The sequence below is a fragment of the Monomorium pharaonis genome, chromosome 8 (assembly GCF_013373865.1).
Source record: "Monomorium pharaonis isolate MP-MQ-018 chromosome 8, ASM1337386v2, whole genome shotgun sequence".
NCBI classification, from domain to species: domain Eukaryota; kingdom Metazoa; phylum Arthropoda; class Insecta; order Hymenoptera; family Formicidae; genus Monomorium; species Monomorium pharaonis.
Genome location: NC_050474.1, coordinates 4,928,797 through 5,199,780, shown reverse-complemented (window position 1 = coordinate 5,199,780; position 270,984 = coordinate 4,928,797). Strand labels below are relative to the sequence as shown.

Below are 270,984 nucleotides of genomic sequence, written 5' to 3'. Positions count from 1 at the left end.
AAAAATGCAAATCCGCTGTACTTTTCCGATTCGTCGCCAGTGATGTAGTATAATAAAGGTGTGATTCAGTCATCCTTCCGAATTCCTTACGGCTATTGCGAGATACCCTCACGAACACCACCGGGCCACCAAATCGTTTCCATTCGACGACGAGAGAGGAATCGGCTTACTCCGCGTACAATGGCAGGCGGCGAAACGATTTTCCCCGGAAAATCGTGAAAAGGAGCAAACCTCCATAACGGACTTACTACATCCGAACAATCCGACGCCGGTCTGAAAAGCTTTATATCCTTTTCATCGTCCCGCTGCACCTGATACCCGTGTCGTACCCCTCGAATTTTACACCACGGCGGCCTCGCTCAGCAGCATACGTAATTGCTACGGTCAGTGCGTCGCTTTAAAGCACGCGATAGCTGCATCTCCCTCTAATCCCCTTAACATCGAATAAAAATTTACCGTAACATTCAATTAGTTTTATGTTTCTTTCTATAGTTTTTTTTTTATTCTCTTTAAAATTTCGTCACACACTTTAACCCTGCGTTCCGTTCAAATTTACTGTACGATCGCATTATGAGGATCGATAAAAAGGCTCTGAAAGATTAAAAAAATTTTATTAAGAAAATCCTCGCATTATAGATAAAGTCGTCAGAAAAGTTTTTAAATAAAATATTAATAAAAAAATATAATTTTGGATCAAATAAACCCAAGAGGAGAACAGCAGGTTTAATTAACAAATTTGATCTCTGATAAGTTCACGTCGGATACCAGACTTTCGTTAACAGCGGACACCAGACTTTCGGTCGGCGCTGCAATGTGCACAATTTTTCGATTATTTCACATGATCTGTGCACTTAATGTCAAAAGCGAAATATCAGGAACGTTCGACGAAGCGAAGTCCGATAATGTGCTCGATTTGAATCCAAACTAGCTTTCCACGTGGCTGCAATAATAGCCCCTTGATATGGCCTTTGTGCATATCGGTTATTATAGACCAATTAACATTGTCCGTGTCACATTTGTCACGTTTACCCGGACTAATTTAATAAAGTAGACGGCTGCCGAGAACGAGCGCGATCAAGCTGACAGTATAGAACACGAGTGAGGTATGACTGAAAGCTCTCGGTGCATGTCAAATCTAAACGCGTGAAGAATTGTTTTTCGAAATGTCTGTATTTTCTTCGCACACGTCCAATCGGTTGTAAAAGTGATATACTTCCATTTAAACGGCTCGCTGGTTTTTACGAGCCCGTTGATTACGTTCGCGAAATAGCGATTGCGGGCATTCAAAATTGCAACAATATTCGATATGCTGCCGTTATCATACCCGTGTACGCGATGGCGTTGCGTGGGACGTGCGCAATCAGTAATTACCAACGTAATTAATTACAGGCCTAATTGGCCGAGTATCTCTCCAAGGAGACAGAGGTACAATGGGAGCGGGACATAACAATGGAACGATTATAGAATTACATAGTAGGTGTCTTACGTACGCGACGGTACGTGATACGTACGTCTCATTGTCACCGTTAACAATGTAATTCGCGAATTTCGAGATAGTGAATTTATTGTAAAGGGATATTGAGAGGTGTGACGTGCGTGTGGAGTTTTTCACGAGTCCGGAAATTGACGGGGAAAGGAAAAACACACGGAAGGCACGATTCTCACATACAGAAAAAAGTAACACCGAACAAAACACTCGGAAGCTCTGCAAAACGCGCCCGGACGTGGACCGCGTGAGGATGAGGCCGCGGACGAGGGAGAAAATGAGGAGACTTACGACGAGAAATTTCAAATTCATTTCCGCCCCTTACGATCGCTTCAGGATCGTCCGTGCCCCTTCCATCCGTCGCTAACTCCCCTTTTTTCCTCTTTGCACAATAAACTTTACGGTATCTCACGCCGGAGCTGCCCACTCCGTTTGTCCCCTGCAACATACGTTCACGTGAATATTTTACAAAAAAAAAAAAAAAAAAAAAAAAACCGAGAAGAGTGGCGAGCCAGCTGGACGATATTACGTTTGGCGTTTCGCCGACACGCGACACGCGCAGACCTGTAAAATCCGGCAAAATTGTAAAATCCGCTCGTGAACGCGCGAGAGGGGCTCCGTTACGGAAAATTTACATAAAGAATTGAATCAATTTGACTTCCCTTAATTTTTAACAAGCAATTTTATAATCCCTGACGCACGGGGTAATGACGTACGCCTAATTTTTAAAGCGTTTCATGCAAATGCAATCTAAAGATTTTCACAACGTGTGGGGAAGAAGGTATCTAATAACATAACTATCTCTATATTCATGCGATGTTTGAAACCCGATATTGATCCGCAGTTCTCGCAGAAGGCACATTTGACGGCTCTCGTTTACATAACTGCGTTAAAGGGAGTATATTTTATTCCGGTCGCGGGGAAAAATAATGCGCGCGGATACCCCGGAGGTGCAGTCGGGACCGGGTGGTTCTAATCTAAATAATCAGAAATATTCTAACATTATTAAATTTACCGCCACCGGGGGCCTCCACCGGAGGTAGAGAGAGAGAGAGAGAAAAAGAGCGAGACTCCTCGTCGCGCGCGCGGCAGCACGATAAAAGTAGAACAAACTTAACTTTCACCCCCGCCTGTTTTCGCTACGTGCGCTCGATGCATCACAGCTTGCATGCCTCGCTGATTCTGTTACGGTCCTTTTTTTTTTTGTCCTCCGACTACAAGGGAGAGCACAAACTCTATTTACTCTTCATTACGCCTTAATGAGCGATACATTAACGAATTTCAACATGAGAGCGTAAACGAAGTTGTTTATACTTATGGCCGCAAAATTGGGTAGAGCGACCCGAGCGCGAATACAACGAGCGCAAATACACGATAAATTTTTGCAATTGCCTAAAGTTGTACTCTTTAAATTGGAATTAGTGAAATCTCGTTTGCAGCACTGTACTTGTGTAATTATACCCATCAGTATTCGCTAGTGACATTTCACTGTCCTTAAGAACTGTGTTTAATCTATTAATTTAGAGAGTATGCAAATTTTACTGCTTCGACAATATCGGATATACTTTACCTCGTTAAATTGTCAAAAGCCTCGCTTGCTACAGATAGCCATTGAATGCTTATTCGATACAATGCGTTGTATTTACGCAAAATACCGCAGATTGCGTGGACGTTATTCTTTGTATGTATATCGAGGTGTCATACGCACGTAGCACTAAGCGCTCAGTGAGCCCGAAACAGATAATTCGGAATACCTCCCAAATAATTTCATTAACTATCCGGGAGAGCTGTGTGCTTGGCGGAACGCATCGCAGATAGCGACAGTTTTAATAATCTTCTGTTCATTAACTACGTAATTCAAAGCTTAATAACTCAGCTCAACACGTTTGCACAATTACAAACCGCGTTACAGACAAACGCGTGCCTTAATGAGTCCCTTTAGTTAAAACAAAACAAAAAAAGGATTTTGTTTCATGGACGCGGATAGAATTTCACGCGATGCTGATAAAATTTCAAAATATTTGTAATGGATATAAAGAGGGACGATTTAAATTTTCGACCGCGCATATTTGTGATATTTATATATCCATCACAATTCTGTTAAATGCGGGCGAAACATTTCCCCGCAACGACGACAATGTCAGTTTAAGCGCTCGTACGAAACGGACGATAAATTTCTGCCTGACATCAGGGAGATTAAGTTTCATTTTTATTTTAACATAAGCCGAATGGGATCTTTGACAGGCCCGGTACCGTTCAATTCCGCTCACGTTCGACGGCTGCATAAATTGTTTGATACCCAGACTTGTCACAAAACCGGAACATGTTTACGGCCATCAGTCTGACTAAGGCTTGATGAATGTGCTCAATTTTATCTCCACCACATGACCAATCATATTGATTGTGAGCGCCATTGATTGGCAAGCGAGATTTCAGTTGCGCGCCGTTCCGCTTTCGCTGCTTCTCCAACAAACAATAGCTACAAATATCGCTATTTCTGCTTTTGTGACATATATGTAAGTGTGCATAGCGAACGTTACATCAAGTTACGCCGATTATTACGAAAGGGGGAAATTTTTAATGGGAAATTTTCATTAGAAGATTACATCTCGAAAAATGTGTGGACAAAGTAACGAAAATTAAATCGAACTCTAGTTGAAGAGCACATTGTCGGTATTATTTATATCGGAAAAAACGATATGAAATTATCAATTTTTACAGTGCATTAACACGTACCGAGGAGGCAACTGCACACGCAGGTTACGCGCTCGGTATCCAAACGAGGAAGGCATAAATTACGAATCGAATTCTCGCTCCGCCATTGCGCTTAAGGAAGGTAATGGAAATTTAATGTACTCTCCGTGCCGACAATAATAAATAACACGGTGATAAGGCGCACGATAAAGGCACCAATGAGCAATGCCCTTTAGGTTAAGGGATGAAGAGTCCGGCATGGTGAATCCGGAGTGGTAGCGAACGGTGGAAATCACGGGACGGGAAGTGCGGTTTTTCCTTCCCGGTCGCTCGTTCGTCGATGCATTGGCTTCTCTCCCGAATGACACAGACCAAGATAACTCGAATAAATGTAAAAGCGAGTGCCCGAGTTTTCTCTAAGTGAAAATCGATGGGGTTTTATTGTGTGTTCGCGCAGCGAACGTTCCAGGGCCGCAATTCGCGCGCCCTTCCTTCACCCCTTTCCTCTGCCCCGCGCTCGACAAGTCCTTCTCCGCCTCCTCTCTTCCTGTCTCGTATATACGCCACTTTCTTGTCCGAGAATGCCGCCTTTGTGTCCAGACCCCGTCGTGCTCTAGAACGATCGAAATCCTATGGCGCCTCCCTTCCTCCGGCTAGTTTATTATACGGTCTCCTCTCGAGCCCGTATTTGCGTGATACAAACGAGTAATACCGGGGGTGTTTCGCACAAGGTTTCGCTCCCGAAACTTCGACAACTTCTTCGTCGAATTTTCCCTTCGGCTAATTAAAAAGCAAGATCTCGTCTTGCTTACTTATTCCTTCGGAACTTAATCCTTTGATTTCCGATATTAAATCGCGCGATGGGGAACGGTGATACGAGGTATTTTGTAAGGTTTGCATTAAACTTCAGGGCAACTTCACGATAACTTTGCAGCCAACCTTGACGTTGCGAAAATTTCCACCCGTGATATAATTCCCAAAGTTCTCTTTACCTAAGACGGAAAATTATATGTATTTATATATAATGAGATATTCTCTCCCTGTCAAATTATACATTGTTAAACTTGATAATGTATTCAAATATATAAGATGTTTCGTCACTGTTACGGCAATGGTTTGCACAAGCATTATAAGAGTTTAAAAAATTATATAATAATTACTTTTCATAAAGATATACATATGTTATATTAAATATTATACAACGTATAATTATCTTTAATATAATATTTATAATATCTTAATACAATTTGCTAGAAAAAAACATATTCTTCTTTCAGATATCAGAAACTTCTATACTTTTCTTTCGTACATTTTTCGCGTAGCTAAAGGATATATTGTCGCAACAAACATCGAACGAAATCGAAACTCATTGATGAAGTCTAATAATGCCCGCGCTGTAAAATTACTTATTGAATGAAAAAGACAGGACAATAAAAGGAGTGTAACACCGCGATTGCGGATCTGGCTTCCCGGAATATTGGAACGCCAGGATATTTTTCCGACTAAGGGAGCTCGTGGAGAAAAAAAAAAAAAACGTAAGAAGCGGAACGCCCTTCCAACCCGTAAAAATTTTACGATGGCCGCGTTGTTTCGTGTATTGGTCTTTATTTACCCGTAAAAGTTTCACGGTGTTATCACACTTCGCTGCTCGCCGAAGCGGGACGACCCGTGTGTCATTGGAAAGCGCCGGGCACCGAGCCGCTTTTACGAACCCGAAGCAGTTTTTCCTTCTCCTGAAAAAGATCCTAAAGCTTCGGCCATTCGATGAGAGAAGTTCTCTTATCGCCATTCGACCGCGCGCGAAGCGCATTTGCACTGGCGGATAATTCAAAATTACTTTTAAAGCCGCTCATGGTACGGTCGAGCTAATCGATTTCGTTCGAGGCTAATTTTCTTCCGGTCGGAGTTGCATTGCGGTGCGAATAAGTGACGTTCGTGCGCCATCGAAAGGGACACGTAGGGCGCATTGCGCGGAGTGGCGGTGTGAAATGTGAAATAGAAATTTCTCAAATACCGAGATGTAACTGATACTTTTCGGACAATTGTAGAAATCGGGAATGTATGGCGGCCATTCGTGCAAAATGAAATGTATAGGTATATACTATGTAGATATACACCATTGATAAATTCGAAAACGCCTGCCATTTTCTTGCATTTTTCGTGAAAAATTAAATGTTTTAGTGAAAAAAGATTCATAGAGAAGTTTTAAAAGATGTATTTTAAAGAGAAGAGGCAGACTTATTTTACCATATTTTTTCCATAAATTACAATTAAAAATTGATATTTTTTCAATACTTTTACTTTAAAGTGCTGCAAGATTGATAAAATATTATCGGATAAAGTTAATAAAAAATATTTTAACACGTTCACTATTATACTTAAATAACCTTAGTTGTTTAACTTTTGTTAATTTTTACATATACCACACACATGGACAATTATAGTTGTTCAGTTTTATTATTTTTACTGGACTGGCGATAATGTTTTATTGGCAGCGAATATGTTAAAACGATTTTTCTACCTAAGCTTTAAAATCATTAAAAAAAAATAGTACGATAAAGAATTATTTGCAACGATAAAGAATTTCTTGCGTAAAAACTCATTTCCTATAAAATACTTTCAACTTTTAAATGAAAGACTTTAAGAAAAAAAAAAAGAAAAAAGAAGAGATAAAAACTTTCGTTACAATTTTCTCGATTTGCATAATTTTTTCAAAAATTTTTCCACATTTTTTCGTGAAGATGCGAAAAAATCTCAAGTGTTTTCGAACTTATAAACAATGTGTCTATATAGGCAAAACAAATTTCCAATATTGCAAGCCTGAAAAGCAAATAGCGGCGACAAATCCAGCGCTCTCGTTTATACACGCGTCTCTCCTTGCCGTCCGTTATTACCTGTTATTACCCCTTCGCGGATCGCGCAGCTCGCGGAACTCCGCTTCCGGTTAACGAACAAAAACTCGCACGGATACGTGCTCTCGAGGTTTCTCCGCGCGGCGCGTATATACCTCCCCATGTAGTCCGCGATACTACCGCGTGCGGGGTAGAGCGCCACGCCGCCGTATGAAATACTTCTTCCTTAGTTCATCAATTTCGTATAAAGCGCGAAGGAAGTTTCGGACCGAGGGGGCGGGGTGAGGAGTGAAGGTAACGGTGAACTTCCGCGGAAGCGCGCGGCCGTCAGCGGACCGAGATGAAATATTCCGCGGGAGCATCGGCGCACGACAATACGGGCGAAATTTTTAGGGCGCGCGCAACACGCGAGCGAAAAACGATAAAACGTATTTATATGCCCGTACGCTTTTTCGGCCGCGTGCGCGTCTCTCCTCCGTTCATATGTAAATCACGATTTTCCACAACTGAAGGAAACAACTTTCAGGGAGAGGGGGAGGGGGGGGGGGACGCCAGCTCCTCGTACTTTGTAAGAAAGTCTCTGTCGCTCCTGCAGATGTGCGCCTGTGTGCGCGAGGAAAGCCATTGTGCAATAATCAAATAAAGTCCGCAAGTAGAATCTTGTCATACCGATGCTACGAGGACGGCGAACAGTGTTTCGCTATTACGGTAATGAAGTCTCAATAATGAAGCAAAGACGAAATCACGTCACGTCGAGTGCTAGAGACAGACGTGTTCTTATTGTGCTCGGTACAATACACAGAGCCACCGGCGAAAGGGGCGCGATAAATCGCTCACCCCTCACGTGATCCATTTGCCTTGCCCCGGGGATAATAATTTTATTAATACCGTTAAGACATCGCTTTGTCCCTCTGCGTGCGAGGTGGCGATTCATTCCGTGGCTATTGTACGTTCTCCCCCCCCCCCACCCGCTTGTTTTTATCCTCCGCAGTGGCGGCCGAAAATTTCACTCGGACACGTAGTACTTTCCTTAATAGGGCGCAATTTTTCCCGATGAGGAGAACCGTTTCATAATTGACGAGTATTCGCACTTTAACCCTCGTTACCCTCCGCTCTCTTTTTCTCTTTTTCTTCCTTTTTTCTCTCTACCCTTCTCTCTCTCTCTCTCTCTCTCTCTCTCTCTCTCTCTTGCTTTTCTGCCTCATCACTTAAACTAATACGTACACGCGCTTCGTCCGGCAGTAGTTTGGAAAATCCAAAAAGTCACGTTTCCAGCGTGATAATCAAGCGGCACTTATTATCGTGCGTTTAATGGCGCGACGAAAAAACGTTTGCACCGCACCGCTGTTACTGTCATGTTTTGTAACCGGTAATAATTTACGTTTTTATTGCTTGCCAGAGAGTTTGGATGTATATGTTTGGAAGGTGGCGCCCCGTATTAAATACGCGTCTCCACGTATCGAGAAAAAATATAGAACGTTTCTTTTTTTTCCCCGACGGCGTGTCTACTGTGTCCACAACGATGACTTGATACATTTTTAGTGCGTATTAGTTGTTTTTATTAGATTAGGTCGAGTAGCGCGAAGTCGCGCGAAAACGAGCGAGTCGCTCTTTAAAATTGCAACGAGGCAGACGAGCAAGTATCAGCAAACTCATTCAAATTGGACGATATATGAGCCGCATAATGTGAGCGTTGCTACTCTGCAAAATTCTAAATTTATGCCTGTGGAAAAATTTACTGCGCCGTTTACGCGTCGTAAATGCAGGTGGAAGTGGGACATGGTTACTGCCTTTTAATCAAGCACGATTTTTATAATTTTATATATGGCCGTTTTGTTATAAATAACGCGATACGCAATATCGAATATAAATATAGCCGTTGCGCTTTATAAACTCATTTTTTTAAAAATGTGTGTGTATACTCCAGAACTTAAATATTTTTATAATTTTATATACTTTTATGTGTACTTTCAATTAATTTGCGCAACACACGGTGTGGCTAAAATGAAAATAAAGCGCGACTATTTTTATTTAAAAAAATTATCCGAGATTTTATGCGGCGAGACATCCAATTTAGTTGATCTCTGCTCCATGTATATCAATTTTGCCAGCTACAACACACACACACACACACACACACACACACACACACAGAGAGAGAGAGAGAGAGAGAGAGAGAGAGGCCGAGAAATAGCGAGTAATGTAAGTATCGAAGGGAAAAAGGTCAAAGGTAGCGTGCGACGCAAGATACATGGAATTCTGTCGATGCACGTTCGCGCGCGGCACACATAAAACAATCGTACTCGCATTAAGATCGCTCCTTCCCCCCCTCAGTCCGGGACGGGTATATACCTGTATACATGATTCAACGACGCGCCTTTCATAATTCAGAAAATATCCGTCCGGCGGAACGCGCCGGCCAGCCGCTGGTTTAAAACCGTCGGAAATGTATGCATGTTTTACCAGCAGCGGGGGAGTCGGGCGAACGTCAAAAAGAAAGGACGGCGCCGGTAGCATAGAAGATAGATGCGCGGCGGGGTTTCGGTAAAAGAGTACATAACCCGGAGAGTAAGCACGGGAAAATTGCGGAAAACAGTTGAATGAAAGGTACAATAGATTCCGTAGATTTTTGCCTCACCGAGGCAAGCTCGTCGGGTTTTCCTTCCAGGGGACCGAGAAGCCGTGATAATCGTTCGCTATCGATAGCACTGCTAAAATTTATCCCTTTAGAGGAATGTTATTTCTTTCTTTTTATTGTCTTCCGGCCCGCTCTTTCGTGTCGAATCTCTCGTGTCGTCCATACCGTTTGTATTGCGCTACGAGAAGAAAAGTATGGAGGGGGGAGAAGGGAGGGGAGGGGGAGGGGGTAAAAGAAAGGAAAAACGAGAAACCAGAACGGCGGATATGGAGTATATTGGGAGTGCACGGCTCGCGCAGGAACAAAGCGGAAGACAGCAAATACACCACCTCTCGCCTGGCCTGCGCCCGCTACGATCGGACCTCCGATATTCCAGCCCGGATATACCGTAATAGTACGGAAATTTCTGTTATAGACTGTACACGGGGCCGGCAGCCCCTCTACGCGGAATATAAGAGGGTAGGTATAAAGTATCCGGCGCCACGTTTACGATGTGCTTCCTCCATTTCCACTCGATCTTTTTCGAATGCTCGGCGCATCGTGGTTCCGCTTTCAAGGATCTATTTGTCAAAGTTAGTTTGCGGTTAAAGCACGCAGCTGTCAAAATAGTTAACGGCAAACGCTTAGGCCGCCCTTGGATCGCCCGATTTCGACGCGGCCAATCTCCTCCTTCCTCCAAGTTATACAACGGGCGACGAATTCCTTGTATCATATTATATAATAATATAAATGCATGTTGCGTATGTTTATTCACTAGATTCTTAAGAGACGTTATACATGCGATGGCAATTACACGAGGTATTACAAGATAAGATACCTCAGAGTCGCTCTAAATTTAAAACCAGCTTAATGCAACGCTATTTACATGATGCGCAGTGCGAAATGCATACGTTAAAGTCGCCTTTAAAATGAAAATTAGTGTATAAGTAACGGCCTCTGTCATCGTCGCGATAGAAGCCGGCGCAAATAAGGGCCCGGGAGAGATACGCAAAGTTATTACGAAGAGTTACTTCATGCGCGAAGTTAGTAAATTCGCATTTACATTTCGCTGAATTGAGACTGCGGAATGTGCGGCCACCCCTCTTCCCCCCCCCCCCCCCGACACAAATGCACAGTTATACACACACATATATAAAATAATTATTCAAATGATTGAACTCTCGCGCTGTGCGTTATAATATCTACAAAAGCTTTTTCCCCCCCTCCCTCGGGACCCGGTGCTCGCGTAATTCCGTGAACAGTCAGAGCTATTGGAAGTCCACGAAACTACTTTAAGCATGCATTACTTATGGCATCTCCTAACAAGAATTCCACTTTCTTTTCACGTTGTCGAATAAGCAGATTACTTTCGCGATCGATGGTGCCCAGCAATAAAATTAAACGTTCAAACGCGCGGCAGTAATCCGATAGCCGCTCCAAATTAATCGGAAAAAAAATCTCCATTGTTACATGATTGACGCGACGTATTCCAATATCCCCCGGGCGTTGACTCGTCGAGCGTGCTAATTAATTTACCACACTCGTCCACTCAAAAGAGGCCAATTTCTCATGATCCGCGGTGATTTTGTGGATGACTGTACCGCCAGGGACAACCCGAGAACGAAGAGATGACGAGGCTAGGCGAGATGTTCGTCGGAGAGGAGGTGAGGGAATCGACGACGACGACGACGACGACGACGACCGTCGGTCTCGTCGACGAGAGTATCTCCGGCGCCACGGTTACGACGCGCGGCGTCTTTCTGTCTGCATCCCGCAGTAACTGGCGCCAACCGGACTCCCCCGGCGGGCGACGAGCAGCAGCAGGACCGGGAGGACGGAGGGGGATCTGGTTGGGATCTGGACCCGCGAGTCTCTCCTCCATCCCCTCGGGATTTTCCGCGCCGGGCGACGCCACCATCCGCCACCCTCCCGTCCTCGTTGTATCCCCACGCGAACTCCGCGCGTTCTTCCTCCCCGCGCCCGCCTGGGACCTGACGACGACGACGACGACGACGACGTTGCTCCTTACCCTCTTCTACTCGGTTCGGGTTCTCGGTTCCGCTGTCCAAACACATCCAGCGAGACGGCAGCCACCGTCATCCCTGGCAAAACAAAATCTCGAACTCGCGGGCTATATGATCGATCACGGCGGCTTGAGCTCACTCGACCTTGTTGTAGGAGGAAAGAAGGAAAGATGAAATTTATAGTATTGAAAGTTTCTGAAAGAAGTCACCTGAAAAGAGCGTGAAATATCATACACGATCCATCTTATTCTTATTATTTATCGTCAAAGATTTACTTCATTATTATGTTATCTCGTATGCATATATAATATAATAACGCAATAACGTGGACGGTGATGTGTAAACATTCTCGGTATCATTTAAAATCTTTTCTCCTACCTCCACGACTTGTTAATTAAATTTTTCCTTCCGTATCGCTGCGTTTAATTTATATTATTTCATTTTATTAATATTTCACAGAGTTCCAAATAAGCTAACGCGGTCAGTAAATATTTCCCGCGTTATTCAATAATAAAAGTTTTAAACCGATCATCGGCATTAACGTATCGCCCCGTGTTTATTTTTGTTATTTTCCATTATTTATAATATTAAACCCATTGTTAATGATTTTAAGAAGATATCCGTTTAACGTATTAAAACCTTCGGGCGTGCATACGCAAATATACTAAGCATTATTTATTTCTAGCCGCCTCTGTGTATACACGTATACACGGGAGATAGTCATCTCCGTTCTGCGTCACCTCCCCCCCCCCCCCCGAAAGCCGGGCGACAGTTTTCGGGATCGGGGTCGGAGGGTGCGACCTGCCCCGCGCCTATCGATCCGCGAATTCCGGTCGAAGAATCTGTTTACCCGAATTTCCACGTCGCCGAAAGAAAATATTCCGTGTACGTGACCGCGTTCGCGCTCGATTCTCCGTCGCGCCGTACCGCGTGCGCGACGCCGGATATTTCATCCTCGCTCGCGTGCCGTCGCTTCCGTTCCCGCGGAATCGGCGTGTCGAGGTCAAAAACACAGTTCGCGAGACTCGGACGGCGGACGAGCAAGTTCTATTCCGCGGAAGTTTTGCGCACGGTTCGGAGGAGCCGGCGAGCCGCGAGCGAGTTTACGAGCCGCGGCGCGGGATTTGGCGTCTTCGCCATTACAAAACGCGATATAAACTTCCCAAGTGGATCGACCGCGTGTGCCGTTATTTATACCCGGTCCATTGTTATATACGTCCTAGATCGTCGAAAAAGTGGCGCGGGCCAGCGGCGCGCCCGCGCGAGCGCGCGTTTCGCTCACGGACAAGTTCTCGCCGTTCGCAAACGATATTCCGCGCGGGCCGCTGCGCTAAGCGTGTTTACGTCAAAAGACGCGGGGAGGAGCGTGTTTTCGAGAACGTTTTCCGCAAAGGATCTCGCACACGCTCCGAGTCCTTCCCGGATGCCTGCGCGACGCCCGATTCTTCCGATGAGAGATGGCCAAGTAGAAAAACATGTTTACCGCTTTCCGCAACTTTCACACGCGATATCGGTTATATTCCGCCGATATCGAGACGCAAGAGATGCCGTCGATAACGATGAAATTTATATGCTGTATAAATCGCACAATTGCGATCAGTTACGTCAGTTGCGCTCTCCTCGCGAATCGTCGCGCGTGTCTTTTAACAGGCGGTGTATAAATCGTTCGTTAAGGAGGGCGGAATGGGCGATTCGGGAAAACGCGTATCAGCGATTGAAAGATCAGATACCACGGGATTGGATCTTGCGCTTAATCAGCAAACCCGGGGACCCGGAAACGAGGAGATCGCAAGATCATCGAGTTGAGATCAGCGCGACGAGTTTACGAGCAAAACCAAAGTCGTGGCGCGAAATCACGTATGTACGTACGTACTTACGTGTCCCTGTATCTTGCGCCTCGATGGTATGCATAAGATAGATATGTGTGGGTGAATGTGTGTCTGTGTGTCCTCGGCAGTTACAATGCGGGAATTGCGGTTTACGTAAGAGGACGATAGGGTGAGGGGGGGAGGCCTGCGGAAAGATGGCACGTAGGTACGCGGTAAGATTTAGTATTCGTGGTTCTCATACCTATGGTTTGTACTAATATCTTGTCGGGAGGGATGGTCCTCATACGTTCCTCGAATTAATACAATGAACGCTGACAATGTAAGATGCGAAGGCATTAAAAGGGTCGCGGCGAAGTGAAAGAGGTATGAATTATAATCTCACATTTATGATTTTATGCCAACAGAAGGAGAAGGACTTCTGAAACTATCCTTTTACTTTTCCACTTAAGTCTTAATTATAAATGTGATTCGTTGGAAAAGAGACAACGGTAAGATTCACACAGCTTTCTTTCCGATTTCGTGTAAGTGAAAAGTGTAATGTGGAAACATGATCGTCATCGCGCGATGTATTTTTGCTGAAACGCGTTCGGACACACGGATAGAATGGTTTTGTTGAAGTATCCAAAAAAATTTAACTTGGATACACGTCTGAAAATAAATATTTATTGGGCCGTGAAAATAATTATATTATCTTAATGCGTAAGATGCAATAAGCTGATTGCTAGAATGTCAAAACTTTTGGCAGCTCATCATGCTTGAACGTCGTTTATAATTATTTTGAAGGATTTAACACAATTATTTTCAGATCTGAGTCTGAGTCCAACCAAGTTTTTGAATACTTCAGCAAAATGGTTCTGTCTATATAAAACGCAGATTTGATAGAAAAATCGAATTTAACTTATAATTTTATAGCTCTACTTAAAAGGGCTGCATTCAAAGGGGGTACAATGTGCCCTATGCAAAAATCGATGGCAAATTTTCTCGGCGATAATCTTAGCCCATCCACTTAAGCTGTTCGCGCATTTACCCATACATTGTGCAAGCGGTTGCCAGGTTTCATTCTAGGCGCACTCTCGGCAATTCGTATTCCTTCGATAAATCACAAAGGATTTCTCTATTGCAAGAGCTGTTCGCTATTTGAGAGATTGTACTAGTATCAGTTACCTGCAATCGTGCCATTGTCTGTCTATTTAACTACCAGATCGATATGTAAGTAATGAGATACTACCCGTAATGAAGAGTTACACGGCTAATTAACATTTCGCTTTTCAACGAGCTCGCATATAGAGGATTTAATCGATTCATTTAATGGAGCATGCGGTCTATCTCTGCACAATCTTTTTTCCTCGCAAATGAAACTTATGGCACAGAGATTAATTAAAAAGGTAATAATAATGTAAAACTGTTTAACGTATAAAGATGTTATCGTATGGAAATCTTATAGAACGTCGGGTTTACGTGAGAGCCGTTTAAAACTCGGTGCACGAAAGTCACCGACTCATGCATCAAGTCAACTTCGATACATACAAAATCGGTGAGCGATTAAAATAACGTGTTCCGATAACGGGAACATAAAGTAACAGGAATGATCGTAAGGCAAATAAGAAAAAGCCCCGGCGATGCATGGGCAAGAGAGAAAGAGAGAGAGAGAGAGGAGAGGCGGAGACAGAGGAGACGGACGGAGTGGGGTTAGCTAGTGGTGGCCGCACGCTACGATAATATTCCTTGTGCGAATACCCACGAAATTCGACCCTCTCTTACCTTTTATTCGCCCTTAGTGAGATGTCAGACTTGAAAACAATGCGGCCCACGTACCAAGACCGAGGAATCAAATGGCGCTAGAATACTAAACACGCCGGAATACTTACCTCTTTCATCCCGCGCCTTTCTTACCCCCTTCCCCTCCGACAGGCATGAGGGGATGGTTTTTTAATCGCTTTCTCGTGCACGTACGACCATGTGACTGACTCTCTTTGACCACTGTGATAAACGCAGAAAATGAAGAAAATATTCTAATCCTTTAAGTGCTAATTCAACAATGAAAGCGTGCAGGAAAATGACTACACCAACGTTCCCGAATGACGTTTGACTCTTCGCAGATTTAACCACTGACTTTGTATGAGGCAACGTCCGCTGTGGTATTCGAGATAAACGCGCACTGTCGCAATCCAATATGCAGTTTTATTACATTCTTTCGACATGACGCAGGAGAAATTTTTATTATTTGATGTATTATAGTGTGATACCTGAACGTCAAAGTAATTTTTCCAATTTTTCTGATCACGAATATACCTAATCTAAGAGTTGTATTTTCCTCATTGCTAGGATTCTTTAAATTTATTTCGTTACGCGATGTATTTTTTAAGTTTTGTTTTTAGATTGATCAACAATTTGATTCTAAAATAGTAGAATAAACTTGCTTATCATATTATTTGAAATACGATATGATTTTTATAAAAAAATATTTTATTAAATTAGAATTTATTATTAACTACTACCAAAACAGCTAAAAATTTAACAGAAAACTAAAGATAAAACTGATTTCTTTATTATTTTTCGATTGCTGTATAACTACTATCTTTACTTGCATAATATTTATTGTTTACTGCCGAGGGCGTTGTAAACATTTTTTAATCGAAATTACACGCACAGTAACAATTAGGCACAGGATTTAAGTAAGCTTTTTCTAAATTATTTGTCTTTTCATCGAGTTTATTTATAAATTTTTAGAAATTTGTTTATAATCATTCGTATTCTTGACAGAATTAAGAAGAATATCCGATAATATCTGACGCTGAAAATTTTTCAAGATAACAATAGCGTAGGGTTTAACTTTCGAGATATGAAACGGTCGTGTTTGGATTCTGATTGAAAAATATGCGTTCGCTGTGGACCAATAGATCGTTTTCTCTCGGCGAATGTTGCGCGGCTCGGGGCGGTGTCTCGAATATGATTGTTTCGCTGAATCTCAACGCCGCGCGCGTACGCTACACGAACGCACGGCCAATTTATTCGGCGAGCACGTCAAAAAGAGCTCAATTAACGCAAACGCGGCGAGCGAACGTACGCTATCGGTGTCCAGCATGTGAACAAAAATAACGAGTAAAAATAGCGGGCCCGATCTTTCCTCGCGGAACGTACGGATCGGGTGCGCGGAATACAAAAATGCCAAACAAGCCAACAAAATGCAAAAAAAAAGAGAGACGTGACGAGAGAGAGAGAGAGAGAGCGAGAGAAGAGAAAGACAGAAGTAGCGAAAGTGCGATGGAGGAAACGCGGGAGCGAAAGGACAGGCGAATAATTAGTTGAGAACTTAGTCGTTATTTTTCCGTTATTTCACCATTTTCCGCCACTTCTATAACGGGAAAGTTCGCCTCGTGACATGAACGAGTACATGCGCATTCGCGGTGGGATTTAATGGGGAGTAGCGACGAAATATGACAGTAACCAGCGTCAAACAGTGTAACGTCCGGTCCAATTACCGTCCGCTATGCTATGGTTCGTAAAATGTAGTAACTCAATATAGCGCACATGCGTGCCGCGCGTTTGTCGCGCAGATTTCGACGGACGGTCTTTCGGTCCATCGTATATCGCGAATGTTCTTCGCGATAAAAATCACTCTCCGTGTTATAATCTCCGGGAAACAAATTTTCAACTTAAATCACAGTCGACGAAGTCGCATGTGTAATCTAACGATAATGAAATTAATACGGTTTAACGAATTAAAGACTCACTTTGACGAAATAACACACAGCGTAGAATTCTATACGTAAGGAACATAAACTCATCAGAGTTGAAAACACGCACGTATTTGTAACGAATTTACATCAAGCCGAACTTTTTTAAAGTGCTCAAAAGAGGGGTTTAAAGAAATACGTTAGAGACGACGTGAAAAGAAATCATCTGACAATGAGTAAAAATAGGAGAGAAACGGCGAGCCGAGAGGGCGAGAAATCGGCGAAGGGGTGAGGCGGGTGCGGCGCGTGTACCAACAGCGGAACGGAAGATAGGGGAGAGGCCGGGCTGAGATAACTTGCAAAAATAATAATGGCCGTGAATACCGTATTACTCGTCCGCCGGCGTTTCTTCCCGTTATCGCGTATCGCTTCTGTGTGTTCGTGAGGGGAAGAGAGAAGTAAAGGACGAACGAGAGAGGGAGAGAGAGAAAACGCGAGAGAAAGGCACGAGGATAAAACAGAAGTAGAAGGGACGAGAGAGAGAGAGAGGTCCGAGGAAAGCGAAAGAAAGGGGTGTGAGAGAAGCTGCTCTGCAGGGAGCGTGCAGAGGGTTATATCTATCTTCGCAGCTATCGGCAAAGATATTTGCCGTAGGGTACCGCGCGCGCCATCATTAGAATCTACCCCCAGGTACCCTTGCGGCTCTTTGTGCCCACTTGTGGGCGTAACCCCCGCACCCCCTCAGAACCCGATTCGCCGATAGATCGCCTTTCCAACTTGTCTCTCTCTCTCTCTCTCTCTCTGTCTCTTGCCCACCTCGCCACCCCTTTAAATCTTCTCGCCCGATTCCCGTTAGCAGTGTGAATAGAGTTCTTCTGTATCAATCCTTTGAGATCTTGGTTCCGCCGATGGATATATATGTAAAAGACGAGGGATGATTTCGTGGATAGTGACAACGACCAAGGTGATTGTAAGTGGCATGGCTACGCGGAAAGCGTCTTCGAGGGATGAAATTAGATTTGTTAAGGTTACGGGACGCATGACGTTGTGTGGAGACATTGAATTGAAAGACGCGGAAGCGCCTCTGAGAATACATACATTCTCCCTTCTTCTGTAAATTATTTCCCAAAGTAACAATATCTCGTGGAAAGTAGCACCTAATTTATCCCGTTAACTCTCGTAGAAATTTATTTATTTAGGACAAATCGGAATATCAAACAGAGATAAGTGACACAAAATTAATCTTTAGAAATACATTGAACTTTTAAATTAAAAGAAAAATAACATGTCTAATAGCGCTGCAATCTGTACTTCATTTATGAATCATGAACTAAATCAGTTGAGCGTAAGAATCAATAACTAAAGTAATCATAGTAACATTGTACCTGCGCATATTTTAAATGAGCTTTCTAACGCGAATAAAACATTATCAGATCTCTATAATTAATGACTGCTAGTGCACCTGTCATGTTTGAATAATTGGGAACGTTAAATGCAACATGCAGCCTTGCAAGTCATACGATATTTACGATAACACGTGCCTCCGTTTAATCTTGTTAAGTCTTGCATTTTCGCGATGTTCGCACTCGTGACGTACTTGGTAAAACAATTTTGCTTCTCAGTCCTTTTGGCACGGCTGTTGCCCCTGGTAGCACCAAATGTTCCAGGAGACTATCGAGAGTGAATTTTGCCCAAGGGATCGCAGCCTCATGGCGATGTCGCCCGTCGCAACAATTTCTGATAAATACTACAAGCGTCGCGGCTGACACCTCGAATCGAAGATAGTTCGGTGGAAGGATAAAAATGGGATAGATAAAGGCGGAAGCTTTCACGGCGTAAGTGCAAGCTCTTAGAAAATCGAGTGAGAGAGCTTCTTGTCGGCGATTGTTACACCGCAGTGTAGCGCATGCTGAGATTTATTTAGAACGAGCGTTTAATCGACTCAGTAGTTACTTGAAACATAACACATGTTGAGAGTTTTCAGTTCCATTTGAATTTACACGAGGAAAAAAAAACACATAGTCTTACTTTGAGAATATCTTTATTGTCAAAATGTTAAATATTGAGAAATAAAATCAGCGATATACAGACGTAAATGGCTTATATGAAGAAGTTTTGTATAACTTGAAGAAAAATATATTTTTATTATTTACTAATAATTTTTATAAATTAGAGGAAAAAGTATCGCGAATTGAAAATAACAACTTCAAACTAAGAATTAGAATTTTTGATACTGTTATTATGAAAACAATCTTTTGTGCTCTTGTTAGATGATTATTATAATATTGAAATAAAAATATAATATTTTGCTTAAATGTAAAGTTATTAAATTCTTTACAAAAAGATTAAATTTAATAGAATATGAGTTTTTAATTTGATGCCAATGTATTTTTGTGCTTAACTACGTCTGACAGAGCAAGATCTTGGTGCGTGCCGTGATTTTCGGGGCAATTTGCACAATAATTTACGGATTACGACGTTTCCAATCGGCATGGGTGCACGACATACAATAAATACATAAATATACAAATGACAAATGACGAAAATTCGCGTAGCGGAAAATTTTCAGTGGGCGAAACACGCGCGTGCACTCGCGCACGGAATGAGGGCGTTACTAAAGTGCTAAAGTAATGTTGATTAGTTTAATGGCTTTTGATTTAATGGCCGGTTGCAACCACAGGCGCAGCCGGTCCGCGTATATCGGTTTGGTAATCGGCTGTCGGATTGCATGCGACGTGCAGTACGACGACGTAGCGCCGGCCTCTCGCTAACACATCGGCGTAGCGCGCGACGCTTCGTACGCAATTACAGCAGTACAAATATTTATTAGTTTATTTAAAAAGCGTTGTTGCACCCCGAAACCGAAAGGTGTGTCCCCGCCAATACGGCGGCGTCCGCGTCCCTCGTGGATTCATTGCGAAACGCGCTTTTCGGCGCTTTCGCAAACGGCTCGCGTGCTGTTTACTCGTCATTATTCGATTTGTGTTTTGTTTCAATTTCGTCGGCGTTGTAAACGCGAGTGCTTTCAGGTAACGTAAACTTCAATTAGTCCGCTGTCGATTTCCGTGCGCGACGCCCGCCGCGCGCGCTTCCGTTTTCACCGCGAATGGCAAAGGCTTCCCCGAATCAAAATCATGTAAAGTTGCACGCCTCTCTCTCTCTCTCTCTCGTCGGAATGTATCTCTCTATAAAGATTGGCACGTGCCAGCTGAGATGTTCCCAGTGTCGTCGCTTCAAGAGCGCATCCGCACCTTTTATCCCTCCTCTCTCTTTTTCTCTTTCGCGCGCGTTCTTTTTTTATTTACACTTTATTTGACGCTTGACACGCGACGCGCGTAATAGAATAACGGCCTCTCCGACGACGGAAGTGGCGCGCGACGATCTTCTCTGACGGAAGACAAACTTCAATCAATGCCGCCGGAGACAAAAGACGTTCGAGAGCGGAAAGACGACGACGACGACGGCGACGATGACGACGACGACGACGACGACGACGACGACGACGACGACGACGACGACGACGACGACGAAAATGTTGGCGATGGCAACGGGCTGCTTCACGGATTTATCTCATAAGTGCCGTCGATTTCCCTCCGCTTTCAAACCGTTCCGTGAAATTTCGCCGGAACTCCGTGCCAAGGGAGATTGGCCGGTGACGCGTTTAGCTTACGATATATTTTATGGATATCGAGTGATTTCAACTAGTACTTTCTCCGCACGCACTGATCGCGAACGAGAGCAGTCCCGACGGAAACTTTACAGAGGGAAATTCACTTTTTTTCGCTCACAGATTCACCCCGCGAGTATTCATAAAAATTTTGAGAATCGCTGATAAATTCAACATGTACCTAAATGCAAAACATGGACAGTACGGATTGAATTACGATTTGCCTGAATATTTTACAAACGGTGGCACAAGTCTCTCTTTAAATACATTCTTTCGCAAATATCACACAGATGTCCATTAAAATTTACTTTTCTTTTTTTCCAGTATATTTTCCTCGGAAAGTCTAAAATATGTTGCGTGTATAATGTATTTTTGAACCTTCAAAATTGTGATGTACATTTAATCGAGAAACTTATTTCCTATACGTTCCCGTTGCGAAACGTCTGCAGCACGCTTGCGATGATATTACTCCCTGCAATATTGTATTAAGACAAATTGCCAACACGTGATTTACTCGCTATTGGAGATCACGCTACACGAGATGAGAGAAACTTTTAATCTGATTACTTATTTGCAGCAAGAATATCGAGTATGATTCCTATCGCCTGGAATTTATCTCTAAACTTGCTATCTTGATTTACCACTCGGCTGGCCTGATGGCGTTTGCCGGCAAAAAGCAATTGCTATGCGAAAGGATTCATTTCGAACTTTTGAGCAAATTTCTGTCAGTCACAGGTATATTAATCACTAAAGGCTAGCAAATAATTAGCAAATAATTCCACTGTAGAAATCGCGATGTGTTCTGATGATATGGCCAGCTTAATATACCTGTCAGTCACGATCGCTCGCAACGTTCGACTTCTTTGCGACTTTTTTTGTACTTTATTTAATTTTTATTCTCTCAGAACAGCTTTTCCTTCTAACTCAGTTTCTTCGTATGTAATAAGTTACTCCGCGTACCTTCTAGGCATACTTTTACACATTGAAACAGCATAGGTGGAATTATGTGTATAAGTTTCAAGGAAGCTTTTAATTTAAGACCTGATTCCGGCAATCCTACTACACAGCTGCGCGCCTTTAGAAATACGGGGGCGATAGAGCGTGCACCGGTTTCTTTTCAAACTCTCTTTGCAGCGATAATACGCGTTCGTCCCTTAGGGGGTACAATCTCTTTTGGAACGTGTCCGGCGCATTCCTTTGCATGTCACGCGTTTCTCGACGGCGACGCTCTCGTGGATCGCGCTCGTTGAAATGCGCTTCGATGCGACGCGACGGCATCTCAAACCGTTTTTCATCGGGCTCTTAATTTCACGATAGAATACGAGGGATGAAAAGGCGGTAGCAGTATCAGCGGCGAGCCTGTGAATGAGTCTTTGAATTTATTCCACGCACACGAGCATACCGACGCGGCCCACTTCGCGAATTTGCGACGTCCGCTTTTAGAAATCGTGCTTTCACGTGTCCCACATACGTTTGGCCGTCCTTCTCCTTCCTAATCCTTAGCAATGCTATCGAGATATGAAGGAGTGTGTGTTCTGACGTTTTCTTTAATATTCTTTTTATTCACTCTGAAGTCGACCGACTTCGTCTCTACGGAAATGTAAAAGGCGTAAAACGAAGGAAAAGAAAAAAAAGAGAAGAAACATGTTATTATGTTCTGAATAGGAAACTAACGTAAACAATCGTTATGACTATTTCAAAACTGTTATTACATCATGAAAAATTCAAAATATTTGGAAATAATACAGAAAGTGGAAAAGAAAATGAAAAGTTACGAATAGAAAGACAGAAAATAAAATGGATGAGAAACGGAGCATAAACATTTTTAAGATAGAATAAAATAGATTTTTTATTAATAATTGAAAGATTATAATTGACTGCGATAAATTTACGCACGAAATATATCTAGAGTAATTTTATTCTTGCAGCGATGTAAAATATTTTCGTCGCATGTCGTTTCTCAAGAAGAGCGATCTCTCCTGTCTATCTTAAAACTTAATTAAATATCTGTATTTAGCGATAGTGCACGTTAAATCTCCGGTCTTTATTTCGAAACCGTAATATTTTATCGTAATACTTGACGTTTATGTCGAGCGTGCTGGTTACAGGCAGACAAATAGTTGGTTAAACTGCATGTACGTTTGGCAAATCTGTTTTTTTCCGAGTTATAAAAAGTCACAAAAAATATATATATCGGATAGGCATATAAAACCCGATTCGGTTTGGTTTGCACGAGCAGTGGTGGATGTCGAATAATAAAAATATCGAAACGATAAAGTGAAATTAGACGTAATTTTATTTTATCATCAACGCCAGACACAATTTAAAATGTACACAGTAATGAAGGATTTATTTGTTCCGTTTCGAAATGGAACACAATCTATAACACATATAACTCCCATCAATAAGCCACATTCCGTATTTTATAACCGATCGAATATATTTTATATATCCTTCGTGCAGAAATTAATTACGTTTTTATTAAGATGTCATCGAATGGAAGTGCATCAATCGGTTCTGCGTAAATCTTGTTTTCCTCTATCCGTTTCCCCTATCGCTGCGCCGAAAATCGCTTCGGGGCTTCACTTTGATAGAATTAAACATTCGGCAAGCATAGGGTTTGCGCCGAGGCCCGCTCTGAAAATTGCACAGTGCTTTCTCCCTAGAAATTATTTAATTAATTGATTTTTAAATTAGTCTCGAAAAACGTAATGTATTACGCGATTTTAAGTCCGAATCGAATCTCGATTAAGCGAAATGTAAAGTTTAAGAATTGTTTTACGCGGGTACAACCATCTTTTCATACTTCGGGAGATTCCAATAATATTTTGTTTAACAACTTCAGGGATATACGTCGCGTCGCACGCGCGTTTCCTCTCGATCCTCCAAAAGTGCAAACGCGGCCGGACGGCGCGATACGTTTCCCACGATTTACGCCCGAGGTAACGCGGACAGATCGAGCCATCAAGCGAGGACGACGCATTAAAAACTTTAAAACTTGGCCCCTTATCATCCGAGTGTATTCCGGGCGCATAAACGTGCGGCGCGTCCACGACGTGCACGACTACTCTTTTCCACTGCACGGGGAGATCCCTCACAACTCCCCGCATTTACGAGCGTGTGTTGGTGCATCCGCAGATGCGACGTTATGTATAGTATATGTACATACATATATATATAGATATATATATACGAAAATCTATATATATACGAAAGAATTCGAGCTAGTGCCGCGAGGGAGAAGAGAAGGGAGATGGCAGCGAGATGAGGGAGTGGGTTAGATGGGTATTTTACGTTTGAGGGGTTAGTAAGCCCCTGATGTATTACTGGCTGAGCCTGCGGAGTCAGCGCTGCCGGTCCAACAAACCGGACAATCCGATTTTTTCCTCCTCTTCTCCTCTTTCTTGCTTTCTATCGGTCCCCGTTACCGCGCCGCACGAAAGGGGACTGGACAAAAAGGAACGGATAGACTTCGAACTCGGCTCGCGACGAGGGCGACGTTTCCTTTTCTCTCTTTCCTTCTGTCGTCGCGCACGCGTTTATGCGAGAAAGAGACGGTCGGCTCAACGATTTTTCTGGCAACGATACAAATTGTAATCCTCGCCGGATTGCGTAGGGATACTTGTCTTCATGAAGTGTAATACAGATTTCATTAATTCTCATAATAAAATCCACTGAAATTTTCTCACTACGAGGAGGAACGCCAATTATTTTTTTTTTTTATCGCGCGTTCGGCATTCCATAATAATTTAATTTTACCGATTATTAATCACACGTGAGATTATAATAATTATTGTATGCCGTGTATTTTTATTATATAATATTGATTATCATGAAAATTACGGGGAGATTAATTATGTAACAAACATGGCAATTATAATTTGACTGCAATGATTACCATGCGCTTTTGCATTGTACATAAAACTAACTAGTGTAGATCGTTACATTTCTACCTGAATATATTAACATGTATTAATGAAGAAATATTTTGTATTATTATTGGGCAATTACAATCATTTGTTAGGATGTCCACGCGATTTCGAGGTAGAGTAGACATTCAAATTTCGATCTATATACAGTATCGCGATAATTAATTAATAGCAATTTAATATTTGACGTATATGATCATCTTTGCGGAACAAATCGTTTGTCCGACGAGGGTTATTTTATACGTAACGCGTAACCTAATTATTATTGTAATTAGCCCTTCCCTGAGATCATAAAGGCGATTAAAATTAACTCAGGTTCGCGCATTTTTATAATGCGGTGTTTTTAATTAAAACTCGACGAAAAAATTACAAATAAATAAAAAACACGGCGAAGTAAATGGCAGGTAAAGCGATATTTCTCACACTCCATTAATGAGTAGGAGACTTCATATATGTAGGATAAAATTTTAATTGAGAATTAACTTTCAAATTTCTTTGACGTTCTAACTAGAAAATACGGATATGTATTTTCTGGACTGAGACATTTTAGCTGTAAAGGTACCTTCTAAGATAATTAAAACCCAAATCTCATTTAATGAGAATCCACGCTTCTGCAATGCCACGGCAAGATGGCACTTTAGGGAAAACACACTTGCGGTATAGCAAGCTCTTACTTTTCTTAATTATATTGGTGTTATAACAATACGATGTAACACGAAAAGCATATCATGCGCGATTGTTTTGTATACTTTTAAAAATATTATTATCATATATAGTAAACAATATATTTTTTATCAGAGTTCTTGTTTTTCAATAATGACGGTATCAATTTTTGATTCATTAAGAAGACCCGTATCAACAGTTTTTAATAAGGCAATGTCTTAAAATGCTACAATACAATTCCATTCTTTTTTCCTCGAGACACGCTTCGTCTTTCGCATTCCAAGCACTCAACAGATTTTACGTATTCGAGCGCTACGACCGCGCCTCGCTACTTGAATTAAATACCTTTCCCGAAGACGTAACTTGTAAAGGGCGACGCCACTTCGATACGAATTTGTCGAATCAAGAAGGAGCGCGATGGAAACACAAAGGTTGCCGGAGCAACGAAGTGCAGGAACTCGCGCGGAGGACGTTACGTAGGTGCCATGTAAGTAGAAAGACTCATTATGTAGTCAGGGCGCGCGAGAGATGTCTTCAAAGGCAGAACCCGGTTAGGTACTTCTGTGAATCACGGAAACCGAGGTCAGGCACCGTCTAACTCCGTCGGCAACCAGCGACAACAATAGCAGAGACACCGCCCGGGTTGTGGTTACCTTAGGCTCATTGTCACCCAACGGCCGGCACGACCAGGTAGTCGAACTTCCGTCGCGGAAAAGGAAGTTTGGTTTCGCAGTTCCGTGGCGAACTTTGGATAGAATGCGCAACGGAGGAAGGCGGCGCTCCCTTGTGCCGGCCGGTGAATCTCGACAATCTCGCAAATTGACGCGGAATCAACATCTGTCAGACAGAGAACGGCTGATGCTGTCGGAAATGTTGAATCTAAACGGTCAAAAATAGAGTGACGTGAATAATTCAATTAATTAATTCGAAATTATCAAAGTAATTTGGGATTTAGTTAATTCTAATTGCATTTGAGAAACGCAACTTTTGCATCTTACATGTACGAGCAAGAAATTCCGAACAATTTTTATTTTTCCACCGTAGTGGTTCGAACTAGCTATGGAGGGATAATAACATAGACGTGGCAGAAAATCCGTCCGAGCGAGTGGCAGAAAATCCGCGCCGGCAGGTGAGACTAGCAGGACTGGCCGCCTTGAATTGGATATTGAAAGTCCGCGAAGTATTGCAATCAAGATCCGATTAATTGCGTTCCTTTGATTTATACGCGGCTCCCGGCCGAAGTTATATAAAGTTAATCCGGACGATTTTCGAAGAGAGGAAGGCAAGAGGGAAAGAAGGAGGGAGAAGGAGCCAGCGACAGTGCCGTTCGTAAAGGACGCGCGGTGCTCAGGCTCGAGTGGCGAGGGAGGGCCTTTCAACTTTTTCCAGGAGTCTCAAAGAGAGCGCAGCTTTTCATAAGGATTGGACGCCGATCGCGGGCAGCAGGGAGGCTGCCGGCTCGAGGAGAGAGACAGAGGCGTGTGACTCGACGCGACAGGAAGATAGAGCCTAGATAGAGCAGCTTTCTTAAATTTCAGTGTACAAACGTCTCGCCGGTGGAGACGCGAGACGTCTTTTTTTTTTTCTTTTTTCTTCGCGGCCCCCGGACGACGAGGAAAACGTTTTCATGGAGTACATAGCGAAAGGCGACACGGTAACTGGTAACTGGTTGAGAATTCCACTTGCGCGAAGAGACAAATTTACTTTCAGAGACAATTTATTCCGTAGCGTGGAACGCACAGGCGCGTAAGATCGACTTGAAACTAAGAAGCGTAGCGGATCCGGGACTCGCCTCTTCCGAGTGATCTCTTCTTTCGGAAAGAGACTTTGGATCCATTCGCCCCCCTCTCCTCTTTTTTTTTTTATTTAAAAGATTTATCAAGTTCCACCGTCACGCGCCGAAACTCTTAGACGTCGCTCTTGACGACCCGACGTCGTAGAACAAATTCCAAAACACAAAGGACACTGTGAAACCAGCCGTGTAATTTCTGGCATTTACCACGACGAGCGATGCCGCTCGAGAAATCGCGCCGCGTATACAGAGCAGCAGCAGGAATGTTAAATATTCCGTGGTCTGGCGCTGGACTTATAGAGAGAGCGCGCTTGAAATTCAATATCGCGAAAACACGTCGCCAATATTATGATATTTCTAAATTCATAATACCGAGCGAATAACGTGGCAGAGGTTGACGTGGAACCCCAAGGCCGGATGGCAAGGGACTGCGCAGCTCGGGAGAGAGGTAGACGGAAGGGCGAGAGGCAACCGGGATAGAGGAGGAAACCCCGGAGATCATGGTCGCATATTGAAAGATACCTCTAATACCAAGTCACGGCACTCGAAGGCTTCCCATAGGTGCGGCAAACATCCTGAATATACGTTTAATATCCACGTAGACGTTATTGTAACGGGTGTCTCCGAACTTCCAAGATGAAAGTCCTGTTTAAGTTTCGCATTAGCGCGAGAGAGTGTTGTATTCTACATGCGGGGATGATAATTACACGTCCAAATAGTCAAGAGAGTTTAATTTAAATTCAAATAACGCCGCTGACTCTTTTGACAATTATAAGACGGCAAAAGAAAGATTTTATAATTGCAATCGAAATTAAACTAACTTGTCTACCTTCGAGGGTTTAAAAAAAAAATAGAGCAATATATTTCGTTCTCTTTCGTTTCTTCCCCTTTATGTGGCGGACATCCGGACTGTATAATCAATCAGACACGGAAGACTCGCCGGCAGAGGACCCGATTACATCCGGACAGAGCTCTTTCGTCGGCGAAAGAAGTCTCTCCCTCAAAAGTCGCGACACGTCCTCCTCTCCCTTCGAGCGGTTAAATTCAATTTATCCATCGCAGTACACAGGAGGGGACGAGGCAGGACCTTGGCTATTTCGCCTGACAGATGCCTTTATAGCTGAAACGTGCCGCGATAATGTAACGCGCGGCGGTGGGTAATGGAACTTATGATATATCATGGCGACGAAGAGAAAACCGCGCGCGGCCGCGTTATAGAGCAGATGATCCCATACTCCCCCGTTCTAACATCGTAATATTTTTCTGCGAAGAAGCGCGAGGAGAGCTTTTACTCAGGACTGCGCGCGCCGCGGCGTATATACAATATACATGTACATATATATATATATATATATATATATATATATATATATATATATACACATCAGTTGCACTAAATTAAAATATGTCAGCGATACCGCGACCCTTTCGTAAGTACGTACTTATCGACGTTGCCAAGGGTCGGCAAAGATTATACGCCTCCCCCGCGGGGAAAGAAATTTCTCTCGGCTCTTGACACATCTCTTTTTTTTTATTTTTAAATTAGACCTCTTCGCGTAGACGTATACGACGTAAACTTATTATGAACGTATATAAAACATATTGCTCGTTATAATACAGTACAGTTTTATATCCAGCCTTAAACTTCTATTGTCACTAATGAAAAGTCGGAAAGTCAGACATTAATTGGTTCATTATTCCAAAATTTCGTCGTGATATATCATGCCGGATAATATATTCCGGGAGCTCAATTGTAACTTTAACAAATTGAAATTTTCATTTCAATTAGTCCGCAATTACAGCGTCTCCAATCGGTTCATTTCATCCCTACGTATTTATTACGTATTATCCTCGTACTCGATATGGTAAATTATAAAAAAAATTAATCCCGCGTTAATGCCGCAGCGTTGAATGCGAAATTGACACTTAATTGAGAACTGTAATTTCTTTTAATCGCTTAATGGATTAATACACAGATATATATTCGTAATGGAATCTCTAAAAGCCCTTCGTGATCGTCCGCGACAATACGGCGGCGAAATTGTTAAAAAGTATCCGGTGGACGTCGACGGAGAGAGAGATAATTTCACTGATCGCAGGAAGGATGCCGAGTATCCGGCGAGTTCCGCGGGTTGCGGGCTGGCGAAAAAAAGAAGAAAGGAAGGGCGGTTTCTGAGCGGGGGGAACACATCCACGGAACCGAGCCTAATGGGAAGTGGAGGCTTAATTACAGGTTGAGGCGGATATTAAGGGTATGCACGGCAGCGCGGCATAAACGCCGTGGCAGCTGCCGTGTGTGTGTCTATCGACCGAAATTGACTCGCGCACGACAGACGGAAGGAGATGAGAGGAGACGCGGACAAAGACCAAAAGGGCGGAAAGGGATAGAAAAGGTAGGGGGCAGGGGGGAAGGGCTGCGAAGATGATCGCCAGTGTTGGGCGGCATTAAAACGCCATAATTCACATTCTCCTGGCAGCTCTAAAATAAACCAATTAGGATGTTCCGTAAGCGGATATTAAGATTCTCATTCTAGATATATGTAGCCTCGTGCGGTTAAGGGCGGCGATGCATCGTCTCTCCTTAAAGCGCTCCCGTACACGTCAAAGGAGCCACGCGTGTACACACGCGCCGAATAACGCCGGACCGTTTATCGGGGACCGTATTCTCGCTGCTCTCGTCCCTTCGCTAGGACGACGCTATGCGAGACGCTATCCCGCCACGGGAGCTGCTGAACCGCAATGGATGCGCTCCGCTGGCGAAACTAAGATATTACAGGCATATCTCTGTCGCGTGATCCAAGTAATGAACGCCTCGATGTACCGTACCGTGAAGCGATGAGCTGTCCAACGATTAAGAAAACGATAGAAGTATGAGAGAATGTGTGACTGAAAGCTGACATCGGGAATGAGTTCTCTATCAGCAGGGTGTATTAGCAGAAACTGATCAAGATTTTATTGAGAACGATATATACGATGAAGTTATAAATGATTCACACACTATTAAATATTTAAGGATCAAATTTAGATTTCTTGAATTAAACTTTATTTTTATCTTTCAGTGGTACGTCTCGAATTTTATTACTTGAAAATATGTAATTAAAGAATAATTGCATCTAATCAATTATCTATTTCTGTTGAATTGCTTAGTTTCAAAGTAGCGCAGATATTAACGTTTATGTGCATATAAATAATCAATTAAATTTAAATGGATATCTAAAAAATTTTAGTTAAATTAACAATATATTGAAGAGAGCAGTGGTGGATATATGAATTATTTAATAACGACTTAAACTGGATTTAATTCACAAATTTAACAGCATGTATATATATATAGATAATTTTTTCTTGTTAATTCTTTTAAATATTTATATTTGATATAGGGCAAAGTATTTCACGATATCGGATAATATAATAATTTATAAAGTTAATTTTACTTTAATATCTGAGATTTAGCTAACGAGGAGGAATAGCTTCCTCCCAGACAAGCGGCTATCTACGACGGTTCTCCGGGACCTCTTTAGATTCTACTTTGTGTACTTTGTGGTTCTGTCGGCTGCCTAATCAGGGGCCGGTGTATAAACGATATCGGCAAATCCGATCTGAGATCGTTCGAGTCACGCGACAGGCGGACTTGCGCGGACTTTAGGAGATTCTGGACGCGGTAGTCATTTTATTTTCCATGGAAGAAAATGCAAGCATAATCGCTCAAGCTCGCGATGCGCCGACATGCGATGATACCCCTTCGCGTTCCAACTTAGTTTGAAATTCCGTGCATGCGCTGAGAAGACAATGAATATTCAATGCAGCCAAAGACGGCGGAAAGCGATTCAATTATGCGGCTCGATAACCCGCGCGCTATTAATTATCGAAAACGACGTATCGCTAGGACGTTTCGGCGCCATTAAATATTTTTATTTGTCATGACTTTCGTATCCGCGACGATTTCACAATATTCCGGGATGAATATACGTGAAGTTCTTTGCGTCGATGTGACTCACGAAATTCCCAGTAACCATCGTCAATTTGGCGACAAGCCATCAGGGTCGAGTCCGAGTAGGAAAAGAACGCTGAGTGCGGGACAGAAATTAGAGGAAGTGAAACGCGGAAGGGAGGATCATACCGTCCGCCGTGGCGCTGGCATAAAGAGAGGCCAGAGAAATGGGGTGGCGGTAGGGCGGGGATAAGAACAAGGATAAGGAAGCGGATAAAAATTACAGATCTGGGTCATATATTCGCCGTTGAGATGGTCTGCCAGTGACTTCTCCGCTTCTCGCGAGAGCTTGCCAGCCCCACTGTTCCGCAGGAGTAGTAGCCGCATACGTCAGACGGGCCTACATGTACCGTTGTCCTCGACTACTGCTGCGTGCGAGAACCCGGATTGTCTTACCGTCACAGCCAGCCGTTGTTTGCCAAGTCCGCGCTCCCCACGGTTGAATAAAACACTCGATGCAGATTCTGTACAGCAAATATAAGCGGGATTTAGACAACCGGTTAAGGAATAACGATAATTTTTTAACTCTCCAACCTGCTGGTGGCTCAATCGTGGCAGATTATGGAATGCGGTTTTCTAACTTTTTTATCTTTATTTGCCGCTGAAGATGACTCCAAAGTTTTCAATTATATTTATTTTATTAAAACGTTTTTGATTATATTTATTCATATTAAAATATGCTTTTTGTACACCCGTTTGCATTAATGTAGATTAACTTTCATCTCGATTTAACTTACTTTTTTCTAATTTTTATAACTATAACAAGATAGAAAGTAAGTTAAACCGAGATTAAAGTTAATCTACATTAGTGCAAATGGACCTTGCATTGCAATTTGCTCTCTAATTACCGCGCCGCACTCTCATTAACCCTTGAAATTTGTTTATAATGTCGAGGGTTCATTGGACTCATACTTCACTTCTTATTTTAACCATTTTTTTTTTAATTTTAATAATGTTATTTTCTGCTAAATACATTTCTTCTTTCACACTAAAACTTTTGATTCGAATTAATCTACGGAATATTTTATCGAAATGTTGATGGTTGTAAAATATTCAATAATTTCTATCAACTAGAAATTAACAATATTGCAGAAGGCGATAATATTGTTAATATAAAACAATATCACCTGCTTCGATATTGTTAATATTAAGAAAATTATGACGCGCTGGTTCGTTCGTAACATTTGCTTTTTAATATTTGTGGAAACTTATTCGCGCTCGAGTTAAATCGTAAATTATTAGTTACGCCACATTGCCGCAAAATTTAAATCAGCCGACAAGTTACTGTGGGCAAGAATTAATATCCCGCTTCACAGTGGAATATGAATAAATTTTCCGTTACGGAATTTAACGTGACCTGTATTGTTCTAGTGTGTCTAAGATTAATAAGCCGCATTTGTCATTTGCCCTTCGCTCTGCGCGTAGCTTTTAAATTTCCGCCACTTCGGGGTCTCGCGTATCTTTGTACTCGGATACACCAGTTTGCCGCGCCGTCGCGTCTCGAAATGGAACGGAGATCTGGATATACATACCGCGAGTATATGTTTCGTATGTTTTGGGAACTTGTAAAAATGAACGCGACAGCTTGACGGTAAAATTCTTTGACACGCGTGTGGCAGAGGGAAGTAGATATGATCGCAGCATCGTTGGCCGTAGATACGCCGTGTCTCGCAGGAGGGAGACAGACTTCCGCGGAACGCCTTTATTTCTTGCCAATTTTATTTTCTATTGCCGCGTCGCGTCCGTGTATGCACGTGTCCGTTGGACGCGCATTACGTATCGAATAAATATAAAAAATGTATTTTCATTCGTAGAAACGGTCGGCGCAGTCAACCGCGGTCTTTTTCAAAAACGTCTGTAAAACGTCCCCTTCGATATCGCGCTTGCAACTTCCGGACGGGGCCGGGCGTGCGTTAACTAAAAATCGAATCGGGCCGATAACATAACTTTCTCGGGAAAACACGTAAGACGCGGACGGCGATCGGCGCTCTCCCCCGGTTCCTAATTTCGCCCCGTTAATGGCTTCTTAAATCTATATATCGCGCGAACCCCCGAACTCGCGCGTAGCCACGTACCGGCTGTATCTCGGACACCTTATATATCAAAGTCGAAGTCGTTATACGACGACCAGTGGGACCCTTTGGGACGCCTCTGACTCCTCTCCGATAAGCGTGGCGAGTAATGAGTAATAGGCTGCTTATTTTCAAAGTTCCCTTCGCGAAGGTAAGCGAGGTAGGCGAACGCCGCGGCGGCGCGGGGCGCGAGGGTGGAAAGCGACAGAGCGGGAGTGATTGCGATAGAGAGAGAGCGAGAGAGAGAGAGAGAGAGAAAGAGAGCAGCGGCGGCGACGGGGGTGGTTGGAAGTGCCAGTAGATAATACTATTAATTTACTTCCAAGAATCGTAAAATTACGATGAAACTTTAAATTGGATATTTTATCTGAGAATCTCACGCCCGTGCAGCTCGTACTCTTTTCCTTTTCGCCTCGCCTCCCCCCGCTTTCTCGCACCCGCCCGCCCTGGCTATCTCTCTTTCCGCTCTTTCTCAATTTATCTATCTATCTATCTGTCTGTCGCCGTCTCTCTCCCACCGTCGGGCTTATACTTCATCCCCCTTGTTTTTCCCCTTTCCTTTTTAACTCGGCGCGCACGCCATTCAAGGGAACAACGTTTCCATTGAACGAGCTGACTAACCAATAGCTCTTATCTAGGATATATCGTTCGCGAGCTGTAATGTGTAACGAGTACTTTGCAACCCTTTTCCTTCTCCCCTGTGACGGCGATATGAGGAGTAAGAAAATAATGTAATAATACCACGTGCCCAGAGTGCAACCGCGCGATTGTTGCGTCAGTTAATCCACTTTGCGATTTGTCACGTGCTGTGTATATACTCTCTCGAGTCTCATATTATCCCGAGTGTCACGATTACAGCCACCCTTTTCGCGCTTGATCGCAACCGGAAAGCGTTTCTTACGTACGTGCGCGTACCCTGAAATATCCGAATTCAGGCCATAAAGCACGACACGTCGTTCGGGCCGGGTTAAGAGGCGGGTCGGGTCGACGAGATAATCGGCGAATTAACTATTCAAATCGGCGGAAACGAGCGGGCGTACAAATCGCGCCGCCGCAGAGTTAAGCTCCAATTCATCCATCGTTCGGCGCTTATTCCGCGGGCCTTTCTCCTCCCCCCTCCCCCCCCTGTGCCTCTCATCGACCTGCTCGCTCGCCGTTCGGGAGCTACGTGAGATCCGGCGTCACCGTGGAGCTTAAAGGGCTTTAAGGATTTGGGAGTGCGAAAGGCGTTCTTCTCTTTCTCTCTCTCTTTCTCTCTCTTCATCCTTCTCTCTCTCTCTCTCTCTCTCTCTCTCTCTCTCTCTCTCTCTCTCTCTCTCTCTCTCTCTCTCTCTCTCTCTCTTCCGGCGATCTCTTTTTTATGCCGCCGCAAATTTACCATATTACTCGCGAACCACGGTTCACGTAATAAAATTTGTTGGCCGTAAAACACAATTCCGCCGGCATAATAATGCAACGCGGTTGCACTATACCCTTCGCGTGACGGACCCGGCTCGCGGATCGTACGCGCGTCGCAAAATTATGCAGTACGGTCGTCTTTCCGGGAAAGTTGGCGAACGTGTCGAAGAGATAATTCAATCGATGTAGAATCCATTGTGTACTCTGTATCGCGTAAGTAACAGATGCAAATTAAATTAATCGATCGAATTGAATACGTCAGTACAATCCGCGCTAGAATTTCAGGACTGTAGAGGGCATCTTGCTGTCTTTTTAACATTATTTATCAGAAACTGCCATGAATAACATTAACATACCAAAATTGTGGCAGATAAAAGAATTACAGATTTTTAATGGCAGATTTAAATATACACAGTGCAATGGAAAATATATGTAAAATATATTTTGTGCATAGAAAAATAGAGAATTAATAAACAAATTTAATAAATTAAGAAGTAAAGTATCAGGAGAGATAATAAAATTGTAGTACTTATTGTTAGGATATGTTTATTGAACGTTTGATAAAGCTACTCGCTGTTTGATTTATAAATGGCACGTAACATAATCAACGAAAGTTTGCAAACTGAAGACTTGCGCATTTCGTAGCTATACAGCTTCATTTCGCCCCGTACGGGGAGAATAATCGCTTCGTTTAATAACAATTAGCTTCTTGGATGAAATACCGGATGAAATTATGCACATTTAGTAAATTTACGATATGCAAATTACACACATTATTCGATCAATCCTTTTCCTGTCGGACGCAAGTCTTTCGCCATACCGCTCTCGCATACGTTATTTAACAATAACAATTAAAATTTATTATTACATCGGGAGGATGCCCCGCTGGCCATCCGACAAGATCAATGATTTCATTCTCGTGTCAGTATCGGAATATGTTAACGCGATATTTGTTGTGTCATCGTTCAATGTCGTACGAGATATAAATTATTTAATGGACTAACATTAAGCCGCGGGAGAAGAGCTGTTTTTTCGCGATCGCCTCTACGTCGCTTTTGCGCAAACCAAGCATTCCCTTCACAAATCCGATCTAACGACTGAGAATAAATACAACCAGCGTGACGAAACCACTTCCCCTCCTCGCGCCGCTAGTATTGCTGGGCAGCCGTGGCATCACGGATGTTCAGCGGTCTACTTCCACATCTCCGAAAATGAACCGCAGACAAGTAAGCGACGCGCTCTCAGGCCCTCGCCTCCTCGCGGCACATTAACCTTAACGACCTTTTAGCGAGTTCTTTTTTCAAGCCGTCGGAGGCGGGCGGATTTTTTCCTGCCAGTTCCTGAGATTGCCCTGTCGCCAGCTCAGCGCCTCTTAATGTTGGCTTTTTCCTGTCTCTTTCTCACCCTTTTCCCCTGACCCACGGTCTGCCCGCCTCGTTCTCGACTCGTTTCCCTTCCGCCTCTCCTCACATCTCGTCGAACGACATTTCGGGACACACTCGAATTTTGATGTACTACTTTAGAGCTTTTTACCGGCTTTGTCCCGAGGACACACGGCGATTACGGAGCGTCTTGTTCGCGGACGAAATCGTGTCGTGTACGTGCCATTTGTCTCGGAAGATTTAAAGCGATCGCTCGTAGACGGATTCCCGCCGGGACGAGATATATCGTCTTGTTGGTTCTTCCTGAAAAGCTGTTGATGTGGCCCGTCCACTGCAGGAAGTGTAAATTACAATTTCAAATTATATCAGCCCCGGGCAAATAGTTACGGTTTTGGTTTGCATGGGGAATGAAAGATATATGGGTAGACTATAACTCGCTTACGGGAGGGTCGAAATAATTTCGCCGCGACGTTAAAACATCTATAAATTCTTGATGCTTGATATTCCCCCATACCGTCGGGACATATCTTGGCCTCTGACGAAGCGGGACGGAACACATCCCGGTGGTTACCGAGAAATCCCGCGCGCAACGTGCGGCTATAACATTTTCTAAGACGATTCCGCCGTATAACGTCCCAGGTCTTTACAACCTTTCTCCGCTAGCTGAAATTTTTTCCCACCTCCCGGCTTCTCTCTCTCTCTCTCTCTCTCTCTCTCTCTCTCTCTCTCTCTCTCTCTCTCTCTTTCTCTGGTCGGAATCTCGTTTGCAAGATACGCGCGCGGAATATCGAGGAGCGTTTCGTCGGGACGAGGACGGACTGCTCACGAGGACCCGGACTAGAGTTAACCTCCGGCGCCGTGACTTACGGCGAATTTGGAGCAATCGTGTGCGAATGAACGGGCGAGCGTGCCCTATGCACCGAAAAATTCTCGCGAGTATGCCAATTTGAGACGGTACGCTGGCCGATTCTCAACTATACGCGTGCGAGACGGTGTACGTCCCTTGGAATTGGCGGAGAGCAATGTCGTTAACGGAGATCCAATTTATCGAATCTAGCAGTCTTGACCTCTTCTCGTCGGGTCGATCTCGTCGTGATCGATAAATTTGGTAAATTAAAGAAAAAAACGAAGGAACGGTTTGGCCATCCCGCGGAGGCCATAAGAACGGATAACATGGGATAGAAACAAACCCCGTGGAAATTAAGCGGCGCGATTGCATTCCATTCCGCCACGTACTGCGCGTGACGCGGAATTGTACAGTGAGGGCGGGTTATCGCCGCATCTCCGCGTAAGTCCGCACCGAGGGAGGTTGGCGAGGGAAGTGATATCACGAAATCGTGGTTTCGGCGAGATCGGGCTCGAAACATCCAAGAAACGGCAGTGATAATGACGATAACGACTGGAAACTGCATGGAAATGATAATAGCGTAAAAGTAACGACGAAAGTAAGGGACGATTAAGAAGTCAAGATAGATCGACTTAATTCCGGGTTCGTGGGGGAATTCGCGAAATTGAGGAAAAACTCTGACGCGCAAGCAGGACTGAAAATTGCGTATAGAGGAATTAAGCGCGGTGTAAAAAGCAGGCAGAAGGCGGGCGCAATTAATCTTCACCCCCCATCAGAATCGCCGCGCGATCTGTTCTATCGTAAAAGTTGTTACGAAACTCACGTCCGCGGGAAGAGCGAGCACCCCCCGGGAATCTTTATGAACGCATTCAATGCGCCCGTCTGAAACGAAAGAACAAAAGGTTCCGCGGCAACAATTTTGTTGCGAAAAATTGCCGCGTTTTCTTCTCCGGATCAATGGTTCGATTGATCGATTTTCTAGAGCCCGCGAATATGCGGGATTTAGTCACGGCGATATACGCATCGCTCGCATAACTGTACCGCTATAAAAAAAAAAAAATATATACATACAGCGTGTCAAATTAATCCAGTTGCAATCGGTCGCGTGACATCCGTGTCACGCGTGTATGAGGAACATAACTCAATTTCGATATGCGGCTTAAAAATATATATAATAACGACACGCAACGCGCGTATAGACCGACCGCGTATAGACCGATTTATCGAACCATCGATTTTTTTTTTATAAAACCTTCACGATATATCCGGATTGATCACAGAACAATAACGACGAGATATAAAAAACACGATGTCTAGTGACAACGATGAACGTAGTAATGAAACGCAAAAAATACCGTATACAATTTGTAAATAATGTTACATATTGTTCATATAAATATGAAGAAATTTGATGTTTTTAGATTAGAAAAGATAAATATCTGATTTATTGAAGCAGTAAATCGTGAAATTCAACAAAACAGGATAAGTTAAAAATATGTAGGAAAAAATATACAATCATTTTCTCAAAATAACATTGATTGCTGTGATATATAATGCTACATGTGAAATGAATATTTCTTTGTTATCGAACGTACATATTTTGTAGAATTATAGAGAAAGAGAGGGACAAAAAGAGAGGCTTTTCATTGAGGAAATATGAAATATGAAATACACTCACTTTAATCTCCGGAAGCAATTCAATAAAATCCAAAATCTGGATTAATACATCATACAAATAAATAAGAACCGATTTCAATTATTTGAAATAATTACATTTTTTAAACTCTGCTGTTCAGTTTTATTTGATCCGAAACATTTTATATTTTCTTACAATCTTATTTTACATATCTATATTTATATAATGTGTTATTTAAATGTTTTTTCTCTTTTTATATATTCTGATGATATTTCATCTGTTAATGTAAGATCTACTTTCTATGAAAATTGTTTTACTTTTTTATTTTGAAAGCTTTCTGATCGTATTGGGGTCAAACACGATGTAATAGGAAATTCGAACAGAACAGCAGAATGAAACAAGTATCTCGTTACGAAATTATTATAAAACTTTTTTATTACTCTTGTATGTGCACACTGAAGATGAAAAATAGCTTCGTGAAGTTTTACACTTTTTCACGTGTATCCGCGAAGAGAGAAAGATACGAACGGAATATTAATCAGCTAGACTAATTACGATCCTAATTTAGCTCCATACCGCGAACGGTAACCGGGCGCCCGGATAGCCGAGTATTGACGGTACACAACGGCCTACGCGAATAGTCGCATCCGATGGTCAAATTGTTCCAATACACAGCGGTTTCGATTCCGAAACACGGCTGGCGACAGCAACGGAGCCAAAGAATTACGACACTTTCCACGATGGTAGCGAAGTGTAGCCGGTATAGATAAAGCGGGATACCAAGTTGGTATCCGACTAATGCGCGCGACGCGAGCGAGCGAACTCGCGCAAAAAGAAGTCGAAATTCTGCAAAGTCGGCGTATTCCCCTATCTGCCGGCCTCCATCCTGCCGTCGCGACTCCCGTGTAAATTTTCCATGCGAACGCTGCCCGCCTAAACTCGCGCGCGAATAAATTCATTCGTTATGAGAGAGAGAGAGAGAAATCCACCCCGTGCGGCCGCGCCATTCGGACGTTATCGGACGCAGCGCGTCGGAATTGCTTAACGAAACGGAATCGCCCGCGCGATTCGTCCACTCCATCCGCTTCGTCCACCCTTCCCGTGCGTTCATCCCCCATCAACTTCTCTCTCTCTCTCTCTCTCTCTCTCTCTCTCTCTCTCTCTCTCTCTCTCTCTCTTTCTCTCTCGGCGCCGCGTAGAACGCCGCGTTGTAGAACGCGGCGGACCCGTCCGGTGAGATTGGAACGCGCTACTGCCATTCGACAACAAATTTTAATTATCATACCGCGAGTCCGCCGGGTTAAATTAATCGCGACGCCGGGGTTACCGGAAAACCAACCAGCCTGACAGAAGCGTATATACGCGTATTTCGCCATAGGTGGAACAAGCTTTGTAAGCGCGTCCTTTTCAGCCGCGCCTTTAACAATACATCCTTTTTCTTCTCGCGACCTAATAAAAGAGCGCCTTTCAAAATCCCGCTGCCGTGCTCAGCAATGCAATACGATGCTCTAAAAATGCCGCCGCTCGGAAGGTAGCCCGCATTAGAAACACTCTCCGCCTGAGGAAACGAATTGCCACGATAAATTTTTCATCCCCCGATATTTATTCTTTTTTAGCGCTCGCTCCTCCCGCTCGTTCTCCCTTCGCTACTCGTATTATTGCCACTTTCAATCGCCCGCGGCGCGCTACTGATGGCGCTTACACAATAGCATGGAAATGGAACACGGCAAAGGCGAAAGAAATCTTAGAAATAACTCAATAACCCGGCGCGTTCGCGAAACCGATGCGTATTTATCCGTCGCAGTAGTAGCAGCAGCAGCAGCAGCAGCAGCAGCGCGAATTCCGCGTTTAGAGTTCACAGGCGGCGCGCTTCATTTGACGCAATCAGCCAGGACGGGATTGTGGGATGCGTACACCTCTCCGCCCCCCGCGTCCCCGGTGACGAAGTAAACATTGTTATTCATGGGACCGTGCCGTATTACAACGAACGAGTTCCACCGGCGGCGTGTCCTGTTGCGTCTCGTCGGGCGTTGCGACGGCCACGTACGCCGGATTATTAGATACGGAAATAAGAAGAGCAGTCGCGTGGGTGGCAAAGGGAAGGGTGGTTAGAAGATGTAGCGGGAGTCTGGGAAAGATGACGCTAAATCAAATTATTTACCGTGGCGCAAGAGAGAGAGAGAGAGAGATCGAAGTCGCACCGTGATTTTATACGTGACTCTCAAACGCGAGCTCTCTAATCCCATGCTCTTCTCTCCGTCCGCGCACGTTGGAAAATGAAACTCGAACTTTAGCGCGTGCAAAGTTCACGGAATTTGCGAGCGAGTTATCGATAATTTTTACTTTCTTCTCTAATTTTATCTCGCATCCTCCCTCGAGCTTTTCTCTCTTTCGGGGACAATTTTTTGTCGGTTAAAAGTCTCTAAAAGGGAGATTTCTCGGCGGGACCGCCGAGTTGGTCGATACCTAATGTTTGCCCCGAAATTAATCCGTTTGTACCAAGAATGAAATCAAGGACCGCGGGTCTCGTCTGAAGAGGCCGCGATAGAGCGGTTTGCATAAATTCGCCGTTCGAGTCCCATCCATATTTTATCCGTTCGGTAATACGTTTTACGCTCCGAAAAGCCGAGATCGAGTGGCTCGAGATATAACCTGTATAACGAAGTTTTTCAAAGGATTGCGCAATATTCATGGACACTCGGGCCGCAATCGGGGCACGTGCGAAGCTGCAAAGAGCGGCAAGAAGAGCGCAACGGCGGGAAGAAAGGCGGATACTCGGCCCGGCGCTTTGCCGGTCCCTGTCTGCCCCGCCAAGAAAAGCGAGTATCGGCCTTCCGAGTGCGCCGAGCGGCACTCGGAATAACCAATCGGACCTCGCAATTAGAAACTCTCCACGGCTCGCCCGGTGAGAAGTGGAAGAAATGAAAGGGGGAAGAAAAAAAAAAGGAAGAGGAAACCTAAAGCACAGAGAGAGGATCCTCTCCCGCGCGTTGGCGGTCACCGCCTTAACCAACCCTCTTCTTCCATCGTGAATTTCCAATGCAGATAACTACCAGAGCCATCCGCTTTCGTCCCGCTTGCACCCGCTTTCCCAGAGAATAAGGAATAATCAGAAGAAGCGCGAAAGAGGGTAGAGGTTGAGCAAGAGCGATCGGCAACTCTCTTGAACACACGGGTCGGTCGAGGAAAAAGGATCGACACGCAGAATCGGGAGAAACTTTAATGACATTTCTTATTTCCACTGTCGGACAGACGCTGCACCTCCCCCCCTCGTCCCCCTCTCCCCGTCTGCAGGTCCTTATATCTTCTCGTCATCGGGTAACAGCGAGAGGGGTAGAGGGAGCGAGGGCGAACGAGCTCGTTCCGATCGCTCACCGCGCGCCTCGTTATCGTCCCCGGGTGATCTTTTACACCGTGCACGCGGTTTCTTCACTTGCTCTATTTGCCCTGGAAGTTTACGCGCCTCTTCGTGATTAGCGCAATTTCCCGATACCGCGACCGCAATATCGATGTCTGAGAGTTTGAGTAAATTGCGAGGTGCGAACTACGAACACGTCGCGGCGCGAATTGATCGAAAAACTTTCAAGATGTACACTTTTTTATAGATGTTTTATATGTGTATAAATATAGGTACAATGTATTAATGTTTTCTAAGTATAAATATTCCTTAAAACCGTGGCGATCGTTATTTTACAACAATGGCGTGTATTTGACTGTGGCTTGAGAACAATGTTTCTATGGAAAAAAATGCAAATTAATACGCGGAAGTCGCAGGAGACGTCTTAAACGAGATTACGAAAGGCGAGACTGGGAAAATCCATGAGATTTGGCGAGAACCAAATCACGAAAGTAAAGACGGGATGATTAAGAATCACGAGCGAAGTCTATACATACAAAGTATTCTAGAAATCAGTCGGTTTCTTTAAATTATGAATAGCAAAGTTGTATTTTAAGAGAAAGCGGATGTTACTGGCGACGAAGGTAATATTTTTGGCTACCTGTGTTTCAAAAATGAAAGCAGATAATTACAGCTAAATTTTTCTATCAAGTCTAAACTATATTAATAAAATTTTTAGCCGCGATTTATAGCAACAAGACATTGAAGATAATTAATCGAAAGAAGATAAAAAGAAAAATATTTTATTTGATATTTACGCCAAAAATACTTTGTTTAAATCTCCCGATAAATCTATAAACAGGATATGAGTTCTGGGTCATCGCGTGTATAATTCAATCCACGATTGAAACAGGAAGACACTAACATTGAGAATGAATCGTTAGTTCGATCACGATATTATTATATAAGCAGTAATTGAGAAAATAAAATCTCCATTTGGTTATCAGATGAAGGATGAACGGTCCACGTAGAAAACCTCAGCGCAGTAAAATAAACGAAGGTATAAAACAGTAATAACGCGGTCACAGCTGAATAAATAATGTAGGCGAGTTTGTGAATATAAAGCGTAGGAATTATTGAACGACTCAATCACTCGTGAAACTGGGATACAATTGTAATAGTAGATTCAAAGGAAAATATATGAACCTGCAGGTAACTTCCGTCATTATCGGGCAACAAAAATTCCGAAAAAAGTTCTCTCTCTCTCTCTCTCTTTCTCTCTCTTTCTCTCTTTTATCTCTTTTTCTTCTTTGCGCGATGCAATAAATGCAAAACTGGAGCCGTCACGCATTTTAGCTCACGCTATAAGTATAGCGTGCACAGATTCCTGAGCGACTTTCACGGAAAAGTCAATATTTTCCTTTGCAGTTGCGCCTACCTCGAGGCTCCATGTGGGTAGGATCGTGTTTTATCTAGTCCTCCTTTCAGCGTGTTTGCATGGTGCGACATAGGAAATAACGAGAAGGGAAAAATCACGTGCAGCTATCGGGAGGGGGAAAAAAAAAGAAACGAACGTGAGACATCGTAAATGAAAGCAAACGCATGGCAACGCGCCGACCGTACGATAATTCAACGAAAAAAAAAAAAGAGGAAGAGAAGATTGAGCGGATATTACTGACGGGAAAAATTGCAGAAGGGATATAACACTGTACTACTTTCGGAGCAAAATGGAATGGTACTAAAAAAAAAAATGGAGGAAAAATTAATAGTTACGAGGAGAATTAGAAAACACAATTTATTGCACATGTAATTCGTCGTGGCATGAATAACGTACATTGATACAGAACGTTGGCAGTTAATATGGCGATCTTTATAACATTATACTGAAACATAACGGCAATTGGTGGGAATACGGCGCCAGCTGATACTCGATGGCGAATCGAGTCGGAGAACAGGATTTCGCCGACGCTAAAGTGATATTGAGTCGATCGACACGAGATTTGAGTCCGAGGAAAGTAGAGTACGGGGCAGAGAATGCGAGACAGAATGCGGGTATTAAACAAACATTTGCTTCTTAGAGTAATCCACCATGACTTCCTTCTTCTTTCTAAGAATCTGGAAAGTATATTGAGTGTGCCGTGTTGATTAAACGAATTATACGATCAAATACGTATACCTCGTGGATTCGCGGTGCAAGGAACAGTCGTTCGATAATTCTACGATAAAGCAAATAAACGCTTTGCAGTTACGGGGAATCAACCCAAGGCGCGGCGGCACGGCGGACTGCAGTCTGGCCATAAAAAAAAAAAGGAGCTGATTCAATCGATCGGAGAACCCGCGCGGCGCAGCCCGGTTTTACCGTTAAGATTCCAGAAAACCGCTCAAACTAACGTGAATGAGAAGCGAGTTCACGGCTCGTTCGGCTCCCAATCTCTCTCTTTTCTCGATCCTTGTCATCCTCATCCCTCGGTGCTACGTCCTCGGCTAACCGGGGGATACCTAGGCAGAGCGGCGGGGACTCGACACATAATCGATATTCAATCACGTACGACGACATCTTCGGCGTTGCCCCAGTTCCGAAACAGGCTGCGGATAGGTAGCGAAACGGTGCAGGTAGCTTCCAGCGTAAAAGAGGAAACGAAAAATCCAAGGGGAAAAGAGGAAGGAGAGAGATGATAAGAGAGAGAAAGAGAGAGAGAGGGGGGATATAGGATAGTGAATTCTGAAATTCCAATATGTCTCATAGCTACCCTACGGCGTCTTCTCAATTTCCTCGTCGAGCTACTTGGCGATGAGGCCGAATCGGGAGGCTGGCAGGATCCTTCTAGGCGGTGTGTGGAACCAAAAACGAAATCGAAACGTCTTTTTACCGGAGAAGACGAGAGGCGAGACTACTATAATCCGCAACGAGAGGGAGGCCGGTCACTTCAGCTGCGAAGCTTGAAACCGGAAGAAAAGCGTCAGTTTTCCACAATCTACGTTTATCTCTGCGGGGATAAGACAAACCGGTGGAATTCAACCCTGGAATTAGCGGGCTTTTTTTCCGCGAAGTAATTAACGCGAGGAAAGTTTGTGCCACGAAACGTATTTAGCGAGTACGTTTCTATAGATTGTAACGTGACACGTAAGAAATTGGGAGAACAAAAAAGACAGTCTCTTTAATTCTTTTTTTTTTTAACTGTGTATCGTGAGAATATGCAGAGAAAGAAGAAAGGATTTTGCCGCAATAGCGATGTGAATGTAATTATGTAGAATTATTAAAATAATCATATCGTTTAAGCTACACTGTAAAAAATTTTTGTAAAATTACAATTATAATAGTGAGTAATTTTGAGACCAACTATAATAGTTGTAAGTTTTTATGTGTATGTAATTTTGTATATAAATTTCGCAATAATTTCTCAATTTGTTTTTTACACTTGTGTATACACCGTAAACAAATTTATGACATATTAAATTATTTTTACTTGTATGCTGCAAAATTATAGACACGAGAAAATTTACAACTATTATAGTTGGTCTCAAAATTACACACTATTATAGTTGTGATTTTACAAAAAATTTTTACAGTGTATTTTCTAGAATATCAAAACTTTTTGCAGTAGTATCGTCATTCTTGAATTTGCTGCATAATTATTTTGAGATGACTCAATATAAAGTTATTTTCAAATCTCTGTCCAGCTAAATTTTTAGATAATGCAGTGAAACTTGTTGTTCTTTTCGTGCGACTGCAGACCGGAATACACTGAATCGGATATATTTAACAAAAAGATTGATTTAATTAAAAAAGAAAGAGTGACATCTTCCTTCCTAGAAAGACACGATTAACGATGATTACTGCGGTCGTTATTCATTTTATTAGGTGATTATTAGACGGGCGCAAGTGAAAGGGTCGGAATGGATTTCGCCGAGCGCGTGTATTCTCTATATAGCCGTGGCATAAAATAATTCATATATTACGTACAGCGCGCGAAAGTTATTGTCCGAGCGCGATATAACCAGCGTTAATTCGGATGGCAAAAGTTCTAACACAGTATCGTTATGGTCTTACGCCGTACTCAGTACGTTAAATGGAACTCGGCCCTTTATGCTAACTAAATCTAACGCAACGTACAATTCACCGCCGGCAAACTCGCGCGCCCCTGCGCGCGCTCCATGTGTGCGGGGCACACATCGGTCACGTTCAGTTGAACAACTTTGCAACTGCTGAGTGATTTACTGCTGAGCGCTCTCTCCCGCGGCGCATTTACTATTTCGCAACGTGTGTTCAATAAACGCGCGCTATTTTTTGTTTTTCCGCGCGAGAGGCGGTGTCTTATAGCGCGGAGTGCTCGGCGCTGGGTTGACATTTGGTGTCGCGCCCGCCGGAACGTTTGGAGTTCGGTTTAAACAAAAAATCCCACTGCACCGTGAGAGAAGAAAATTTATTTCATTCTCGATTTTTAAAATCAAAGAAGCGATCTTTAGATTTTTCCTTTAGATTTAGATTTTGTCGATTATTAATAACTTCGGATGGTAATTAGTATGACGAATTATATGAGATCGCCGAGCATTACAAGGTAATAATAATTACAGCAGTTAACCAACGTAACGTCACTCAGTACAAACAATCCGACAAGTAAGCCGTATACCACGTATATATATGCCCGGTACGGCCCCTTAAACTATAGTACTTATAGCGCAACAGCAAGTTACGAACCGCTCGACAACAAACCAGTGGCTAGGTTGCCCCACTCTATTGATAGTTTCGGTTATCCCTAATCTCAACTCCTACAACTTCCCGCTGCCGACTGTCCAAACAGTTAAACAGTCTTGCCCGCTAATCCCGGAGATCGAATCATAGATTTCTTATCTCGCGTGTGCGGCTTTTTGACCGATCGATACCGACATGCCGTGCCTGTAAAACTGTTGCGAACAGCTAGAGGCTGCAAGCAACACTTTGCGAAATACCACCGAAATTTTATATTGAACGAAATCATGAAAAGTCACTTAGGCGTGTCACTTAAAATGGAGAGTCAATTTTGAGACTAATAATTTACTCGACAAAAATTAATGAAATTCAAATTTTGAAAACAATTAAAAAGAAGAGCTGATGAAAGTCAGACGCGGATAGAGTACGCAATATAAATTATTTATTTAAAATTCTGTTCGTCAATCCATACTTCACATTGAGGCCCGTCTTTTTTAACCTCTCTTTCTAATTAATCATTTATTATTCGCGATATTAGCAATATTTCCCCGGATTGTAAACCTTCTCGCAAATTTAGAGCGTTCAGACTACGCGTAAGTAATCCCGCGGAGAGAGATAAGGCAAACCGGAAATGCGTCCATGAGTAATTCGAATATCCTATCGGGCCGTTTTCTCATAACGTGCTCCAACTGGAAACAAGAAATGGTCAGATAAATTTCACGATGTTCCGACAGTTATCCGTAGGATAACGGTGTCCCTTATCGAGGATTTCTAAACGATAGTAATCGACGTTTGCGGAACAGTCTTAATTAATTCCAGGATCGACCTCCACATATATTACATCTACCCGATAGTTATCTACATTCATTCGCAGTGGAAACCGATGAGTAAGTTAGATGAGAATAATCCTATCACGTTTTCGTTCAATGTGAGAAGGTGATCGCAATTAAAAATTATATATATAGTGAGCATTAAATAATTCTACAACATTACTGATTTTCAATCTTAATTAAAAGTTGTTGACGTGATGAATACGAAAATGTCTTTTCCGTAATGTTATTTATTTTTGTCCCAAAAATATGATTAATTTGCGAAAGACTCCAATACTCGAGAAATTAAATAAAGAAATTAAATATTAAAAAATTTAATATTAAAATATTAAATAATAAAATCCCGGAAATTTGGGAGGTCTCAGGTTCGATTCCTGGCTGAGGTGTTATTTTTTTTTGCAGCTGAATTATCTACAATATTTAGAAGGAATAGGGAAATAGGTACTTGTCAGCATCATTATTAAATTGATTATCAATTTCATTTTAATATTATGATATTATTAATCTGTTTATCTTATAACTGTACTTTAAAGACCAAAAGTTCTTCGGCGTGCAGTTCAGTGAACCTTTGAAAGGTATGTACACAAGTAAATATCAGCATGAAAATCCAGCTATGACTGATTAAAGCACATTCTATATGAGTTGTGTTTTCACACGTTCGGTCTATATTCTCTTATTTAATAGATTAAATACGCTAAAACTACAATTGTTATTAATATCATAATCAATTTATTTTTATAAAATTGAAGATTTGAAATAACACACACACACATTTATCTAGTATATTTCTCAATTATGATTAATATACATAATAATTAACTTAATTTTATTTAAGAATCGAAATCTAATACATTTGTAAGTAATAATATTATCAAAGGAGTGAGACTCTAAGGTGCGAAAATATGTCGCAAAACTTTCGCACCGATGCGTACAATTCTCTTAATTGTATATAAACTTCTCGAACATCCACTCATGGACATTTTAGTAGGGCCATTTACAGGTTTCAGTAGAATGTTGCGGTAAGACCAAAGTACTCAAGGGACTTTGCGCATATAATGCACCAGTGAAGTTTACCTATAAACCTTGGATATTTTAACCACATTATTATCGTGGGTGCCGGCTATTCTTGCGTCATATTAATTTCCTATAATATCATCTACGAGATCATGCCAAATACTTACGATACCCATTCTTTCTTCGCTGAATGTCTTCATACGCTCTGAAAGAGAAATGATGTTTCGTCAAGGGATAGGTCTTGAGGGAAGTCTTTCTCGATTGTAAATTCAATTGTAGCCGGTGGAAGTGCGGCTGCCTGAAGAACAGCGAGTTCAATAAATCTGGACCCAATGTCAACTGTAACGGCGACCTGTCCTCGCGACGTCAAGGCGAGCCTTCGCGACTCGGTGCAAGAGTAACGGTCCTCCAACGCCGTTGGAACAAAAAAAAAAGGCAGAGGTGAGGGCAAAGGGGATAAAAGAGCAACGAAAGGCAACAAACACGGCGAAACCGGAACGGCGGAAAGGAGAAGCCGCAATAGCGCCGACAAAGCCGCGGTTTCCAATTTACTGCTTCCACTTTGTATACAGCACGGAAGGCCTGAAAAGAAACAGAAACGATAAAGAGGGTGAATGCTCGCGGAGAGAAAGTGTCGGAGGCAAGGGTAGGAATCGATGGGGAGAGAAGAAGAGAACGGTGGAAGAGGGAAAAAAGGAGTAAAAGAACGAGAGGGAGGGGAGAGAGAGAGAGAGAAAGAGAGAAGAGAAGAAACGAGAGGAAGAGAGCGTGGAAGGAAACAGAAAGAGATTGGAGCTTGCAAGTCGACGGTGAAAGCTCGCAGCTTGAATAGTTTGCGCTTTATCCTGATTGCCGCGCAAAAGTTCCGGTCGCTCTCCCATCGCGTTTTGCACGGGTCATTGCCGCTTCCGTCGCTATTACTGCTCTTGACAATGATGTTGCTCGTTGACTTTTCCATTGACTCGTCAACCAAATCCCGGAATCGCGGCGGAAACCCGTTGTGGCGGTCTCTCGGCTCGAGTCTTGATTTAACGCGGCGGCGAATGTTTATTCTTTATGACAATCCCGTTGCGCAACGCGGAATTTCGATATTCACCAGATGAGTTGTATTTAAACTGCACTCGGCGCGCGACTGCTTTATTTTCGAATCGATGAAATCTCGACAAGTGCTCTCCTCTCCGCCAGCCACTTGGGATAGAAATGTTTCTTCTCCTCGCCAAGAGAAAGAGAGAGTGGGTGCAAAATTCTCTCTAAAGGTGTCTGAAGTTACCCAAAGAAAAGTGTCAGATTGGATGAATAAAGCGCTCGAAATTGTTTACATTAGATCACGGGCGGAAAATTAATTTCTCGCTTGCACAAGCGTTATTCTCATTAATCTTCCGTTATCACTATAGAGACTTGACCGATTTCTGACGGTTTACTAAATTGAGCATGTCTTTATAAAGCGCAATCGAGCCGCGTCTCTCTTTCTCCCCTTTACGGAGTGGCACCTGAGTGCCACGAGACAGCTCGACGAGGACTCGAAGACGAAGATAAGATGAGCAGATGAAAAAGGCGAACGGAAAAGAAAAAGTTTGAGAATACGTCTTCCACGTGGTCTAACTTAATTTGAAGGCACAAAGAAACTTCCTCTACTCGGGAAATAGGTGAGGACGTGTTTTTCCATGAGAAAACCCTCGTCTACCTCCGTCAACGCTTGCTGCTTTCTTCTCACCGAATTCTTTATCCATCCGATACACACACTCCAGGCGCGACTGCATGACTCGCTCTCAACGCTCTATCTGGCTTTTTCGACTTTTCTAGCTACATAAAATCGTTACATGTAACAGAATTCCGCAAATTGTACGCTTTTATGACCGAATTGCCTACTACTCGCTGCTAAGCACAAGACAGCGATGTAACCTTTTTTATTATTCCGTTTTGTTTGCTGCAAGAATGACATAACTCAAAAATTGTCACTTCTAAATGGTTTACAAAAAAAGAGTTTGCTGTATTGAATAAAGGGCTAATTTACTTTTATTCTTCTTAATGAGTAGACCAAAGTTTTACTTAAAAGTGATATTACGAAATTTTACTAATATGAAAATTTAACATTAAAAATAGAATAACTAGGCGATTATTATATACATTGAAACTATATATATATGTATAATTTTTATTCTTTAGATTAATATTATATTTCTTGTATAAAAGATAGGATTCTAAAATTCTTTGACTTATCAATAATTATATCCTTTATATTAATAAATTATTTTTAATCACATTCTTTATCATATAATTTATTTTCTCAGTCTTTTTAATGAGGAAAAAGCATCTTCTAATGTTGAAAATTTTTTTTCAGTTGTGATAAACGAGCGGTATATTTAATAACCGTTATGTCAATGAAGGCTACTTCAGCAGAACGGCGAGACGGCAACGTGAAAAGAAAAATGAAGATCAATTGCAGACTTAAAATCGACGTCAAGGTGGAACGCAGCGCCGTAACGTATGTTTGGTCATGTTTTACAAATGCCGGCGCGATATAATGCGCCTCGCAACACGAACGCAGACGGATACCAACTCTCCCTAACGAAGTCCATGCCAACCTTGCCGCGGTACTAATTAGTGCGCCACGAAAAGGTTAATAGGACCGCGAAATTTTCCCCGGTCGCGCTGCCGAGCACAAACGAATACGACGGGGTCATGATATGCGCGAAAGTGCGTTTTGCGGATGTCATACGACATCGTCCGTTCCTATAGATCTCAATGGTGCTCGTTCTGTATTTGGTGTATACAAGAAATTGACGATTTCTTTTCCCGCGATAATTAACGTAGCTTCAATGACTTCTCGAGACGCGGAGTATCCAATTCATCGCGACAAAGCAAAGGCCGCGAATATACGTTGAGTGCAAGTGCACTCTTTTTTTTAATCTCAGTGCGGTCTAAATGTATAATTCAATTTGAATCTCTCAACTTTTTAGCGATCGCGGAAATCGGGTCCCACTCCGTGGGATCGATGAATAAATTCAGAGTTACATCCGAATCGAATAATAAACTTCGGCTTAGAGAAAGAAACGCTTCGCGTCATTTCGAAAAAAACAATTGCGATGATTTATTTAACATGTGTATTATAAATCTGTTCTTATTTGTTGAAAAGAGAAGGATCTGATCGTATAGCTCCCGCCTTACGTGTACTACGTAAGCTCAAGACAGCTGCAAGTTTGAGTCCGGCGTTGCAGACGTGGATATTCCGTTTGCGACCTGTCTCTCGTCTTCGGAATGATTCCCACGTCCCGACGAATCTCCCGCCCTCTCCCGAAGCCCCGCGTCCCCGCTTCTCACGTCGGAGAGCTTGAAACCAGATAAAGTGCGAAAGAGCTCTCTCGTAACGAACCGTTAAACGGCTTCCCCGACTCGATAAGTCGCCCTCCGAGATGAAGAGAGAAGATCAACCCTCCCGTCCCATCGGCGCTATTATCCCTCGATTTTGCTCGAGACACTTGAGTCAACCCTCGAGCTTTCCGCACATCGCGCTTTGATTATCAAAGGTGTAACACTATGACGGCTAGTTAAGCGATGCCGCGTGAAACTTTGGACTCTACTCTCTCGAGAATAGACGTCGATCAATCAAAAAGATATTCGTTTTCTGAATGGATATATCGGCTCTCTCTCTCTCTCTCTCTTTCTCTCTCTCTATCTGTTTACTGATCACATTTACTGATCGACAGCTCATCGGACAGCCCGAGTGCACACGCGAGCGATCATTTCCGTAATTTATCCATGTTAATACAGGTAACTAATCTGTGTCAACGTTATGCAATAGTTGCCCGACATTGATTTATTTTGCCAGCTTGACTGAAGCGGACTAATCCCACCACTTCCCGCAAACGGATAAATTGTGCGTTCGACAGATTATTTCGTCTAGTTCATTTAACGATTATGCACATCTCGTTCCTCTGCGGGTGCATTTCGTGCGAGGCGGAAATACCGGGCGCATTTATTTGGAATGCGGTGCGCGTTGCGATTTCTCCAGGTGAATCTCAGCCCGAGCAATACAAATGTCTCGAAGGAATCGAGAACGCGTATGTATACAAACGTATTCTAAGCTTGAGAGTCATTCACGTAAAGGATTAATGTAGTTGCTCCGCGGGGACGTCACAGCGCTCTCGTGCTGCATAATGCAACATTCCTATGAAATCTCTCTTTTGAAGCCGGTTTTTAATTCAATCTCCTTTTTTTGACGACGAAAATCTTTTCCAAGTGAACATCATACCTTTCAGAAATTCTAGCAATTGAAAGACACGCTCAATTACAATTTGAAGTATATCCTCGTAATTTTATGTGCACAATCCAAATTAAGTAAAAAAATATCATTTCCTTGCACTGCTTTACCGTAATTAATTTGTTTTCTTAAAATTCTTTGTTAATCGAGAGTTAAATATAAATATATCAAAAGAGTATTGATCTATCTCTTTTTTATTACACTTATGTATTATTTAATTAAACTGCTAAATGATGCGAATTGGTAGAAAATTTCCCGATTTCCCGCAGGAATAATTAAATTCGTATCCTGGCTGGGGTGATATTTTTTATAATAAATTATTTGTATTAGTATCTATTAATTATTAATTTAGTCTGTGATATTATTCAATTTAAGAACTGTGTTCAAGACCGGAAAAATACAATATTTAAAACAGCTTTAAACGCACAAACGGAAAATCTATTGTGAGTCATTAGTGATCTACGTGGAAGGTGTTAATCACATCACACACCAACACAACATGAATTGCCGCGCGTGCACAGCTAAAGCCCCAAAGTCTAAAGGATAACGCGAGACTGTTTCTCCAGTACCGTGGGGCTCTCCTTCGCTTCAGCAGCAACAACAACAGCAACAACAGCGACGAGGAGAATCCCAGATTGCAGATTGCGTTCACGTTCGCAAAGTGCAGGCACCTACCTATCTCACGTGTATTTTGCCGGCGCAATTGCGACCGTCTGAGTGTCCGTCTACCCGTATCACTGTTGTCCTGCAACGTACTCGTCCTGGCATCCGAACTAAGAGGAAGACGATAGAACGGAAGCGCATAGCGCCGCGAGACATAACACAACGAAATCGAATACAACGGAGACGTCGCGCGTTCAAGATGTATCTTTGTGTGTCTGATGACTTGACGGAATCATCCTCTTCCCTCTCGCGCCGTCTTTACCCCGTGCATCAAACGTCATAAATGCGGCTTAACGGTGACTAAATTGGCACTTGTAGTCGCACACTTTGCCCTATCGCTTCGGTTTCTCTCGGATTTTGCCTTTGATACTTTTCCCAAGACTCTTCAACGTATTCCGGGAAGTCTCTTGACTTGCCAATGGTTCGGCAATTTACGAAGAATAAATCTCCAGGAGAGAGAAGGAAATACGGAAGATTAAAAGGGTACTACAGACCGAAGTCGCGAGGTTGACGAGGAAGCAACGCGCACGTGCCGCAAAAGAGAGGAAGGGAAGATCCAGAGAAAACCAAAGGGAAAAGTGGGAGATACTCGCCTCGCGAAGGAAAATACGTATCCGATGCCAACTAGTGCCGACTATCCCCGAGGGAACGAAGAACGACTCGTAAATACTGTGTTAACAGGGCGTACTTACAGGGAAGAAGAGAAAGGAGTCCGCTCTGTTCCCGCGCGTTCCCTCGAATTACTCGACTGCGTGCAGTTGCAGTCGCAAATCTGAATATATAGAGCCACCTTGTCTGTTACATCCTCGTAGTTACAATACCTGTGATTTGTAAAAATGTTTAAAACTTGGAGAAAGAATTTTTTTTAATAAACTCGTGCACTACAAATGTATAACACTTGTATAACACTTGTAAATTTAATAAAATTAAAAGATATAAATTTAAAAAAATTAAATTTGATACAAGAAAGTTAATATATGTATTAATATAAAATATGTATAAATAAAACGCAATTTAGAACTTTAAAATTACCTTCGTACAAAATCTAAAATAGATAACATGGCATTTTTAGTTCTATTTCTGTCGCTATAAAATGATAATCTAATTCTACAATGATAGTTCGAGTATAATTCACGATGAGAAATTTGTTTAGTCCGAATAAAACTCTAATTTAATAAGATTCAACTCGTTAAGGCTAAATTTAATAAAATCTTTTCCAGGAATTCTCTCTCAACTGGAATTGAGATGTATAATATATATCTGCACGATCTTTATAATATCCGCAACATGTTTAAATTTATCGATTTAATTAACGAATAACAATATGATAGTGCAACAATAAGTGTACTCCGGGTACTTCTATATAAATACGGGACGTTCTTTATAAAGAACGCGCCACGATTCAGGCATCTAGGTGCCCGACCGTGCATTCTTTAATTAAGTGCAACTGCACAGACACCCGCGCGGCCATTTTAGGTATCTCTGCAGGTGCAAAGAGCGCTTTAGGGTAACTCCGGAAAGACCGCAGGAACTCATTTCGCGGCAGCAACTTTATGGAGATCGATGCTTCGGAAATAAAAGCTTTGGTATAACAGGGGCCCCGTTCTCTCCCTAGAGCCTGGCAGACTCGCTGCCAGGGCGGGATGGAGTGCCGTGGGATTTGCCTATTTCACTACCCGTCTACCTTTGTCTACCCTTTTCTTCTCTCTCTCTCTCTCTCTCTCTCTCTCTCTCTCTCTCTCTCTCTCTCTCTCTCTCTCTCTCTCTCTCTCTTTTGCTCTGCCTATTCAGTGTCCCTGTGAAAGTTTTACTGCCGTCTTGCTTCGTTTTGGGAACCATTCTCGATTCCTACGGCGCACAATCAAAGTTACCGATGAATATAAATGCCGGGTCTAAAAGCAGTCAACTCAACGTCGCACGTTGACATTTCCGTTCGACTCTTCGAGAAAGCCAACGACCTATCGTTTCCCTCTTTAACGAGAGATTTCTACGTTCCGTCGTAACACACCGCTGGAAATATTTCTTTATTTTGTGAATTGGCTTTGTCGGATTAGAACAACCTCCATCGCGTTGCGATGTACCGCAAAAAGGAGACCTTGCTTCTGCGAGCAGAGCATAGTCGAGACTAATAAGGTAAACTAGAAACACATTGTCTCTCGCTTTTTATTGCATTTATCGCATTTTATGGACCAATTTTATGTTTGAAAGGTTAGCGACGCGTATAAATGGCAGGACTAGGACGTAGTCAATTTGACGCCACTCTCCGCCAATAGACTTCTCTTTCGATTCTAAAGAAGCCATCGATCTTTCCGCACACTCGACACCACCGTCGTTTGACCCGCCGCACTTGTTCAATATGTCATCGACCGAGAATCTCGGTAAATACAACACGAAAGTATAAAAAATTTTTTTCAGAATACTGGACATGACAAAAAAATGACGTGATATATTAATTGATCAAAATAGTAAGGGCATTTTAAGTTAAAAGATTAATTAGATAAATCTAAGTAAGCATTTGCTTAACCTAGGTGTAGTCTTTGTTAAAACAATATCATGATTATTAGATTACAATACAATATAACGATTAGTATATTATATTGCATGGTGAAAAATAAAAATTAAAATGCATTCTAATACTCTTTAATTTCCAATTATATAAATATTTTCTCACTTTTTTTTCTCAAAGCTTTGTCCTGTGCAAGTTGAATTTAAAATTGTTATTCTATGTGCACAAAAGTTATTATAAAATTTTCTTTTGTTCACAAAACGAATTGCAATCATAAAAGTTGAATATGACGGTCAAAGCGAATAATATTTTACATCCTGTTTTGTTCTAACTTAAAGTAGAAACTATATTTACATACAATATCGATATGACGATAACAGTATCATCATAAATAAGTGACGTATATACGTATGAACTCTATGTGCCGAGAAAAAGCTGTATGCAATCCAAGTTTGAAGACAGTTCGCTTAACAAGCATTTCCCTATTTTACTTTAAGCAGGAAGTCGTCTCAATAATCCTGCATGCAAGATGAGAAGGCGTACAACGTGTTATGTATTTGAAATATCTTGCTCAAAGTGAAAGACTTGCGGAAAACGTCTAATTTTGAATGCGAACGATGGAGCTTCGAATTACCTCGCATTATTAACGTGTCCCGTCGTGGCGGAAATCCCTTCCGGAGCGATTGAATCGCTCGGATGTCGGTGCGGACGTCGTGCCGAGAAACGAGAAAAAGAAAGAGAGAGAGAGAGAGAGAGAGAGAGAGAAGCAGTAGAACGCGTCAAGAACGTAACGGCGACAAATGACGTGTCGGCGAACTTGACTCTACGACAAATCGACTTGTCGCGGAATCCTATTGTTGCCTGCTGCATGTTTTCCCGAGCCTTTTCCCTTTTTACCAGAAATCCGATCAGACCTCGTTCTACGTCGAACTCGAGCACTCGGGAATGCTTGCTTATTCCACGTTCCGTTCGATTACATTTCCGTTGACAAAAGTCCGCTGTATTTATGTATTATCATTCACTGACGAGAGAGAATTTACTGAATGGATTTTAATTCTGAATAATCTGATCGTCGTAATGTGAAGTCACATAAAACGCGATCTTAATTGAGGCTCACACTGTTAAATATTAAAGGATTAAATTTAAACCAATTCCTTCAGTTAAATAAAATTTCATTATTCTTAATTTCTGTGTATATCTCGAATTATGTAAATATACGGTATTTAATATTTTATTACAAAAATTACTATAAAATTTTCTTTCTACAAAACAAAAATTTCAATCATAAAAGCTGAAAAAATATGATTTGAAAAACAATTAAATTGATTCCATTTCTGTAATTGAGACGAGCAAGTTCATATTATACACTTAATAAATAATAAACTAAATTTGTTAATGTATTTCTCGAGTTAAATTGTTTAATTCCATTGATTTAATTAATTAACGACATATTGAGTAAAAGCAGCGGCGATAGGAATGTTTTATGAAATGACTCAAATTAGGTGCAATTTGTGATATTACGAATTTAACAGTATATGCGCCAAAATTAACGACAGTTACTTTTTTTTGCGATTTGCCAGCTGCTCAATTATGATAAATGTTATCATCGACGTTCGCACTGACGAGCGAATCAAAATGTAATTAATGTGATTAAACGAGCGTGTCGGGAGCGGATATTTTGTCATCGTCGGAAAATTACTCGGGAGGATCAGCCGTCAATCTCCGCTCGGGTCAAAAACGCCTCGAAAGTTTTCCCAATCGAAGTCTCTCGCAGGGTTGGTTAATTATCCTTCTGGTTTTAATCGAATTTCAACGCGAGCTTTCTCTCTCGTGGAGGGCACTAAGTAAACCTCATCTATTCGACACTCAGAACGAGTTTCAATAAATTCTCTTTTTTACCGCTTGTGTGTATCTTCCTTCTTCTCCCTCGCAGTCACTGGGATCTGATTTTTTACGCTTCACGTTCGGCCGGCCCCTTCGCTGACCACGCTTTCTCACGAGACTGCTTCACCTGCAAGTTCCGTACCCTCAAGCTTCCGGTCTCGAATTTCCGGCTTAAACTAAAAGCTAATAGCATAGGCACCGCTGTACTTTTATCTCCTTCGCCGCTAAACTTACCATTTTCCTGTGTGTTTTCTCCCCCCGACTTCATGACAAATTGCAGGCTGGACCAAGGCTCACTCGGATGAGATTACCGTCTATCCCGAGATCGATCTTGCTTCGCACTATCGCCTGAGCACTCTCTGCGAGCTGCTGAGACGTTTATTTGCGCCGCCGCCGCTTTGGTTGTATTCAATACCTAGACAGAGCGGGATCATTATCCTCTTACCTACAACACGTGGGCAATAAACTTGAGAATTAGACACTATCGTAGATTTTCTGTTTTGGTGTCTGCCCCTTTACTCTTTTTTTTGTCGGTTATTCGGTACCCGATTTCGGACTAATATATTTTCAATTTGCCAAGTTGGGTCGTTAACAAACTGTTGCAATCCGACTGCTATTTAAGACGAGCTCCGAACGACTCAATCAGCGAGGCATTAATAGGTAACGCGACATCGAAGGCTACTTACGATTGTAGAAGATAAAGTCGTCTCTCCGCGAGATCTATTCGACAGGAGGGAGAAGGGGGGGGAGGAGGAGGAAGAGAAATAGCCCAAGTTGTCGGTGACAGAAAGAGATGCGCCACCGTGTACTCGCAGGATCGCAGTCCTGAGAGACGGATTGAATATTCCAATGCACCAGGAGGCGATCAATAAATAGACGCGATTCCTAGAGAGCTATCCTGCGGGGCCGGCCCTCCCTATCCATTACCGATCCCTATTCAGAGCGAGGACGATGACGATTCCTCGAATGACGAGCCAGATGCACGGGGCATCCCCGGCTGCTGTATTCGCCTGCCTATTAGTATTCAGGCGACGACGTGACGCGCCGTGGTAATGACGAGAATGTAAGGCGGGTGCAAGAGGAATAGCGCCGACGCGTGTTAACAATATTCGGGAGGACCACGGCGCATATATCGGCGCGTTCGATTATTATCGCGAAATGGATCATCGCCGAAGGAGCGATGCCAGATTCGCTCTTGTCTTATCCGGCCGCGAATCCTAAAGGCATCGATCGTATTTACAGATTTTATTTCACGCTCCGTAGAAATATTTGGAACATTCGTCAAAAATAAAATTCGATACGTTTTTTTTTTGCGAACGTCTGTTAACAGCCGGCAAAAATTAAAGTTGCAGAAATCGGGGAACCGTCTTGATTGCGGCGACCGACTTGATCGCCGAAGTTGTGTATATTTCGTACCTTTCGAGGGACGTTGATTGCCAGACGACCTGGATTCCTTTTCGTGAGCGACTGAATCTCTCAGGGTGGATTGGCTCCATGTACCGACGTGAGAGTACGACAGCTCGAGACTGGTAGAGCCAGTTCTTTCGTCCGCAAACGAAGGCGTCTCGGTAAACTTCCCCGCGGTCAGAGCCCTTCCCCGCCTCCTTAATACGAAATGATCCAGAAGATTTAGATATTCCGTTTCCCGCTTTGTGGACACCGACGACGAGTACGTGCCGGTGTCGTTGACGTTGAAAGGATCCAGAAGATCGCCACCGACGTCGCTCTCGTTGCCGCTCCTCGAGTCCGGCGTGTTTAATTGAATATAGTTCAGCACAACCTTGCCCGGTGGATAATTCGCGCCGTAACGCTCCTTTAGGCTCTCCTCGAGGGTCTTGTAACGGTAAGAGTTGTAGTTGCACGTAATGTCCACGACCGGCAGCTCGATTCGCGTCGCGACGAAGGTCGACGAGTGCTGCGCCAGCGGGATCGTTTTTCTAACGGGCTGCTGCTGCTGCTGCTGCTGCTGGCCGGCGGACGCGACACATGGCACGGTGGGTGACGAGAGGACGGTCCTTGTCGGGCACACCATCATCCGCGACTCGGAATTGGAGTTTAACAGGTCCGGCAACTTGGGATAATGCTGCACTAGGTTGCGCTTGCACCAGGCGTCGCCGTCCGCGTTCTCCGTCAAGCGGCATCGTAATGCCGCGAACAACTTCCACGGGTGCTGCAGCTGCAAATTTCAAGTCTGATGTCTGGATAAAGCACGCGCCATAAATAAACGTTTTTGAGAGGCGCGAAGGGCGGAAGTGAGGGGAGGCAAAACGAAGGATGAATCGCGGCGCTCTTACATTTTGACTTCAATATCACGAGAGAGATACACGGTCAAAATGATTAATGAACGTGCGTGACACTCTTTTTTTTTCAATTAGTCCCCCGCCTTTAATGCATCGTGTCCCTTTACACACACGGGGGGGAGAGGGGGATTTGTTTCCCCCGGTATTTAACCTACATACCCGCGGCGCAATAAATCATTACTGCCCTTAGACGAAAACAATTCGTAGGTGCAATTTACGATCAATTAATCTTGATCACGTACGACAAGCGTCTGCAGTTGTACGAGCAGCGGTAACATCAGGATCAAGCCCAAAATTATGGCGGAAACGCTTTCCATAGTTGTAGCTACCAGGAGATCTCGTTGCTCGCGAGATGTAGGTCCGAAGGGTCGTTTACGTTTAGCATCTCACAGCGCGCAGCTCGGGCCTGTGCGTGAAGTTGTCATCGTCAGCAATCAATTTTGATCCACGGTGTTCCACGGGTCGTGATTAGAAAACCGAGGCATGTTGAACTTTTGACGTGCCGTGAAGTGCGACAAACTCGCCGACACGTAGTGAACTAAGTGGTGAACGATTGTCGATCGTTCGTCAAACCGCCGCTGCATTATTATACAATATTATACCTATAATCTGTAATCCGTATAAGTCCCTGCATCAATCGATGAACAAACATTAACGTAATTTGTTAATATAATTGTACTTTTAAGTAAAAATAAAATGAAAATTGTATCTAAAAGTGCCAGTTAATTTGTAATTTATTATTTTAAAGTTTTATTATTCTAATAAACAGCGATACTTTACGATATGAGCAATACTTTTACAATATTGTACAATATTGCGGTAAATCGTCTATTGATGCAATGAAACTGAATTCAGAGCCGAGCGCCGAAGGATAACGATTGGTCCGAGGAGCTTTGCGGGGTAGGGAGCGAGAACCGCGAACCTCCCCGTTCTCGAAATCATTTTCTACAGAGTAAATCGCGAGCGGCAAATAACGGGCTCGTGCCGCCGCGGCTCTCGATGGAAGACACGTGCGGAATCTGGGATTCCATTATTGCATAATAACTCGCAGGAATCGGCACACCGGAAGAATGGAACGACGCGCGCGCGGCGTCTCTATAATGGGATGCAATTTAGACGCGGTCGAGACAGACAACGCCGCGTCCTGCGAAGCGTAAATCAGCGGCCCCGCGGGGGGTTGCACGTGGGCGGAGTGGCACGGAGGAAAGTGGAGGGTGGAAGTGCATATCTTAATTACAATATTCCCACGGGCGGAACACAGGGACCCTCGTCCGCGCTTCGCCGACCACCCGCATTCACCCTCTCGCTCTGCCTGGTACATCCACCCCCTCTTCTCCCTCCGGCCCCTTAGACTTACTCAGGCAGCTTGTAGGAATTTAATTAATTTGCCAGTGGCGAGCAGGCTTGCTCCTTGTCGCCACTCTGAAATATTGTATCCTTCCCACCCTTTAAAATCCGAGCCAGCCGTCGCCTTTGCCCCCTCGCAATCCGCGTGCGATTTACCACGCTCGCTCTCGCTCCTTATCTCACCCTCCGCGCTCTTTCCCTTTCTTTATCCCTTAATGGATACGCGCCTCGTGCCGAGTTACAGATCAGGTACGTTTGCGGCTTTATTAGTTACGGCCGGAAGTGCCGAGACGCGGAGGAAGCGCGGCTGAGCGAGCCGAAACTTTCGTTGTCCGTGTACCGTTTCTCCTGCCGGCCTCTCGACACGAATAATAAGCGGAAGTTCGCGCGTGCGAGAGAGAGAGAGAGAGAGAGAGAGAGAGAGAGAGAGAGAGAAGTTCCCGAGATTTCGTGGAAAACGAAATACTTGGGAAACTCGGAACTTTCTTCTCGGAAGACTCCGCGGGAATACGCCACACGGTCGACAAAGCGGAAACACTCTCGGCGGCCGATGGTGGCTGGCGAACGTCAAAGATCCTTCGCTAAGCCTAAACGTGTCTCTCGTACGACAGTATCATTCGGAATGAATAACAGGAGATCTCCTAATATGCAATCAAATTTTCCACCAAGAAAAAAATTTGTCTTTGCTTAAGTATTACGATAATTATGTTGTATAGCTAGTTACAACAGCGTCGTTTAAATGTTTTCCATTCGCAACTTGCTGTGATTCTCTCTCTCTCTCTCTCTCTCTCTCTCTCTCTCTCTCTCTCTCTCTCTCTCTCTCTATACATCGGTTGGTACATAATACATATATGTTTTCACAGATGTTTGGGGTTCCTCCGAAGTTCGAAGTTTCCGCCGAGCACCGGATTTACCACAACTTCCCGATTCCCGGCAAGTTTTGGGTCTCTCGCATCCCTTCGACGGCGATAATCAGATGACGTTAAGAACTGTTGCGTCTCGGTGTGAAATTTCATGTGCCCCGCGTTTATTCCAAATCTCTTCGATATTCCCCGAGCACGCATTCTCGCGGACCTCTCTGACGAAACGGCGGCGGCGTAAAATCAATATCATTATTTAATCGCGATACCGTTAATTAACGTAGAAATACCGCGGAAAAATTGAAAGAACTACTTTGGAGTTGTAACATTTCTTCAATAGCGCGTCCAAGGGAATTAATTTTAAACCGAAGACGACGAGTCGCGATATATATAAAGACAGCGGTCTGATCGATACCGCTTGTTAGTTCTGCCTCTACATCAGTAAGTACATATTTACTTGTGTATGACTTCGTGCTTGATGCACCCTTCGTATCGCGGTATGGTATTACGCTTCTATATGCCTAAATTGCCATGTACATGTTTAAGCTTCGTCGGATAGCATTGCGCGATATTGGAAATTACATTGACGCGATTCACGCTGATAGAATATAAACCCTGAGTTCTACCACCTTCAATAGAATATATTACACGGCGTTACATTTTCGTGGCGACACGACTGCGCGCGCCCCAGAAGCAGCTCGGCTACGCTGCTGACGCTTGAAAGGAAAGACGAGACTTTTTAAACGTCTTCTTCTTAAACATTATTACGTAATATTTAATTTAAAAAAACGTTATACATTATATATAATGCACGCCCTCGTTCGCCGTTATAGAGTAACGTATTGCATTTATTAGATTTTCGTATTAGCGGCTGAAGCAGACTCGGTTAAGTCAAAATGCTTTATGAATATACATTAAATATATACATTTTGTAATATTTTAACATCTCATTATTGCTCGTTCTCATGGCCCTTCTATTATCCATTATTTATTTTTCTAAGATACTTTTTAAAATTTTCACGATAAACTTTATCAGAGATAATTAACGCTCACGGTAACTCGATAAAGAAGAAAATTCGTTTGATTACAAACATCTTGGCCATGATAAACGCGAAAAATTACGTGTCCGTCAGACGACTCGGTGAAGCTATCGGCGCGAGGATTTTCGCCGAATAATTTATCATCGTTGCGCCGATCTTAGCTCAGCGGCGTGGAGGCGATTAGGCCGACGACGTTCGTTCGTCGGAGTGGCCCGGCGTGTTACGACGGTTCGAAAAAAATAATCGTTTAACCAGGTGAAATGGTGCGCCGACGGAGCCGGGAGCTTAGGAGGAGAGCGCGCAGACCGACGACGACGAAAGATGGATGGCGGCGGAAAAAAGCAACTAAGCAGCAGCGCGTCTCGTCTGCCGTTGAAAAGCTGAGAATCTTGATTCGACCGGGAACGCGAATGCTCTCGGGCGTGCTCGTAAAAAGCCCCCTTCCCTCCCCTTCCCGCGAAACGCCCGGAAATCCTTTGGTCGCGCCATTAACGGTGATTTCTCCTTAAGCCCCGCCGATCCTCTTCTCTCGTCGGTGTCAACTCCATTTCGGCTCATCAGGCCGTCATTCATCGATCACTCGAGACGCGGCTCTTCTCGCGACAGTCGAAGGTTCCACATTTACGCCGTTCGCATTTAGCGGTAAATTCACGAAAAAAAAAAAAAGAATAGATTGGTTGACAGAGAGAAGCCGTAGCTTGCCGCGCAAGCAGATGGCACCGCGTAGAAATTGTGTTTGAACAGTTATAATTATCTTCCGACTTTCTTTTATAATTTCTTTGCTGTAAATGTTATAAATGTTAAACTTGCGTAACGAGGTACAACTTTCTATTGTCTATCTCTTTCTGCACTCTAATTCTGTCAGCGGGTCATTATTAGTGAGAGTCGAAGGCGGTAAGCTTTATCAAAGAACTTTATTCCGAGATAGATCAAGTATCTATCACGTTTTCAGCATGAATAGCAATATTTTCTGCCTCTGTGTACATACAATCTACATTTCTCAGCCAGTAGAGCTTCTTGTATATTTCATAAACGATGCGCGATGCGAGGTGCATAAGATCGTGATGCGCAGGCGGGGACAAACGGAGATTATTCCCGATTGCATCGCGAAGGGATGATGTAGCAGCCGGGTAGCGTCGATCGAGGTCGGAACCACGTTGCCTGCACGGTGGTGAACGCTGCTCAGTGAATTTTCACGACACCGTCACCGCCATAACCGTAGAGAGAACCCGCTCTGACTCCCAGGCCTACTCCAATCTGACTCACCGCAGGCCCCAAATTCGCGTCGACGATGCTCGTCGCGGCCAACGTGGATCCGGAGACGAGCGGCTGCCTCGACAGGGGTGCGCCCACGACAATCGTCTGCATAACAAATGCGCGGTGTGCATCTTCAGCAACGTTTCGCGGTAACTCTTTTTTTTTTTCTTCTTTCCTCCGAGTGTTCAATTTAGTATACAGGATCTTTTCCGTATCGCATGTTTTGTTTTTAACAATCTTCGGTGAGAAAGAGAGCGATCGCGAATTCTCAAATCGAGGGAAAAATCCCGCGCAACGGATCTCGCTTTCTCTCTCTCTCTCCGTCCTTCTGTCTCGCGGAGGACTAATGGACGGAGGGCGGAAAGCGCTGAAAAAGGATTACCAACCTGCGGGCGAACTGCAACTGCCGCCGGCGCAGCTGCAGCGATCACGGATGGTGTTACGACGGCGACGGGACGCACCGTCGCTACAGCGAGGGGTGCAGCTGCTGCGACAGCGGCGGCTTTAACCGTGATGCCGGGGGTGTCCCGCTGCACAACCGCGTTAAAACCGTTGATAGGATCGGCCGCGTAGGAGACGACGCGCCGGGTACCGTCGGGCTCGATTAAGCTGTAACTTCCGTGAACTGCGTCGCCGTTCCGAGTTTCCTCCTGCGCCTTGTTGTCGCCTTGAAAAGTAGTAAGAGAGTGCGCGTTTATAATACCTCGAGCGAAGTTCCGGGCGACACGCTCACGGAAAAGCGCGCATTGTCCCGACCGATGTTTTAATTTAAGTTCCCCGGCGAAGTTCCTGAATTCTAATTCGATGAAGGCACCCGATGTACAGATACAACAAATAGCTGAATTAAGAGATATCGACAGGGATCCGTTCGGCGAATTTGGAATGTTCGGAAACGTCGTTTTGGCTTAACTTCCACTTAATTAAGAAGTCCGTCTAAAATCCGGACGCTTTCTCATCGAAATAAGATCTAATTATACGCTACTATTACTTGCAATTTCCAGCTTTAACAACTTTCATTCAATGTAACAGTTATTATTTTTTTATAAGTATTTGAAGTATCAGAGCAGTCAAACAATTATACATTTAGTTCGAGTATCGGTTACAATTAAGTGATCCAAAATAATCCCGAAATTTTTAAAATAAAGAATATGAATAAAACGAGTCTCATGTGTTATTACTCTTATCCTTATTTTTTCCTTATTCTTACATTAATTCTACTTCTTCTTTGTTCGGATCTGTTTGATTTAAAACGTCTTTTTTATTTTCTTATTAATTTTATTTTCTTAAAAAATGTTTCTCAATTTTTTAAACATTTTAATAATTTTATTTGTAATGTAAGATCTCTTTTCTGTACACATTTTTTAGTATTTCATCTTTTGGATCGTATTTGCCTAAACCATGCGATAGAAAATTTGAATGGAAACAACTGGGTTAAGATGCATTTTGCTTTTACTTTCCCTCAAAAGTTTATTGCCTCACGATTCACCAAAACGCACGTGTATGATGTGTAAGTGTACGCGAGTGTCCATATATTGGGGATTGGATTCCGTGCAGAGTTTGCTAAGCCCAAATGACTGCGCGGATCAGTCATTCCTGCGGGATACGAATTATATTATAGAGACGTACCAGTGAGACCATCTGCCACGCTATATTCGAAGCTATACCGAGGAGAATCGTAGTTTTCGGCTCTGATAACTGTCGCAGCTGGCTGCTGCGCAACGGCTACTGCAGTCGCACCCGGACCAATGATCCCAGCGCGGACGACAGCCAATAAGGCGGCGAAATAGCCGATAATCTGCACATTCAGAAAGGAAATGTCAAATAGCGACTTGATAATTAAAGATAACGCCAATAAAACTCTAATTTAATGGGCGATTAGTTCAACCTGTAGAATTGTTTATAGAAAAATTTCAAATGTATTTCGTTGTTTTTATTCTTCAATTTTTTTTTTCATATGATAAAAAAGTTATACCGTTAATAAAATGATTTAATAGTATAGTATAACTGCATTTTTTTAATCACTTAGTTGAAAAAAAATATTTAGCTACGGTCGATTCAAACATGGCAATAGAATGGATATATTGTATGAAAATATTATACAAGATCTTATATATCTTAATAGAACTGAATAATATCGTTAAATATTTGAGAAATATTTTTGTAAAGAATAAAAATCGTAAAAGTTAATAACTTTTTGGGGGTTTTTATTAGATTCTTACCTTATCAAGAAATCTCAGATTATTATTGCATCTCATGAAGAATCAACATGGAAAATAGAAGTACAGCCTTAAGCAAATGTTAAGCAAAGCAACAGATGAAAGAGTACATAAATAAAAGTAAATAATAAGAGATGTAGAGTGTATTACTTTATAAGACATGACGATCTCGCCGCTGTTGGTATCTCGGTACTCGTTAAGCGACTGCACGCTTTACCGGCTTTGGTAGACTTTATACCAAATGAGTTCGGCTGTCCCCGCCCTGCGGATGTTGCATCTGTATATCCCATATCCCACTCTCATCGGGGTCACCACGTGCATTACTACGAAGATTATAGATACGGTGTAACGCATGCATCGTATGCCAACGTAGACTGCATGCGATATTCACCCGATATTACATACCGATGAAAATTCCATAGGTTTTGCGCGAATTGAAGAGTACAAATATCTGATAAAAAAGAAAGCTCTTTATTAAAATTAAAATTCTCTCGAAAAAATTAATATTTCCTTGATAAAATTAAAACTAGATATATATCTCGGGTCTCTGTCGGAAATTTTTGCGTTATATTTGACTTTGATATGTAATGTCAATATCATTTCTATATGTAGAGTGATATTGACATTCTATATAAATAATTAATTTTCCTGCTATGTAACAAAATAATGAATAATAGAAATAAGAAAGGTTAAAGATTTACATCTGTCTCAAACTGATAAGAATATAACAGAGAAAATTGCATACTAATTTCAAGAACATTAACTTTTTTAATTTTCTATTGGTTCAGAAAAATAATTTAAATTGTTACTTAAATTGTTACATAGCGAATTAGTCGAACTCGAAACTTTTTAAATACATAACTCTAAAATTAAAATTTTAATTTTCTAGAAGAAACACTTGATTATCTTGGCAGCCGATTAACCTGCAACTCTTTATTTAGACCATTCAATAAATCAATTATATCATTCTGTAATGTCGATTCTGTAAATGAATAATTGATTGCGACATTTGGTAACAAAATCTCGTCTTCGTAAATTGAGTTAAGCGGATAAACTTTTGATTAAATACCAACAACTTTATATAGGGCAAGTAAATCCAGTAGTAACTCAAGGATCCATTCAAAGAATCACGCATGCTAAGATCGGTAACTCTATCTACATTAATCCGTAATACGTGCAGATAGCCATATATTGAATGTCTCGTTCCATTAAAAAATATCTGGATTGCATTTATATTTCGTGCAAGAAAAAAAAACTAATTACCTATGTTAAAAAAAACGTATTAATGGTATAAAAGCCTAATATCTAGAATTACAAAAAATAATAAATTAGAATTAATAAAGATGAGGCATCAGAAAAACATAAGCATATTCCAAGAATTCCTGTGATCTTATATCTAAATGTTGTATTCTAGAAAACCAATAAAAGAAAAATTAAACTTGAAAATTAGCAAATGTAATAGAGACAATATTAAAATTTGAAAAATTTCTAAAATTTTAAATCTAAAGATTTGCAACTTGTAAAAATTTGAATTCTTCGGAATCGATGAAGCTAAGGGAATAGGTGGAGTTAGAGCATTCTAAGTATTACCAAAAAATTTCAAAAACTCCAAATTTATTTATTATAAATTCTCTCGCTGTGTCTACACTTCGCACTCATGTAAGATCACGGTCCCTTAAAAAATATGTCGTTTATTATATCAAGTTTCGCACGTTCAACTTGTTTCAATAATATGACGTATTTAGCTTTATGTTTGTTTTCTATATTCTACGAATTAGAATCAGTTTAGTTCCTACGTTCAATCATCGATGCGAAAGTAGAATAATCATCATAATTTAAAAAGATTTCATGCGCCAGATATAGAACAATATATTCACTCAGGAGCTATATCCGAAGAAGAATGACCAGATATTGAAGCTATAATGATAGTTAAAAGCATTATGTAAGCGCGATCTATTACTTTTTTTAAAACTACACTATGTTACATTTTCTTTGTTCAAAATAGAATATCTGATAACTAGATAATACATCTATCTTGCGTATTATCAGGTTCCAATGTCTGACATCTATAACAATGTGCAATAATTATTAAAACGTGTCTGCCAATATCGTTAAATGTTATTTCCTAAGAAAAACATAATGGAATATAACGGCAGCAATTAAATTGGAGAAGGAAGAGAGAACACGACGTAGAGCTGCATAAAAAACACCATTCTGATACGTCACACATTCTTTTAACAAGTGATTCTCTCTTGCACATCCATATATCGACAGTTGTTCGTGTCTCATCTTCGATCTTCAGTGCGAAAACATTTTATTGTAATTACACAACGGTTAGTGATACAACAGGCACATTGACGCATCCTAAAAGTGTAGACCCAGAGGGGAGGGGTATTTATTAAAAAAAAAACTGCACAAAACTTTCATTTAGACCTACCCAAGAGTGTACTTTCGTAAATTATGTCTACAAGCTGCACGTGCGATGCTGCCTAGTCGAGTAAGCCTTCTTCATTAGCGCGAGCACAAAGCGTCGATCCTTTGGATCCTCCTAAATTTATCTGCTTGATATATCATACAGTGCGGCTGTCAGTTAACGTCAGAGAATCGGAATTGACGTCCATTATCCTTCGTGTATCTAAATCGTGTAGCTAATGTTTATTTTAGGTATTGACAAGGAGGACGCAAGCGACAATAGGATCTATGTCCTAATTACGACTTCGATTAAATAGTGCAAAGATGACAAAAAAAGATCGTACGCGCGCGCCAATGTCATATATACAGTTTTTTTACATTTACATGATGCGTAGCAATCACCTAAAAATGAAAAATAGAAATAAAACGGGTTGACAGTATGTGTTTCATTGAAATATCATATGTGTGCGTGTGTCTGTTATATTTTTTCATAACTATATCTTTATCATTATCATTATTATTATTAGCATCATACAGCACTTCTCTGTGTAAGTGAAAAAGAAACAAAAGTCATACGTTGAGAAGTTGTTAATAAGATTAATCGCATTACGTAATATTTATAAGAGGCAGCGAGTCATATCTCTGTTACATTAATCGCATCTAAAAGTATATATGTAAAAAAAATGGAAATGTCTTTTTTTCAGAGTTTCTCTTTTCTTACCCGTCACCTAACAGGCCACACTTCGCGCGCAATGGAATATATTTTACTTAACTATTCACACGTATAATTTTCTTTTTTTTATTTAAACGCTGTTAGGTATGTTCCCCTGAACTCTTAAATCTCTCATTAGTTAATTATAATTAATAATTATATATTTTATATAATTATGTAATTATAATTAATTTACTTATTAATTGATTAATCGATAAATCGATTCGCCAACACGTAACAAAAGCATATCGCACATTAATCTTAGAGCGGGCGCGTGGATGACTTCAGCCTTTTCGTATAACTTTATGATCGACAAATATATATATATATATATATATATATATATATATATATATATTTATATTTATATTAACGCACGAAAAATGTATTTAAAAGAATTTCACAGACATTATTTTACTTTTAAAAATAATATCTATGAAAAAAATTGCACTTTTCAAATACGGCTGCTCGAGGATTAAACTTGTGCATAATCTTAAACTACTTTGATTACTGTCGTATTTCTCCACAAAGCAAACGAGATATTCCGTTTCGCAATAACATAAATGTATCAATTTCTGAAATATGAAGTACATTTATAAAGTTGTAATCTATCAATAGCTACAATTTCACAAATATTCACCCAAATGATATATATATATATATATATATATATATATATATATATATACACACGATATTTAAAAAAATAAAAATTACACTTAATTCAATTTTTACAAGTATATAATTAAATGAATAGGTGCAATTTGCGAAACGGATAACAAAAAAGAATGTCGATTCACAATCTATATCATAATCTAAAATCGCATAAATTTTTTTTCTCTAACAAATGCGAATTAAATGTTAATTATATCATACGACGAAATACAATAAGTCAAGCAAAAAGTATTAAATAAATTAATGTTTCTGTGTATACAATTTGCTCAAATATAGCTCAAAAATCTTCACTGAGAAAACTTGATGGTTATACGTGATGTATAAATCACGTAAATACAAGAGCAAATTACATTAAATTATATAAAAGTGATTTTACACAGGCATCTAGTTATATATATCAAACATAAGCGTAATTATAATACATATAACGCTTTTTTTTACGCTAAAAATCTTTTTAGTAGTATTGTCCTTATCGAGAAAGTCGCGGCGAAGATATTGTTACATCTCACCTAAGTATTTTCAATTATACAGCATTACCCTGCACTTTCGGTAATACTAATTTTTCGGCAATATTAATTATTTATAACAATAATTTATTTCACTTTTATGTGTTATTATAAACTAGATAGAGGCTTTAAGCACTTTCTAACGCGAGCACGAAATAAATAAATTTCCCCAACTTGATTTATAATCCCTTATCCTAAGAGAGCACGAAATACTCATTGGTATCCGTAATTTTAATGGCATTCGGTACTTGGCGGAATTCAATGAAATGAATAAAAATTCTAGATTCGTCATTTGTCTTCTACGGAATTTTGATCCAGTCAAATTTAGCATTCGCATATTCCACGCGCTCTTCTCTCTCATCATACCACAACAATAATCTATATTCTGTATGTTCCCTGTAATACCGTTCATTCTTAAATTTGCAGCGGGGATATTTTATATTTATTCTCGTTCGAGCATATAATACGCTAATTTTTACAAGCCATATGTATTCGTTAATAAGCTATTACAATCGGAACGGCGCGCGCTGTTCGATCGATGTGGGTTTCCCCCTTCGCGTACTCGAAGTCGTTCCCGGCACGGATGTGTCAGAAGCTCCGGAGGGTTTTCTCGATAATTTCGAAGACGGTGGTAGTGGTGTGCTGGATCCACTGGACGGTGTACGTACCCTGAAACAATCATGTAATATGTAAGCGAACGTACATGTAACAGAGCCCTTTCAATGCCAATAAAATTCAAACGCAAACCGATATTTAATACCTTCTTTTAAGGCTATATTTTCAGCGAATAAATGGAGGAGAAATGAACAATTCTGAATTAATATTAATGTTTACCTAGCTTGCTTAATGGCTGTTGGTATGTTAGTTGCTGAATTGGTACACAGGGAACTGCTCCTAGCATTGTGAAAGAAAATGTTAGGGTTGATGGATTTACATATAAAACTATTATAATTAAAAATTTGCAATGGATATAAAAGCTGACGCCAAGTAGCGATAATACATGAATATTTTGACTTGCACAGTCAACAAGACAAATAAAATGAGAAGTTGCAATAGGCGAAGAAAAGAGGTGAGCTGTGTTTATCAAATAAAATAAAGCCGTGCGATAAAACATAAAATTCCAAGAGTAGATTTTAATAAAAGATAGAAAAAAATGTTAAATTAATAATGCTAATAGTTGCAAGAAGTTCTACAACATTTGAAAAGCCCAACGTTCAACAAATATGAGAAGAAACGGAAAACAGGTTACATTGTAAAAGAGCACCAGTTCAGCCATACCCAGTAGAATCAGTAGAAATTGTAGAATGGTTGCTTTGTGTTGAATGAGTCGACATATTGCTGGTGGTCGACTGAGGAGATTTTATATCCACCCCCACATACACGGGTATCCTAGAGCGGCTAAGGCATTACCATCGAAACATTATTTAATTACACGGACGGTATATCGCACGAGTATACAACTGCGAAATATCTTTTCACGTTGCACGAGAATTGAATAAACGTAGACAAGAATGAAAAGGAAAAAAAAAGGGAAAGATACAATCACAGAAATCGAAATAAAATAACGAAAAAAAATAAGCGTAATGTACCGCCGTCACCCCGACTAAAACTATTCCTTTTAGAAAGCGTCCCACATCAGAAAACACTTCGCAGCTTTCTACTTTGCATTTTGCTGCATTCCTCATTTCTATTATTTCGTAATGATAGAGCACATAGTGCAAAATGAAAGCTGCAGAATCGTTATCCTGAGCTAGTTTTACATGAAATTGCCGATTCGTTAATTTGTTTTACCTGATAGGTGTTCCGACACCAGTCAGGGTTGGAATACTCGAAGCTCTATGGATTGAGCCAAACCTAAAAAATGTTGTTAACCAGATCTGTTAATGATTATTAAAGTACTGTACCCGATTGATTAGTGTAAATGATGTTTTGCGATTAACACGAGATGTGGTAAGAGGTTCAATCAATTAATATGCGTCATCCGATAGTACTTTGTTCTTTCATATTTGAATATTTTAATAGTATTTTACGGTACATCATGTATATACGCGATGAAATCATAATGTGAGGAAAAAATAAAAAAAATAATATAATAAAATAAAATAGAAAGGAACTAATAAAAAAACTAAGAAAAACAATCATCAACTTTTTCAGGATAAACAAATCGAATATTCTTTGAACTTGCAATTAATTGGACATAAAGTGAAATATTATCATTAATCTATGATGGTCAATATTATCGTTAATGTAAATATACACGCAATTATGGTTACACATATCTCTATTCAAGACACACTAATGCAAGTTAGTCCATGATCTACTTCAGAGATATTTTAACGTAAATCAACTCGTACAAAGACTACAAACCTGGAGGGCACTCCACTGGCGGGGCTAATTAATCCCGTTGGAGTGCGAGGTCGAGAGCTCGAGCCGTTCATCGGGGTTGTAAGTTTCCTACCGGATATGCTATTGTGTCTACTGGAGGTTGGGGTATTACCGGAACCTACGATGGTCCTTCGCGGAATGCGACTTGGGGTAGACGAGTCATCTGTCATATCAGATATATCAGACAATCCTTCAGGTTTGTCCAAAATTCGAACATCAGAAAATGTAAAATAGAAATTTATATATACCATCCAAAGACTGTGTTGATCCATATCGACTAGGCGGTTTACTTCCTTGTCTCGACGCAGGCCGGCTACTCGGTCTACTGGCTGGTCGGGAGGCAGGTCTTGATGTTGGTCTGCTGGATGGACGGCTACCACCTGTAAATCATTACGTCGTACAATTAATTGTAAATTGTCCTAATTATTTCATAAGTAATAACGTATTTCTGAATTCTAATTTAGAATTTTACCAGGCGTTACGGTAGATCTGTAAGGCGTGCTGGTTTTTCTAACAGATGTCTTGAAGGAACTTTCGTTGTCGCTAAGGCTGTCGGGCGTGCCGGCGCTCAAGGATGAGCGCGAAGCTCGCGATTGACCCATAGGTACGCTACGAGCACTACGTTCTCTCACCTAAATGGTAAAAACAAATTATCTGAAGTTTATGTAAACGTATGCAAGAACAGGAAAAGCTGACATGTCTAATTCATGTCCAATACGACTATCGGATAAGTACGGTTTTGTATTTCGCGTTCTCTGCCGCCTAATTAACGAATTTTATTAGTAATTACTAACATCAGCTGTGTGCAAGTTATGTCGCGTGAAACAAAATACTCTAAGTCATTCTTAAAGCTACAAAAACGTTGAAAAAATATCTGCTGCTTAGTCTAATTATTAGCAATTTATCAATAAAAATAAAATCAAGCAGTATTAGATAAAGACATTTATGTCCGCATTTATATAAACTAGACACCACTAAATTCTTAGTGCGTCTATAGTAATAAAAAAAATATGTGCTTTCTCTAATACTCTAAACGATGTTCTGAGAAAATGTAAAAGAATTAATAAAAATAATAAATAATTCTTCGGTTATTACTTTAATAATGATTCATTCAAAATAGATAAACGCAGTAGGTGTAAAATATAAAAGCCGTTTTCTTAGAAATTTAGATTGTTAAATTAAATCAATAAATCTGTAGTATTGTTATCGCGTAAGGTTTAATAAGCAACGCAAACTTGTGCACAGCCGTGGACTAGTGAAGATAATACCGGTCTGCGGTCCATTACAGTCGTCGAAGCTGTTGAAATATCAAGATTAAACAATATAAATGTAAAATAAAACAGTTACCATATTTGAACAGTAGGTAAAGCGAGAAGTATCATGCAGAACTTACCATAAGAAGTTGGGAGAAATATAGTAGCGTATGGTGATTCGAGGTATCTCCAATCAATGCCACTACGCACGCAGCAATACAGGACACGACATTCGTTATGAATGTTTAATTAAACTGACTACATATCTCCCGACGCGTTTCTCGTTTCGCCGTACGAATAAACACGTATCTACTGCCGCGAACTCATTTGCAAAAATTTGATTTTAAGACATCCACAAAAAAATTTTGTGATCGTTATTTATGATAGTGACTGATCTTTCGAATACGAGATTGAAAGGTGCATACAAGAATCGAGAGATTAAAGTTTATTGACACAATGAAAAGCAATAGCAAGAGAAAATAAAGGATAATTCAATGTGTGGAATAAGGGAAATATAAAAATTTCTTATTCAACATATTAAACTGTTCTTTATTATATCTATTCCCTTATCTGTTCATTGTGTCTAGGGCTCCATCCTCGGAAAAATAATTTGTCGCTCGATATTTGCATTACATTAAAAAAATAAGAAAGTCAGCGAAAGAGAAATCTGATCATGCTCGAAATTGGATAGGTCGCATCGATTGTTCTCCAAGGGTAAGGATCAAGGAGTTAAGAGGCGTCTAAAAAATTCCGACACAAAAATCAGGCACATTCGACAATCAACCCAAAAAAAAGAGAACCAATTCGATGCAGAGCAATGTGTTCAAATGATTGCGGCGAGGTGTTGCATTTCACGGATGTAATATGAACTATGACTATGAATCTACCTCGAACGATACCAGATCATAAAATGGATTTACAATTGAGGCACTCCTCACTATACGTTCCTCATAGAAAAATGGGCAGGCGTGAGGCACAGACTAAATAATACAAGATATGATATAATGATTCGAAAACTATAACTTCTTTTTTTTAAGCCTCCACACTCCTATCCATTCTCCTTTACATTACTTGTTTTTTCCAAACACGACACACATTTTTTCTGACATGCATTTATCAATTTCATTACAATCGAGAGCATTTGCGACACTAAGATCACGAATAATCATTTATGCTATGATTATTCATAATTATTATTTACTTCCGGTATTTATGCACTATCGGAGAATCTTCATGATATACAAAAATAGCAGAGGGAGAAAAGCAAACGCAATGACAGTCCATGAAAACGCATAATGCATCCGTCGATCGATTCGAGTCGCGTGCCGCGGTCTCAAAGTCCAAACTCAAGTGTGTCACAGCATCACACGAACGGCAAGAGATAGAAAATTAGGAAAAATTTCGTTATTTACCCAATGATAAGAGGGGGCGTGCATGTGAAGGGGATACGAGCACGGAAGGTCCTCCTTTTGCCTCAAATTCTCAAATATCGGCATCAGCTGGCTCATAAACTCCTCCGCTATACCATAAATAAAAATCTTTAGCTTCTTTATGCAATCGTAGTGGCCCCTTCCTCAGGAGGCTCACGCGCCAACGAATGAAAAATATTCCTGAAATGAGCTAGCTACTATCTTCGCGCTAAGCTAACGATTTTAATCATTTTTTTCTTCCGAATGATTAACTATGATCGGATCACAATATTAAACTAATAAAAAATCTTTCTAATATTTAATATAACATTTGTCTTCACGGGATTTTTAGGGATGAATGAATTATACGGAGCTGGGAAATTCATTTTCCTCTCGCTGTTGCGAGGCGATGAGGTCGGGAAGGATTTTTGAGAAGAGAAGATAGGCAAAAATTTTACGAAATCGCATCTCCTGAGGTCAAATGAAGAGTTTCAGACGAAGACACGATGGGTCTGTCTGGCTTTTAGTTTAGGTGTTCAATCAAATTGCTTCTTTTTTTACAAGACTGACCAAATGATGAGAGTACACAAGCGTCATCTACCTATCTCTACGTGTTCAGACAATGCAACTGATTGGAAATTGCCCATGCTCATGCGAACGTCAAATAGCTTAACTGTCAGAGAATAGTCATATACTTACAGATTTAATCGACGAATCCATAAATCGACTGTTGCTGAAGTTGTTCAGGTAAGAGCTGTATGTACAATTTAATTTTTCTATTGCGGTGCTAGGATGGCACCCAAGATCTAATATAAAAATTGACGAGTATTCTACGAGTTTAATTTACAAATTAACGGCAGAGAAGTAAGAGCGACGGCGCAAATAAGTACCGTACGTGGTACATCGTGTTTGAGGGATTCTCTATGATTTAAATGGACCCTTGCTTACCTTAGTGATCGGTCCAGCATTGGAGGAAGACATTTGCGTACGCTGGAGTGTCGAGGTCGGACTCGGCTTGGACCGGAAGGCCGTCATAGTTTGGCTAACGCCGTCCGCCAGTATAAATTGTTCCCGCAGCTCAATATTCGTTCTTCCCTTGGCTACAGTGTGTTGCGTGCACGCAGTTAAGGAAAAGGCGTTTCGGAAATGCAGGATATGAGAGGTGTACCAGAGAGATGTTATTTTGTACAAGAAAACAGTCCGGAGACAAAGAGAGAGAAAGAGAGAGCGGGAAACGGATGACGCGGAAACGAGATAAGGAACGCGAGAGCGATATGTGACGTATCAGTTTAACGAGAAAAAAAAGAGAAAAAAAATAAAAGCGAAAACGAACGTGTAAATATCGGAACGGCAACATCCGGAACGAGTGTCATGAGTTATATGGAGCGGAAGGTGTATATATATTTTTTACAGGTTTACAATATCAAGGCATGCGCGTTGTCAATGAGCAGCGGCAATAATGGAGGAGAAATAGTTTTGAGAAAGAAAAAAAAGCGACAAAAATGTTTCACGATATGCGTGCATGTTTTTGAGTACATGTATGTGTGCATGTTTGTGATATATTCAGGTGTGTTTGTGTCATGGAAAAAAAGAAAAATACAGCGTATTTAGAATATGATCCAAAAGTTTTGATATCATAAAAAAATCGAGTATTTCACAGAGGTACAAGCTTATTAAAAGTCACTCGAATTATCATGGTTATTACATAAATAAAGTTTGTGATACAGGGAGCCACTATAAATATTCCACTTTTACACAATATTGATTATAATGCTTAGAATATTTGTATAAAATGTACGATTTACAATAACATTTACTTTCTACTTTAAAATAAAAATATAAATATAATTTCAATCGCTTATTGTAAAAATATGATTTAAATTGCTTATTGTCATACATTTCATAATATTCCTAAGCAATTAATAAACATATAGAGTATCCTAGAATGTCTTTCTTCTTCTTATTTATAAATAAGAAAATGTATTTTTACTAATAAAAATCGATTTGCTCATAGTTATTTATGCTAATAAATTTTCATTCTTTCTATTATTTTACTTTTTACATTTTTTCTTTTTTTAAAATGTAGTATTTATATTTCAATTTTTAATTGGAGGAAAATAAGACATTCCTAGAATTCTCTGCATAAAAAAAATGTTGGGTTATACGCGCAACCATGCCAAAAGAAACCAATGTATTTTGACTTTAATACATCTTAAGATAATAAACTAAAATAAAAGAAAGGAGAGGAAAGAATGAGAAAAGTTTTAATATATTCATATATACAAAACTTTTCTCACAGTAGGATTAATGTAATTGTAAAAACTATCAAAATTCATTAAAAACATGCATTGGTTATCTTCTAGCAAAGATATTAAATTTTCTAGGGGAAAACTACGAAGGATACGTCAAAATTAATCATTGCAAATCGATTAAAATGTCCTACAAAAGTAAAACATTTATATTTAAAAAATAATAATCAATTAAAGGGTAAACTGGCTAACGCAAGTCACCACACTAAAGAATAAAAAAAAAAATACAAGAGAGAAAAAAGCTAAACGACTGCAGTATATACTACATTCGTAATCCTGCACCATAAACATAGGCACTCTTTTTCTTTAATAAATAAAACTTGAAACTGCATCAAAGTGATGAAATAATTAACATTACGCAGTAACTATAGCGTTAATTTTACTTGCACAATCCATTTACCTTATTCAAATAGTAATTGCCAACATATTCAATCGTTCCATATAATACAACCGTATGTAGACATACTCAACACAAAGGCAACACTTCGAGAAATTAGTTCAAACAAGCTAATAAGATCATGCACCATATGCAGGGATATCACTTTCATGGTCTATACTGCAACAGTTCTACAGTTATTAGCAAAAATCTCTTAAACGTTATAATTATATTTAATACAAAATTAAAAATAATATATCTTAATATAATTGAACGAGCAAGTTTCGTTCAATATATAGACCATGAACAAATTATGTGCAGGTAAAAGTTCTCACCGAGCGGACACCAACCCTCATGTTGTTCCGGTTTGTTAGGATCCGGTATTGGCATTAGAAAAACTTTACGAGTTAATCACGATTCGACAGGCGGAACCGATTAGAAAGAACGAGAGGTGTGTATATATATATATATTCATGCATGCGCCACGATTTAATTAATCATTTTCAGACGACAAAAACACATTAAACAAATCAAACATAAAACATAAACATAAAAAATATACATGTGAAAACAAAACAAACGGAAATGTTTGTCATAGAGTTAGACGTACAGGATGTAAGGAAGAGTGATACGATGGACAGTAAGGAACAGTTGTTATGTTAACGTTAGTATATAGTCACCAAGATAATTAGATATGCCTACCGTAATATTACGTTCTACCTACTACCTATTAATTAAATTGTACTATATCAGAAAAGATTCTCTGAAGTAAAACTAATGATTGTTTCAGAATTTCGAGATTGATGAGTTTATTATTAGAAAAGGCGGAGAGAGAGAGAGAGAGAATAAAAAATACAGAGAAAACGAAAAAAAAAATCCACATTTTTTTACGCAATTCAATGACGTGATTATGTTAAATAAATTGGCATGCATATTGTAAGTAGCCTAAATGTAATACAACATAAAATAATAATGAATACCGAATTGATTCTTTTATTCGTCAATCAAAAGCCAACGAAGTAAACCAATATACATATACCGGAAGAATAATTTCTAGATAAGCGAAAGCAATAAACAGCGAGTGTGTACGCTACTCTCCATTTTTTTTTAGATGTTTAATTCACAAGTTGTATTTAATGTCTAATTAATGGCAATGTTATAACACCTCAGGAGTCGAAATCGTACGTACAATATACATATTATGTAATCTTGTTATATATTTTGTTAGTTGTACTAGGATATAGAGTGTACAAATAGTTATATCAAATTGTTCAGATGCTTTCGTTAATGACAATGAGTTTTTTTTTCATATAGTATTACTACATTTTAATGCAGCAAAGCAATGTTGATTAATATGAAGAGCGATGGAAACAGAAACAAAACGTTAACACACGTTATAACAAATACTTAAGAGCATTATTTTTCATTATTAGAAATACCGAAATTAAATAGGAACATAATGTTGCCTCTGTTGGGAAAAAGGATAAAGAGGAGGTAGATACCATAGAAAATTTCTTTTCAAAATCACTCCAATTGCTTGCAATTAAAGAATAGTTTGTTATGTTTCGCATTAATTCAATAGTTATAGGTCGTTTTAATTAATTACTTTCTTTTGCCTGACAGTAAAAAAGATTCGTAGATATAGACTAATATACGATTATGATTTATCTCAGCCTAATCTCGGATCGCCTACATATATCGCGCAGATCAAAGGTTCGTGATAAATACTTACCGCGACATGGATCGTTCTTCAAAAGGAATTCGTCTAACGCTACCCAGCCTCCACCAACGCGTACCATGACAGTAGAGCGCAGGATTCGAACTAATCGCAACTTTTGACTGTCACCAAACTGCAATTTCACAGTCGACATAATTAAAGATATCCATGATTATTGATATTAATGTATAATTATAATTAAAATCGGACATTAAATGCCTTTATTCATTACATTCACGTACCCTATATTTTCCTTCGCCAACTTGGAAAACTCGGAATTTCTGGCGACAGGTGCACAGCATGACCAGTCGTTTAACTTCGTCGTGTATCTTGTCTGTATCGTTGTAGGGTCGTCGTTCCTCCCAGTCGGGCCGTAGAGCAGCAATGAACTCCTTCCAATCTATCAAGCCTTCGCCATGACGATCGAAAAGATCAGCAACAGCACCCATTTCCAAACGAGAGGTTTCGAATTCTATGAAGTAAATAAATAGAAGATTTAGAAAAATATAGAAGATCTTGTTTAGAAAAAAATAAGTAATATAATAAGTACTGGTGTTCATAATTCCTTGAATGAAGTCCTCCCTCGGTATAAGTCCATCATTATTCTTATCCATTTTCCTGAACAGATCTGTCAATCTAGATTTCTTGTGATTCATGAATTTCAGGAACTGTAATTAAAAAATAAACATTATGTATTTAAATAACTTAATAATTGACAAAGAAATTAATAGATTTTTACTTTTATCAGACATATTTATCATAAGTCTTACCCGTTTGCGCCAATCTTCCCAGCTAAAGTTGGCGACGCGTTCTAATTCCTGAATATAATTATATTTATCCTGCAGACGACGTTGTCGTTCCCACGCCAGCATCCAAACGTGACGCCACTTATCCCAAAGAAGCTTAACTCTCGGGCTACGGAATTCTGGTTCGGCTCCTTTGCTGCTTTGTAAAGAGAAAGAAAAAATATTTTTTATATACAAAAAAATAATATATATTTAATAAACAAGTATTAAAAATGTGAGATGTTATCTTGACTAAAGTAATTAAGATAATTTTATAGAAAGAGTTATAAAAGGAGACAATGTACGATATTTGTGAAGAAAAAAAAACTGAAAACAAATTCAAATGTAAATGTAAATTCAATGTAAATGTCGCATTAAAAAACCCAAAACTTCACACTCTTAATACAAGACAGACAATTTCGTGAACAAACAGTAACATTTCGTCAAACCCAATTATTTCATCCCGCAAAAAAAACAAGGTTCCATTACCGAAACATCAATGAGTATGATACGTTGAGTTGTAAGCGTAGTAATGCCTATATTCGGATGAAAAATCATGAAATGGCGCAGAATGAAATGAAATAAGACAAGACGTAACGAACCTTCCTTTGGGTGGGAAGCGTGGACCGATGTGTGGCAATGAAAGATCTGGTGTTCTGTCACGACCTGGGCTGCCTCGGCTAAACAGGAACATGCGCGTCACATCACTCAAACATTCTCTACTATATAAGGCATCTAAAAAACGATCTTCTTCGCGTCTCAATACAGCACTCTGGTTCATAGATTGCTTTTCAAATATAAATGATTATAAAAGTGTAAAAAAACACGCGAGTTTTTATCGAATGTATGATTTTTACGTACATGTGGAAATTATATTTGATAAACATCTAAAAAATTAATTTCATATCGTATTGAAAGAGAAATTATAATCGTGATGATGTCTTAAGCTATGTGTATGCATTATAATGACATAACGTATAACACAAAACACAGAAACATAATGTATCTGAGATACACATTATTGTATTGATTTTAACACAGTGCATTGTGAACAGTAGTAAATTTATACATGTTGCAGTTACGAGTGAAAAGCAAGTGAGTTAATACGCTTAACTAAATTTCAAATCAATTTTCTCGTTGCTAGATACTATAAAATTATTGTGCGAACAAAAATTATTGTGTATAATAAAACCGTTGTGTCTTAAAAAATTATAAAGTAAAAAAATTAACACATACATATTTCTACTGAAGATGCATATTAAACACGAGAACACTGTACTTACGAAAAGTTTATGTGGTTATGATAGATTTACATATGTTATGATGGACAACGCACCTTTGTTTGCGAGGCTGAGACTGCTCATGCTCGTTATCCTGATAGAGATCCTTACTGAAATCCCATTGCAAAAGCAACTTATCATGCGACAGTTAAATATACACAAAACTTAATACGTGAAAGATAACATAAAAACTGCAAGCATCTTGCAAAGTGAGAAATTTAAAGTGATCTGGTTTACAATGGTCGGAAACTGTGTCCCTAAAATTGCAATGTGCATAGTAAAACTCATGAAACAAATCAAAATAATTAACACACAAACATAATGCGTGGCACACATACGAGCAAGATGCAAATGAGATTTAAGATTCACGAAGCAAGCAGAACGGAATACTGTGCTGCACATATTATCAGTATCCATAATGTATACATATTTCTTCACGGAAATAAAGGAAATTTCAATTGTATTAGAGTTATACGTATAAATCGACATTTTCATATTGATAAATACGTACGTAGGCGCCGGAGATCTGACTTTTGATATTTTTCTCGGGTCCCTTATCGGCTTAATTTGTCGGGCCTTGCACACGCGATCAACTTCATTTTGTCTTCGGCTGGTATTCTCCATGAACTCTCTATGATCCGCGATAAGCATTTCGAGCGTGGCTCTATCGTCGGGCAAGGGTTCCGCTTCCAAAGCATTCAAAGTATTCTCCAAACCTTCGAGCCAGGCTAATAATTCTTCGAGAAGATTATCAAGATCCTGCAAATTCATGCGTAATAATCAGTCTCGTCTACGGGATATATATATATATATATATATATATATATATATATGGTGTGTGTGTGTGTGTGTGTGTGTGTGTGTGTGTGTGTGTGTGTGTGTGTGTGTGTGTGTGTGTGTGTGTGTGTGTGTGTGTGTGTGTGTGTGTTATAATACAAACCTGTAGTCCTTGCATATGATTCTCCAGTCTTTGATTTCTTTGATAGGCCCACGTCGCTACTTCTTCCCATCTAGACTGAATAATCGTGATCCAGTGTTTGATAACCGCAGCACCATCGGGATGCGCTTTTCCAAGAATAATGTGTGCCAATTCTAACGTGTTGTCTTTTTCAATTTCCTTGGTCTGTAATTCGCGGAGGAATCTCTGGTGCTCCATCACTTGGTTCCTGCTCTCCTGCTCGTCTTCTGGCAGCGGTCCCGCAAATCTAAGCTTCATTTCCGCGTCGCTCAACCATTCTAGCAATACGTGAACAGCTTTGTGAAGTCGTTCGGCTTCTCTGATGGCTTCTTCTAATAATCTGGACTTCTTTATCGAGAGACTCGTCACTCTGTCCCAAAGACTATTCAATTCGGACAATTGCGATCTGATCATCGATGCGTCTTCAATAGAAGCTTTAGATTCTAGTTCATGACCGGTCTTAATGACGGACTCCATCTGTGAGGCACGTGACTCCAGATCCCTCTCAAAGGTTTTGTGTTGTTCTACCAAATTAGTTACCGTATCCAAATCACCGTAAAGTGGTCCGGGATTGGCCAGATATTTCTCGGTCTTACTCAACCACTCCAACAACGCCTGAATAGCGTCCTTAAATTGTCCGGAGAATAGCAAGGCTTCCTCCAACTTTCTTTGCCGATCCACGCATTTACCGCAGACCGTTGTCCACTTGTTCTTTAACTCGTTCAGAAGTTCCCTTAAGGCAGGTTCATCGGTCTTCGGCGCCTTGTCTTTCAATGTTTTGCCGTTTTTCATGGTATTATCGTATGTGCTTTGCTTAGCACTTAGTGCTTTTTGTACCTCGCGGTGTCTGTTGAGGCGCGATTTAATTTTATCTGGATCATTGCCGCCAAGTCCGTCGGTAGCAACTTCGTCTAATGTTTTCTCGGTTTCATCCAACCAGTTCATTAGGTTCGACCAGCTATCGTGGAACTCTCTGGCTTCCTTGTAACCGTGATCTAGAGCTCTCGTTCTCTCGGCTGATTTGGAAACTACTCGTTCCCATCTGTGTTGTACACTCACGAGTAAGTTTCTTATAAGAATCACGTCTTGCTTTTGAGAGAAGTATTTGAGATGGGTCCCTTTTTTGTCGAGATTCAGCATTGTTTCACGATGAACGCTGACATCCTTTTGGAATGCTTTGTGTTCCTCGATTTGTTGAAGTATGGTTTCCATGACTCTCGAGACTGGTTTGAGATTCGTTAGAATCTTTTCGGCATTAGTTAACCAATCAACGAAAGCTTGTAACGCATCATGGAATTCGGTGGCTTCCTTCAGAGCAATTTCTAACTTTATTTTCTTATCGCTGGCACGTGCAAGCACATTGTCCCACTTTTGTTTCAACGTTCGCAAATTGTGATTTAATCCACCAGCACTACTCGTATCTGCTTTCTTCAGATATTCCTGTCCTTGTTGCAGCACTGTTTCGACCTTTGGACGGTTTTGTTCTAGCTCGTTGTACACCTCCATAAAGCGTTCTAATTGTTCAGACGCTGTCTCGGGCAATCCGCCAACGGGCTTAGAGGCTACTATCATATTATCTACGTCGCCCAACCACGACAGCAAGTCTTGTATTTCAGCGGTAAAGGATTGAGCCTCTCGTAAGGCATCTTCCAATTCTCGTTGGCGATCAGCAGCGCGTTGGAGTAGATCTCGCCAGCGACGATTCAAAGTGCCCAGTTTGTCAGCTGTAGTTGACGCTTCTGCGGTACCTTTGCCATCCTCAATTAACTGTCGTCCAGCGTCGTTCAGAGTGTCAACGCTCGTCTGATGAGCTTGTATATCATTCACTAGTACTTTCAGTTTGGCCAACTCGACTTCGATCACTTGTGGATCACCCGCCACTGGTCTAAGATTATTCAACGTTTTATCAGTTTTATCGATCCATACTAATAGTTCATCCAAAGCGTGCTGGAATTGACCGAGTCGCAATAATGCATTCTCCAGTAATCGCTGCCTTTCCACCATGCCTCTCAGCAATCCATCCCAGCGTTTGTTTACAGCACCGAGTGGTTCTTTGATGGCTGCCGCTTGTTCGGAGGAAGTTCTTTCTGTTAATTCGGCCGCTTGCCTAAATATGAAAAGACAATAATATTTAAAAAACGTTAATTTTCTCAACGTCATATAGACGTATATAAACGTATTCGAACCACACAACATTGAACCATATCTACAAGGAGAACGGGTAGTATAAAAATTTCAATGAGTTTAAGAGGATCCTAAAGACATCTGTTTTATTAAAATTTTTTATTTTAACTAATCTTTTAGAGGTGCTTTATAAAATCGCAAAACTTTTACAGAATTAAAGTACGAATCAAAATCTAGAGAAATAAAGTCGATTTAATATAAAGAACAAAAAAAATTTATTTTCGATACGTAGAGATACTGTCATTTGATGACAATATTTGCTTACTATACAAAATCTATGATATATATGTACAAAATGGAATTGTATTTCTCTAGGAAAAATATGTACGAACAATATCGTGCAATTCAAACTAAGATTAAAAGTCTAGAAAAAAAGATTAGTTTAATAACTTTTTATAATCGCAACTCCAGATATAGATTAGAAAAAGAACAGTCTGAAAAACATTTTGTTTATTCTCGATATAAAATCCAATTCATATGATGATATTAAACATGTACTTTAATTCTGGAAAAAAATTCCGAATCTATAAAAAAAATACATACAAAATCTTAATGATATGCACGAATGACTCTACATTATTGACCCCGATCAAGTTTGAGCACTTTAGCATCCCCTTCTACCGGAGGAATTAATATCAACTGGATATTAATCACTGCTGCTTCTGTATTATTTCTATCAAATAAAAATAATATTATCGTCTACGAATTCTCATGGTTGATGGATCACTCAATTTACCTGCTACATGCGGCTGAGTAATTTACCTTAAGGTAACATAAAAGGGGAGGATCCGATTAAATGTGTGACGCAAATTGTTAAAGGGTAAGATTATTAAACTAAACGACGGGGGAGTAAACACGTTCAGAACAACGTGAAGCCATGCTCTAACTACCAGCGACAACACAGAGAGAGATAAACTTGCCTTGTCAGACTCCTATGTTCGGGAACCAGTGCAGAGAAAAATAAAAGATGGGATTAGATTTTACATTTTCTCGAAGATATCACTCATCGCAAATAATTTTTGGACGGGAATTGCACAAAGGGGACAATGCTGCGCACTGAACTCTTTGTAACGTCATTAACATGTAAATTCAGCTTTAATTTGAAAAATAAATTATCACCTGTTTAATGCTTCAACCTTCACCATGTGTGGATCCACCTCGGCCTTGAAATTGGCCAACTGCTTAATCTGCTTCTTGACCTCGTCGATGTCGCTGCCAAGCGGGCCCATCTCCGCGAATCTGTCCTCGGCCTCTTGCAAGAACTCCAATAGATTCTGCAGCGTCTCGTGGAACTCCATCGCTTTCTCCATGGCATCAATCAGATTCTCTTCGCGTCTGGCATATAGAGCGGTAACGTTGTCCCAAGCTTGATCCAAATCTTCAATGTGCTTTCGCACTTCAGGTTTATCCGGCTCGCCGCATAAGCCCATCAATTCGTGTCCCGATGTTCGGACCTGCTCGACATCCGGTTTGGTCTGATCGATCTCTTGTCGAATTTCCTGCAAGGCTACTTGTTGTTGCTGAATAGCGGCTGGTTGAGCCGCCGGTGGTGCCTGTCCAGCCAATGCGTCCTGCAGTTCTCTCAGAGTGGCCATAACTCCGTTTAACTCGGCCCAGAATTTCTCGGCGACGGCCAGAGTGTCGTCCAAGGTACGACCACGATCGGTCGTGGCCTTCTGTACGTCGGTCCATAAGTTGTTGAGCTTATCTAGCTTACGTTTAATGTCCTTCACCGCCGGATCGGCTCTGTTGCCGGCTTTGCTAATCACGTCGTCTGCAGCTTTTTTGACGGCCGCGTACGCTTCGGATCTCTGAGCAAGATCCTCTGCTAGTGCGGCATTCTCTTCCATCTGATCGCGCAAACGAGGCGGATGGGCACTGATAGGTTCGGCGCCGTTCACTTGATCAGCGGTAGAAGACAGTGCACGTAGCATGCCCTCTAGTTTGTCGGAGAACTGAGAGGATTCCTGCAATGCCTGTTCCAGCGCTTGTTGCCGGCCTCTCAGCTCAGCTCTTAGTGCCGCATAGCGAGCATTATCATTATCCAGGATATCTTGCACTTTTATACCTTCTTCCTCGTTACACAACTTAATGAGCGCCTCACCAGTCTTGTTAAGTTTCTCCACTAGAGGTTTATGCTCGTTAATGCTCTGTATAAGAAGCTCATTCTTGTCTTGTTGTGCTGCTATCAAGTCGGGTCGCAAAGCGGGCATAGGTAACATAGCGACTTGTTGTTCAGCCTCTTCAAGCCAGCTGACCAAGCCAGCATGGGTATCACGAAGATGTTCCGCTAATGGTAAAGCTTGTTCAAGAGCTCCCAATCTATCACTTGATAAAGCTGATACAATTTCCATTGTTTCGCGCAAGTCTTCCATCTTGTCTCTGATGGTAGACGTATCTTCGTGCTGAGCATTCTCGCGTATTACCTTCTTCGCAGTCGAAATAACATCACGGACTCTACCCTTCTGACTAGATATGTCGTCATTAAGGGCTTTGTGTTCTTTCAATTGTACTCTAATAATTTCAGGTTCACTGCTAGGCGGCTCGGCCTCTCGAAGTTGATTATCCACCTCTCTGAACCAGTCGAGCAAATCATCGATATCGCCAATCACTTCTAAGGATCGCTGTTTGCTCAACTGAATTCTTTCCGCTTTTCTTTGGATCTGTTCGGCAATCGCATCAAATCGCCTGTTGTCCCTAGTCACGAGACCTTCAATAGTTGCAGCACCTTCTCCTGGTGACATTTGACACAGCTGCGGGCCTACCGCGTTAATCTTGTCCAAAACGGGTCTGTATTCTGATATCTCCATCTCGAGTCGAATAATTTCTTCCTCGCGAGGTTCAGCGGATTGCAAAGCAGTTTCCGCGCCTTGCATCCAATCCATTAAACGATTGTGATTATCATGGAATTGTTGCACCAGTGGTAAAGATTCCTGAGCATGTTTCAAAAGATCCGAACCGCGGGAGACAAGATCGTTAAATCGGCGTTGCAGAGAGTCCAATTTATCCTTCAGTTGAAGCGCTTCGTCACTCGAAATGTGTTTCATTAATTCTAGACCAGAATCTACAGTACTATCGACTTCCGTTTGTCGAGTTGATACTTCTTCCGTAAGATCTGCGAGGTCTTCCATTTGTTGTAAGAGCTTTTCTGTATGTACAGCCAAGATGCGATATTTTGATAATCTGATCTCCATACTCTCCATCCATGCCTGTAAGTCTTGATACGTGAGAACCAGATGACGTAAGCCTTGTCTGGAACGTTGCAGCAAACTACCAAGAGCCTCAGATCGTTCGACCAAAGTCGCGTATCTATCTGCCGCATCTTGAAGCTTATCAGCCAACGTGGTGGCCTCATCTTCGCCTACCATTGACATAAGTTGGCTGGCTATCTCCGTGAGTTCGCTGAAATCTGGTGTTTTCGATATAATGTCCTCGTGTAGTATGTCATGTTCGCGGATACGCTGCTGTATCTTTTCCTCGTCGGTAGGCACTAACTCCATATCCCTGACTTTTTTCTCCGTCTTATCCAACCAAATAGCAAGTGGTACCAATTTATCTTGGAATCGTTTCGCCACTGCCATTGCTTGCTCAAGAGCTTCCATTCTTTCCGCGGCACTTTCTGTCAGATTATCAAATCGGCCTACTAAATCGTTCAATTGTTTCTCGATAGCCTTACGCTCCTTGGGATCCGCATCGGCAGCTACCTCTCTTCCCATGTTGTATAGAGATGTCATAGAATTTTGTCGGTCCAGCAACATCTTCCTGAGGAATTTCTGTTCTTGCAGTTGGGCCTTCACGACTTTGTAATCTGAGGAAGGTGGCTTCTGGTTCGAAACCATTTCTTCTGTATCGGTCAGCCATTTCTCTAAACCATCCAATGCTTCTTGGAACTTGCCCGACTGTAGTAATCCAACATCTAACTTGCGATCACGCTCATTCAGCTAAAAAAAAATTATTATTAATTAAAAAATAAAGCAATGTATCAATTCTTGCATAAAAATATATCTTTAAATATATTCTTAATTTTTAGATATAAGTCGAATGCTTACCCTGTCTTTTAAGTCGTTCCATCTTTCGTTCATTTTATCGACATCTTTTTCAATATTACTAGTATTGACATCTCGTCCTGCAGTTTGTATAAGATTTTGACCAAGCGCGTTACACTCAACAACTGCGTGCGCCAATGGTTCGATCTTCTTGATTTTAAGAGTTCTAAAGTCCTCCTGCTGAGCTTTAATTGAGTCTACTTCGGATCCAACAGGTTTAAACCTTCTTACTTGTTCATTTGCGTCACTAATACCTTCCATAATGTGTGTGTGCAATTGATAAAACTCTTGTAGTTTATTTAAAGTAGAAGTAAGTTCCTCTTCTCTAGTACGCGCACGCTCATCCAGTTTACCAATTTGCCGTTTAAATCCATCAACTTGACTTCTCGTCGCTACAGCGTCAGCAGCAAAGCCGTAATCGACCAAACGTTCGCCAAGATTCCCCAAATCGCCAATTTCTTCATAGAGTTTGTTAATTCTGCTAACAATCTTAGCGGTATCTTCCAATTGTCCTCGTACAATTTTGATTTCTCTACCGGGTGCTTTCATGGAGTCTAGATCTTTTTCAAGAGCGGACAAATGTTGGTTAATCAATTTCGCTTGATCATTAAATTGCGCGACCGCTGTTGCTGCACTTTGCAATTCGTTACATCGATCATCTAGTTTTGCTTGCAAATCATTAATGCGATCGGTAACATTATCAATCTCGTCTTGTAAATGAGTCGCATCAACGCCCTGTTCGCCAGCTTTATTTACAAGATCATTAGCCTGTTGTCTCACACATTGCAAAGGTTTCTTCAAGCTCGTTGTTTCCTCTCGCAAGTTCTAAAAATTACGTAATTAGTACACATTTTGAATTAATCATAGTTTTTGTTTTATGAGAGTACAATCAATTTAATTACCTTTATTCTGTCGAGAAGTTTTGGATCTTTGGCTGCTCCGCCAAGAGCATCGTGTGAAGCTAATTTATCTTCACAACGTTGCAAGCCATGTTGCAAATCGCGTAAGTTTTCGTTGAAGTCCATTAAATGACGTGCGGTATCTTCCAAAGACTGTGTTCTAGACAACAAGTCTGTAAGAAATAATTAAATTATAATATTATATATTATAATACAATACACGCTCAAGTTTAAATTACTCAAATTTAAATTAATAAACTAAAATAATAAGATACTAATAAGGGATTTAAACGTACCATTGTTTAATTTATCCCATCTAGTCTTCATGGCACTAAGCTCATTCTTCACGTTTTGTTTATCAATATCGCAAGCTCCGACAAATGTTTCGCCCAGCATCTTATTATTTTCATATTCTCCAGAGTGCTTCCAAACTTCATTCCTGAATGATGACAATTCCTTCAGCTGCTTCTCGATGTCCTTGCGTCTAAAGGAAGTGGGAATCAAACTATCCAATTTATCCTCGGCTTGTCGAAGCCATGGAAGAAACACATCTTGAGCTTTGTAATATTTTTTGCAATGCTCTGCACAGGTTTGCAACCGGGTGTGTCTTTCGACAGTATCCTTTTTCAAACGATCCCATTGCGATTGCATCTTATCCAAGTCACGTTGGAGCGAGCGATTTTCAACTTTCTGAGATCGTGCAAGTACGTCGCGCCCTTTGTTCAATAGCATTATGACTTCGTGCTCTTTACCCATTACATTACGATAAACAGGCTAAAAATTATATTTTATTAGTAAATTAAACTGGGAAAAAAAAATAAGTGAAAAAAGATAAAAATAGTGATACATACTTCATGATGATCAAGTTGCTGTTGCAAAACTTCTCTGTCAGCAGACACTAACAGCTTTTCAGACATGTTTCCAAGTTCGTCCGCAAGCCATCCTAGAGTTCTGCTACAGGAGGCCTCAAATTGTCTTCCATCTCGCAGATTGCCTTCGATCTCTGCTTTCCTATGATCTAGCTTTTTCTGCAAGTTATTATACATCTTGCTGACTGTGGCTAACTTTCCTTGAATTTCGGATCTTGACGCTGGATCACTCAGAACCTCGCACAGCTGTGCACCGGCCATCTCCACGTCCGCTAACAACGGTCTCTGACCTTCCAATTGTCTCTCCAAGTTTTCAATCTTACGAAGCTGCTCTTCAGGATCTTTTTCAAGAGTCAACTCGTCCAAATTGTCTGAGATTCCTTGCAAAGCGTCTCGTAGCCGATTAAGACTAGCATCGAATTCACGACTAGTATCAACGGCATCACCCAAACTTTGAGCTCTTTCATCCAATCTTCCCATTTGATCTGCCCATCTTTGTAAAATGCTCTGCAATTTTGCATTTATCTTCTGTCCATCTGCCGAATCTATGGATATCGTGATGAGAATACTTTCTCCGACTTGTATCAAATGATCCAATTGCGGTTGCTGAGTTCTAAATTCCTCTCGCAAAACTTGTACTTGTTGCACTTGACTCGCGACCATACGAGGATCGGACGAAATTGGTCCCAAAGCGCCCAACATACGCTCTTTAGCGCCGAGCCAAGAGTTAAGACCGTCATACGTATCATAAAAATCTTTAATGTCTTCCAAAAATTTGATTCGATCTTTGCATCTGTCCGAAATCGATCTCCATCTACTGGCAACATCTTCCATCTCGTCGTTCAATCTATCTACACCGTACGCTCCTTTCTTACGTCTAACTAAATCACGCACTTGCGTTCGCGTACTATCCAGTAGAGATTGTTTCTCGTACATCTCCTCCACAAGAGCTTTAACTTGTTTGGCTGTCTTGTCTGCATCGTCTTTAGTTGCGGGCATACTTTCTTTAGGTAACTGTCGCTGAATCTGGTAAAAATAATATATTTAATTATACTTTAACATATCAAATATACATTATAATAAAAAATGTTACATTATTTTAAAATTACCTTATCCAAGAATTGAGAGAGTACTTTCAAATGGTCTATATGTTTTTTCAATTCATCTTTAATGTTATCTAACTCCGTTTGACGATCCGACAGTCTGACACCAAGTAATCCATATCTATGATTAATTTCTGAAAGCTGCTGTTGAACGGGTGATAATTCCTCTAGGTGGAAACCATCTTGGCTTGAACGGCGGCTGCTGAATCCACTGCTACCACCTGGGGAGACCGGACTTTGAACTGCGTAGGATTTAGTGGGTGACGGCGAGCGACCGTCTTGTGATATTCGCAGTACTACAAAAAAAATTACAAAAAACGTAACAAAAATGGCAATGATTGTGTGCTGAAAAAGATGCAATGTGAATGATGTATGAGGTAGTTGTTATAACTAATAAATTTTGTAAACTGGTAACAATTAATTCATAAAAAACCACGTGCATAGTTGACAAAATCGTGCTATTAAAAAATATTGTGTTTAGGCAAAATCATACATATATATGTATAATAATAATACTGAATACATATATATAATTACCTGGTCTCTTCGTCGGACTAGCACTACCACGTCGACGAGTGGGACTTTCCCCGCGTTCCTTCATCAAACTGTCATAAGCAATACCGAGATCGTTGATCTTATCGACTGTGTTACCGTAGTCGCGATATTCCTTTTGTATAGGTTTCAATTCCTCCTGTTGTACTTTCAATTTGTCCAAATCTACAGCAACCGGCTCGAGTCCTTGCACCTTGTTCTCCGTACGAGTAAGCCAATCGAGTACTTGATCGCGCAGCTTCTCATAGGCCGTGTGTTGTTCCGCTCTCGATTTGCACAATCGTTGTTTCTCATCGAGAAGATTATTCAGTTCTTTCCATTGAGACTCGAGCGCCTTGATCTTGTCTCGGATTGCGCCCGCTTCGGTTATATCCTTTTTAGAGATCAGATTCTTTCCGTTACGTATGAGATCCTCAAAGCATCCGCGTTGATCCTCACGCATATCTATCAGTTGAGCCATCCTGGCCTCGTACTCTGACATGTCGAGCTTGTTCAGATCCCTTGAGTCGAGAACTTCCATTATATGCGCATACCAACTCTCAAATTTGGCTACATCCCCGAGGAATTCGTTTAGGGCTTGTGCAATTTCGTCCAAGAATTCACCGCGCCTCAAGGACTTGTCCATCAGTTTCTCAAATCTGCTTTGCACGTCTTTCAGTTTGCTCTCAATACGTTTGGCAATGTGAACGTTACTTGAATTTAGGAGAAGATCCTGAGAATTTCTTGTAATGGTTTCTACGCTCAAACGATGGCTATCCAAATCCGCTTGAAGTAATCGCTGTTCTCTTTGTTGTTCTTCCAAGCGTTCCTTTTGTAAACTTGCTGGACGTTGCAGAGATCTGTAACATACAATTTGTTAAATTAAAATAAAAATAAACTTAAGATAGCACAAAAGATAACTCAGAAATAATAATTGTATCTTTTCTGCACTTACTTAAATTGACTTTCAACGTTGTTCAACCATGCAACCAGACTGTCCAATGCGTCTTGCACTCCTTGGCTTCTCACTAACGCTGTGTCAAGTTCCTGACACTTATCAGCCAGAGCATTACTCAGTTGTTTGTATTTATCTTCTAATGCCTTTACGGGTTCTTCAAGCTCATTAACCTCGTTGATCGTTAATTGGCCTTCCAACGAATTTAACAAAGCTTCAACGCTGTGTTTAGCGTTGTCGATTAGACGTTCATTAGCGAGGAATTCGTTATTCAATGCCTTAGCCTTGCTTAATTGATCCTCTACTTGTTTTGGCTCCGCAGCAACAGGTTCAGAAATAATTCTGTGTACTTTCGGCTCGACATCTCTCAACCATGTTCTAGCTTTATTTAAAGAATCATGATAATCTCTTTGTTTGCCACCGACTCCTGACAATCTGTCCGACAAAAGATTTGCTCGAGATAGTAGATCTTTGTATCGAGCTGTCGCGCTCGATACTTCGGCTCGTATTGGCGAATCTTGACTAGCTGTGGGTTCTTTGTGTGGCAATCTTTGTGGTAAACTGGTCCTGAAGTCATTAAGAACTTGAAGATACTCCTTACTCTCATCAACAAATTTTTGTGCGGCCATTGTAATAAATCTCAAATCTGCTTGATGAGCGATAACATCACTGATAAAATCACGAGTGGTGTCTGTACTACTAGTGAGCTTATTCAGATCGGTCAAGGAACGCTCTTTATCCTCGAGCACGCTTCTGGCTTTGTCCAACCAAATCGAGAACGTCGTGAGCTCATTCCTGTGATAGAACAAATTAATTAAATGTGAAAGCTATTAAATCATTAAGCGATTATATAAGAAACATTACTAACTTGAACTTCGTTAGTTCATCTCTGGCACCAATGAGACGTTTCACTAATTTGTCAGTGCGATCTAACGCTTTGTCGAATCGTGTCTTCAGAGATCGACCGTTCTTTTCCAATGTGGACACTTCGTCACTAGATAACACGTTGCTACCAGTCAAGACGACTTGTCGAATCTGATCCAAGCAGGATGAGACGGGTCGACTGTGCGATTCAAGATCCTCCTTTATCTCCTGCAAGTAACATTAGATGTCGTATGTAACAAATTAACTCTATAAAAAAGCGTATTTACATAAATTGAATGATTAATATAAAATATTATTATGTAAATTCTTTATTACTTACTTTCATGATAATTATCTGTTTTCTCAATTGCTCTACATCTTCCTTGACGGTATCTTGATCCGCCAGTTTGTCCTCAATTTGAGAGATCCATTGCAGGAGCTTAGACAACGTTTCGTCACAGAGTTTGTACTTCTCCTCCACCGCTTGCTAAAATAAAGTTGAAAAACAAATTTATTTTTATCTATTCCTGCAGTCTATCTATTTCGCTACATTTAAAATGTGCTAAAAAAAAAAAACTAAAGTAAATCATAAAAATATCGTCATCTCACCAATAACGATATAGGCTTCGTATTAATTAAAGATTAAAAAAACGTAGATAAGCTTACGACATATCTCACGCATGCAAACACAGGCACACTTTTAACGTACAGGTAAAATACAGTATTAAATGGTAGCTTTAATTTATCTGCAAGAACTGCATATTTCTCGTATTGGATTTTTTCATATGCAGTTTAAAGCGTAAACGATAACAGTATGAAGATAACGTAATAAACACGTTCCAACAAGCAAATAAATTAAAACGCACAATGACAGAATAACGATCGAAGTGTAATGATATACTGCATATAATAATGTGTATAAATGTATGATACAGTAATGCACAACGTAGAGAAACTCCCGCTAACTCATGCTAGCGGAAAACATAGGTGATAAGTAAACATAATCATACCTGAAAAAAAGGAAAACATTTAAATGTATATAATAATTATCTATATAACTTTAAATATAGAGATATTAAAAACTAGTTGGATTAACGCATATTAATAAGTAAATTGATAAAATTAAGACAAGATATATATTAAACATTTGTTAATTTCATAATGTGTTAATCGTTTCGAATTTTTCGCGAATCGGTAAAAACTAACAAAGATTTCAAAGAGTTTCCTTACATTATTTATTAAAAAAAGTTTTTTTTAATTATTAAATAATATTATGGTGTGCTAATGCAGTGCTTGTAAATATTGCGTTGGTCTTGATTACCGTCAAGCGGTTCACGTTACTTAACATTACGTTAAAAATGATATAGGTAACAGTTATATTAAACGATATTATTTTACTATTGTCTTATATCTCTTAATATAATTGTTATTTTTTTTACATATTATAACACCTTATTATCAAATTTTATTTTTTATTCACCAATGCCTTTAATTTATTTGCTACTATCGTCTATCATTTATATCCCGATTAAGCCAATGATTTATGATGAAAGGTAGAGAGCAACACGACATGATGCATGTCCTTTCAGCCAAATCCTTTTTCTTTTAGCGTTAATTTTGAATATGGAGAAAAATGCCAATTTGCAATTTTTATTCCATACATGCATGTTGTTTACATTAGTAGCAAATGGTTTTTTTTTAACTAAAGAAAATCACTAGCGCATCCCATTAGATTAGATCGGATGATTATCCGATATGTGATTCAGCATATCAAGAAATTGCTATATTTCGTAAGTCTTTTTGAAATAAATAATATAAACGTAGTTTTCGGATCACGCTAATTGTAAGATGATGAAAATTTTATCATAAAAAATAAGATAAGCAAGTTAAAAATTATTAGATTAATGGTAAAATAATAGATTAACGATAAAATTATAGATTAATGCTACGTAATTTATTAAAAGAGAATTAGCGTTGTTGATGCGACAAACTTGGCTTGAGATTAATGATATTTTGCGTAATGGAGGAGATTGTTCATGATGCGATGTTCGATTTCGCCCAATGGTCTGCAGATCGCCGATTGTAAATGACGAACCCGAGAAAACGCACGCGGTATCCAATTAATGTCGTTCGTGATGATGGTTGACCTTTACTGAACCCACATTAAGGTAATGAAGGAAGGTAAGCACAAAGGTAAGTATATTATATAATGACAAAAGTTTGAGATAAACCGTTTGAAGCGAGCATTCCGATAAAAGGAAGCACGGGGATGATTCCTCTGTGAAATAGAGGGAAAAAGAGAGACAAGACAAAGAACGATTTTAATTTATGATCATGCACATTACGCGTATTATTCCTCTCAATCCTCGATCAAAATGTAATAAAAATGTCATGCGAGTCAAAAACTTTGACGTCCGTGCGGGACTGTCATGCCAGCAAGCGGCTCTTCTCGCGAATGATAATGGCATAGAAAATTCACGTCAGTTCAGGCAAGGCGAGACGGAGAGAAAATCGCACGACAATAAAACGTAATGTCGATTCGTGTGACAGCGTAATGATAATCACATCCAACTCTCGGAGGAAGCTGTTATTAGATAATCGTGAGTTGAAACAATAGCAAACGTAAATTCGGTTGTGAGAAAAATTTGGAGAAACTCAAACATAAAAAAAAAATAAATAAATAAAACGAACGGAGGATAAAGAGTCAATTGGTGCGGGAGTCGCAAGGGTGTGTAAAAGGCATTCTGACTGGTCCTACTTACCCTGGCTTCAGCGGCGAGAATATAGCCCCGCTCCAAGGCTCTCACGAAGTCGATACTCTTGCCGTCAGTGTCCTCGATTAATCTGCCTCCTACGGAATCTATCTTCCCACTATTCACTGCCTCTAACAGACTCGCGATATTACCCGTGAACGGATCTTTGATTACGGTGGTGGATGGATCAATCAGGCCCGACTCGATCGCGTCCGCCAACGTGAGGCGTCTACGATCTAACACGAAAGTAACAACGAAGGGATCGTGAAAGCCACCCGTGGTCGGATTGTAAAGACCGAACTGCAGCGCTTCGATGAACGAAACGCCATTTTTTGGAGTGATCAATAGGCCGGTTTCCAGAGCCTTAGACAAGCTGTACAATTTGGACGTGGCAGTATCCAATACACTGCCCTTCTCCGCGTCCATCATGCCCTTACGGAACGCCTCCGGCAATTTTACCAGTTTCTTCTTCTGCGAGTCTTTAATCAACGCCGAGTCTGAGTCTACGATACCGAGACCGACTGCTTCCTTGAGAGTCAATTGTTCGTTCGAGATCGGATCTGTAAATTTGCCCGATTCCAACGATAGATACTCTTTCTCGATTGCCTCCTCGAAAGTAATAGGTTCCTTAACAAATACAATGACGTCACCGAAACGCACGAAACGCGGTTCCCTCTTGGTTCCACCGTTCAGTTCAATCGTACCTTTGATGGAAGGATCAATGACACCGTCTGCAATTGCTCTTGCCGTTATCACAAATCGACCGGTTCTAGGATCTTTCACAACCGACGTGTTCGGATCGATCAGTTGGTACTTGATCGCTTCTTCTAAAGTGCATTCTTTGATATTTTTGTCACTAAGTCCAGCTTTGGAGGCTTCTAAGGGTGATCTATGTGTTATTTGTTGCGCCAGAGGTTTGTCAATCGTGACCAATAAGCCTCTTTCCAAAGCTACATCAAAATTAAAAGCGCGCGTTGTCTTGGAATCTAATATTCTTCCACGGGACACATCAATCGTCCCATCCTCGATACCCACCAACAACGACTTGATCTGTCCGGTTGTCGCATCTTTCAAGGCGGTGGTATCAGGATCTATAAGACCACAGCTGATTGCTTGAAGCAGATCGTGATATTCATTAATAACGGGATTAGAGAATTTGCCACTATCACCACGGTAAAGACGACACTTGACCGCCTCCTCGATCGAGAGGGGCGTCTTCGATGTGACGATAAAACCTTTTTTCACTGCTTCTTGCAGATTAATCGCTTTGTCAAGCTCTCGAATAATATACATGCTGCGAATATCATCGACGATACCCAAAGAAATTGCTTCAGTTAATGGCATGTATCTGTTAGATTTAGTGCACTTAACGATCGATATCAGAGGATTTATTAGATCTATTTGACATGCTTCGGCCAATGTTAGCTTGCGATTGCTGGTTGGATGCACAAATTTACTCGAAGAAACATCGTACATATTCATTAATATTGTCTCGTATAGGCCGAATCCCATACTCTCTATGTCGATGATAAGACCGAGCTGCAATGCAATCGACAATGAGACCGAACCACTGGTGCCTGGTTCTTTAAACATACCAGTACGTCTATCGATTACACCAGCACGACATGTTTCCGCCAATGACAACAAACGTTCACCACGTTTGTCCCAGTAGCATGGTAATGTGGGACTGATTATGCATTTCCTCATCGCTTCGTGTAACGTTACTGCTCTGTCCGTACTGGGATCGATGATCTTGCCCGTGTTATCGTCGTACAATCCTTGATGGATGGCACGCTGCAAAGAAACAGCGGCTCTATTGTCAACAATGAGGCCAGATTCAAAGGCATCCCTCAGAGATACATTTCTGTTACCCTTGCTTGGATCTTTGAGGTAGCCAGTAGTGCCGTCTATGTAGTTTGATTGTATAGCTTCCATTAGTGTCATAGTTTTCCAAATACTAGACCTCGTATCTTTGACGGTAACCGAGTCAGCGTCTATTAGATTCTTTTGAATGGCTTCCATTACTGTTAAATAAATACCTGTTTGTGGATCTAAAAATTTGTTAGTCTTTTCATCAAGAATACCTTTTAAAACTGCCTCGCTGAAACTCATTGGTCTTCTTGTTTCGAGGAGCAAACCACGTTCTAACGCTTCCTGGAAATCTACAGGTGGTCCTCTAGCATGGCTAACTGTTCCAGACTTTGGATCGACTACGGATGTTTTAATAGCCTTATTGAATGTTATTACGTCACCGTTAGGATCTCGTACGATCGCAGTCGTAGTATCTATCACACCCATTTTTATCGCGCGATCAGTAGGAAGCTTTTCTTGAGTGTCAGGTATGGTAAATTGCCCGGTCTTAGGATCATATAATCCTTTAAAAACAGCATCTGGCAGAGATATTTTACGTTTCGCTGGTACTATAAAGCCGCGATCCAATGCGTCGGTTAACGAAAGAGGCGCACTGGTACACGGATCTACTGCCATACTGGTCTTAGCGTTGATAAAACCGTGCTTAATAGCATCGCCCAGAGATATAATATCGTTGTTTCTCGGATCTTTAATCGATGGGCTGTCCTTGCTAATAAACCCTTTATCGATTGCTTCTTCTAAAGTACAATTATTACCATCAATATTAAAAGTACTGGATTTTGGATCGTAAATTTGAAGAGCTAGAGCTTCTTGTAATGTCCATGGTTTCACGGTACTCAAGATGTATCCTTTCTCAAAAGCGATGTCCAATGTCATAGAATGTGGATAATTCAATGTTCCTCTTACTAAATCTATCAGTTTGCTTCCTTCTGCTTCGTTTAGGGGAATAACGCTTTCTTTTCTATCATCTTTTACCACTGTGGTGGAACCGTTAACGTAACCAATGGCTAAGGCATCTTTCAATGTTAAATTTTCACCCGTCATAGGATTCAGAACGAGGCCAGTCTTTGGTGAATAGTATTCCTGAACAATCGCGTCAATCAGTGAAGGCACAACCGGTGTTGTAATAATCAAACCTTTATCAAGCGCTACATCTAAGGGTAGAAGTTCTCCCGCTTTCGTGTTACGCAACCGACCTGTACTTGGAATCAACAAGTTCATCGTCAGCGCATCGTCTAACGAGACAGACTTTCCGGCTTTCGTATCAACAATCTCAGTAATAAAAGCATCGACGATGCTTCTGTGAACACCCTCTTCGACATCGATCGACTGTTTAGTTAGAGGATCTTCTATTCTTCCAGTCTCGGCATCGTAGCGACCTTGCTTAATTATGGCTTCTAGCGAGATTGGCTTGCGAGAAACGGGCACGATCAGACCTCGCAGAAACGCGGATGTAATATCAATTTTCGTCTTCGTTTCTGTATTAATGACAACATCCTTGCGAAGATCTATGGTACCAGTTTCCAGCGCTTCGGAAAATGGCACAATTTCGTCCGTAATCGGATTTCTCATACCAAGCATATCAGCGTCAATAAGTCCCGTGTCAATAGCTTCACTCATGGATAATGTTTCTCCCGTTTTTGGATCTCGAATCGTTCCTGTGATAGGATTACACATGCCAGTGTCGACAGCTTCTTGCAAGCCTAAAGTCTGTGATCCTGTGAACTGTTCTCCCTCTACTTCGTCTTCCGGTTCTTCTTTAATCCATTCCAATCGCACTGCCTCGAAGAACGGTATCTTTTTACCAGTCTTCGGATCAACCATATAAGCGACGTTTCTATCTACAAGAGGTCGATTAATTGCCTCGCGCAATTTTACGTACAAGTCCGTTTTAGACGACAGATCTTTAACAAGTACTCGATCGGGATCGAAGACATTCAGGTTTAATACCAGATCATTAAAGGAAGTGACAGAACCCGTTTCCGGATCCAAGAATTTTTCTTTTACAGGATCAAAAACTCCAAATTCCGCAAGAATCTGAGGCGTTAAATCTTTCGTAATGGTTATCGAAATATGTCTCGACCTTTCTTCGTTCGTAATTCTCTTCAATTGATTATCGTCCTCCATTTCTGTAATTTGAATCTCTTCTATCATTCTTGCATCTGAAATCGCTTTCTGTATTTCCATCGTGCTCGACTTTTTATCTTCATTCTGAGAATCAACACGAGATTTTTCTATTTGATCTAAAATAATTTTTTCAGGCGGACTTGATTCCTTCTTCGCTGAGGCGGATAATTTCGTCACGGCTGGTTTTGTCTCTTTAGACTTATGACTTGAAATTGCATCGACAATTGCTTTTCCAGCCAAGACTGGTGCTGCTACGACTGCCAGGAGACCCATTTTCGCAGCTTTTGTTATGTTAATCGGACGATCCATTTGATCTCGCATGGTCTTCATTTTTCCAGTGACAGGATCGAGCATACCTTGTTCTACTGCTTCTTTGGTGGTGATAGATTCTTTGGTTTTGACATTATAAAGAATGGAATCAGGTTCAATTAAGCCTACTTCCATCGCTTCTGTTAAATTGTAAGATTCGTTCGTCTCGGGATCTTTAAACGTTCCAGTTTTTTCGTCATAAATTTCCTCGATCGCTTCTAATACAGTTAAACTGTTTTTGGGCGATTTCTTGGATGTTACAGATTCGCTCTTGCTAGATGAAGTATCAAGGATTCCTTCCTCAACAGCTTTAGCAATGGGCATTGTGGTTCCAGTGCAAGGATCAGTATAAGTACCCTCGTTCATATCTACGAATCCTTTCTCCACCGCTTGATCGAAGGACATCTTAATGTCTTTCGTTGTGAATTCCTGTTTAGTTTCAGATTCGTCTTTGATAATGCCTCTTTGTCGAGCTTCTTCAATAGTAATAATATTACCAGTATTAATATCTTGTACTTCCATCGCACTCTTCAAGGCATAACCTGGCAAAAGCTCAACGGTCTTAGTCGTGATAGTGTGATATGATGTAATCGTTTCAGTGATAGCAGCTGTGTTTTCATTACAATCCGATGGTTTGATGATAAGCAAACCAGATTCGACAGCCTCAACAATTGGAATTGGAGTTCCTGTAGTGGGATGGAAAAATACAGCGTTGTCTCTGTCGATCAATCCAGATTCCAAAGCTTTCGTTATTTCGATACTATCAGGAGCCATTGGATATGGTAACGCCATAATAAAATCTGTCTTTATAGCATCCTCTAATGGTAAATGTTCTCCAGTAATTGGATGACGTATTATTTTTTTGCTGATGTCTATCAATCCTCGTTTTAGCGCAACGGGGAATGTCATTCCTGCTGGCGGTATATTGAAAGATTCGGCCGGTTCCTTCAACTGAAACACTTTGTTTTCTACTGCTTTGACTAGATTTACACTACCGTCCTGCGTTTTAACCAACAATTTTTCTGCGTCGATAGTGTCATTTGCAATGGCGGACTGTAACGTTTCCGTACGACCATCGACACTAAACATTAAGTTAGATAGAGGATCCACTATTTCGCAAACTATAGCTTCATTAAGAGTAAGATGCGCGCCCGTTTCTGGATGGACGATTTTACCTTCTAAAGGATCTAACAGGCCTTGCTTATATAAGCTATGCACGGACAAGCTTTTCGCCAAAGGAACCAATATATGCGCGTTCTCCGAATCCAAAATTCCACGATCAATAGCCTGCTTAATGCTTAGCATCTCGTTCCTTTGTGAATCTACAATCTGTCCCTGATTGGCGTCTATCTGGTTATTGCGGATTGCCTCCGAAAGAGTGATTGGCTCTCCTTTTTCATTGCACATTTTCTTGGCGAAAGTCTCGGCCGTTTCTACATCGATGAGACCGCTCTGTAATGCTTCCTCGACTTTTACTATTCTCTTTCGCATTTTCTGTAGAACGATAGGTTTCGCCTCTCGCTCGGGACTCTGTGATAGTGTTCTCGCTTTACCAATCGTAACTTGATATTTTGGCTCGACCGTTACTCGCGCTCTGGTCTTCATGCCCAGATTTTCGCCATCCGGAACGTCACTCGACAATTCAATCGAAGTTGTACTCTTAGTATCTTCTTTTGATACACGAATTTTTTCAGATTCATCGCGTTTTACGGTATTTTTTTCATTTTCATCTGGTGTACCATCTGTAGAGTCAATAATCGGTGAAGTTGCATTATCGTCCATCGGAATAATGCCACGTTCAATGGCGACTTCTCTCGGCACTTTCTTGCCTGTTACTGGATCTTTGACCATTGTTCTCTGCACTGCTTCTATGGCGGCTGCGGTAGCCGCAAGAGGGGCACCGATAACAGCTATCACTCCGAATTTTGCTGCATCGATCAGTGATATTTTCCTACCATCGTCGATTTTATATTCGTGTGTGTTAATATTCAGAATACCGCGATTAACAGCGTCCGCCATGCTGATGTCTTTACCCGTTGTTGGATCCTTGACGATTACGGCAGTAGATGGTATCGTTCCTTCGGAAACTGCGGCTAAGAGATTCGCAGATTTGCCTGTTTTCGTAGAAATCACCAAGGCTGTCCCTGGGTCATAAATCACTCCTTGAGTTACTTGCACTGGATCTGGTGTAGATATTTCATCGCTGGTCTTTATCTCCATTTGTTGAGAAGGATCGCCGACACGCGTTAACTCCACTTTATCGGGCTTGCCTGAAACCCTCGTAATCTGAAGAAGCCTCTGATTAGTGTTATCGCTGTCTATGTTAGGTCCGCCTATCAATATAATTAATCCATTCGCGATGGCTTCTCTCATCGAGATCTTTTGCGGATAACAGTAGTGACCCGTGGAGTCTAAGATATTCTTCTCCAAGCTTCGCATTAAGGATACCTTTCTTCCATTACTAGGATCAATAACGAAGCCAGAATTCGGATTGATAATCTGCAGCTTGATACACTCTTCGAAAGAGACTAATCTGTCGGTGCCTGGAATTATGAAAAGACCTGTAGCAGAATCAAATAGCTTTCTATCGATAGCTTCTGCGAGTGTCCAGCCATCCGTGGGTAATTCGAACACTCGTTTATCCGTAGAAATACGTTCGTTTTCTATAAATCTCATTATCTCCGAACTTGTAGTTGGTGTAACTACTGATGTGGTTACTTCTGTTTCCATATCTCGTTTCTCGTCATGCAAAGGTGATTTAAGACTCAATGTATGCGTTTCTTCGAGTGAACTTGTTTTCGATGTTATTTCGGACGTCCATTTGGTCGATTCGCTAACTTCCGTCGATGATGACATCTCTTTAAACGTCGAATCTTGCACAGAAAAAATAGAATCAATCATTGTTGACGGTGCGGTCGTCATCGTAACCAAGGATGACGACTCTTTCGTTGGCGTAGACGATGCTCGCGGAGCAATGTCTTTAGTAATAATAGTAGTAACCGTGCCAATTGCTCTAGGTGGCGATTCGCTTCTTCTATTTTTAGATACTTCGCCGATACTTGCCGTTAAAGTGCTTTCGAAAGTTGTTTGCAATGAATCCGGAGTGTGTTCTCGTGAATGCACAATGCATTGGCTAGTGTCATCACCAAGTAAGCTTTGCTCGAAGGCATCTTCAATAGACATCGTTACTCCCGAATCAGGATCTCTAAATTCATTTCTACTTTTGTCGATTAAGCCGCTGCTCAATGCTTCGTCGTAACTAATTTTGTAATCTCTTGTAACAACCTCGCCCGTTTGCAAAGTCGTTACATATCTTTTTACAGTCTTCGTTACAGTCTGCGTGGTGACCGCGATATTCAACAGACTGGTGAGCAACGCGGCACCGTCGGGAGTGATGAGTCCTCGCTTAATCGCCTCCTCCAAAGGCACTATTCTCTTGTTACGCGGATCCAGTAATTGACCAGATTTCGGGTCTAACAATCCAAGTAGCACGGCCTCCAAAACGCTCGTCTCACGTCCGTTCTCAATGATACCGATGCCACGGTTCAACATCTCCGATACTTCCGGTCTAATATAACCCTGTTCCTCTGCTTCACTCAGCGAAACAGTTTTTCCGGTTTTCAGGTCAGTCGTAAAGGTACCACCAGACTTTGAACTGATCAGACCTTTCAACAATGCCGCGTTCAGACTGATGTACTCGCCGGAAACCGGATCCTTGAAGCCATCAATATCAAAGATACTCTTTTGAGTCACCGACGTGATTAGGCCTTTTTCAACGGCCTGAGGAATAGAGAACTCTTCAGTCTTCAACATGTCACGATACGTGCCGTCGACTTTAATTATACCGCTGGTTAAGGCATCGGCTAGGGTAATCATTTCGCCGGTTCGGGTATCTACTATAGACTTGACGTTTTCCGAGTCTAAGACGCCGCGGGATATGGCCTCCAGTATCGTTAACTTGCTACGGTGTGCCGGGCTGGCTATCTTGCCTTTGTCGTCGATGATTTCCAGATCACAACAGTCTTTGAGCGTCATCGGTTTGACAATCAGCTGCCGACGACGAGCTTCCTTGAACGGCAGTTTCTCCATCGACAAGCCGTGCATGTATCTACCACTCTTAGTATTTACTATACCGCGCTTTATGGCCTCAGTCACTGTTATTTTGCTGTCGTTCCTCGTATCCACGATCTCTTTCACATTCGGATTGATAATACCTTTGTCGACGGCCTCGTCCAACAAATAAGACTCGCCGGTAATTCTATCGGCAACACGGCCGGTCCGATCATCCACGAGACCCTGCGATATTGCATCAGAGAGCGCGATAGCACTACGAGTCACCCTAACGGTCACATCCACCTTGGTAAGATAGCCGCGCGAATACGCCTCCTCGATTGAGATTCGTTCGCCGTTTTCGGCGACGACCTGCCCCGTGACCGGATCCAACAAGCCCTCTCTTATCGCATCGACAACGCTAAATCCCGTTGTGGTGGCGGCGTTATTACCGCCACCGTCGTCGCGACGTGTTGTCGTTACCTTAACTCGGTCCGCGATGTCGGCACGCTCGGCGTCGCAGAGCTCCCGCTGAATCGCCTCAAGCAGAGACACCCGACGACCCTCCTCGTTCACCCCGCATGGACCTAACAGTCGATCGGCCAGCGCCGCGTCGATGATACCGTCGCGTGCGGCCTCCTCAATCGACACACTCGTCCTGCTGTCGCTCGACGTTACTATCCTACCGTTCCTAACATCGAGAATCCTGAGCCGAATCGCCTCGCCTACGGTCAGGATCTCGCCAGTGCTCGGATCTACGATACCCCTAACGTCAATTACGTTCTTCGTCCCGATAACGCCCGCGTCGTCAACCCGCGGTACCCTCCTAAGATCCCTAAGCTCGCTACTAAACCCGCCGTCCGTGACGGACGAGAACTCGTGCTGCTGCTGCTGCTGCTGCTGATGCTGTTGCCTGTTGGAGCTCGTCGTACTGCTCTCGTACGAGCGCTTGAGCAGGGTACCACCGGCGCCGACGGATGGAACGGCGCCCGGACTGGTGGTCTCGCCATTAGGACGATACGCGGCCTGCTCCGCGTTGTAACTTCGTTTTGAGATCTCGCTTGAGAAAGTCGTCTCAGTGGACTCATGCCTCTCGGATGTGTATCTGCGGCAAGAGCCATCGAGAGGTGTAAACGTCGGATCAAAACGTACTTCACGCACACTGCGAGAGAAAGTTTAAATCTATTTCTTAAATACGGATGCGTAAGGTAATTGGAAAATAAGCTCCTATCGTGGAATATTATGTAGCGGATGGGGATTGTTTTCTACAATGCGAACAGGCGATACTTCCAATTTTTCTGACGCATGTCATACTCACTGCGACTGGGTATAGTGTGTGGTTGTGGATGTATAACGCTCCTCGCTAGTAGTGCTTTCATATATGTTGAACTCCGTGCGGAATGTCCGCAGCGGTCTTTGTTCTTGAAGAACACGCTGAAAGTAAACATTTTACGGCATGCATGAAACCTGTCTAGTTGTGCATGTTTAATTTTACGTATATTTGGGTTTGTTTCTATATTGGACATATTCACAGAATGCGCGGAGTTATCTTAGCAACTCTAAAGCCTCAATTGTTCTCCATTAAAGACACGATAAAAAACTAACTTTCAATATAGAAATGTTTTCTTTAAATCAAAATTCTTTTAAAATAAAATTTAATTTTTAATAATCTATTCGTAAAAGTTACGTGTATAAAAGTATCAGACACCGTTCTTCCAAAGACACCGGATACATCTGGGTTAACCTGTCGATCTTCGATTCTTAAAGCCAATTTCTTAAAGTCCACGGATTTCTCGCATGCATCGAAATGAGTCAGCCCGCGCGACAGTGCCCAAGTTTACATGCGGCGAGACCAGCGTATAATTGGACCACGTGTTGCGATCTTTCAGCCGAGACGATTCTTAAATATAGCATTGCTCACGCACGCGCCGAACGCACCGCTCTTACGCAAAAATTTCATCCGCGACGCACGTCTTGCTTTTAATTATCTAATTCCGAAGGAGAATTACCGAATTCGAACGTGATATATTCCGGCCTTGTTTTAAAGTCGTAGGTGTACGTAGTCTACGTCACCTGCTTATGTCATCGCAAAAACGGATGCTGTTCTTTCCATTGTCAACTCACGAGACATGGGAGAATACATGTGAAACGAAAAAAGCTGAAAAAGACCTTCAAATCTCGATGGAGCATAATTCAATTACACGGAAACAATATTACGCAAAATTTATATTTATACGTACATAAGTTTTATTGCGAGATAGTAATAAACCAGCTACATCCAATACCGAGTATAAGATGGGGATATTTGTAAAAATGTTTGACACAAATAGTCTTTCAATTCACTTGAAAGTCTGTAAAGAATTTTACAAAGTCACTGTGTGAATAAATTAAAGGAGATTAAATTAGTGAGAGTGAGAGTGAGAGAGAGAGAGAGAGAGAGAGAGACAACTGCTACTAATTAAAAGTGTGATTTACAGCATCTGTATGAATATACTATATCTCTCAAACCCGTCAACAAAATAGCTTCATTCTATTTAACAATGCTAACAGCTTTAATTTTTATACAGCGTTTTATGAATAAAGCAATTTATGCCAATCAAAATCAAATTAATAAACACAAAAAATATTTATAATAACCGCGAAGCAACTCGGGACCGATTTACCTGCATTATAAATCTATCGATCGAAGGAAGTATATCTAATTGATGTGATGGTTGACCTTCAGGCAAGGCAATCAATCGTCCATGCTAACGGTTTGCACGATTATGTTAATAAAAAATATAATACATTTACTCGCTTTCGTAATTGCGCGGCTTGCATATCTAAAAGTAATCGGGAAGTCGTTCAACTTGGCTTGATAATATGTATACATATATTTCGAGCGTTGTATCTTACTGTCAGACAATTCTGTCACGTCGTCATTCAATCGAGATGCACGCGTACTTCTCGTAAACGCACTTAAGAGCATTTACGATGGTAAACGGAGATCAAATAAATGATGACAATCGTTTTATCTTCGATCAATATAATCTTCGAATTCCAAGTAAGTGAGGATTAAAACATGTTCCGTAAGAAGTGTAAAAAGATCCGTTAAATTTTTAATGTATCAAAATGAAATCCATACAATCTATAGAAAACCACCGTTCTTTTTCTCTCTTCTTTCTTTCTCTCTTTCTTTCGAGTACACCGACCAGTTTCTGGGTCGTTCTGTGCACGCGTTAAAATAAGAATCCGGTATTAGGCACTGAGGGACGGCGAGTTTAAAGAGCACGAGCCACCCTGGGAAAATGGCAATGCAGTTGACAGTGCAACACGTGTAACGTGAGCACGCGTCTGCGTTATATTTTTGTAGTTCGTGTAAAATGCTTCCGATTGCGAAAATCGATTCCCAGTAAAATCGCGCTATCGATAAGATGTCAACGAATGACGGTTTACTTTGCCGTAATCAATCACGTCGCAACAGTGTACCGATAAGAGCGTAATCAGAAATGAACGAGTCGAGTACCAATGAAAGCTTTGACGAATGTTTAATTCTTTATAATATAAAAGAATATGTAAGAAAAAACACACACACATTAATACACGTATAAAAACACAAACAGAAAATAATTCCAAATATTTCTGTTCTCGTTTAATTTTGGAATAAAAACGGATCACTCGGTACTCAATCCGTGATGTGTGCCGCAAATATATAAAAATTTGTAACTCCAATGGTTTATTTTGCTAATGTAAGCATGCGCACGCATATATTTGCATTCCGCGATAAAATCCGAGCGCAAATATAGACGTCGGCAATAAAGTCGCACGAGTTCATGAATGTGAATGTCAGCGGTAAAGTAGTAGATATTCATGATTACAATAAACACTGGCCGCGAGTTATTCATTTATTCGTATTCACGCTTGAATACCCGAGTTAAGTATTCACAAGTGGGAAGTGGTCTTTCAATTTCTTTCGACGGAAATCGGATTTCGCAAAAAGTATCTCCAGATGTACCCGGGGCATCGTAACTAAGACGTAATGCTTATTAAAGAGTTTTTCGAAAATATTTTTCTTGCATTACTAATATAAAAAAAAATGCATTTGCAAAAGAAAATAAATTATTAAACAAATAATTAAGCAAAAAATGATTAAAATGTGTAAAAATCTAAAGATAAATGTCAGGAAATCCGCAGCTGATCTATCACTTCTTTGAGGATCACAGAATGTAACAAGTTCAAAAGTCACGATTACGATTCGTCTATTCGTTTTAATGCATATGTTAACTAACAGCTTGAAAATCTTGCCACGCTATGCTATAATCGTAAAACTTTCGTGCATACATTAAACTAACAAAATGAATAATTTAAATAACAAAATACAATTAAAACGTTCACCCCGCAGCGATTCCTATTTGTTAACCGCGGAAGTTGAGGAACAACTTTCACAATTGTTACAACAAACGTGCGACTCGACCGAGAGTGGTGATAAAATTATTTCGTAACAAACTTCTTGTCACTCGGCTTCTGACACATTCGATACTGCCGGTATCCGATTTCACTGAGTACCAACATATCCCGTTTCCGGAACACGCGACGCCCGTCCCTTCGCGACATGCCGGTCTCCTTTCATACCTTTCGCACGATCATCGTGATCGCTCATTGGGGCAAGTCGGAGCGAAATCGCTCTCGCGCGCTCACGACGCAACGACGACGATGACTTTTCTTTAATCGTCTGCACGACCGGCGAGCATGCTCGACGGCCGGACGGTCAGCCGCGCAACCGACGGTTCCTCACTGCGACGGCTCGTGTCTCTCTCTCTTCCGATGACGCCGGTCCTCCTCGGAGGAGACGCGACTGGCGGCGCCGACGCACCGCCGATCCAGTGGCGCGTTTAAGCGTGGGCGCTTAACTGGCAGTTCGTTCAGGTTCGTTCTAAAGGGACCCCGGGATTCGCTTTCCTAACCGTGAAAAATCGACCTCGATTCAACTTGAGTCGCATTCCGTGCCGGCCGTCATCAATTTTCATTATGTAATCGACTGCGCGTTCATTTCACTTTCGAGGACGAACGTATCTCGCGTTTTTCGGCAATTACCAGCCGCCGCGGGTCGGTCGTAGCTCGTTTAACATTTCTCGTCGCACACGGGTGCTTCACGGAGTCGTAAATACATTGCGAGACGATTATATCGCGACGGTGAACAATAAATCTTGTCTGACAATCGTACGGCGCACGGCAAGAATTTAAAATTTATTTATTATTAAACACGCCGTACACTTTCCTTTCTTTATTCGCAAATTTAAATTGAGAATTTTCATTAACAAATCGAAACATTCGTTAAAATAGAGCGACGAGAAAATATCGCGGTGTAATTAATTAAAATGTATGTAACGAAATTAAACGCAACATTTAACAGACAGCGCATTTGCTCTCGTTTTTCAGTTCAAATCAACGTTCAAATTGACCGGCGCGCCGTGGGGCCTCAACAGGTGTAAACGCGCCACTGCTTTTTCGTTCCGTCTTCGCGCCGGCACGTTGTGCGGCCCTATCGATCCCCGGGTGCGACGAGCGGGAAAGATGAAAAGCCGTCGGATTAATCAGAAACGAAAGTCGGTCGCGTGTTCAAAACGGCTGTTTCGCTCGATCACGATCGTGGGGAGAGCGACCTCGAGGTATCGGCGTGACAGACGCGATAGCGCGCGATTCCAACACGACGACAACAGTGAAGCGGCGAGCGAACCGGTCGCAATTACAAAGAAAAAAAGAGAACAAAAAAAAGAGTATATTCAAATACACCTTCCGGCGCAAACGCGATGGCCGACGAGGCGCGTAATGGTACCGAGAAAAATAGTCGCTATTTCCGACGTCGTCGTCATTCGGAATATAATTATACCTGCGGGAGATGTGGGCACATACGGATTCCCGACATGAGAGCGCTCGTTCATCGCCGCTCATTAATTTCAGCTTATGTCACGCGCGCGGTTTGCCGAGGCCGAGGAATCTCGATCGAGTCACCACTCGGAGGTACATACACTCCGCCTCCCTCGTTCCGTGTTCGAAAAAGCCCACGCGTGCCTCCTCTCAATCGAATCGGCTCGATCATCATAAGCACTACCCTCGAAGGAGCACAACGAAACCGCTTTCACTTTGATTTATCACATAGATATTTATTTCGAAATTTTATTTTAAAGAATGTTTTTTAAAAGATTCGCGTCGCATCCAACATTAACGTCGTTATTATTTCGTTACTATTCGGAATGTTAAATGTTGACATTCTCTCGTACTCGTGAGGATCGATGCGGCGCTCGTATCCCAAACGACTTTGACGTAATAAATCACCTTCGCGTGATTAGAAATAATTCGAATTCGTGCGATGAGCCTAACGTCGAAGTGTTACGATCGAGGGTCTAATAGCGGATCCACTTCGCGGATTCTCGACATTCGCCCATCAGCAATGCAAATTGCAGGCCTTGCTGTGATTCAGTATAAATTACGTTCAGGTTTCGACACGGCACACATGGCGAAGGTTAAGCCTAATCTAAAATATCTGGCACCTCGCCTATGGCCCTTCAAGCTGCCTCGATTGCTCAATAATAGTCGTAGAAAAAATTACGTGTGCCGGATTATACTGACGTCATCTTGGAAGAACAACTTCAACAAACGATAATGTAATTTCTAAAAAAATATTAAACGACATATTGAAGGTACATACACCCAGAGTAACGAGAATAAAGTTATATATATTATTTTTTGTTTCTCTATGTCTTATTCTTGACGTTCTGTAGCTCTTTAAATCGTTTATTTCCCATTTCCTTCTATTAAAAGATCCAAGGCTTTATTACAAAAAAAAAATACAGCCTATCTCTTAGTAACGGTCTCGCAGAAGAAAAATAAAATGCAGAACTCACCTGTAGGGAAGTGTCCTCGGGATGTAGTAATGATAGCTGCCTGACTCGCTCCTCAAGCAGGTTCACGAGATTCGTGTATCTTCGGTTCAAGGTATCTAGATCGCGCGCAACATTATCGACTGTAATAACGGAATCTCTTCGCGGCCTCTTCACCGATGCATCCAACGACGGGCAGATATCTTCCAATTGTTCTTTGAACGCTCGGAGCCTTTGCCCGTAGATCTAGGGGTTTCCGGTTAGTCCGTTATGGTTAGTGCAATTAGATCGTTGTGTGTGCAATTACCGTTAGCGATTCCGAAAGCGACAGCGAGAGACGAGGTCGCTGTGCCGCGGGTGTTACCGCGTGGCTTGCTATCTTTGTGATCTTTTGACAACCCAATGTGGTACTTCCGGTAAACAGGTGCGTTAATGGTAGCTGCCGGTTATTCCCGTGGGTACGTTAATCTAAACGCGTCTTGGAATAATTTCGAAACTACTTCGTAGTCAGTGCTTAAGATAAGCAGCGATTAATGAAATCGCGCTGCAATTAATATTGGTAAAGAATAGGAATATGCCTTCGTGACGAAATGTAATCACCAGTTATGTATTTTTCCCTACGTATTAATCGGTCAGGCTCCACCTCGCTGCTGCGCATGCTATACCTCACTGGGTTATCTCTGCGATTCTAGCGGTTCGGGGAAATATCAATCGTGTTGTGTTAAGCGCCTAAGCGATATGCAATATCTAGAATTAACAAAAAAAAAAAATCGGCACTAAATCGCCGCTAAACGAGGTCGTGCAGCTCATTCAACCGTGCTCCTGATGTAACTGTGTTAACGTTAAAGGTTGTCATTAAAGTTAAAAAGGAGAGAAAGGCCAATGATATTACTAATGCGCGCTGCCAGTAGATCGTATCGTCTCCGCTGCGTTACATAAGTGAGTATATTTACTTAATGAATAGCAGTTAAGATGGTTTGTACCGTTTAATGGCACGGGGCCCGGACGCAAATAGAGAATTTTACCACTAGAAAATTGACATGTGACATCGCCGAGAAGACGGTGGAAAAAGACGGCAGCAGAAATTCAACTGGAAAAGGAACTTGTTCATGTTTATATCTAGCAGATATAACGCGTCTTGGTGCGTCTTGCAACTGCTCGCTCGATACTCCAGAAAGAGCGGCCGCCTCTGCTTCGACGAAACGCTAAATAAAATAGATTCATCGCGCGCTCATAATTTCTGAAAATCTCGAGTCACGTGCATGGACAGTGATGAGACCTGTATGTATGTAAGACACACGCAGAAACTCCATTCATGCAGGCATTCACACCGTAAGCTAAAAGGCTACCTATAAGGCTTATTAGCACCGAATTATACATTACGATCATGTCGCTCACCTTTCCTTCGCGGATCAGTCTGCCGCCCGTGAGATTCACCGCCTCGATTGCCGGCGTGCGATCCAACACCTTGCCCAACAAGTTCTGAAAATCATATAAATTTGTGACTTTAATGATCGCATTAAGTATAATACGAAATCGTTTTTAACGAACTGGAAAACACGTTACCTTCGTGTTTTCCAGTTCTAACTTTGCGTAGGATTCATCAACAAAGTCCACTTCATTCTGATAAGAGTTCTGATACTGCTGTGCCAATCCATACGCTGTTTCAGCGCTACGCAATATGTCGACCAATTGTCCGCAGACATTTGTCCATCGTGCATTTAGTTTGTTGACCTCAGCATCCAATCTGTCCATGTCGCCGTGCGGGCCACGGTGATTTGGTCTTGATTTCTCCACGAGACGCCTGGCGTTGTGTGCGTCTTCGTTCAGTTGATCTACCAATACTTGTTGCTGCGCAATAGCATTTTGAAGAACCATCAAATCCTCCAATACGCTTTGTAAACCTTTCACATCCGATGGTAACTCGCCGAAGGAGGCCAATTTGATCTCAAATTCGGAAATGGCTGCTGTGTTTTCCTCGAGACTGGTCAGCACAATCTCGATGCACTTCAAGCGCTCAACATACAAACTACTTAAATTCCATAGATGACTCCACTTGCTCGTGATATTATCAAGTTTATTTCTCATTGCTGGGGTCTTTAAGGTGATTCCACGGAACGTCTGTTGCAGTTGTTCCACGTCCGGCGCCAAACGTTGCAGATTCTGTTCAAAATCTTTATGTTGGAACACGAGATGTTCCAAGCTGTCGAGGTCTCGAGGTAAAGGTGCAGCTATGCGTGTGTTCAATACTCGCTCGGCATCGTCGAGTGCTTGCTGAAGTAAAGACGCTTGATCATTGAAAATGCGTCCTGCGTTCTTTGATTCTTCCTCGGCTCTAGCGCGCTTCTCGAATTCATCGAACAATCGATTTACATCTGCCATCTCTCGTTTCAATCTTCTGAGTTGTGGATCTGCCGGATCGCCCTCGGACAGCAATTTGTCCGCGTCTTCGTTCAGCGCTTTTCTAATAGTGGTACGTTGATCCTGTCCCATCGCCAAGAAATACGGCAGATCCCAACCTTTGACCACCTTGATAGTCGCGAATATCATGTTTTGTCTTAGTCTCAATTGTTTTCGTTGCCAGAGAGCAACGCTTCTATCGTACTGTCGTCTTAATCTTTCAGCAGCATCCAGTGCTTCTTTATCGGGAGGTTGCAGCGCGAAGCAGACACCTGGCACAGGAGATTCTACTCCTTGCGTGTTCTTGACACGCCACCTAACTCTACCGGAATTATCATACAGGGTACATTGTTCTCCTTTCTCGATGGATATCTACACAAATAATACAAAAATATGTATGTTTAAATGCATAATGTATTCCATTTTGCCACATTGAAAAATACGTAAATAATACTTACATCGACTTGTTTGTAGGTACAGATACAAGTGACCTGTAACGGCCGCATAACAGGTTGCTTGCGTTGCTTCATGGGGACGATGTCCTTTGCCCTTTCCACGAGTCTCTGTACGTGATCGCCATAATTATTAAGTTCCTCGCGCAACTCTTGCATGTCCTTCATAAGTCGTTCACCCTCGTCCAATGAGAAATCGGATTGCGAATAAGTAGTGTTTAGCATTTCATCTCGTTTGGAGATCCACTGCTCAGCTTGCTGGATATCTTTGAAGAATTGTTGATTTTGCGCGGCATCTTTTAGATGCACTTCGAGGCAGTGAGTGAGTTGCAGCAGCCAGGCCCAATGAGTTTGCATCACAGACATGTGATTTTCAATTGTTTTTGTCGCAGGATGTTGTTGAAGAATCAGCGCCTCACCACGATCTTGCACTGCCAAAAATTGTATTTCGCGTTTCTCCATATCGCTCATCAAAGACTGTAAATAAATAATAACATATATCTCATTATTCATACATATAAAACATTAAAAATTATATTAAAAATTAAAATAAAAAATATTTAATAAAACCATGTTTTAGATTAGAATAAAAAGTATGAGAATTTTCGTTTAATATTTTTTTTACCTCTATACCAGATCCATATGTTTGCTTTACAAAAAAGAATTTCCAATTAATTCAATTCAAACAAGAACTATATGTTATTATCGTAAAGATAGAGCACGTCTAACTACATTGTATTCAATTACATGCAAATAAGCTTGTACGTAGATTTCATAAATCATAAAAGAGTTAAAGATTTTCATCACTTCTAAAAAAAGATACTCGATAATAACCAACCCCGAAATATTGCTCGATGCTCTTCACATTGAGGTTCTTATCGCTCCAATCGCGTGTGACTTCTATGTCTTCCTTGGCGTGCAACCAAGCCAATTCGCCATTAGCCGATTGAATGAAATCATGTAGGGTATCCAAATCAGAAAGTCTCTTATTCGACACGGCAAGAAGCTCGGCATAAAGCTTTTGCAGAGTGGTAAGATGTTGACTGTACAGCGTGAGTTCCTCGCCATGGAAATTATTCTTCGCTTGCACGCACTTGTCGACTTTGGCTTGGAACAGAGTAATGTTCTTGTGCTCTGGCTGATGTTGCTCCAACTCCTTTTGCACACTGACCAAGTCCGATCCATAATCCGCTTCTTGTAGATGCTTTAATTTGTTCTTACACCAGTCTATGCAGTCGTGCAACGCGCGGAAGTGTGGATTTGTATCAACCAATCGTGTTTCGTGGACGGTAGTGCGGTGTTTTGTGACAACGCGTTCCTCCACAGGGAAGGAAACCAGAGAAAGCGGTTGTACCAAACGCCTATGCAGCAAAGATCGCAAAGCGACCCATCTTTGATGTAATTTCTGCACTCTGAAATGCAAATAGATATGTTTATCTATAAATGTCACGTTAATTTTTACTATTTTCTTTTAACATCACATTATGTGTACATATATATAATATTGCATTAATGTATTTATATCATTATCTATTTATTTAAAGATATATTAACGCGTTTAAACTTAAACAAAGAAAATCTTATTGCTTAGCAATGTGTTTCAAACATGTTTCAAGGTATTTGGAAAGTCGCTAAACATGATACGTGAATATCTTGATTTTCGAAAGCTGCCGCCGTGGCGATGGAAAGCGCGCTAATACTTCACTCATTAGCAAAGATTACGAGAGTAGAACAATATAATTATGCATCCAAGAACAGAAGAGGCACACATGTTACACACGGATAATTCTTAATTGCACATCGATATTCCAGAGTATGAATTTTTTATAATTTATTATAACAAGATAAAAGTTAATATTTTACCTCTTGTGAAGCTCGGCCGCCTGACTGTATCTGCCCTCCGTAAGGGTATGTACATCGGTGAATATATTCTGTATTTGGGTTTCCGTGTTGCGTATGTCCTGTTCCAGCAGATCCACCGCATGCTTTGCTTCCAAAGGATGAAGGCGATCAAGCCTACGTGCCTCGTCTTCTACACGTCTCTCGAGCTCCTCCAGTCTGTTGTCGGTCGTTTTCATCTCACGATGCACTTTCTCGGCGAGTCGTTGCAGTCGCTCGAGTCTGTCAACGTACAAAGTCGCACTTAGAAACACATGATTATGCACATACATACGTGTACGCGTTTAATTTATATTACGCTGAGAAGACTTACCGTTTAATTTCATCTATGATAGCCTGCTCACGTTCCTGATGCAACATCATCAGGCGATTCCAATTCTTGTCGATGATGTCAATATGTAATTCCGGCTCTATGTCCACTTCGCCTACCGCTTCAAAGTACTTTTGCAAGTCTCGGAAAATGTGCGTCAATTTCTGTTTGTCCCTGTATCGTAGCGGCACCTCCTCATTCTTGAACTTCGTACTGTCCGCCGCTAGTTTCTTCATCTCGATCAGGGTCGGCGGGAACGAACGCTCTTGCATAAGGGCCATCTTCTCGCGAATCCACATATGAAGCGAGCTCGCGAGCTCGCGATACTCCGCGGACCGTCTTTGCGCCTCGGCATCGTATAGCGGGTGAATGGCCGGCGGCTCCGGGAACACATCGTAGAGCGAAGAAATGTACGTTATCAAGGACTTCTCGTCCGGTTCAGGGGTGTCAACATCTGCATAAGATAGAAAAATCCTTGCGTAAGTCGCATTGAATGCGAGTATAATAGGTTATTTCTAACTAAACTCCTCTTGAAGTCATAAATAAATTCTTAAAAACAAGATTAATTTTGTTCATCGACGCTTCTAAACCAATAAATTAAAAAAAAAATCTAGATATTGTTCATTCCTGCAGAAGAAAACCGGTAAAATCTACAGCAAATCATATCGAATTATGGATATGTTATCCGTGGATACGTTTTCGCTTTTCCTTGCAATCTGATACCTGATCAATGTCAGATACCTGCAAGACGCAAGTATAGAAAGCATAATTACGACGACTACCGATGGCGCGACGTTACGGTGTACGAACCGAGGCCGGAAGCGATTCTGGTCAGGTAACCGTGACCAGAAAGAACGCGCACACCGCCAACACGCTCGAACCCGCGGGAACTGTACTTTACGCACCGGGCATACAATAAAGAGAGAAACACAGATAGGGCTGTACCCGTGAAAGGCGTCTTTGTAAGATAAAACCGCAAAAACGGATGCAAGATAACACGATAAAAAAAAAAGGTCGACACGAATGCATCGCGGTATTTCTTCTGCTTTGAATTCACAGATAAACGATATAGAGATCGCACGATCGAATCAACGACCAGTTGTGGATCAATAGACCACAAATGATTTTTTTAAATACAATTTAGGGTATTTCGGTGCGACACGCTTGTACGAATCGATAATCGGGCATTACCTTCTGGATCGAGAAGCCTTGTAACGCCGTACTCGCGTTCGGCAACGAAGAAGACCCGATCGAGCCGCTCCCGCGGCTGGCTTGAACGCGCGCTTCTCCAATCGACCAAGTCCGGCCGGTTCCTGTGGAGAAGGGCGCTGAAAGCCAGACCGTCCCTCCAGGAACAGGTAAAATCGGTCACTCGTACACCAGGATACCGGGCGGTCGTTCGTCGGGCCCATCGTAGCAGGGCCTCGCGCGCCGTCACATTCGGTTCCTGACCGACCACTATATCCGATATCTAGAAAAACAGAAAGAAAGTGGGATAAGAGCTTTTTAGTAAGATTTACGTAATAAAATTTTATTAAAAACATGTGGAATATATAGAAATACATATTTTGGTTCGCCCTTCGATATGTTATTTCATAACGTTTCCGGATGCCATTATTGCAATAAATAGCGGAGATAGTTACAGTACAATGTTCGCCGCAATAATCATTTCAGACTAAGTGAGGAGTTGAAGAATGGCAGTCTTTAAAAACCTTTTTAATTAGTAACACTCGTCAAACACTGCTGCATTTGAAAGCCACATGTACCGGTATGTACCTTTAAAATTATTAAGCATAAAATTGTGCGCGTTATGTAACATGTATTTGCAACCCACAGTTCTATTTTCTTGGTTGAACGTTAATGGAAACTGAAAGCTGCAACCTTTCAAGAACTATTGACATTTTGCTTAGCCGGCCGGCGCCGTCGAGAACATTGGTCACGGCATCGATTTTAATTTATCATTCATTACACATTTTAATCTTTTTTGTTCTTTCTTATTTTGTAATTTTAACCTTTATCATGGCATCCATTAATTTTATTTCAACAAAGATTCGGGATCGTTAAGAATACTTCCAAAAACAGTTGCACGTCACATACATCTTAACATATACATATTATACATGTTTTCTCTTCTATATTAGGATAAGAAATTCGAATTCTTACGTCACAGTTGAACGGGTTATCTTATCTCGTATAGTACATGCTATATCGCACAGGTAAAGATCTTCCTGTATTTTCCAAGTTAGATTGTCAAAACTTACGGTTGTTATTACCTAACGTATTTGTCAAGTTCATTGAACCATCAGAGTCCTTATACTTTAACGTACGTAAGAACGATGATAAAATTGTCTATAATCGCGGCAAACCCTCAACTGAATAAAAATCATTCAGGAAAAACTGTAATGCGCTATTTTAATAAGAGCATTACGTAAATCTTTTCTGTTTCGAGATATAACGCAAATTCCGAATTCTTTTTTCTTCTTATTTTTAGCCATGCCTTTTTTATATTTTATGCGATTATTTTTTAATTTTAAGAATTGAAAAAAGAGAATAAGTTAAACTGAAATTACAGTTAATCTATTTTTGTGTGTTTTTTTATATACTTCAATTTCGGTGATTAATGCAAGTCTCACGGTTCCGTAGTATTATTTGTGAAGTACTTCGTACTTGAAATGTTCAACGGTGAAAGCACTTCATCGCCTGGCTGGCTACCAAACTCGCTCAAGTAGTAAAATAATAAAGACAAATTATGCCACTGGCAATAGACTTGACATTGGCACCGACGCTTAAATCGCGATCGCGAGCATTTGAGATCGTTGCCATTGGCATTAATATATGCCGGCGTTAGTATTCGGGTCATCGCGCGTTTTCTCGCGTTCGCGTGAGATATGCGCCATTTGGATAAGTCGCGCCGTCTGTTTCCCCAGCCTACGCAATTCGCAGCAACAGGTTGCAAGAAGGTTATACCTCGACATAAATTGTTTCGATCGAACCAAGGCGAGAACATTGTTGGCGATATGGCTCCAGGTTCGAAAACATTTAGGAAATCTCGCCTGTCGCGATTGTGCAACGTCGAAAGCGGTATCGACAAATAAGTAGAAACCGCTTTTTTCGCTTTCAAGTTTCATTCTTCGTGTCGCCGGAGAAAAATACTGTCTCCTTCGCGGATCAATTGCAGGGGCGAAATAGCGAATTAAGTGGAACGGTAATAGACTGCGAGACCAAAGCGAGCGTATCGTATCCGTTCTAATCCTAATTAAGGTGACGTATCCGTTGTGACAGAAGATAGAGAGAAAAAAAGAGAGAACGTTTCTTTTAGATAAGCGTTTAAATTGAACGCTTCCACGATAAGTTTCATCATCATGCTCGGCTTATTTTCGACTATGAACGTATTCGCTAATGTGTCTTAGCCAATCTTCGAGGATGCTCTTCGATTATACGATCTTGTCAATTATCGTGATATTATTAGTCTTCTTCAATATGGAATTGTTCGGCTGGAATTCTTTTTTTCCAGGAACGCTTACCCGCACAGTTTTCGGTTTCGTTGGGACGTGCCGAGTCACGGTCACCGTCGACGATTTAGCGTCCTGTAGATACCTAGGTTGGGCGCGTTTCGTGAGGTCCTCGGCGACGCTGCGCTCCTCGCCACGCGTCAAAGTCGTGGTCTTGCGTACGATGCGGGTGACGATGCGCTTCGTGCCGTTCTCACCGCGTCTCGACGTTTTCGTCGACTCGATCGACGAACCTGAGGCAGCGCGATACGAACGATAGATTCAGGGGAATCGTTGAACCCGGTTTCCGTGTTACCAAATTTGGAAAAGGATTCGCGCCTGACGAATAACGCGCCGGAACAGCGCGTTATTGAACGTTCAACGTCTAATTGCCGTTTTCTCTGTGAGCGCGCCAAGACGTAACATTGTATACGCGTGTCTCGGCTACCAACAAGGAAACATTAGCCATTTAACTTCGCAGAATATGGCAAACTGCAACTGAATTTAGTACGAGCAAGGTGGAAGAGCCTCTTTAAGTCACGATGACGCAACGGTTTATTATACCTCGCTGAGAAAGGACAACCGGCGCGGCGCCGGAGAAACACTTGGAGGGAAACCGTTGGCATCGTCGTCAGCTATCGATGCCGGGCAAAGCAACGTTGCAAACTAAAAATCGACACCGGCACAATTGTAATGCAAATTTCTTAGGTCACGTAGGCTATATCTTCCAATCTTATATAAGCCTTGTTTGATTATTTTCTTATCTCTGAGCGAGAGGCATATTACGCGGAGACGTGGGAGACGCGTTTCGCAATTTCTCATTGTTTTCGTAAAGACCAATTAAGACTGAAGATCGCGATCTCCCTCGCGGGGAGCTAAGTTTCCGGCTAATTGGTAATTAGTACTCGCGAAATCACCGCGAAATCCTCCGAGCAGTCAACGCGTCAACTTTGTACCTCTGTGCAGCCGTCAGAGCAGAGGACGGCACACTCTCTCTCTTTCCCAGCGAGGCACCCGGGGCGCTCACGGAGAGCCGCGCGATCGTCAGAGCGAATCCTTTCCCTCCTGTCTCCCCCGATTTCGATTTACTACTACCTAAGACCTCGGTCGACAATCGGCGTTTCGTGTATATCGCTCGCAGGTCGTCGGCGGACCGCGATCCCGTTGGGCTAGGTGAAACGCCATCACGATTGTCGTCCTCCCTCGTGCCTTGCACGAACAGCCTGCCCCCCTTGCTGAACCGATACAGCGACATTTTCGTGGATCACGAGGCGTGTATCTCGTCCTTCTCCTTCCCGCTCTCACCCGCTTGGCGGTCGCTCTCCGAGCTCAAACCGCGACTCGTCCGCGTGCTGCAACGTTGGCTCATTTACATACGTGACACACAACTTACGTGCGTGCATCGAACAGCTCGCTCCGCTCGAATTTTTCCTTCCCCGAGAATACCGCAACGACCTGCGTGTTCCGTTTCGCATATTCAGACCACTGGCGACGCCACGTTTAAGTAGATAAAACCGCCCGACTGCTCGGCGATATTTGCCCGACGCGACGATTTGCGTTCAATGTAAACATCTCGCGTGACAATGCTTAGCGTGTGATAATAACGAAAATCACGGGGACTCGTGTGTTTTCACCGTATATTTAACGCTATGAGGTATGATCGTGTGATTTCGAACTTGTCGAGTGTAACCACGGGGTTCAACGTTCGAGGTTTAAGTGTCGGGACGCGGGATGAAAATAAATTGATTCATTTCAGTTTCCTCTCGGAATCGAGGAAAGACCGATGACACGGTTGCCCGTCTGGCCGGTACCGGAAAGGCTCGAGCTACAATTGACGTGCTTTTACGCGCTGTACTGTCCATTAAAATTGCCGGACCCATCCATCCGGATCTATTCATCCGGGCCGTTCGACAGCGGCCGCGCGAAAATCTATCCGCGGCCGCTGGCTTCTAATGGTGAAACATCGCGCTAACTGTAGCTCGTTCACGCCGGCACCACGTTAACCAGAGCCAGACGCCGGTCGTCGTGGAGCGGAACTGCGCGCCGGTTAGAGAGAGAGGCGGACGCACAAGCGAGCTGTTGGATGCGAGAACATTTGCGCGAAGATGATGCATTTGCAGCAGCAGAAAGGAAGAGAAAGAGAGAGAGAGAGACGGAGAGAGCGCGGTGAACATTGTTGTGACAGCTCGCGCGCTCTCTTGTCAACACGCACTCAACGACGTCGTGGTCACCACCATCGCGACGATAGACGGGAACGACGTTTCCTGGATCCTCGCGCCGCGAACTGACAGCCGTGCGACCGCGCGCGACGACGTAATCGCGAGCACTAATGAGAATAAAGACAACGGCGACGATCGAGAAATGTGACTTAACTGACGACGTACGAGCAAACTATGCGCGACACGATCGCCGGACGATCGCCGCGTAGCATCCGGCCGCCGTGGCGAGAGTAGGCCAACGAAATGCGCACAGGTGAGAGACGTTTCTCCCTCCCCTCCTGCACTTCTGTTCCTCCCCCCCACCTGGCCGTCAGCCACCCACCTGGCGTCACCTCGCGCTTCGCCGCACCTCGTCGCGACGCGCCGCTATGTACGGTGCGATGTTTTAATGACGCGTCCACGATTCCCCCTCCCCCCTCCTTTTCCAGATTCTCGAGGAAAAAAAAAACTACGATCTGTATTCGCATTTATTAGCCTTTAGATTATTATGTTAAATTGTGCCAGGAAAAACTGTTGTTCCCGCATTTGTTTATTCTCCCTTCTCTTCTCTGCCGTGTTTCTTCAAAGAAGCGAAAGGAGGGGGTCGTGGAATAGATCACTGATGCGCCCCACTGTACATCGCGATCAAGATCGATCGCGCATGCGTCCTTGGATTGATAGGTTTCGCGCGCCGATATTACGATCGGCGAGGCTTCTTCCTCCTCCTTCTCCTCCGGACGTCGTCGTCGTCGTCGTTGACGACGTCGTCGCACGCGTCCTTCCTCCTTTTCCTTTTCTAGAGATTTTGCGTTCCGCCGGCGCGCGCCGGGGAATACACACGTGTAATACGAATACCCATATCTGAAATGCATCCCACGACATTCCGCTCGTCAGGGTCTCGAACGGTACCGTGCATAATTCACCGCGTGAGCGGTGGCGTATGGTTATCTCGATATCAAGGTCGCATCGCGATCGGGCACGCGACCTTGGTAAAGACCGAGATTCCTCAGACGGGCTTAAAAAGGAAACGGAGCACTCGCAGGGTTCTCGGTGACGTCACCGACGTCACCCGTGCGCGTTTCGGAGCAAGAATGATAAGCGCCGCGGTGACGATAAGCGCCACGATAACGATAAGAAAACACGAGAGATTCGTGAGAAACGAGACGAGAGAGCATTCAGCAAGATCAGATACGCTGAACGCGTACACAACATGAAAAGCTGTGAAATACGGAAGATACGATTATTAATGTAACTTGTAGCTCAACATAGATCCATATTTTGAATTGATGGGAAACATAAATACACTGGTATTCCGCGATTAATTTTCAAAACACAGCTGTGCTGTCCAGGGGAAAATTCCAGAAAATTATAAACGTAGAATGATCTTAATATCAATATAGAATAGGTAGTTGTTCACGCAGAGACACGCGGAAAACAGAATTTGCTCTTACGAGGCGCACGAGATATCATCATTTGCATCCGCCGCATTAATAGTACGTAGGACTTCTAACGAATAAACAATCTCCACGTTTGCGGAATGGCGTGGGTCCGGTTTGGGCCGTGTATTCCGTGTCCAGCGTCGATTATAAATATTTAGGAATGTAACGAGCGAGGTCTTCATGTTAATAAGCTGTTTGCGAAGCTGAAAGTCACGCGACGCCGATCGTAAATCGGCATAGAAACGAGCGTCGATACGCTCTTGATTCTCGTGGACCAAACGTGGTAATGTCGATCCGAGTGAGATAATCACGTGGTAGCGCGATCCTTTTATGCTGGCTCGAGGGCGAGCTGAGATAATAGAATGGAAAATCGATGTCGTAATCGCCACCGGTAAAAAAAAAAATCGACTTCCACGGTAATTTGCTTCCTCGTTACTATAGCGTTTTCAAACGTAGAGACGTACGCACACGAGACTTCGAACCTGCCGTTTTTAAGACAAATCGCGTCATTTGTATCAACTTTTGGAACGCCACAAAAACATTTAAATGGCGAGTACAAACGGGAAGGAAAAGCGACCTACTTGTACTTTTCATTGTTTTCCTACTTCTTTGCGAAGTGTGTCCCTGTATCCGTCGTCTCAAGACACACAAATCACCAGTAAAATAGATCGTTAAAGTCTGTATGGTAAAAAGCTACGTTGCGTTAAAATGTTTACGTCGGACTTTTAAGCGTCCTCGGCTATTATCCAGACGTTTGACAGGGCAATTAAAAACAAATGCGAGAGTAGGAATTCTCAGACGATGAAGTGCACGGACGATTCCGACCGATATGGTGCACAATCGTGCCTTCATTGCAAATTCATACGCGTGCTGGCACTTAGAGAAACAGGCCGATGGCCCCGCTGACGGGTTCTCAGGGAGGGAAAAAAAAAAAGATCTGAGAGAAAATGAAAGGCGGCAGCAAACGAGCGAGCTTAGTGTGTATAAGGAAAGAAAGTGAAATTGTGCTTTCAAGATTATTAAGATGAGCAAATATCCTAATGACGTCTGCGGGCTATTAAGTTCCGTTCGTGTAATAAAAGGGATGACCTTTTCCGTATTGAAAGTGCGCAAAGTACTTTCTATTTCAATCAAACGTATTAAAAAGAAACTCCCCGAGTAATTTATCAATTGTACTTTTGAGGAATTTAATCTTTTCAGCCACGTCAAGTCATCGCGATGTTACCCACCGCGTTAATTAAATCGCGGTGCAGATATTATAATTGCGGTACAGCCCGTGGCGCTGAGCTTAAACTAACTGCATGCCGGAGATCACCAGGCGGATATGAAGTCATCGCACCCGAGGCTACTTGATTCGCTCCGTCGTGGCTTCCGCCGCCGTCGTCGTCGTCGTCGTGGGTACGCTAATTCGTTGCCTTTGGTGCGAAGACGGAATACAATTCAGCCGCTGTAACGCGTGCACATTATATCGCGCCACCAGAACTTGCGGGTATCTCTTTCGTACAATGGTAAATGAATAAGAAAGTGACAACGTGCGAATACAATGAGCAATTTCTCTCCCGCGACGATAATAATGATAGAAAAGGCTCATAAATAAGCAAGCAAGGTATTTAAATTTAAATAAACCAATTGTATGTAGGTGTACACAAATATGATTAAAATACATATATAACATTAATATATATTTATTATCCCTGCATAATGAATATAACAGCTTTCTCGCTTGGCGTCAGGGTAAACAGTATGCAATTAAAGGCCATGTCAATTGACCGTGGACGATCAATCGGTATAAAAAGCTCGAATACCGTCGTCACGACGTGCACGATGAATAATGCCGGTTTTGTGAAAACCGGCAACCAATGGCAACGATTCCGGACGAGGAGCCTTTCCCTTCGCCGCCGTGCGAAGAGAGTGAAAACTCGTAATCCAGCACGTATCAAAACCTGTACTTACGGACTCTCAATGGTTTCGCGCAGGTGATGTCATTCGTAATAGCGTCATCACTCGCGACGTGTCCGTAAGCAAGCGGGAGCTCAATGAAACGACACACAATCAAATCTTACTTCAATAACGAGCAATTTCATTCTCAAAAAGAAAAACTGAAAGAAATTAATTTAACATATAAAAATTTTTATTAAATAATCGTTAAATAAATTGTAAATTATTATTTATCATTTTGACATAAATATTATATTAACTTCTGTTTATTTTTAAAGATAAAGAGAAATTAATATAATATTCCTTAAATAATGTTGCATTAATGAAAAACAAGAAAATAAATATTAAGACATAATAAAGCATCGAATGATAAAATTACATTTACGAAGAAGGGAAGTTATGATGGATTTATGGATTTATAAATTCCTCGAGGCGACAATTTGTGGCGATCGATTAACGAAGACCTTCAACTGAAAACGCGCGTTTACCCTGCAGAGATCAATATTGCGATTCGATGTTTTCAAAGTGATCGTTTTATCGACGATTCCACCTACGCAGTTTTGCTGCGAAAGAAAAACATAACGCACAATCCCATGCGCGAGATTCTTGCGTAAGAATTATGTCTGTTAAATTAAATGTTTCCTTTATTAAAATCTCTCGGCTATATATACATAATTGCGTACCGCAATGTTACTTAGAAACATGTCGCTGCGCAGATTGGAGGTCGCAGCGTAGACGAACACGTGAAAATTAGCAAGGCGAGCCGTTAATATTCACGATACAAACTTTATCTCGGCATTAGTCTCTGATAAAAGTGTTCTAGGATATTGGCACGTGGCAAAACCGTGAACAGAATAATTCTTTTTTTTTTCTTAGTTGCCAGGATATTTCATAACGTTAATTAGGAAATGTTGCAACTAATACTAATCATTAGGTGATTGCATTGATTTCATCAGGAAACATATTAACCGCTCTGTTTACGAGAGAAATTGTGAATAAGGCAAAAAATATTTCATTCACGAGAATTAAAATTATTCACAGCTTCAAATACATCAACATTGCACAATATTCAATGTTTCAATCTTGTGTTATATCTGAAAAAATCAATATTCAAGAGTGTTTACTTAAAATAAAATTATTTAAATAATAAAAGATACATTTAAATTACTCACGCAAATTTTTAAACAATATAGATAACTAAAAAAATTTGAATACCCTAGATACATAAAAAAAATTCTTTTCTCGCAAACAAATTCTTCCAAAGAACTCAGTGGACATTTTACTCGGATATGAGATTTAAATAAATTTTTAATTAAAATTTTAAAACAGACAATTGAATAATTTCTAAATATTTTGAATACATAGTACAAATATAAATCTTACTTTCATCCTTTATGAATAAAGTAATTATGATCGAGGGTAAAAGCATTTCAGGTGGGAACCAAGTGGAAAACTGAGCGCTCATACATTCGCTCAATGCAATTCCTTTTTTTTTAATTAAGGAATATAAATAAAAATGAGCTGTAACTTTCGCTATTTCTCGCTCCATTTGTATCAAACACATGTACGAGTCTCTTGTTCTCATTTTGATTTTTTCTATTCTTATTTTCCTTATTGTTCGTTAAGATTGATTACACCTTGCTCTAATTTTCCTCAAATGTTACACTATCGCTAAAACCGTATGTACGTGGGTGTATGATGTGTAAATATGTATGAGTGCTCGTAGTGTGTCGTGCTCGAATCCGTAGGTTCGCTAATGACCGTGCGGATCAGCCATCCGTGCGGGGGCCGCGATTCCACAGGTGTAACTACCTGTACGAGCCATCTGTGTTTAACGAAGCGATCGTCTTGGCAAGTTTCGTCGGTAAAGAAGAAAAGTAGATATACTTCAGCTGCAATTTTGCGATCGCAATGACATTATTTGCACTCACACACAATCACTTTGGTTCCCAAATGTCATCTGCACCCTAATGCAGGGTGACGGTCATTTAAGGGGTGTAAAGCGGTCGACACACTTACCTTGCGTCGCCAGCTCTTTTGCGGCGCAAAAGAAAAGAAGAAAATTCACTATTAGACTAGGCGACTACAACACAGTTTTATACTTAATATTAAGTATAATACGCGCCCGTAATAGTTAATCAATTCTGCACAACTCTGTTTACTCGACGCCGCTACAACAATGTAAACTAAAATTGTCTTATCTTTTATTATGTACCCTCATATACTTTCTCGGAAGTTTCCTTATTACGTTCGTCACGAAGCATCCTGATCCTCAAAGGGCCAATACAAATCTAAAGTATATTTCTAACGGTTCGCGAAAGACGAAGCGTTATTGCAAAATTCTTAACGGATCATCCATCTACTACATCTTTCAATTTTACCGACGATGAAGAGTGAGAAAACTATGAAGATAAACTAAAGACCACGAGTAAAAAAAGAAGAAATAAAGAAACCGCAGATGCAAATGATCGTTCCTCATAATTTAAATTTACATCTGGAATTTCTATACAATTTTCCTTCTGGGTACCGCGACTCTGCAGGCACCGCAGAGGAGGGCAAACACTAGCCGTCTTTATGATCGCGTAACTCGGTTACTCGATTCGCGCCTTCGCTCGGCTTTTTGCGACCAAAAAAAAAAAAAAAAACGCGTGTGATATCTCTCCTTCTCCCTCTCGCTGGCGTCAAATGCATGCCTGATGGGGCGACACGGCAGCGCAGCGCATTCGAGACCGATGAAAAGAAATATTCATGAGTTAATATATAAGAAGAGCTGCGTATCGAGAGTCGCGCGAGCGTCTCGAGATTTGCCGATATAATGCATGCCAGGAGATACGGACAATCGACGCCAATCACAGCACATCTTCATCGTACATATACGTTCCATAACTAGCAGAGAAACTATAAGGCCCGTAGTTACAGTTTATTACATAAATTTGATTTTAAAAAACGCTCAGTAGACTTTTTTTTTTTAACGTTACGTAGATATTGTATATGGTTTAAAAAAAACTGCGCAACACGACAAAGTACCGAACCGTCGTTAAGAGTTACAAAATCCTGCTGCGAGACGAGATATTCAAAATTTGATATCGTGAGATATAGACGATTCAATATTTACGTTTTGATTAAAGCATCAACTAGCTAAAAATACTAATTCTAAAAACACAGACATGGCATTGATACAACCTGGCATTTAATTTCAATAAATTATTTTACAAGTTCTTCTGCAGAATCTTCCGCAATATTATTATGCATAATAATCTGTCCTGTTTCGTTATTAACAGACTGCATTGCAACGAAAAATTATTAATTAAATTTTTGCTTCAATAATGTCACATAAAATTACTGAATACAGATAGAGAAGCTCTGTAAAGTATGAATAAAATTTGTTTATTTATGGATATAAAAATAAATTGAGATTCACTGACGTGTTTCATTTTGTTAAGTAAATTAGATCGCGGATCATAACACGCGAAGTAACACGCGATATTATCTGCCAACTCGAGTCTCACTGAACGAGTGATAACGCAGCGACCTTGCGTAAACACAATGCCGCAGTAACGAACGCTAAAGCAACTGAACTATTTTCCTCTCGCGATATGTAACCAATTTCATAAAATATATTCATAATACAAAATCAAATATTCTTTCTATTTTGATAATCTGTTATTACACTCTTTATGTTTGTGGGTTAATTATTATCTCCTAATAATGATTAATTCTAATAAAAATAGTATTACTTGAATTTCAATCAACGAGAAAATTTCAATCTTTGATAGTATAAATGTATACTATATAGTTATAGCAAATTATAATTATTATAAATTTAAAGTAAATTATCTTTTTTAAATTTATTTTTATGATATTTTAGTTAATTACTTAATTTAAACAATCTATACAATTTGAAGGATAAAGTTTCCTTGATATTGAGTAATTTTAATGCTTAAAAAATTCATTGAATTTCAAGTCAAGTTTCTCATGTAAGTTCCTTTCTCAAGTCTTCGGAAAATACTGTAGAATTAAAAAATTATTGATATATGTATGTGATGATTTCTCATCTCGCAAATATGATGTAACAAATGTTAAATTAACTTCTCCAAGATGTCTTTATTAAACCGTATCAAGGTTGGCAGTTGACTTCTTTAGCAACTATAAATACGGGCCTAAGTGAATTGCGAACGATTAAGATATGATCTCGAGATATTTCGTATGCAAAACGGCGGGGACGATTTGTAGACGCACTCCGAAATCAATAAATTATACCCTTTTACGCTAAATAACATGCGCGAGGTGTCCCTGTCCTTCTAGATCGAGCAGATTTCGTGCCGTGCGGAACTCTCGACCGGTCTCTGCGCGAGGCGAGCCGGCGGCCGTCCTCGCTTTCGCTTTTCTTTGGCAATGCACGTGATTCCGTACGAGCTATATGTACGTACATTCGTTACCGGCACCTACCACAACGTTACAACGAGAGATATACGGGCCTCTAAAAATAACGCGGGACACAACGCGCCGGCGGGATGTGACCTATCGCAGCATGCAAGCCGCTTGATTAGCCTGCAACGCTAATCACGCCGCGTCGGTATAAACATCGACCCCTACATTATACGTTATGAAATCATATGGAACGCCCATCGCCGACGAGATTCGCGCGTTATCTCTAAGCCGCGATCGAAGAAACGAGAGAAGAGACAGGAGACACACACACACACACACACACACACACACATACTTTTCCATGAAGCTGCAAAGCGGGAGCTCGACGCGTATAAATATCACGTCGTTAGAACCGGGAAGTCGTCTGAGTTCATCGACATTCTATATAATAGTCAACCTGTCAAGTTTTATGACACAGGCCACTGGTCGGTGAGATACGAAGTGCAACGGACCGAGAAACGTTTTGCGCCGCGCGCGGCGTAAAACGATTTCACGAAGGATTTACTTGGCTATAATGGACATCGACGCGACGGCGTAAATTGGGCGGAAGAAAAGCTCGGTTACGAAATCGGCGCGTCGCTCTATAAAATTAAAAAAAAAGAGAGAGAGAGAGAGAATCTCAAAATCTACGAATTATCCGCGTTTCCACCCGTGTTTCGTCTCGTAATTGAAAGAACGCGCGAGCCCTCGCGCGCCGAAAATCCGCTTCGAGTTCCCCCGCGCGTGTAATACGCTCGTCGAAAGGGACAGCTCGAAACGTAACTTTCAACGTTTCCCGTCTGACGTGGCATTCCGCCGCGTGCTGCAAATTGCACGACGTGGAATAATAACGCCGAGCCGGTGAAAACGGTCGAGGAAAAAGCTCCGCGTAACCTTCCAGCTCGCTTATTCCGCGGCGATTGGCCAAGCGATCGAAGTAGTCATTTCCAACACGACGAAAGTACTGCCGCGCCCAGCAGAATCAACGTATTCCGTTAGTCCAACGGTACGCGCATGGGTACACAAATGCAAAATACTTTCGTCATGACGCCAGCCGTGTCGCGACAATGTGTCGGTGCAGCTGATTTTATGAAGATTAATTGAATTCCTCCGACCGAGTGTTAAGACGGAAATAAATGTACAGACTATTTTTTAGAGGGGGGGGGGGGGATAAATTAGTTCACATTTTGAAGAAATTCAAACTTTCTCCATTAAGAATCTGATTTAATATGTACGTGTAAATGTATTTAAAACTATTCCAGATTGTTTAACGGCGATCGAAAGCTTTTCGAATGCTTCGATGATCGGACTAAATTATGAGAAAGCGTATTTTCTTGTGCGCTCTGCATGTCACATTTTACTTTCTATCAAACTTCATGGCTGACTGACGCATCGTATAGTCCGATGGACACATTACAGCAAATTGCGATGGGCGGTTTCCATCATGCTGACATTGCAGCCACTTCATTTGCGTTATACAAACTGTGCTATAGATACTAAATATCAGAAAGTAAGCTGGGAAGAAATTAACGATTATTGTATACAAGGTAATAATATCCTTGAATTTGACATTTTGAAAGCTTTAGAGGATATTAAGGATCAATCACTTAGTCTTAGCAAAAAACTGATGAACTTCGAAAAATGTGAGGGGCTTGCCCTTCGTCTAATTTCATACAGAATTCCAACAAAATTAAAAAATCCTTCGAAACTTAATTATTAAAATAAACAAAACGGCGAACTGAAAGAATTTTTACCTTTTTTAAAATAAACAATACGGCGAACTGAAAGAATATGTGACGAGCATGACAATGATGTAATTCAATCTTCGTTATGGAAAAATCCGAAAGTCGAGGAAAAAAAAGAGCACACGACCTCCGGGACTCCCTGAATACCAAACGAAGCACGTGAAACACAGCGTATGCTCGCGAGTGAGTGCGCGACGCGCATAAATTTAACTGCGGTACTCGCACACTACTGGATAGTCCGACATAAACGCGTGGGGTGGTGCGTTGTTTCGACGGCTCGGTCGACTCGAAAGGCGAACCACCACGACTCGTTTGGGGTTCATCGTTAACTGCGACCGTTAACTCACGGAGGATCACGCTTATCATCACGTCTCGCAAAAATGGCCACGCCACTTACCTGGAAGTGCAAGATAATGGTCCATATCAGGCCGAGTGTGAGCTTCGGGTTACCGTCCACGATGTCCTCCGCCCGGATGTTGACCAGCTTGATCTTCTTGTATCGTAAAAAATCGAGGGCCATCTGCACGTTCTGCAGCATGTGAAAGCGCATTCGTCCCCTCTCCCGCGGCTGAAAAACGCGATCGGTTTATCGTTAATTAAGTTCAGGGACAATTATCGCTGCTTGATCCAATTGTCCGGCTCGCACGGAGTCCAACTCTAGAGCTCCCAAGACTCTGTTCTTGACGAAAGTAACTAACTCAAACAAAATACGGAGCAGTTCGTACGAAATTAAAAATTTATAGATACATCTTTAATATCTCGTCAAATTGCCGTAGCTGTTTCAAGAAGATATTAGAGATACCTTTTTTTAATTGACACCTAATTGCTCACACGTTTATTGACCCTTATACGATCAATTTTGTTAATCGACTTAAATTTACGAAGCACTTACACAAAAAACAGACGCAACAAGGATAACTCGACAGTAAAAATTGAACTTATTTAACCTTCTAAGGAAAAAATACATGACTTTGATTGGATACCTTCAATATATTTTCTCTTAAAATACAATAAAGAGTAAATTTCGAAAAATCGCTCCGAGAGCGAGGAAACAAGTGTACTTATACTCACAAAGGGCTCGCCGGTGAGCACTTCCAGCAAGGAGATGAGATTGTGGCCATCGCGTAGATCCTCGAACAGGTCGCCGACATGTCTGCTCGCCTGCAACAAATTCCAAAAGGGGCAAGTTAATTGCCGCTTTTCACATTGAGTCGAGTACACATCTGGCGGCGCAACAACAACAAAAAAAAAAAAAACATCAAAACGACTGACGTAGAAAAAAATATCCAGAGAACCAAAGTAGAAAAATAAGAATGCGTAAGGGGGTACAGTCCGTCGACGATGTACTCAAGCGATTACCATGAATAGAGAATGAAAAAAGCCGCAGGAATGTCGAGAGTTACGTACGCACAATGTAAATAGCGAAAGCGTGGAAGTGAGTTAAATGTACACAAGTATCTGTCGAAGACAGTATCTATATCTTCTGTTTGCGCACGAGGTAATAAAAATACGCGACATCCGCGGATCGCACTCGAAATTCTACAATTCTGACGCGTACGTCATGCCGCGGCAATCCGGCTCGTAAAAGCAGAAACGAGAAAAGTATAAAAGGCTAGGGCAATTAAACGGGGAACGATGTAAAGATCATCGAGACGTCTGAAATTGTTATTTCCCGACCGCCGGACATTCGATTACGCGCACGAGTAAACGCATGCTGATTTACAGACCGGTTTTAAAAACACACATTAAGCTCGGACGCGTTCGTTACCATATCGGTCGACCAATGGTCAACCCGAGCATGCACCGCGAATACGTCATCACGTGCAGGTGTTAGTCAGACAATGACGCGTTAATAACATGGAAAAACGGCTCGTTACAAGGGAGGGAAAAAAAAGAAGAGAACCACCTCGAGGTTATCAGGTGACGACCGAGCGCGATATACCGCATTCCTTCTTACGGTTTACATAATTCCTTAAATTCGTACAACATTGCGGGGGAGGGTCTACAGTGTAAACAAAGCGATAAATCATGCATGTCGTCGCGGCCGATAACGAAATGAGAGCTATGAACTTACGGTGGGGGAACAGCATGGTTGGTTGTTCACAAGGACGCACACGTGTAGGCACGTGTAAGTCTGAAAAAGACAGCGATGAGAACCGTCACCGTGGATTAGTAAGGAGAGCTCGTGGGCACAGGCGGATAATAACTTTTTTCGGGGCTGGGTAATTTTTAGGGGAGCAGCTGGCGTGATCAAGCATATTGTTAGAAAGAACGCCCCTGTTTTATCTAGGTATTCGTTATACTTTTATGAGCAAATATTTAAAGCTAAAAATATTCTTGTAATATAAAATTATGATTTTAAACTGTTGAAATATTTTGAAAATTAATACAATCGCAATTTCATTGAAATTTCCACATATATATATATATATATTTTTTTTTTTTTAATAAGAATTACCCGCCCCTGCGCGCGAGCGTGTGCACTCGCGTGCGTCGCACACGCATGCACTCTCTCGCGTGCGTCGCGTGTTATACACGGCAGCCAGGTGAGTAAATGTCAAGCGATTGACAGAACAGCGCGTGATCCGCCTCCCATCCGCCTTTCGTAACCGTGACTAATTGCAACAACTCGCGTCTTAAAGGATGATTTCGACGCGTTCTATTTTACGGCATTGCGACACTGGTTTCCTTTCTATATCGCGTGTGAATGGGATTAATAGCGGTACGCCCATTTATCGAAAAAGTCAACGATTATATCACACGTGTCATAAAAAAAATCGTGTCGTAAAATCGATAAACATTGACACCATTTCCACCGTGAGTGTGTGCACCATAAAAATACGTTGTAAAAATGACACTCAAGCGGGTAACTTTAAAATCCCAAAGAAGAAAACCAGTCCGCCCCAATATACAAGCGTAGATCTTTTTAATTTTAGAACGTCGTAGAAAGCTTACGAAATCGCTTACATAAGTATTCAACCATTACATAATATATATAACGTCAACTATATTATTGTATTTAATTAATTAATATTTTATAGGGCAACAAATTCTTCCGAACGTAGCTCGCAAACTTATTTTCTTGCCTGCGTTAACAGCAATCCATGACAATTGGCGTTACTGTAATCTGCACACTCTTTCTATTAAGCCGCGTAACAACAAACCACGGCGGACAACCGTTCGCCAACTGTTGGCAAACTCCGTTCACTTAGAAATAATAAACAACCGACTTCGGCAGTTTTAAGATCCTATAACTGAAAGTGCTTCCGCACAAACTTCTTTCATCTAAACTAGTAAAATATCGCTTCCGAATTTTGCAAAAGCTGTCAGGAGTGCAGCACGTAATAATTCCGCGGTATAATAACAATTATTGGTATTATTATTATTAACAAAGAATTCTTTTTACATTTAGTTTATAGAATTATTTCTAAAAAAGAGTAAAATGTGCGATATGTATCGAGAGAGCTGTTACTATCTCAGTCACAGTCAACATTGCTATTACAGTAACTATCTTTACACACGTGAAATAGCATCTCGTGCTAAAATTAGCTCCCGTAGATAGACTGCTTCATAATTAGTGTTCAATTGCCTTGCACAATATGATTGATTGCGAGCGTCTCGTCGCATTGACTGTGATTAGTCGCTTCGTGCGGCAAGAAACTCACGGTCGAAATCCCTCGCATTTCTGAAGTCACGAGTGAAGGGTCGGATATGCGGTAAAGGGCACGACGAGTACATTACTGCCGGTATGTCTTGTTCTGTCGCGTGACGCGACTCCATATAATTCCTGACGTGCCGTTTCGGCTGTCGGCATGAACGCCAGTTTGTCATAGAGGCATTAGAAGGCGCACCGGAGAATAAGAATAACAGATGGGACACGTAACGGTACGATGAATGTTTTTACGACGGTAATGAAAGTAATTATCCCGCCCGTTGCGAACTACGTTCGTAATTAATATGTGCGTTAAGAAGCCTTTAGGAGGAATGCGCGAGTCGTTGCGGGTAATAACCGCAGAGGACCGACATATCGTCGTTATTATTATTATTGCGGTAACAATCCTCATCATTCTAATTTTCTCATTTATATTTATAGAATAATTAATTTCTCTTACTTTAGAACTATAGCTCAAAATTTTTATAAAACGTGATGTTTCATAAAAATTCTGAGTCCTGAATCAACGTCACGATTCGTAATTCATAAACTAGTAGTCTTCTTTCTTCTATATCCTAAGATACATACCTTGACGTATTTCCAGTGCTGCAGGAAACACAAAAAAGCAAGAAACCGAAATGTAATTGCGGTAATAATTTACATATAATTAGCTTAATCGTGTGGGAGGATACGGTACGTTGAGTGCGGCGATTTGTTCTTGGTCTTATCGTTATACATTGGCAATAACATGTGATTATTATGATTATTGTCACGAATAAAAGTATGGATCGTACGTTCATTTAAATAACTTTTTATCAAATGACAGATTTTGCACGGAAAAACTTCATCGGCTTGGTGATTGCAGATCGTCGGACTACGTTCACTACTCTCGGCCTCGGTTCACGCAGATCGTCCACTTCCGGTATACGTGATTCCGCGAACATTGTACAAAGTCCAGCGCAAAGCAACAAAATTGATATCTACGAGAGAGCAATTCATATTGTTGCATTTTGATCAAAATACGGTAAAAAATAATTAATAAACAGTTAAGATATTGTTAGAGAAAATAAGTATCATACATTTTTCGGGAGAAGTAGAAAAAGCGTTTGTACGATAAATCTACAAAGTTAAGTCACAATGCAACTTATATTAACAATTATATAAATATAATAATAAGAGGAAAGAGAGATTTTATAAGAAAGTTAAATGATTATATTATAATTATATTATGTACTTCAAGCATCCCTGAAGTTTTCAATTCGAAGGTTCTATTATTAAAGATCTTCATGACACGATGAAGTAACAAATACAAAAAGCCGAGAGTGCAAACGGGGCGCCAGTGATATCGACTATATATTGTGATTACGTAAGCGGCGCGGATTTGTGCCGTAGATCAAAGGCATACCAAGTTAAAGAGAACGAACGCTAAAAACAGCTGTAAAAGCTTCTTTGCTCCCCCTCGAAAGCACCCTTTCTTTAGGCACTCCCGGACGGCGTCGCGCGCGGCGGCGCGGCGCCCCCCAAAAAAAGTTAAACGCTACCTACCTCACCTGCCCTAAAGCCCCCACCTCCACCACCGGGCGGGAGGTGGTAAATCGGGAACGGCACTCTCGAAGAGGGTTTCCGAATAAGGTCAGGCTCGCAAGACCAAACGTGGGCGCGCGAAACCGACCGACCGTGGGTCGATACTGGTAACCGGTAATCGCGCAACGCGTAAATATCGTCGTTATTTTTTACGGTACCCCCTATGTCGCGAAATTGGCCATTTCGCGGAGGTCTCGGGACGCCAATGAATTCAGTTCCCCAAACTCGGGCGGGGATCGTCCGAGCTACTAGATGTTCTCTCAACTATACATACTCTTCGGTCCAAAGTCGGATCTTTCTTCGGCAAATACGCCGGGGCGCGAATAGCTTAAATATTTAGCGGCTAAAAGCAAATATTAAAACAAAGTATTGCTATGTAAAAGTCTGGCTGAACTTTGCGTGTCGCGAAGGCGAGGCTTGGGCAAATAATTGGCGAACGCGTAAGTTTGAAATACCTTGACCCTGTAGTCGTATTCGTTGCACTGAGAGGCCGCCCGCACCCGATCGCACGTATCAACAATAGAACGTTATGTCGAGTTACAAAGGTGCACGTGATACACGAGCCAACGTGGAAGGCCGCGATCATTAAAACGCCATTCACACGGAGCGCGCTTGATGCTCGTAGCTATTATACTTTATTCAATGAGAACAAACGTTTACTTTTTTTTTTTCTTATTGCAACGACCTCCCGCAATTGTTAGTTTCAGCTAAGGAAACAGATCATTTTCAAATTTGTTGTTCACAAATTTACAAAAGATTTTAAATCTAAAAAGATGCCGAATTACTTTTCTTTTCACACGAATAGACAATTTTTCGTAAAAATCGTTTTTAAGGTCTCGAGTAGCTTCTTGAAAATTGATATTCAAACTAGTAATTAGAAATGAAAAAAATGTGTGATAATTTTTCGCTTTTCAGATATATGTTTCAAATTCGTTATAGATAAAAAAATTTTCTTCCAAAAATTTTACATTTTATATCCATTTTTACCACTTAATCTTTCGTTTTAACTTATCTTTTTCTGGAATTTCATTTCTTAGAACTACAAAAAGATAAAAAGTAAGTTAAACTGAAAATTAAAGTTAACTAAATTACTAGAACTAGACACGATACAGTTTTAGATAGTACGTCATGTGTTCCATTGAAAGATATTAGAATTCAAATCGATGATTTCACTAGCTTGTGTGACTGATACAATGTTATAAAAGATCTGAAGTAGAGCAGGCATTCCACAGCTAAGCTGTTTTACCTAATTGCCGTACTTTCATTTTGAAATTTATCGGGTCTTAAATTCTTTTTGGCGTCAGGGAGTGTCGGGGCTCTCTCAAAATTCTGAAAAAGAACTGCCAACTTTGTGCAGAGATCGCTTTAGTGATCATCGCTCATTTGATTTTCGCGACCGACGAAAGAAGCGCGGAGCGAGAGTGAGGCGAGAAATGAGAAACGGTGGGCAGGAAACGGCACGACAGAACGATGCCAGCTTACGATAATTATACGTCGACGGGACAACTCCACCCGTATACGGCCGTGATTCGAACCATTCCCGGAGCCGCCGACCCGGTCTGCCTCGCGGCTCGACACAACTCGACTCAACTCAAGTCGACTTGGTGGACGGCTCCACCGTGACGGATGAATCATTGTCTGTATTAAGTCCTGACTGACATACGCGCGGTGCATACCGTCGAACGAAAGCGGGCATGGTGTCTTTCTCCCACCCTCTCTCTCTCTCTCTTTTTCTCTTTCTCTCTGCGTCATGATTTTCTCTCACTTAAGCGCAATTGATGAGTTAATTGAATATTTATGCGTGCACATGGATGCGCGCACAAGCAGCCTCGTCTGGATTTGCTGACGAAAACATGCGCGTGCATACTTGATGTGATTAAGCGACACCAATTTTGAACTTAAAAAAATTTTTTTTAATTAAGAACGATTATCTTGATTTTTCGACCGTCGTAACATAGAATATTAAGAAATAGCAATAATTATGAAAAATCTTGCATAATGTAATGTTAATATGGTATAATTTCGCTTATATAAACGAATAAATGAAAATAATCCGCTTGCCAATTATCTCAAGACGTCATTCGATAAAGTACCTGTTGTTAAGCTATTATTAAATCTTATCAATAAACATGCAACGTGGCAATTAATGTTCTCTGTATCTAACGGTGTCTTTCCTATCAACTTTATCAATTCGCGTCGATTAATCTGGAAACATTTAGCAAGAACTTTGCATTTAACAAGTGATTCATAAGCAACGAGTAACGTGGTACGAGAATCACGAGAGAATTTACGAGATAATACAAGATGCCTCATACATATTTTATCACCACGTGAGAAAATGATCTACCTCGGCGGCGCGTCGCCGAAAGCGCGAATGTTCACGGGTTAACGTTTCTCAGCATTGTTCAACCGTATGCAAATATTCGCCGCAAAATATCCCGACACTGCAACGGCTGTCAAATGCAGAGTGTGTGTGTGTGTGTGTGTGTGCAGTTCCCTTATGGCGGGGAATTTCCGAGCCGCATGGCATAGCCCGCGGTTACTCACGCTCGGCGAAGATGTGCAACGAACGGCGCGCGACGGACGGGCGGCGGTCCCTTATCGAGAAACGTTTGACCGCGTTCTTATCCCGGACATAGTACAACCCGGCGGCATGCCGAGGATCAAAGCTCATCAATATTTTTGCTATCCGCGCGATCGGTATCTCTGGCGTTTGCCACTTAACGATAATCCTTATCGATTAACCGTGGTATCTCTCGCGACACCGCGAGAGAGCGGTGATTCGAAGCGGAAAAACAGACCCAAGTGTTTACTCCGTTCGCATCTTCCTTTTTTTCTTTCCACGCGTTACGGCGCGGCGGAATAGACGAACCCGGTCGACGCGACCGGCATTTTTGGGGGCCAACGACGGAGATTTTCGTCTCGCCGTATCATCGCACGCGATTTTTCCTCGACCGTGTCGCCCACATATCGCGGCTCGGGCCCCTGCTGCCTTCTATAGCCGTACACACACCACGCTCCTCTCGGCGCGCGAGCGACAAGGTACTTTCGGCCCACGTGCGTGCCACATACGCAACACGGGGGCCGCGATATCGGAACCCGTGATTGCGCAATGGGAGTTCGCTGATTTTTACGCGCGCACGCGAGCGAAAGACGCCTACTTGTTACGGCATTAAAAGCGGGAGGAGGTGCGACAAGCCTGGCGATCCTTTCGAAAGTTCCAAGGGGGACACGTGTCGGTGGACCGCGTAATTCCGCGCGGAACTTCCCGCGCGTCGTCCTCTATTGCGTATTTGCGACGCGGACCTCGATTGCCGCGCTACTAACGCGTTTCCTTACTTCCAGGGATTCAACGCTTTCGCGGCGCGCCATTGGCCATTGTGTTCGCCCGGCTCAACAGAGCGGCGACTAGCTCGGCGTTACGATGCTGTCTTTCGCGCAATTTCGCAGATTTATGTGCCTCGCGGAGTACTCGGACGACGAGTATAAATTTGTCTTCTCCGATTGAGTAAAAATAATCCGAATAGAAATAAATTTTCTCTCACGCCGTGCCTCCTTACACGGATCGCGATTTACGTGAATCGTAAATCCTTCGGCACGGGGACAATTTACTGCTTTGTGCGTGAAATGACAATCGGCCTCCGTGAGTAATTCCGTCACAGTTTTTACACGGTTGTAGGATGAGGAGCTCGCGGAATGGATAGAACGCGCATTATGCGTCATTTGCACATGCGCGCGAATTTTAGAATTGAATTCTGCAGAAAGAAACGTGAACGTCAGTCAAGTTATAACGATAAGACCAAGGTAAGAGGCTGCACCTAGTTAATCCTCAATCGTCAGTATGGTATGGGTTTGTCATGTAACTCTGCCAATTCAAACCTTATAATCAATTATATACAAAATATGTTCTACTAATCTCTTATTTTTGAACACCCTCTGCTGACAAGAGATCCTTATTTAGGAAGAGACTGGCAATCCATAGAAAATATCTTGATGTAATGAAGTATTTTTTTTTGCTTTTATTATATTGCCAAATTTCAGTTTTTTTTTTAAGTTTCCAAGTTAGAAATCTTTTGTGAGGAAAGGTACATTGACTTCTCGTTTTAAAATGCTCGGTACAATTAAAATAAAAAAATTCTTTTACATGCAATTCACAATTTAATTTCTTCCAGACTTTTTTCTTCAATAGAGAATATATATCTTGTGCACCAGCGCCATCGGACCAATTAAAACGATGGCGTGAGTAAACAAGACTCGTGCAAATTGAGAAACCGCCGCGGGACAATAAAACTAACGCGAGAATCCGAGAATTCGAGAAGCAGTCTCACCTTTTTCAAATGCTTGTTCACCCACTTCGTGAAGGTCTTCTTCTGTATAGCGTCTCGTTCGTCTGCAAACACACAAGAAGAGGAGAAATATCAGAAACGTGGAGTTTCCTTCGACGGCTACCGCGTTATGAGCAGTGCACGCACACACACGCACACACACGCGCGCACACAAACGCTACCTAACGTATAACAATTATGCACCTGTATCCGTAGTAGCTAATGTAAATATAAAATATTCCTCGTAACATTAGCGTAATTGTCAACAGTTCAAGTCATATTCCATTATCATAATTGCCACTATATTTATGCAACGAGCGCAGTCTTGCTCGATGTCACGCCGCACAAACGTAGCGCACGCACTATAGACGGTGCAAGTCGCCGCGTCTATTGTCATCAGCACGGCAACGATATAGATTACCGTGACAATTGAATTTCGCAATTCGTTGCACTGATATAGGTATACAGCTGTTACATTATCGCGGCGGTGTAACGTTATGCATACGGCTCTGGCGTGACACCGAGATCGTCATGACGCAACGCCACGCCGCCTGGAAATGGGTCTTTAAGGATGGTCGAGGTCAGTATAACGAAACCAAAGTCGCAGGCAAGCGGATCAGGTCAAGTTGGATGAGGCCAAGCAGGTAGACAGGTAGGTAGGTGTGAGCGAATGGACGGAAGGTCGGTCGGCTTGGCAAGCTGCTCAATCGGTTGGCATGCGAGGCGCAAAAGTACGAACACAATAGATCGCATGAATAAGATCCAAGCCCACTTTACGTGACCCGTAACACGGGGTTGTCTTTTTTTTCTACCAAACCATATAAATAGAATTATGAACAAGATTTGACTCTAGCTAGATGTCCCGTGTTAATTAGATGTCATTAAGCGTACCTACATCTCAATCCGTAAAACTATCACTCGAGACCTTCCGTTTTTGTCACCTACGTGACGCAATCCGTGGCCGGGACCGCAAGGACGCCAACGTCAAGTCGGGGATCTCTTACGAATTAATGATGTATTTTTGTAGCGTAATCATGATTATTGCGGCGTGAATACGTAATTTAAAATAACATCTCTGAAGTCTCATTCGAGCGATTCGTATTCGGTGATTGGAATCGAGATGTCGAAACGCATACGAATCAACTGTCGGTAGGTAATAATAAAGACATCTTATATACATAACTAGAGCACTGATTCCAAGGGCTCGTACCGCTGTATAGCAAATTGACATAAAAAGTATGAAAGATTAACTTGTATACTATTAGATCAATTAATGCATAAATCATTCATAGGCATCTGGAGTAATTGCCGGGAATTAGCGTAGAGATTTATCGATACTCATAATATACAATCTACGTATGATTAATAACGCAAACTTAGCACCTCCGTGAAAAGTTAATGCCACTCGAGCGGCGGTATCATCGACCAGTATGTTCGAAAGGTCGACAGGCAGGCGGCAAGTGTCAGCCTAATACCCCGCCAGACGATACAAAATAAGAGGTAAAGAGATATACTCGGGAGCACTTCTCTAGATTTAGAAATATCTCGAGTGGCCCGCTCTGTGAACGATCACATTTTCCTGTCGAGTGCGCCTGTCGCTCTCGTGAGAGAAATCGCGATCAAATATTTTAATGAACGCGCATGACGCGTTCAACGACTCCCGGTGTGATACACGCCGCGGGAATGTTAACACGAAACCGAACGCGATACGACATTGCACACCGGTAGGACACACATTTAGCAAAATCCCATCCGTGTTACGAATGAAATCTACAAGATAATAAAGTTGCATTATGCAAAGTGCATGTGGCCCAAATTTCGAAGAATTTTTTTTTTTTTTCAAAATAGATACAGAGGTCTCGCGTGACAGGAAACTTTGTTTAGTATGAATCTGCGGAAAGTTCATTAATGTCTTATACCCACGCACGCGGGTGCGCGTGGCTTAACAAACTTTACGAACTTCGCGGCTTATGCTAAAATCAGACATTCCATTCTACTCTGCGAACCGAGCATTTGTTCTTGGTAGATTATCTCGTCTCGTTGTTGGGCCCAACTTTGGCCCAGTTCTAACACCTTGCCAAACAATTCGAAACTGCATTCGAATAACAATGACCTAGAGTGGCAATTAACAAGTAATACAAAAAAAATCCCGCATTTTGCGACATAATTTTTAATGACAAGTTTTTGTTATATAATCGGCCATTCTTTAATTAAACACTTAAATAAAAAAAGCTTAATTAATAATTATTTAAAAGAAAAATGGGACACTTTATGTTCTTTTAGAATATTCTTTTTATTAATTATAATATATACGTACCGTATTTTTATTAAGCATCGTCGCTTTCTCGAAAAGATAATAAAACAATTATACGTGTATCAATGGAGAATATCTCACTTAAAGTAATCAAAGTAGAGAACTTTTGGATCTGCATTTATACTATTATTTTTAATAATTTTTTATCATCGACGTATGTTATTCTTGGATGATCTTTTTAACGTTTCAGATTTAATGGTTAAAGACAGGATTGATTAAGAGATAATTTAATCTGTTACAATCTCGTAGAAAAACTTGCAGTGTGATCAGTCATGATGATAAAAATAAATACAGCTACAATCTCTTCGGTAACTTGATATAATAAATCCTTGATATAATAAAATCACGATAAAAAAATTCCTTGATTATGATCGACCAAATTATTAAACAGATCGTTAACACAAAACGCAAGGAAAGATGTCAGTTTCACAATTTGTAATTAGCACTTTGGACATTAGCGAGTCATAGAAAAGTCAATCTAAACTCGCGAAGGACGATTGTCGATCTCTAACAGTCGTGCCAGAACGATCTACTACTGATCGCGAGCCAAAGCAATTCCGGAGAATCCAATTCTCAGTGTCATAACTACGAGATAGCCTCGCGTGAATTGTCAGCCGTTAATTGGCGTGGCCTTAATGACTCGTCTTCGTCAATTTACGCCAATGAACAATCAATTTCATAAGATTAAATCTAAAAACTTTATCGTGATTGAAAAATTACGACATGGCAAATTACATAACATTTTATATAAAATAGATGATAAATGCGTTTCCTAAATCTTTTGTATAATAGATTGCCGCATAATATTAATAATTATATTTGAATTACATAATAATGAATTGTAATATAACAAGACCTATTTCCTCAAAAATAAATATCAGTCTTTGCAATTAAAATAAATACATTTAATATATGTTTTATATCCCTTTCAGATCTTTCTATACAGAGACGTAAGCGCATCGGCGAAAAAGAGAGGCATGAACTAACTCTGAAGAAATGCGCATAAATTTGCCGGACGCTTTCTTCAGTAAGTCCTTGTTAGCGGATACGAATGCTGGAATGTGGAAGCTCTGAGAACAGATGACATTGCAGGGGCTAAAGATAAACGTCAATGAATGTCATTCATCGGTATTTATTCTTTTCGGAAATTCTCGACGGTAATCTAAGCGATATCCTCCCGGCATTTAGGATGGTGCTAGATAATATTGTCGACTTATCAAATTCTTCGACGAATCCATGACTGGCGGATCATCAGAATACTTGGATGAGACAAATTTTGCCGTTCTATCGCGTACAATTATATCTCGACTCATACGATGTACGATGTTTCTAGTGACAATATTTTTAATAAAAAGTAAGAATTATTTTTAAAATATTGTAGTAAGAATTATTTTTAAAAACGCGCACACAGAAAAAAAGAGTATTGTTGTTTTGACAATATCTTTAGTTTCAAAACGGAAATCTTGAAATGAGATTATGTTGCGTTAAATCAAAAAGATTTATTTGAATAAAGATTTATTTTAAAATTTTATATAGTCTAATCAAGAAAATAATATTCTTGTTATTTAAAAATAATTTTCTTGGAAATAAAAAGAGAAAATACATGTTCAAATCAAAGATTATAATTTTCTTAGAATAAAATTATCAAAACAATGATATTATATTCTTGAAATAACACTTATAATATTTAAATAAGACTATAATATTTTGAAATTCAAGATTTTCAAATTCTTCTAAGAAAATACATTGTTGCTTATATATGAAACAATGATCGCGTTAATTTGAATACATAAGTTTCAATTTGAGAGTAATTTTACTTCTGTGTATTTTGAAAATAAAATTTAGAACCCCGTATCTATATATCTATAAGAATTATTTTAATTTCATCATAATTTATTACAATTTTGATCACGCTTCTGCCAAACGATATATAATACAATGCTCCATTTTGTATGCGCGCAATTCGCGGAGCAGACATGTTATTCGGCGCCTTTATAGAAGCTACGAAAAAGATTCATAACTCTCGCGATCGCGGTTGACACTTTCAACTGATGTACCTCATATACCTCATTCATGAGCAACGACGCGAGCGTATTTTACGCTTTCATTATTAATCACCGCGCTTAAGGTGTGAGCTCGTAACGCAAGAGGAGATCGTAACGCACGGACGAGAGACTCTCGATTTCATAATGCCGCGTCCTTCGCTCCATCGGCTCTCCGTCAAAAGAACCCGAGACGGGAGACGAGGCGCGGGATGTAAAGCGATGCGAAAGCAACGGCGCACGTTGATAACGACGACGTAACGGCCGTCCGCGTCACGGAATGGTTTACTCTACCGGCCGGACGCGATCCCGGTAATTACGATTTAAATTAGCGATCAATCCCGGCGGCGTGGCGAACGACACGACGCTGACGTCACTCGTACGAGTCGGCCTTCCGGCCGTTTACTTTTGCGCTAAGTGAAAAGCAACTGACTGATGGGCGTATACATGCAATCCCCGTGTGGGCAGAGATTATGAAAAGCGACGGCCATTGTTTATTGTTTGTCTACTTGGCGCAACTGTAAAATGGTGGGCCGCGCGTGGAAGTCACCGGATCCGCGCGACTTCGCGAACGCAAATTCGGAAAATCCCCCCCCCCCGGGGGGGAATGAACAGACGGGGAAGGAGGAAGTTGAGAGGCACCAAGTCTAAGCAGACAAAATGATAAAAGAGAGCCGCGCTCGCTACTTTTCGTTATCTGTCTACTTATGTTGTGTACACAGACGACAGTTTGGATATTCCGCGCGTAGACTACACACTCTCGACTTTAGCGCTGCTAAAAAGGTGAGGCGAGGAAAGCGACACTCACAGCTCAAACATTTAACAAACAAACCGCCGTGTGAGCGTAACTCAAACCTTTTAGACGCGTATCGCGCGCGTTACAAGCGGTCGATGGAACAAATTTAATCGCCAAGTTAGTAAACACCAATATCACACCGTGAACGGGCAAATTTGCAAACTGCAAGCAAACGCATCGCATATTTGGACGTACCGTTTGGAAATAATTATGTAATCTTTATGTATAAACGCGCAGTTAAACTATAATTATTTATCAAGCGAACGTATAATATTAATTTTTACATTAATATCAATTTCGTGGAAAGAATGCATATTTATGCGGTATATTTAATTTATTGTATCATAAACTGTTACGTTTAACGTTTTCTGCCGACAAAGGTATCATCATGAATATTCAAGTCAATGGCCAACGTTGAATTATAGTCGTTTATCGGAATCGTTCCGTAATTATGCAGCCGTTTTTTTGAAGTATCCACTCTTAAATCAGACGAGAATGCCGAAATTAGCATGTTGCGAAGGCCAAAGCGTGTTTGGAATAAATGTCCCGACGATTTAAATCCCAAAAACGTTAATTTCGCGCGCAAGGAGAACGTCTCTCGGTCCGATCTATACACAAAATCGATAGCCAGATTAGTTAAACAGCAAACTGCTCGTTTACTTACTAAAAAAAAAAAAAAAAGGGTATACAGGGACAAAACTTCAGAGCCACAAAAAATCGTCCAGCATCCGCATGCCAACTCTCTCTCTCTCTCTCTCTCTCTCTCTTTCTGCACCTACCGTGTGCCTCAATGAACATCGCCCAGCAGCCCCAGAAAGCCTGAGTGTTGCCGGAACGGTGTTCCACGACCCCGCCATTGCATCCCGGACCATCCTCCGGGAAGCCGTTCGCATTCTGACCTTTAAATTTGGAGAGCGACTCCTCGTAACCGTGCTGGGAACGTTGCTCGCGATGGTGCTCGGCGACGGTGTCCGCTGGATCGAAACCGAGCCGGTCCTTGTAGTAAGCCTGGGTCGACATTCTGTCCTTCTCCGGGCCCCGGGCCGTCCCAGCGAAGTAGAGGGTGCAGGTTTCAACGTTCATACCCGGCTCACGCGCGAACTATCATGACACACTTCTTCACGACACCGCGAGAACGCGGAACCGGAGACGCCGTTCTCCGTCGCCCTGACAGCACCAGCCGGCGGCAGGGTGCTCGATTAGTCTCGCTTATTCCGCGTGTTTAAATCACGTTCACCACTCGACGTTTAAAGTGTTCGTAGAAAACCGCGCTGCTTGTTCTTTCGAAGGTGTGTACCTCGTGGTGTACACGCTCGTTCGTTGGCTCCCAATCGCGCGCGAATAGCGATCTTTTTTTTTTCACATTTTCGCAAATTTTCTCGCTCTTTCTCTCTCTCTTTCTCTTTCAAAGTCAATTCTCAGATCGGAGCTTTTTCAATTCGATTCGTTCGTTAAGTTAGTCTCGCGAGTCTCTACGATGTCCACCCGATTGTCCGTCGTTGTTTACCACGACGTGCACCAGCCTCGGCTGGAACGCGGTCGGTTTTCTCGGACCCTCCCCTCGGTCGTTCGGGGAATCGGCCTGGGATTCCCTCCACCTTCGGATTCCAATCTGCCGCGCGGCGCGTATGCAAATGCGAGTCGCTTTTATATCGCCCGCGACCTCTTATACGATATGGCACTTTGTGAATTCTCGAAAGGACGCCCGACTCGCCGTCGTGTCCCTGTCAGTGACAACACGAAGGTGGAAAACCTGTGCAACGATAATGCGCAATGCGAGAATAAGATATTCGAACCTTGAACGAGAACGTTTGATAAGCGATTCTACGAAAGTGAAACGCGGCCGGGGAGAAACTTGACAGTTCTAGCGCTGAGAAATTCCATTTTTGAAAAATTAATCCCAAAATTATACCAACTATAATCTTAAAAATCAATTAATAACATGATTTTTAAATTATTATATTAATATGCACGAAATATTGCAAATTGATTGCTGGCCATTAATATGCGAAAGACTGAAGGAATTGTAGAAAGAAAAGGAAAGGGAAGTGCATACTGCAATAGCGTAAACGTAAGCTATAATGATTGTAAAGTATTGTAAGGTGCAGTGTCGTTTCGTCCATTTCTAACAATTAAATGTAAATTAACTTTAATCTCGATTTCTCTTATTTGTAAAGCTAAAGAAAATTTTAAAGAGAAGTTAAACTTAAATTAAAGCTAACTAATCATCAGCAGCGATAGGAAATGCGCCTTACAACCACTTACAACTACGATTACACTATTGTAGGATGGTCGTAAAAAAAAAGCAGTGGCGTGATAAAAATAAAAAGGGCGATCGATCGATATTCACGTGAGATTAGAAATCAACAGCCTTGGTGCACGCCTAAGTAAGAAACTTGGAAACTCGATCACGGTTACACCCAGCCACCAGGTACTATTAACTCACCGCATCAAATTTGCAATCGATCGTCTAGCATATTAGGCTAACGATTGGGGTAGGGTAACGGCAAAATGCGATTAAATATGATTAACTTGTGATTTATCTAATGGAACATCTTGTAATCTCTCTTATATCCAAAAATTTGTACAAATTGTAACAGCAAATACGCAAAGACGAAGGAATAAATCGCGCAGAATTTAATTAATTAAACAAAAGCTCAGACTTCAAGGATAAATTTTATGCCAGCGGGACACCGCACCATTTGTTTAATCAACCGATTTTTTTTTTAAATCAATCTCCTCACTCTGTGGAAAAACAAACTTAACCCAATAAAGCAAGACAGACCGGCAGACAATTGCGCCCCCGTTTCGCTAATTTCGTAGCACTGTAAATGCCTGCGACACGCACCTACGGCTGGGCCGGTACGACGTCGAACATCCCGGCCCGTGAACACACCGATGCGAAAAGTGAAATCGGACGGACAGATGGACGGGCGGATTGGACAGATCGAGCGACCTTTTCGAACTGACGATCCGCGAGGCGCGTGGAGACTGAGCGCCGACGCACACGCCTGGCACCGGCGGAGGCCTTAAGGCGACGATGGAAGCGCGCCTCTAACCGCGAGATCGAACTCCCCGCATATGGTAAACGGAGAACGGGTACGTGGGTGCCCGCCGTGTGGTCGGTGCGTGTGTCAGGACGGTCCGTCATGGACCAATTCGCCGACGCGGCGGTGGCGAAGGGGGGCTCTGCTGCTGGCTCTGCCAGCAGACGCGATTGTTGCACTACCGTTCGATCGTGGACAGCGCGCAACGCGTATTATCCCCCTCCCCCTCTCCCATCCCTTCCTCTCTCCTCTCTCTCTCTCTCTCTCTCTCTGCGTGATAAAATTTAAAAAGAGCTCAAGGAAGAAGCTCAGAATTAAATGCCTAAGACGATGGAAATTGCGTGCGCGGAATACGAGAGGTGCGTTGTCGTCGCGACGCGATGCAAGGCGCGACGCGCATACACGATCGGCTCGGACGCGCGCGTGATCGGACGCACATGCATACATACATGCACGCACGCACGCACGCACGCCGAAGCCGGTCGTCAGTCTTGCCCGCACGAAATTAGAAACGGAAAGAAAACAGAGTGACACGCGGTTAGGCGAGGTCGTTCCGCGACACGTTCCGCCGGTCGTCATTGCGCGCAGGAAGAGCCGATGGCGTCGATGTCGAGATCCTTCTCGTCTCGGCACCGTTAAATATAATTACGAGGAAAGAAGAGAACGGCTTATAAAAACTGACTCCCGAAAGAAAAAAAAACCTGAATCGCGCGCACTCGACGCGCGAGAGCAATCAGGGTTCTTTTTTTCTTTCTTCGCTGTAAAAATTAAAAATTCGCCATCCGTTTTCGGATTCGATTAAAAATCCATAACGGTACGCGTCTCTTCCGTTCCGGGAATTCAATTTAAAAGGCTGCGGCTCTCGAACCGAGGAGAATGCATCTCTCGCCGCTCGTTGACCCGTGAATGCGGCTTTAATTGATCCCGCACTCCGCGCCTAATGGAACGAGCCCTTGTTAATTCATTAAACGCCGATTGGCGACGACGGTCTCTCGCTCTTAATGTCGCCGGGTGTGCTGAATCATGCGTTCCGAGAAAAAACTTACTCTCTCGCATCCTCGAGCATAATACACACACACACGTGTGCGCGCCTTATATGAGCATAGTCCCGCTCTCGCGGGGAGCACGCACGTCATACCTCATATCGCGAGGTGTAGGTATGCCAAAACGGCGGACGCGCGTTCGGGGATCCGAGATTCATCGGGAGAAGATCGGGTCCAAGGGAACGGCGTATCACAGCATGTCCGATGCGCGTCGATATCTTAAAGATTGCGCGCATCCCGGAGAAGAACCGCGCGCATGCAGACGTCTAACTACGGGGTATTAACCGGCGAGTTAAGCGACGGAGCGAAACTACGATATTACGGCCGCTTGCCTGGCAATCGCTTATGCGTTATTACTCGCCCATGTGGCATACGCGACTATCGCAACAGCTATACATACACAAGTGAGATCTCCACAGCTATAAGCTTATAGCCGGGATCTCGCGTGTCCTCTGCGGGCGAGAGTACAGTTGAAGGAGATAAAGGCAGAAAATTACATTCAGAGAACTTCATAAAATCAAAAAAAAAGGTGGGGGGAAGAGAAAAATTCGAGGGAAGGAGGGACGTTCTCTCCCCCGTGAGAGCGAAGGAGAGGAAGGGCACGCGCGCGAGGGCATCGTATCGCGAGCGGCACAACGCGCGGGCTACACGGGGGCCGGCTCGGCGGCATTCTTGCGCCAAGTCGCATAACGGGTCCGCAGTCGATCTCGGCCCATTACTCCCCGGGGCCCCGGCGGAGGTTACTCCCTCCGCGATCAACCTTGAAGGGGATCTCGGGAGGCCCGCCGAGACTAATCGAGTCGCGCGTCTCCCGCGTTGGAGATCACGAAAAACTAGCCACGTAGCGTTTACACCTCCAATTCCCCCCGCATTTTCCGCGGCAGACACGAATGGTCCGTCGTGTGAGATTTTCGAATGGGATGTCGGGTATTACTTCTGGGTACCCTTGAAAAGGGCGTCGGCTCGAACGACGAGTTGTAGCGACGATAGTCGCGTCACGGCAGGCGAGGGACACCAGGCGACGAGAACGATTAAGGTAATGAGAAACCGAGAGGATCGATTTCAAAGGTGAACGAGGTAGGCGGCCGACTGACGCAGAACAAACATAAAGTGTCGCTTCCCGAAGCGTGACGATGCGTGAATAAAAAAAAAAAAAAAAAACTCCGCCGTTGTCATAGATACGCGGGTATGACGTAGGGAAAGTATTTGTTCTCCCGGCTTAATCGCGATTTGAATTTCATTTCGATCTAACGACCGGGCTGAGGATCGCGGAAACAATTGGAAGAAGGTGACGATACCTTCGGGTTCGCGATCGGCCCTTAAAAGGCTACGCGCGAGTAGTCGTGTACGTGGGTTAGAGCGCGAGATAACGATACGAAACGTGTTCGCACGGATGTCACGCGGAGAGAGCTATACCGAGAGCAGGTTGCGAGGCCTCCGCGCCGGCGGAGGCGTAAATCTGCGCGTACGCGGAACGTGCCCCGCGTTCGATCACAATGCAATCGCCGCCAACCGCCGACGTCGGCGTGGATGGGATCACGTTTATTCTTACCACGAAGTACCAGCTAACAAGTGTACAAAGAATAAAGGGCGAGATCGGACGCGAATCCCGTGAGAATTAGCGACGGAGATGTTTGCAGTCGAACGAACTCGAAATTCCTTAACGAACGGTCGTCACTTCTTTCTCTCTCCAGCGCTGGAAGAGGAGTGCACAATTCGCACACGTGCAGTTGATGCATTATCCTGAAATTCCCTGGACAGAATCGTCATCGTGTTGCCAGAAACGACATTAAAATTCCTATTACCTATGACAAAAGTGAATTCTACCTGACGTTTTACCAAGAATGGAAGACTCGTTTGGGACCCACCGAGTCTAGTTTCGAGAGGAAGGGACCCCGGTGTTGGCGTAGCATATTCAGCCCGAAATCGAACCGGCGGCCCCACCTGTATTTGCCTAGACGTGCCCGCCCACAATCGAATCGCACCTCTCGCAACGTTCACCGACGGCATGATCCGCGAATTCGTCCCCGCCAGTTAACCATATAAGGATATTGTTGATCATAGTCGTCTTTTAATGTTGTTTCACCCCTTCTACTGGAGTGTCGTCTACTGGCGATGATTTCACCATCACCGTCGTCCGCCAAGGGGCAACCGAGAAAACAACCAGGAATGATTTCATCGAGTACAATCGCTCGCGAGAACGTCATTTACGATAATTCGCATTCGGCGTAAAACGCGATGCGTGAAAAAAGTGATTTGCTGCGGGTAAGAATAGCACAGGAAAGAGGAAGGCAGGCCTCTCGAGAGCCGTTGACGAGGAAGAACGAGATTTGGCGATGAGTAATTCCGTTACAAAAGAGGAATAGTAAATAATAGTACAGGAAACGACTCTCTCCACGTACACAAAATCCCCCGCTGTATAAACTGATTCTCAAATCAGAGAAACAATTTATTCTCGCAAATTGGCACGTACGAGGCCAAAAATCGGTCATTGATTTTGAAGAAAAGTTCAACGTAAAGAGAAATGCAAATCGATCGATCTTGCGCGTTGAGCCTTCCCAACGCTAGCGGCGCGAAACGAGATATTTACGATGTCTTCGTCTGGGATGTTACGTTACTTGAAACTCATTTTCACTGCTGAGAGAATAATTAAGTACCGTAGAGAATAATTAAGCCTCGGGAATCGCGATTATTTTATGTGTACCCCGATCCTCCGTGTGGAGTCAATTTGCCGAGCGAATTAACTGCGGCTAGGCAGCGCCAATTCGAGTAAAAGTTTCGCGATCCAACCAAATTAAGAAGTCGCGCGCGCGCCCGCGAGGGTCGGCGCGAGTAAACCGCGGCGCGTTATATGTGCTCTCGCGCACGTCTCTCCGCCTCGACCAGTTTTGTCGTCGACTTCTGCCGCTGTTTCTCCTCGCTCTCCTCACTCGGCGTCCATTACATAATCGTCGCGTTCGATAAAAACAACTTTCTTCTTATCCCACAGCGGGCGGTGTCTTGTCTTTCCCGGCGTCCGGCGGGAAAACTCCGCTCAAACGGCACGACGTGTCGACGGAGTGTCGAGAGGGAAGAGAAGTTCCGCGTTGGGGGCTTGCGTAAAAAATTTTAAGTATTTCCGGCGGTGAGTATTCCACCCCCCTCCCCCCCCCTCCGTTATCTCGAAGACCGTGTTTGCGTCGCTTATTAAGCGTACCAGGCAAATTAGCCGTGTTTTTACATCGCGTGCTATCTGCCATCTCGTATTTATCCGGCTTACGCGGTATCGATAATAACAGATAAACGCAACTTAACTGATAGCCGACGACGTGACGCTATTCCGCGGAAGAATCCTACGTTTGATTATTTACAATGTTAAAATAATATTAAAATTCAAATCACGATCGACTTGGGAAAATCTCTCGGCGAGTCAGGTGTAAAAGTAAATCAGCTAAAAGTTTATATAAACGAACAAAATTTCCACGTGAAAATAAAATTTTAATTACCCAAAGATCAAGTTCGACGCTACATCTTTTTAAAGAATACATCGTTTCTACGCGAGATAAAATCTACGTAAGCATCACAATACGTACACATACACGATGTAGAAACCACGCGGCAATTTAAAGGTCTGCATCACGATTCTGATGTCAACGGAACGATTTTGAAATCGATAAGAGGTAGACGTCGAGCAATGTAGAGACAAACGAGTCGGAAAAGTCGCCGTGTGAGAGGAGAGGCGTATTCATTGAAATCGAATATATTATCGATCGATCGATTGATCGAGAGAGAGCGAAAGAGAGAGAGAGAATGGGAAAGCAGGAGGGTAGAGGGAGTGTCGGAATCACTGCCGTGATTACCAGAGGCGTATGACTCAAACACGAACGCCTGGCGTTGCCAGCGAGCCGTTCGGGTTATTTTCGCGATTAGTACTTCGCGATAGTATTAGATGTAGCTAGTCGCGAGTGTTGTCGTGCAAATTAGAAAAAAAAGAATTGAAAGCTTAAAAAAAAATCGCTACAGCAATGTACCTCGACAAATTCCACCCGCCCGATTTCTCGGACGCGGTAAAACGTGCCCGACTGTGTTTTCATCGCTGCGAGGATAACCGCCATTCGGAGAGGAGCAAGTACTTCCGCATATTCATAGCACCGCGAGAGACTCTGACAATCACCGTCGACAAATCTCGCTGGAAATTCGCGCTTCTCTCTCCGTACACGTGTCAGAATCCTCGCGCTGTATTACGGAACTGGCCGCGGCAACAATGAAACGGCGGCGTGCCTGAAATACCGCTATCGCGTTTATCGCGGCTGATAACGCAACGGTCGATTCGCTCGGAGCTCGAGCGAACACGCACGTTGGAGCGTTTACACCGCGTCCGCGGCGAGGATTCTACGTCGCTCTCCGCTACGAGCCGCTATACGTGTATACCTACTCTGGACTAGGAATAACAATGTCACTGACACCCCGCGTATACGAGCGACACACGAGGAGGATCGTTGGATAACACACCGCTGCTCGCTGTCCGCTCGTCGCTCGGCGCCCGCGCACAGTTCACTACTCCTCGTGCCGCTCGGAGGAAACACGCGCGACACAGCGACGACCGGGCGCTTCGAAACGTGGCACACTCTCGCACACACACACACACACACACACACACACATATACACACACACTCTGCAAATTCTCTCTCTCTCGTTCTCACGAGCGTACGTATATATGTACCGGCGACGACGCCGACGACGACGAAGCTGACGAAGTCGCCGTGTATCCGGAGCGGAGCGGAGAGTCGCGTCGCGAGCCAGGTGCTGGAGCGACAAGGAGTGTACGCGATAGACGGAGAGGGAGAGCGAGAGAGAGATAGAGCCAGGCGCAAGGACGGAGGTGGCAGCGACGAGAGGAGCGGACAGGGACACGCGTTCAAGTGGGAGAGAGAAAGAGTGAGAGAGAGGGTACGGAGGCAGAAAGACGGAAGGATAGAATAGAGAAGGGAGGCAGAGGGGAAGAGAAAAAGAGAGAGAGAGAGAAAGAGAGCGCACTGAGAATTGGAGAGGACGCGGTATGTCGCTCCGCCGTGCAGGCCACGTCGCCTCGGAACGCAGACTGCCGACGCCTGGACAACTGCCGCCCACCCGGCGGCCGGCTCTCCCGAGAGAGAAAGACAGAAAGAGAAAAAGAGAGAGAGAGAGAGGGATCCAAGAAACGGGCCTGTCCCCCTCTGCCTTCCTCGCCGCGCCGACGACCGTTCTCACCGCTCTCCCTCCAGGTTCCCCGATCGCGATCCTGCTCGCTTGCTCCTGCGGAAGACGAAGGAGCAGCAGCAGCATTAGCAGCAGCGGCAGCGGCAGCGCGCGCGGTCCGCCGATGGAAAGTGGGAGAGTGTGAGACGTAGACCGGAGAGAGGGAGAGGAGAACCAGGGTGGAGGGTAAGGGAGGATCAGGAACGCACCTCCTCACACCGATATCTCTCTCTTTCCGTGCCGTGGAGGATAGGCTACACGCCGAGGGAGCCAGTAAGGCAGGTCACGGACCGGCAGGGGTACCGGTACACGGGGTGTGAGTTTACGGAAGTGACGTTTCGCCGCTCATACGTTCCCTCGCGTTCTTTCCCTCCGCGCCAGATCGGAATTATCATTATTTTCTCACCCGATTGTAAGAACAGAACGGTTTTCGATTCCGAGTCTCAGATCGCGAAAGGAAGAAAAAATTGTGAATTTTGCTACAGATATAACAATTTAATTTTTTGCTTACGTTCTGGTGTCATTTTTCATCATTTCTGATAACGTTATCGCAAAGTTCGATATCGCGACAACGTGCAAAAAGACGCGCGAAAAAACGACACGCGTTTCGTTCGACGATATTCGTCGAGAAGAACGGCCGCGTATTTGTATCATAACGGGCGTCATCATTGAGGCATTCACGCCCGATTATTCGGCCTTTAACGATGCTCTAGAGTTCAATCCGGAGAAGCACTCGCGGTCAAGTGGAAGACCCACGTAGGGCCACCATTACTATTTAGAGCATTGGCAATCTTTCGTATACCCCACCCAGCATAACGTGTACCCAGACACTGTTCTATAGACGAATTGAGAGAAAGAGAGAGAGAGAGAGAGAGCTCCGGTCAAACCTTCCCGATGGGGTCACGCGTTATTTCTCGCAGCCACGTAACCCTCGGCGATATGCGTGTCTAGGGACGCTTAAATTGATCAGCTATTCATACTTTAATCCAACGTGAGATGGATAGTTATAATCGCAACATGAAAGATAAATTATTACTAGGAATTTAGGTATTAAAACCTTCCATTCGAAATAAACTCGAATATCAGTGAGCTTTTATCTTGATTAAATGTTATTAATTAGTGTAATGTATTCACCCAAAATTCGTTATAAATTAGTAAATTTTACTCTTGAAAGTTCACGGAAACACAATCCAATATTGAATTAATATTACATTCAACTTTAACGTTCAAATAAGCAAACGCGGTTGCCAATAAGCTTAAGCATCTTCAAGTCTTCGATTTGTCGTCAACCAATCGACCGACCACGATCCACGATTGATTTTTTTTTTTAATTTAATTCGCCTTTTACGTACCTGGCAACAACTTTAACTGGCATTCCTAACTGTACAATGATGGAGACCAAGATTACTCAAAATATATATAAGTACGTCGCTTCTCGTATAAAATCAGTCTTACGTTAGACGCCGATTTAAATCCTCGTTGCTAATACTATTTATCAAAGATACATTTTTTAACATTTACATAACTTATTCGCGAGTGCTCAAAACACATTTAATTTATTAAAATATAAAATATTGTGCCAATAATACTGTACATTTAGATATCGCAAGAGTATTCGAAAAAAATGGGACAAAAGTTTAGAGAAATTTCACAAGGTAAGCTTGTTTCCCTAAAATGCGCGGAAGTCTTGGTTTTGCTAATATTTTGAAATTCTCTTACAACCTTAAATATTTAGATAAATTTCTTAAAAAGATTATACGTTTTCGAAGTAAATGCATTCATATCGCGAATGAGTTTAGAAGTGCGTTACGTGCAAATTAAACCATTGCAAAATCATGATCGACGTGTGATTATTAGCAGAGTACATTTGAGAGAGCAAATTATCAACATTGCGTTATAGCCAGCGATGACACGTCGTTCTCGCACGTGTCTTATCATGTATCATAAATAAAAAGCAAATCTTGAAACTCAGAATGTAGATAAATAAAAGATAGTTATACAAAACAACTATAATTATAAAAAGATAATTGTATTATCGTTTTATATTCAAAATTTTCTCGATAAAAATAAAATTACAAAATACTTTTTCTGAAAAGACTTATCACGGAGACTAAAAGAGTTAAGAGTATCAACGGTCACTATACGATAACAATATTAAGGTGTGGTAAAACGGTCGCGATATCGATGAGACGGGTGCAACGTTCTCGCGATGTTCCAATATCTCTTGCTGGTAAGGTAGATTCGGTTCGTGTTAATTGGTCAATTGTATTACAGAAATTGTAATATAAATTAAATGCAACGTGCAATTTATATGTACATTGCGATCTCTTTGTTTCCGAGTTAACGGAAGGAGAATAATCGTAAAAATAGGATCTCACGTCTATAAGTCGAACTAACTCTGGCCTGACCTGTGACCTCTTCATAACGGTATTCAGAGCGAAATTTTTTCGTTGGTTCGATCCAACATTATATTATTGTATTTATCATTGTTGCTATGGTACATTTATCTCATATTAAATTAAAATTAATCAAAGATCATTTTTTTATTTGTCTATCAATAGATTTTTAATGAAAACTTCAAGTTTAGTAAATTTTTCAAATTTAACTTGAATATTTCAAAGCTAAATTCAAGTTTCATTCAACTCAAGTCAATTAAAACTATTTTAAGAAAGTTGACCAATTTAAATGCTAATTCGATAGAAAACGTTACCCGGAAAAACATATCGTATGGTTTGTGATTTCTCCTCGTTACAGTTGTTATATAAGATTAATTACAACGTACATGTCAATAAGCAAGTCAGGATGAGCACCCCGGTTTCATTTAGGTATATGGCGGTTGTATAGTATATATTTACATAGCAACTGACACCACGAGAGAACATGTGCAGACTCGAGCGAGCGGCAGTCTAGTATCATTTACATCTCAAAAGTACACGGAGACGAAAATACCCCCAAAGTATTTGCCATTAATAACATTTAATAGCCTATAATTTAATGAAAAATTTTAATAGTCCGAAATTTTTAAAAATGCTCTGTATCCAAGGATTATAACACTAAAATAATAACGATAAATATTTAGTGAAGTTGAAAACGTCTGAAAGAAACGCTCTCTTTCTCTCTCCCTGGGTAATATGTTATTATGCAAAATTCCTTTATGATGCTAAAAGCTTTCATACGAGGCAATGAACCTAGTTCACATCAACTCGCAACATTTTTCCGCTTACGCCTACGCACACGGCTCGCAACACGGTCGCGAAATATTCTAACGGTGTGATGCGAATTAAGCGGTAGTTAGTACTAGGTAGACGGCGTCGACCGTACTTTTGGTCTTTGCTTTTGATTAGAAGAGGAGAGAGGACGGAAAAAATGTCGGAACATTGCGGCCGGGGCGCGCGTCTTTAGATCTCCCACGCGAATTACGGAGTGAACGCGCGAAAAGCCGGCACCGCGACTCCAGCAGGCAATCATTGTCCACAGTTAAATTTACATTAAGCTCGGAGCGTTATAAGCGCGCGCCGACAAACGAACGGTCACGAACGTCTCGCGCTCGAGTTTAGTCTGCACGCCCCGATGGAGTCCCGTGCGTCTAAACAGCCAACGTTCTAACGTTTACGCGTTGACATATGGGTCCACATGCGATTTTATGTGTATTATGAGGATACCGGCGAGCAATTCGCAATCGTTCACGATTCATTCGAAGCCACAAGTACGGTATAAAAAAATTTGTACTTTCATTAAACCGCGCTGCTTCGTAATAAAAATTGTTAAAACGGCTCTTTCAAAGTGCCTTTAGTGCCGCGAGACTCGGTTGGAACGGCCTAGCTCACGGGGAAAGTCGTCCAGCTGGCAATAATTAAAAGTGGAAGGCACATCGCCGCCGAGCACCACCACGGACTCTATAGGCAAGAGAGGCGAGCGAAGAGGCAGCTGATGGCGTATAGCCGGGCATCGAACCGTGACCCGAGCACCTGTTGCCGCCTCCACGGTCGTAGCTCGACGTGAACTGACCTAACTTGTCCCTACTTCCTATACAGTCCGCAGGAGATAGAGCGATTCGACCAGCCTAACCGGTAGACAAAAAAAAACGATGCCGCTGTCAATAGCTTGAGAAATTAATCCGTAAAAACTGGACGAACCTAGCTGCTAGACTTTACATTAACATTATGGAACCCGTTTTACAGTTATTAGATATTTGAAAAATATTTCGATGAGAATCTTTGTGGTGAATCTTTCGAACCAATTATCGTCTTTCATGAAATGGAGAATTAAAATATTTTTTTTTAAATAGCAAATATTTCAATAATATTCCAAACTTTATCTTTTTCGATTCGACATAAAACAAATTGTTAATTAAATTGTTAAGTTATGTCGGAGTGTTCGCCATAAAAATTTTCTGCGTCTTCGTAGTGAAGGCGATTTCCGGTCGGAAAGAATTTGATAGATGATGATTACGGCGCTATATGACTAGACACATTGTGATTGAATTACGTAACAATGGACAGGTAGTTCCTGCATCGCATCATCGCCGTACAAATAGACGGCCACGAAATGTGCTACTGCGAAACGCGCGCCGACTACCTTGTGTGACTAATAGCGCATAACAAACTTAAATTGCCACGGGCCATTAATACTTAACGAATAGACGCGCATGTGATACATAGGATCTCAATACATCCTTGCGCTAGCTACCGGAGTTACGTTGACTAAGAGCGTGCCTCGCAAATTGAATTGTACATACAATCGCGATAGGAGATCTCGATGTCAGCAGTCAATGAAGGTAGAATCTACAGAATCCGAAGAAATATTCCCTCTAAACTATGTAAATTCTTCCCCATTCATGCTTCACCGCTATTCAGGCTATTCATTCACGGCGTGGAAATATTTTTGTACATCCGGGCGAATAATACGAGTCCGTGGAACAAGTGACACCCACACGCAGCATCGCGCACGCGTCCGAGACGAATAATGGTCAGAGTGGTCCAAACGTCGCGGGGCGCGGGGCCGAAGAGAGAAGAAGAGAAAAGAAAAGGCATCCGTGGAGGAAAAATTATCGCGGTAAGGCGACCTCCGGCGCGCAACTCGATATTTACAAAATGCTCTCGAGTTTCTGCTCTCGTTGGCATCCCACGTTGAAAACGATGTCGCGAAGTACGGAAACGCGATGCTCGTTGTACTAGAATTGCACGATATGCCCATATTTTTAAAATTATCTGTCGTGACGATCCTTAACTGCACGCCAATACGCATAATTCCAGAAATCCAGGTCGTCATCGTCATTTTTAATGCTAGAAAAAGGCAACGTTCCTACTAAAAAAATTACCGAGTGAAGAAAACGGAAAGAAGTATTGCGCGTTACATAAATTTTATTGTCAAGATACGTAGCGAATTTTATGCTTATTCTCGGCAAAAACTTTCGTTTGCTCGGCGCTGCGTCCGAGGATGATTAGACTCGCTAATTAGGCCGGTCGACAGGTAGGGTTACACGTTTTCATATTAATTTTTCGATAGTGCGAAGGTACATAACGCCCACAATCAACCTACCGTCGGGCTGTAGAATAACAGACCGCTGTAACACACGGCTTCATCCATTATCCATTATTTTTGACATGACCCTAATCATCTCCGTGATGAACAGAGTCGTCAGGAAATTAATCGCACAATTGAATTCGGTACACGGAGCGTTCGCATGTTCACCGCATGCTCGCGAGGGTCGCCGTTGATCGGTACAATCTTCGTCAATCAAAACAATGCGACAGCGAGATAGATAATCGGAATAACAGTACGACCGGCGAAAAGTGTAATCGTGTGATCCCTGCATTGATATAATTTCATAATTATTATATGTTATTGCGTGTGTCCCGCGTGGAACGTGATAAAAAATCTAGGTACGGCAAGTGCCATTTGAATATTAAGTCCATCCTTGCGTCATAGAAGGGAGTGCATTTTTATCCAGTTAAATGCACTTTTGTCAACCGTCCGTCTCTCTCACGTCCTCAAACGGTAAATGACTGACGAAGATTCGACAAACGATAACGTTGGCTGACAACGACAAGATACGTTGTCTCTATATGTATACGAGAGGAGACTGTTCGTGAAGTTCGTGGGAGAGGAATTTGCATGCGAACGATACGGCCGGTGATCGGGCGTCGACGTCCCGGCGCGATATTAGATTACATTAAAATGCGTAATAAATTTAGAACAGGTGCTAATCGAATGATCGCGTAGCAAGGGATGAGTTTCAAAAGATTCATCCGCGATGAATAAGAAAATTTCATTTTCATAATTTTAATTGTCGCGTATCGTTTCCATTATACGACGAGTCTCTAATTTTCCCGAGGAGTTCCCGTCTCTCCATTTTCGAACCGCAGCAAGAACAACTGAACATCTCCGCGAGACCGGATGAACCACGTGGGTCTCGAGTCGAACACACATTCGCGGATGTTTACGATACACCGAATTTAAATTCGCGGTCGGTTTCATCGCCCGGGAAGGAGACATACACATCTGAACAACGCGTTGCACTGTGTTACATTCGAGGGAAGGAGCCGCGACCATGCACTTGCTAATGCGCCGCTATATTTATCGCCGAAAAGTAAATAACCACCGGCTGAAATAGCCGTGTGTCAACGTTGTTAACATTTCTGACCCTACGAAAGCTGCGCGCCGCGACGAGAGAGAAGGCGATGCGAGCATTAAGATGAATCAGCGACATCGGGCCGGCATCTCTGAATCTCGCAGACTCACCGCGGCATTTGCGACGCACGACGAGTTCACGAACGCGAGAGAAGCTGCCAGAGAAAGGACGAGTCGTCGAGCCGGCAGCAAGTATTATGGCAAGTTACATCCGGACAGTAGCGATCGTGTAACTATTTACACCGGAAACGTGAAAAGTTTTCACCGTTCAAAGTTAACGAAGGAATTTCGTCACCTTTCACATTTCCGTCCTAGGGAGACGAGTAATTTTTTCAAATAGAATCCATTTTCATTCTGAATTTCACTTGACATCTCGGTAATATCAAAGTTCGCTCGAGCCTATTCAACTTAATTAATTAGATTGGCGAGTAAATAACCGTTTCGCGTTAATCGCGCGGAGGAAACGTTGATGCAAGATCCAACTGCTCTTCGCTCGCGTAGCATAGGCACACATGTGGCCACTAGAGCGTTCGCTGGGGATATCCCCGCGGGTCATCCACCGCAAGGCATGCAATTAAGGTACGTGGCGGTACTCACCAGCGATTCGCAGCACGGCCCGGTCGGCAGGGTCGAGCTGCAGGATGCTCAAGGGCTTGTCCTTCGCCCATTCCTTCAGGCTGCCGTCCAGCTCGAACTCCATGATCCCCGCAGCCCAAGCCGTCCGATCGCTTCTCTTCTTACACCATGCTCGGGTCCCGCGCCGCATGCGTCTCTCTCTCTCTCTCTCTTTCTCCTTTCTCCGCTTTTCCTGCGGCGGATGTCCTCTCTCACGACGGCGAGATGTCCTTACGCGCCGCTAGCAACACCACGTCGACGCTGCTGCGCCAATAACAACAACTCGCGGCCGTTTCCTCCCGGCATTGTCATTGTTTACATCACTGAGCGACACCGAACACCGCAGAGAGATCCGTCCGACCAGACACGTGCGTCTGGACGCACGTGCGTTCACTGCGAAAAAAAAACGTAACGCTCTCACGCCGCTGTTTCTCTTCTTTCCCCCTCCCCCACCCTCTCGTCTTCTTCTTCGCGCCCGCGCGGATCACGTTCGCTTTTTTCGCGCGGTAACGCTCTTCAGAAACGCGTGAGGCGCGGAATGACGTCACTTCGTACAGACCTTCGCTCGGCTCACCCTCTATTCTAGTCGAGGGTGGGAAGGGACAGAGGGAGGGAGTGGAAAATTCACGGAGGGTTGCGGAGTCACGTATTGTTTACCACGCGTGCGATACGTGCTCATTGAGGAACCCGCCCCCTCACCCCGTCCCTCTCGTATACACCGGGGTGCCGGGGGGAGTTGGAAACGCCGCGTCGTTTCCGAGAAACTCCGGCTACCTAGGGGACGAAATGAAAATAATACTCGGTGGCTATCTTGAGATCGCGACACGACCTTGACGAGGAAACGAGCGGGGCTACACGCGCGGGCGAGTAAAGCAATATATTACGAGTTTGTTTTATTTATGTATCTTATATTCCGCGCTGCGATCTGTCTGCGACATTTCCCTCTTTTTTTCTTTTTGCAGTCCACGAAGAGTTGCATCCGTTGGAGCACGCTAGGCTCCGACGACCAGCTGAATTCGTATCATTTTCCCGCGTGTCGTATGCGTGTGTGTGTGTGTGTGCGCGCGCGGTGTACTTCTCGGAAATACCGCTATGAAAACAGCAGCCCGCTTCGTTTGTCATTAGTGAGCTTATCCGTGCGTTGACCCTAAACTCGAGATCTTTACAAATGTGGCCAAACCTATCGACTTGTCCATTGCCACCAAGCGAGCTTCCGGAATTCGTGCGCGCGCGCGCGCACGCGGGTACCGTTAGATTATATTTCAAGCAGAAGCGAGAAACTCGTTCCGTGTATCGGAACAAAAGCCGCCGCCGTCGTGAATTTAAAATCGTATCAAACGCGCGGGGCATTAACAAGGCCGCTATTAAGGCGCACTCGTCCACGAGAAAATCGCGATGAATGGAAGAGGAGAAGTGGCATAGCGCACGATGAAACCGTAATTAAGAAGCGGAACCCGCCGGCGGAGCAGAGCGCGCGAACTCTTCTCTCTCGTGTGCCCTGTCTCTCTCTCTCTCTCTTTCTTTCTTTCTCTTCGCAGCCACGCTTTCGACGCGCGGATATCCGTTCCACTTACGAGCTTCGAACACGCGGCTTCGATTCGCGCTCGAAATAATGCCGGTTCGGGCGTAAATCAGGCGAGCGATTCGCAAACGAGGCGCGACGCGAGAAAGAGTGTCGCGCGCGACGAAGATATTTTCGCCGCGGATTCACATCTTTCCTTTTCCTCTTCCTCCTCCTACACCAGTCAAACGTTAATCCGGATGAAAAGAGACGCGGGCGAAACACATAAATTCACGCCGAATAGATCGCACCGGAGATTCGCGCCTCCCCCTTCCTCTCCAGCCGCGCGTGCAATTAACGCCCCTTCTTCCCGCTTTGAAATCTTTTTCGCTTTGATGAAGAGACTTGCCGCGACGACGGAGCACAATTGGCAAGCTCTACTTAAGGAACGAAACGCGTCGAGATCTGGTTTTACGAGCGTGCCGTTAAAACAGCTCTCACGAGGGTGCTTTGCGCGTTATAACCGGTCGCCGACGAAAGCTCTCGCGTCTGCCGCTTTTTGTCGGAAACGACGGCGATACGCGCGAGATAAAAGACAGGCGCGTCTCGCGTCTTCCTTGTGGACATTACGACGCCGAAGTTAAGTCCCGGCCGGTCGTATTCTCACCGCGTATCTGACCGGTGGCGAGGCCCTCGTCTTCTTTAGCACGTCGAACGCGATCCGCATGCCAAAGTAAACAGAATTCGGTTTGGCCTCTCGTGAGATACGATGAGGAAACCAAGGAAATAATAACGTCGCTTACGATTCCTCTCTCGGGTCGCGCTCGGTGTCAGCAGAAATCACATTTTTTTTACGTCCCGCCTCGAGAACGGAATTATAACGAGCGGAATAGAGATTTTAATTCTGGACTCTATGTTTCCATTTACTTTTATTGCTTTATTTCTTACTACGCGTTTTATGAGGCGCGTTTTGTGAGAAACGCTATTCTATTAAAACTTTTGAAAAACCTATCACCACGAAAAGATAGTCGGGATAAATAAATTACAATATTTAATAGTCGAAATTACTTCCACGAAAAATTGTTCCTTATTATATTTCTAAAGGAAAAAAGAACCCGTCTTTGTCTCCTCTTGTGACGGAGACTCGTACGAACATGCCAAATCTTCAAGACCATCACGACTCGGTAGTTTCGCGAATATCTTTTCTCGGGAAAGTGAACGCATAGGAGTTTAACTGAATTATTAAACGCGCTGTGCCTCACATCGATCGGTTGACGAGCGCCGCTCACCTCAACCGCGAGCTCCGCCGATTTTCTTTTTTTTTTTTTTATCTTCTCAAAGTCCTATTACGTTTCGGAACATTATGTAGGTCGAGGGTCGCGGCGGCGATAAATTCCCGACGGAAGGTCGAAAGGCCGGAAAGTGAAACCGTAAACCGGTATCGATCCGAAACTCTTTAGAGAATGCCCCGCGCATCTCGTGGTGGCATTTCGAGGCAACGACGGTTACGCGACGACCGAGGTGTACGCAATCGGTCTGGATTTTAATTAATGCGAGGCCCGACGCGACGACGCCGCCACGGAGACCTTATCGGCGCCCTCCTCCACATTTTCGATCTCCCTACGCCCGTTTTATCACCGCAGCGCGCTATCACGTTACACTTCCTACGGACATTCAAGGTCCGTCGATTGCGCGAATTGAATATCGCGCGGCGTGCTACCTGGCGCTTAGTCACCGCAGCCTACTTTTCCCCGCGAAACTCGCCAAAGCGCGGAAACAAAACGAAACACACGTGTACGTACACGCGTTTACCGTACGTGTGTGCGTGCGTGCAATCTCGCAACCGTCCGCGCTCTCCCGCGAAAATAAAGCGCGATTAGTCACTATTCGCCGCTATCTGCGCTCCGCATCTCCTCCCCCACCCTTACTCTTTTGTCTCGTGTACCCACGTGAAGAAAAAAGACGTGCAATCTGATACAATTAAAATCGAGACGCAGCGAGGAGAATGGGAGGAGAACGCCGATCGAAACCTGGGCTTTCTAAACTCGAGCCTCTCCGTCGACTTTTCGAGAAGCCCGAAACGCACTTTTCCCTCACTCACTTTCGCGAAAAAGAGTAAACAACTGCCGACGTGCGCGCAACTCGGACGAACGCGCGATGGGTTTTTTGCCACGGCGACCGAGCGAGGAGAGACACTTGTCGTCGTCGACGTAATCGTCGGGGGACACAATCGTAGCGCCCCGCGCGTCTCGCGGCTTCCGAGCCAGCTAACCTAATAGCCAGCCGCACGCCAAGTGTAACGAGGATTCCACTTTACTTCCGGCGTTCCCACCGCGGAGCGGAGCGCCGTTCCCTCCGACGCACGGCGGAGCGTCGCGTTAACTGCGGGCGCCGATAGAGCCACGCGACGGCGACGATTTACGCGCGCCACGCGCGAGGAAAGAGAGAAAGAGAAAGGAAGAGAGAGAGAGAGAAAAACGTCCGAGAGAGGGCGAGAGAAAGAAAGGGGAGCTTACGCTGAAAATAATCCGACGTCCTCGCCTCCTGGTGATGGTGGCGCGCCGCCTTCCTCACGGCAGCATCGTCGCCGCGACGCCCGGCGTGACGAGAGTTCCCCCGAGAGCCGCGCGGCGAGGGGGACGAGCGACGCGAGTCCGGCGATCGCCGGCAACCGAAAACCGACTCTGTACCCCGTCCGGACGGTCGAACCGGAAAACAAGCGGAAATCGATGTTTCCCCACACACCGGACGCCGGGGGACACCACCTCTCGCGCTCCCGACGACGGCGACGCTCTCGATGCTCGCGTCCAACACTTGAGGCCTTCTCCCGGGTCGGGAGCGCGCGTCCGTCCGCTCGTGGACTCACGCTCGGGACGACTCGTCGCACGCACCGACCGCCACGGCGGTCTTCTACTCGCGAGCACGGAGCGCGCGCGCGGCGGCCCGCATTATCGCCTTATCGCGCCACACGATTTTCGCGTCACCGCGAACTGCCCGTACCCGAGTTGCCCGGTTGCACACGGACGACGACGACGACGACGACGACGACGGGCGACGACGACGACGCGCCTAGCAGACGACATTTTGCCTGGCAGTGCGCGAGCCCGCCCGAGGCGCGCCGGAAACGCCCGATTCCGACCTGGGGGGCGGCTCGGCCGGCCCGCGAATATTCGATTCGAATCCCGCCGCGCCGCCACTCGGACTAGTTCGATCGATATTTCAGAGCCCACCTACGCCGCGAGATTTTCTCTTTTCGAGAGAGGGCTACCGATTGTGCACACAACTTTTTCCCCTACAGAGACATTTCGCTTTTCCCCCAGATCGGAAACGGGAACCGCAAGACATTGCGGGGGAAAAAAATTACGACATATCTTAATGCGTATCATCAATTTTACATTCTATCTCACGATTTATCTAATTATAATTTTGTAGTTTACCTTCGTAACATCGTTTCCCCTTCTCCCAGCGGAAGAAACAAAGTGCACTCCCGTTTAAGTCTATTCACTTACAATTTATTTCGTGCGGCAACGGCAGTTTCTTATCACCGTTCAGCACGTTCTCGTTGAGACACGCTCGCAACATACGCGGATGTACGCCTCAAGTTCCGTCGGTCACGCGAGCATCTCGCGCGCGAGGACTAGTTTCGCAAATTAATATGCCTGTCGCGCGTAACACCGGCGTGCGACGTAACGACCGGCGCGGCCGGCGCGGTGGTTAGCTTTAACCGTGTATAGGCGACTCGCATTTTCACGCGACCTCTCTCGCTCGCGCACTTGACGGCCGTGACGTCACGAGCTACACGGTAGCTGACGGTAGCGCGAGGCAGATCCCCGAAGTGTGTGCATACCGGCGAAATCCTTCGAACCGCGCGCGATCCAAGATTATCCCGTTAATGCCTCCGTCTATCTTAATAAAAATCTGCTCGCGAATACGATCTTAAGATGATTTCGGGATCCGACAAGAAAATCCATATGCAATCATATTTATATTTAGAACCTTTTTTTAGAGCGAGAACAATCCTTCGAGTACCAAACAGAGAAGCTTTTGTTCATAATTGATTCTGATACGAAATTCTTTACTTTCGTTCAAGAGATGAACGTTTGAAAGATTATTAGAATTGTGTGAACTGTGACTAATTTTGGCGCGCAAGTAAGCCTCGCGCAATTAAGATGGCGATCTGCCTAACTACTGTTATGTACAAAAATGATGCCGGGTGCGCGTATAATCGATAGTCAGTTACAGAACATAACGACGCGCCTGATCTGATTGCGTGACGAATAAACTTACGGCAATTGGCCTCGAAAACGAGAGATGCATAAGGATTTTCGACGATTCCGATGGATTCTAACGGATCGTCGTCGCTGCGGATTTTGCGTTGGCGTACAACACGGGCGATCACCTTTTTGTTATCGCGCAAAACGGCATTAGCGAGAATTCCCGAGATCATCGTCATCTCCAGATCGTCGCGCGCGCGCGCGCGAGCTTTACGAAAAGATTTCGGTCGGCGAATTCGGCCGCGAGAAACACAGAGCGATTCGAACGCGACTCCTCACTCCACCATGACACCTACCGTTACTTCCGCGATCGCGATTCGCAAATTCTCGAACGACGCTGCGATTCTCGAAACAGCGCGGCGGACCAATCACGGCAATTAGATTCGGCGCGGGTAAAACGAATCGCGTGAAATTCGAAATACTTAAATAAATATTGGAAAATGATCGATATGTGAATTATTTCATCAACAATATGATTATCAATCGCGAAATTTCTTTAATGGAAAGTGAAGAGATGAATCTCTTTGATATTAATGTCTCTTTTACGAAAATGATAAACATAATCACAAAAGTGCCGAATAATAATCTTGTCGATGCCCGGAGATTAATCAACATTACAAGGTAAGGAGTTCTACAAGCGGAGTTATAATCTATCTAAAGTGTTCTCTCGATGTATGTCATTATCACAATATCGACATAAACGCCAATGTTTATCTCCACTCGAGGAAAACGGTCGGCAATTAGCAAAGACGGCGTTTAGCGGACGTTTAGCCGCGAGGTGCGATACGAACGATTACGAGCGCACCTACGCCTCTTGCATGTTAATATTAATGGAAGACGTGAGATCATTCCTATAAGTGGGGACGTCAGGTTTTCACGTCGTGGCGGCACGGGTTCCCCGATTAACTTCGCTGTCACCAACCGGCAGCCTTCAAAACCTTTTGCCAGGTTGATGTCACCACCTATAATAAAACCGGTGATACTACCGATAAATCTGCCATTTCCTCTGGAGTTGAAACAAGCGCGTTTAGATATATTCGAGAAACGTGTCATTATCATACGGAATACATTATCTCGACGATCGGAGCGACGGCAACCGTCGCTTTTAAACTCATGACGTAACATCGGACCGACCGATATCACGCCGATCTGGATGAAAACGCAAGAAAAAAGAAAATAACATAATTACATAATCGTGTATGTAATAAAATTACAAAGGTCGAGTTGAATACATTATGCTACACATATATTATACAATGACTAGTTTCTATTTGCAGCCGACCGAGATAATTATTGTTAAGTGTTTACGTTATCAGCGGCGCCTCTTGTGATATATTAGAAATGAAATTAGATTTATTTTACACTTTTATCGGAGATTGATTTCTAAGCATTAACTAAACGTGCTGAATCCTGACGGTTTTCAGCGCCTCTTTAACTTTCTTGTTATCAGTACTGGACTTTCCGGTGACTTTCCAAACGAGTTCCAAGTTCTCGCGGGTCGCATTGATCTCTTTTTGCAGTCGTCCGATCGTTTCCTCCTTTTGCTTCAGCAGATGCTTGAAGCGTTGCAGCTCGCGGTGGTACTCGTCCTTCATCCGGTGAACTCCGAGTTGCTGCACCTTCATATTTTTCTCCGCCAGTGCTAACTGCTGCTTGGCGCCTTCGTGTACGATCTGACAATAATAAACAATTGTATTAGAAAAATCAAGAGAAAATCATGTATTTTTTCTTTGTACATACCTTTAATTGATCCTTTAAGTGACCCACTCGTTGAGTGATAGTATCGCCAAGAAAATGAATACTTGCGTTCTCATTTTCCGTTTCGTGTAAAAGTGCAACTAACTTGTCCCGTTCGGCGGCCATTCTCTCATATTCACTGAACAACTCTTCGCAGTACAGTGTAGTTTTCCTTAACTGCTTCTTAAAAGAATCCCGAGATATTTGCATAGAATGCGCGATCTTTTGAAAATGCTCCAGCTTTCGCTGCATACGTCTAAAAAGAAAAAAAAACGAAATAAATCATTTAAATTGCAATTACAGTTTATAATTTGCTACGTATTAATAGAAAACTTACTTCAAACGCTTCTCAAAGCTTTTGTTCAATGTTTTCAATTGATTTCTCTCTATTGTAACTACATCTAGTTGAGTTTTGTTTTGGCCGCAGGACTCGTCCAATTCCTTAATGCGAGCGGACAGTTTTTCCTTTTCAGTTTCATACTGGCGCTTCAATTTCTCAAACAATTCTCGGCATTCTTCGACTGCGGCGTTATGTACATGAATAGGCATTGTTTTGGTGTTATCGTTTTGCAACTTTTCATATTCCTTGTAAAGAACATCGTATTTCCCTTGAAGATTACTCAATTCAGTCTTGGAAGCGAGATATTCTTCGTGAAGTCTGTTATTGTCAAACGACATCGCCTCGACCTTCTGCTCGTACAACGAATGGATCTCGTGTATCTTTTGCTTCTGATGTGCGGTCTGTCGCGTGTAACACTCGTTCAATTCCTTGAGCAAGTCCGCGTCCTCGGATATCATCTTGATCTCATCCGCGTACTTGGTGCACTGAAAAAGTTTTCACTACAATAATTTGTAAAGCATACAACGATTCTCTTTTACAAACGGAATACCTGTGATTTCAATTTCTCAATTTCATTCTGCATACATTCATTCTCCACGACGACTTCCTTGCATCGGGCACTAAAACTGGTGATATCCTCCTCGTACTTATTTACAAGCTCTTGTTTCTCCGTTAGGCTCTCCTGATAGGCGTCTAAAAGTGGGCCCAACGCGTGTGTATTCACCGAACCCCATGACTCCGATAATGTTTTGATGTCGTCCACTGGTCTCTTAGAGTCTAGTATGTCATTAATATTTTTCGATAGGACACTTAGTCCAGATTCCTTTAATTTATCCTGATATCTTTCAAGTTCCGCATTCAATCGATATATCACGTTCTTGAGAAGCAATACATCTTCATTTAGCTGAACATTTTCAGCTTTGCATCTCTGGTTAAATGTCAGAAGACTGGAATTGGTCTTCTCTACTTTTTGTAAAGCTTCTGTAAATTTCTTGTGATGCGTATGCAATTGATGGTATTCTGCTTCGCGTTCCCCCAAAAGAGCATTTACTTTTTCATATTCTTGTTGCAGGCTGTCGTGATTTTTCAACAATTTGTGGTACTTGTTGCTAATTTTTGATATCAAAGAATCCTTTTCCTGCAGTTCAGCAACAATCTCTGAAGTTTTATAAGATATTTTTTTGATTGATTTTTTAGTAACAAGTATTACTTATATATAAGGAATAAATATTACTAGTAAAAACTTACCAGGACTTACGTTTGAATCTTCCAATTTCATCGTTAACATTCGATTTTCTTCAATTAATTTATCAATCTTCTTTTGAACGCTGTGCTTGCCACTCCTCTTAGGCAATGCGACACCGTTGCCGTTTCCACTTTTATCCGCCGACTCCTCGAGTTCCCCGTTGACTCTCGAGTGACGTCTGGTTCTATGAAAACGTCTGCATCGTAGTGGCTTATGCACAGGTTCCAAGTCATTTTCTCCAATTGAAATCTTACGACTGCTGCGCTACGATTACACAATGAGATCAAATGTAAGTGGAAAAAGCAAAGAATATCAGAATACACCTGCTTGTCTCCGCGAAGAGAGACGGCGCAAAGGAACGTTAGGAACGCGACTTACTTTTTCTTTCGTGTGCTTATCGGCACTGTGGTCGCGATTTGGCATCGCCCGCGGCTGCTCTGAAGGCAAACACGTTGCAGACAGCTGGAGAAAATTTTAAACAGCCATCTGCACATGCGAATCTAACGTTATCTGAGTACACGTGACGTTTCGGATCGCATCGACTCAGGGCAGCTTCGAGGTTCGAGCCTCGAGGGAAGCTTACAGTTTGTTTGTTTGTTTTCATCACAGCCATGACTCCGACCGCCATGGCAACCAGCGACGACTGACAGTTGCAGGTTGCAGACAGCAGCGTGGCTGACCGGCGTCGGTCGGATGTCGGTAAACACGAGCTCTGCGCAATTGTCTTCTGCTTTTATCGCTAGATAACGCTGAATGTAAGTAAACTTGGTAGTTTTCGGCTCGCTCGTTAGATGGCAGCAAATGCGAGTTTTTTGATCGGTTTCAAGTTGACAGAAATGATCGCGCGAATCAATGAAAGCCTGTGGCACACATGTGCGCGCGTATGCATATTTCATTCAAGTTCATTCAACGTGGGGCCTCCACTGAAAGCATATCGCAGAGGACAAGTAGAAAGAGAGAGAGAAAATTGCCATTTATAATAAAATTGCTCTCCAACTACGCTTACACATATGTTCGGTTTATTCTTGCACAAACTTGCAGTTGAAAAATTTCTGTTAAACATAACACATGTCGCACGTTCTAGACGGTCCACAAAAATTTTTCTGTTAATTTGACAACATATGTTAAATAGCAACCTAAATATTGTGTTATATTTTAACATAAAGATGAATTAAATTTTTTCGAATTTGTATACATTTTAGAATTTTTCATAAGATCACCTAGAAATTTCTTTTAGAGAGAAAATTCTACAGATTTTTTTTACGAGTTGAAAACTTTTCTAAAGTGTTGAAAAAATTTATAACTTTTCTAGAATTCTTTATAAATATAAATGTTGAAATATTATAAAAGTTCAACTTTCTTGTTTTATTATTAAAAAAAACTTATAAAGTTTGAAGTATCTTGAGGTATTTTTTTCAGAAATCTTCGTAGATATTAAAATATGAAAGATTCTTAAAAATATTATGAGATATTATAAAGTTTCATAACATCTTCTGTGAAGTGTAGATCGAAACAATGAAATGTAAAAGAAGTGTTAACGCTTCTTTTACATTTCATTGTCTCAATTTACGTTTCACAGAAGTTTCGTTAATGTTTCTATTATTCTCCCTTTACATTTGACTTGCTCCCTTTACACTTTCACATATATTTTCACCACGGAAACTTTTTCACCAGGATTGTGATCCATTATTTCGTCGAACGCATCAAGTATTTTCAGATTTTCAGCATTAACAAGAGTACAAAGAAGTTTTAGATTGCAATATCGATGTGAGACTGATTCGTTTATTGACTTCAGCAAAAAGCATAACTCATTCCTGTCTAACATGTCTCTATACATTTGCTTGGACTTGCGATATATGATGACAACCGCAATGCGGTTCTTTACAGACGACAACCTATTTTCTGAGTTAATCGTAATGTTACTTTATTGCACAGCGATTTGGTAGCAAATCTTATTTCGATTGCCAAAGAGACATGTCTACCGCTACACAAATTAAGAGGATAGCAGAATAGGAAATACACATGTACGTTTTAGAGGAAACCATCTTGGTTGCGCAATACCGTCGGCGACAACTGTCATCGCAATAATTTATTCCTGAAATACTCTTAAGCAATATTACTTGGTCGCAACATTTTAATTATTATTATTATAATTCCGAGATAATTTCAACGCGCGAATACTTTTAATATCTATCTTGTTTTAGGCGAGATTAAAATTGTTGATTAAAAATATTATTTTAGGCAATATATAAAATCCTTGTATGATGTTCTTAATGCAAACTAAATGTAACGATAAATTAAAAAAATATTACAGTTGGATTACTCGTGCTGAAGCTTTCGGTCTGTTTTATAATGTCAAATGGCTTGTTACATGAAAGCTGCAACTATACACAATATTTAAAACCTGGTATGATCCATTACGTGTACAATTCCGACTATCCTAATGTTTCCAACGGCCGACAACATTGCAAGTGGATTGCGAAAAGTGATTATCGCGTTAGATTAACGTGCAATAGTTTCAACATTCCGTGGGTAAGAAATTCGTATACTGTAAAAATCGAACATGATTATTGAAAAGTTATTTATTGCCACAATCTTCGATTTATATCCACAAAAAGAATAATTAAATTTTCTGAGCTTCGAGTCGTTAAAGCAACGTTTAAAAGTAATTATTTGTTATTAATTATAATTAAAAATAATGGAAAAATAATTTTTACAACGATATTTATAATGTATATTCTTTTGTAGAATTTTAGATGCGCCCTGGATAAACTAACTGTACATGTGAATGATTCCGCGTTTCAATCTTACTGCGGCAACGAGACATTTAGCATAGAATCGACAGGAGAGTTCATGACCATTGAATTATCAACGTCATTCTGGTCGTCGGGAGTCAAGTTCCTGTGCGAACTGCAAGCGATCGACGAAATAGAGAACGACAATTGCAGATGCGGATGGAAAAAGTCGGTATGTACTAAATAAAATTGGACTATGAAAGGAATTCGAGGTGCATGTTCTTACGTAGAAGAATTTCTATAAATTTTTTGTCCTGAATTTTTGTAATTATTCGTTCGCAGACGAAAATAGTGGGAGGTCTGGAAACTGGCGTGAATGAATACCCCATGATGGCTGGTCTCGTTGATTCTCTTCAAAAAGATGTGTATTGCGGAGCGACTATCATATCCAAAAAACACGTATTGACTGCCGCACATTGCTTAACCGATAAAGACACAAGTAGCGTAGGCGTACTTGTAGGAGATCACGATCTCAGCACGGGTAAAAATAAGTTTCTTCAAGGACCTTTCTTCAAGAGCCAGTTTTCTTTAGAAAAAAGTAGTTTCACTTTTCTAAATTGATCTTTATTATTATCTTAAAATTTAAAAGAAGTAAATTTAAATTTCTAAGGAATTAAACTGTGAAATATATCATACAGACATTTGATAAAACATGTTTCTCTTTAGCGCTTGTCTTAATGGTATAACTGAAATTTAATAAATGTTCCAGGTGCAGATACAAATGCCTCGCATCTCCTCACTGTGTCCAAATTTGACATATATCCTCTTTATAACAGCGAAACCTTAGAAAATGACATAGCTATAGTAATGGTAAATTCTGTCATAAGTTTCAGCGAGGAGGTCGGACCGGTTTGCCTTCCGTTTCAACATCAGTATGATTCCTTTGCAGGAAGTTATGTGGATTTATTGGGTGAGACATTATTATTATATCACAATTATTGCCTGTGATAATTTAACTTAGTTGTTTAAAAAACACTATAAGTTTTAATAATTTTTTTTATAATGACGTCAAGCTTTTAAGGGTTTGATTTAATCGAAACAGGCTGGGGAACGACACAATTCGGAGGAACAAAGTCAAAAACGTTACAAAAAGGCACTGTAGCCGTGATCACGTACCGTGAGTGCCGTCGACAGTATCCAAATGTTTCATACAGTCAGTTATGCACTTACGAGAAGGGGAAGGACGCGTGTCAGGTAACGTAGAAAATCCTACAAAAGTTATTACAGAAGAAAAACGCACATTCGTATCTACAATTTTTACCACAGTTCGATAGCGGCGGTCCCGCTCTTTGGCAGAATCCTGCGACGAAGCGAGAAGTTCTCGTGGGTGTCATCAGTTTCGGATTCGGTTGCGCCAATGATAAACCAGGAATTAACACGCGTGTCGGCATATTCATGGATTGGATCTTGTATGCAACGCCGGGTAAGTGCATAAAGTGTACAACGCATCGTGTAGGCGTCATTGTCTCATTGAGAGACCGTATTCATCTTATAATGCTTATTTATATCTTTTTACAGAAATCAATTACTGCAAGTCCGAGTAAGAAGTTTGTAAATAGAAATGTACAAATTTATTTACAATCAATTGTTTTTAGATATTTCCATTATTGCACGCTATTTATATTGTGATATACTTTCATACAGACAATATTTTTTATTCAATTATTTTATTTTTATGTAATTAAGTAAGTCAAATATTATACAATCCAAAAGTATTAACTTTTGTATTGTATAATATTTAACTTACATAATAATTAATTTATGAATTATCAAAATGCTAAAATGCTAAAATTAATATCGATCTAGAGTACATAATTAATAATTAATAACAAACGGATGCGTGTCAAAAATCTTTGAGCAAATATAAACAACAATGTATTTTAATGTGTGTACATATACAAGATGTTCCAAAATAATTGAATTTACCCACTGGAACTACTATATGTAAATTGTGCCCGATGATTGAAATACCATCATTATTTCGTTCGCGAGATACTTGTACACACTTATAAGAACTTTGATTGTCCTTAATGGGGATTTCTATGGTGTAGAAGGATCAACATTGACGGATCGTAAACAAAGTCTCATTATTAATAAATTCCTGAATGAGGATGTGACGTGAGACCGTCTATGGGAGGGAATGGTCTATGGTAAGCGTCCACTTACACCGACCAATGTAGTAGTATCACATCAACTTGCCATGGCGCGGTATGTACTGAAGATTTATATCGTGCTCTCTTACTCCGAGAGGTACAGAAATAAAATGTATAAAAATAAAAAAATACGATATTCGGATAAAATTGCAAGGAACGGTCGAAGAGTGTCGATTTTTTGCCGTAAAAACCAATTCGTGTAAGTAGTTATGTCACTTTGTTTTACTTATATATATATATGTGTCAGCATGAGTAATACTTATATCTTGCTATTAAAATATACTGTTGTATTAATGTTACATCAAATGTCCTCGCGTAGCAAATTTTTTATGAAAACGTATATCAGTATTGGTAAATATGACACTCTGATAAAAACTGCAGACTGCACGATTTTTTTTTCTATGGAAAACGATTCAAGTAAACTGTTATCATTTCATTTTACTTACTTATATCAAGATGAATAATATTTATCTTTCCAATATGTATTTAGAAGTACGTACTGTATCGACATTATATCAAGTGTCCTCGCGAAGCAAATCTTTTCCGAACGTAATATTGATAATAATAGTTTCATGATCATGGCATTTATTAAACAAATTGATTTCTTCGATATATATTGCAATAATGCATCCTTGACATAGTCGTTGACCCAATGATAGTACGCAAATAGATGTATTCGTCTCATTGCGACGGAACTCTAATATCAAAAATTGTTCACAAGAAAATATTTTTCGTCTACAGAAAGAGTTCGGTATTTTGTCCAATCAGAGGGATCATTAACAAAATTAATTTTGTTTTAGAATAGAAAATTAAATAATTGAAATGAAATAATTGAATCTTATATTTCACATATACTTACAAACTTGATGAAAATTTAATTATTAACATTTTCTCTTTCTTATTATCTCTTTTATTAAAAAAAATTTTGAACACAATCAAGATGTGATATTCAATGTCAGATACCGAATATTTCGTCGTGAGAACTTGGTGAAATAGGACCGTTACCGGTTTGGGATCCGCATAATCCACGTTTATTTCCCAAGGGACGCGGTACCATTCAGAATAATAGTACAAAAATGCTTCAGACCGACGCGCAGAAAGAAGTTGAATGACCATTGTTGTAAGGACAGACGTGTATTAGCATGCAGTGCTAGATGGATAGTAAAGGTACGAACGTAGCTACCCATGTCATTATTTCGCGCGAGAAAGACGTGCACGGTGAAAGACGAAATCGGCAATCTATTCACTACTTGAGTTCTTCACTCCCGATGCGTGTTTCAATTTTCACGGTGCACGATGGTAAAAGATGAAGCAGAACTTTCGTAAACAGGAAGAGAGATCATGGGTATCCTGTGCGTCACTCGTGGTGCGACCACCATCGTTCGGTTCATCGCATTTAGCACGGTGCATTGAACAGCAAGGACATGTATTGCTCATTATGTGCACGCGTCGTTATGCATTGTATAACGTTGTTTCAAACAGTTTCTTTATTTCCAACTATTTGAATTATTTACAGCAATAGCGGACGCTGTTGGAGTCTATACAACATAATTATTGACGTAAAAGTAGAGAACGTCATTAGACGGAATGTGTAACGTATGCTGTGTAAAGGATAAATAGGCAGCATCATTATTTCATTACAAGTATAAAGTTAAAAATAAAAGTTTACAAAAAATATACATAATGCAGATTGCATCTTATTATCTTATTTACCGTAAAAACTTTAAGATTTTATTTAAGAATTTAGTGAACTTTAATTTTAAAATATACATATCTGTGGAAATATATTTTCTCCATGTAGGTCTGACGTATTATAACAGAAAAGACGTTTCCGTTAAAGTATTTAATAATTTCATTAGATATAAATTTGAAAATGTTATTAAACCACTAAATAATGAATTAATTATGTAGGACTCTCAACGTGGTTGTTAAAATATCAAAACTTTTGGCAGCATTGCTCATCATGCTTGAGTGTCCTATATGATTATTTTAGTCTAACAAAATTATTTTTAGATCTGTATCTATAGCTAATTTTTTAGGTATAATACATTTAGTAAAACCGTTCTCGTGTATATTTCTTATATAATACACTGCCATGTAGATTATTATATAATCTACTATCTAATAAGACTTTTCGATATTTCTTCGTTAGTACTTTGAGTCTATTCGAACTGATTTGTAGACGGAAAATTATTTCCAAGGTTTACACGATATTATGCAAGCGCTGCTCGCGACACTGCTGCGCCATAATCGGCGTAGGTGTATGGATAGAAAAGAAAGATGGACAATATATTTTCTACACAGATTTTTCTACACGGCACAACATTTAATGTTCAAAGAAGCACAACTAAGCGGATTTTCTGGAACGTTTTCTAAAATATTCCTTTCAAACATTTTGCATCTCTACTAAAGTAGCTTCAACAGCATATACGTCCTACGCGAAGATCGAAGTTTACTAGGCGCGGACGACCCAAGGGAGAACGTCGCAAGGGCTTTATTATTGTCGTGCATCTGACACGGTTATGAGTGTACCAATGTTACTCGATGCAAATGCAGGTAAACGGTAATGTACGGAGCGGCGGATAGTAAAGAACTCGAGAACAAGGTCGAAAGGTTACGCGATCGCTTATGTAATCCGGCGAAGCTACTGACTGACCCACCTCTATGTACATGCATACGTATGCACATTACGTCTATGTATAGCGAGCTCGGGCAAATCCCGCAAAACGTTTTGTCTGCATCTTCTATAAGGTGCTATAGCATCGAATGACGTCACGGAGTGAACGCGCGACCGTCTTTAGTCACCGACGTCACGAGCTTGCCAAAAATCCGAAGTATCTTGTGCCAAGAGAAAATAAAGGGTAAATATCTTTTTAATGACAAGGTATGCGAGAATACGTGGGAAATACGTGGGAAATTTGACATTTAAAAGAAATGTGGCAATAAATAGAAATAGCGGAAAGGGTGAATTTATTTCGTTCTCAACCCCCGCGTTCGATTTATTTCGAGATATATTTAGAAATACGTAAACTTGAGTTTGCCAAGGACTTCGGCTAAGCAATGATCACAGCGAAAATTGCTTTCTTTTCGTCAATCAAAGGGGTTGGTGAAGTGGATTGGAGGATTACGATGATGTTGGGATATTCAGGAGGCCTAGTTAAGATGCTTTCGGATCGAAGCGGTTACGACGAAAACGAGTGACACCGCGCAGTGAGAGAGGCTGCGCGGTCGCCGAACGTGTCTCTCTACTACCCCTTTGTGGAACAACAATCCGATCGATGACGTCGGTTTGTAAGTTTAAATCCCTCCGGAGGAGACCCGCGAATTTCGAAACGTCGAAACGTGCGTCACTGAAACGTAAGCGAGGATAGGAAAACATTTTCATCATCGTGGAGTGCTAAAGGATCAATAGAAATGCGCACACAGAACAATTAGCGAAATGAAGAGTCATGACGCAGATCGGCGGACAACAGGTTTATCTGAAAACCTACATTGACGCAATTCCCCGTCATCCCCCAGCGGTCTTTATTGAGGAGAGCAGACACATTTATCATTCGCTCTATTAACGATTGATAAGAATTGATCGGGGCGCTTGATTAATTTTCACCGAAGTACAGCGCGTATAATCGAACGTGTAATCGAACAAGTTATTACGTCCGCACAGTAACTGAAATTTGTATATTTTGTGGAAAAGGGATCGCATCTGAAAAATCTGAGGCGTCTCAAATCATATTTCTACCCCATTATATGCGACCCGTTGCCTCTTCTGCTCGATAATATAATAAGATAACAACGCTCGCGCTACCCGGCTCTTCACCGCTTAAAAGGGGTCGGTCGGTCGGTCGGCGTATGCGCGTACGTACACAATTACCACGGCCAATCGGGGGACCGGACCACCGGTAGAACGAACCTTCGCCGTACGTATTGTACAGACGTCGATGTCGCTCCAGAGGTTCCCGTTCCGTAGGTCGGCGTTCCCTCCGCGCACGTCGTCGCGCACCAGCGTCGGCTCAGTCCGATATCGACGTTCGTACGAGGCGCATATTCATACCGAGCCAACACACACGCCAGCACACACGGTGCGAAATTTTACGCGGGCTCCCCCGTTCGCCGCTCTTCTCGCATTTCCTGCTGACGGAACGTAAAGCAAACGAGGCGCAAAAACGGGGAAACAGACGCCTGGTGCCGACGACGCGGTGGAGTGGAGGCGCGGTACATATACATGGGTACCAAATGCCTCGGAAGTCTCGCTCTTCAACGACACACGCGCGTCCGCAGCGACGTCAGTCCGACCCGTCCGAAGATAAATAATAAACTCGCCGATAATAACTTTTCCGAGACCTTGTACCGAATCTGAAACAACGACGACGACGACGACGACGACAACGACGACGACGGCGACGGCGGCGGTGACCACGACGACGACGAGAGGCGCGACGCTGGCGTCGGCGACTACGTCTTCCTCGCGCGCAGAGTCGAACCGAGGGAGACCAATTATGATGCTCGACTCGTGACTTCCAACTACATCGATCCGGCAGCGACTTAAAAGGAATCCGACTCTGATAAACCAGAAGGACTGCTGACGCTGATTTTGACCGAGGCTGAAGAGGCACCCGGGCTCTAAGGAGGAACACCCTCTGTGAAAATCGAGCTGCTTTAAACGTTCGAACATCGTGTCACCGGCGCTCCGAGAATCCAGAAGTTAGAGCCTCTCGTCCCTCTTTCTTTTTCATCCCTCGCTCACCCTATCTCCGTCTCTCTCTGTCTGCCTGTCTTTCTCTCTTGTCTCCTCTTCTCTCTAACGCTCACCCTCATTTCGGCATCTCGCTTCCGCGCGGAGGATCGATCGATATTTCGCCCCGACGGCGACTATTAACGACACGCGTACTTTCATTCGACCCCTCTTTCTCTCTCTTACACACACACACACACACACACACACACACACACACACACACACACACACACACACACACACACACACACACACACACACACACACACACACACACACACACACACACACACACACCCCGTTTTTAACCCCGCGATTTGCTTCCGAACGTAACGTTAGGTGCGCCAACCCATCGTCACTTCCTCTTCCATTAATGTCAGAGTGCGCGTGCACTGAAACCTCGCGTATTTTCCAAACCGTCGATACTCTTTGACAGCGAGAATTATAACACGTGACCCAGACGACGGAGACCCGTTTTCCCTCCGTAACGTCGCGTCGGCCGGCGCTCGATTTTTATCGGGCCACCTACGTGCCGCCCACCCCGTTTCGCGGATCCTATGACGTATCCTTCCTCGTACCTCGCACCCTTACCATCCTGCCTCAGCCCGTTTCTACGCGGCCGCATGTGCGTCCGCAGACAGTCAATAAGGAGTACCGTTTGGACACCCACGTATCAGAAAGAAAGACGAACAGAACTCGGATAAGAGACCACTGTTCTCACCGAAGGGAAGGGGTGTACGCTTAATACTATTAAGAAACGAAATTGTTGCCGGTCGCTCTTCGAGAAGGGAAAGGCCGATCTCCAGTATTTTTTTCGGACGCGATAGTGCGGACGCTGTTGACATTACGATAAATAAATAGTGAAGATAATTACTGTTACTACTGTTATTGTTATTGTTATTAACATTATTGTTATCCCCGGTTATTGCTGTGCGCCCGCTGCCCATCCGCTCGCGCTGAAGTCGATGAACAGCGTGGCGGCAGTGGTCGTGCCGGTGGTGGTGGTGGTGGTGGTGGCGGTGACAGTGTGGTATCGGTGAGGGGTTCGTAAGCTCACGGACGTAAAGATACGTGTGTTTTTGCCAAGTCGTATCGATAATTGAAGGGGAAGGAGACCCCGGAGGATTCTCGTGTATACACGGAGGAAAGGAAATAAACGGACGGCAGGAAGTGGAAAAGTGGCACGTGGGGGTCGCGGACGAGCTTGGCAAACAAACACGAAGAGTGTGCTAAAGATCTCAATTAAGTACGCCACCCGTCTGGAGGAGAGAGTGATCGATTCTTTGTGTATCCACCGAGACCCCACAGGAGAATGGTAGTCGAGTCCGGGAGAAATGGGCACGAGTTGGCTCCCTTGAACAACCATCGCCAACCTGTCCACAACGTGACGATCGTGGCGACCGGAAGTCAACATGTTGCCGCCCCCCAGGAGACTAAGGAGGAGAACAGGGCGGCATGGAGCGGAAAAATGCAATTCTTCCTCAGTATTATCGGGTACAGCGTCGGTCTGGGCAATATATGGAGGTTTCCTTATCTGTGCCAACAGAACGGAGGTGGTGAGTGTAAAAGAAAATCGATAACTGGAATAATTGCGACGCGCGGATACGAGCGCGCTACCGTGCAAATCGCGTCAATTAAAGAGCTGATTTTTATTCGCAAATGCGCGGAGCAAATGACATTATTTTAACGTATATACGTCCACTCGAGTGTTGTTATTGGTAAATCGTGTGTTTTTATTTTTACGACCTTCGTGCAGCAGGCGACACCTCGAGGTGTTCTTGAACCATGTGCGTGTCAACGGATAGCTAGGTAAACTCCAGTTTTCCCACGTGCATGAGCACAACTAATAATATCTATATGTGTTACACGGAGATATACGTGTCTATTATACAGTAACTACGTTGATGCAGTCCCGAGATAGCAACGCGTTTTTTTACGCACATACACTGTAAAACAGAGTCACGGTGTCTATACCGCTTGCAAGATTATATTTGCTCAATGCCAAAGAAGTTGACAAAAAATTAAATAGTGCTGATAAAAGGGTATTTCGTAAAATTAAATATTATGAATTTTATGAGGCTGTTGAATTTTTCTTCGTATTGTTAATAAGACGGAGCTCTCTGAAAATTTGATAGCGCTCGGGTTAAGAGAGAATAGATTTTCTTTTCCATCGCTCATCTTCCAGTGACTCGGCTTTTGGATGCGCGTGAAGAACGTTTTCGAAAAAGAATTTGAACAGTCGTCAGGTTTCCGGAAAATGTAAAACGACACTATCATTCGAATTATCACACCGAGTTGCCCGATACGCGACAAGGTGTTGACGTGCGCGTGCATATCATAAAATTGCATGCGGCATTGGAAATAGTTTTTGCAATTTACGGCCGCGTCGTCAGTCTCTATGGCGTCGGATGTAAAGCGAAAAAGAGCAAGGACAAGGCTGCTCGATATGAGGGCAGCGGAGCCAGTATAATCGCATGGCTATACTAGTCAACGACTATTTTCAGGTATCCCGCAGTTCCACGTCGGGGTTAAATATAACTGCCGCGAAATATTTCGCATGCTCCCGCCTTTAAAGACGCGCATTTTCCTATCGATCAATTTCAGCGGCTGTTATAAGCACCGCGGATATTAACAAAACTTTCGTGATATATCGTAGTTAATCTCAATTAAAGATATTTTTCTTTCTTCCCGTTTCTTCAGAGTCCCGTCTGATATAAGCTATGAAACATTTCCTGGCATCTCGACAAACTGAAAAATTAACATTAATGTATCAGATGACACTCGGCGGCATATTGCAATTTGTGATTATGAATGGTTCAGTTACGTACGATTCATTCAATTTTTATTAACTCTTCAAACTCCATTCGAATCTACTTGACCCATTTCTATTTCTAAAATACACGACATCTCTGGCGTTGACGTTAATACTTTTGGATTTCAAAATTCTATTATTTTTATAAATGAATATTAAGTCAAGTTATTTTTTGTTTGTAATAAATTGTGACTCTGGTTTAATTAGTCGTTCCTAATTATTCCTCGTTTAATCGAAAAGTGTCAACGCATTTGCTTTAGCGTAGCTAGCGTATTATCTTTTTATTAAGTGCCCTTTTTGCGTGAAAAAGTAACAGGTGCATATAATGAAAGTAATACTTGCACAAGAGTCTATAGACTCTTTCACGCTACATAAGTAGAAGTAATCAATCCTCCCAGAAGAAACACGAGGGTCGCATTTGCAATCACGTTGTTTACATATAATTTCAAAAAAAGTATGCTAAAGTAATATTTATAGCCTGCATAATTCGCATTATCAATATTACAACGTATGCGACGTACGTTAAAAATGTCGCAACAGAATGAAATAAAAGAATATAGAATCAATACGGGGGCGCGAAGGAGAGACATATTATGTTATTCATCTGGATAAAGTTAGTTCAAGGTTACACCTGATTTAATTCAACATAACGTGAAAGGTCGACCAACTGCAAATACCAGGCATACGTATGTGGTGCTTCGTTTGGTTGTCGCGTGAAATGTAGGCGCGTAATGCATCACGTAATATTGCAATTTCTCGACGCAATTTTACGAAGGTTTCTCGGATGGAAAATAGCTGTCCGTATGCCCGTGAAATTTCGCTCCTCTAGTTCAAATTATTTTAAGCTTGCCATTTCGGCGGGAGAGAAGAGGAGGGGAGGGAGGGGAGGAGGTAACCCTTCTTATCAATCACGAACGGACAAACCGAGCTATTTAACATACGTCTATTTTCGCGGAGGTAGGTCACGAGAGGCGCGCGCGCGGGTGGGCCCTCGCGTGATTATGATACCGGAGTTTATATGCACGCCGAAATCATATCGGTTACCATCCAACAACCGCGCGGATCAAGTTTCCAATTACCAGATTATCGTGCCGCTCTAACTTCTACCTCAGCGCAGTAATACCGCCGCCTGAAAGTACCAGGCACCCTCACTTACGATCGCAATCCGGAATTAAATGGCACCGTAACTTGGTCAGATTCAATTCCGGGCGCGGGTACACGTGAGATCGAAGAGGTTCCGATTCGAGGTAGATCAATTTAAAAGGCGTAGATTTGAGAAAGGAGACTCTACTTTGTAAAGCAGAAGCTTTTGGATTTATTGTTTTACCAGTAAGTAGTAAATAGAATTTTTTAAGGTCTATTAAATTTTAAAACGATAACAGACGTTAATTAAATTGTCACACCGACTGTTACTCGCGCAAGAAATGGTGCTTAATTGCAGGTCACTGTTGGGCAAAGGAATGGAATTACGCGTGATTTTCAGTCGCATGTGATTACGCACACCTTTAGGCTAAACGAGTCAAAGGCTCGGCTTTCAATGGAAATTTCCTCGTTGCGCCGCGTCCGGGTTCGCGTCCGCCTCGCCGAACGCCCATTGATCGATCCATACCACTGTGTAACAGAAAGCACGCGACGACTTAACATCTGCCGCGCTGTGGTTCGCGGATCTAACGTAATAGCGGCTTTAGACACAGAAAACCTAGGTTACGGGCCATTTAGGTGTTAAACGACGCATCAATTACCACAACGTTGCATTATCACAAAGTTCACGAGAATGCAATCGCCATCGAAATCGAATACGATGTCCCTCCGCGTTTCAATTCCTTCGGCTACTTAGCAAAAAAATTTTCAGCCTCCATCTCTATTAATAATAAATCAAATATTAACATCGAAATTTGAGACAATTGTAGTATAATTTCAATGGATTTAAAAGCATTGTTATCATTCTTCTGCTACTTCGTACGATTTCGTCGTTCATGTGCGTAGAAAAATGCGTATCTTAACGTTTTTTAACCCACACAATCTTAGTTCTAATTTGTATATGAATACCAAAAAAATCGTTCAAGTAGTGGAGTGGCTGAACGGGTTAGGACTTAGGTTACTCGATCAATACGAGGCGTTCCAGCTCTCGCTACGACCGCGAAACTAGACATCTAAAGGCAAAGGGAGAAAAGACCTTGTTAGGGTCCGGAGGCGCAAAAAAGCGGTTGAAACGACATACAAATATAAAATAGTGAAGTGGAAAATTACTCGGATGAAACATCGGTTTTAATTCCAATGGGCACACTAAGAGACATGCGGTTGAAAAATTGTGATTAAAAAGTTACAGAGTATATTTACATAATTAAATTACTTTTTCCGAAAAAAATTTCGATATATCTAACGATATAACACCAAAGTTAGAAACTAAGAAAGATATTTTTATATATTTTAGGTGCCTTCCTTATTCCTTTTTTCGTGATGCTCATCCTGGAGGGTGTACCCCTTTTCCTGATCGAGCTGGGTGCCGGGCAACGTATGCGGCAGGGCGCCCTGGGCGTTTGGAACACAATACACCCTTGGCTAGGCGGTATAGGGATCGCGTCGTGTATAGTGACGTTTTTCGTTTGTCTTTACTACAACGTAATTATTACCTGGTGCGTCTACTACCTCATCAACTCGCTTGAGGTAAGCAGATCGATAAGGTTCGTAGCTACAGTTTGTAGCCCCGATTGACGCCACGGTAATCTGTGTCGAGACGATTTAAGTGTCCCTCCCTCTTCGCTATTCCACAGTTCAGAACTTAAGTGGGTAATGAAAGACGTTGCTTTACGATGTGATACAAAGTATTTAAAATCTGCAAGTATTTCCAATAAAAATTATATTTCTTTTAGAGTTACCAGAGACTCAATTAGAAGAAAAATTAAGAAATTTTGCAAGAATTAAAAAGTTTTAATATTTAATATATTTACTTTAAATGATTGCAATAATCAAGAAGTAAAGAATATTCACTCAAATATAATTATTAATGGCGTCTCTGTAAAGAAAATATATCAATATTTTCCATGAATGTACAAATTATTAATAATATCTTTATCTTTTCTTTCATGTTTCAATTAGGCTGTCACGATCAAATTTGGTGTAAGTATCGCAGCATTTTTGTAGATACTGAACAATATTGCGTTATATTGCTGTAGTTACAGACATTATTGTACATAAATTGCACGAGAGATCTGTAATATGTAAATCTCCGTCACAATGCCGGTCTTTCAATTGAACGCTCAAAATGCCGCTCCAGCTTTTACAACGCAATAACAGTATGCCCGTTAAAGCATATATCGATAATATATTTGCATATTCTGACGCAATTTAGGAATCACTGCCGTGGGCAAAATGCCCGGAATTGGATGGAAAGCCGGTCGAGGAATGTGTCAGGAGTTCGGAGACCGCATATTTTTGGTATAGGACTACTTTGGATGCGGCACCGTCCATTGAGGATGGACAAGGTCTCAAATGGTGGATCGTACTTTGTCTCTTGTTCAGCTGGATCATTGTGTTTTTCATCGTCATGAAGGGAATACAGTCGTCCGGTAAAGTAAGTTCGAGACAAATCAAAATCAATATCCTTCAATTAACATGAAAATTACTCCGATCCGAAGAGACAAATCATTTTTCTGTGACAAATCATGCTTTCTCCCAGGTGGTATACTTTACATCCATGTTTCCGTATCTCGTGCTGACCATCTTCTTCATTCGCGGGATAACGTTGCGAGGTGCGAGCGCCGGGCTGGCGCATATGTACACGCCAAAGGTGACGATCGATTCCGATTGAGGTTGACTTTACGAGAAGAGTGCGTTAGTGAGATAGCGAAATGCCATGCATTAGATCTGACATTTACTCTATTCTCTTTGTTTAAGGTCGAGAAATTGGCTGAGCCCATGGTCTGGCTTGACGCAGCGACCCAGGTCTTCTATAGCTTCGGGCTGGCGTTCGGCTCCCTGATCGCGTTCGGCAGCTACAACACTCCTGACAACAACTGCGTGAGGGACGTGATCCTGGTGAGCGTGTGCAACGCGTTTACTGCCATTTACGCGAGCGTTGTCATTTTCGCCATTTTGGGGTTCAAGGCAATGTCAAACGTGGACAAGTGCGTCGTCAGGTAATGCGACCGCAAGCGCGGCCATCGTTTCCTAAGTTCGCCATCGCGAAGAGGGTAGTGAGAAAAAGTTGTCCACGGCTGCGGAGATGTGTCTTTAAACGGCCATGATTGCTGTTGCCACTTGTCCGAGAAGATATGCGTGTCGTCGCTTTTAACAGTTGTACATACTATTGATGTATAATAACGCAAAAGTTAATTAAATTAAATTGTAAAAAGATGTTACATTAATAATATGCAACAGTTTATGTACCAATAATACTACTAAAATTAATGCTGCAAAATCAAAATTACATTATTAATGTACTTACATCACAATTTAATTTAATTAGATTGCAAGAGTGTCGGACATGTCGATGGTTGAGCATTTAGAAACGGGAGGGATCGAGTCATAATGGGACGGGACGGGATATACTTATCGTTGATGAAGAACGGAGGGAGAGAACACAAAAGATATATGGTAAATCGTTTTTATTTTAGTGCGAGGGACACCTTGATGCAAAATGGGCTGTTGACTAATTCGACCCCGTTCAATCTCGAGGACTATGAACTTTTTATGGACAATTTCAACTCCTCGGCGTGGAACTTCACAATAGAACCATGCAGCCTCAGCAAGGAATTGGACAACGTGAGCAATAATAATTTCCACGAATTCGTTGGGCGTGTCGCAATCGATTAAGCGACAATCACTTTTTCACACAGGCCGCCGAGGGTACCGGACTAGCTTTCATCATATTCACGCAAGCGATCGTGGAACTACCGGGAGCGCCGTTTTGGTCTTGCATTTTCTTCATGATGCTCCTAGCTCTCGGCTTGGGTTCGCAAATCGGACTACTCGAGGGTATGCTGTGCGTAATCTTCGACATAGATCTTTTCAAGAGAATAAAGAAGCAATACATGACAGGTGAGTGAGATCTACCGACGATATATCGAGCGAAAAATAATTGATAAAAAAAAATATCCGTTTTAATTGCATTACGACTTGCACAGGAGTCCTCTGCGTCGTTTGCTTTTTCGTGGGACTTCTCTTTTGTACTGGCGCTGGGGAGTATTGGCTGAAGATGTTCGACAGTTTCGCCGGCACCATCGGCCTCGTTATAGTCGCCCTGTTGGAAATGATCGCCGTGATTTTCGTGTATGGCCACGAAAAGTGAGTTGACCTTTCCGTGATCGTGACATTCATCTCAAATGAGACTGATTAACGGATTAATCGCACGAATACTGTGCAGATTCACGAAGGACATCGAAGAGATGACTGGACATAAACCTGGACTTTATTGGCAAATCACGTGGCGATTTATCGCTCCCGCGATAATGGGTTGCATCCTTGTGTTCAGCATCGGTTCCATGTTCATTAAGAAACCGCAATATTCGGCGTGGAATGCGGAATTGGTAAGATTACACACACACACACACACACACACACACACACACACATATATATATAATATAAAGTATATATTACAAAATATTTAATCTTATGGTTACAATAATACTTCCGTTTTGTTTCTAGGGTAAGGCTATACCCACGGATTATCCTGGCTGGGTGTTGGGCATCGCTGTCGTCATTATTTTGGCGGGTATAGCTCCGATTCCAATCGTTTTCCTCTTACGTCGGTTCCAATTGGTGAAACTCGACGTGGATATACATCAAGGCAGTATTCGACGTATCGATACCACCGTTTCTACTAAAGAGATGATGGGTGACGTTGACGTAAGTACAACTTGTCACTGGGACGTGGATATGTTATTTATGTAGAAATGAGTTGAAAGTTGTAAAAGGAAGTTATACGCGAAGAAAAGTATACGTCCGCGAAAATAGCGCTTGTAGCTTGTGATCGTTCGTGATGGAATGTGTGTAAAGTTCGCGACGGATAAAATCCACTTTGACTGGACGGATTTCAAAGATGAACAAACGCACGTTGTCTCTTCCTCGTTGAACTAATTATTTCGGACGAGATTAGCGCTATTCTTTCCCTTACAATAATTGTTTTGAGTAGCGTTGTACATCCCCTTCGAGATAGTTCCAAGTCCAGGCGGAGTAGCTTAATTAGCGCACCACGGGTTAACGAGTGTCATGCCATTGATCAGCGGTGTGGCCTTGCGCGATTAAAACAGACTTGCAAATCGCGGCGTTGCTTATGCTCAATTCCTCCTAGTCGTTGCGTAAGCTGTTCTTCATGGTGAGCCAATTAAGCGTGCGTGCGTGACACACTTTAGGTAACTCACAATTGAACGTACGATCTGCAGTTGTAGGTAAGCATCCATTCTGTCTGTGGTAACGTCGATTACTCAATATCCCCGTAGCTACGTCACACGTGAGTTCGCAGTATCAACTTTTGGGAATGCAGCCTCTGAATGTTACTCCTAGTGCATTCATCGAACACGATGTACATCGTAAACATCGTGATTCTAATTTCTGTCTTCTGACTTCTCTCTCTCTCTCTCTCTCTCTCTCTTTCTCTTTTTGATAAATCATTATTATTCATCGATTTATTTCGATAAATCATTATTAGAATCGTGATTAATTGCACGATTTAATAACGGAAGAGTACTATATCGAGATTTCTAAAGAAATCTTTAATATGCTCTACGAGATAAAATGTGTCATCATCATCAGCACTGATAGATTGCATGATTAGATCTTTCAAGTCCTCGCAAAGCAATAAAAAAATATCAGCAATCAAAGAAGAGAGACGATAATATTGTAAATCTTTTCAAGAATTATTTTCCACAAAAAAGATATTTTTTATTTAAATTACGTATGTACATTGATAAATTTACATCCTCTCTCTCAAATATTATATATTATATATTTAATATAGCTTTATATCATATCTCGAGTTAAATTAATAAAATTTATAAACAGCCCGTATTATAAAAATCAATTTTCCAAATAAGACAGTGAAATAATTGTGATTTTTTTTATATTAAACTGTTATCATAAAAAATTACAAGATATAAATCTTACGCATTATTAATACAGTGAATCAGCATGCTTGTGCTAAGTATGCGTCCCGAAATTTGGCCTGATTAGCATGTCAAACATGACAATTCACAATTCCCATTCAAGATTCACGTTGTGCTTCACCAAAAATGAGGCTTCATCAGAAATGCTCGAGTATGTATAGGACTGTACGATTGATCGGTTGAGAATTGGAAGTGGTCTGTCAACTATCGAATTGAGTATTCACATAGAACGTTCTAAGTCCTTGTCCAGCTGGCCATGCGGAAATAAGAAAGCAAACAGCTCAGAAGTAGAAGCTATTTATGACTCCTCGACCCCGAGTTAGAAAAGTTTATAACTTGTGGAGGAATCAGAAACTCATAAATAGCTTCTGCTTAGAAGTACGCGCTATTTGTTTTTTCGATTCGTACGCGGTGATGAATGTAAACGGAAGTTGAACAGAAGTTTATGCGAATCTCGGATCACTTGTGATACTGAACCTTTCGATATTTTAAATATTACAACTCCTCTTTTTACATGCGGTTTTCAGAGTTGGAAAGATAATTCTCTTTACTAGTCTGTAAATTGCGATTAAAAAGAGTTATCTTATTCCAATTATTTTATTTCAAAAGTCCAGAGATCTTGGCCTCTAAATCTCTTAGCTAATTCTCACCGCGCTTTAACAAATATTTAACGCGTTGTGAATTTTTTAATTTTCAGCTTGACGAATATCATGATCGGCTCGAGGACTTCCCGGAAGAAGATGAGGACATTAACAGCGACGATGATACGAATGCCGCACCGACTATGAGTAGAATGGCTAACAAAGCAATGAAGGGTAGGGCCTTCAAAATGGAAGTAATGAACTTTTAAAAACGCATAATCAGCGAATAACCTCTTCCGTTTGTAAGTGGTACGGTAACATCAGACATCAAATTATACATATATAAAGACCCAAAACTTTGCTAAATTATCACCAGAATTTGTGAGATAAATTTATTCTCTCTATTATTACAAAAAAAAGGATACACATGAAATATATATAACTAAAATAGTTATTTTGTCTTAGGGGTCACATGTAAATCTAATTTTCTGTGAAAATTAGATTTTAACAAAGAATAATATATGTAGATATAAATATAACTATATATATTTATGTTTATAATTATTTATAACTCATAAAATATATATTATGTATTATATATTAACTTTTTCCATCTTTAATTTGAAGACTTTATTTATCCAAATTCTGGACAAGATTTAAATTTTAAGTCTTTAATTGTAAAGATTTTAAAAATTTAGTCTTTATATATCTATAATTATTGATATTTCTCAGGACGCTGTGCGTCTTTAAAATCGAATATATCGAGCAAGCAAATGAACAGCAAATGAATAGCGAACGCATAAGAAGAAATTTATTTAAAACTCTTTTAATGCGTCCCAATTATGAATGAGGCATCGAATATGAATTGAATATCAACAACATATGTTTACATTTGACACAATTTCAAAGTTTAACGAGGGAAGTCCGCGTTTCACTCGTTGTTCATTTGCACAAACGATAGAATGCGACGATCGTTCTTCTCGTACATATATACGTAAATCTTTGCGTTAAATGGATATAGGATAAACCGTGAATTCGCTGTAAATCGAGCTCAAATGTCGGACTGCGACACCACTGAAAGCAATATGCAATACGGAGATACATTTTAGAGGTGTAGCGCAAAAGAGCGACCAATTGCGTAACGACGGTTTAGTGTTCAAACTTCACCGTCGCGTGTCACACTTCCAGGAAAATCGTCAACCAACAGGTGAATTATGGTAGAACGTGTATAGCGGACAAAAAATAGCGGAGAGAATAGAATGTTCTGGCTTTTTTAGTATCGCGCGATATGGAGACGATCGGACGTGGGATCCTGGATTTCGTCCGTGTCAATTCGATTTTAATTAAATGCGATTTTTTTAAATAGATCAGTAGTTTAATCTACGAAGGATAAAAGGGAGACGGTCGGTGAGACTAGACAATAAAATTCAACGTAGTCGAATGATTAGTTCGACGTAGTCGATTTGTTTACTGCTTTTCACACGGTCCCGGTGTAATGTACTTTCGATTCCTCCGAGGTTCTACCTTACGCATATCACGACCACAGTCCAGAACTGATCGATCTCGCTTCCAAAAGTATTCCAAAAAATATTTCAGATACTAAACGAATTATTTGCATTAATTTCTAAGTTGTAGACTTCTAAATGTTTTTTTATTTATTTATCTCAATATATGTCTGTTTAGTAACGCACTTTTTAATCTGAAAATTACTTTCTTTGTTTAAAAATATTTATTAATCTTTATTGACATTATATTACATTTACATGTAATATAATATAATGTGTGTAAGCTTGGAAAAGGAACATTTTCTGTCTTATACATATGTATAATAAAATATTATTGAAAAAAAATATATGTACATATGGATATCCATATTTATATTATGTACATATTTTTACATATTTGATTAAAAAATAATTTTTTTAGTATCTCATATAAAAAATGGAAAAAGAAAATATGATCGATTAAATCCGCGTTACCTAATGCGTTCGGCGCTCAGTTCGGCAAACGATTACGCGAAACACGCGTAACACATTTATAATTGAAAATTGATTAAATTACATTACGCCAAGAAAAAATTATCTCTAGTTCCAAAGATATCATAAAATGACGTATTTCTTTATTTTTATTCAAATACACGGTCATTATCGCTAGCTGCGGGATATCATTAATTTAACCGTTATCAGAAGCGACGCCTTACATTTTTTTTATCGCTAATTTCCCCAGAAAAAAACATACCTGGAATAATTCGTGCGGTGCCATTATGACGTTTCGATAAGATTATATTACCGATGCAGGGCATGCTGGTAGATTAAACTTTGGCATCGTGGTTGCATAAGATGTCCCGCGTAAATGCGCGCGGGAGTCTTCCGCTATTGCAAGATTGACAGATTTTTTTCTTTCGGGAAGAGTAGCCTCTCGCGCGGGGCGCTCAGCATCATCGTTTGGCTGGTCCAGCTATTTTGGGTACGGAAATATTATACGGTTATACCGATTTTCCGCGCTAGGACGGATGATCAAGGCGGCGGTCGGTATGCCAAGCCCTATCCCCTAAGTCCTCGCTCCTGTGAAACAATGTGATGACATATTGCTGTTAAGAAATGTTGATCGAATAAACGTAATGTCATTAATAATTAAAAAAAAAAAGAAAATTATATGACCCGGAAATACGCACGCGTATTTCCCTCATTCGTGTCAAGAGACACGATCGGAAAAGCACCACGATTGATCATCCTTTGTCTTATTTATACTGTACATAATTTAAACTGCGATCGATTAATCGCAGAATGAATCAGCGGGAACGGGTGCGCAGTGTCGAGGACTAATTCCAAGAGAAGGTCAAATTAGTGATCGGCACTGTGCAAAGCGCGACGCGTCACAGCTTGCGCCGAGATTGCAAGGGAAACGATGCGCGGAATGTAAAATAAGAGCGATCGGGAGGATAATTATATTAATGACATTACGAATTCGATGTATCGAATGCGTAACGCGTGTGTGCCATTGTAAATAGTAACTCGTGTGGCTTTACGCCACCGATCGCATCTAAATTGATACCTCGTGAATTGATACCTATTTTTTGAATCGCTTAGAATATATAGTGACGACACACATCCGTTATCGGTTTACTTTCTTCCCTATTTTCTATGTGAAAGTATATTGTCCTTCTCTTCGTGTTAGGAGGGACGTGTAAATTTAGAAATTATGTCAAGAGCTAATACAAATAAACCGTTGCGTAATCTATTCTTTTTTTTTCTACAAATATGTACAATAAGCGATAGTTATTTATCGTTTCGGAAACGATGAGATAACGTTGGCTGAATGTAAAACACGTGACGCAACAAAAGCGAGTTATTCTTAAATGTCATTATTTGAAATTTATTGTTTAAACTTTAAGATCATACCGTCCGAGGTCGTCCTACATCATCCAAGGTGTAAAAAAGGTCGCATCGTTTTTATATTATTAATTTAATTTTAATCGTAGCTTTAAACAACGCGCGCTATATGTAATAACGTATTTATTATTTTAATAATTGCGTTAAAATTTTCTTTTTTAAAAATTTAATCCATTATTTTTTATTTTATTATGATTAGAGATACGAGGTAATTGATAAATAAAACGACACGTGTGATTAATTACTATTTGGATTTATCTAAACCGTAATTAATAATTATGGAAAATGTGACTAATATGAAACGTGAATATTGCAAGAAAATGAGCAAATGCAGAAGAGATGTTACTACTCCTCATTATAAAGAAAAATATTAATTCACTTTTAATTTGATTGAACTATGATTAATAATTTTTGTTCGTCACGCAGAAGATTTTTTTCTACTGCTTCGGAAAGTCGAAGAACTTTTTTACTTTATTTTTAAAAAGTAAAAAGAATTTCATAACTAGTAATTGCTTTAAATTAAAATAACCAATGTAGCGTACATTGATCATTAATAGAGAGTACATAAAGTACAGTTACATTTCAACGTGTATCCTGTAACTAGTGTAACTTGAACTTTACATTTTAGCTCTTGTTTATACGCAGAATGAACAAAGAATTAAAATTTATCTTGATATAATAATTTTGTAATTCCTATGTTGTCATGTTCTCAAATATCTCAGAAAACTAATGAAAATAATTCAATTCAACATCACATTCGAGACCATCATTTAAAAAAGATCTAAAAAGTAAGAAATCTGTATGTGTATGACTAAGTGAGCGAATGAGAGAATGAGAGAGAGAGAGAGAGAGAGAGAAAAGAGAGATTCTTCATCATTAATTGTGTCAACTTCTTCCATGTCACTCGTTAAGAATTAAGGAGTATCTGCAATTGTTATGCGACATTCCTTTTTTTCGAATCAAACTCTCCGCGCATATTTGTAAACTATAAACAAAATAATCTTCAACGATTCAACATTTCAAGAATTTTAATACAACGCTTCTTGGCCTATCTTCTTATCGGGCAAAAAATTCAATGGCACCGTTAAACATACACAGAACACATGCTTGTCCTGTCGTTTCAGTATTCGAACTTAAACTGTTTGTGTCCGACGCGCTCGGTAATTCCTCGAAGTGATATATGTACATATAGTTATAAATGACATAATTAATGTTGGATAGTTCTGTCTAGAGACCTTACAATAAGAGTCTGGCCGTGACATCCAATTTTCACTAATTTGCCTACTTCCGAGAGAGAAAGAGAGAAATAAGAAAAAGATAGAAGAGAAAGAGAATGACGAAGAAACTGGTGATGGTATATTTCTCTCGCAGGATCTTGCCGACATGGCCGGAGTCTGATTATAGGGTCTCTAGTTCTGTCTTAGGCCGCTGAAGTTCAGTTAACGTGCACACTCCTCGGAAAAAAAAAACGGATTCTCTCTATCCTGCGAAATTTCCGTAAGTTACGCGTAATTATTAAGAGAACGCGCGAGTATTATACGTTTCGTTTGTTAGGTTTATACGTAATGATAATTACTTTAGTGCGACGAGATCGATTTCGATAGTAAACGAGTACTTCCGATTGTTTAATTTAATTGCTCGACACACTATGTGCGTTTTACTTTTTTTTTTCTTTTTGATAGCGCGGATGCTCAAACTGTAATTTGTTGCTCGAACTTGAGCATTGTCGACTAAATACTTTTAGTGACTGATACTTTAGGCGTTTACTAGGACACAGTGTACACAAGATTTAAAGCGTTTAAATAAAAGCTTATTTATTGCCGAAGATGCGTTGTCTATCCAGTATTTTTAGTCTTCCTCTGATGTAAAGATGTAAAGTTGTATTCAAATGTTACAAGCTGACATCATTTTGATGTCAATAACATCTTTTACGACGCCAACATTTTGATGCCAACATAACAAATGGTATGACGCGTTATGTAAGGTTGATGTCGAAGTTAATGTAAAAGTTCATGCATTTCTTAAGAAACTCGGACACGCAATGTGTTACAAGGCTTTTATTCGAAAAACAATTACGAATTCGAAAAGCTCAATCGAAAGATCATCAAAGCGACAAAAAATGTTAAATCTCAAAAAAGATTGGAGATTTATAACAAAATTATATAACAGAGCTTATTTGATTTTGCGATTTCGCTTTAAATTGTTACGCGTACGTTAACGTACGTTCTACTTTATCATAGATATCGCACTTCTTAATGAATTAGTATGTAATATATATGTATACAGATATTTCGTATCTTTTCGTTACATACGTGCAAAAAGTAATCTTGATTATCACTGCGATACCACATTCGGTATGATAGTGTCGCTGTTTACGAGACATAATGCGATCATAGAGCCCTCCCACGTAACATATACGGCAAAATCTTATCTGTATAGTGAATTACTGAGTCGTATAACGTCAGCTATTTAGTAGAATGCACTACAGCGTATGGCGCGCATCGAGTCTTACATCACGCGCGTATAGTCGCCTTTTTTTCGCCTTTTGAAATGGCTGCTCGCCGAGGTAAAAACTTTAGTGATACGTGTAATCGTTCGGAAGCAACGACAGATGGGAATATTTTCAAAATGATGGACTCCGACAATTCAGTTTGTGCGAGCAAAACGGAAAATCATTACAGTAACGGCAAGTCGTGGGAAAAATCGACAGAAGAATCGTTTCTCGTCAAGTATCGCGATCGTGTTTATAATATTTATAACTTCCTGAATTATCATCCCGGTGGAAAAACCACGCTCACCCGTCTCAAAGATCAGGTTTTGGATGGAGAATTAGCAAAAAATCCTCATTCCAAATCTGCGTATTACCTTCTCGAGGAATTTGCTGTGCGACAACAAGAAAGATACAACGAATGCGAAGTGAGTAATTTCTAAATAAAAAGTAATAAGTCACATTTATATTATTAAAAAATATTACATGCAAACGCCGTATCGTACACTTCTCAATGTTAAAATCGTCAAAAATTTTTCTTTAAACAGTCAAATTGTTAAATTGTAATTCGTTTCAAATTTCAATAGATATAATTTTATGTATATTTCATGTCCACATCAACTTTTTTTAACATATATATATTTTTTTAAAAATTCTTTCAATATAGTTTTCTATACGTACATAGAATATAATAAACATAATTCTATCTACATAAAAAAACGTTTAGAAATTGTAACGAAAAATAATTATGTAACACGGAAATAATTTGCAATCGCGTAAAATAAAATATTGTGTAAGGAATCAGCAGGTAACACATGGCAAGTTTATCTAGTAGGATTGGTTTATCTTTAAAAGTTTATCTCAATTCTACGAAACATACACTCACGACGTGTATAGATAAAAAATGTCGAGATAAGTCGATGTAGAACCATAAATGATTTCGCGATATCACAGTTATTTTTACAACATTCAAAAATATATACAAAATATATTATATATACGCTGAAAACGTTGATTCAGAAGTAAATTAATAACGGAACTTTTTAAAAGAGACGTCGCTTACGAAACGTGTTTGTTTCAGAATCTAATAGACTGGAACGCGCCAATCTTATGGCAAGTGGGTTTTATGGGCGATAGATATTGGGAATGGGTTAATCTACCAGTTAATCGACCTATTCGATATTTTCAATCAGATATTTTAGAGATGTTATCGATTACGCCCTGGTATATTTTGCCGATTGTCTGGCTGCCCATAGCTACGTATTTCTTTTATGTGGGCTGTGCCTCGAATATTTCGAGAAATATCGGTAATTTGTACAGTATATTTACAGTAGGAAAATAAAAGTAAAGTAATATGTACGAAAATTCTTCTGAATATATTCCACATATAACTCCATCGTGAAGTGTGCATTTTCTTTTAGCGATTTCAGCACAAAACATTTTACCGTCTTTCATTTTGGGACTATTTATCTGGACCGTTGTGGAATATTTCGTTCATCGGAAAATATTTCACTTTGAACCACCGCATAATTCGAAATTGCTGATTACTCTGCACTTCTTGTTCCATGGAAGTCATCACAAAGTAAGAGCCACTCGGACTTCCTTATCTGATATTTTAAACTAAATATGTATTTTACCGATTGTGTACAAAAGTTGTATCAATAGGCACCATTGGACGAACGAAGACTAGTATTTCCACCGACATTCAGTTTATTTGTGGCGCTAATTGTCTGGCATCTCTATAAAGTCATTTTTCCTTCGGCAATAGTTCATCTTGTCGCTGCTGGTACTATGACCGGTATTATCTTTATACATTCACGAATTTTATTATGGATATGTTATATCATTGGAAAATTTAATATCAGCAGTATTGATTTGATTATTAATCAATTACTTGTTTTTGATATTAAAAGCACTGTTGTTAATGCTTTTAATACTAGCCAAATAAATAAAACTATTAAATACATATATATAGCAAAAATAAATAATGGTATTAAATTTTTTAAAAAGTATTATATCTAGATACATTGAAACAAATTATTTTAAACAGCTGTAGCTAAATATACCTATTTTACAGGCTATTTGTGTTATGATTTAATACACTATTACTTGCACAATGGAGCACCCATAGCAGGATCATACTTATATACGATGAAAAGAAGACACAACTATCATCACTTTGTACATCATGACCAAGGTAACAAATATGCGAACTGCTGTTGGAATATATCCAGAAAATTAATCATCATCTCTTGCAGGATTTGGTGTTACTAGCGAACTTTGGGATCGAATACTTAAAACAAACCTAAGTCTGCGAAAATTAAATGAACCCTTAAAGTGGTAAAATGACTCAAAGGAAATACGACATTTATATCGCGATAGTATTTCGTTCATTCAATATTTTTATTGTACAAATAATAATTTATTAATGACGTACATCACAATTGTGATTATAATAAGTACAGAAAGTTATTTTTATGTAAGTCATTACGCTTTCAAACTTAACCAGAGTTAAACCAGTAAGCGATTTAAGTACACAAATCTTTAAGAGAGAGACTCATTAAAAACTTTTTATAGCATATTTTTAAGCGATTAAACAATAAGTCTTTTAAATAACTATATATAGTAACGCAGTCACAAAGTAAAATATTAACAAATTTGTATTTTAATAGCTTTGCATTTACCTTCAATTTGATGAAATAAATGTTGTATTAAAACGACGCTTTGAACCAGCAAAACATTGTTGGTACATCTTAAGTACATGACTCATGATATCCATGACTACTGCAAAATTCCATTTCGATGCCTAGTATCACATATGAGGTCAGCAAGAAAAATATAATATAAATATACCGTTATATTGAGATCTCAAAGCATGTCTGTGTCATGTGGCGACTTTGTCCAGCCAGCAAATAATTAAATACGTTATACCTGAGTATAAAATTCACAAGGACTCGTGTATTGCTGCCATTTGAATCAACTCATTAATTAAATTTCCAAGAGTCATCGTCACTGTGCCTCGGCCTTGACATTCTTCCTACCCATACTTAATTGTGAAAATGTACTTTTGTTAGCGGGCGGATTCAGCTTAGACGACAAATGCACAAACGCGTCGAACAGGGTAGACCTGTCCATGATGTCCACCTCGTAATGCTTGACCTTCTCCCTGGTGCACCAGTTGGCCGCTTTGCTTACAGTGTTCTCTAGGCTACTCAGCACGGCGTCGGTTCTCGTTGCTCGATTACCGATCACGATCACAGTTATCTCCTTCTTATCCTTGTTCTTGTCGATGTCCTTCTTCAATGGGAAGAGAACGTCGAGGGACTCGGGCTTACCGGTGTCGTACACCAGGACGTAGCCGTCGGCGAAGCCGAGGTAATGCCGCGGAAGCTGCTGATTGTTTACATTGCTCTGCAGGGATTCGAGCCCGGCCGTGTCGTAGAACCTGATCTTCTCCTTTGTGCCCCGATCAGTCTCAATGTTAGCGACGTAAATGTCCTCGATTGTGGGATGAATTTCCTACAATTTGATTATAATTTATACGTATATCGGGATTATCCTTACGTAGCAGCGTTCCAGAAGCGCGCGGGACCTAACGGTGCCTGAATATAACCTAAATTACGCGCACCGTCCTCATGTTGACGTTTCCATATACGAGCTGCTCCAGCAGGACGGTCTTGCCGACGCCTTTCATCCCGCAGACGACTACTCTCGTGGTCTTCCCCATTCCTGAGTCTTCGCTATGTGTCGGCTTTCTCGCGTGACGATGACATTAGAATCGCTTGACTGACACCTGGCCCGATGGCCGTCGCGTCGAGGCCATCAGCTTAGTAGATTTACCTTACCGTCAGCAGCGCGCGTGGGAACTGAAAATCGCTTGCTCGCGCGTGGGAACGTATACCCACAATGGCCAACGATGTCAGAACGATGATATGGATCACGAAATGAATTATAAGCGATATACCTATTTTGCAAAATAAGAAACATGCACGTCCGTGCATATAAGATACTACATATATATTCTAGATTTTAAAAATATAAAATTATCCAGATAATCAAGCGTGATGTAGCATTTTGAGCAAATGCATCGCATGTGTTGTTATAGACTTTTGCTATATATTATTTGTGTATACATGAAATAAAACACATTAACACATTAACACATTGTTAATTATTTATATAGCTTTATGAATGTGATATATCTATTACGATTTCCAAAATTTGCGGTGCTTGTTTTCTAAATATGTTTAAACATATGTATTGGAGATTCAATAGATGTATAATTATGCAGTCAATGAGACGTAATTAAAAAGATTGATAATCAGAGAAAATTATGAATACACAATGCATAATTAATAATAAGAATAGAAGTAAAATATAAACGGTCATCGCGTCGTTTTAAGGTGTTTTCATCTATCAGCGCCTCTATGTGCACAAAATGTGTACATTAAACTATGTAGTCAAATATCTATGAATCCCGTAGGTAATGTGCATGACTTTTTGGGTCTCTTCTATGCTATGTCTATTTTACAATTATATGCATTCATATTTTAAATCTGTTTTATGCAAATCGTGTTCTATAAATGTGCAATACCACATATACATGAAATAAATTCAATTAATTGATTTGATAAAAATTCACTCACCGATTGCTGTCACTGCTCCTGCTGCTGCTGCTACTGCTACTGCTCCATGATGCTGATTTCTGCTGACATCATCCTGCTATTCTCGAACCGCACATTAATAACGATCGCCCGATACTTTATTCGGCACTCCCGATATTACGGATATTGTAGCACACATATCACACACGAGTGAAACGTAAACCGCGCGCGAGAATTTCACTTGGCACGACCGTTACATTTGGAAAAATATGGTTAAAAGTATGGCACGTCAAGACACACTGAACAGAAGTAAATCAATTCGCTCCCAGAGTTTCTCTGTATTATGATTGCGCGACGACTTATAAAGTTTCATTATTGGCACAACCGACATTCTACCGAACGGATTGCGTACCCTCCTCGAGCGAATACGCGAAGGCAAACGCACGATGCCGCGCTTTAGGCCGAGACAGAGAACGAGACGTAGGTGTCGTAGTCGTAGTCGTAGGGTAAGGCAGGGAAAAGAGACGACTTACGTTTTTCTCTGCTTACCCTACGACAACGACTGCGACACCTACACGTCTCGTTCTCTGCCTTCGGCCTTACACATGAATACGATGCTACGTATGATCTCGTTTGCTAGCACGACGACACTCTGAACACAACACCGTACTGCGTACAATTCGAATCTGAATACACGAGACACGCACGGAATCAACGGAACGTCCGACCGGCGCTGGAGCGCGAAGAAACATGGCGGCAGCAGCGTACGGGGCGTACGCTGCTGCCGCTGGCAGGCAGACTCGGCGGTACTCGGCGCTAGTCGGCGCCACTCGGCGCTGCTAGGCGGTTGACTCGCCGCGCCTGCGCCGAGTAGCGCCGAGTCACCGTACGCCGCTGCCGCCGCCATGTTGCTCCGGGCTCCAGCGCCGGTCGGACGCATCGGACTTTCTGTCGACTTCGTGCGTGTCTCGCGTCTTCCGAATTCATTGTGCGCAGGTACGGTGTTGTGTCGAGACTGTTGAGAGTGCCGTCGCGCTACAGACGACCCGCGATCCATGTGAGATACACAACAGAGGTCGGTATTCATGTGTAAAGTGCGGCATCGTGCGTTTGTCTTCTTCGGTTTGTGTGAAGTGTTCGCGTGCGCGTTCGAGCAAATTAAGTGTTTTCTCGAAGGATACGTTCGATCGGTAGAATATCGCGAGTGCCAATTAAAAGTGAAGTGCTACTACTCGTCGTGCGAGCATACGAAACGAATTTGTCTGCGTTAGTTGTATCTCGGCGCGTAACTTTCATTCAAACGGTTTTCCTCGGGCTGCGTTTCCACGAAGTTACGTGACGTGACGCCACTTTCGTGCCAAGTTCATTTTCGTTCCGGGCAAAGTTTTCGTGTGCGCGTATTCGCTCGAGGAGGGTACGCATTTACGTATTTTTTTAAATGTAACGGTCGCGCCAAGTGAAATTCTCGCGCGCGGTTTACGTTTCACTCGTGTGTGTGATATCTTATCCGTAATATCGGGAGTGCCGAATAAATTAAGTATCGGGCGATCGTTATTAATGTGCAGTTCGAGAATAGCAGGATGATGTCAACAGAAAGCGGCGTCCATGGAACGACTCGGTATTAAATATATTATTTTTTCAAGTGATACATTTCTTTACCTGCTCTTGTGTTTGAGTTTAGAAATAATATTTATCACATTTTCAGAATAAAAACCGGAAAAGGAATGTAGCAGTAGCAGCAGCAGCAAGAGCAGCGACAGCAATCGGTGAGTGAATTTTTATCAAATCAATTAATTGAATTCATATTATGTATATGTGGTATTGCACATTTATAGAACACGATTTGCATAAAACAGATTTAAAATATGAATGCATATAATTGTCAAATTTACGGGTATAGCATGAAACAGAATCAAATAAACGCAAACGTAGCATAGAAGAGACCCAAAAAGTCATGCACATTATCTACGGGATTTATAGATATTTGACTTCATAGTTTAACACATTTTGTGCACATAGAGGCGCTGATGGATGTAAACACCTTAAAACGACGCGATGATCGCTCTCAGGTTCCTCTCTGATAATAATAAGATAATAAGAAAATTTTTTAAATATGTATAATATTGTACGTGATTCTCTCTGTTTAAACATTTTTTTTTAATAGCCAACGTATTGCTTAACTTCATCAAGATTACTCATCGTGTGAATATTTTTTTAAACATATGATCTCATTTGAGAAGGGAAATAATCGTAAGTGCCAAAAATCATAAAAGTTTAGTAGCATATTGAATATTTATCTAACACTACATTGAAAGCTATTAATAATCAAAAAATTACAACTGAAACCACAACTGTTTTTGTTTCTCAATGTTTTTAAATTTATGCATTTATAGAAGTATCGTTATGAGATTAATAAGGTGTAATATCGAAATTTTAATAAATATAATCAGAGAAAATTCTAATATAGACAAATATACAAGAAAATGTTTTAATATAGACAAATATATAATATTATTACACACGGAGATTCTTTATCACTTTAGGAAACTGAAGTAATTAACATGAGTCCTGATTTCACGTAATCGTTGACCTATTTTTTTATTAATATATCCAAACATATAGTTAGAAGAAAATACGTAATCATGATCACTTGCATAGTTGTTCACCTGAAACAGATTACATCAAACATTTACTTGTTTTATCATTACATTAGTTATTTTTTCAAAGCATCATATTTATTGATTGTATTTCGCAAATAAGGACAACTAAAAAGAGAATATTGAAAAAAGTACGATAGTAAGATAAAAGAAGTTATTTTATTTTCAACGCAATCAGGAAGTATTTGATTATAGTGCTATATGTCATATTTATAATATTTACCTTTGAAAGTTGTTCCGTGGTGTACACATGATTAATAATATCTACTAATGCTACAAATCTCTTCATCTTTCTGTAAATATAAATAAAGTCATATGTAATTAGAACTAATAATTTTTATGATTTTAAGCAATGCCTTTTTATGGAAAAGAAAATACTCTTACTTAGGCATAATATATTTTAAATTTGTTAATATGTAATTGAATACTAAATCATTTTTTGCATGTCGTGCAATAATAGTATGAAAAATTATAATATGCTGTTGTTCAGTAAAATATCCCTCATTTAATCGCCTGAGATAAATGATAATGATGTTATGATTTTTAGGGCACGCCAAATATTCTAAAAATGTATTATCTAATACTTTTGTATCTTTTAAATTGAACATTTTGTTCCAAAAAATATCATCTGCTAGCATCAGTCCTTTACAGTATGTCCATTCTTTCCAACCTGGCAAAATTCTAAAACATTTGGTAAAATAAAAATAAAAATTTGGTATGATAATTGAGCTTTAGTTATTTTAGAACAATTTTGATAAATTGTTCTATATTTTGAAAGCGATTAGTCAAATCCGTGATTATAAAACATTTTATTCGTACGGTGTAGAACTTTTGTGATGCAATATTAAATTAGAATTAGCAATAGCTGTGCACTCCAAAGAATTCAAAATGCATGCCCATTTTACGGCTTCTAGTCTCAAACATTTAATGAAATCATTTTCTGTCACTCCCCTGTCAATATATCCTATCTTTCTCAGAACATTTTCCAAAATTTCCCTGAAGTGTTCCTGAAAACATTGATAAATGCATAATATACATTTTAATATTAATTTCTTGTCAATGTAATAAAAGGCTTTATAAGCACACATTTAAAAAATAAAATACAATTTTCTAATTTTATCAATTTTTCTCATATAAAATATCAGTTTTAAAAAGTTTCAATCTTGTGTGGAACAGTTTTTATAATATAAATATTTTAAAATTAATTGTAACATATTTTTCTTTGAATTAAAATATTTTTTAATAAAATCATTTATAACTTTAAGTAATGTGCTTACGAGAAAATCTAAGATATTTTACTTTCTTGAAATTCTGACTTATCAAATATAAAACCGATATACATTGATCTTTTATTGATGAAACTTTATTTACCTTGACATTTGCACTTTTTAAAAATGGAAAAAATCTTGATACACGTTCCATAATTTTGAACATAGGATACCACGCTATATAATCTGTTTCATTTGATAGATAATACGTGAGACTTTTGAAAAATTCGAAGTCAAATTTATATTTTGATAGGAAATAATATGCGTCATCGATGATCTGAGCACGATTGAGAACATGTATATCAATGTTTTCCGCTAAGTTTAGATGTTGTATAAGTTTTTGCCAATTATCGTCGTTGTAATTAACACGATAATATCCTGTTGTATGCAATAAACAAATTTTTTAAATTTACGATTAAATATGCAAAACAGTGAAATCTTATTTATATGCTATAGTAATAAAAACATAATTAATTGATACATATTCACCAGCTTGTTGTACATTCACAATGATCCAATCATATTTTGGGATATCAGTCAAGCTTAAAACATTTTGCGGTTTTAACCATCTTTTCTTTGTAATATCGGGAGCGCTCTGAGTAGTATAGCTCACACATATCCATAATTCATTCAGATATGCTTCATTGAGATTTTTTGGCGATAATGATATTTGGACCTCGTTTTTAGAAAAGTTTCGTGTTACTTGTAGTATGGGATAGTGCTCTAGCTTTGTCCAATAACCCAAATTTATTTTTAAGTCAACATCTGATTCGTGAATTACTTCTTTTTGTAGAACATTGAAAAAGTTGTCAATAGTGCTACTCGAGGTATCAATGGGTTGAAGCTGGCTAAATTTGTTTGGAAAATATAAGATTACTACTAAATTTCTTTCTCTATATTAACTTTATGCAATTTCCATTTATAATACTTATATTATTATGTATGTGGTACATGTATAATTAATATATTACAGTTATTACTTACTACTTAGTTAAATAGTTATTGAGGCCAATCTCAAACGCTTCTTTGGAAATTACATCTAATAATGAGCGCACAAAGATAGGTGCTGTAACATTTAATATCATTAAATGTGATAAATTATGTATGAATTATAATTTATTTTTACAAATTCAGTAACATAATAAATTTTGTAGAAAAAAGTAAGTTTTAATTTAGTTACATATTTTAGTTACATATGTTGTATATTAGTTTTATTATAACATAATTTTTTAATAAAAAAATGTTATAATAAAACTAATATATAAGTAAATTGCAAACAAATTAACTTCCAGAATATTTCATAGTAGAATTATTTAACTATATTCATTTACTCTTACCTTTAACGTAATGAATGAAAGAAAAAAGTGAATTAATATCGGAGAGAGAATTAACTTCACGTACAAGAGACATATTGTAGTAATCATTCAAATAAAGAGACTCATGTTGAAATTGTACTACTAATAAATCCATCAGTTGAGGATGTATAATCTAATGACAAAATTTTGGGTGCAATTAAATATTATTCAAAGTAGATATTATTTAAAATAAATAATTTTATACGAGGATTGTGTGTTATTGCCAAATAAAAAAATAAATAACTGAATAATAGAGTTCTTTACTCTATTTCTAATTTTCAAATGTAATAACATTCTCAAAAATAATATGTAATTTTCTATAATAATTATGAAAACTCAAATAATTAATATTTAACGATAGAATATTAAAAAATAGAAATTGATTTATAAAAGTTCAAGAATTTTCTACATGTTATTAATACTCTTCTGTTTTAATTATGTAGTAATTGACCCAAAAGTTTATAAGGGAATAACCTGTACAAATCTCATGGTCAAATATGTAGCGATGCCTTCATTAAACCATAAATAAGACCACCAAGATTGGCCGACCAGATTACCAAAGAATTGGTACACGATTTTACGTGCTACTGTGCGAGTTACTTCAAATTTCCATGCTACAGAATCTAATGTTTTATTATAGATAATAGCTGTTTCTCTAAAAAAAAAGTGATAAAATAATCTGATGAAAAGCCTTTCTGTTATAATGAGTTTTTAAATTTTGAAATTCAATTGTTTGAATTTAAATTGTTTTTTAGCAAAAATTAAAAAAATTTTTTTATATATGATATGTAAGCAGTACCTATAAAGAACAATTCCCCAACTTTCCATGCCTTCGTCTTGAAAATCTGGAATTGCAGCATATTCCACATCTGGCGGAATTTTTGCATTGTAAAGTTTTTCTATCAAATACTCTATGGTATCTTCAGCAACTTTTTGTGCGAATTCCAATTGCTGTTTTACCGATTGCCTGCACCACATTTTTCCTGTGTCAGAAATGCGTTCAAAATCGAATACTACAATCGCTACGTTATCAGGGGATATATTATCAGTTGTCTGAAAGTTTGAACGAATCATGTTATTATCAGAATCATACAATGCTCGCTCAATTGGTGCATTTGACAAAGCAATATAATATAGAGGATGCGTTATGGAAATTGTGAAATTAGTCTTTATAAATGGATGGCCCCAGCATGGAAATATTTGTCGGATTCCAGTTCCTCGGAAATCGGCTGCTGTGATAATCCACCTATAACATTGTAGAAGGCAGATTTTCATGTATTGCCAGCGTCAAGAATTGAAAAATGTTCAAATATATAGCTAAGAAAAATTTCAAGAACAACATTGAGAATCTGTTCACTACACGCTTTTAGTGATTATATACACAGTATTTACAAAAGACTTATATAGTATAAAATATTAAATATTTATTTAAATTATTTGAACAAATTTAAATTAAATATACTAATTTTAGCATTTTATTATGATTTTAATTTAGCAGATATAATTCAATCTTATTTATATTTAACAGATATAATTAGATTTGTATTACTCACGCTTTTTCTCCTTTACGGTTTGTATATGATTTTCTGACGAAACCTCCCGCTTCATCATTTATACTACCGACAAATTTTACAGTCAGACGATAAGTTTCAGGTAGAAAAGGCTCATCAAAATAAATTTCAAAACTTTGACATTCAACGTTATATGTAAATGTTACAGGCATTATCACTTTCTCAATACGAGAACCATAAGTAACTTTTATTTCTGGTTCATTTATTTTTAGATTTAGAAAGTATAGACGTATCACCTTTTCTACACCAACAGGTTGAAAAAATATATTAGATTCACCATAGAAGACAAAATTGCCATTTGCTTCTTGCTTTTCGACATATGATTTGAAATATTCATTATCATGTAGGTTCATAAGTTTATCTATGTATAGTTTTAAGTCGACGTCGTAGCGTATTAAATGTAGATTTGACTTTTTTGCATTACAAACTGCAGCATAATGCATATCATTGCTAGTAACAGTATTTACGTTAATTAATATTAAATTAATGCCTAATAATATTTTTAATAATTCCATATTGTGTGGGTGTGTAATTTCCGTTTCTGGTATCTGAAAAACCGTCTTTGTCAAAAGAAAGAAAAATACAAACAAAATGCAATGTGAAAAGTGCTATTATAAATTATATGTAAGAATAATGCGAAACAATAAAAAAAATACAATACTGAACATAAGTATTTGCTAAAAGAATTTTAGAATAATTTAAGAAATTATAAATGCAAATATCTAATAACTTCTATTTTATATTGCGTGAATTATAAAATATTTTAATGACATCTTTTCTCCTTTGTCAGTACCTTGAAATTAAATTATAAATGTACAAAAGTATGAATTTTCACACCTGCCAACTAATATTACATTCTTCACTCTTTTTTTTTATATAATACGTTTTATTACATATTTACCTTAAAAGAACTGCAGATATTTCTTGTGTTTTGTCATATACTTGTCATATTAAAAGTGCGCCCAGGTTTCTGTAGCAATTAATTTACAATTGATAATTTATCACTATTAGTGGCTAAAGCATATAATTTTACACACCAAAAGTCGAACGAACACTAACGATGATACAAACAACTCGAATAAATATGTAGTGTTGTGAGAATAAACTGTATATGAGAATAACTGTAAGACAATAATAATAACATAAGGTCAGAGATATCCTTGTTAATAAAGGTAAATAATACAATGCTAAATCTCACACACAATATTGTTTTTACAAAAACTAATGTAGTGTAATAATGTTTCTTATAAAGTATGTGTCTAATTAGTTTTATTTTTTAAATTTAATTTTTATTCCTTATAAATAATAAAAAATAATTTTATTATAGAATATATAATCTATAAACATTTGTTTGGATTATCTATAAAATTACAAATCTTGGCAATAGAGAATGTCTATATGGCATTAGTTCTTCTCCATTTACTATGTACCAATATTGATCCAATGAATAAAAATATAAAAATTTATATATATATCTAGATATATCTATCTTTTTTATAATTTAATCTACTAATACATTAATATATTAATAAATTAATATAATAAATTTTGGATATCAATAAATATAGTTTTCTATTTTTGTATAAAGAATTTTTATTAAGTAACATTAATAATTCATATAATTAACATTTTATGTACATTGTGTTATTTATTAATCCATGACAATCTAGTATAAATTAATACAAATAAATGAATAAATAGATATAATAATTAATAATAACTGTTACAAATATGATATTCTTTCTTCGAAATTCTTTAGGGCAAAGCAATGAAAATTAGTGAAATAAATATATACTATAAAGAAGCATAAAGTTTTTCTGTTCTAGAATCATCATGGATGTTTACGGGTATATCCTCTTTAGCTTCTTTTATGCTGCAGCTTCTTACAGTTTTCTTTAGAACTTTGTATCATTTTTATTTGGTGTCAAATATTTATGGCAAACAATGTAAGAAAGTGCAGCTAAAAAGAATAGACCATGTTTATAGCCTTCGTTTACTGAACATAATTCTCCGATGCACTTATTAAATCGCTTAAAATATAGAGGCTAATATCCGTAAAGTTGTTACCAGATTGTGAATCACTTTTTTTATCATGGTATTAATAATTAATAAAATTTCATGAATGTGTCTGCTTAAGTATACAGTATCGTTTTACGTGCACTGTTAACATTTCAGTCTGTAACAACTACAATTGCATATAGCATAAAGTCTTATCGATTGGATGTTTGTATATAAGGACGTTTCGTAATTGGCAATCTATTATACTTATAGCGCTCTGCGCCTTCTAGGATTAAAATCGATCGTGTTTCGTTGCGTGAATTTTTCAATATTTCCGTAATTAGAATTTAAATGAAAATCTCTGTTATTTTTTCGAGCAATTCAAGATTTGCCTGCAAAAAGTAATTTTTCGTATATTTCGCATATTTCCTCATAATTTTCAATGCAAAATTCATAATAAATTTTTATAAGTGGAGCAGATAAATTTTTCACACCTTCCACATAATAATAAATGTAACAATTTACACAAAACAACCTAACATGTTTTCGAACTATATAAAATATTTCGTACTTTACAATATATTTCGATTCGAAAATGATAATCAAGTATGAATTAGAAATTAATATACAATTAAATTTCCTTTGATTGCCAGAGTATTAAAGGAAACAATTGATGAAATTCAGAATTTAACGAATATACTATATGTATAAATTGTCACTCGACCTTACAAATTCTTAATCAAATTATTAATTTTTGAACATTTCGATAAGACTATCTTTGAGTATGTTTTTTATGCGTAAGTTTCTGTAATTTTGCTTTTAATCCGTGTGGATTTAATTTCACTCTTACGACATCGGATTTGTTATCGAACTTTTTGCGAATTTCCTCTATTCGTTCCTTTCGTATTCGCTGCTGTTCCCTCTTCCAGATATCCTGCAAGATGCAATCCATCGTAATTTACTTGCTCAGTAATTTTGAACGTTGTGAATTAATACCTTAAAGTCCCGACAAAAACTAAGCCATAGATTGAAGAAATCATAAGGTTCTGCAGTCTCCAGGGTGGAACCTTTGGGAACAAACTGATAAAATTTCATCACAGCTTTAAATTTGTTTTTAGCTTCTAGGAGATCTTCCTTCTCACTCGTCAATTCGGCAGTCGCTTTTTTCACAAACGAGTCTACTTTCTTCTTGAATATTTTAGACGTAGATGGATCCGCTTCCACGATTGTATTACACATTTGTGCGCATGCTGAAACAAATTAATTTCATGTATATTATGTATTTGCATATATTATATTTAAAGCTGAGTCTAAGTAAAGCAAAAAGTTGGAATAAACATAAAAAACCAATTTTCAATCAATGCAACAGAATTTGCTAATCTTTCACTTGCTCAGTCTAGGTATTATTTTATATAGAAACACATATTAATAATATATTATTGAACCTACATGATAATGAATATTTCAAATTAAATGTCGAAAAGCAAGAAGCAAATGGCAATTTTGTCTATGGTGAATCTAACATATTTTTTCAACCTGTTGGTGTAGAAAAAGTGATACGTCTGTACTTTCTAAACCTAAAAATAAATGAACCAGAAATAAAAGTTACTTATGGCTCTCGTATTGAGAAAGTGATAATGCCTGTAACATTTACATATAACGTTAAATGTCAAAGTTTTGAAATTTATTTTGATGAGTCTTTTCTCCCTGAAATTTATGGCTGACTGTAAAATTTGTCGGTAGTATAAATGATGAAGCGGGAGGTTTCGTCAGAAAATCGTATATAAATCGTAAAGGAGAAAAAGCGTGAGTTATTATAAATCTAATTATATTGCTTTGTCAAATGCGCCGATTGAGCGAGCATTGTACGATTCTGATAATAACATGATTCGTTCAAACTTTCAGACAACCGATATTATTTAATTATCAATAATATATAAAATTGTATTCTATCATTAAAAAAAGTTTAATTTTTTCTTAATTAAAAGTACAAAAATAACTCGTATGTGCATTAATGCTATAAAATCAGATTAAAAGGTAACACAAAATTTATCGAATATTTCAGATAAGAAATCTGATATTTCCATATGTGATTATATCGAGTCTTTTATATCTATTAAATTTTTAACAAGAGATAATACTTTACAAATAAAAAAGTGACAATTTTTGATTGGTATAATATCCTATAGTATTATGCGTAATGCTACTCACCCCGCAGTTCCTTGTCTAGTCTATCCAGTTCCTTATTGATATCGTCAAACTTGATCGTAGATGCAGCTTCTACGTCAGCCGGTTCAGGCACAGGTAAAGGCAAGGGCTCATCGAAGTTATGATCCTTTTCCTGGGACAATTTTGCATTGACGACGTAGTGTAACAGGGTGACACCAGGTACGTTGGACTTCACGTCTTTCAGTTTGCCAAGAATCTCCAGGCCGAAGCCGTCCGCCTGTCCGCGTAACATATTTCCGCCGTTCATGTAATTGCCCAAAGTCAAAATAATGGCCATTACTTTCTTCAGAGGTTCGGAATTGAGTAGGAAGTCGCAGGTAGTCCGCACGTTGTTCAATTTATACGAGACCGACGATATCGCGTCTTGAAATTCCGACTGCAGCATCAGGCAGGCTATTCTTTCGGAGAAGTGATTTATGCCGGACAATCGTTTGAGAAATAATTCAGGTTGATCGAGAGGAATGTCTGGATAAAGTGCTTCGTGGGTTGCAATGTCTTCTATTTCTTTTTGTGTCGGTTTCTAAAAATCAGAAAATATCAAAGTGACTCGAAATTCTCGAAAAAAAAAGAAAAATTTCATATGAATTTTACATGAAATTTCATTATTTTTTCGTTTCCAATTGTATTTTTATCTCACAGTTTACTTACGATTTCGTAGATCTGCTGCAACGCTTCAAGACTAATCACGCTCGTGTCTAAGTTATAGGCCGCGTTCTCAATCTCGCTGAAATCAATGTGCAGACTTTTCTCGAGAATTCCCACCATTTTTGAACGCTTCGAGTCCAATATCTTCGCAGGCTGGATCTTTGAACTTTTGGGCGTTCCCTCGTTTTTCTTGGTCAGATTCCTCTCTCTCACCTGCCGCGAAAATAAATCAGCGAACTCTTTCATATTTATATTCTCTTCCTCCGCAAGTTCCAGCCATAGAGGCGCCTAAAACAGCATAAAAATAGCTATTCTTATAAAGAAATCATTATTTTATATTAAAATTTTATTAGAAAATTTTATTAGAATATAGTCTTTTGCTTACCTGGGGTGACAAATCTGAAGTGTCTTTTGAAGTTTGACTGGTTGCAGTAACTGGTACCAAAATTCTCGTCCAGTAAAGTGGCTTCATAGGCACATCAGGATTTAAAGGTTGCTTTCTCATTACTACAAAAGTAAGACACTTGTGTTACGCGGTGCAAATATCGGAATCCCGAAGTCGAAAAAAGTGTACAGCGTACTCTCGATTAACAAGAAGGATCAAGAGTACCCTGTACTTTTGAAATTGTGACACCTACTGGCTCTGCTGGGCGGATTCCATCCTCCAACCGGGGGAGCTGGTAGAGGGCAAGGTCCTATTGCTCCAGGGGGTGGTGGTGGAGGAGGACCTGCACCTGAACCTCCGATAGGAGGCGGAGGTGGCGGAGGTATGCCACCCTGCGTAGGCATACCTGGTGGCGGTGGCGGCGGTGGTGGCCCAGTCGTTTGAGCCATTCCAAGTAACGGGGGTGGCGGTGGAGGTATCGCGCTAGTATCACCTGCCGCGAGTGACGATGGCGGAGGAGGTGGCGGTGGTGGTATCCCGCATGTGTTTAACATCGGGGTAGGCGGTGGCGGTGGTGGAGGAGGTATCGTAATTTTCGTAGACGAAGACATCTCGCACGTTGCACTCGTAGGTGGCGGTGGGGGAGGTGGTATGCCACTCTCAACGCTGTGCACTGGTTCGAGCAGGAATAAGGGAGGAGGTGGCGGCGGAGGTGGTATCATATTTTGCAAAGGGGACGGCGGAGGTATCGCGCCTATGATGGCTTGTACAGGCGGGGGTGGAGGAATAGGTATCGTACTCGAGCTACTCGAGACCGGCGTAGATGGTGGCGGAGACGGAGCAGGCGGCGGAGATAGAAACGTGCTCACAGTACTTTGCGACGACATGGGGGCAGGTGGTGGCGGCGGTATTCCAGAAACGTCTGTCAACTGTGTCGACGGGATTGTCCTTTCGCCGCCACATACTACCGATTCGGTGGCAAACGTGAACGGAGACGGCGGCGGCGGAGGCGGCGGGATGAAAGACGACGTCATCGAGGTAGGTGTAGATCTGCTTTTCGAGAATGCCTCCGGTGGTAATGGAGGTGGAAACGATGTTGGGGAGCGATACTGCGCCAGATCTTCACTTGGCGCGTTCACTGGGTTACCCTGTGATAAACACGACCGATCGACCTTGTCGGTCGGCGTGGAGGAATGTACGAGAGTCATCTTGACTTGGTCGAAATCCGCGTCACTTCTGATAGTCGATAATCTCGGTGTACCAGCATCTAAGTTGCTCGTGTCACTGATATTCCCGTCAACTGGTGATAAGCTTCTCGGTGAGGTCTGAGTAGACTGTCCCCTGGTGCTTATTTGTCGATCTACCGATATCTCGCGCAACCGTTTGATTTCGTCTCTCAGCTTCTGAACTTCTTCCTCGTACAAATAAGTATCCTTAAGCATATGGTGCTCACAACAAACTGGACTCGATTTCGTTTGAGCTGCGTGAAGTCCATCTGGCAATGCACAAGTATTGATCCGATCTATCTGATTAAAACAAGACATTCCAAAAGTAAGTAATCGTTATAGATATGCCGATCGTAACTGTCAAAACAGAGATCAGGATCTTACCAGGGACGTAACGTTTTTTCCCGTGTCTTTATCTGGTAACGTAGAGATTGGAGTGATTGGCAGTTCTTGTTCTGAAAATTCCATTAATATGCGAAATATATAAAATTAATCCTTTGTTATTGTAGTCACAACAAAGTTCAGGAAATTTTTTTTTTCTCTCAAAGCGCAATATATTTTCGCTCTTTTGACTGTCACTTGACGAATCCTTCAAGTATTACGACATTTTTTGATAAACAACCGTTTTATCTTAACTTTAAGCTCTATGTGAGCATTAGCGAGACAATTATATCTTTATAAACTCGCGATCCATCCTAATTAATGATGCATGTCATGAAAGCAACGTGCGACTCTTTATCAACGTGTAATTCTTATCTCGTTTTGTATTCAAGATGAACGACTCTTTTATACATATACCTTATCTTCTAATCACTTTATCACCAATGCAAATTCTAAGAGAATATCATATAAAAATCATGTCAATAAACAACGTGTGATGTATGTTGAACCGTGGACATTTCTGCAATTTCGCGCTAACGTTTCTCGTAACGTCAGGAAAAACGCCGCGAAAGGAGAACCTACTCTTCGAGGAAGGCCCGTTCGGGGAATCGTCAATGTCACTTACACTTGTCGTCAATTAAAAGAGATTACGCTGCATTACCCCGATATCTCTTTGTATTCAAGCGTCGCGTACACGCGCCGTACACGTGCGAATGCACTCTTGTTTCTCTTTCCCTCGATCGCTCTTCGATCTCCAGCGTCCATTCGAAATTGGGATTTGAACGAGCACTCGCGATCCCGTCCCGCAAATTTTATTTCGCCGTGCCCGCCGATATTTTGTCGCGCCGTTCCGCAAGGAACTGCCGCATCTCGCTCGCCGACGGCCACGGGAGAGCACGAGATTCCAAACCGAACCCTGTGAACCGCCCCATCGATAAGACTTATCGGCAAGCAAGCGTGTTAGATTCGCGCGTATCATTCCGCTCCGTATAACCCGCGGTCCGCGTATGATACGGATTATTTAATGGCCGTTTAAAAGCACGTAATCGACGCCGCGCGACGATGAAAGAGCCCGATTATACGCTTATCGTCGCGTTCCGCTTAATTGCCGATCGCGGTTGCGACGATTATCGTTGCCCACCGATGTACTTGCGACACTCGCGGCAATTTTTCACGAGCATCTCTCGCGCGTTACGTCACTGCGATCGAGACGAAAGGTAATACCGTCGCGGCCGTGTTTACCCTTCGTTATCGCGAGCGCCTTCTCTTCCGTAGAGAGATAAGATTCCGCGTTAGATTCGCAATCGTCAGTATGCGATGGATTCTAGGTCGTACGCTGACCTATACGTGATAATACAAAAGTGTTTTCTATCTTTGAAGTGCCTCGTCATTTTTATATGCCTCAGATTCGCGAGAGCCGAAGTTGTAAAAAAGACTACTTGCGAGTTCTTCGTTTTCGAGAAGATTCGTGACCATAAAGTTTGGCGAAACACGTTTGACACACACATACACATTCTCTCTTTTTTTTGAACGAATCGTGTTCCTCGAACTGTCTCTCTTTCTCACCTTCGGACTGCTTATGGCGATCCGTTTTTTGGCAGGCGAGATTTTTCGAACTTTTTCTTTTCTTGGCGCTACTTCGATCCAGGGTCAGGCTGGCCACTCTTCTCAGCACTCTGCCCTCCCTCGTCGGAAATTCGTAGAAGCTGTGTCGTCTCTGTGGAGCCCTCGGACTCGTCGCGGTCTTCTCGCTCGACGTTATGCCTAAAAATGAAACGTTTTCATTTGAGACGTCGATGAAATCGGAGACGAAGTGAGTCACGTTGACTTAGGTCTAACGTACACATTTCCTCCACGCTCGCTTTACACAACATCACCTATACAAGATATAATTTTTACAAACAGCATCGTAAATCCGTGTTTTAACAAACGAACTTATCCATTACGTAGACCGTTACACATGTTTCACATCAGCTATCGTCAGCTACCTTAAGTCAAATCAATTATGAAATTAATAAAATGATGAGTCTCACTTTTTCTGGGACTTATCACTGAGAGATGGATCTTCTTGTGCTTCGTAATCGCGAACGAAGTCTTCTCTTCCCTGCTGTCGATCGTCTCCAGGTTCGGTTTACGTTTCACCACTTCCGGTCTCGTGGCAGCGGTGACCGGACTCATGGTGAGCTCGCCAGGATCGGTAAAGACACTGTCACTTGAGGATTCCTGGCTCGGCGGCGTCGGCATCTCCGTAACAACCAGGCCCTTGTTCGCCAATCGCCACGAATCGGTCACCAACATTGGAGGCAGCTGGGTCGTCTGCGGTGTCGTCGGGGTCTGGGCCGTTGTCGTCGTCGTCGACGTCGACGTCGTGGTACTCGAGCGGAAAGACTCCGTCGTCGTTACGCATGGCTTCGCTGTTATTGCGGTATCCTTGCGACATTCAGGCTCTACACTTTCCTGCGTGTCCTAATTACAAGACAATTTTACATTATGACTTACTCAAGCCGGATACAATATATAGTATATGAAATTATCTTATTGTTCAATCATATATATATATATATATATATATATATATATATATATAAGATAAAGAGAGAGATATATATATATATATAAGATAATTTGTCTGTAATTACTAGCGAGAAATGCGAAACGTAAAAAAAAATATATATAAATATATATAAAACTCTATACGAAACGTCTCGCAGAAACGTTCATGAAAAGTCATCTCATCCAATCGATAATTGGCTAATCTGTCTTTAGGGAAAGAGGTGGTACCAGAATACCTTTGGTAACACCTGTATCATCGGCGGTGGCGGTGGTGCCTGCCTCTTGCCCGGCGTGTGCACCTTTTCGAAACTGATCCTGGTAGGCTCGCGTGGTTCATCACGCCTTTCCGGAGCTTTCGGCGGTTGGTCCCGCTTCTCCTTGGGCTTCTGGTCCTCGGGCGTCTCGGGCTCGACGTCCGTGGACGCGGACGTCGGCACCGGCGGGGCGGCATCCTTCTTCTTCTGCTTCTTCTTGCTGTCACTCTGTAGATTACCCATCGTGCTGGGCAACGCTTGCGGCGTCAGGCCTTCTAGGTCGCCCCAGGAGTAGAACAGTCGTATGTTGTTGACCCAGAGATGAAACAAGTCCGACAGCTTTGATCGCGGCGACCGCGCCTGGGCCGCGACTGCGCCTTGACCATGGCGGGCCTGCATCCGTGGTCGATAGTCGGGAGTTGCGGCACCCGCGATCACGGCGTCGTCGTTCAAATGCTCCCGCCGCGCGTCGATTGCTGCCAAAATAAAAGAGTTATCAACACCTCGCAAATACATCCGGTCTGCTCGACGACTTGAATCCAATAACGCATCTGGGACCACTTATCTGGGTCAACTTGATTAAGTTAACTTATTGTTAACAGTAATTCTAGTTAATTCAATTCTTTATTAATTATATATCCAATAAAATCGTTTCCTAAAATCTTATGTTGCGATTGACTCGAGATTAATCACTGTAAAGGTAGCGAAAGGTAGCAAAAGATTAACTCGAAGTAATTGATTCAGCTGGATTACACAAGATTTTAAAATTGAAGAAACTATTTAAGCGATAAATAGTGATCTACATAAATTGCTTGCGATTTGTAAAAATGCATAAGTAATAAATAACGATTAATTTTTTTATATCATAACGTTGAACGTGATATTTTGTGCTAAATAGATGTCCGTAGTTCAGATCAACATTAGATAAGGCTAGAATCTTGAATACACGAGCATCTTAAATATTTAATTGAAATATACAAATATTGATAAAAAATGAACGAGGAACATGTAAGTTGACGTTATCCAAATCAAATTGACCCTGAACCTACCTCGATAGCTGAGTATTTCTCAGATACGGTTACGCAATCGGATATTGACAGTGCCAATATTAATAACCTTATATCACACGCGGTAACCAAGCGATACGGCGTGTGCTATCGCCTGAACGCTAACTGAATATGCCCATATAACAAGACATCGATCTGTTATTACTGGGGCATGTATACACGTTGGGTGTCATTGGCAACTATTATTATCTTGTGATTGATCGCGTAATTTTGTAATGGGAGGGAAAAAAACTGAAAGCGAAAACATTAACACGGATTTTTACATCGTCGCGATTATTGTCGTGATTACAACGTGATAAATTCTTTCTCGGCGGAAGTGCGAAAGAATACCAAATTTTCGCATAGTACTTCAAATAGTCAAAGATAAAGGACCCACTCAACAGCGTTATATATTGTTTAACAAAATCGAATACATATATTTAGCAAATGATAATATGGCTTCGTTGAACGAAATAAAACTATGTCGATACCTTACGGCTTACATCGATACGTACAAGTATGATGCATGGACAAAGTCCGGAACATAGGATGCGACTGAAATCCGGACATTTTCGATGATAACTTCTTTAATGATGGACACGAGGATTCGCGAATCCTCTCGACAGAATTTTTAGTTCACGTTTGATTTATAGAAGAGTCGTCGTAACACTAGATATACGATTTTTAACGTTCAGATTATAATTAGTATATAATGCGTAAGTTTCTTTTTTGGTACAGCACTCTTTTCAATTTTGTAATCAACAAATTATTACATCTTCTCTTCGTTTATTTCATTGTTACTGGTATTTCTCCTTATATAATAGTAACCTTTATTCTTCGTCGTGTCGTGAATTAATTTCCTATTTTCCATTTTCCCCTAATTTCTATTAATAATCCTATCAAAATACACTAAGTAACTTTTTCTTTTCTACTCGTAGAAAAAATGCACGTAGTATGTATTTCTGAAGCACTAGGAGATTAAGAATCCGATGTGCCACGTGGTGACGTCGGTTAAGCGACTAGAGTGCGGTACCACTGGTGCCTATTCGCGCTGTTGCCTCTTATTATGTCTCGGAAAATCAATTTCGGGGGATACCTCAAGGACAAGGAATAATACAGGCAAATTCTTCGGTATAGTAAACTGAGGACAATCCTGGTCGAAAGTTGTTATGTGCAGCGCTTTTGGTAAATACAATATTAGATAAAAGAATACTATACAATAAATACAATATTAGATAAAACAATATTAGATTAATTAGCTATTATAAATTAAAAAATTTTTTTAAATTTGAATACTTCACTGTTGATCTTGTGTATTTATTTTCATAATTAACTATCTATTTCTCAAAGTATTGGTTATAAATTTATAGAAAAATTTTGATTTTTTGCTTTACGTACCCTCATCGAAACGAAGAATGAAAATTTAATGATTGCACGTTGAATACAATTGTTTCAGAATATTTTTTATTAATATAAAAATTGCGATTCATGTTTTATTTTATACTCATCGAAACAAAAAGTAAAAACGTTGTTACTCTGTCTGTGGAACGCGTAAAAATTATATTAAATAATATGAGACATAAAGAAAAGAAATAATACAATTATTAAAAGGATTAGAGAGAATTCAACGACTTACGAGAATTTAACTGAATCTCGTGTCCGTCGATATTATTTGTAATACCCGGTGCTCGCGGTTCAACTGAGAACGCGGGAAAGCTCGACGGTGTTGCAAACCGTGGGCATTAGCCCCGTAACGTAATCACGATCATAACGAATTAAAATCACCGTCAGGATCCCGGAGCATTACGAGCATGCTTGGCAGAGCCTCCCGCGTCGGATCGGCTTTTTCGCGTGGCCAAGAAGCGTGCCGTGTATAATTCGGCGCGACGGAGAGGAACGTCGCGCGTTGCGCGCTCTTACCTCATTTCCTCGCTTTTCCACAGCATCGTGGACGAGTTATACAACCGTTGCACCGTGCGTTGGTTCGCGCGTACCACTGGAAGCTCACATCTCGCCTTCTATTCTATCGATTGTTCACGGCGAGACGTACCGCCCCGCGCATTTTTCACCGGCCGCTCGCGTCGCGACTGTAAAATATCACCCCCGGTTTCCGAGAGAAACGCGGGTGGGAGGGGGACGTCGCATGGGGTGAAAAGCCTTAGGGTGTTTTATCGGGGACGCCAAGTGGGAGGAAGCTCGAACGGCGCAAGCTCGCGCCGCCATCAAGCCCACGAGGTAGGTCGATGTCTCGATGCCGAGGTCGACAAAGGTAGCCAGCCACCCCTCTCGATAGTTCGCAACCTTTCGTCATATAAATCGCACGCGGGAATCCGGGGACCCAGATTTTCCATAAATTTCTACGGCGTCCGACGCCGAACTTTCGCACGAAATATACGCAAACGTTCAAGATACTCTACAAACATGAATAATTGAAGGAAACAGAAATAGGAAAGAAATCAGAATTGGAAAATTGTATATAAATATTCACGTAGAAAATATTATATTAGACATTCAGATTGGTTTTGATAAAAAAAAAAATTCATTTTTCTCTTATCTTCGACTCGCATATCGGTCTAATATCTTCATACCACCTTGTTACCATTTCAAAGATTAAAACAAGTTTCTTAAGGAACTTCTCTCTTGCTGCCACTTTCGTTCGCGAAAGAAACGAAGCGGCTGAAGGTTCTGATGGCTCGATAGAGGAAGTGATAGCGAAACGGGAAAAATCAAAGAGAACGGGAAGATCGTCGCTTCCATCATTTATTTTATATTGCAACATAAAATTTGTACAAATAATAATTCATTATAATATCATAACTATAATGGGTATTAATTAATTAATATACGGATCTCTCTCTTTCTCTCTTTCTCGTGCAACGCGTGCACGCACGCGCGCGCGGCGCGATGCAACGCAACGCGATGTTACGCACGCTTGTTAATTAATTATATTGCGAGCAACCGCGCTCGGGTACGTGACACGCGGTGCGTACCGGATCGTCACGAAGGCCCCGGATCCTCGCGAGATACCGAGCCCGATCGGCGAGAGCCAACGGGATTCTCTCCCCTCGCGAGGATTCGACGCTCTAACTGGCATCCGGCACCCGTAGGCATTCCGCTCCCTCGTTCGTGCCTTCCCCTTTGGATGCGCGCCTGCACGCACGCATCCAACGGGCGATCACGCGAGCACAGCGGACGACTTCGAAAAACGAGATAAACCGACCGTTTCTCTCGTTTCGCATCTCTCGAGGGCTGGCGCTATTTAATAGTTTAGAGAAACGTACGTACGTCCTCGTTATATTTACAGCTACTTCGGCGAGCGACGTTACTCGAGGGGAACTCTACAACTTAGCTGCTCGTCTTCGTTACAATCATCTTACAACGTAACATTTTCTTTTTTTCTTTTTCTTATCGTTACTTTTTTTTTGTCTATCATAACGCACTAGCATAACCCGCACATCACATACACGCACGCACTTGTTCATTGTCGCGCTCTATCTCTCCCCCTCTCGCGCTATGTATTATGTACAAAACCTCAGGGTAATTCTCGTTCTTCTCGCGCGTAAGGTAGCGAAAATCGATCGAACACGGTCTTGTTGGCGTTCCGGAAAATTTATTAACCCTACATACGCGTGTTTAATGTACATGTACCCTTTACGATTTTTCGTTGTGCAAAAATATGTCGACTACTTTTTCTTCGTTCCTTTTTCCCATTCTCCTGCCCGTCCTGCGCCATTCCGCAGCCCGACCCTCTCTCTCTCCTCGTATATATCGCAGCTAGAATTTACATGGCATCCGAACCGAGGGGAGGGGGGGTACATAGCCGAGTGGATGCATCCCTTGAGTAATTGTGCCAAAACGAATAGATTCCGTTTATCTCAAACCGCACCAGCGTTTTGAGACGCGCGGCACACGTGCGTAACGTCTAACGTTAACGCTTAACTTTCGTTCTATGAAAGACATGGAAGTAGGAGATTTTCCTTTTTTTAATCGATCATCGGTGAGCTAGTGCCAAAGGGCGCATTTGTAAAAAGCGTATAGCGCAAGGAAGTGGAAGAAAATATATGTATATAAATCTAATAAACAAACGCTAATTAAATGCAAACTGAATCAGATAAATCGGGATGAAAAGAGATTAGGGGAAAAGATAGAGCGTATATAATTAGTAAAATGAAGTAAATTTGTAAATTGCACAAACTGAACGATGCAAAGACCGAATAAGGAAGAGAGAGAAAGAGAAAGAGGTCAAATCTTTTTTTCCACGTATAAAACAGAATATTTCGATATTGGATAGCATATTGGCGAGTCAGTAAAGCGAATTCTTTCTTCAGGAGATACGTCAGAGAGGAAAATTCGGGACGAATAATAAAGGGGAGAAAAAGAACAGATATCACTGCGGGAAACAATGACTTGACCGATTCTCACGCTTGATGAATATCGTATTTCGTATTTCATTAGCAAAGTAATCTGCGAAGAATATTACGTCCAACAAGACTCGTTACGATCGCGTTGTACGTGCAACACGACAATAATTGTTTTCCGGTGGAAATATACTTAAGGTATTTTCGTGTTTTTGTTTCTTTCTCTCTCCTAATTTGCGCCTACGTGTCGTGATACACGAGATTATAATGGCGAACGCAGTTTGTTGTATGTACGTCGATCCGCAATAGCGGACGCAATCGCGATCGCAACGGCCGAGACGCGATTATCTCCGATCGCGATGTCTCCAAGATTGCATTACGAGCAAATGAGATCACAAAACGACGTGCGAACGAACGCGCGGCCAAGTCCAAGAATCGCGTTTACCGTCCCTCGCGGGACTGTCTGGAAGGATCGGATGATACGCGGAGAAATTTGACGAAGAAAATCGCCACTCGGGCGCTCGGACTGGACGACGCTCGTTTTGTCCGAAGGTGGAAACGCGCGACCGAGACGCGGACATTTTACAATCTATCATGCTACAGAGTGTGTTCGTAAAAATCTACGAGACGAAAAAGTGGAACATACACTGACACGTAATACAATGTCATAATCGATCATCTTAATACGGTCGTCAGTGAGATGTGGTGCACTCCGTTCTGTTATATTTTCACGTCTGTCGCGCGAGCGAGGGGAAACGGAACTTTGCCGGCGCGTTCAATCGACAATACAAAAAATAAAAAAAAAAGAAATATATATATATAAATGACAGGTGTAGAGAGGATAAAAATTCAACAAAAGACGTCGCACACGTAATCTCTACACGCCGCGTACAACTGTAAAACGGAGTGACGCGTAGAATTCGCGCGTACGCAAATAAAAAATAAATGTGTGTACACTTAATGTCTATCGTTAGTCCGAAGTGTCGCGGGCTGAAACAGCGAAATTCGTTGTCGTCGAGATTTCGTTTCGCCTCCTGGTCCAACTCGTGACGACTCACGGCGCGAATACAACAAGTAGAGCGGACTCTTTTTCAACATGTTTTCGTTAAGTACCTCAGGAAACTTTGTTCGAAATTATTTACAGTTAAAGATGAATACGCCGTCGTCCTCCCGGACAACGCGACAATCAGAGAGCCAGATGTCCGAGAGACTGGGAACGTCTCTCGGATGTTCAGCTCACAGTCGTTCGTGCTGTCCGGGCTGTTCCGTCACGAGGTAGATAACATCGAAATGATCGTCTCGCCGATTTCAGCCCGATGGCCGATCGCACAACATGGCCGATCGTCAAGAACTGTCCTCCGCGAAAGAATACAATCTCTTAATTGTAAATGCTACGCCTAATACTTACAAAACCGGACGGGCGTTAATCGCCCGACTCGGTCGCGATATATTTATACAATATAACTCCGGATCGGCGCGGCTACGATTAGACCGCAATATCGCTTTGCCATTCGAAGAGACGGCGCGTCATCCTCTCTCTCTCTCTCTCTTTCTCTCGCTCTCTCTCTCTCTCTCTCTCACACACACTCACATATACACACATACACACATTCGTGTATATAAAAGTATAAAATGCATCGAACGCCGCATCGAGTCTTCACCCTTCGTAGGCGCAGTCAGCAGCCAACTTTTCCGCGCGAATCGTCAATTTTCTCGCGAGATTTTCTCCGTCGACTTGTGTGTGCCCTCGTTCTTGAAATATCCTCCCAATTTTATTTACGTCCTTTCTCGCGTGAGCGGCCGGAAATTGATGTGTCCTGTGTACCGCATATTCGGAAAACGCTCGCGGACACACGTCACGTGAGGAGTGTACACGTTTATAAATGCTTTTATAAACACGCTCGATGAAAAGAGTATCCACAGTGACGCAGCAAGCGAATATAATGCAATAAAACAACGAGCGTCACGATAATCGATAAAATTTAACAAAATAACGTTGTATGATAATGTCGCATGGAGAAATATTCTCTCATGAGCTGCGCCGAAATTAACTAATTAAACAAGCAGCGATTAACGCATTGAATCCAGGGATGGCAGTTAATCGTCTGAATCAACAACATTGTAAAATATTGATAAAATTGCAGGATTCAAAACGTTAACAGTAAAATAATCAATTTTGCGAGCGGCGTAAAAAAAAGGAGAGCCTGAATGCATGCGTTTTAGACAATAAAAATTCCAAAGTCCTTGGAGAAAATATTTAAGACGGCAATTAATACGTTCAACATTCAACATTCAACAAAAATACACACATACATTTTAAACAATAAAAAAATTTTTTTAGAAAGTCTCAATTGCCTACAGTCGGATGTGAGACGCGGAGACGAGAAAGGACGAGGCGCGTCGTGTAAAAGATGAACCTTATCATTTTTCCTCCTTGTCGATGGCTGGTAATTCGTCGATGAAGAAAATTCCGCGTGCATCCTCGACCGTCCTCCGGTACTCTTGGGCTCAATTACCAACACTCGCGAATATAAACCGAATATCACTGCCTGTAATCATTGCACTCGAGACGACTACGGCCACTTTCACAACTGTTCCGACAGAATGATCACTCTGAGCGTCTGGACATTGTCATTGTCGAGAAGTTTGTTGGACCCTTTGAACGATACTTCGTCCTCTTCGAGACTCTCGACAGTCGTATGCTCGCATCCCTCCGCTTCGGCCCTCTCCTCCCCTGGCGGATTGTCCTTCTCTTGTTCCTCCATCGGGGCCCCTCTCGCATGCGACTCGCGGGGCATTTTGATCGTTGCATCGGCTATCGGAACATCCGAACCGATTGACGCGGGATCGACGTTGCTCCTTGCTGTGCATCCCATCTGCGATTGTTCGCGTGTAATTGGGCTACTCTGCGACGGATCGGAGGGTTTTTTACGGGAAGCGGCGGCAGCGGTGCACTTGGCGGTGAATTCAGGGGACGCGATTTGACTCCGTGCTCCGCGGACCGAGTCCGCGCAACGGCTCGTCAACGGCGACCTTCTCGAGACGTCGCTCCGAAGCCGGCGCAGGGAAGAAGGACCGGGCGAGTACGGCAGGTGCGGTAGCCTCTCCGTGGCATTGAAAACGTCAAGCTGAGCTCGCGGGCTGCTCTCGCTCAGCGCCTTGAAGTCCGCGGAACGGGACGCGTTGACTTCGTCCGGGCAGGCTTGACCCTCTAAGGATGATGGCCGTTCCATTAGGTAACCACCCTCGAACACATGAGGATTCATGTCGGCGTCCACCTTTAACGTTTCTCCTCGCGATACTCCTGCGGCCTCATCAAGCGTCGTCGCGTCTTCGCCGTCGCGTTCTTCCGGCTGATCGGCCTCGGGAACAGCTTCTAGGAGACCCGAGCGATCGATTCGTAAGGACGACACGCCACGTGCGTCCTCCGCACCGGTCAGCACGCAGGGACGTGGACACGTGACGGGGTCAGTCTCCGCGATCTCCAGCAGTCCAGACTTGTCGATTCGCCGGACGGTCACCGGAGCCGCCGGAGCACCGTCCAGATCGCCGTACGACGTCAACGCGTGACGATTCCTCGCGTAATAGTCCTCACCGGGCAAGAGTGACGACGAGCAGCCACGTCCTCCTCCTAGACTCACGTCGAACGTTGCGCGACGCGGAAAATGGTGTGGCGGACGCGTCGGAAGACCTATTTGCGCGGTCGCCGGCACGGAGGGATTCTCGAGAACGATCTCCATACGGTGGTGATGGCGATGACGTTGGTAGACGTTGTGCGGAGGACGATGCGGCTGCGCCGCCACCGTATGGCATGCGGGGGCCTGCTGCTATAGCCAGGTGGTACGCGTGTTTCCGGCTCGTGAGCCGGTAGGCAGGTCTCAAACGATTATTTCCCGTATGATCCTACGTCTATTCGGCGTGGAGTAGCCGGACTCAAGGCTCTCGTCGTACGAGAGGCTGGGCTGCTGCGGTGGTTTTGTGTCCTCGTCGTAGGTCTCCTGGTACGGCAGGCCCGATACGTCGTAAGGTGAATCTGTCGGAGAGAGATACAGCGGGCGATTAATACGAGGCCGGAAGAGGAAGACGAAACGAGGCCTCCAACCAACCTCGAGGGGATGGAGGAGGCATACCGCGAAACAATGTAGTGCAGCCGCGGAAGATCGATGTAACGTACGATATAATCTATAACCCAGCTGCAACCCCGGCACGCACACCGGCAATATAGGGACTGTCATTAGAAGCTAAAGGCGAACTGGACGAGGGAGTCACGTGAAACGATCGTAAGGCTTAATACTGACCGACGTGTTTCTGAGACTTGACGACGGTGGCGAAGGGTTCCGTGCAGAACTGCTGCCGGCTCAGATTATGGCTCTCCCTGTAATCCTCTCGCTGCGGGAGATAATGAGGGTGCGTGGGATAATCAGACTCGGTGGTGCCGTACCCGGCGAGATCGTACGGCTGGTTAACCCCGTTCGCCGCGGCGGACTTCATTTGCCATATCGAGTCCTGCGAGTTGACGGAGCCGCCGTTGTTGGAATTCGAGTAGCTGTTGTCCATGTAGCCCATATTCACGCCTGTGAAAAATCCCAAAAATAACGTATCCGCATACTTCAATATAAACATACTATTTACTATTTTCCGCGATAGTTTACCGTTGATATTGTGATTAGGCTGATGATAGCCGTATCCTGATTGCGAATAGGCGGGCGTTTTTGAATCCTCCAAAGCCAAAGCGTGATCCAAACTGTGCTCCAGCGCTTTGTTCTCGGCATAATATGGTGGTGGTGGTTGAGTTTGTTGGCCGTTACCTGCCACAAGGCTCGGTCGGACGCTACGTAAATAAAGGAAAGAATTCAATGTCTGTGAACCGTGTTTCTCTTCAAAGATCACGCGAGGTAATACATCGTTCAACCTACATTTAATTTTAGTACTTTTCGTTTATAGCGGACAGCATTAATTGCGAATACTTACGCGTTCGAGTCCATTTCATAATCTTTTGCCTTCGTCGCATGTTTCCGCCGGCATCGACAAAACAGTAGCAGCAAGGCTGCAAAGAGTAGAAAAACTGCCCCGCTCACTATCAGGGCGATTAAAGTCGGCGTTCCGAGAGAACCAGCTTGTGCGATGTAGGATGGGCCAACTGCGGGAGAAAATGAACCGCTTGAATTGGCGAAAATTCTCAACAGAGGTACAATTTCTGAAATAACTCCGTTCCGACCGTTTCTGCATTTTACTCAAATTATACAAAATAAATAATTATCAGAAGAAAAATATTATTAAAAGCCTTTAACAATACGCAGTTGATTAATTATTGCAAAATTATTTATTATTAATGAGCTAGAGAAAATATAATTGTTAAGTAAACACACAAACGTTTCCATTACATCGAAAAATAAAGCTTTTAAAATTCATTAAGATTTGCATTATTTATAAACTGCGAGAAGAAATAGTTTTCGATGGAAGTTTCTGTCAATCTTCATGAAAATTTTAATCAAAGAATATTTTCCATCACGATGAAAATCAACGTGATTTAAATTAGCATCAAAATTTGCCAAAAATTCGTTTTTTCCAAAAAGTTAGAAATTTATGTAAAGAGTTTATTCATATTATTATTTCAATTGATCAAAATTTAGCACTAAATTAATTATATTGTAACAATTATATTCTAAAAAAAAACTCTTATTAACAATGTCCAATTTTCCGATTAAAAAACTATAGATTTTAAAATAATTTTAAAATAAATTTATGTTATATAAACAGGTTTGTGCTATCTTTTCTCTTAATTGTTATTATGTATAACTAACTATAAGACAAACTTACTTTCGGCTTCCGCGTACTCGCCACATTTCTGTCGGTCGGCTTTGAGGCACAACCTAACTCTCAGTCGGGGTTCCGAGTCGGCCGCTTCGGGATCGTCCAATATTCCTTCTCTTTGAGTAGGTGCACTTCCGAGAACTTCGAGGGGCCACTCGTCGACGATTCGCCATGAACTATCCGAGCCTCCGTCGAACTTCTCGATAGATGCCACCAACGCCAAGCACGTGGCACCCACGTTAATAGCGAGCGTGCTGCTTTCCGGATCGAAGCTTACTCTAAGCGGTGTGGGTATCTCGGCGACCGTTGTGGTAGCGGTCACCTCGTCAGAATAGTCGGAATGATTCTTGGTGTTGTAGACCTTTACCTTGAAGGTATAAGTCTGATGTTGCTCGAGATTGGTCACGTTACACGGATTCGATCGTCGGCAATCAAGCTCGAGCCATTGGCCGACTGGTCCTCGGGGAGGCGTGCAGTCTGGCGCGACTATCTCGTCACCACCGGCCACTCTTCTATACGAAACGAAGTACTTAGTGATAGGTAGGCCACCGTCGAAACCCAACTGCCACAAAAGAGTGACGTATGTGGGCCCGATTTCCATGGCAGTGATATTGGTCGGCCTCTCCGGCGCTCCCTTAGGCTGCAATCTGATGGTAGACATGACGCTACCCTGAGCATTAGCGGCACGGCAAGTGTAATCGCCGTAATCGGATTCGCGGATGTTGCTCATCCTCAGGACGGACGTGTACGCGTCGTAGTTGTCGCTCGTGGTGGTGATCTCGTAGTGGCCGTCGCTGGAGGAGCCCTGAAGAGTCGCGGCGTTGGTACCAAAGCTCCACTGGAACTCGGGCTTTGGCCAAGCTTGAACCTTGCAGGCCACCTCGGCGGTCTCCCGGAGATTGTAAGCCACTTTGCCGTGCTGATGGAGAACAATGGGCTCGTGCTCTACCTTGAGCATCATCGTGGACTCGACTTTCTTCACCTCGTTACTGAAGACGCAGGTGTACTTGCCGCGATCGCCCGCCACGATTTCGTCGGTCTGCGGACGAGCGTGACCCAGAAAACTCAGCGTGGAATTTACGGTTATTACGCTACCGTGCCCCTCCGACGCCGTCGTAATTACTTTGTAGAGCCTCTCGTCGGCCGTTAATTCTTGATCGTCCTTCAGCCAGCGCACGCTAGGCCGCGGTTTGCCCTGCGCTACGCAGGATACTTGAAACGACGACTCGCCGACTCTGCGATAAGCAAGAAGACGTTACATTTATTAGAACGGAAGATATATCTTGTTCTACCAGCTATTTCATTCGCTGAGCGGCGCATAGTTCACGAAAGAACTATGTAGAAGAAAGCAAACGTAAAGTCCGCAGGCTTTCTGCAATTACATCAACGACGTTTAGTACGACTTGAAAATTAAAGGGCAAAGTAGATGAAGAAAATACGTTGCTTGCAAAAAGCGAATTGTTCTCAGGGCAATAAATTGTTATCTCTCGTGTAAAACAAAACATTCAAAGTGCGCGACAAATATATATATATATATATCTAAAAATATTCATTTCAGAAAGCAACGTTTCCAAAATTTTTTTAAGAATTGTAAGAGCCAAAGAATATTTAAACAGTAAACAATAACTATTTATAACATATAATTTGCAAAAGATAATACTTTTTTAATACAAGTCGAATTTTTTCCTAAAGAAAAAAAGACTAAGAAAACTTTTACACGCGATCCTCTTTACTTACTTCCTCGTGACGTGAGGCTGCAGCTTGGTCAGTATCTTCGGCGGCTGGTGAACGGTAAGGTTCACCGACGCGGCGTCGCCGATGCCGATCTCGTTCATCGCGTGACACTTGTAGGTGCCCTCGCTGCCGAGATGCACCGAATCGATCTCGTACTTTTGACCGGACGGCGGCATCAGGACCATGCCGCCGTCACCCTCCTTCCACCACTTGTATTGCGGCTCGGGATAGCCGGCCGGGCTGGCCATGCACGTGAGTATCACCCGCGAGCCTTCGACGGCGACCGGCGAGTCCGGGGTTACCCTGGCTGGACCAGGCTTGTGTCGCACTCGGATCGTCACGGTGGCAAAGGCCGAATGGTTTCTGCGTTCACCGCCGGTGGGGTGAATCGTGTTCACCGCGCGACACGTGTAATTACCGGCGTGCTCCGCGTTAACGCGGGTCAGTCGCAGGATCGAACCTGGCTGCCTGAACTCCGGTCGGCCGTCCCGCAGCCATTCGATCACGGACGGGGTCGGGTTGGCGGACACGTTGCAATGGACGGTCACGCTGTCCTCCACATCGGCCACGCGAACGGTGTCACCCTCGATGGACACCGTGGGCGGGTAAAGCACGTCCAGAACCAGAGAGGCGTCGGTACGCCTGCCGAGTCCGTTGTCCGCCTGGCAGGTATACCTACCGACGTCCTGTAGCGTCACCTTGGGTATCACGTGCTCGAAGTTAGTGGCGATGAAACTGCCGTCCCGCCACCAGCGTACCATGCCGACCCTCGGCTTCGAGTCTACGTGACACTTGAGGGTCGTCGTGCCGTTCACTTCGACCTTGAGCGGGTTATCAGGGCCGACGGACACGCGTGGGAAGTAGTTGACATCGAGCGTCACCGAGGCGTCCAGGGTATCGCCCTCGCGCATCGCTCGGTTTCTCACGACGCATCGGAAGATCGCCCGATCGTCTTCCCGCGTGGGCTCGACCATCAGGGTCCTGCCGGTGTGCAGAAGCGTGCTGCTGTTACCGCGGTACCACCTCACCTCCGGCTCGGGGCTGCCGCCGTAGGTGTTGCACTGCAGCTCGAGCCTCTGGCCCTCGGTGGCCGGCGCAGAGGTCGGCGATATCGACGGCGGACCCGGCGCCCTCAGCACCGTCAGGGTGATGTACTTCCTGTGGAGATCGGTGCCGGTGCTGCTGACCTTCACCCTACATTCGTACTTGCCGTTGTCACGCTCGTAGGACACGTTTCTTATCTGCAGATCGTAACGGCCCTCCTGCAGGTTCATGTACACCTTGTAGTTCGGCGACAGCGAACGGCCCTCGATCGCCGCGTTGTCGAGATTGTTGTTCGTGTGGGTCAGCCAGAAGCACGTAACGTTTTCCCGCGGTGGCGGAAATCGACACTGCAACTGCACCGTCGAGCCCTCGTGCGTATCCATCTGCGTCTCGTCGACGCGCGCTCTGACAGGTGCTGAAACAAAAAGGAATAAAATTCGTTAGCGAACGAATGAAACGAATACATCGACTAAAACTAAACTGGGTGTTTCAAAGCGAACTCCCATTGCGAAATAAAAGAGATGAATGTAGCAGCTTTTTTTAACGTATTTTATATATATGCATATATAATGCGTTAAAAAAAGCTGCTATTGCTATTTATATATATATATATATATATATATATATATATATATATATATATATATATATAATATAATACATATTTTTTGCGTGATAGCTATAGGCGGTGACAATATTAAACGGACAATCTTAAACGGACGATCGATCGGTCGTCGCGGTAACCCGATAACCCCGTGACCCGGCGAGGAATCGACCGCATGGGAGACGCTCGATGTGTAAGAATCGATCGGTCTCTCTATCGTCGCGCTTTACAGTTTCGCTCGTACACGCATTTTCCATTAAGACGAAATAAATTTCGCGGACGCGTGAAACCCACGTTTATAGTCGCGTCGAAGCACACGCCACGCCGCCGCTACTGCGTGGGACCGCGATAATGGAGATACAAATTACCTGTCGGGAGTCAACCTAGTTTTTGGGTTCACCGACTCCCTGCCGAGAGTTCATCTTTTACGCAATTAACGCCAGACGACAGACACCGGCTGCGTGCCGTTTCGCCAGGCGTTAACAATACCGATTGTCGACGTACCCCATGCGTACCGAGTGTGATTAAAGCAAGTGGGGGAATAATACGCCGGCATTTAGCGTAGGGCGTCGGATATTCGTGCCGTGTCGCATTTACGAAATAATGAGCAAGCGAAGACGGTTCGTCACCAGCTACGGTTACATGCGCGAGCTGCGTGAATTCCTCCTGCTGTCTTTACAATGTCGACGACGACGACGACGACGACGACGACGGTGGTGGCAGCCGGCTGCGGCGGCAGTACCGTTAGAGAATATCCGGAACGCTGGCATTCTGTACGGAGAAATTGGTTTATCCTCACCCAGTGTTTTCGCTGTAAACTCCCCAATTAAAATGCAAAGGATGACGATCGTAAAGATTAATTTCGGGAGGAGGAATGCGGAAAAGTCGAGGAAAAAAATTTTTATTACCTCCCAAATAATTCGCATTAATTCGTCCATTACAATGGCATGCGTTCAATTTTAATGCCTGCATGCATTCGTGGAGAGCTACTATTGTAACGTGTACTTCGACAACGAGCATTGAACGAGTTCCAGTTCGTTCCTGTTGCTCTCTCTCTCTCTAAAATCTCCCCCTCCCCCCCTCTCTCTCTCACACACGCGCACACTCTTTTCTCGAAAATTTCACTCACTAAAATACATTTCATAAAAAATCTATTACGCACAAAGCTGTTACGGACGAATAACCAATATGTGTGCTACAACTGTAATTTTGAAATAGAAGATAAAAAATGTCATAATACAAAAGCGATAGTCATGAACAATTTTTTTTATGTTTGTGGATTTCACGGTACAAATACTTGTTAAACGATTCCTATTTTGAAATAACGTTTGTTTTGTGTGCGTAAGTATTTTCAAGTTGAAGTCTGATTGTTATATCCTTATGGAAGAAATAAAAAAAAACATATATCAGCATTCCAACGCTGTTTGTACGTTTCGCAGTAAAACGGTGGAAACAACACGTCATTCCCATTCACTTCTCCATCGGCATCGTTACGTTTGTACAGTGAATGTAAATGGCAAAAATTACCGAATATGAATTTTTGGTAATATTTTATATAAATTAAAAAGGGAGCACATGTAGAATTCAGTTTTAATTAAAAAATTTAATCATAATCGCGAGTGAGAACAATGACGTGAAATGAAAAAGGTACTGTTTCACAAAAATGCAATTGATAAATTTATTTATAATTACTGCCGCCCATTTCCTTTTGGGAAGATTTAACGGTACAATTAGGCAATTTAAACGAAATAGAATTATAAAATTTTTCTTCGGGCTCTCAATTTATTTGCAACTCGCGAAGAAACAATCACTAAATCAGTCAATAAAAAAATTAATCGAAAAAGAGAGAGAGAGAGAATGCGTAATATTTAAAAAATGTTTTTGATATACCTACGTATTAATAATTTTGGTACGTTATACAGACGGTTTTATCATTATAAAAATCGATTTTCACACATGACACAGCATCATGGCGTGTCGTTATCGTAACGTAACATCGAATGTCGACACAAATCATTGCGAAAATCGAATAGCGCAGCGCGGCGACGTTGAAAACTAATAGCACCGCACTGTCGTGACCACCAAATGTTGCGATATTTACAGTGGACTCCTCCTGATGCTGGTCGCCATGTTAACCAAAATTAACTAAACGTCCTTTCTAAATCATAATCGACGCAAAAAAAAGCGTAGGTTACGCGACGAGGTTCTAGTGGAAGCGGCAAATATGTTATTCATTCGACTGCTTCCATAAAGGAAAGGATTGCTTGTGATATTTAACAATGAAGCTTATGAAGTACGTTGTGACGTACATACGTCTTGTGTGTCACAATTTCGTACATTCAAATGGGAACTCTATGAGTCAGTTGGGTTCGTCTGTACATCTATCTGTCCGACTTGCCGTGCCCCGTCACCTACGAGCTTAGCCATTCAAAGCTGGAATTTTCCGATTCGCGATAAATAAGTATCACTAAAAAAAAACATTGTTAATTTAACAACTATTTCCAGCTAAATAAAAATTTTTTCAGTTCAAGAATTTATGCATTTAACTTAAATGCACGAATTTCAATTCAAGTATTTATATATTATTATTAATTGAAATTAGTTAATTGAAATATTATTATTAATTGAAATTAGTTAATTAAAATATATAAATACTTAATTGAATGGACAAAATTTAATTTAGTTGGAAAGTTTAGTTAAATTAAAAATGTTGCTAATTTAATTTAACTTAAATTGGCAACATTGTTTTCTCGGTGTATATCTCGATATATCGATGCTAATAATTGATTCTTCTCATCGAAATAGGAACTCTGGAATATATACGAATTCAGAATTACGAAGTAACGAAGGATGGATAAGAAATGCAAATTTCTCCAAGTAATTTCAAAAAAGTAAAGAGGCAGGGTAACGAACGCAATCTTATTTTATTATTTTATTGTCGAGTAAGAGAGAGAGAAAGAGAGAGAAGGGGCATAAAAAAGCGGAACAGAGATTTAAATTCCCCTCTCGGTGAATCTTTGGTGGGATCTTTGTATCAGAAATTTTCTGTGACAAATTCGCCGCACGGTGAAATAAATCTTTTGACCTTTTACGATTTCCAATGTAGAACCTACTTTGCGCCCGGCAATGTGTACATACACGTTCGCATTACATACCGCGACTGTCGGCCACGAGGCACTGTCAAATGGTGGAAACGGCCACGTTTCTCGCGGCGAACGTATCCTCTCGTCATTGGGTCGCGTAACGGTAAAACCGCCGGTCGACTCGACTCGTCAACGCTATTGAGGATCGTCCTCTTCCGCCGTGCGCCATTTTGTGCTTGGAAACGTTGGAGCACATCCTGCCCTCCTCCTCCTCTCTTTCTGCCTCCACTCGCTCGCGTATATCGCACAGCAAACGCGGTTTATCTTGTCCCTTTTCGATTTATTCGTCTACGTGCCATTTGATCCTCCCATTTGTTCATTCGTTCATTTACCTGTCCACCGATCCGTACGTCTGTCGCTTCGTATATCCGTGCATTGACCTATTATCTCGCTTCGGTCTTCTTCGCCCACGTCGTTTGCCCAAAACTTTTCTTCCCCTCGTCATCCCACGCTGACGTTCGCTCACCCGCACGCGAATCTCGAAACTCGCAGTTTCCTTCGAGAACGCACACCATTATATTATATTTTTACGCGTGAATGAATTCCAGCAGTTGGCGATTTTTAATCGTGCCCGAAGGGAGATCTTTAAAAATGTGTAGCAAACCGACGTTATCAGAGTAGTTCAATAGATGCAAAAAAATCCTTTCAAATCTCCAATGTCCATTTCGCAAAAAAATATATATATATCTATATATCTATATATTAGACTTGTCCTCCTTTGTGCAGCAATCAATAACGAATTATAACGTTAAAAAAAACGAGAAATCGTATCCAATTTTTCCGCACTTTACATAGAAACAATATCATTAAATATTGACGCTGTTATGTTCAATACAGCAGCTAGAAATAACGCTAAAAATTCTCTACTGAGAACGTCGCAGTTTCGATTATTAGCCAGTAATGGATTATTATTGGAGCAGCAGTGATCACTAAGGCAACGTTAAACCCGTTTAACGGTATCGGCAGTTTTTCCTTGGATTTTTAAAAGTTGTGAAGGCTGAGGAAGAAAAATGAAGGAAGTTGGATGGGATATGAAAGATCAAGAGAGAGGAAGTTCTGCAAAATTTAATCAGCTTTCGGATTTAACGTTGTTCTTTGAAAAATCAATATGATATCTAAAACATCCAGCGCAAAAATGCCACGAACTGATATAAATGTCTAATGGCTGATGTTTGCGAAAAAATTTGACTTTTTCGCTCGGCGGTCCAGATGGCAAAGCTGGTTTTTCGTTTCTTTCCATATCGATGCTCCGCCAAGCATCAGGAAATTATGCCTTTATATATGATTTCTGTATATATCGCTCCGCTCTCTCTTTCTCTCTCGTTCTCGCTCTCTCGCAAACTTCGCGTCGATATGTCGCAAGTGTTGCCACGATTTGTCGTCGTAAGACGCTTTTAGACCAACTTTAAACCGTTATGTTGTGTGCTCCTCGCGAACGGAGTTATGTTGCCTGACAAAATCAACTTTCCTCGGCAGGTTATTCCGCTCTGTTCTACATTTCCTTCAAAGAGAGAGAGAGAGACTCTTACTTTTGCTCAAATCCATTTTCTAAGCAAGTTTCGAAAGTACTCAGCTCCGAGTCTTTGCGTGCGCTACGCGCGTTGCGTGCACCGATTTCTTCGCGACAAGATACGGCCGTTTAAAAGTGGCGCATTAATCTCTTTTACCGTACTAGGATCGATCCCAGTTAGATCGATCTAAGAAGTGGAGCAAAAACTTACAAAGGGTGTCGGCGCTCTTACCATTCGTCACTTCTCGCACAGTCGCGACTATCGCCCTTTTCAATCGTTCATTCTCCCGCGCAGCAACAACGTCTTGTGTCATCGATATTAAATCGATACCCCTGCGCGATTAGAGTTACCCTCGCAATCGGAAATCTATCGGTGCATTTGCGGTGTCACATTACGAAAAAACTTGGTAGATTCTTCTCAGAACGGATCGTTGCTCTCGCTCGTTTTAAAATTCTTTGAATCGCAATTGATGTCTGTGGCTGAAACTGGATAGGTTCAGAGCCCCATATATATTCGCCCGCGGTTTTCCGCTTATGCCGCGATTATGCGTGACGCGAGAAACGGGGTGGATGGAACCCCGGCGCCAACCCGCACAATATATCTTATTGTCGTGCGTTTCTTTCGCCCCCCCCGGCCCTTCTTCATTCCCGTCTCTCCGGATGTTCGCCCGTCTCGTTATCATCCCTTTGTAGTTTCACTCCGCGGCTTTCCCACCTTTTTTTTGTCAATTGTATGACGGCGGATCTAAATTAAGGTTCTTATCCCACACCCCCCTTCCTCTCTTTTTAAAGGGAAGTCTCTTACGCTAAAACTTTCTCCCATAATGAATGTTTAACCGCGAAGCGGTACGGTCGCATGTTGCGCGCCTGTCGATTCGCATAACGGCGCGCGTTCACCTTGTGTTCTCCTGTTGAAAGTATGATGAACCGTACACCTGCAGTGTGTATAGTCCGTCCTATTCCTATATACGCGAATATCACCTACCGTAATACTTCTATGTATAGCAATATTATCAACATAGTTCCGCGCGTACATTGCGCTTTTACGTAGTTATGCAAGCATAAAAGAATTATCTCAATATTTTGCGTTCAAATATCAGATGATACTGCTGAAGGGAAATATTCTGATATCGCTCTGTCCGTAGTAGCGATATAACAATGGATAATATACTAAATAACAGTCGTTTCTCTTTTACCGTTTTTCGTTGTCGGACGATATAAAGGACACGTTTAAATTTTATCAGGTCGGCCGCGGCAACGGCGCTGCGTTACGTTATAACGAGTCATTCTATTAGTTCAGTTGTTACAGCAGCAGCAGCAGCACCAGCAGCAGCAGTAACAGTAGTGGCATAGCAGCAGTAACAGCAGCAGCACTTGTTATGATGCGTCATATCGCGTGCGACCGCGGCGCAGATTCTACGCGACACAGAAATTCGTCGAGTATTGCAAACAATTTGCGCGGCGCGTGACGCTCGGCAGCGGCGGCGGAACAACAAACTTTCGACAAATTAATGGCCCGATAGACGTAAAGCTATATCCACGGTAATCGATATTTATGGCTGCGTGCACCGGCACAAATGAACAAAGCCGGCCCGCGTATATCACCTGGGGGCCGGGAGTAATTAAGACAGCGCGTAATGCATAACGGATAATTCGCGCGACGTTTAGACGGGGCGACGAACGGCTTCGTCGTCGTCGTCGTCGTTTCCCGCACCAGGATGGAACAACGTCCCTCCGCGTCCGCGAAACTTTATGCGCACGTGTACCGACATATACGCGCGCAAACACACACACACACACACACACAACGCGTGATCCACAATTACCGTACGTAGCAGTTCCTGAACCAGACCACTGTTACGTACGTGCCGCAACACGTTTCTATTCTTGAATCGTTTATGCGGAGCGCGGTTCCTTTTTTCAACAAGCAGAACCTAAACTACAGTACCCTCATAAACCTCCCGCTGCGCCGTTAGATCATTACCTGTCGCAACTCATTTACCCTTTTTTTTCTTTATTTACATTTCTTCTCTGAATTTTCACAATCGCTCGTTACAGTCCTGTCCATAAAAAAAAAAAACAGATCTTTACCAATCTCGACATTTATTCTCTCTTTTTCTAAAAAAATTGCATCGGTCAATATTAGGACGTGTTATCGTGTTATTGACAACAAGTGTTTAACGAAAATTTCACCTCTCTTATTCGGGCAAAGACCCCGCTCGATTCGGAACAGTTAGCTCTCCGCCGCTCGTGGCGGATAAACCTTCACTTCGCTTGCTCTAAATAAAGTATTGATAAGAGAACGGTTGTGTATTTTCTTTTTGTTTAAAATATCGCGTCGCGTCGGACGCGTGACAACGAGGAGTCGAAATAAAGAGAAGCGGTTGTACTATTCCCCTCAGCCTTGGGATATCTTTTTAATCGTCCGAGCGTTGCTTAAGTCACATTATCACAAAATGTTAACTCGGGGTTATCTACCATTAAAAAGGCAAATACTCTCTCTCTCTCTCTCTCTCTTTTTTCTATGGGTTTGAGACACCCTGTATAGTGTGGCATAACGGGGTTACGCGCAATATGGACTTGCGTAAATACAGCTTAGTCATGCAGGTAACACACAACAATCATACCGATCTCTCGTAGGTGTTCGATACACGATGTGTGCATACACGGCGCGCGCACACCTTTACCCTTCGGTGTGCCAATTGCGAAACTGTTAATGCTGCATAATGCAAGACGTGGCGACATACAATGTGTCGGGCACGTAATGGATTTTTCGGAGGTCCCCGGGTTTCCCCAGTCCTCCCAGTAAGGAAATTGCTCTCCCGCGTTCCCGGGAGAGAACGATAACGAGACAGAAAAGAATTACGATACCGTTAAAAATTTTAAATTTACGAATTAAAGTTATGGAATTAACGAAAAAAATGCGAACGTAGGAATGCGCTCGGATTGCATTACCGTTCAATTTGCGCAACGTTCGAATCTGCATTCATACATATATTCGGAATTAATTCCCCTTTTAGGTTCCTGAAAATCTGCCAAAAAACGGCGTCGCGCGAATTTTCGACGTCGAACATTTAATTTCGAAATTAATCTCGGAAGGAACATGCAGCATATTAGTTTGAAATCAGGCCGCACAAAGTTCAAGTGACTCAATATATAGGTAGTCTGCGTGTAACATGAACGTCTCCCTAGTTTCGGCGCCAGCGGGGTATGAATTTCCAAGACGCGTTGCTCCATTTTAAAGCAACAGCTCGATATTCCGGGCGACACTTTGTGCAATATTAAGAGGGCACAGGATTAGCCAATTGGCGTAAGTAAAAGCGGTCGTGAGCATCGATCGGCTATCGCGGCAGCCTCTGGGCAGAGCAATTTCGATGTGAAGGCAATTTCTGCGACGTGTTACTCGCGGGCGGACTGCGAAAAAGTTGTAGAAATCATTATCTCGTGGCAGGCGATAAAGGAAGCGATCTACAAGAACGCGCAGATAGAACTTCGGATAACGGACGTTTACGTGACTTACAGCGATCTTACGAGCGTTATCCGCCAGCCAGCGTGGAAAAGGAAGAAGTGGAGTTTAATATCTTTCGTATTTAGCTTAAAGCACAATACGAGGAGGGGCTTGCGCGTTATGCTTTTGTATTTTTCTCTCGGTCGGGTCTGCGCGCTCTTTTGTGCTCCTCCTCTCGTTAGAATGAAATTACATCACGAGTTATTTGCTTCGCACTTACCTCTTTATTGGTTTTTATCGTACCGATAATTCGAATCGAATTTCTCAAATGTGGGAAGTTACATTTTAGCATTCGCCGTCACGTTAAATCTCCCGTAAAAATTAGTCGGAAATTCACAAATGGCTCCGAGCTTGAAATTTCATTCGGTTCGCGCTGCAGACGAGCGTATATTCGTAACTTGTTAACGTAAACTGCTCCACGTTCAAAATTTGCCTGTCCCGAGTAGGAAGTGAAATTCAACACGTTGTCGAAGGAATGCCACGTGGTGTCGTGTTCCGAACGCAATCCTACTGTGATTTACTGTCGTAGGTACAGTTAAAACCGTGGCGTTGAAACGTTTCCTACGTTGGGAGTTGTTGCGTCAGATTGGCTGTACATATATAAAATCACGTGAAAGATGGAAAAAAGATTTCAATAATAACGACGCTGTTGTTTCGGATTAGCGCCGCACTGAAAACTGTTGTACACGTATATTTTCCCCCAACTGCATTCGTAACGAATAATTTTATTCCAAGTGTATATCTTTGGTATTACAATATTTAATATAATTAATTGCAAAGCCGATAATTAAATAAACATCAACCGCGAGTGGAACAAACACAATTTCCAAGACGCTTAATACAGTAGCCGCCAAAAGTTTCCGGTCAGTAGGTAATTTTATACCAGATAATGAATAAGGATCTAATATATCAAATCCAATTTAGTTCAGTATCAAAAGTTATCGTGTATACTATAAAAAGTACCGTAATCTTGATTTCACTATGACGAGAGTTTCATTAATTTCGATATTAATAAACTCAATTATTTATTAGTCGAAAATCTTTAGCAGCCACTGTAGATCTATAAAATATGGCGATCGAAATTAAATTCCTATCCGCCGTTGCGATTTTAACCGGCGCGACCCGCGGCGATGAATTTAGCCATCGAGTTTTAATACAGTCGAACCCTTTCTAAATTTATCTTCTCGCCGCCCGGGAGCTCGCGAAAACGGCGTCAGCCTCCAGCTCGCGACCCGCAACCCTGCAGTTTGGTTGCAGTAAATCACGCGAAAAACAGACGGAGAGAGAGAGAGAGGCAAAGAGAGAGAGAAAGATAGAGAGAGGAGACGACGAAAACGTCTTTCAACGTTGGGTGGGAGACGCGAGAAAACCGCGACGCGCGCGGGTAACGCGGCGTTGCAACCACGACGTTGCGCCGGTTGCTTTCGGCGTGCACCAATTAAGTCTCTCGCTACGCGAGAGGAAAGAAAAGACGCGTTCGAATTGCGCGGCCAGAAGAAGACGATGCCGCGCGACTTCGGGGTGCATCGCGCGCTAATAAGGAAGCATGATGTACGCTCGGCGTACTGTTTTCCGGATAGATTTACGGTCCGGTGAGCAAAGAATCGGGATGGGGGGTGACGAAGATGAAGACGAAGACGAAGACGACGACAACGACGACGACGACGACGACGGAGCGAGACGAGAATTGTGAAGAGCAAGAAGTGGAGTACGCCCCTCGACGTAAGTTCGACGCTGCTGCTGCTGTTGCTGCTGGTGCTATACTCGCGGCGAGACAAAGAAGTCGCTCTCCTGTCGCCAAACGTCGGCGTGACTGTCGACTGTGTTTCTCCCCCCCCCCCTCCGTTGGTCGCGCAATCTACGTAATCTACATACGTGTCGTCTCTAAAGTGAGAAAAGATGTTTCGTCACTTTGCGACTTTACACCTGAGCTTACATTGCAGGCGAAGACGGTTGCGCAAAAAGGTGCTCGTCGCAGCAGCCGCGGGAATCTGTTTCCTTTCGTCTCTTTAAATTTATTTTCGCGTCACCTCGTCGCGAAAAAAAAAATTGTACACAAATCAGCTGTACAAGCGCAGTTTTCGCGCGTCAGACGATGAGAGACATGCATTTCATGCAAAACAAGTTGAAATGCATAAAATATCATATTCGGATAAAAGTAAACAGCTTTTAACCGCCTGATATGCATACGACAGAAGAGAAAGAGAAAGAGAAAGAGAAAGAGAGAAATAACGTGGAATAATTACTTCGTGGATTTCATTTTATTTACACGGGGATTCCCTTAAACCCGCGGAAACCCGCGTTGAAAATTTCGAGCGCGCGCTCCCGCCGTCGCGGCAAAGTTGTCTCGAAATTCTCACAGTCATTTCTCGCACCGATGGAAACTGCCGTCCTCGTCGCCGTCGTCGTCGTCGTGCGGGAGCCAGGGACCGCGATGAATTTTCCGCTAGGAATATTATTCCCGCCTGCAGGCGGACCTGGTACGTGAATACGGTACGATATCGCGAGAGGCGCAAACACAATGAACTATCGACAACGACAATTCGAAAACTTTCCAACACTTATGAGTATCTCGAATTATATTCATCATCATCATCATCATCCCATCATCAGATATATTATTGAAAATGTGTTTGAGCAAGCGACGGAAGGTATAATAAGAGCCAGGGAAAACAAATTAGCGTTATCACCCGCGATCGAAATGACGAATTACACGGTTCAGAGAAGCGGGGGAGAGATGGGGTGAAAGAGAGAGAGAGAGAGAGAGAGAAGGGGGTAGTTACCTTTTGCCTACCGGTACTCACGCCACCGTCTAGAACACATTATCGTTAGCGAATCTGTCACACAAAACGCGCGCGGCGGCCGCGCCGCACGTTGCACATTTGCTCATTGCATTAATTGCATTAAATCATTATTGGATATTTGGGCGGAAAGACGAGGGAGGCGTGTAAACCGCCGACCAAAAATATGTACACTAATTTGGTAATGCCTGGTTATTAGGTAATAATTCCCGGCAGTAATGCGCGCCCGGTAATACAAATTAACAGCGGCGATTATAGTTTTCCAGCAATTTCTATGACACGGATAGTTTGCCGCGCGAACATTGTTTGATATCGATCGTTGAGATTCGTTTTATGAAGTCGCGGTCGATGAAGTTCGAGAGCGTCCCGCGATATAATTCTGCGAAATTTCGCCAAGTGTTCCGCAATTTAATCACGTCGTCACGAAGGATCTCTTTACTTACTTGTAATCCGCCCGGTATTATTTCGACGAAAGAAAAACGCTCGCGACTGCCGACGTCCGAAAATCGGAGGAACGTTAAATTCTGTAAACCTCATTAACGCGCGACGGTTTTGTCGGAACCGATACACCCGCGATAAATCGCGGCGAGTCTGGCAACAAGCGAGCGTAATCGCGAAGCGAGGAAAGTCGTGCGGTCGTGGCTGATCTCGATCAGCGATTACGGCCGGTTTAAGCTCGTTTACGTACGCAGGGGGCGATAAGCGATTGCCCGGGCGGGCACGGCAATTTTTTCGCATTAATATGCCCGCTAATGAATGCACGCGATATATACTTTTTTATCCAAGACGTCGACTCGCATGCGGCACGCGACGGATTAATGTCGTTGCGCCGCGCCGCCGGGGCATATTGCACGCGTCTCTGTGTGCGCGCCGCTCCAGATTATTAATATCACTCGTCGCCGCTCCTGAATCCTTATTTCGGCGGTTTTGCGCGGCGACCCTCCATAAATCAGCTGCTCGCCACGGACCGCAACCGATACCGGGGATCGTTAACGATTAGGATTAATCTCGCGGGTTACACGCTCCAGGGTGTGTGTGTGTGTGTGTGTGTTTACGTGTGCTTATAGTGTGCACGCGTACGTGTGAGAGAAAGTTCTCGGACGTATGTATATTTATATTATATGAAAACTTAAATTTTTTAATGGAATTTTTCGCTTCTTCTTCTTCTTCTCCACTGAAACATTATGAGTCAGTTGAAATAAAGTTTAGCATAAAAGTTTTAATTTTCTCCATCATAGAAGTATAGGAAGACTGGGGCATAAAATAATTGGATTTTAAGTCGGGCTTCTTTCGCGAACTTTCCACGTGCGTTTCGGAGCGGCGGTAAAAAAAAAAAAATAATAATAACTTGTACCGATATATCCCCTTCAGGCGGCCCGACCTATATAACGTACTTCACTCGTGTAACATGTTTATCAGAAATATATTTCTCCGCCGTGTGCACACGCCGCCCGCACGGAATATGCAATTATTTTAATACAATTATATAATTTTACATTAATGTATTCTTAATTGAATAAAATAATAAAACAATGAACTGAACTGAATAAGCGAACTGTCGCCGCGCGCCGATCGTCGCGTCGTCGGCTCGAACGTGGTGCGTGATACACGATACAGGATGCGTGTTGCAACATCCTGCAGTATTAATCGCGAAACGTGCCGATCGGCCTCTAATGCGAGGCCAAAGAGCCGCGAAACGGGCACGAACAAACGAACGCCGGCATTGCGCGCGGTAAATACCTCGAAAGATATGTTATTCATCATCGATATTATCGACGCCACTGGCAAAACTCGTTATTTGTTTGTACTAAGCTTATACCAGTGCCTCTCAAACGCTCGCCTCGGGGATTCGTGGCATTTCGTCAAGATTTTAATTTACAAAAACGTAAACGCGGTTTCGCTTATCGATCGAAATGTCGTTATCGCACGGTACACGGTGTGGAATTTTACGGAAAACCGTACGTGTGTTAACGAGAAGTCCAAGACGAAAGACGTTAAAGTCAACGGAGCACGCGAGAGATAAAAAAATTCATATTTTAATCGCACGGCATTAGGCCGCGCAAGGCTCTCCTTTGTCTTGGGCTTTTGTTAAAAAAAAAAGAAAAAAAGACCAGCGAGCAATATAGAATCGAACGGGACATCGAAGAACAAAGGGGGGAGAAAAGAATATCGAAATTCTCGCGCTCCGTGCGGTCTCTCCCGCCTGTGCTACCCGTTACGTCTCGCCGCAATGTGACCGTGCCTTTAGATGTTTCCTCGCGCGGAAAATATATAAGGAATTTTCTCCGTACGGCTGTCGTTCTCTTATTGTAAGATAAACTTTTCGCTTCGGTATACCGCAGTCTCTGTGTGTATGGTTTCTCTCGGCGGGCGGCGCCTCTCTCCGCAGGCAACACGCACATATTCATCCCACTTCGTCGAGGCGCGTGCCGCTAATGGATTTTAGTTATTTAGAAAACTCTCGGTTTATATATATAAGGGTTTATGTGTGCCCTGCCACTTGTCTGCGCAGACGACCGCAACGAGGAGCGGGAAAACTTTACGTGACCGATTTGGCCGTCCTTTTCGCCGTAATTTGCATGAGGTAGTTCAAAGGTGTTCGCGGATATTACCGAACATCTTCTTTTCGCCCGTCTCTCTTTTTGCCGCAATCTAAATTTCCGCAAGCAGGTAAACATGAAGAGTCCCGTGATGCATCAAATCAAGTTATCATTTTATGTAAATACGGAGTAGATAACTTTGTGTCGAAAATTCGTATCTTCCTTTCATGTAAAATTATTTATTTGTTATTTGTCTCCATAATATGCCATATATGATAAATACTAATTTAAATAAATACCAATATGAATTATTGTTTGTTTCGCGCTTGCAAAATTAATATAAAATATTATTAATTATAAGAACGTGACGTATTCATATCGCTGAAATATTTAAACGAGGGTATTACTTGATGCCATACGATATGGAGTGATACGATAGCGTAGTATGAAATTAAAACTACATTGTATTACATGCATTATGTGCTACGAAGTACATGGGGCGAATGTACATTTAATGGCAGAAAATCTAATAGAATCTTAAAATGTATGACGCAAAATTTATTTATATAATATAATGTTCAGCATTAAACGTGAGAACCGAACACGATCAAATTAAAATGTACGATAAAAAATTGTTTAAACGTCTGAATTGAAAAAAGCCGTTTTTCTTCGGTTAGTTATCTACTAAATATTTTTTTCCTCCACCTTCTCTTTTATTCAATTCAGATACAGATGGAACCTACTACCTTTCGGTTCTCATGTTTCATTTAATACTGAAAAATTTGCGACTGCGCGCAACAAAGAGTTTAGTTTAATATTCAATATTTTTCAAACTAGTTGTAGTTAAAGTTCTCCCGTCCTCGTTTTCGACTCTGAAAGCGATACCAACGCGCTCATCGGTTTTTTTAGAATTGCCATTTCGTGATAGATTTTTTAATTTTTAACATTGATCGTCAACTGGTCTCGCGGCCATAAAAATGCATGCAGTTATTTCACCAGACCGGTTAACGATTAAACATCCCGTTCATCAGCATAAAATTACTTTTCTATTCACATGATAGCTCCCCGCCGCTCGAAGAACTCGTCCGTTCAAAGCACTTTATCTTTCGTTTATCCGAACGACACATATTCAACGTGTTGCGTCCGTTTATTTTTTCCTAACAATTCCCGGAAAAAAGAAACATTCTTTGGACGCCAGTCTGCTGGCGAAAAAGCAATGACATCTCGTGACCTACAATCAATCTGTGCGCCCTTTTGACGTGTGCACGTTTGCTCTCGCGACACCCTGTACATGTCCACGCCCAACAGTGCCTGCGGGCACGACATAACAAAGCGAAAAGCGTTAATGTGTCTGCGGCGCGACAATAACAATACGTCGCGGGGCGCGAGCAGGCCAGCAGCCGAACCTTATTTCACCGCGTCGAATATCATCGCCGTAGGCATTCCTGCGCCGCGTGCGGCCGCCGCGCGATATTGGCAACCCATACGTCCGGGCAATATGACGACGAGAGACGCAATAACGCATGCGAAAAAAAGCGCGTTTTCTCCCCTCTCCTCTCAACGAAAGAGACGCACCACTCCGGCCGACCGTAAGCCTTCTCTCTCTCTCTCTCTCTCTCTCTCTCTCTCTCTCTCGCTCTCTCGCTCTCTCTCGCTTTCGACGCTTTAAAAGCGATCGTATGCCGGCACGCTCATCGGCTTTCGGGATCGACGGGACCATCGGCCAGATGGTAGCATAAAGCAAGACGTATAGAGTGTCATAGAGCGAGTCGCCTGCTTTCTATCAATCATAGATGCTGTAAGCTATTTCGAGGACGTGGATTAACGATTTTTTAAAAAATGTTATATAAATCTCGACTGGAGGAAAAAGAAAAGCAGAAAAATGTAGAGGATTTTGTAGGTAACTGTGATAGGAGAAAGGCGTCCCTTTTTAATTTAAATATTAAAATATTTTATCGTATATCGGATTTGTGGTTGTACGTCTCTAACGTTTGATTCAACATGCCGGGGAAAAAGGGGGAGGGCGGGAAGGATGGAAGGATTCAATAAATAATCGGAGAAAGACGGAAGCTTTTTTAATTCAAAAAAAATTTTTCCCCGCACATCCTATTTGCGATTTGGCGCGCGGCAAAAAAAGAGTTTGGTTTGATATCCAATCTTTTAAAGTACCCGCAACAACTCCGCGCGGAAAATGCCAGGTTTTCCAAGCGCGCGCGCTCCCCGTACGCATCCCGTCCGTATGACGAAGACCGTTCCCCTTCCCTTCCCTCTCTCTCCGCTGCGAGAAGCAAAGGCAGATGTTGAAGCAGCCTACTCAATACTGCAGTATTCGACCTTTGCAATATCTTCTGGCGCGAAACGTACGGTGAAAGTTGGGAAAACTGCCTCGCCTCTGAAGTTACGGCCGTTCTCTCTCTCTTTAGTCGGGCCGGCGAGAACTATCGGTGTACGCGCGCGATGCGCGAAACGATTTGAAAACGGGATATCTCTCTCTCTTTCCTTCCCTCTTTTTCTCTCCTTTTTTTTTCGCATCGCGGCAGCCTCGGCCCTCCCCCTCTCCCTCTCGCCCCTCGGGCGCGGACGAAATAATGCTCCGTACGTGCGTGCGCGTTTACCTCCGACAAATGCGCTCTCGCCCGACATTCATTTCGTTTCCTGCCTTCCTTCCGTCCGGTAATATAAAGAATTAATTCGACGAGACCGTTTCTCCGTTTCGAGAAACGCGCTACGGGCCGCCCGTATCGGTGTGCAGCTATCCCAGCTGCAGTGAAAATATTTGACTCGCGCAGTGTTGTGTGCCGCGGGATCCGCGCGGGCGTAGCGTACAGAGCGGTTAGAATTGCAGTAATACGAACAAACGGACGGAATACCGAAATTCTACCCCGATGAATAATAGCGAAACCTGCGTAACATCGGTAACAGCCCCCAGGCGATCCTCACCGCAACGTTCATCTTAATCGGTCAAAAGCGATCGCCGCGGCTTATCGTTCCTAATCCCGATTGACCGAGAAACGTTTGTCTTCTTCTCGTATTATTACGAGAGTGTCCAATTCGTGCGAATCGTTAATTTGGACACCGCCACAACGGCGTGGGAGGAAAAAAAGGGAAAAAAAAAGGATACCGCGGTAATTTTCGTTTTTATTATTTCCCGGCGTTAAAAATCTGGAGAGAGATTATCTTCGAATTAAAATTCCATTAAAGTGAAATCTACTTGCGGCCGCCTTTCCACTCTCCCCCTCGCCCCTCCGGAAGGGAGGGGGGGGAGGGGAATTGAAAATAAAGATGGATATAAAGCGCAATAAAGGGGACGATATCTACGCGTAATCGCCGCGTACGGAGAGTAAATAATTTTTGATCGCGGCGAATATAACTCAGGGTTACTTCCGCGACGACAAGAAATAAGGGGTCGTTTACGAAAGCCATTAATCGCTTATGTTTCCGCGCGCGCGGAAGAAGAAGAGGTGCGTCGGCGTGCCCCCCTGTGTGCCATTAACACCGAGACGCTCGTAATCTTCTTTTCGTAATGCAACAACGGAGAGGGTAGCGGCACCCTCGCACCTGCGTTGCAGGGCGTGGATGGCGCCGCGTTAAAGAAATGCGAAGTAAGCGTCGTCGAAATTTATCGAGTGGACAGACAGCTTAGAAGCTCGATGCTGGAGGAGCGCGAGCCGGAGAGAAGGGGGGCCGGGCAATAACAGCGGGGAAATTTATTAGGTCTGCCGCAAAGACGTCGTCGATCGATTACTCGATGCCACGTTGCTTTAAATAAACGCTTGTCGCCCGTAAACGTCCCCCGATCTTCCCGTAACTGACTGTCTTCAACCGAATAGCTCTCTTTCCATTTCCAGATCCCTTTTTCCCTTAATTAACTAGCGTAATACCCTGCGAGACATTTATCTGATAAACTTCTTTCCTTCCTCTTCCCCCTCGTCTTTCTCTCTTTCTCTTTATCTCTCTTTTCTCTTTTTATTTTTTCCAAGTACCTTGGATGTTATTTTGAAGACACTTGTGCAAACTAGCCTGCGTGACCGACGCGATTAAATCTATCTCGCATTTCAGACGAAACACAGGTAAACGTACTCGAAACGCAACGGCTCTCCTCCCTACCCTTCGTTCGGTTAAACGTATCACCGGTGTTAAGAAGGAGCATCGCGATTCCCAATCCCCGACCGCTATCCCGGCATTCCCGGCCGATTAGCGGTTAATTACTTTCCGATAATTCCGCGGCGTGATAATGTTTGGTTCGAATCGCGGATCTTCGTGGGAAGCGGCCGTTCCCCGTAGTGAACGACAATTAGAAAACGAACGCGGGGGATTCGTTTAGCGCGGCCGGCTCTCTCCCGTGCGCGATCCTACGATGAGCCGCCCTTGCAGGGTCGATCTCCGAGGAGCCCCGCCGACACCCTCGATCTTTGTTGTCGGGTACAACGCGCGCAACAATGTAATCGGCCGTAACCGCTCGCTCCGATGCAAACGCCCCGCACCTAATTATACCCCCCATCCTCCTCTCCCTCCCTAATTAAAGCTCTATGTGCGCCCACGCGAAAACTGCCGTCCGGCTGTAACAAACAAGGGACTGCCGTTCGATTGTTCGTGTATCCGATCAGACATGTAAATTTTGACGCGAAATCTTGCGGCAAGCGTTGCGCGCGCCGCGCCGTTGCGATTTAACGCGAGAAAAAGTTTCTCTCGCGGTTGAGGCACGACGCGCGTAACCTTGGGCGTATGCAAATTATCACTCCTCTCCCCCCCCGTTCCCTCACCTCGTCCCTTTCCCGCTTCTCGTTACAGCGTTGCGAGTTCTCGTTGCGGGCACCATTGCGCCACGACGAGAGGCGAGAGCCGAGCGATTAAAGCGGAAACCGGCGGCTGTTTAACTTGCCCGCGCGTTTGACATGCCACAAAGGGCCGATCTGTGTAACACCATCTTACATCGGTGCATCTGCATTTCTGGCACCCACGAGCGTTGTATTCGTGAGCAAACTTCCGCCCTCCGTCCCTCATGGCCTTTAATCGTCCGTCTTAAACCTTAAGGTCCTTAGGCGAGGAATTTTGTATACCTTGCACTCTTGAATTTATATATCTGTTCATCTACTTTTTAATATTTCGATAGTTCAGGACAATTGAATTGGAATCCATATTTCATCTCGCGAAGCAGCCTACATATTGCGACTTTCATATACTCGAGTACAAATAAAGTGAGACTGACTGAGAAAGCGGCTTAGAGGTCCCAGAGGAGGGAAGATACACGTCCGAGAGTTAAGAACGTTGATGCAATATTAACACGCGATTTTGCACCGCTACACAATATCGATGAAGACACAGGTTAAAGGTAATGTTTCGAAGATTTATCAACAAGGACATTTTACACTTGTCAAAAGTGTGCAACTCGTCACATACGGAAGCTGAGAGCTTGAAAAGAAACGTGAAAATAGCGAAATACATGGATAGATAGATAGATATCTGCTGTACAAGTAGACATCTTTCGATATCATGAAATTTTCTCCACATTTTAACTCCGGTATGTTACTGGATAAACTTTTACTTCATACTCAATTAAAATTTAATCAATTTTTGCTATTGTTATATTGTTATTAAAATTTTGATAGCTTAAACTAGCATTTAACATTTGCAAGACACACTGAAAAAGAGTTTAGTATAATAATCAAGTTTTGTGAAATGTAAAATAATTTTAATTAAATTTAGTTAATAAAATCAAATATTTAGTAATATTTAGTAACTATATTAATAATTACCAATTACTATTAGTTAAACGGTTGTCAAACAATTATTATAATCAAACATTTAATTGAAATTATTTCACTAAAGTAATTATCATCTAAGCTCGATAATTATTACCAAACTCTCTTTCTCAGTATATTAAATACAAAAGCGTAAAAATTTTTAATTATGTGGATGAAGTTTCATCCAGAGTGTTACACTAAAAAAAATCTAAATAAATATTTGGATAGATGGTGCGAAATAAATATATTATTTAGAAAATAAAACACAAATTCGTTAAAGTTGACACAATCAATTTTTGGTTGCAATTACTGAACATTCAATAATTGATCATATTTCAACTAAATTATTATTTCACAATGTACCAAATTTCTACTCGGACAATAAAATTATCTTTTTAGTAAAAAAATACGAGCAACATGTTAATGACAATACACCGATTAAATCTCTTATTTACGTTGTTGAAAAGATAAATTATTATTATTATTATTATTATTATTTTCCTGACCGGTCGCGGTCGCGTTGATGCCGCTTGGGTAGCGCGTTTTCGAAGCACTCTTCCATGAAACTACTTGCCGCTCGAGATCAGCAGCGTGACCGCATACCCCGCGACTTGTCCTTGGATTACGAATTTTTTCAACACCACTTTACAACACGGCCGATAATATTTGTGAATTCGTCGAGGGCAATCGAGTCGAGAGGCTTTCTTTAATCGTCGATTCGGTCGGAATGAGGTTGCCCGTGCGGCAGACGATCTAGATTCCAGATTATCTCCGAAAGTCGCCCGCGGCACCACGGAGGTTTCTCCAATTTTAACGCCGATATTACGATCCGATTACCGTCCTACATCCCAAGCGCGTGTAACTGGCGCGCGGAAAGACAAGAAGTAGCGAAAACTTGGCAAAAAGCGTCCTTTTGTATTCTCGACGATATTTCTGTCGCGCGCCGCACGTATTTCCTAATCGATCCGCGGCCGATGGCGGTGGTTATAGCAGGCCGTTCAGATTTCCTCAGCACAGTCCCCTCCGACGGTTAACGATTAGGAGATACACCTCGTGCCACTTTGCAACTCTTCGCAACTCATGATTTTTATATCCAGCCTATTCCCCCTGCGCGCGCGTGCGATTCACGCTATTTCGCCTTTGTCTCCATCGATTGCGAGGCCGAAGTCTAGGTGCTGGTTTCGTTTCGACGCGGAAATTCTCGCTATCCTCCGACAGTTTCCGCGGAAAGAGTAACGTCGTCGTCGTCGGCACACCACTCGCTCGCAAAGTTTCGTGCCCTAATCATCCGTCTCCCACCTACCGTGATATCCTTAAACTTTTATGCCACAGCCTTTGTTATACCTTCCCGCCTACATGTCGACCGCAACGCGATGCGTCTAAGAAACGATAGCATTTCGCTTTAAGCAATCCGAGAAGGGCAAATGTCGAGGGTGCAGCATCTCGATCAGCAGCGAGGCATCGGATGCTCTCTGGATTCTCCCTCCTCTGCCTCCTCCTCCTCCTCCTCCTCCCAACCGGCGTTGTCCCGATGCAACGCGGCGTGCAGCAATATCCGCGGCCCACGCAATCCACGCGAATCCGGTTTCATTCCTCGACACGCATTCACCCCTCGGCTCCTCGTCTCCCGCAAACGTGTTGCGCTGCGCGCCGCAGAATCATCAATTTATTCGATATTATTTATATATGGGAAGAGGTGGCCGAGAGCGACCCGACCGACCGACTACTCGCCCGAAGCCGCGAGTGCCCTGAATCGTTCATTAATTAACTGCCGCCTCGCGAGCGCGCGCGTTTCGACGGAATTAGTTTTTAATCATAGCGTCCGCGTAGAGCGTTGCCACGTTCGTTAGGCAGAGACTGCGTTCCTCTTCCTCCTCCTCTATCTCGTTTGGCGGATACTCACCGGTGCAGAGCAGCAATAGGTTCATTATCGCGATCCGCGTGCGGTGGTTGATGATCCTCCACGGCTTTCTATCCATGGCTGGTATACCTTGGGCGCGGGGAGGCTGAGTAAACTTCACGGAGTAACTTCACACGCGCGGGATAGTAATTTCGCACACACACACACTGTGTTTTCTCCTCTGCTGCACTTTTGCCGCGTTCGCGCGGCTCCTCCTCGCGCGCGCGCGGGCGCGTAGGAAGGTAGTAGAAACCGGGGGGGGCTGCACACCTCCAGATACGAATATGCACGTCGATCGAAATCGGAGCGGCGCAACCAACAAACGCACTTGCCGTGATGATCACGTATAGAGACTTTTTTTTTCCTTTTCGCCCCCCTCTGTCACGCGGCTTTCACCACCTTCACCTTCCTCTCACAGGCCCGCGGCATCACACGCGCGCAGCACATCCGGACGAGCGAGGAATCCACCGTGAGATTCACGTCGCGCCGGCGACGGCGAAGGCGAGCACGGGCGCGCACGCCGCATCGTCTCTTCACTCACACGGAGGCTCTGCCTTTCTCTTCTCTCCTTTCCTTCCCTTATCCCCCGGGTCGTCGGTCGCTACCGTCCGTCGGAACCGTCCGTCGTCCGTCGCGAGCGGGTGCTGCTGGTCGCCGGTGGCCTTACGCCAGCGTTGACTCCGCGGCTCCGCGACGATGCGTCAGGATGCGAAAGACACGGCGACGCGCTCCTCCCGGCCGATTCGCGCGCGATCATCGCTCAAATGCGCGCACGGGGATGAGACTCCATTCCCGCACGGGGCGGTGGATCCGTTTGTGTGTGTGATGTGCGTGTGTGTGCGTTACACCGTGTACGGTATGCGTGATGGACCGCGTGCACCTGACGGTATTAATGGCTTTCTGCGGTCGGAGATTTAAATCGGGATTTCCCTCCTCCTCTTCGTCCCGAAGATGGTGGTCCGTCGAACGACTTTTATTGTTTTTTTTTTTTTATATATTCCCCTCTTCCACCGCGGGTCACCGTCCGGCGGCGAAGCGAAGCGACTGCGTTTCCCTTCGAAGCGAGCCCCCTTCGACGTCGGGGGAGGAATGCGACGTGTGTGTCGTAGCAACTCGCGACGCGAGGCTTAAAACTGGAGAAACTGTCGCGCGTCCGTTCGGCACCGCCAGTGCGTCCCTCGACAGTCGCACGGCAACTGAGCCTGTGATCTCATCGCGCCTTTTGCTACCCCCACTTCGGTTTCCTCGCCCCCTCCAGCGGATCACTCGAGCCGCCACGCATAGTGTGCCGCCGTCGTACTACAACCGTCCGCGGCGGCAGAGTGCAACGGCGGCGTCGGCAACGGAGGAGGTGGTGGTGGTGGTGGTAGAACCGGCCAGAGCCGGATGCACACCTGCAGGTGCAAGAGGCGCTAAGGCTCGTCGTAGCGAGAGCAACTCGCTCTTACCTGGGCAGGGCTTCTCAATTTGTCGAGACGCGCGCGCAGGGCGAGAATTTCGTCGACCCTCGGACTCGCCCGTGATTCTCTCTCCCCCCGTCGAAAAAGCCGGGGGGAGAGCGGAAATTAGAAGCGGACGCGCGTTTACGACTTCTTTTCTAAGGCCCCGTTGTTGTTATTTTGCATTCTGTAGCGTTTTAATCTCGTTACGGCATAAAGTGGCTTTAAATAAGGGTCTCGGGGAAATGCGGTCTCCGAGCTGCGCATATATGGTCCCTCTTGAGATATGCACCGGCGAGTCAAGTACTTGGATGACACTAGGAACTACTTCAACTCGCTGGTAATAGTGCATTCTGGCTATTTCGAAAGAAGAAGAGAGAGAGAGAGAGAGAGAGGGAGCGCGTTACGTTTTGCCCTCTTAAAATGACGCTGAAATTTAATGAAGACGGTAAATTTTTGTAAGTCTCATACGCCCGGTTACGTTTCACGAGACGGAACATATTTCTCGAGAGGTTCAACGGTACCGAGAGATTGTAAAAATTACACACAGCGCATATTGCAAAAAAATGTTAAAAGCCGTGTTTACAACCAGAAATCAACGTACCGCAATTAATTGATTGAATTTAACAATTTCCTTTAACGCAGAAAAAGGAATGCCCTCTGTGCCCTAATGCAATGTAAATTTGTCCTACAAATGTATTTCTCGATAGGTTAATGCTATTATAATTTAATTCTACTCATTCCTACACACAATCAGTACAATATATCAGTATACAAGCGCTTCAATATCAATCGCTAATGAATTTTTAAAAAAACCAACGAAACTACTACGTCCGAGGTAATGTTTAATATGGTAAAGTTTTAATAAAAGCACCGTCAATTAAAAATATCGTTTGACATAAGCACTGCAGAAAATTGCACGAATGAATGAAATACGTAACCACGCTAGTAATAGCGACGTCTACATTTGGACATGCTAATTTTGGCAGAAAGCAATTTTGTTGAAATTTACATAATTCTCTAATTTAAGTCTGCTAATCGGCACCCATATGGTTGCGTTGGGACTGAACGAGTTTAATTATTTTAATTACTTAATAGACGGCTCCGGCCAATTTTGCTTAATACGCGTATGGAGTGGAGCTACATAAGGATAATAGACTTATTTCCAGCCTGTACTTATATATGAGTTTTTCAAAAATTTCTTCCTCGACGTATCCATTGGCGTTTCCCTTTGTCTTCCTCATTTACTATATCCCCTTTTTGCGTCCTTGTATTATAATCAATATTAGAATTATATCCATTAATGCTATTATACTCGTAATTGAATTACATTAATGCTATTATAATTAAATTGTGATAGTATTAACGTTTCCTGGTAGCTTGTATTACTAATCTATATTACGCACGAGACAATTTTACGATAGTACCGGCAGCGTTTCATCAAAATCACATATACAAATATTCCATTTATGCGCGCGTGTGATTTTATACAGAATTTGATATAAATCTTAAGTAAACTCTTCTACACGCAAAACCCATTCGGTATACGCAAGGTATACGTCTCCCTGCCCTGGGCATGAACGTAGCACGAGCCAACCCTGTCGACGGCGGTGGCGGTTAAATGGTGGGGAGATGCGGCGGAAGGGACGGAAGGGTGTCGGTGAATGTTGGGCCCCCATCTCGCGCTAGGTCGAGAAGGGGGGTAGAGGGGAGGCGCGGGGATGAGGGTAAGAGGTGCACGACGGCAGTTTGCCCCCACCGATCCCTACGGCAGGTGGTTCTTTCTCCCGCGGGCTTCTCCACTCGAGGGACCACCAAGCATTTTCGGCCGACCGCCTGTATGTGTACCATCACCGAGGCGAAGCAGCGCGAACCTGCTGCGAGCGCATACGGCGCGCACGGCTGCCGCACCCCCTCCCCCTCGATCGGATCGGGAGACCGCAGGCAGGCAGGCAGGTTTTTTAATGGATCGCGTCCGCAATAACGCAGCCGACGCGGTCCCGATAAGCTCGCTCCCGTTCTGTCGTCTGCAAATTCGCAGCCCTCAGAAATCCCCCGTCTTATCGGCGATGCGAAGAGATTACAAAACGTTTTCTTTTTTTTTTAATAATAATAAAATTTTACTCTGATCCTCTCACGTCATTCCGATCCGTTATTTCTTCCAGTTTTCTCTCTCGCTTCCCAGAGAAAAAAAAAGATTCGTTTAAAGTATCATCTCCAACAAAGGCGATGCGTCCGAACGTAACGCGTGGACCGCGTCGTCCTTTCGGTTTAAAGCTGAGAAGTTTTTCGATGACTCGACGTCATCCGGATTTCTTTCTCTCTATAGAACGGGCCACGAAATCAACGTACGGCGATGCGTAAAAGATACGGGTTCAAGCGTGTACCGTTACGTCGTTCAGGCGAGACGCACTCGATATACAAGTATGCCATGCGTGCTTAACAGAAGGTCATCGCGTTCATCGTCGTGTGTCGTCGCTCTTATCGCGCGTATGGATCAGAACTTCGGATAAATGTGAAGGATCCATCGTCGCGCGTCGCCGTTTTGAAAGATTATTAGAAAGGCTCTGTCGTGCCGAGATATATTCCGGTTAATTATTCCGCTTCGTCGAGGCTAATAATTTCTCGGTGCGTGTACCTTCTTATTAACTGCCAACTTTTTTCTATCAGACAAGAAACACTTTTCAAAGTTACTCGACGCGCGAGAGGGTGGGATAGTCGAAAAGTTCAGGCAGTTATTAAAGGCCGTTGTTTAACAGCTATAAACGAGCAAAGTGTGAGCGATGTGTTAGAACGCTAGTGGGAGGAAGGGAGGGAAGGGGGGGAAAAAAAGATCGTCGAACCGTAATTTATGCGGGATTAACATTCTCTCACGAGACTCCTACAAGACGCATCGTTGTTAATGTGTAAACAGCCTTTGGCAGTCTTGCCACGCATGCTTGTAACTTATGTATAAGCTTGTACATGAAACATTGGGATAAGGTAAGGTTTAATTAGCAGTCTGCAGTACGGAAGCCCGCAATGAAGAAAATTTTACTCGAAGTTAACGCGTGAAGATTTTTGTCACTGAAAAAGGTTTACTTTAGTTTTAGCACGGATCGCATTTTAAGTTATCATAGACGAGAATTTTTAATTATTATAAAGATTTATTTAAAAAAAAATACGAATAGGACGCGGAAGAAATGCATCTTGGATAAATGAGACAATATATTCGTGTGAAATCTTGCAAAACTTCCGTGCTACAACTACAACAGGTTGATCTCTAACGCGAGGTAAATTTCATGCACAAGTGGCTATAAAATATTTCTTATTTTTGGGAATTATTTCTGCCAACTGTGGCTTAATATTTTAAATAATAATGCACTAGTAGACGTATTGATACATACGAAAATGCGAGAATGTAAAATCTTATTTTTATTTAAAGAAAAAGACGTTTTCTTTCCGTTTAAATCATGGTCAATTATTGACATAATTTTATTGCAGGGATAATAATAAGCCTAGAATGTGTGTAAAATAAGTTGAAAATAGAAAATAGTATTAAAATCGAGTTACGTGACCAGTGAGTCAGAAAAAAGATGATTATCTCACACGAGAGATATTAATACGTCGTCGCGAGCGATTTAATCGCGTTGTTTTACTGTGTCGCGTGTGAATTTCTTACTAACAATAAGTTTACTTTTTCATTTGACCGTACGTTTACTATTGCACAACTGTTTTTTCCAGCTCACGTTATTTTAAATGATATATAGGACGTAATTGTGTATTTTTAAAATTTGAGCAACGAGACGATCGATCGACCGATTAAATTTCTATTACTTGCGCGCGCGCTGTGCGTTTTCTATTATTTATCTGAATTATTTGAAATAGAAATTCAGGATGCTCCTTATATTCCACGAACATTTCCGACGAGTTTTGGAATCGTCGGCATTATCTTTAGCCGTTTAGGTTAACGACTATTCGCCCCGGCGAGTGAATATTCGCGAGGTTCAACCGCCGATCCGCCGGGAGGTCATTGTTAATCGCGGCGAACGCGAACGCCGGCCGATTGCGAAAGGAAGAGCTGCAGCATTCGCGAATTCAAAGCCGGCTTGCGCAGAGCCCTGGCTCCGTCCAACACGCGAATCGGAACGCAATTGTTGCTGCCGCAACTATGCCAGCGATGCTTTCTCTCTCTTTCTAGCGGAGAGCGGCCCCTCCCTCCCTCCCCCCCGGCCTCTCTCGTTCCCTCATCACACAGGGGCCGAAGTAACGCGGGCAGATGCTTCATTAATACGCCGATCGTGAATTGTTACCATTTAATTAAATCGCATTTTCCGCGCGCTTTCCATGACTCCGCGGATCAGGAGGAGAGACCTGCTTCGGCGGTCCGTAATTAAAACTGCGGCTCTTGTCCCTCGCCTCGTTTGTCCGTTCTCTCCCGCCCTTCCTACGCTCCTCTCCTCTTCCTCTATCTCCCCCCGAACGACGATAATGAAGTCGCCGACGTCAACATCGATCGATCCTCTGGGCGGAAATGTCTATCCTAGCTGCGAAAAGTTACGAGATCAGGCTTAGGCTGACGCGTCCTAAATAAGCGTGATGCTCGCTCCCTCCGATACCCATCTACAGGCTTCATCCTCGTATCTCGTGCAATACGCTTACAAAACGTTTCATGGATTTTCCAATATCGATAAAACTTCGTACGTTTGTAAAGTGTTAACGAGAATTACATTGAAAATAGTGAAGAAGCGAGATAGACAGGCAGATAGGCCAACGGGAGGAAGCGAGATACGGAGAAACAAATTTCAGCGAACATCGCTGAAACTATAACCGTACGGGGAAATCTCATACAAGCCGCGTATTTATAATGTAAAGGAAAAAGGAAACGGGGGGAGGGGGGAACCCAGGTACGTGGTGGGCTCGCGATTTTTTATTATAAATGGATTTTAATAACAGTTACACTCGCGCGGTCGTCCCGAGTCCAAACCCCCTTTGAATTTGAGGAGGAATTTTTCGGGCGCGGGGCTCAAAAAGCGGGGCGCGCTGCAGCTCGCATATGTAAAGCCAAGAACCCCGTTCAAGGCCAGTGGAATGCATCCTTTTAGCCCGAAACTTTTCACTCATGGGAATTTTGAACGTTCGAGGTACGGCAGCGCGCTAGCCGCTTTGCATGTAATATATGTTAACCTACATGAGAGACTCTCCATCGTCGGAATATCCATACGGCGGCGATAAATACGCGCGAGCTTCCGCTCTCGCTCGCTCGCGCGAGCGCGCGCGAGATATCTAGGAATTTATTATAAATAACAAAATAAATTTGCCGCCGAGCCGAGCTTCAGCTTTCGCCGCGCGGCGCGAATCTTCGATATAACTTTCAATATATTCTTACCGGTAATTCTCGACGGACTTTTATAATATCGGTTTATGCAATATTCGTCGCGGTAAGTTTTCCCGCGGCTCCAGCTAGACCAGTTAATAATAACGTATTAAATTTTTCAAATTGTAACGCCCATCGTCGCGCCTTCCTTCCTTCCTTCCTTCCGTCTTTCGTTCCTTCCTTGCCAAATCTACGCGATGTCTCGAAAGTAACGCAAATATGTGACATATTGACAATCTTATTTCCTGGATTTTATTTCCAGGAAGATGATGTATCGGAACTATCGATCGCGTGTGTGGCGGGGAATAACCGGCGAAAAACGGTAAACGTCGAGCTCTTGCGCGTGTGGCCAAAACGGGTACGAAGGGGGAAAGGGAAGGGGGACGTGAAGAAGAGTCAACGGAGAGACAAGACGGCGATATAGAGGCAGTCTTCGGGCTTTCGCGGAAGGAGGACGGAGGAAGGGGAATCGAGGGGGGGGGGGAGAGAGGGGAGTGCGGAATCGCGCGATGCGTTCGCCGGGTCAAAAGGACTCAACGGGGTAACGAATCGTCGACGATGACGACAATAACGAAGTCGAATACTGTATCCGGGATGTATTTGTGTGTCGCGATTGCACCGGCACTCTCGGGCGCGCGGAGCGGTTATCGCTCTATCGTCACCGACCTCGGTCTCGAAGAAATAAAGACACGATTGTGCGACCCTTTAGCCGCTGGCAAATCCCCTCTCCCCTTCCCCCCTTTCTCCGAATCCTCCTACCGACGACGTGGAGACCGCTGCGAGAGACCGCGAAATATATAACATCTCGAACGGAATCTTTATACAATCGTAAATATTCAGGGGATCATCCGGCGAAGCGAAAAGTTACAAAGCTACGTATGAAATTCTCTCTAAATCTCTCTCTCTCTCCCGCCGCAAATACATATTCGCATGCCCCGCCAAATGGAACGAATGGAACGTGTTCCGCCGTAATCGTATCCACCGCGACAGATTAAATTACCGTGTAACATTCATTTTCTGGAAAGGTGCTCTTTCCATCTTTTTTTTTTTTAATTCTTAGAGTTGAACAAAGACGGAAAGTAAGGTCGCACGAATCGAGATTAAAGTCAATCTACATTAAGCGCAAACGCTCCACGCCGCTAATTCTACGTCAACAGTTTCTTCCGTCGTTTAATTAATCGCGGCGGACAGATTGTTCGTTCTTCGGCTACTTTGATGTAGAATTCGAGGACAAAGTGCACGAGCAAAGGAGAAACACGGCGTTAAACGTAACGTATTTCACGCGCGACAACGAAACATACTAATCCCTCGCGGCTTGCAAATAGGCTTGAAACTATCCGGATATTACGCGGCACGTTTCGCGTCGCGTCCGCGACCGAGTAGTGGAAGCGACGCGTAGGCAGACGAAGGCCGCGCATCATCCGCACTACGCGGCCGCCGATATTTAATCGAGCGCTGAAGAGCATCGTACGAGAGGGAGCAAATGACACGTATAATGGCGCCGCGGTCGGCACTTTTGGCTGGGTTCAAAAATTGAAGCGCGTCAGCCGCCTCCCGAAGTGGCGACAATCAAAATTGGAGGTATTAGCGTAACTTCAAGTGTGGCGATAACACACTTTTTCCCGCGCCGGGCATTTTCCAATATATCGCCGATTATTGACCGACGCGCGGGTCAGTCTAGCGTGTTTTACGCAGACATGCCAGCCGGCTCCGGGCCGCGTGTACCGGCTGGATTCCCGCCAGATTGTAGCTGGCTGTCGAGATTCGGATCGCGCATAACTTACAAACGCGGCAAATTATGCGCATGCAATTATCGCAAAAAAAAAAAACGAAAGTCTCAATAAGAAGCTCTTGATCTGCGCGCATGTGCGTAAAACCTTCTTCTCTATTCGTTTTGCAATCCCTTTGCAATTATTTCGTTACACGATGGTGCGCCGACGTTATCGCCGCGGTTGCTCGCCCTCGCCGGCGCGGGCGGTCAGGCACGCAACTTCCGCCCTATTCCTCCGTCTTATCCCCCGTGTCGGGGGTAACATCGTCGATCGGCCACCGCGCGAGAGAGAGAGAGAGATACGAAGGGCGCGCGAAATCTGGGCTCCGGAATATAGGAGCGCGCGGGAGGACGGATAACAATAGTGGGAAACTGCGACGGACGACTGCGCGCGCTACGAGCCGTTCTTTCCTTTCCCTCCTAGCTCGTTCTTTCGTCGCTCCCGACCCGCTTTAGCATGACAATCCGAACAAATTGGACGGCTCAATTTGAGCGAATTGCAACGGCGAGTTTCGGCTGGGCGAGCTTCTGCTGTGCGCGGCGCGATCTCTCTCCTCCCTTTCTCTCCTACGCCGTCGCGCCACTACCATCAACCCTCGAATTCGATCTCGCTTCGCTACCTCGAATCACGACCGACACTCGCGCGTCGTGTCGTTCCGGAGGATCGAAAATGGATGCATCGTTGAACGAACGAACGAACAAACGCACTCTGTCACGCGTCGATGCGTGCATAATCGGTCGCGATTGACTTTCTATGTACGTAGCTAATTATCCGGGGCCGTTGATCGCGAGGACTCCGGGACGCCCATTCGTATTAAGCCCGCTTCAGATTCAGATCATCGCGGGCAATACATTTTCCATTAGACGAAATTAGGATCTGGAGCGACCTCGGTACATATGCAAAAAGTGCAAAGTATAAATGTTTCGACTATCGGATAACAGTCAAAGACGAATCGCTTTGCAATATTTCTATTCGTTAGAAAGCAACATCATTAATATTTTATATCATTTTATATTCGATATTTTATTTCGGATTAATCGATTTTTGAGATAATACGATTATATTACATTTAGAATATTGTTAATTATTGATAATTAGAAACTATTTGCGTATAATGAGGATCATTACTTTTAATTATGTGGGATAGTAAAGAATTAAAAATTTTAATTATTGGAATTTTATAATGAACGCGCTAGCGGAAATACGGAAATCCGCTAATGGACGCAGGATTGAGGACTTACATTATGAAAATTTACTCTTCGTCGGTCTGGTTAAAAAAAAAAAAGAAAAAAAAAATCGCTGGGGACGAATCGCGATATTGAGTGACGGCGGCACCGAATTCGATTTGTTAGTTAATTGAACGAACAAACAGCACGCCCATCCCGTGAACGACTAAGATGCATATTTTATCACTGCTGTTAATCGAATTTGTTATTTGCCGAAATCGACCTTTTAATTATCCGCCCGGATTGATTGGCCACTCCTGCGAGGCTGTGCCTCGCGCTATTCGCTCCCATTTCGTAAAGCTTTCGTTAAAAGTGACACTTTCTCTCGGACCGAATAGACGCGGAGCTGTAAATAAAAATAAAGTCGGAAAGTCTCTCAAGCGGCCGTCCGAGACACCGCAACGTAACTGACGTAATTGCTGGTAACGTTTCGGAGATAAATTTCGTCGCCAGGAATATCCCACGTTGTCATACCGAATTTAGCCCATTAGAAACGAGACGTCGACGCCCTCTCTCCGACGCCCGCCGTCGGTTTCGGGGAAATCCGATATTATATACTTATTATATTAAAGAGCGAGACTGACAAAATTAAAGGAATCGCGAACGCTAACCGTGCTCGTGGTGAAGGCGGAAGGCGGAAATAAAGTTGCGCAAGTGCCACCGGCTAGCTTTGACACTGTTTTCAGCTCGAGTCATAAACGTGCCTCGATACAATCTTTTAAAGTAACCGGAGTGGCGCGCGACAGTAGAAATACAAAAGTTTTACCTTTCGTATTGTACGCAAACTGAGTTTCCAATTTTTCGGCAACTTTTCTTTGATGTTTATCGACCCCGCGACAGGGAGCAAATATTTGTTGGCGATAATGTTACTAGCATACCAACGCGCGCGCGAGCACATACACACGCACGCACGCACATACGCGCGCGCGCGAATACACACGCTCGTCACAGCATCGGGTAGTACTTTGCACATATTTGTGGACAGCGCATGCCGATGCATGTCGGTGTGAACATGATTGCGATGCTTTGCGCGACGTAACGATCCCCGTAGTGGAAACCCGTGCGCGCTGATATCCCCGAAGCCCTTTCCATCGTTTTCGATCCGACGGTGTTTCACGAAACAAAGAGGAAGCTGGGCCGACAACGTCTGAGGAGGATTCGGGCGGCTGGCTGATGGTCAGGTAAACGAAGGGCAGGTGAGAGAATCCCAGAAGATTGTACGAGGGCGTTAACGTTCGTGTGTTTTTGACGAAACAGCAATTCCAGTGGAGAATGGAGCAGCGGCGTCTCTCGGCCGTTATCTGGACCTCCCTCCTCCCGTGTGGAGAATTAAATTACACGTTCTTTGTTCGCCAAAGATAAATACCAGCTCGTCTGTTTCGAAGCCGAAAGATTAAACTTTGCCACAGACTGAAATGATCGACTGAAAAAAAGAAAAGAAAAAAAAAACGCCGACGACACGCGCGAAGCTCTCGCACTACGAGCCTAATAAACGCGTCGGTGCTACGTAATAAACGCGTCCCCCGCATTCCACGGATGCATTCCTCCAGGACGTGGAGCGCAACGTAAAATGGGATTGTCGCGCGGATGTACAGCTGCCGCTGTGTGGTAGTATTTTGAAACGTTCGACAGCACGAGACACACGAGAGGATCATCCGCGCTCGCGTCGATCCATCGTCCTCTCCATCGTCATCGCGCGCGCGCACGCGAGCGCTCACCCGCTCGCGAAGGTTTATTGTTTTATAATAACGTTGTTTTCTGCGGCGCGATGAAGCGGCACTTTTATCGCCGCGATTCCCGTCATTATTTGCCCATTAAGATTGTTTCGACACGTTGGCGAAATTTATCGGATCGAGGTTCAATTTACATGATCGCGACTGCCGGACGAGCGGGCCAAACGTGATCGACATTCCATGATGAGCCGGCGTAGCCAATGCAAAATACAGTTTTAATCTCCGCGACGGTTTATCATTTACAAACGGCGAGAACCCAGTGCATCAAACGCTAATTTATGCTATCGCGCACGTCCGAATTCCGCGGCTACAATCGACAACGAAATAAGCTGCAATACAAACATAACACATATACACGCGTCGCGCGTGTGTATGTGTTGTGTGTGTGTGTGTGTGTGTGTGTACGAAGAACCCCATTTAGTTGGTCCCTCCCCCTCCCCGCTCCAAACCCGACCTCGGTGTGTTGGCGCTATCTTTCCTCCGAATTGCGAATCTATGCAAATCATACCAGTGGAGTCTTCCATAAAGAGACGCTTTTATTTAAAAGGGGGGAAAAAAGCGGGAGATTAATGCATAGAATCGGCAAAGCGAGCCGGCTATATTTATAAAACTCTTTCGAGTCTCTCTCCCTGCGCGATACATCTATCGCGCCGGAATTGCGACTGGACACGCAAAAATGCTAACTACGCCGGCGGTAATATCGAAATATCGCCGTTTCACCGCATCGATACATATATTTTAAAGCCGGCGCTTGATATTTTGCCAGTATCGAAATAAGCACATCTGCGCGAAAAAAAAAAGAAAACGCTAAAGAAGCTCTCTCTCTCTCTCTCTCTCTCTCTCTCTCTCTCTCTTCTTCCTCCTCTCTTGCGTTATTCCAGTCACTCTGCCACGAAATTGTATTATCTCGACAAACAGTGACAATGCGCTTGGCGAGAGTTACAACGTAGCAGCGATGAAGCACTAGAAAATTTCATAACTCGGAGCGATGAGATAAGAGGCCATGGAGAGGGTGGTCTAACGCGCTGTTTTTCTTCATGTTGTTTATACTGTCTTATTTTTATCAGCAACTATCTGCCGGAAAATCATCGCGCCGTCCGTCGTGCAATTTCCATTTTTATCTTGGGGTGGCCGCCGCGCGGCGTGGCGCGCTCTCGCTATGCGCCTCAGGTGTACTTCCTACGACCCTATTTTTCTTCCCCAGTGTTTTTAACGCGATATACTTAACGGCTGATTAAGGCCTCTGTATTCGTGTCCTCCGAGCACACACGACGATACGATCAAACCATACGATCTAGTTATAAATATAATAATCGCGACACGAAGATGCCATTTCCACCGGCTGCAGCCCGTCGTGAGACGAAGGAGGGGGAGAGAGGAAAAAAAAGGGAAGAAAATACAGAGAAACGATAAGTAATGCCTTCCGGAGTAATAACGACATCGAGCCGCAACGGTGATTACCCCGAGATATTTCGAGATGGTACGGGAGTTACCCCCATATCATCAAAATTTAAACGGTTCCCGGGTTATGAGCGCTCGACGGGGTTAATGACGTCGCGCGGCTAATCGCTCCGTCGAAGCCTAAGTTTTAAATGGACGTAAGTGGGGACGGGTTAAAAGGCAAAGTTCATCGTCTGATGACAGACATGCCATCGATCGAAGAGGAAGTGGCAGTGTGCGTTTCCCTCTGCGATGCGTTCGAAGACGAGAGAGAAAGAGAGAGATAGAGAGAGAGAGAGAGAGAGAGAGAGAGAGAGAGAGAGAGAGAGAGCCAAGCTGATGCCAAGATGGCCTCCAACTGCGCGCAGCATCTCTCGCCGCGGCACGAAACTTGTCGATCTCGTCTCCGGCTGCGGCTGCGGCTGCCGAGTCACGCCAACCATCAGCGATTCAAAAGCCCCGAGGGCCAGCAGATGGTCGCCGATGGCTGTGCATCGCCGTAGCGCGCAGCGTGCGCGGATCGTACGTGAAGCTACTACTACGTAGCGGGGCCCGTCGTGGCGTCACCGGAGAGACGGCAACGTCGCGCGTCGAGCGGGCCCCAAGCCCTCCGGGCACGAACGTTCTCCCCGCGCCGCGCTGCCCACCGCAAACCCTACCTTGGCGACCCGCGCGCTGAAGGCATCGGGGTCCCGTCTCCCGTCTCCTCCGTTCCCCTCGCCGTACCACGATCTCCTCACTGACCCGCTGTTGAAGAACGTACGGCAACGTCGCGCGACGTGCCGCAACCGGGGCCCGGCTGCCGACGTTAGGGCCCCCGAGATCAGGGCCGGCTTCTTCGCGGTTACCATTACGTCCCCGCGCGTTTTACGTATTTAATATACTCGAGGGCTTCATCGAGGGTAACGTCCGTTAACGCGAACGCATCGCCTCGGTTCGAGAGTACCTTTTTACTCCATGCCGAGTCGCGCATCACGATTCGCGGCAGGGTGGATGGAAATCATGGTATTCTAAGTAACGCACGAACGGTATTATTACAACATCCTAGGGCAAAATTAACTTATTCGAATATCGAGGCGTAGATTTGCTAGTTAAATCATTTCGAGTTGGTGTTCGCGACGAAAGAGGGAACTAGCAAAAATCCAAATATTTACATTCTTTCGATATTTCGCCACGAAGATCGATCAACTAGGTATTGTCTTTCACTTCTTAGAGTCTCGACTACACGGCTCTTACATCAAAGTTATTGTTTTGGCAAGCGATCTCGCGTTTGCTGCTCGCAACAGACGCTACGGAATGTGCCGAGGCCCGCTTTACATACCGACGACCGTGGTCCTGAAGAGCTCTAGTGCCGTTCCTGGCAAAGCGTCAAGAACCGGCTAAGCCTCTGACGCTGGCATTGTCTTGGCCCCAGGCGAGGAAGGCCGGGTAAGGGGCTCTCCCCTCCCCCCCCCCTTACGTCTTATGTTCGCGC

The 270,984-nt window shown here is 42.2% G+C and overlaps 11 protein-coding genes and 1 long non-coding RNA gene across 59 annotated transcripts; 4 read left to right on the top strand and 8 right to left on the bottom strand.

The window, feature by feature from the left end:
• Positions 1-48,214: 48,214 nt before the first annotated feature.
• On the bottom strand, positions 48,215-70,556 carry LOC105829426. 7 transcript variants are annotated; one of them, XM_036290466.1, is made up of 9 exons: positions 66,765-70,554; positions 66,172-66,340; positions 64,932-65,212; positions 59,158-59,917; positions 57,976-58,156; positions 57,757-57,868; positions 54,044-54,172; positions 48,595-49,009; positions 48,215-48,495 (listed from the first exon to the last, which is right to left on the bottom strand). In XM_036290466.1, the coding sequence occupies exons 1-5, from the start codon at positions 66,798-66,800 to the stop codon at positions 58,083-58,085; spliced, it is 1,320 nt and encodes a 439-aa protein (XP_036146359.1). In that variant the 5' UTR covers positions 66,801-70,554; the 3' UTR covers positions 48,215-48,495; positions 48,595-49,009; positions 54,044-54,172; positions 57,757-57,868; positions 57,976-58,082. The 7 variants fall into 7 exon arrangements, with proteins under 7 accessions (XP_036146359.1, XP_036146360.1, XP_036146357.1 ...); XM_036290467.1 differs by having other exon boundaries at positions 48,215-48,487; XM_036290464.1 differs by having other exon boundaries at positions 48,215-49,009.
• A 63-nt stretch (positions 70,557-70,619) lies between these two features.
• On the bottom strand, positions 70,620-170,390 carry LOC105829416 (microtubule-actin cross-linking factor 1). Of its 37 annotated transcripts, none has more exons than XM_036290446.1 (49): positions 170,301-170,390; positions 169,451-169,915; positions 164,495-164,905; positions 148,855-149,708; positions 142,807-142,868; positions 137,483-137,500; positions 135,317-135,376; positions 134,314-134,403; positions 133,640-133,810; positions 129,107-129,121; positions 119,213-119,492; positions 118,025-118,475; positions 117,676-117,933; positions 116,651-117,224; positions 116,438-116,461; positions 115,819-116,289; positions 114,527-115,732; positions 114,359-114,442; positions 112,985-113,206; positions 107,419-107,534; positions 97,752-107,205; positions 95,330-95,476; positions 94,994-95,217; positions 94,126-94,920; positions 93,177-94,030; positions 92,646-92,935; positions 91,519-92,562; positions 90,964-91,441; positions 90,671-90,840; positions 89,772-90,593; positions 86,842-89,663; positions 86,643-86,654; positions 83,521-85,645; positions 83,092-83,339; positions 82,637-82,690; positions 81,903-81,980; positions 81,286-81,460; positions 81,066-81,183; positions 80,758-80,987; positions 80,531-80,648; positions 79,134-79,196; positions 77,062-77,213; positions 73,924-74,083; positions 73,700-73,831; positions 73,434-73,614; positions 72,858-72,920; positions 72,345-72,464; positions 71,901-71,960; positions 70,716-71,735 (listed from the first exon to the last, which is right to left on the bottom strand). In XM_036290446.1, the coding sequence occupies exons 4-49, from the start codon at positions 149,036-149,038 to the stop codon at positions 71,573-71,575; spliced, it is 25,638 nt and encodes an 8,545-aa protein (XP_036146339.1). In that variant the 5' UTR covers positions 149,039-149,708; positions 164,495-164,905; positions 169,451-169,915; positions 170,301-170,390; the 3' UTR covers positions 70,716-71,572. The 37 variants fall into 37 exon arrangements, with proteins under 37 accessions (XP_036146337.1, XP_028045740.1, XP_028045750.1 ...); XM_036290445.1 differs by having other exon boundaries at positions 169,451-169,931; positions 170,301-170,386; XM_036290444.1 differs by lacking the exons at positions 169,451-169,915; positions 170,301-170,390 and adding an exon at positions 168,530-169,414 and having other exon boundaries at positions 70,620-71,735.
• LOC118646796 lies at positions 156,750-161,549 on the top strand. The gene is made up of 2 exons (XR_004964227.1): positions 156,750-160,970; positions 161,049-161,549. It is a non-coding gene; the product is annotated as an uncharacterized LOC118646796 (long non-coding RNA).
• A 171-nt stretch (positions 170,391-170,561) lies between the features above and the next one.
• On the top strand, positions 170,562-184,093 carry LOC105829422 (venom serine protease 34). 3 transcript variants are annotated; one of them, XM_036290470.1, is made up of 8 exons: positions 170,562-170,908; positions 175,925-176,142; positions 176,359-176,577; positions 176,688-176,886; positions 177,115-177,315; positions 177,448-177,599; positions 177,672-177,828; positions 177,924-182,873. In XM_036290470.1, exons 2-8 carry the CDS (start codon positions 175,963-175,965, stop codon positions 177,947-177,949), a joined length of 1,134 nt encoding a protein of 377 aa, XP_036146363.1. In that variant the 5' UTR covers positions 170,562-170,908; positions 175,925-175,962; the 3' UTR covers positions 177,950-182,873. The 3 variants fall into 3 exon arrangements, with proteins under 3 accessions (XP_036146363.1, XP_028045765.1, XP_036146362.1); XM_036290469.1 differs by lacking the exon at positions 170,562-170,908 and adding an exon at positions 175,072-175,634 and having other exon boundaries at positions 177,924-184,093; XM_028189964.2 differs by lacking the exon at positions 175,925-176,142.
• Positions 171,682-172,822, bottom strand: LOC105829420 (centrosomal protein of 89 kDa). Its single transcript, XM_028190191.1, has 3 exons — positions 172,362-172,822; positions 172,028-172,280; positions 171,682-171,960 (listed from the first exon to the last, which is right to left on the bottom strand). Exons 1-3 carry the CDS (start codon positions 172,820-172,822, stop codon positions 171,682-171,684), a joined length of 993 nt encoding a protein of 330 aa, XP_028045992.1.
• LOC114253717 (protein Cep89 homolog) lies at positions 172,724-174,731 on the bottom strand. Its single transcript, XM_028189965.2, has 4 exons — positions 173,989-174,731; positions 173,613-173,869; positions 172,915-173,522; positions 172,724-172,864 (listed from the first exon to the last, which is right to left on the bottom strand). Exons 1-4 carry the CDS (start codon positions 174,102-174,104, stop codon positions 172,862-172,864), a joined length of 984 nt encoding a protein of 327 aa, XP_028045766.1. The 5' UTR covers positions 174,105-174,731; the 3' UTR covers positions 172,724-172,861.
• Positions 184,094-184,605: 512 nt separating the features above from the next.
• On the top strand, positions 184,606-199,005 carry LOC105829423 (sodium- and chloride-dependent transporter XTRP3). Of its 2 annotated transcripts, XR_003625694.2 has the most exons (13): positions 184,606-184,849; positions 188,540-188,772; positions 189,205-189,225; positions 189,458-189,679; positions 189,785-189,895; positions 190,003-190,244; positions 190,722-190,869; positions 190,944-191,145; positions 191,232-191,391; positions 191,471-191,633; positions 191,755-191,955; positions 192,492-192,559; positions 193,909-194,045. XR_003625694.2 is itself a non-coding variant. In XM_012668258.3 (12 exons), the coding sequence occupies exons 1-12, from the start codon at positions 184,606-184,608 to the stop codon at positions 194,059-194,061; spliced, it is 2,100 nt and encodes a 699-aa protein (XP_012523712.1). In that variant the 3' UTR covers positions 194,062-199,005. The 2 variants fall into 2 exon arrangements, 1 of the variants encoding a protein (XP_012523712.1); XM_012668258.3 differs by lacking the exon at positions 192,492-192,559 and having other exon boundaries at positions 193,909-199,005.
• Positions 199,006-199,143: 138 nt separating this feature from the next.
• LOC105829424 (dihydroceramide fatty acyl 2-hydroxylase FAH1) lies at positions 199,144-202,392 on the top strand. Its single transcript, XM_012668259.3, has 6 exons — positions 199,144-200,100; positions 200,754-200,979; positions 201,094-201,254; positions 201,338-201,470; positions 201,750-201,869; positions 201,931-202,392. The coding sequence occupies exons 1-6, from the start codon at positions 199,735-199,737 to the stop codon at positions 202,014-202,016; spliced, it is 1,092 nt and encodes a 363-aa protein (XP_012523713.1). The 5' UTR covers positions 199,144-199,734; the 3' UTR covers positions 202,017-202,392.
• LOC105829425 (NF-kappa-B inhibitor-interacting Ras-like protein) lies at positions 202,062-203,848 on the bottom strand. Its single transcript, XM_012668260.3, has 2 exons — positions 203,301-203,848; positions 202,062-203,191 (listed from the first exon to the last, which is right to left on the bottom strand). The coding sequence occupies exons 1-2, from the start codon at positions 203,397-203,399 to the stop codon at positions 202,682-202,684; spliced, it is 609 nt and encodes a 202-aa protein (XP_012523714.1). The 5' UTR covers positions 203,400-203,848; the 3' UTR covers positions 202,062-202,681.
• A 2,884-nt stretch (positions 203,849-206,732) lies between these two features.
• On the bottom strand, positions 206,733-212,645 carry LOC105828903 (aminopeptidase N). The gene is made up of 12 exons (XM_028190163.2): positions 212,029-212,645; positions 211,110-211,675; positions 210,356-210,802; positions 210,031-210,211; positions 209,539-209,689; positions 209,186-209,267; positions 208,691-209,049; positions 208,305-208,579; positions 207,753-207,940; positions 207,318-207,614; positions 207,157-207,226; positions 206,733-206,942 (listed from the first exon to the last, which is right to left on the bottom strand). Exons 2-12 carry the CDS (start codon positions 211,640-211,642, stop codon positions 206,811-206,813), a joined length of 2,715 nt encoding a protein of 904 aa, XP_028045964.1. The 5' UTR covers positions 211,643-211,675; positions 212,029-212,645; the 3' UTR covers positions 206,733-206,810.
• A 104-nt stretch (positions 212,646-212,749) lies between these two features.
• On the bottom strand, positions 212,750-223,949 carry LOC105828905 (formin-2). Of its 3 annotated transcripts, none has more exons than XM_012667470.3 (11): positions 222,360-223,949; positions 220,781-221,274; positions 220,025-220,457; positions 219,558-219,755; positions 217,995-218,065; positions 216,638-217,910; positions 216,385-216,506; positions 216,003-216,287; positions 215,337-215,874; positions 214,122-214,375; positions 212,750-214,059 (listed from the first exon to the last, which is right to left on the bottom strand). In XM_012667470.3, the coding sequence occupies exons 1-11, from the start codon at positions 222,412-222,414 to the stop codon at positions 213,898-213,900; spliced, it is 3,885 nt and encodes a 1,294-aa protein (XP_012522924.1). In that variant the 5' UTR covers positions 222,415-223,949; the 3' UTR covers positions 212,750-213,897. The 3 variants fall into 3 exon arrangements, with proteins under 3 accessions (XP_012522924.1, XP_028045871.1, XP_012522925.1); XM_028190070.2 differs by having other exon boundaries at positions 221,848-223,948; XM_012667471.3 differs by having other exon boundaries at positions 223,765-223,948.
• A 6,109-nt stretch (positions 223,950-230,058) lies between these two features.
• LOC105828904 (hemicentin-1) lies at positions 230,059-256,646 on the bottom strand. Its single transcript, XM_028189999.2, has 7 exons — positions 256,548-256,646; positions 233,754-235,209; positions 232,023-233,251; positions 231,174-231,342; positions 230,855-231,033; positions 230,501-230,776; positions 230,059-230,235 (listed from the first exon to the last, which is right to left on the bottom strand). Exons 1-7 carry the CDS (start codon positions 256,621-256,623, stop codon positions 230,081-230,083), a joined length of 3,540 nt encoding a protein of 1,179 aa, XP_028045800.1. The 5' UTR covers positions 256,624-256,646; the 3' UTR covers positions 230,059-230,080.
• Between the last annotated feature and the right edge of the window lie 14,338 nt (positions 256,647-270,984).

What these genes read in the sequence shown, in the direction of transcription:
- LOC105829426 (XM_036290461.1), bottom strand. Translation starts at nt 66,800, where the DNA reads ATGAGATGCAATAATAATCTGAGATTTCTTGATAAG. An exon ending in CGTGGCAGATGGTCTCACTG is followed by an intron (nt 65,213 to 66,171) that starts GTACGTCTCTAT and finishes CTACTTTTCAAG; the next exon opens with GCGACAACAAGGCGCAGGAG. An exon ending in CAGTTGCAGTTCGCCCGCAG is followed by an intron (nt 59,918 to 64,931) that starts GTTGGTAATCCT and finishes TGAAATTTGCAG; the next exon opens with CTGCAGCACCCGTGGAAGTT.
- LOC105829416 (XM_036290446.1), bottom strand. Translation starts at nt 149,038, where the DNA reads ATGAACGTTGAAACCTGCACCCTCTACTTCGCTGGGACGGCCCGGGGC. An exon ending in TAGAACTGGAAAACACGAAG is followed by an intron (nt 114,443 to 114,526) that starts GTAACGTGTTTT and finishes TATGATTTTCAG; the next exon opens with AACTTGTTGGGCAAGGTGTT. An exon ending in AACGTTGAAAGTCAATTTAA is followed by an intron (nt 94,031 to 94,125) that starts GTAAGTGCAGAA and finishes TGTATGTTACAG; the next exon opens with ATCTCTGCAACGTCCAGCAA.
- LOC105829420 (XM_028190191.1), bottom strand. Translation starts at nt 172,822, where the DNA reads ATGATATCCGAGGACGCGGACTTGCTCAAGGAATTGAACGAGTGTTAC. An exon ending in AGCTTTGAGAAGCGTTTGAA is followed by an intron (nt 172,281 to 172,361) that starts GTAAGTTTTCTA and finishes TTTTCTTTTTAG; the next exon opens with ACGTATGCAGCGAAAGCTGG. An exon ending in ACTTAAAGGATCAATTAAAG is followed by an intron (nt 171,961 to 172,027) that starts GTATGTACAAAG and finishes TATTATTGTCAG; the next exon opens with ATCGTACACGAAGGCGCCAA.
- LOC114253717 (XM_028189965.2), bottom strand. Translation starts at nt 174,104, where the DNA reads ATGTGCAGATGGCTGTTTAAAATTTTCTCCAGCTGTCTGCAACGTGTT. An exon ending in ATAAGCACACGAAAGAAAAA is followed by an intron (nt 173,870 to 173,988) that starts GTAAGTCGCGTT and finishes ATCGTAGCGCAG; the next exon opens with CAGTCGTAAGATTTCAATTG. An exon ending in AGATTCAAACGTAAGTCCTG is followed by an intron (nt 173,523 to 173,612) that starts GTAAGTTTTTAC and finishes ATAAAACTTCAG; the next exon opens with AGATTGTTGCTGAACTGCAG.
- LOC105829422 (XM_036290469.1), top strand. Translation starts at nt 175,963, where the DNA reads ATGTCAAATGGCTTGTTACATGAAAGCTGCAACTATACACAATATTTA. An exon ending in AGATCACGATCTCAGCACGG is followed by an intron (nt 176,887 to 177,114) that starts GTAAAAATAAGT and finishes TAAATGTTCCAG; the next exon opens with GTGCAGATACAAATGCCTCG. An exon ending in AGGGGAAGGACGCGTGTCAG is followed by an intron (nt 177,600 to 177,671) that starts GTAACGTAGAAA and finishes TTTTTACCACAG; the next exon opens with TTCGATAGCGGCGGTCCCGC.
- LOC105829423 (XM_012668258.3), top strand. Translation starts at nt 184,606, where the DNA reads ATGGTAGTCGAGTCCGGGAGAAATGGGCACGAGTTGGCTCCCTTGAAC. An exon ending in AAAGAAGCAATACATGACAG is followed by an intron (nt 191,146 to 191,231) that starts GTGAGTGAGATC and finishes CGACTTGCACAG; the next exon opens with GAGTCCTCTGCGTCGTTTGC. An exon ending in CGGCGTGGAATGCGGAATTG is followed by an intron (nt 191,634 to 191,754) that starts GTAAGATTACAC and finishes TTTTGTTTCTAG; the next exon opens with GGTAAGGCTATACCCACGGA.
- LOC105829424 (XM_012668259.3), top strand. Translation starts at nt 199,735, where the DNA reads ATGGCTGCTCGCCGAGGTAAAAACTTTAGTGATACGTGTAATCGTTCG. An exon ending in AAAGATACAACGAATGCGAA is followed by an intron (nt 200,101 to 200,753) that starts GTGAGTAATTTC and finishes TGTTTGTTTCAG; the next exon opens with AATCTAATAGACTGGAACGC. An exon ending in GAATATTTCGAGAAATATCG is followed by an intron (nt 200,980 to 201,093) that starts GTAATTTGTACA and finishes ATTTTCTTTTAG; the next exon opens with CGATTTCAGCACAAAACATT.
- LOC105829425 (XM_012668260.3), bottom strand. Translation starts at nt 203,399, where the DNA reads ATGGGGAAGACCACGAGAGTAGTCGTCTGCGGGATGAAAGGCGTCGGC. An exon ending in GAAACGTCAACATGAGGACG is followed by an intron (nt 203,192 to 203,300) that starts GTGCGCGTAATT and finishes ATCAAATTGTAG; the next exon opens with GAAATTCATCCCACAATCGA.
- LOC105828903 (XM_028190163.2), bottom strand. Translation starts at nt 211,642, where the DNA reads ATGGAATTATTAAAAATATTATTAGGCATTAATTTAATATTAATTAAC. An exon ending in TGGGGAATTGTTCTTTATAG is followed by an intron (nt 210,212 to 210,355) that starts GTACTGCTTACA and finishes CTTTTTTTTTAG; the next exon opens with AGAAACAGCTATTATCTATA. An exon ending in CATCACAAAAGTTCTACACC is followed by an intron (nt 207,615 to 207,752) that starts GTACGAATAAAA and finishes CAAATGTTTTAG; the next exon opens with AATTTTGCCAGGTTGGAAAG.
- LOC105828905 (XM_012667470.3), bottom strand. Translation starts at nt 222,414, where the DNA reads ATGTCCGGATTTCAGTCGCATCCTATGTTCCGGACTTTGTCCATGCAT. An exon ending in CTTCAGATTTGTCACCCCAG is followed by an intron (nt 216,288 to 216,384) that starts GTAAGCAAAAGA and finishes ATGCTGTTTTAG; the next exon opens with GCGCCTCTATGGCTGGAACT. An exon ending in TGCAGCAGATCTACGAAATC is followed by an intron (nt 215,875 to 216,002) that starts GTAAGTAAACTG and finishes TCTGATTTTTAG; the next exon opens with AAACCGACACAAAAAGAAAT.
- LOC105828904 (XM_028189999.2), bottom strand. Translation starts at nt 256,623, where the DNA reads ATGGATAGAAAGCCGTGGAGGATCATCAACCACCGCACGCGGATCGCG. An exon ending in CCTATTGCTGCTCTGCACCG is followed by an intron (nt 235,210 to 256,547) that starts GTGAGTATCCGC and finishes TTTTTGTTTCAG; the next exon opens with CACCTGTCAGAGCGCGCGTC. An exon ending in TATGAAATGGACTCGAACGC is followed by an intron (nt 231,034 to 231,173) that starts GTAAGTATTCGC and finishes TTATTTACGTAG; the next exon opens with CGTCCGACCGAGCCTTGTGG.